At 41.2% G+C, this 278,288-nt stretch overlaps 25 protein-coding genes across 40 annotated transcripts; 13 read left to right on the forward strand and 12 right to left on the reverse strand.

Moving 5' to 3' along the window:
* Nucleotides 1-3,909: 3,909 nt before the first annotated feature.
* ntn5 (netrin 5) lies at nucleotides 3,910-22,476 on the reverse strand. Its single transcript, XM_085350906.1, has 7 exons — nucleotides 22,426-22,476; nucleotides 15,322-16,796; nucleotides 14,452-14,640; nucleotides 12,892-13,041; nucleotides 5,749-5,799; nucleotides 4,914-4,994; nucleotides 3,910-4,643 (listed from the first exon to the last, which is right to left on the reverse strand). The coding sequence occupies exons 2-7, from the start codon at nucleotides 16,784-16,786 to the stop codon at nucleotides 4,081-4,083; spliced, it is 2,499 nt and encodes an 832-aa protein (XP_085207032.1). The 5' UTR covers nucleotides 16,787-16,796; nucleotides 22,426-22,476; the 3' UTR covers nucleotides 3,910-4,080.
* A 9,238-nt stretch (nucleotides 22,477-31,714) lies between these two features.
* LOC146636573 (general transcription factor II-I repeat domain-containing protein 2-like) lies at nucleotides 31,715-32,691 on the forward strand. The gene is made up of 2 exons (XM_085350353.1): nucleotides 31,715-32,549; nucleotides 32,660-32,691. The coding sequence occupies exons 1-2, from the start codon at nucleotides 31,715-31,717 to the stop codon at nucleotides 32,689-32,691; spliced, it is 867 nt and encodes a 288-aa protein (XP_085206479.1).
* Nucleotides 32,692-38,054: 5,363 nt separating this feature from the next.
* On the reverse strand, nucleotides 38,055-40,065 carry cnpy4 (canopy FGF signaling regulator 4). Its single transcript, XM_085349580.1, has 6 exons — nucleotides 39,912-40,065; nucleotides 39,694-39,820; nucleotides 39,463-39,559; nucleotides 39,231-39,353; nucleotides 38,891-39,008; nucleotides 38,055-38,180 (listed from the first exon to the last, which is right to left on the reverse strand). The coding sequence occupies exons 1-6, from the start codon at nucleotides 39,994-39,996 to the stop codon at nucleotides 38,065-38,067; spliced, it is 666 nt and encodes a 221-aa protein (XP_085205706.1). The 5' UTR covers nucleotides 39,997-40,065; the 3' UTR covers nucleotides 38,055-38,064.
* A 1,003-nt stretch (nucleotides 40,066-41,068) lies between these two features.
* LOC146636575 (calpain-5) lies at nucleotides 41,069-52,819 on the forward strand. The gene is made up of 14 exons (XM_085349578.1): nucleotides 41,069-41,270; nucleotides 41,597-41,876; nucleotides 44,207-44,391; nucleotides 46,139-46,270; nucleotides 46,426-46,637; nucleotides 46,860-47,052; nucleotides 47,134-47,327; nucleotides 47,663-47,740; nucleotides 47,831-48,254; nucleotides 48,326-48,448; nucleotides 48,526-48,722; nucleotides 52,197-52,315; nucleotides 52,428-52,564; nucleotides 52,639-52,819. The coding sequence occupies exons 3-14, from the start codon at nucleotides 44,227-44,229 to the stop codon at nucleotides 52,813-52,815; spliced, it is 2,151 nt and encodes a 716-aa protein (XP_085205704.1). The 5' UTR covers nucleotides 41,069-41,270; nucleotides 41,597-41,876; nucleotides 44,207-44,226; the 3' UTR covers nucleotides 52,816-52,819.
* A 1,081-nt stretch (nucleotides 52,820-53,900) lies between these two features.
* LOC146636576 (transmembrane protein 272-like) lies at nucleotides 53,901-59,744 on the forward strand. The gene is made up of 5 exons (XM_085349581.1): nucleotides 53,901-53,951; nucleotides 57,024-57,096; nucleotides 57,199-57,249; nucleotides 57,352-57,558; nucleotides 59,004-59,744. The coding sequence occupies exons 2-5, from the start codon at nucleotides 57,033-57,035 to the stop codon at nucleotides 59,210-59,212; spliced, it is 531 nt and encodes a 176-aa protein (XP_085205707.1). The 5' UTR covers nucleotides 53,901-53,951; nucleotides 57,024-57,032; the 3' UTR covers nucleotides 59,213-59,744.
* Nucleotides 59,745-61,042: 1,298 nt separating this feature from the next.
* On the forward strand, nucleotides 61,043-67,559 carry LOC146636577 (calpain-5-like). The gene is made up of 7 exons (XM_085350354.1): nucleotides 61,043-61,077; nucleotides 65,732-65,924; nucleotides 65,999-66,192; nucleotides 66,528-66,605; nucleotides 66,689-67,112; nucleotides 67,184-67,306; nucleotides 67,383-67,559. Exons 1-7 carry the CDS (start codon nucleotides 61,043-61,045, stop codon nucleotides 67,557-67,559), a joined length of 1,224 nt encoding a protein of 407 aa, XP_085206480.1.
* Nucleotides 67,560-70,171: 2,612 nt separating this feature from the next.
* Nucleotides 70,172-75,764, forward strand: LOC146636578 (transmembrane protein 272-like). Of its 2 annotated transcripts, none has more exons than XM_085350908.1 (5): nucleotides 70,172-70,268; nucleotides 72,343-72,454; nucleotides 72,544-72,594; nucleotides 72,699-72,905; nucleotides 75,001-75,764. In XM_085350908.1, exons 2-5 carry the CDS (start codon nucleotides 72,391-72,393, stop codon nucleotides 75,207-75,209), a joined length of 531 nt encoding a protein of 176 aa, XP_085207034.1. In that variant the 5' UTR covers nucleotides 70,172-70,268; nucleotides 72,343-72,390; the 3' UTR covers nucleotides 75,210-75,764. The 2 variants fall into 2 exon arrangements, with proteins under 2 accessions (XP_085207034.1, XP_085207033.1); XM_085350907.1 differs by having other exon boundaries at nucleotides 72,368-72,454.
* Nucleotides 75,765-77,638: 1,874 nt separating this feature from the next.
* On the forward strand, nucleotides 77,639-93,256 carry LOC146636579 (macrophage-capping protein-like). Of its 3 annotated transcripts, XM_085350912.1 has the most exons (11): nucleotides 77,639-77,666; nucleotides 77,740-77,795; nucleotides 80,617-80,699; nucleotides 87,591-87,784; nucleotides 90,214-90,368; nucleotides 90,789-90,947; nucleotides 91,156-91,305; nucleotides 91,495-91,581; nucleotides 91,670-91,802; nucleotides 92,671-92,762; nucleotides 92,961-93,256. In XM_085350912.1, exons 4-11 carry the CDS (start codon nucleotides 87,592-87,594, stop codon nucleotides 93,024-93,026), a joined length of 1,035 nt encoding a protein of 344 aa, XP_085207038.1. In that variant the 5' UTR covers nucleotides 77,639-77,666; nucleotides 77,740-77,795; nucleotides 80,617-80,699; nucleotide 87,591; the 3' UTR covers nucleotides 93,027-93,256. The 3 variants fall into 3 exon arrangements, with proteins under 3 accessions (XP_085207038.1, XP_085207036.1, XP_085207037.1); XM_085350910.1 differs by having other exon boundaries at nucleotides 77,639-77,795; XM_085350911.1 differs by having other exon boundaries at nucleotides 77,639-77,761.
* Nucleotides 93,257-96,198: 2,942 nt separating this feature from the next.
* LOC146636580 (butyrophilin subfamily 1 member A1-like) lies at nucleotides 96,199-100,483 on the forward strand. Of its 2 annotated transcripts, none has more exons than XM_085350913.1 (10): nucleotides 96,199-96,258; nucleotides 96,968-97,014; nucleotides 97,296-97,450; nucleotides 97,536-97,634; nucleotides 97,924-98,055; nucleotides 98,215-98,337; nucleotides 98,468-98,596; nucleotides 99,272-99,350; nucleotides 99,515-99,541; nucleotides 99,642-100,483. In XM_085350913.1, exons 2-10 carry the CDS (start codon nucleotides 96,978-96,980, stop codon nucleotides 100,172-100,174), a joined length of 1,314 nt encoding a protein of 437 aa, XP_085207039.1. In that variant the 5' UTR covers nucleotides 96,199-96,258; nucleotides 96,968-96,977; the 3' UTR covers nucleotides 100,175-100,483. The 2 variants fall into 2 exon arrangements, with proteins under 2 accessions (XP_085207039.1, XP_085207040.1); XM_085350914.1 differs by having other exon boundaries at nucleotides 97,927-98,055.
* A 565-nt stretch (nucleotides 100,484-101,048) lies between these two features.
* LOC146636581 (natural killer cells antigen CD94-like) lies at nucleotides 101,049-107,101 on the reverse strand. Its single transcript, XM_085350915.1, has 6 exons — nucleotides 107,047-107,101; nucleotides 105,668-105,769; nucleotides 103,953-104,072; nucleotides 103,616-103,776; nucleotides 102,025-102,149; nucleotides 101,049-101,185 (listed from the first exon to the last, which is right to left on the reverse strand). The coding sequence occupies exons 1-6, from the start codon at nucleotides 107,099-107,101 to the stop codon at nucleotides 101,068-101,070; spliced, it is 681 nt and encodes a 226-aa protein (XP_085207041.1). The 3' UTR covers nucleotides 101,049-101,067.
* A 1,007-nt stretch (nucleotides 107,102-108,108) lies between these two features.
* On the reverse strand, nucleotides 108,109-119,011 carry LOC146636582 (receptor-type tyrosine-protein phosphatase eta). The gene is made up of 11 exons (XM_085350355.1): nucleotides 118,969-119,011; nucleotides 117,809-117,897; nucleotides 115,999-116,773; nucleotides 114,696-114,953; nucleotides 114,167-114,415; nucleotides 113,740-113,863; nucleotides 112,873-113,018; nucleotides 112,502-112,756; nucleotides 111,904-112,167; nucleotides 108,311-108,408; nucleotides 108,109-108,168 (listed from the first exon to the last, which is right to left on the reverse strand). Exons 1-11 carry the CDS (start codon nucleotides 119,009-119,011, stop codon nucleotides 108,109-108,111), a joined length of 2,361 nt encoding a protein of 786 aa, XP_085206481.1.
* Nucleotides 119,012-119,429: 418 nt separating this feature from the next.
* tp53 (tumor protein p53) lies at nucleotides 119,430-127,945 on the reverse strand. Of its 3 annotated transcripts, none has more exons than XM_085349585.1 (11): nucleotides 127,856-127,945; nucleotides 126,897-127,024; nucleotides 126,712-126,796; nucleotides 126,406-126,594; nucleotides 123,082-123,256; nucleotides 122,627-122,748; nucleotides 122,009-122,118; nucleotides 121,690-121,814; nucleotides 121,519-121,610; nucleotides 121,367-121,437; nucleotides 119,430-120,543 (listed from the first exon to the last, which is right to left on the reverse strand). In XM_085349585.1, the coding sequence occupies exons 2-11, from the start codon at nucleotides 126,983-126,985 to the stop codon at nucleotides 120,447-120,449; spliced, it is 1,155 nt and encodes a 384-aa protein (XP_085205711.1). In that variant the 5' UTR covers nucleotides 126,986-127,024; nucleotides 127,856-127,945; the 3' UTR covers nucleotides 119,430-120,446. The 3 variants fall into 3 exon arrangements, with proteins under 3 accessions (XP_085205711.1, XP_085205710.1, XP_085205712.1); XM_085349584.1 differs by having other exon boundaries at nucleotides 119,432-120,543; nucleotides 126,712-126,820; XM_085349586.1 differs by lacking the exon at nucleotides 119,430-120,543 and having other exon boundaries at nucleotides 120,754-121,437; nucleotides 126,712-126,820.
* Nucleotides 127,946-133,590: 5,645 nt separating this feature from the next.
* LOC146636584 (solute carrier family 2, facilitated glucose transporter member 4-like) lies at nucleotides 133,591-145,435 on the forward strand. Of its 2 annotated transcripts, XM_085349582.1 has the most exons (11): nucleotides 133,591-133,827; nucleotides 135,644-135,739; nucleotides 138,442-138,602; nucleotides 140,107-140,231; nucleotides 140,335-140,450; nucleotides 140,714-140,876; nucleotides 141,796-141,983; nucleotides 142,097-142,201; nucleotides 142,690-142,791; nucleotides 142,922-143,125; nucleotides 143,421-145,435. In XM_085349582.1, exons 1-11 carry the CDS (start codon nucleotides 133,795-133,797, stop codon nucleotides 143,655-143,657), a joined length of 1,530 nt encoding a protein of 509 aa, XP_085205708.1. In that variant the 5' UTR covers nucleotides 133,591-133,794; the 3' UTR covers nucleotides 143,658-145,435. The 2 variants fall into 2 exon arrangements, with proteins under 2 accessions (XP_085205708.1, XP_085205709.1); XM_085349583.1 differs by lacking the exon at nucleotides 133,591-133,827 and having other exon boundaries at nucleotides 135,678-135,739; nucleotides 138,407-138,602.
* A 31-nt stretch (nucleotides 145,436-145,466) lies between these two features.
* Nucleotides 145,467-150,059, reverse strand: LOC146636585 (Y-box-binding protein 2-A-like). Of its 3 annotated transcripts, XM_085349587.1 has the most exons (10): nucleotides 149,914-150,059; nucleotides 148,881-148,944; nucleotides 148,757-148,790; nucleotides 148,596-148,685; nucleotides 148,259-148,495; nucleotides 148,010-148,128; nucleotides 147,688-147,925; nucleotides 146,688-146,819; nucleotides 146,518-146,592; nucleotides 145,472-146,094 (listed from the first exon to the last, which is right to left on the reverse strand). In XM_085349587.1, the coding sequence occupies exons 1-9, from the start codon at nucleotides 149,990-149,992 to the stop codon at nucleotides 146,554-146,556; spliced, it is 1,032 nt and encodes a 343-aa protein (XP_085205713.1). In that variant the 5' UTR covers nucleotides 149,993-150,059; the 3' UTR covers nucleotides 145,472-146,094; nucleotides 146,518-146,553. The 3 variants fall into 3 exon arrangements, with proteins under 3 accessions (XP_085205715.1, XP_085205714.1, XP_085205713.1); XM_085349589.1 differs by having other exon boundaries at nucleotides 145,467-146,592; nucleotides 149,914-150,007; XM_085349588.1 differs by having other exon boundaries at nucleotides 145,468-146,589.
* A 2,886-nt stretch (nucleotides 150,060-152,945) lies between these two features.
* LOC146636586 (eukaryotic translation initiation factor 5A-1) lies at nucleotides 152,946-163,183 on the forward strand. 4 transcript variants are annotated; one of them, XM_085349594.1, is made up of 7 exons: nucleotides 152,946-153,238; nucleotides 154,953-155,124; nucleotides 156,450-156,622; nucleotides 157,064-157,168; nucleotides 159,453-159,584; nucleotides 159,694-159,766; nucleotides 162,432-163,183. In XM_085349594.1, the coding sequence occupies exons 3-6, from the start codon at nucleotides 156,455-156,457 to the stop codon at nucleotides 159,754-159,756; spliced, it is 468 nt and encodes a 155-aa protein (XP_085205720.1). In that variant the 5' UTR covers nucleotides 152,946-153,238; nucleotides 154,953-155,124; nucleotides 156,450-156,454; the 3' UTR covers nucleotides 159,757-159,766; nucleotides 162,432-163,183. The 4 variants fall into 4 exon arrangements, with proteins under 4 accessions (XP_085205720.1, XP_085205717.1, XP_085205719.1 ...); XM_085349591.1 differs by lacking the exon at nucleotides 154,953-155,124; XM_085349593.1 differs by lacking the exon at nucleotides 152,946-153,238 and having other exon boundaries at nucleotides 154,381-155,124.
* A 633-nt stretch (nucleotides 163,184-163,816) lies between these two features.
* Nucleotides 163,817-168,833, reverse strand: gps2 (G protein pathway suppressor 2). Its single transcript, XM_085349590.1, has 11 exons — nucleotides 168,707-168,833; nucleotides 168,188-168,305; nucleotides 166,783-166,892; nucleotides 166,573-166,685; nucleotides 166,402-166,481; nucleotides 166,240-166,319; nucleotides 165,966-166,137; nucleotides 164,590-164,667; nucleotides 164,419-164,495; nucleotides 164,170-164,265; nucleotides 163,817-163,978 (listed from the first exon to the last, which is right to left on the reverse strand). The coding sequence occupies exons 2-11, from the start codon at nucleotides 168,279-168,281 to the stop codon at nucleotides 163,886-163,888; spliced, it is 993 nt and encodes a 330-aa protein (XP_085205716.1). The 5' UTR covers nucleotides 168,282-168,305; nucleotides 168,707-168,833; the 3' UTR covers nucleotides 163,817-163,885.
* A 1,066-nt stretch (nucleotides 168,834-169,899) lies between these two features.
* On the reverse strand, nucleotides 169,900-172,749 carry LOC146636588 (gamma-aminobutyric acid receptor-associated protein). The gene is made up of 4 exons (XM_085349598.1): nucleotides 172,523-172,749; nucleotides 171,142-171,220; nucleotides 170,923-171,041; nucleotides 169,900-170,773 (listed from the first exon to the last, which is right to left on the reverse strand). The coding sequence occupies exons 1-4, from the start codon at nucleotides 172,610-172,612 to the stop codon at nucleotides 170,693-170,695; spliced, it is 369 nt and encodes a 122-aa protein (XP_085205724.1). The 5' UTR covers nucleotides 172,613-172,749; the 3' UTR covers nucleotides 169,900-170,692.
* A 3,495-nt stretch (nucleotides 172,750-176,244) lies between these two features.
* ctdnep1a (CTD nuclear envelope phosphatase 1a) lies at nucleotides 176,245-186,815 on the reverse strand. Of its 2 annotated transcripts, none has more exons than XM_085349597.1 (8): nucleotides 186,122-186,815; nucleotides 183,010-183,076; nucleotides 179,832-179,950; nucleotides 179,661-179,732; nucleotides 179,302-179,418; nucleotides 179,160-179,178; nucleotides 178,228-178,312; nucleotides 176,245-176,845 (listed from the first exon to the last, which is right to left on the reverse strand). In XM_085349597.1, the coding sequence occupies exons 1-8, from the start codon at nucleotides 186,224-186,226 to the stop codon at nucleotides 176,785-176,787; spliced, it is 645 nt and encodes a 214-aa protein (XP_085205723.1). In that variant the 5' UTR covers nucleotides 186,227-186,815; the 3' UTR covers nucleotides 176,245-176,784. The 2 variants fall into 2 exon arrangements, with proteins under 2 accessions (XP_085205723.1, XP_085205722.1); XM_085349596.1 differs by having other exon boundaries at nucleotides 179,067-179,178.
* A 1,524-nt stretch (nucleotides 186,816-188,339) lies between these two features.
* Nucleotides 188,340-191,018, reverse strand: elp5 (elongator acetyltransferase complex subunit 5). The gene is made up of 8 exons (XM_085350916.1): nucleotides 190,773-191,018; nucleotides 190,628-190,688; nucleotides 190,453-190,530; nucleotides 189,512-189,723; nucleotides 188,945-189,120; nucleotides 188,766-188,861; nucleotides 188,573-188,673; nucleotides 188,340-188,461 (listed from the first exon to the last, which is right to left on the reverse strand). Exons 1-8 carry the CDS (start codon nucleotides 190,825-190,827, stop codon nucleotides 188,353-188,355), a joined length of 888 nt encoding a protein of 295 aa, XP_085207042.1. The 5' UTR covers nucleotides 190,828-191,018; the 3' UTR covers nucleotides 188,340-188,352.
* Nucleotides 191,019-191,204: 186 nt separating this feature from the next.
* Nucleotides 191,205-194,977, forward strand: phf23b (PHD finger protein 23b). The gene is made up of 5 exons (XM_085350917.1): nucleotides 191,205-191,755; nucleotides 193,000-193,031; nucleotides 193,139-193,231; nucleotides 193,346-193,961; nucleotides 194,073-194,977. The coding sequence occupies exons 1-5, from the start codon at nucleotides 191,728-191,730 to the stop codon at nucleotides 194,264-194,266; spliced, it is 963 nt and encodes a 320-aa protein (XP_085207043.1). The 5' UTR covers nucleotides 191,205-191,727; the 3' UTR covers nucleotides 194,267-194,977.
* Nucleotides 194,978-195,920: 943 nt separating this feature from the next.
* LOC146636592 (uncharacterized) lies at nucleotides 195,921-197,413 on the reverse strand. The gene is made up of 4 exons (XM_085350918.1): nucleotides 197,315-197,413; nucleotides 196,977-197,188; nucleotides 196,497-196,560; nucleotides 195,921-195,979 (listed from the first exon to the last, which is right to left on the reverse strand). The coding sequence occupies exons 1-4, from the start codon at nucleotides 197,411-197,413 to the stop codon at nucleotides 195,941-195,943; spliced, it is 414 nt and encodes a 137-aa protein (XP_085207044.1). The 3' UTR covers nucleotides 195,921-195,940.
* Nucleotides 197,414-202,244: 4,831 nt separating this feature from the next.
* On the forward strand, nucleotides 202,245-213,011 carry LOC146636593 (phospholipid scramblase 1-like). Of its 2 annotated transcripts, XM_085349600.1 has the most exons (8): nucleotides 202,246-202,380; nucleotides 202,987-203,067; nucleotides 207,125-207,399; nucleotides 208,178-208,220; nucleotides 208,410-208,630; nucleotides 210,758-210,919; nucleotides 211,814-211,975; nucleotides 212,069-213,011. In XM_085349600.1, exons 2-8 carry the CDS (start codon nucleotides 203,055-203,057, stop codon nucleotides 212,126-212,128), a joined length of 936 nt encoding a protein of 311 aa, XP_085205726.1. In that variant the 5' UTR covers nucleotides 202,246-202,380; nucleotides 202,987-203,054; the 3' UTR covers nucleotides 212,129-213,011. The 2 variants fall into 2 exon arrangements, with proteins under 2 accessions (XP_085205728.1, XP_085205726.1); XM_085349602.1 differs by lacking the exon at nucleotides 202,987-203,067 and having other exon boundaries at nucleotides 202,245-202,380.
* An 8,599-nt stretch (nucleotides 213,012-221,610) lies between these two features.
* On the forward strand, nucleotides 221,611-237,038 carry LOC146636594 (phospholipid scramblase 2-like). The gene is made up of 7 exons (XM_085350356.1): nucleotides 221,611-221,865; nucleotides 231,000-231,033; nucleotides 231,223-231,443; nucleotides 232,734-232,895; nucleotides 233,557-233,727; nucleotides 233,808-233,866; nucleotides 237,017-237,038. Exons 1-7 carry the CDS (start codon nucleotides 221,626-221,628, stop codon nucleotides 237,036-237,038), a joined length of 909 nt encoding a protein of 302 aa, XP_085206482.1. The 5' UTR covers nucleotides 221,611-221,625.
* Nucleotides 236,292-249,659, reverse strand: tnk1 (tyrosine kinase, non-receptor, 1). The gene is made up of 14 exons (XM_085350919.1): nucleotides 249,413-249,659; nucleotides 245,392-245,570; nucleotides 244,707-244,777; nucleotides 244,422-244,595; nucleotides 243,221-243,373; nucleotides 242,850-243,127; nucleotides 242,589-242,715; nucleotides 242,270-242,416; nucleotides 242,038-242,132; nucleotides 240,802-241,044; nucleotides 240,386-240,453; nucleotides 239,223-239,665; nucleotides 238,441-238,536; nucleotides 236,292-237,556 (listed from the first exon to the last, which is right to left on the reverse strand). The coding sequence occupies exons 2-14, from the start codon at nucleotides 245,552-245,554 to the stop codon at nucleotides 237,419-237,421; spliced, it is 2,196 nt and encodes a 731-aa protein (XP_085207045.1). The 5' UTR covers nucleotides 245,555-245,570; nucleotides 249,413-249,659; the 3' UTR covers nucleotides 236,292-237,418.
* A 5,939-nt stretch (nucleotides 249,660-255,598) lies between these two features.
* Nucleotides 255,599-270,548, forward strand: trmt44 (tRNA methyltransferase 44 homolog). 2 transcript variants are annotated; one of them, XM_085350921.1, is made up of 13 exons: nucleotides 255,599-255,948; nucleotides 256,025-256,142; nucleotides 257,082-257,301; nucleotides 257,400-257,468; nucleotides 257,773-257,880; nucleotides 259,108-259,179; nucleotides 260,639-260,745; nucleotides 261,095-261,278; nucleotides 262,759-263,107; nucleotides 266,938-267,094; nucleotides 267,383-267,399; nucleotides 268,781-268,897; nucleotides 270,316-270,548. In XM_085350921.1, exons 1-13 carry the CDS (start codon nucleotides 255,618-255,620, stop codon nucleotides 270,546-270,548), a joined length of 2,082 nt encoding a protein of 693 aa, XP_085207047.1. In that variant the 5' UTR covers nucleotides 255,599-255,617. The 2 variants fall into 2 exon arrangements, with proteins under 2 accessions (XP_085207047.1, XP_085207046.1); XM_085350920.1 differs by lacking the exons at nucleotides 266,938-267,094; nucleotides 267,383-267,399.
* Nucleotides 270,549-278,288: the final 7,740 nt, after the last annotated feature.

Genomic DNA, 278,288 nt, shown 5'->3' on the forward strand with positions numbered 1-278,288 from the left:
AAACCGAAACAAGGAGCAAAATCCACATTATAAAATGTTGCATGCACTGTTAATAATGATACTTGATGCAAGAAATAATTTTTCTCTCTGTGGTCATATTTTTGGCAAATACTTGATCAGAAATTTTAAAGAGGAAGGGTTGGCACATGTTTGTAGTACAGTATATCCATGTGTTTGTCTACATGTGTGTGTCATGCCGTTGCTGCCCTGAGCTGTGCCATGCTTGATTAGTCCTAATCTGGCCGGGAGTCGGGTTGCGGTGTCGGCGGCATGTCTGTATGGAAGGCATGTAGGCTGCAGGATCACAGGGATTGACCCTCTGCCTCTCAGGTTAACAGAAGCCTCCGTGTCTTTGTGTGTGTGCATCCTGAAAACAGTGTGACTTTCTGAACTTGGACTTAAGCTCTTGGGTGCGAGGCAACAATTTGGAGTGTGTGTGTAGACGGGATGAGAATAGTGTTAAATGTGTGTGTATGTGTTTGAGGACAAAGCAAATTGGTGTGTTTGCAAGAAGTCTAGTTGAACTTTGGCTCTGGCTGCAACACAGGAGGAATCACCTCTCGTAAAACGTGCCCTCGGCAGGCTGTAAACATAATACCACACGCTCACAAACACACACACTGCTGCTTCCCGTTCTGCAGAAGAAGAATCTGATCTCCTTTTTTCCCACATGCCACCAAAACAGGGAGCCTACCCCCATCCACAGCGCTTCAGAAAAGAACATGTTGTCAGTTTAACTGGAGCAAAGCCGCAGACTATGCGAAGCCCCTGCTGCAGAGCGAGCCACTGGCTTAAGTTGTCTGTTAGTGTCGGTGTAAGTGTGTGTGTTTGGGGAGTTTTGGGATCAAACCCTCATGTCGACAGGGGCTGCACCGCGGAGACGACTGCTGACAGGTGCTTCCTGCAGCAACGCAGCAGGTGCTTCACACACACACGCGCACACACCGAGACATGATTGTGCATGTGTTGACTTGCACTTTTTTCCTCTGACACACACACATAATTTGTGTGTTACGCACTGTTAACTTTTACAGCCGTGCCCTTCTCGTTTTGGGTTGTTTGGTGTTTCAGGGTGCAGAAACTCCTTTTCTTGTTTTTAGCTGCCAAAATGAAAACGTGACATTGGATGGTTTTTGCTACAATTTGTTGTTGTTTGCAAGCTGGAAACACAAACCTGACATGAGTTATTTATCACTTTCACTGGATTTTGAAAAACACAGAATACCAAGAAATTACTTGCAGTATGTTTGCATCCACCTGATAATCACTCTACTTGTAGCTATATTTTGGTCTCCACCAACTCCTGAGGACAATATCTGTTTTTAGCTACTAAATGATCCACTGTGTTTGCCAGTTAATTGCCAAAGTTTTTCTGTCTGCTGTTTTCCTGGTAGTGTACAGCTGTGTTTTGAATTTTTTTAAACTGAAAACAGCTGCCTGCTGTTGAAAGCGTGCTAATTAGAGCAGTGAAAGTGAACCAAAACAGTATATTGAACGCCTTAAAAACAAAACAGTGAGCTGAAAGATGCTAAAAAGATGGTCCATACATTACATCTCTTTACGGTTTATATCTGAAACACTTTACATAGTACACACAGTACACATATCCACACATATTGTGTAATTAACATTTATATGTATTGTTTGAGAGCTTTTTTATCACCAGCTAGCATCAAAGTATTAGTCAAAGACACTTAGATGAATGGTCTGAATCAACACACATTATGAAATGACTACAGTTGTTTTTTTGAAAAAACTATAGGCCAGTAAAAATGCCAAAGATGATTACATTAAACTTTATTAAAATTTTCTCTTTTTGTATTTCTGACATTTTTGGCTGTTTTCATGTAATATTTATAGTATTGTTGTCATTCCATTTACTGAGTTTAAGGTGTTGAAGAATATGTGTGATGAATATAGATCCGTCAAAATGAGATATTTAAGGTCTTCACAAGTACAGAATTGTGAATGTGCACTTAAATCTGACTGATTTCTTACAAAGGTCACCCTAAGTGGTTAAAAAAGAGTTTGTATTTGAATAAGTATAAAACTAAGTCTATGTTTTTTTTCTGGTAAATGATTAAAGACAGTGTACAGAAAACATGCTGCATGTTGGGTTACTGTATAAAGACATCTGAGCAGCTTGTTTGGAAGCATAATTAGCATGGTAAGCTGCCAGCTGGTTGCACGGATGTTTGGACCTCATAAGAAAAGGAAAAGAGGCCCCAAAACAGTCTCACACACTCTTCGGTGTACTGTATGTTCAGTCCCGCTGCGAGGTCATCAGTCAGCGAGTCTATTTTTCTCTCTTTATTTTCAATCATAGCCTTCACCACAGCTGCACAGCCAATCGCTGACACAGGTCCCACCAAAACAAGGTGGCTGCTCAACAAATAGGAACTCTTCCATCTGTCTTCATAACCTCCAACCACCCCCCATTTCCCCTGGGCTATGACGCGATATCTCCCAAATGGAAACAGAAGTCATGACGACAGGTTGGACCGATGTTTTTTAGATCCGTATCTGGGCTCCTTATGGTGTATCTGAGGATTCCTAGAAAATGAGGTTAAGTTAGTTTGGTCTTTGTGTCAGCTGTCCAGTGAGGGAACAGATTGTAGATAAAGTCTCTTTTCATCAAACATTGTACAGTTTGAATTAAAGGTGTGAGTGCAGTGAGGTTTTTCGTCTCCCACTACTGAAATGCATGCGAAAAGAAAGAAAGAAACTCAAAAAGAAAATTAAAGCAATTTTTTTTTTACATTTTTAGAATTGAAATGTACTATATGTACATACATAATAAAGTGTTCTTATTTAAATGTTTTAATTTAAAAATCAATGAGTTTTCTTTGTCTAAATTGAATTAGCCTAAATGAAAAATTTCAGTTTTCAGTTTTTTAATTTCATTATTTTAGACAAGCAAGAGTAAAGATATTTGTCAAATTTAAAAATGGAATTTAATAATATAATAATATCTTGTCTGTGCTAACCCGGCTGCCCAATGCACTCGTGGTGTCACAGCTTCGTTTTTCTTACATGAAGGTAAAAAAAACACAATCTGAGCAACACGTTATGAAGGCTATTTTAACTGATGTCCATATCAGACAGAAATAACAAAAATAAATACACTGAAATTATACTTTTACGTGGGATATACATATTCTGCAAATATTTCAAGTTGATTAAAGGGGAACAAATGTAAGTAGTTCAGCAAAATAAATAAATAATGTATTAATTAATCTGTTTAGTTTTGAAAGTTTTGGATTTAAACTGTAAAACTACAGCATCGATGTAATAGTAAATATTAGTTATTTATAATAAATGCAAATTTGCAGTCTCCAGCATGGTTTTACATAACAGACACATTCTGTTGTAATTATCCATGTGAGCTACATGACTTTCAACTTTGTTCGGTTATTTTAATTTAGTGAAATTGCTTCAGAGATTACTTTTCAGTATTTGCTTTTCCCAAATTTACATGTGAATTAAAAATAAAGTCTAAAATGGTATAATGGGCAATTTACAATAAAATATTTACTAGTAAAAAAAAAAATCAATCACATTTTTGCACATTAACTAAACCATTTGTCATTATGTTAATTACTATTGTAAATACTTTTATGATGTCATTTATTGTAATATTTTCACTTTAGCTAAACAATTCAATAAATAAATATGATCTAAATATAGATTTTCAAGACAAAATGCTAATTGACATTTTTCAAAGTTCAGTCAGACTTTAATTTTCAGAATTTTCCTTAGTAGAAATATTAAAATAATGATACTTTCATTTTACATTTCACCATTTTAGTCTCACAGATTCATCATCACTGAGTGATACCACTTTATGTTGCTGCAAAACTCATTATGCAATAATTAACCTCTTAAGAATGTACATAAACCTAAAGGTGGGTATGTGTTTCGGTGTTGAAGGGTTTCTTTGAGCTTTCTTCTCACCTGATTGTCAAGTCCACTGACAAAAAAATGGAATAATGTACATTTTACTCCTTGTAGTTCTTCTGTTTTTTGAGAATTTCAATATAATAGAATTTGAGTCTTTAAATCTTCTCACTGTTAAAGTTTTCATGAAGGGTTTTGAGTAGAACACACTGGATTGGGTGAAGAAGAAGAGGGTAGTGTCGCCTCAGTGGATTTAACTTTGAACATGTGCGGCACTTCTGTGCTTTCAGTCTTGTGTGTGTTTGCAGCGTGAGGCTCGACATCTTTCTCAGTCAGCAAGTGAGGGGGGACATAACCAGACTGAGGTTTTGGGTTTTCCCTGTAGCGCTGGTGGTTGTTTGCCTGTTTTGGTGGACAGCGGCCCCTCTTGTCCTGCCCCCGGAAAGCCCTGAGTTTGGGGCTCCAGTGTTCCTGCCACTGGAGGGCTAGAGTAGAGCGATCTGCCACCAGGCGCTTCTCCTCTGGCACCCAGGGCTGCTCTCCTTCATCTGCTCCGATCAGGAGGACTGTCCGACCCACCTGGAGGGCGGGGCAGCCGCAGCCAAGGTCGCGGTCAGGGACCCAAAGGGACTGAGAGCCCCTGCGAATGCGGGCGTGGGACCCAGTGCGGAAGACGACTTGCACCAAGATGGAAAACTGCCACCAGGGACCTGAGCGCTCCATACCTTTCACCTGCACCTTCAGCACTAACAAACACAGGCACAACATAGTAAAAAAAAATAAATAGTATTTTTGATAGATTCTTTTGGTCCACAATTTAAATATTTGTTACAATTTAGATTTGATTCATTTGAATAAATAATTTAAAGACTGGTTATACTTTTCTATTTTCTGTCATACATACACTGTGGATGCTCATATCAAATATGGATAGCAGGAAACACTATAATTGTTAAATTATATTTAATAATATAATAAAAATATATAGTGGTTAAAACAGAAAAATGGCCACTAACCATAGTTCTTTCGACAATAGGTCTCCAAGTTCATCTTGACTTTAACCTGAGAAGGCTGGCAGTATGAAACGCACTCCTCCGCTACATGAGAGACAAGCAGAGGGGGGGAGAGGGAGAGAGAATCGTCAAATGAGGGTGGATATCATTTCATAGCAAGCATATCAGCACATGTCTTTTCCCCTAATTACAATATGGCTGCTTCTATTTGTCATCACAGTATCCTTTGACTAACAGATGATCCCAACTGCAGCAGGTGGGACATTCTTCGAGCCGCCGCTAGGAGGGAGTGGTTAGCCACTCCGTGGAGAGAGTGAGCAGCAGCTCCCAGAGCAGTTTCAATTCAAGGACTGATCTGTTAAAAAATATGTGGCACGCCTTCAGAGGAGATCTGATATATGATCGCACAAAAAAGCCATAAATCTAAATGCTGCGGTGACATCAGCGGGGGAGAGGATAGAAAAGGGAAAAACTTTATTGTTATTACTCAATCAAATCTTGTTGTCAGTTACACAATTTCCTGCATGAGGCATTCGGATATCATAAGTTATTATGGCAGGTTACAGCAGGCAGAAAATTTTACAGTAGAAAAATTAGATATTGGTTTAATATATTTAAGTACCAGAAGTTTAGTTAATAGATTAGTTTAAAGGTTTAAAGTTATAAAAAGTTATAAAGTTACTTTCTGTATAAAACTGTCTTTCAGGATACAATTTTCCAGACTTGCCTTCTTCTCCATTTTTGTCTATGAATGATTGTCTGCTTAAAAAAATAATTCAAGGAGCTTCATCACATTGATGCAAAGCATTTCTCCAGGACTGCCATACATCAGACCTACCTATGCTGTACTGAGGTTGGTACACTGGAGTTGGAGCAACTTCTGGAATTCCTGCAAGCATAAACACAGTTTCAGACAAAACAGACACACAAAGAGAAACTTCAGGACACTTTCCAGAGCTGTCAGTCTGTTTCACTTCTGTGCATTATATGTGTGCGTTGTGTTTGAATGACCCTCGCTGCGTGAGGCATGCCCATGCAGAAGATAAGCAAATGTCAAAATGAACGTGTGTGTGGTCCTTTTATGGTCCACAAACCCATCCTGTGGTGCTCTCTCTAACACACAGACAGATGCAAACTTTACTTTTTGGAATTTAATAGGGTCAGACCTTCACTTCTTGTATGGTTTTGTCTCAAACATTAAACAGAGTAGTGCGTGTCGGTGGTGTGGATTAACATCCTGGTTGGTGACGCGTGCATAACCCAGGCTCTTGTAAAAGTTTGTGTGTGACAGTGCCGCCATATAAGCTCACGCATCGTCCTCTGTCCAGGTCTGGTCTTCTATGACACAACTGGGCCACTGACACCCAACACCCCCTTCCAGCTGACGGTCCCTCGTGTTTAAAAGTCAAGAAGGTGCTGTGGGTTTCTGTAAGTGTACTTATAGTACATGTCAAGGGTTCCAATGAGGCAAATGGGGCTACCTGCATGAGCAGGGCTAGTGACAATATGATATCCATATATGCGACTGACAGACAGGGATATCTTTTGTATGTAAAAACTAGAGATGGCACGATACCACTTTTTTATGTCCGATACTGATATCATAAATTTGGATATCTGCCGATACCGATATGAATCCGATATAGTGTTTTTTAATCAACAAAACTGTTTTTTTAAATATCTTGCTGCATTTTGTATAAGTTCATACTCAAGTTTAAAACAACAACTACACTAAAGCTATTCTGTTATACCTGTATGCAAAAAAAAAATATTTCATAGTTCAGCAATACTGATCAATCTAATAAACTTAGACCTACACCATCCTCCCTATTCTGGTATTTTAAAGAGTACTTAGCGTAAATATTAAGCAACCTAACTAATAGGGTTCCAACTCCCAGCAACAACAAAAATAAATAAATAAAAAATAGGGAACCACCCCTCACGCTCCACCTCATGATGCTTAATCGACGTAATCAACCTTAATTTGATGCAGTGTGAAAAAAAATGCACAGAAATCAATTATTTTTCAAGAAATATTAAATAGGTTCAACATCTTTCTTCAACAAAATTGCAGACTGCACAGATGGTACCTTCCCAAAGGAAAAAGTACTATAGCTTACTAGGGTATATATATTAGACTTAATAGTTACTATATACAGTAATGGACTTCTATTCATTTTACATCAAATTAAAACTTTGGGTGTCAGATAATTATTTATTAAAAGCTAGACATTTTAAATGAGAATAAGAAAGAAAAGTATGTCTTTGTGCCCCCTTTTCCCTGTTAATGCCCTATCGGCCCCCCTGGCTAAACTTTGCTAGATCCGCCCCTGCACAGTTACCAGCGTCAGCTACGTAGAAAAAGATCCTGGAGTAGAAAGTAATATTAAATAAATTCTAACAACAGCTGATCAAGCTTAAACGTGCTGCTGTTGTTCAACCGCTGGTTTCCTCTTTCTGGTGCAAAGTGGGCCAAAAACAAAGAAGAGACTCACGACGGTCTCGCACACAAGAATTTCACTCGCATGTGCTGTGCCAGTGTGCCTGCACATGTGATGTGACAATAAAAGTGATTTGATTTGATTTTGATTTGAAAAGCCGATCAGCTGATCGTTAAGCAGTTTCATGATTGAAGTAGCAGCAAGAAGAGGCAGTCGCTCCATATATCGTTTGTTAAGCTTAACGCAGGAATGCTTTACATTCAGAGATGGACTTACACACTTGCTTTACTTCTCTCGGGATAACTTTGTCGGAGATGAAATGCCGGGTTGCTAGCGAAGCTCCAAATGCTATCCAGACCACCGACAGGTCCCGCATGCCACAGCCGCTCTATCACGTGATGAATACTGCTCCGACGTGCTAATGTTCTGAGGCAAGTTACGGCGTGTTGCAAGTTTTGTGAGGTGCTTTCGTGATATTTAATGGATCGGATTACATTTTTTATTTTTCTCCGATATCCGATCCAGTAATTTAGGTCAGTATCGGACCGATACCGATACGTAATATCGGATCGGTCCATCTCTAGTAAAAACTACCAAGCCTGATCTCCTAAAATTTCATGAAAATTTCAGAAAATTTTCTGAACTGAGCAATTTCTGTCATGTCAGGCCTGCTTCCAGAACAAAATGACTGGGTCTCTATCAGAATTTAGTGACTAGCTGACTAGTGACATGCTATTCTATGTACACTACCAGTTAAAAGGTTAGACACGCCTTTTTATTTAATGTTTTTTCTTTATTTTCATGACTATTTACGGTGTAGATGCTCACTCCCGGCATCAAAACTATGAATGAACACATATGGATTTATTACAAAACAAAAAAAAGTGTGAAGTAACTCAAAGCATCTTTTATATTTTTGATTCTTCAAAATAGCCACCCTTTGCTTTGATTGCTGCTTTGTACGCTCTTGGCATTCTTTTAATGAGCTTCATGAGGTAGTCGCCTGAAATGGTTTTCCAACAGTCTTTAAGGAGTCCCCAACACTTGTTGGCCCTTTTGCCTTCACTCTGAGGTCCATCTCATCCCAAACCATCTCGACTGGGTTTAGGTCAGATGACTGTGGAGGCCAGGCCATCTGTTGCAGCACTCCATCACTCTCCTTTTTGGTCAAATAGCCCTTGGGGTCGTGGTCCTGTTGAAAAATAAGTGGTGGTCCAACTAAACGTAAACCGGATAGGATGGCATGTCACTGCAGGATGCTATGGTAGACATGTCAAATTCAATTTTGAATAAATCCCCAATAGTGTCACCAGCAAAGCACCCCCAAACCATCATACCTGCTCCTTCAAGCTTCAGGGTGGGAACCATGCATGTAGAGACCATCCGTTCACCTTTTCTGCATCACACAAAGACAAGGCACGTGGAACCATAGATCTCAAATTTGGACTCATCGGACCAAAGCACAGATTTCCACTTGTCTAATGTCCATTCCTTGAGTTTCTTGTCCCAAACAAATCTTTACTACTTCTTGCTTTTCCTTAGTAGTTTCTTAGCAGCTGTTTGACCATAAGGGCTTGATTCGCGCCGTCTCCTCTGAACAGTTGATGTAGAGATTGTGTCTCCTACTGGAACTGGTCCTCTTTTCCTGGGGCAGTCCTCATGTGAGCCAGTTTCATCGTAGCACTTGATGATTTTGGTGACTGCACATTTAAAGTTTTAGCAATTTTCCAGACTGACTGACCTTCAGTTCTTTACTTAGTTGATTGGTTCTTGCCATAATATGCTATAATCTGACGGTTGTCAAATAAGGCTGTAAACTGTGTAATAAGGCAAGAAATTCCACCAATGAACCCTGACAAGGCACACCTGTGAAGTGAAAACCATTTCAGGTGACTACATCATGAAGCTCATTTAGAGAAGGGTTTGCAGCGCTGTCAACAAAGCAAAGGGTGGCAACTCTGGCAGATCTAAAATATAAAACATATTTGCAGTTATTTACTTTTCTTTGCTACATAATCCCATATATCTTGATCTATATATTTGATGTCTTCAGTATGTATCTACAATGCAGAAAGTAGTAAAAATAAAGAAAAACAATTAAATGAGAAGGTGACCCATATACATACATACATACATACATACATACATATATACATATATATATATATACACATACACATATATATATATACACATACACATATATATATATATATATATATATATATATATATATATATATATATATATATATATATATATATATACATATATATACACATATATATATATATATATATATATATATATATATATACATATATATATATATATATATATATATATATATATATATATATATATTATTCTAATCATCATCAAAATCACATCTTTATTGATTAACACCGAGTCATTAAGGGTACAGGGATTTCCAAGATTCAAGATCTTCAAGATTTCTTTTAATTCTAAATAATAAAAAAACATAAAACAATTCTTAATGCTAATCGTTCTCTTGCTAAAAAGTCTAGCACAATTGTCTAGGCGACATTCAAGAAGTACCTCAAACCAGCAGTTAGGCAACATCTGTGATTGATTAAAACTGAAATGCAAGGTTATTGGTCTCGGTGGAGAATGTGTCGCTGAGTGGGCTTCTAGTTTTTAATATGTTTCTAAATTTACAAGGCAAGTCAAATGTCTGAATCGTCACATATCGCAAAATTCCAAATAGTGCAGAAACAAAAGATGCTGTTCATGCATTCCTAAATCAATATAGGAACTATACAGAATAAAATTAGCAATAAATAAATTAATAAAAATATGATCTAACCCAAGAAATATCAGGTCAAAGTAAAAACACAACAAAACATGACACTAGGAGAAAAGTCAGCACTAACTAACTAAATCAGATAACTCATCTTAGTGTGAGAAGACTTTTCATTGACCAATATTTCATGTTAATGGGATTTCAACTATTTTCTTTTCTTTGGCATTCATCGAAACTCTATTAACAAAAACAGAAGCCACCATCAGAGCGACATGCTGCTAAGAGGATTCTGAAGTGAAATCAGCAAAGATGTTGGTAGAAATATAACTTTCAGAGGAAAAAAGTTCAGTTATTTTAGATAATGCTTCAAAATAACAGTTCCAGTAATCGTTCACGATGGCCCTCGCAGGATTAAACCCGAGGTCATAGATGACTTTGGCTGAGGTGACAGCACATCAACTTGCTTTAAATATGTGAAATAACTGTTTTCTATTTTGTAACAAATCATAAAACTTGATCATTTTTCATTTCATAAATTTGCAGTTAAAGCTTTAGCAAAGGTTAGCTGGGGCTATCTCATCAGCTAGCTTGGATTCCGTTTTGCTTTAGCTTTAGTTTGACCAAAATATGCAGCCCTGTCAGACAATTCTGCTGACATCCTGGTCTATTCAGAGCATAGATAAAATGGTTTAAAGGTAGCTAACATTGAATTTAGCCTGACTGCTGCACACATTTAGGGCTGTCTGATGAGGTGTAGGCGAGATGTACGAGGTGGTGGGAGCAGAGAGGTGCTATACATAGACTGAGATGGTCTGGGAGTAAAAACAAACAAGGTTCTCTTTCACTCACTCCTTTCACTAGGAGAGTTATGAGTCTGGGCCCTTCGATGGGGGCAGTTTGAGGCGTGCAACAGGTGCGAAGCTCCCTGCTGCTGGCTCCCTATGTCACCTGATTGGGACTAACACAGCGTCAGAGCCTGTGTAGTTGTCGGCACTCGTGCGATTAGCCCGGGATGTGCGCGTGGATTAGCGCTCATGGCTGATGTTTGTTGCTGGCCAGGCGCAGAGATGTGAGTGGCAACAATCCTCTTGATCTGACGCTGATACCAGATCAGATGAGGTTTCCCTGTAGCGCTCAGCTCATGTTATCGCTGCTGTGGAAACCATCCAGGGATGATGAAAAGGAGACACGCCGAGGAGATCGGGCCAAATTAAACTGAAGCGCAGCGGCCCTATTTATACTGAGCTACAATTTGATAAAGGCTTACACAGCTTGATAGAGTCGCTTAATCCATTTAGGCCACGAACAAATGAGGCTGAAGGAGAAATTAAAGAAGTCACTTTGTCATGACTGACAACAAACTATTAAAAGCCAAAGGGTGTCGAGTGCAGAGAGAACATTTTTAATTACGGTAAGACTAAGTGCTGTTATGAAATCAATCCTTATAAAAACAAACAAAAGAGGTTGTCATAACTTTCAGATTTGAGGCCTCTATTCATAGTTTTCATAGAGTCCTGGAAGACTCCCACATGTGTGCAAAACTCAATAGGCAAAATAAGTGCAGTATTGAACCATTTGACCAGGTTCAATAAATGTAACATTTTACATTCTACTTATGTAACAAAATTACATGGGAACTTGGACTTGACTTGGACACATGCAGGCTGAAATGAGACACTGCAAAATGTGATCTGTGTCTGATGGGTGTTATGGCAGTTGCACCAATTTCCACAAACACACGAAAATCCTTGAAACAGAGCGAGGAGGAGAGAAATCCCTCAGACAGACCCAGAACCCCTGGGACAAAAGACAGAGCCCACTGGCAGAGTCCTCCCAGAGAGGAAAAGAATATCCAGACATGATGGAAGCGATGTTTCAGTCATTAGTTAATGGTAAAAGTGTTATTGGTCATCACAGTTGTGTCTTTAACAGGCTGATTACCTATTGACTACATTCAGACATTCAAATAATAAATTCAGCCCTGTATTAAATGTTAAATGAATGTTAAATGTTTGCTTTATTAAATCTGTGTCCTTCAAGTATGAACTATGAAAACGTCTAATTATAATAATCCTTTTGTGTAAACTCTCAAGTCCAGATGAGAACAATCAATAACTATTTAAGAGGAATTAGTAAACTAAGTCACCAAAACAAAACAAAAACAGAAAAACATTGTTGCTGTACAAACACATTTTGTGGTCTTGAAAATGTATTCAGACTACTGATGATGCATTCGCCTCATAAATTATGCCTCAGAGTCTACATAAGCTGCCTTTATAAATTAAAGGTTTTGGCATATGCAGTGCTGTGTTGGATAAATATCAAATTTTGCATACAACCACACTGAGCTACTGGCTAACATCAACTTAACTTAATATCAATCTACATGTTGCTAGTTTTAAGGGAGAGCTATTCTGGTTAGGTTAGCATAAATCCATGCCAAAAACCCATTTCCAATTTCATTTTTAATATTGCAATATTAACAATCTGAGTTGCTGTAGATGAGGACAAACTGGTGTGATCTGCACTTGTGTTAGCATTTCCTTGGGTGAGGAAAATGTTAGCATGCACTGACAGCCTTTATGCTTTGCTAGCAGTTGTAAACACACTGTGTGGCTCATTTGTGCACTCTTTAGTAGCACTAAACCTTGTGGAATCAATAACTGACAGAAAGAGGAAGAAGTTCTTGTTTTGCCTTCAAAGTGAAAACTCTTTCTGACAACACTGCTAAAGTTAGCAGGTTTAAAATGGACATCTGCGTGGCCGGTAAACTTACGTATGCAGGGCTGTAAAGGAGACTTCCCCTGTTCATATCCTGGGGCACAGCGGTTACACCTGAGGCCGGTCACACCTCGTCGACACAGGCACTGACCAGACGTCTGGTTACACCAGCCACCCACTGCCCCCACAGGATGGCACTGACACGCTGGGAAAGAAATGAACAGATTAGAAGCTGAATAAGCACGTTTTTTGGTAGGTACTCACATGAGCTTTAAATCCAACACTGACATATTCTCACCTTACAGTACAGGCTTATTAGCCTGTATTTTAAAGCTCTGTACTGTTTTTGCCTCAGTTTTCTTGTCCACCAACAAGCAGGTTGTAAACCAAAATAACAAGCTAAAAGATGCTAAAATGGTGAGCAGAGCCAGTTGAAATAATCTATATTCTGGATAGGTTTAAGATATGTTAAAAATAACATAACAAAGGAAAGACATGACAACAGGACTTATAAATGCATCCATCAGTGACAGGACCTGGTTTAATCCTGAATGACAAGCATGTGTCCTCAAGCGTGTCACTGAGCATTACAGAAGGCCTATACTAACGCCAGGTGGGCGTCTGTTTCCTGATGGGTAAACAAAGACAAATTCCTCAGTGGAGATATTAACAAAATTGCACACCATTGCAGGGAATCATTATCACTCTGGTGTTTCTTTTAGGTAAGTTTTTTTAGTGAAGATGAACCTTCTTAAGTAGATATTAGCAGTGTTGCCTGTTACACGGTATAATGATTACTGCCTGGATTTGCCATAGTTTACATTGCAAAGCTTTTTATTTACCAGTGCTTTCAAAGGATAAGGGCCAATGAGAGAAGACAGATGGGGAGAGGAAGCCTCTCCTCAGCAGCTCTGTTCACACTCGAACAATGTTTATACAAATCCTTACAATAAGTCCAAACAACCTGCCTGGAGAAAATGAGTAATTGTCTCACCGCTGGCCTCTGAATGGTTACTAAGTGAAATGTAGCAGCAATAAATCAGGACTAAAAGCGTATAAATTTGCAGGATACTCTTGTTTCATGCCTTAAAAGTGATAAAATATTGAGCGTGTTTAATATTTTTTATTATCCCTGAATGTGTGTGAAACTCACAAGGCCTGTTAATTCTGGATATACAGCAAAGTATTAGAGCAGAGGACAAGCTTGCACACAGCTAAGCTAGGGTGTCACAGTCACTTAGGACATGACACCGGTCAAAGGTCACCAGGGGTCATTGCAGATGCCACAGGTGGTAATAATGTGGATGCATGAGGCAGCTCGGTGTGGTTTGTGTGTGCTTTTGTATATTGCTAACAGGAATAGCTGTCCTCTGTCACAATGTAACCACCCCATTAACACTTTTGTACACTTGTACAGAGGCAGAGCGGACCACGTAAGCTCAAATAGCAACACACATTCTGACAGTCGGGCATAAACACGATCACACTCTGATTTACTTTTCATCTTTCAGCGAATGTACAGTCAATCAAAGGTATGGGTCACGCACTCGCTCTACCCTCCATCTTGTGTCCCCCACCACATATACACTAAACACACACACATCCAGTCACTGACGTTGGCAGGCTTTGCGGTGGCTGAGCGGCTTTTTGTGGTTGCGGGTGTATCCATTCTGGCAGTACTGGCAGTGGCGTCCGGCCGTGTGGTGGCGACACTTCTGACACACGCCTCCACTGCGCCGGCCCGACTGCTGAAACACCTCCATGCTGAAGCGGCATTTGTTGGAGTGGCCGTTACACTCACAGGCTGGACATAGGCAAAGCAAAATAAATACTGGTGAACACCAACGAAGAAAAGAGTTTCAGGGCTGGAGAAAGTATTAACAATGGGTTATTCAAATCCAGCAGTTTGGCTTTAATATGGTATCCAGAAAGTACCAAATAAGGGAAATTTTGGCTTAAGCCAGATTTATGACTTTCAGTTTGATTGCAAATATGTTGACACAAAGCCCTCTTACACTTAGCTCTCTTCCAGAGTGTGTCTTTTGTTCTTTTTTTATAGCGAGAATAACTTTCACATCAACTGTATGGGGGGGGATCTTTTAAAGCGCCCTCATTTATATTGTATTAATGTTTGAAGTCATGTATAATTAATGGTGTGTTGCCTTGAGTAACAGTCACTGAACTGGACCTCTGCAACATGTTTGTAGGCTGCTGAGTATCGGTCAGGATCTGATGTGCAAAGGTTTTTATGTTAATGCTGAAAACAGATGTCTGGCTTGTGCTGTTTGAGCAACATTAAGTTGCTGGATGAGTTATAGCCTCTATAAACCTGTACTTGAAATTGAGATTCAATCATGCTGTCTTTACTATATGCACAGTTTTTGACAGTTGCAATATGTTTTCTAGTGATTTCATTGATTTCTTTCATAAGACCAAAGGTGTGCTTATGTTAGCATTTTCAAAGGCAGTGTGATGCAGGACTCACCAACACAGGGGTTTGGGTTAGTGGGCGTAGCTCGATGCCATGGTCTGTCAAAGTAGAAGTCCTCACACACATCACAGTCTGGCCCCGCTGTGTGATGCTTGCATACACACACTGCACGACCCGTGTCGTCGCGGCGACACCTGGAAGCGTGTCCATTACATTTACACCTGCCCCCGACCTGCAGGTCCGAGAGGGCAAAAGGAGCTCGGCCGGGGGGCTTAAAAGCAGAAGGTTGGGCCGCCTGCAGATTCCTCGGCCTTGTATTGTGATTGTTGTTCCTCCGTTTCCTCAGCTCCTGCCCTTTGTTGTTTCTGCTCCGCCCCTCAACTGTCCAATTGCAATCTCCATTGGGGCAAGGCAGCCAATGATTGTTTTCCTTCTTGCGGCCACGCCCTCTGCCTTTCCCGCCCTTTTTAGGAGAAGTGAGAGTGTCCATGCTGAAACTGTCCCCCCCTTCCTTGCTGGTGACGTTGTGCCCGTCTTCATCTTGACCTGAGCTTTTATAATGGCCCTTCCTGACTTGCTTATCTATTCTAACCCCTTTGTTCCTCACCCTTGTCTCTGAGTTTTTTGTCTCCCTGTCAAAAAATGCCAGTGTATTTTCTGTGTTTAACTTGTCCACCTGATCTCCAGTCTGATCCTTGAAGTCCGTTCTCCATCTCACAACACCAGCCTCTCTGATGTCGTGTCCACGGTCAAGCCATCTTTCTTCTTCCGTCTTATCCATGTGGCCTATCTTCACCTCACTGGACACCTTATGGAAGACCACGCGAATGTCGGTGGCTGTCACCCAGTCCTGGAGAGTGGGGCTATAGTCAAAATCAGGAGAGGATGGCCGTCCATCCAGAGTGGAGAAGGCCAACACCATGCCTCCTTGCTGCTTCTGTAGAGGGCGTGGGTCTGAGCAGAGGGGCTCTGTTTCTTGATGTCTCGTTTGGGCCACTGTTTGTGAAGGTAGCTTGAAGTTCCTGAGGCAGTCGCTGGAGTAGTGCTGCATTGGCCTCCAGGTGCGCCCAAAGTCCATCGACTTGAGGATGGAAATGGAGATGGGGTCCAATGGCTCCCTTTGGTGACAGAACTGAAAACTTATGTATGTGATCTCAAAGCGGCGGCCCAGCGGTAGGGTAAGGACCCAGTCTCCTGTGTCAGTACCTGCATCGGCCATCCAACATGTGAGGTTGTGGGGATTGTTGAGGTCGGTTAAGGTGGTGATGTGGCTGTCATAGTCATTTCCTTGTAGCGAGTGGTTCACGTTGACTGGAACCCCGTAGGCAGCATTGATAAACTCTGACAGGCAGTGTCGCGGACGGCCAACTGTGTGGTAGCAGGGGTCATTAGGTGAATTCCAGCTCAACGGCGGTTGGGGAAGGGAAGAGGAAATGAGGGAAAGACAGAGGAAGAGGAGTAGAAGGAAAACAGGACAAAAAGAGGTGGAGGGAGGAGGGGAAAAGGGTTGGAACATCATGTCATCCAGCCTGTGAGAGGAAAAAATCATTTTTTAAAGAGGAAAACCACAGGAGCGTGATCAGAAAAGAACAAAAGACTAACTGATTGATTTATATGATACGCATTTGAAGCCGAAGAAGGAAATCTAAGAAGGACCACCTGTCCCCTTATTGAAAACACACCATACCAACTGATTGCATCACTGCAAGTTCACCTTATTGGCTTTCAGTAGTTGCCAGTAAAGACTTCATCCTGTAAAAATGTAATCTCCCATCTTCCCAGTAGTGTCAGCCACCGGTTTGAACCCTTGAACTTGAGAACTTATAAGAACTTATCCATCTTAAAACACTCCTTAACCCCAAAACGAGTGGATGAATGCGGGTGAAGAAGGGCGCGCACCCAGCAGGTCTGTCTGAAATAACAAAAAACATGCCCGACAGCTGGGGCTAAAACCTGAGCTGGACCACATCCATCATATTTATTGCTCCCTTTCCAAATATCTTTACCGTTGGTCATTGCTGCAGCCACCGCAGCGAGGGCCCCGACCATGAGCAGTGTAGTAGTGTCGTGGTGTAGGAAAGAGGGCACGGAGAAACAGAGAGGGAGGAAGAGGACTTGGAGATTAGCATTTGGGATGGTAGAAATGATTTATGGAATGAAATGTGTGTTCGACTTGAGCCCCTACTCGGATACTTCCGTTGAAGAGACAAACCCTGACTTGTGTAGGTCTGCAGTGCAAACAAATCCGCTTCCCGTTTCGTGTAATTGGTGATGAGTGTAATTTATTTTTCTGTCATGATTTGATACTAGAATTCGTCCGCTTTGGCATCCGGACAAAATGGACAATGCACCTACTTTCTCTGGGCCCAGTGATTTATCGTTTTTTCGCTGCTCACACAAAGCCCAGAAGCACATTTCCCAATGAGCACTACGTAAGTTTCTCCATTGCAGGGTGAGTTCAGCACCTTTCTCCTTTCGCTTTTGGGAAATGATTTCTTTTCTTCATTAAATGGGCTGTCATCTTCTCATTTATATCCGCCATCCTTCGGCGGTTTCAAACAACTTTTCCTCCACTCTCCCGTCTCCCTGCCCATCTATCACCTGCCCCTTTCATTCTGTTCTGGGAATATTCTTAACTGCTGTGAGATTGATGATGCCCTAACAAGCGTTTGACACTGACAGCAAAGTCAGCAGGGCTGCATAAACCAAACCCGTAGGAGAGGAACGGGGCTGAGAGCCTCTCCGGCCTCGTCATGCCGCTCAATTAGCCATCGACCGAAATATGAGGCCTCCCTTTTGGGACCACACAACTCTGAGGGGTCCTGTGTGCAGGTCACGGCGGTCTCTCGGCTGCCTGGGGACAAACTGCAAATGTCCAAAAGCAACCAAATGCTAGAAAATAAATCAGCTAAACTTGATTGAGCACAAAAGGGGAATAACAGGCTCAGCAGGCGCCTGTGTTTTGTGGCGTTGCTAAAGGAAACAAGTAACAAGTGCAGTGATTAGTGGTCTGACTGTGACCCTGGTCCCAGAGAGCCACATTCCTGTGATCCAGAATGCCTCGGCTAGCCATTCCTGACGTGTCGAGACATGCCCCACGGGAACCTGAACACACTGATAAAAAGCAAGACGTATAAGTTGATCGGCTGATTAATTGGCTCTCTGGTTTCATGTGGTATCGATATACCGGTTGTATAAGAAGGGGAGACAAGTCAAAGGGATGATGAGCAGGATAAAAAGCTACCAGAGGATTCAAGGAAGTAGTGGTGAGATTTCAGTCAGGAATTCAGCGAATGGGCAGTTATAAGCGTGTAGGCGGGTGGTGGGGGTGAAGCGTACACATGGCTAAAAGAGAAAGGGGTAGGTCGTTTAACATTCCCGTGACATGCACTTGCTCTTGTCTTTGTCACATTACATGACTAATTAAACATTTGCCCATTACACCCACTCTGATAAATGGATGCTCATCTAAGTGAGGCCCTTGAGGTTTTTAATGCGCCCCTCTAGGCCAAATGCAGAGACTAGATCAACTGTCTCGTATGGCCAATGCAACCCAGCAGATATGGTTTCAACTACGGTTTTTCTCTACCGCTTTCAATAAATTCACACAGCCAGCATGCCGGGGGCGGAAATGCTGAAGACGAGCGGGATTTCCTCTGAATGAATTTCCCGTTAACTCCAAGAAGAGGCCTCGATCTCCGTTTCAGTTTTGTCTACTTTTTCTTAGTTGCAAACTTAATGCACACAATAGCTGTTGATATAACAACTATGCATTCAGTTTGAGGACCCTGTGAGCAGAAGTTTTGAAATAACTTGGCAGCAATCTGCCTCTCAAAAAGCTTATACAGCCAAATAGTGGTATGATGAGATCAACAACATCTCCGGCGGGTGATCTTTAGAAGCAGCTATGCTTGGCTGGCAAGGGGCTGGAAAAATACTTGCTGACAACCTGGGGGCATGTTTACAGCATAGTCGAACAGGAGAGAGTAAGGAGAGCGGCGCTGGTGTTCGTGCTCTGCAGTCCTCGTTTATTTCCCGATGTAAATCTCCCGTTCTTCATAACGCTGAAATGTGTCTGAACTTGAAAGCAGCAGAGATGTCGGGAGCAGAAACAAAAAAGTGGTTTAATGATTTGGTAGAGGCTGAAGCTGCAGGAGTTCATGCACATGCATATAAGTTTTTCACATCTGAATAAATGGATAGGAATATGTAAGTGAATAGGAAACTCAATAAGGTGTTTCGGTGCAGCTGAAAATGCTGTTTGCAAAAGCATTTGCTTGCTAGACAGTTTTGCACTGAGTCTTTCTGTAGATTTAGGAGTCTGGTGGAGCTTTCAGAGAGAGAGAGATGTGATCTTATGGGGTAATAACAGCAATACATCCATAGTTTTCCATATCCATGCATGTTCATTTTTCATGCTTGGCCTGTAGTAATATACCATGCCTTTTGCTGTATTATGATTCTAACTGAAGAACGAAGATCATATCCTTCTGAAAACTTATCACTCATAAATTAACTTTTTTTTTCTTTTTTTTTTTTTGCTTGTTTAATTGTTCCGCAGCAAACGTGTCTTTTTTGTGTTCCTGTCTCTTGCTGTGGTTCCTCTCTCTTGCTACCTGCTAACTCGCTTTGTCCCTTGCAGAGCTTTGGGCCTGTCTGTGTCTGGAGCTATTCTGCTGAGCAGATGAGCTGGATTTGGCCTGTCTCGCACATTTTAACATTCCTCGTCATGCGCAGCAGTCCCGGTCAACCGCAGCGAGGGAAAATATGCTAAATTCAAATAGTTCTGCAACCTCTGTAAGGGGTTTCAATAGATTAAAATGAGGATTGCGCAAATAAACACACGGCTGTGTTGTTTAATAAGGTGGATTTGTATCGAGCTGATAGCATCTGGGAAGATTTCCCAGGGTTTTACGTTGCAGCTCTGCTCCAAGACACGGAGCCTTTAAATAAATATGATCAATTATATAAGCTCTGTCTTATAGCCAGCGCGTTTGAAGCTGAACCAAGCGGGCACCTGTTGGCGCATGTTACCAAACTGACACCTTTGTTAATTTGCAATTGTCCTCAGCCGTCAGAAATACAACCCTGGGCTCTGGGTGAGAAGAGAAAGGCTATGCATGCGCTCTGTATTCCCATACTGCATTCCTGCCCGCACAGTTGAAGCCCATGTGTGTGTTATTCCACGCGGAGCGGATTCCAGGAGTTCTGTTTTAGGTGTAATAATCTAATTTTAGTGGGGTGGCCAGGGAGGTGGAAGCAACAGACAGCGCAAAATGGATTATCGCTGCTCGTATCTTTAGCTAAAGGCCTCTGTCCTTCATGTTTGCACCTCCAACAAACAGCCAGTCCGGTGCACGTGTGCCGCATCCTCCTGGGCCATCTGTGCCCCCTCAGATCTGAAAGGTGTCTCTGCACCGACCTGCAAGATTTACTTGCTTCACTTTTGAATAAAAAAAACACATGTTGCCCGCTTGATAATACAAGGGGAGTTTCCTGTCAATTTCCCCTTTACTGCCTCATACAAGTTGGCAAGAAGCTTTCAGCGCAGCTCCAACTTCACATGATCTTATTGAAAACCAGATGGAAATTAAATCACTGGGAATCCACGCTGCAGTCAGGCCAAAGACAACTTCGGGCATTGTGGGGGGAAAAAAATTCCTGTGCGTAATTGTGTGCAAATTAAATCCGCATAGTGTCATACAGCAAGTTAATAATGAGAAGCAGGCGCAAAATGAATCAAAAAACACCGCCAGGTTTGCGCCTTTTATGAGCACTGGACAAGATTAAAAAATATATGTTTTTAAAAAGAAAGAAAAAAGAAGAAAAGAAAAACAGCCAATTAATCATTAGTGTTACAGTTTCATAAAAAACAAACAAACAAGCAACTTTTTGTTTACTAAACTTTAGCTTGTTTTAATTAACACTTCACAGCAATCCAGTAAACCCCAGTCCCCAAATTCCTTAAGAAAAGAAAGACAGAAAAAAGCAGGCTGTCTTTATTAAGACAAATGCGGTGATATTTTTATTAAACTGGACTTTTAGGGAAACCAACAAACTGTAAACGGACCTTAAAAGGCAAACAGCCCGCAGATACACGCTGGATGCCGGAGTTGACTTTAACCTGAGTCCTTAGACTTTAATGATCCCTTTGCCACGGTTCATGAAACGTAAATGTTTATCATATTTAGTCTGATTGCTTTGGCCAGAGCTGAGAGCGAAGCCCGGAGACTAATTGGCTCAATTCAGCAGAGCTAATTGCGCTTTTGTTGAGCGCAAATTAGCTGCAGCCAATTATGAGCTTTATTTACACAGCGAGGCTATCGCAACGTGATCAGAAAACTTTCACTCTGATGTTTAATGTTGATCATTATTCTCGCTTGTGTTTAACGTTTAGGATAAATAACAGCGCCGAATTCCCGGCCTGCTAATTGGAAATCGTGTTATGAGCGTATATTGTGTTTTGATTTATTTATTAAATTTTTCTTTTACCTCAACATAATGGGACATAGTGGCAAAACCACGTGCGTACGATTACATTCAAAAGAAATATACAAATGAAAATATGTTTTTTAAAATTGTAGTTCTGTGCAATGTTGCAGTAAAAAACAAACAAAAAATAAATACAGATTGTTTTTTAGAATGTTTTCTTATTTAAAAATAAAATAAAATAAAAATACAAAATACAAATACAAACACAATAAGCAATTTACATTTCAGTAACACTCGAGGTAAAACAATTTATACTACATGAGGTCATTTTATAGGATTAAACGTATTTTTTTCTAGTTCAGTCCTACAGCTTATTTGTCAGCGCGTAAAACAATCAGTAATCACATTTAAAAGAATGAATTTTTAATGAGATTTATTCTCAACTATGAAAATATAAGTGCGTAAACGATAACTGAAAAGAGAAACGTAGCTATAACTCTACCCCTGATGTAATTTATACGAGTTTTTATTCCCCACAAATGCGTTTCTGCCTTTATTTAACCCTCTTTTAGCCCTCAGTTCCACCGACAGAAAATACAGTCTGCACTTGAAGTTCCGTCGCTGCTTCTCTCCAGCGCCACAAAAGCGCAGATAAAACTTCACACCCCTTCAGCTACCGCAGACCTCGAGCCGATAAACGATCAAAAATCAGTCACAGGAGCTCACCATGTGCGTCGTCGCTGTGCTTCTCCTTCCTGCTCCCGCGGTGCCTCCTGATCATTAAGAGCAGCGCAGCAAGTGTCCGGACATCCAGCTCGGTGTGCAGAGGAGAGCTGAGCAGAAGGCAAACCTGCCGGGAGGGGGCAACGCACCGGGTAGGGGTGGGGGGACTGTGGGTGCAAATTAATGGGATAATCTGGGAGGTGTCTCTCCTAATAGCAACAAAACTGAGCCAAGAGCTCCCACCGAGGAGAGGAGTCACATCATTCTGTGCCAAACTGGCTCCAAGTGCCGAATGCGTAAAACCCCGATCCAAAGCTTTATTCTTTAAACACTTGTTTTACTGCTAAGTGTTCTGCTGGTATCAGCTTCAAATGTTTGGATAACATTTACTTTTCTTTTTTGTGGGAAAGTCCAGTGTTGACGCCCACCATTCTATGCTAACAACCTGTATATTTCCAGTTAATCACTGATTATATAAATAGTTATGTAAAAGGTTTTCTGCACCAGTGCATGCTTTCAGTAAATATCTTAAAATAATCAAAAGTTGTTTTGAAACAGGACGAAAGAGCATTTGATGTAAGAATAGAAATGGAAAGTAGCCACACAAACCCCCTCTGTGTGCACAAGTGCATTAAGCAGGGCATTTGTCGTGTTGTTGTGTGATTTGTTTACTGCAGATGAACTCCATAGGTTTTCTTTTTTCTCACTGTGGGAATATTTTTAGTCAAACGTAGCTTTTGATTTCTGGTTGCCTTCGCTGGCTCAAAGAAACACCTTTTCTTCTTTGTTCTTCTTTCAGGAGCAGAACCTTTTTTGGAGTCTGGTTTTATTTATAGGGCCTGCAGATAGAAGACACACTTCTTTGTTCTGTTGTCAGGTGAGGAGTTTAGTTCTTTTCTGACAACAGCTCCATCAGTTGCAGGCGTGTTAGTTACATTTGCACTGCTGTTTTAGTTGTGAGTTATGTGTTCGCATTTGTACTCTTTTATTTTGTTGGCCAGTTACTGAGTGCATTGGAGACTAAGATTTGACATCCAAAACATGAGATGAGTTTGCAAACGACACTTTAAATTAAACCAGAGATCAAAATATCTCAAATTAGCCCATTAGTAGCCAACTCCCATTTATCATACTTATGATACTCGTGCATTTTTTCATAATATGTTTGTGCTTTCTGTAGTTTATAGTTTTGTAGTGTTACGTCATGCAGCAGGAGACATGACACAGCTCCCTATAAATACAAACAGGTTGACCTTTGCCATTATTCCAGATTTTTTTTGTTTAGTAGAAAACTACAATTTTTAAGACTCAGCTCAGCATTTCATGGTTTGTTAAGGATTCCTTTTCTTTTCTCTTTTTTTGCACTGCATGGATTCTCCTCCTTCAGGTTTATTAGCATTGGCAGGTAAATTGAGGGGTGCAGACAAAGTTCAGTTGCAGTAGTCTTATCTCGTCATCCAGGCAAAGATCTCGCTATCCCCTTGGTGAAATAGGAAAAATAGCTGAAGTTAATTTGGTGGAGTGGATCGTTCTCAGATGTGAGGCAAAACTGATACAGATGGAAATATAGGAACGAGAAAGTGGAGGGAGGGAGGAGGGAAGACGCTTGATTGGAGAGGAGGAAACTTTCCCAGAGAAAGACATAAAACTGATTGATGACTTCCCTCGAGGAATGTTTCCCCAGGTGTGTTTTGTGTGTGTGTGTGTGTGTGTGCGTGCGTGTGTGTCTAGTTACAATGCACTTAAGAAATGCTATCCTTGGACACAGGACAAGTGCAATAAAGTAAACTGAGGAGTGAAATAGCACGTTAATGCATCAATATTGCATTTTGGCAACATCAATACAAAGGCACATGAGATATCAGCGTGCTGAGGAGGAGGTACCCTTATAAAGAATAATTTGAAAAACGCAAATACTAATTGAGAGCAGAAATCACCCCTAACAGTGATATAAGAAAAAGCGTTTAACTGTGTAATAAAGTCCTAAGGAGGTCCTTGACAGGTGCTTTGCACTGCCAGATTGTTCACCCTGCAGCTAGTAGTGTTCTTAGAGACTCAAAGCATAATAAACAAAACACCACGGAGGTGCAATTTTAAAAGTCAACATTAACTCGCTGTAACAGAAAAGGGGCACATTTCACAATACATGGCTGTCCGTGTTTGATGGATTAGCAGTGTTTAAATATTTAAAGTACTACAATATGGCTCTGTAGCTTGGTTTAATGATCAACTAAGGGAAGGGGGGGGGGATTTCCAATATAGCGAAATTACATGAATTTTTGCCCCCCCGCCCCAGCTCTCGGCCACCTTTTGGTGCAACAGATGGGATGTTATATTATCCTGGAGAAAGATGCCCGTGTAGTAGAAACATCCAGGCCTAATGTGAGCCACCATCGGCTCCAGTTATGCCACAGGGAAGTGTTGTGTGGTCTAGACACGACCCTAATATCACAATCCACCTGACAGCTGGCGCAAATAAAGTGAACTTGCGCCTGAGCAGAGGCACACCCGGAGTCCATGTCATCAGTCAGAGCCCACAGAAAACTGCAGATGTGGGGCCGAACATTCACTGTTATCTGGGTTTCAACACAGAATTAATAAAAAGATTTACCGCAGAGGTCCAAGAAAAAATAAATAAATAAAAGCAAAAATCAGTGTAAATACCACATGTGGGAAATAATGACTCAAAGACTGAAAGCAATTAAAGCTTAACCCATAAGAGCTCGGACCCATTTTTACTGTGAGGAAAACTATGGGAGAGTCAGTTTTGAAACTTTAACAGAAACTTCTCAGTGTGTAAAGAGGCAGTGACACCTGTGTCACCGTGGGTTCTTATGTATTTAACTGAGATCAGCTGAATCTTTTTTTTCTCCTCTACATATGATTAATGAGGTGACAACAAATAAAACTAGAGAACTATTAATGATCTTGGACAAAAAGAAAAACATGCATTTGAGGAGATTTTTGACTCAGTCCAAAGAAAACATTAAAAAAAAAAGTCAGCGGTGTACCTCAAGGTTCAATTTCGGGTCCCTTAAAGTTGCTTTGTACTGTGTGTATTATTGATCCCACTAAATGCAGGTGTAAAAACACCTTTAGAGCCTCTCTTTTAAAAACAAACAAACAAAATTTTCTCCACCGGGATGTACATAATAATTTAAATGTTATGGTATAATTCTGCATTTAAATGAAGACGTTTCTTTTTTAAGTGGCTAAAGCCTAGCAAATTATAGACAGATTAGCCATTAGCTCTGTAGAATTTAACCATGATGTTATTATAAATGACTTAAAAGAGGGGGGGGAAGCATATAAAAAACTAAGAGTCAATTTTAGATCCATATTTCCTTTTAGATCTTTCTTCTGTTGACAAAAATATTAGGGGTCAACGTACTAAATATGCAGTAACTTCAGCTCATTGCTGCTAATTCATCACCATAGCAGCATCTTCTGCAAGAAAAACTTTGCATACTACTTGGGAAAACCAAGGTTCAGAGGCTGTAAGAAGATCCTCTGTAAACATTGAGATGTGTCTCATCTGTTCCAGAGATCGACCCCCTCCGTCATCTGAACAGATCCTCGGGGAGATCGTTTTTCTTTCCCTCTGACCTCCGCTCTAGTCCATAGAGGGAATAAACAATGGGCACGCTTTTTGGTATAAGCCTCATCGGGATTCTCATTTGTATATTCACCCAGAAGATGGCAGTCATTTTGGATTTTAAAAAATTTCTATGTTCTACAAATATGTACACAAATCATTATTTCCTAAGTAATGCAATATGATTCTTTTTGTTATCTTTAAGGAGGAAAAAACAAAATAAACTTTATTGAATGCTTTGGCTCTGAAACATGCTTGGTATAAAGAACAGAGTGTAAAATTATCCTGGTTGCCATGAATCCAAATGCAGTGTTTTGTTTTTCCAGAGTTTTCCTCACTTTGTCTCTGGCACGAGTGCTAACGGGTGCTGTTTGCTGACGGGGAGCAGGCTGTTGTTCTGGAAAACAAACAAAAAACAAATCAATTACCCTGTTTAGTTCAAGTACCGGCGGTGTGGAATTTAGAAGAAAGGATTTTTGCTCAGCACCTTTTCCTGACAGCAGCAACATGTTCACCCTTAAATCTCTGTCGCTCTGTCTCTCGTTTCCAGCCACATCATGGTGGCCTTCTGTTGTATTTAAACTGCTTGTTAAAATACTTTTATCATTGTGGTTGATTAAGATTTCCAAAATTAAGAGTGACCTACATCTCGCTTTAGCTCACATATCAAATATTTATCCACTACGCACCTTGCCAAAGCAAACAAAGAAGGTTTCTAGATCCTTTCAGAGAGGAAAACAATCAGAGGAAATGAAACACGAGGAAAAGGAAACAAACCGAAGGCTTTGTTCACAAAAAAATTATTAAAAATGGACGTTTCAACACAATATCAAACACTGACAAGCAGCTTGTGTAATATGATAAAAACATTGTGTATATTTTTGTCATAGGGGTTTTCATCATCAGAGGAAGTTGCCTGTAATACAATTTCAAGCGTGATGTTGACAAATGTGGATATTTCTAAAATATCGTTACAAGGCTGGCAAACACATTTAAAGTTTTAATTTGAATGATCTCACCAGCCTCATTGTGCAAGGCGCACCTTATAAGGTATCTTCTTTAAACATCTGTGACACCTTTGGGCACAGGGCCCACAGACTGTAGCAGTTTCCAAATAGTGGCATGATAATCACTATTAATCACTCTTTAAAGTTTTGCACATTTTTGTAACTTTCCTTTTTGCCTGGAAACTCATTTTTGTACACATCACTTTATCTGCTATCATGATATTACAAAGTCATAAAGCTCTGACTGTGGAAGCTTCCAGACAGGTTACCAGGCTCTATGGATTAAATAAAAGTGAACACACACTTGATATTTCAAATGCACCTGCAGGTGTAGTCTGCAAATAAATAAATATAAATAAAATAAAAGGTCAGCAATGCAGCCTCTATACAGATGGCTACATGAATGCTTTAAAAAAAAAACAGTTCAATGACACTAGCCTGTAATTAAAAAAAAAAAATGTTAGCATTTTTAAAATTATCTTCTTCGGTACAGGTATTTGAGATTGATGTAGGCCTTCTCTGGAAGAAATACGATTGGTCCCAAAGTGGTTATCTCTGCAAGAACAAAACATCCGAGTGAATCTTCTGCTGATCCTGTGACTTACAAGCTGTCTGCTTTTAAAATTCTGTCCAAATCACAGCAGAAGCAGCGGTTTGTCTGGGCTGTGTTGCTCCTCAGCGCCATCTCGTGGCTGGACTTGGCAGTAGCTGTCTAAATCGTGTTGTCAGTGCTGGGACAACTCATAGAGTTGATCGTCGCCATCCTCTGATCTCCATTTGAAAAAAAAAAGTTTGCATCAGGCATTTTTCAGTGGTTTAATTTGAACTTGGAAACACTGACCTTTAACTTTTTTCTTTCTTTCCTTCTTCTTTTTTTTAGTTTTTTAAGAAAAGGACTTTTTTCATTGGGATCTTCCTTGAACTGCGCCCAGCTTCCAGGTAACACGTGATACCTACAGGGAGTGCAGAATTATTAGGCAAATGAGTATTTTGTCCACATCATCCTCTTCATGCATGTTGTCTTACTCCAAGCTGTATAGGCTCGAAAGCCTACTACCAATTAAGCATATTAGGTGATGTGCATCTCTGTAATGAGAAGGGGTGTGGTCTAATGACATCAACACCCTATATCAGGTGTGCATAATTATTAGGCAACGTCCTTTCCTTTGGCAAAATGGGTCAAAAGAAGAACTTGACAGGCTCAGAAAAGTCAAAAATAGTGAGATATCTTGCAGAGGGATGCAGCAGTCTCAAAATTGCAAAGCTTCTGAAGCGTGATCATCGAACAATCAAGCGTTTCATTTAAAATAGTCAACAGGGTCGCAAGAAGCGTGTGGAAAAACCAAGGCGCCAAATAACTGCCCATGAACTGAGAAAAGTCAAGCGTGCAGCTGCCAAGATGCCACTTGCCACCAGTTTGGCCATATTTCAGAGCTGCAACATCACTGGAGTGCCCAAAAGCACAAGGTGTGCAATACTCAGAGACATGGCAAAGGTAAGAAAGGCTGAAAGACGACCACCACTGAACAAGACACACAAGCTGAAACGTCAAGACTGGGCCAAGAAATATCTCAAGACTGGTTTTTCTAAGGTTTTATGGACTGATGAAATGAGAGTGAGTCTTGATGGGCCAGATGGATGGGCCCGTGGCTGGATTGGTAAAGGGCAGAGAGCTCCAGTCCGACTCAGACGCCAGCAAGGTGGAGGTGGAGTACTGGTTTGGGCTGGTATCATCAAAGATGAGCTTGTGGGGCCTTTTTGGGTTGAGGATGGAGTCAAGCTCAACTCCCAGTCCTACTGCCAGTTTCTGGAAGACACCTTCTTCAAGCAGTGGTACAGGAAGAAGTCTGCATCCTTCAAGAAAAACATGATTTTCATGCAGGACAATGCTCCATCACACGCGTCCAAGTACTCCACAGCGTGGCTGGCAAGAAAGGGTATAAAAGAAGAAAAACTAATGACATGGCCTCCTTGTTCACCTGATCTGAACCCCATTGAGAACCTGTGGTCCATCATCAAATGTGAGATTTACAAGGAGGGAAAACAGTACACCTCTCTGAACAGTGTCTGGGAGGCTGTGGTTGCTGCTGCACGCAATGTTGATGGTGAACAGATCAAAACACGGACAGAATCCATGGATGGCAGGCTTTTGAGTGTCCTTGCAAAGAAAGGTGGCTATATTGGTCGCTGATTTGTTTTTGTTTTGTTTTTGAATGTCAGAAATGTATATTTGTGAATGTGGAGATGTTATATTGGTTTCACTGGTAAAAATAAATAATTGAAATGGGTATATATTTGTTTTTTGTTAAGTTGCCTAATAATTATGCACAGTAATAGTCACCTGCACACACAGATATCCCCCTAAAATAGCTAAAACTAAAAACAAACTAAAAACTACTTCCAAAAACATTCAGCTTTGATATTAATGAGTTTTTTGGGTTCATTGAGAACATGGTTGTTGTTCAATAATAAAATTATTCCTCAAAAATACAACTTTCCTAATAATTCTGCACTCCCTGTATAGAACCCATGCTGGGGGATATGCTCCCTCCTTGTAGGCATTCAAAAGTTGGGTATTTCAGTGCTAACAGTGCTCCTGGGGTTCTGATGGAAAAGGAAAGGTACAAGCTGAATCTGGAAGAGTTTGTTCTGAACTTGGGGCAGGAAACAAGATCTGGAGCTGCTCAGCTGGGAGTCTGTGAAACATCTGCAAAGAACAGACAAAACCTTTATCAGATTTACCTTCTGCCCTCAGCTTTTATTAGCATTTTGGAATAATGGGATGCAGGAACTGGAAAGCAATATGTTCAAAGGAAGTTGCTTTCATTTGGAGAATTAAGTGGAGGAACTACTGTGGACATTAAAGACTCACCCCTGGTGGTCTATGGTGGGATAGCTGGGGTAAGAATTCACATTGGGGTCAGAGTGGCCACACAGCTGCTCGCGTACAGCTCTGAGAGGAAGAGGATGATGAGGCCTCAATGTTGACTGCTTCAGCCAAGAAGTAAACAGATGTCTGTCGCTCACTGTTCCAATCATCTGATGAGGGATGAGCTGCAGATTTAATCAGCTTTCAACTTTTGGAACAAAAAAATGTTTCCTTGAATGTCTACATGAAGAGAAAATCTGTTTCTATTGCATTGTTTTATTTATAGCTCGGATTTCAAATCAGAATTTAAGGAACAGTTATATCAAGTAATAAAGGTCAAAAGTCGTTCTTTATGGAGGACCCAGCATGCCAAAATTACAAACAAATAAATAAGAAGGAATAAAGGGAATATTCATAAAATGTTATAAACAGGTATTTCAATGCGCTCCTACATTTGTTTATTTTTGTGCTAATACTCCAATGTACATTCACCAGCCACTTTATTAGGTACACCTTGCCATTATTCATCTGGACCTCTTTTACTTTCAGATCTGTTCAGCTTTTTGTTTCATTCAGAGAATGTAACAAAATAGCTGGACACAAAAGCATTTTGTGTTTAAGACTTCTGTTCCAGTCTAACTGTTTACATTGAAAAATGATTTTGTTTTAGCTCAGAGAAGTCATATTTTTCTTGTCTTGATGCTCCAAATGTTTTCAGTTGGTGAAAGGTCTGGACTGGAGGCAGGCCAGTTCAACACCTGCACTCTGCTACTATGAAGCCATGCTGTTGTGATAGACACGGTATGCAATTTATCAATGTCTTGCTGAAATATGCAAAGCCTTCCCTGACAAATGACATCTGGGTGGGAGCACATGTTGCATGGAAAGGTGTATATATTTTTCAGCATTGATGATGATTTTCCAGATGTGCTAGCTGCCATCTCTATAAGCACAAATGAACCGCACCTTTATACCATCAGAGATTAAGGTTTTTGAGTGCTGATGACAAGCTCCTTTTTATTCCAGGCCGTGGTGTTTGTGTTTTCCAAAAATAATTTAAAATCTTGATTCTTCTGACCACAGAACAGTTTTCCATTTTGACTCAGTGCGTTTTAAATGAGCTTTGACCCAGAAAACACAGCACTGTTTCTGGATTGTCTAAGGCAGGGGTCACCAACACGGTGCCCGCGGGCACCAGGTCGCCCGCAAGGACCACATGAGTCGCCCGCGGGCCTGTTCTAAAAATAGCTCACCATAACAACTTACCAGTAAGCTGCATCTATTTTTATTTTTTCTTCACAATTGCATTGGTGTTAATTTGTTAGAGATATATATTAAAAAAAGTTTATTATTAAATATTAGATCATGATCTAATATTTAGTGCTAGCTGGTCTCCACGGAAACAGTTGCCGTGAAGACCAGCAAAGGCAAAGGTGAGGAGATGAGGAAAACATGGCAGAAAAAAGGAAGAAAACATATAATTTTCACAGTGAATGGGAGGAAGAGTTCTTTTTTACCTCTGTGAAAGATTCATGCGTGTGTCTCATTTGCGGGGCAACTGTGGCAACGGCAAAGCGGCACAAGGTGGAGAGACATTTCCGAACGTGTCACACAAGCTACCATGCTAACTACCCAAAGGGCAGCACACTGCGAGCGGAAAAGGCCCGCGAATTAAAGGCAGGTTTGAGCAAACAGCAGTCTTTTTTCACGAGACCGGTGAAAAACTCTCAAAAAGCAACCGAAGCCTCATTTAGAGCTACACATTTCATGATTAAGAAAAAGAAGGCATTTTTAGACGGGGAGTATTTCAAAGAAGCAATGATGATAATTGCAAAAACTGTGCTTAAAGACGAGAAATATGGAAACGATGTAATCTCCACTCTCTCTGATGTCCAGCTGGGGGCAACTACAATTGTTAGAAGAGTGTCGGCTATGTCCGGGAACTTGGCCAATCAGTTGGATCAGGATCTGGCAAAGTGCAGTTGGTTTAGCATCCAGTGTGACGAGTCCGTCGACAGCAGCAGTACAGCACAGCTGATGGTCTTTATCCGGATGGTATTTGATGGTTTCTCCACAAAAGAAGAACTTCTGACACTACTGCCGCTAAAGACAACAACGAAGGGAGTTGACATCTATAACGCGGTGAAGGAGTTTTTCGCGAAGAAAAAGGTACCGTTGGAAAAGCTGGTATCAGTGACTACCGACGGGGCTCCTGCTATGATCGGCCGACATACGGGATTCATCGCTCACTGTAAAGGTGACACAGAGTTCCCAAACTTCATGCATTACCACTGCATCATTCACCAGCAGGCGTTATGCGCAAAGGTGATCGGCTTCGAGCACGTCATGACTCCCGTCGTGAAGATCATAAACAGCATCCGCTCCAGAGCTAAACAGCACAGAACATTCAAGGTGCTATTGGAGGAGCTGTCAGCTGAATATGGTGACCTGCTACTACATACGGAAATCCGATGGCTCAGCAGGGGACGGATTTTGCTTCGTTTTTTGTCACTTTTGGGTGAAATCCAGGAGTTCATGCAATCCAAAGGGGAAGACACATCTCTGCTGGAGGACACTGAGTGGACACTTGACCTTGCGTTTTTAACAGACATTACTGGGAAACTGAACCATTTGAACTGTGAGCTGCAAGGCAAAGGTAAGACTGTTGCTGACATGATAAGTGCTTTAAATGGATTTAAAGCCCAGATGAGCATCTTCTCTGTGCATTTACAGAGAAAAAAGGTGCTGCACTTTCTTTCTGTGCAGATGGTGCTGAAAGACAATGCTTCTGCATCTGAGACTTTTGCCAAAGTTGCAGAAAAGTACACTCAAGTCATAAACTGACTTGGTCAAGAGTTTGAGAACAGGTTTTGTGACCTTGATCAGCTTTGAGCCATGCGTCTCATTTGTTTCCAATCCTTTCATGAATGTGGACACAACATGCATTGCTGAGCAACTAAGTTCAATGTTCAGCTTGGATGCTGGACAGGTGGAAATCGAAATTGTAACATTGCAAAATGACGTCCACCTCAAAGCCCATCAGGGTGCACCAAACTTTTGGTGCCTTGTTGACACAGAAAAGTACAGTGGTGTGTGCACAGCAGCTATGAAGGTTGCCAGCCTGTTTGGTTCAACCTATCTTTGTGAATCAGCCTTTTCTGACATGAACTTCATCAAGAACAAACACAGAACACGCCTCTCCGATGCACATCTGCAAGACTCACTCAGAGTTGCAGTGTCAAGTTATACCCCAGATTACAACACACTGGTGAACAGCATGCAATGCCAGGTTTCCCACTAACAGACAAAGAAAGCCATATTAGATGTTCTCAGTGGCAATTTGCTTTAAAATGCTGCCAATTTGGTGAAAAGTTCTGTAAAATTTGAAAGTTGATTTTTTGTATGTTACATACATACAAAAATAATGTATGTAACAGTGCATGATTTGTTAAAATTTGTTAGTGGTAAGTGAAAATGTTGTAGAAGTGATCACTTCAAAATGTAAATACTTGCAGAGATATATAGAAATAAAGCGTTGCATATTGATATTTATGTTTCCTACCTTGTTTCCTACTTGCATTCTTTATAATTATGGTGAAAAATAATTAACATAATTAGTGTCCGTACATAGATGAATATCATTAATTATTAATGATAACACATAATTAAGTTAAACTGAGGAAATTTGTTATTTGAGAAGTGTGTGTCAAACTGGTAGCCCTTCACATTAATCGGTACCCAAGAAGTAGCTCTCACTTTCAAAAAGGTTGGTGACCCCTGGTCTAAGGAGCTTGGAAAGAAAAGCGTCTGGACTTGTTTAAGTTACTTGAAGACGTTTCACCTCTCATCCGAGAAGTTTCTTCAGTTCTAAGAGTCAAATGGTGGAGAGTCCCAGATATAAGCCTAGTGGGAGTTTCCCCCCACAGAGGGACAAAAGGACCCCCTGATGATCCTCTAATCGCCTGAGCCAAGGTGTGAAACTGGGTGTGGGTCCCAATCAGCCAGAGTTTCGGGTGTGTTCATTGTGAAACCTGGCCCCACCTTATCATGCGAATTCCTGAGGTCAGATGGCCCAGGATGTGAGTGGGCGTTAAGGCGCCTGGGAAGGGATCTCAAAACTGGATTATAGATGGCAGAGAGTTGGTGTCGTAAACCCCCGCCTCTGTTCAAAGATGGTCGCTCACAGTGGACATAGATGGCTTCTTTCACTCCTCTTTCAAACCATCTGTCCTCTCTGTCCAAAATGTGAACATTGGCATCCTCAAAAGAGTGTCCTTTATCCTTAAGATGCAGATGGACTGCTGAGTCTTGTCCTGTGGAGGTGGCTCTTCTGTGTTGTGCCATGCGCTTGTGAAGTGGCTGTTTGGTCTCTCTCTTTGCTGACAGCAAAGAGGCACAGAAAAGAAGATCAGACACCAGCGAGGGAGGATAAGAAGGACAGACACAACAACATTGTCATCCCCTATGTAGCCGGTGTATCAGGAAGACTCAGAGTTTTCTCCAAGCATGATATCCCAGTGTATTTCAGACCCAGCAACACGCTCAGACAGAAACTGGTTCACCCGAAAGACAAAACGCCAAAACACAAACTTAACAATGTGGTGTATGCTGTACAGTGCAGCGAGGAATGCCCAGACCTCTACATTGGAGAGACCAAACAGCCACTTCACAAGCGCATGGCACAACACAGAAGAGCCACCTCCACAGGACAAGACTCAGCAGTCCATCTGCATCTTAAGGATAAAGGACACTCTTTCGAGGATGCCAATGTTCACATTTTGGACAGAGAGGACAGATGGTTCGAAAGAGGAGTGAAAGAAGAAGAAAGGTATTGTTGATCTTTGTGTGGTAATCCGTTGTGTTCAGGACCACGGTGCATCTTCCCTTATCAGCTGGTAATATAGTGATGTTGTGGTCTTTGCTCAGGAAAGCAACGGCCTTCTTTTCCTGTATTGTGAGGTTAGACGGCGGAACTTTGGCACTGGAGAGGGTGGCTGAGAGTTTCATCCTGATTTGCTCTGCTTCTGTCTGTGATAATTTATTAATCTGTATGGCGGTTTCTGTAGCTGTGATGAGGTCCACTATGGGCAACTGTTGCGGAGAAATGGCAAAATTGAGTCCTTTGGCTCAGCGGTCTCCAACCTTTTTTGCGCCACGGACCGGTTTATGCCCGACAATATTTTCACGGACCGGCCTTTAAGGTGTCGCGGATAAATGCAACAAAATAAAACCAGTACCGGTACCGAAAAAAAAGAGGATTTATTCATAACACACGTGAAAAGACCCAGGAAAACCAAGTTAATGATAAAAACGATAACAAAATAACGCTGAAAACCCTGAAAACCATACATTTCACACCTGAGCCTCAACTCTCGTGGCCCGGTACCAAACGACTCACGGACCGGTACCGGTCCGAGGCCCGGGGATTGGGGACCGCTGCTTTGGCTAATACTCTCTTTTCAGGTTCAGTGAGATTCCGGTCTGAAAGGTTCTTCACCCATTTTTCCTGACTGTCCTCAGGTGTGTGTTCTTCTCTGAGTTGTGTAGGTTCAGACCAAGGAGTGTTTTTGAAAGCAAGGTGTGGAATTTCCTGTGTTGTCTTTCTTTTCCTTTAGAGTGTTGGGCCCGCTGAGCCTTGTCCACAAACTTGTAAACCTCTTCTAAAATAGGAGAGGGTAAAACAGTTTCCAGTTCCTGCAGAGACTGGCTAATCTTGTTCTGGAGGGCATCTATAGTGAAATGGACCTGTCTTATCCTTTCACTTAGAAGCTGATTTTGTGCTTTGTAGAATCAGAAGTCCCACTGGGTTTAAATCTGGGACTCTCCACCATTTGACCTTAGAACTGAAGAAGCTTCTCGGATGAGAGGTGAAACGTCTTCAAGCAACTTAAACAAGTCCAGATGCTTTTCTTTCCAAGCTCCTTAGACTACGATGACCTGGATGACTGAGAACCTTCACAGCCATATTTCTGGATTGTGTTCACTTATGGCTTATTCTTTGCATTATAGCGCTTTAACCTGCCTTTGTGGATGACGCTGTCAACTATGTTCACACACAATGATTTCTATAAGCATTTCTGAGTCCATGGCAGAATCATACCTGTTTTTAATGCCATGGTGTCAAATGGACATTTTACTCATCAGTCCAGTTTTTGGAATTTGGGTTATATCGTCAGTTTTTAATGGATCAGCGACACAATAAAAGCTCTTAAGACTTTTATGTTTGTGTAAATTATCATTTCTGTTCACACTGGACAGAAACAGTGTGAACAGTGCCACCAGGTGAGGCGGGAGCAAGTTGATAAAAAGCACAACACTCTCAGCACTATCAAGAGAACCCACTAGGTGGCAGCATTAAGCAGCTACATTCAGGCTTTGTGAGGTTTTGTTGAGCCCTGAAGAGCTGAAGTTGGACAACAGCACAGCTTTGTGTGAACCACAACTGTTCTCACACAGTCAGCAGAAATTGTGGTAGTCTCCATTCTCAGACACCTTGGCAGTGTAGTGATCCTGCAGGTGAGCCAGTGTGCAAGAAAGCAGTTTTTATTAGAATCTTAATGCTGTCCTCATAACATTTCACCACAGAGACCTGGATCTTGTTTCATTTATCTGCAGTTATAACTTCAACCGGATCTCCAAAGTGGGAGTTTGGCCTGTTTGCCTGCCAGCTGTGTGGGGAAGAGAGGGCAGCTTTGATAAGTGTAACACTTAACAGCTATATCTCCTGGGTCTAGGTGCGGTTTCCCCCTCTGGGGACGAGGGAACCTGAACCTGGGGTGTAAAGTATGTTTGGGGAGTATGATTGTGTGTTCAGTGTCCATTTGTGTCTGTCTTCAAGTTGGGTGAGTGCTGACTATTTTTATATGCGTGCATGAGGGTGGAAATGCACATCTGTGTCTATATGTCAGGTCGGGTCTTAGACTCCACCTCTTTGGGAACATCTCAGGCCCTCCAAAATATGGAGGCCTATCTCCCCTCACCACACTCCCTGCTGGTGGCTGATGCCCTCAGGCGTTGTTGGTTCTTGGTGTCCGGGGCTGGGCGCGCAGGTATGTTCTGGCTCACTCCCGGTGGCTGTTTGGGGGGGACTGGCGGCCGTAGCTCAGTCTGGCCTCTTCTATGGGGTGGGGGGGCCCTCGGCTGGGTTCACTCTTCCAGCCCCCTCTGGCTTCTGCTCTGAGGCTGCTGGGTGACCCCTGCTCTGGGGCTCTCCTCAGCTCTTCCCAGGAGGGTGGCACGGATGCCCCTCGCACTCTGGGGCCTTTGGATGTCTGGGTCCTGGATCTTCTCCATGCAGGCTTCATGCCCTGGAGGACAGGGCTATGGCTCCCTACACCCTCTAGCAGATTGTTACATGGAGAAACATTTTAATTAAAGTGCGCTCATCCACACAGGTGTACACACGGGTGTTCCCTGTTCATAGACAAACCACACCTTTCTTGGTTGCTACCTCAAAGAACATTGTGCGCTGTCGGTCCTGAGTGCTGCACAACAACATTCAATGTTATTGCATTAATGTCAACTTTAATGCGATGGTGTTGTGTTTATTATGCTGCTCTTTTTTGCTTGTTCCCCCCCCCCAAACAGGTGAATTTTCAACAGGAGATTTTTCTTCTTTTTAAATAGCCTTTCTCACGGTTTTTAAAAAAAAAAAAAAAAAAAAAAAAAAAAAACCACACTTGGCAGTTATTAATCTAGTCAGATCATACAGAAACGAGATGAAATAAACAAAGATGTGTATTTCATGAGTGATTTTGTACAGAGGCACTGTAAAAGTAGTATTTTATTAAACATGAAAAAAAACTGTACATACTGCACTTCAAGTCTGCAATTAGGGATACAACAATACTGATATGTACCATGACTGTGGCAAAGGGAGAAGTCACATGATGATCTAACATTCAAATATTAAAGATAAAGGTTTAAAACCTCACAGGGAGCGCTGTAACAGTTCAGAAAGGCCACACATACAAAATAATGGAAGACGTTTAGGGTTAAATCCTATAAAGTGTCATGTTGCACGTGTTCATCGTAAAGCTATATATCTAAGTGTAACTTTTACTGAATATTTGAAACCCTCTCAAACGATTTCAGCTTCTGTCCACCAGTTTGCAGTTAGAAAAACTTGTAACTGAGGTGTAGTGTTGTCTTCTTTGTTCCCCTTGTCTTCTTCAAAGCTCCCCGGCATCATGGATCTTTCCCTCTTCTACCACCTCCTCCACACTTGTCTCCTCCTCAGCTCCTTCTTTGTCCCCCATGTCTCCTTTCCACACCTCCTTTAGACATTCTGAGGGAAGGAGAGAAAGAAAACACAAAGGGCTGTGTGGTTTCAGTTCACATTTCAGTCACTTTACATGCAAACAAACATTCTCCGATAGCTGTGGTTAAAAATAAATAAAAATAATAAATGCACAGCATCATCCATGCTTACAGTTGGAGGACTTTGTGCAAGCATGTCTGAGTAAATCTCTCCCTCTTTGTAGCCAAATATCTACAAATGGACACAAACACTAACAAATGTCCAAACCGCAGGGCGAGCAGCAGGACTCCCTTACAGAAAAGGGCAGACATGAGTGATAACAGGATTAGCAATAATTCAGTGAGACACAGCATCAAAGATGAGTTTGGGTGCAGGTGGTTTGCAAAGTGGCTTGCAGGTAACCAAATGAAAACAGAATTGGCTCTTTGCATGTACTCACACCACAGTTCCAGTTTATCCTAGAATCTGACGTCCTCTCTTTTGCTCACATACACACTTTAAAAATGTTGTATTGTATAAATTTTGTGATTTGACTTCAGGGCCTGTTTGAATTAACCCTGGGCTCGATTCAATTTACAAAACAGAGGAAATGAGAAGTTCTTATTTTCTCTGTTGCTTTTCCTGGTATATGAATGTAATCATTTTGGCAGGGTGTTTACATTCTCAACAAAGTGCGACTTAAAATATAAATATCATCTGCCAACCAGTAACTTGTTTTGGCACCATGCATCTCCCACCTTGCTCTGATGTCTCGAGGACGTGGTTCTCACAGAGGAAATTCTCCAGCCTCTGGTCCTGATGATGGAAGTACCAGTTCTCGACCACATCCTCATACTGCTCCAGCATAGTCTCACACTAACACACACCAAGTAATTAATATCAATTAATTTAAGTGTACACTACATTAAACACATTTCCTCTTGGTTTCCATAGCAGCACCTGCATAATGCCCACCACAATATAGTGTAATATGACGAAATGATTACATATACAGTGTCATCAAATAACTTATGCACTTTACAAAATGTGGAGCAAAACGTGCATTTAAAACACACACACACACACACACACTCCTACCTGTTTTTTCATGTCTGTCACCTCCACAGAGGGCTCGTCCCACAGCTCGTACGGCATCCCCAAGTCCACTTGAACCCCTTTGTGTACCAGATTCTTCAGGGTCGTCATGGTCTGACTGGAGCCCTGCAGACACACAAACGAGCTAAATGTCAGTATGACACACAAGCTGAAGCAATAAGGACCACGTGACCAACTTTTTAATGCACAACTATTAAAAAAACTGTTAGATTACCTTAGCATATCTCAGGCTGCCAGGCCTCTCTGCATGAACATTATACTCCAGGATGCGCTCGCATATGTTGTCTACAGCCTCAGTCAGCCGAGTTTCCCTGCATTCAAACACACGGGGTTAACTACTGGTCTCACAGTCAGACACAGGTCACAGCCTGCAGTACAGCTCAAACATGCCACAAAGAAATCCCAGCTTCAAATAAGTTGCATGTCCTCATTCAGAGATACCTACGAGGTGTTGTATTTGATCTTTTTCCTTCTTTTGCCGGTGCCCAACACTTCTCCGACCTCCAAGACTTCACGGGAGCGAGCGGTTTTCTCCAGAGCGTCCTGCAGCTCGACTGTCAGAAACTTACACACTGACCGAGATCAGAAGTCACACGTTAACAAGAAGTTTGGTAACTGTGGGCAGGTCCAAGAATAGCTGCTGGTGCTAGTTTCTGCTCCTACCTTCGCATTTATTCGGCAGCCTCTCGTTTTCTTCCGCCGAAATAAAGCCGCAGAGCCAAAACAAAGACACAACGGCAAATTTCATTGCAACGGTTCGCTTTAAAACCTGCGGGAAAAGTCAAACTACCACGAGTTTAAAGGCACAGGAGCCACATCGGCGTATTTGACGGCGAATTTAAACTGCGCGTGCGTAGTACGTCATAACAGACGTAACTAGTCGATGCATGATGCTGCGATGTCAGGGAAGATAGTCTATCCACAAACGTTAAAGAGCTCAGTTTTGAGTTCAGTTCTTTACTAATAAATGTATAAGCTCTTAGAATCAACGTCACTTATTATTCTTTTAATAACTTTAGTTTAATGTATTTATTTTTTAACATTAGTGTATTTATTAGTATTTTTTTAAAAGGGTCCCACTCCTAAAAACAGAAAAGTGGTGGCTCTGAAGGAAAAACGGGTTCCAAACCACTTCCAGCAACATGTGGCTAATAAAGTGGACAGTAACTGTATATAGAAATGACAGAAATATTTACAATATAATGCACATAGATATATTAACATGAAATAAAAGGATTATGCATATTGTCTCTAAACATATTATTTAAATAAAATGATCATAACCATGTAGACACATGATTAACAATCATATCCAAAAAGTGAAATATGTGAAAATGAATTTACCGTATGTTTTTATGTGACATAAAGAATTTTTTAAGTCAAAACAATTGAATGAAACTACTGAAGTTTCAGTATGTTGCCAGGTCGCATGGATGTTATACATCATCAGCAAGTGTATTTCTAAAAATATAGAGTTTAACAAGTGGATACAGTATTTCATATTGTGTACAGTAGTGTACACAATATAAAATCTAGATAGACAATTACACAGATGGTCAGACTAAACAGAAGAATAATTTAAGCACAATCTGTTCTTTGTTTTTTAATATATCAGTAGCTTGTCAGTTTTCACTCTGCTCCTCAATGTGTTCCTTAAAAAGCTGCTGCTGCTGCTGCTGCTGCTGCTGCTGCTGCAGGGTGTTATTATTGTATATGAATGCGGGATTATTGGCCTGGTGTTCAGCAGTGAAGTAGTTAACATAGGAGCGCTAGTCTCTTGGTTTCTCAGGTGTCAGGAGCAGCACACTCGACAGCAACAGATCAACAGATACTCCAGCAGACTGTGCGGGAGAAGATAGAGAGGAGAAGAAAGAGGAGAAGAGACTACACAGATAAGACAGAAAAAGAGAAGCGAGGGAGTCACAGGCCATGTTCAAGTGAGGAGAGAAAAGAGAAGATATGAGACTCGAGGAGAAGAGGACAGAATGTGCACAGTCACCAAACAGAAAAGCTGAGGCAGCAGTAAGTGATATGAGCGCAGATATACAAACACACAACCTTAGGAAACACATTTGTTGATGTTCTTCAGATGATGTCAGAGGATAAACTGTTCGTCTTGAATGTCTGAACCTTGAGTCACTGCAGTAACTGTGTGAGGATTTCCAAGTCTCTAATTGTGTTATTACACCTGGTGTGGCGGCTGTCTGTCTATTGTCTGAGTGAAGGGAGATAAAGTTACACACACACACACACACACACACACACGCGCTCATGCATTAGCTCTAAAAACTGCACACACAGTCATGGTGTGAGGAGTTGTGTTTCACGTTCAATTTTTTTTCATCCAGGTCCAATGGCACAAATATGACACCGAGTTAATTACCTGGTGGAGATGTAGCAAACACTCCTGACACATTCAGAGGAAGGGACAACATTAACTGCTGCTGACTCTGGGATAAGGAAGAGGAAAAAGTGGACACATGTTGGCTGTTTTTGTTGTTGTTTTTGGGTTTTTTTTAATTATCCTCAAAAAAATGAGGATGACTAAATGACTAAGGGAATCCACTGACGGGGCTCAGCACAAAGGTCCATCTTAGGAAGCAAGTGGATAAACTTCCAGACTTGAAGGTAAAATATATGTTTATAGAGCCATGGCAACAATGTAGGTCTACTTTTCAAATTTACTAAATGACAATATTAAGAATTGTAATTTAATAAAAACTTAAAGTCGATGCACTACGAACACTAAAAAGTGAGTACTGGAAAGGTGATCTGCCAAACTAATGCACTAACCAAGCAAACTATTGTAGGAAAAATCATTTACTAAGCAATTAAAGTCTCATGAAGTCCAAAAAGCAGACCCTAAAGTTGGAGTTTTTATTGGGAACTTTTAAGGAAAGAGAAAATTATATACATTTGTAAATTTATCTTAAATACTTTGTGTTGAATGACTAGTGATATCTCGTTATTATCTTAGTTGATTACCTAAAGTGAGCTTATACATAAAACACTATAAACAGAGGATCTGATCAGCAACTATGATTTTTATTAACCTAAGATTGTTTTAAACTATATGAAAAATTTGAAATTAAAAATGGATTTCAAAAGTTACTACAAATCTGACTTTGAACCCTTTTCAGTTTATTAATCATTCCTGAATGATTAATTATTCAAATACAAGAACTTTGATTTGATGCTCACTGGGAGCAAATGATGATTTGTTTTGTGTGTGTTAGGATACTTTTTATAAAGTGTTGCATAAATGAAAAAGGGTCATTTTAGTCGATTACTAGGTGGTTGCTAGGCAACGTAATGACACGTTGATATCGGAAAAATATAAAAACATTCATTGACCTAAGATGTATTTTTGTGCCAGATAGGGTTGGAGTTCACAATCAGTGAAACAAATAAACACACAGCAAGACAAAGATTTCATTCACTATAATAAAATTAATTATTCCTCGTAGTGAATTTGGTTTTCAGTATAACAAAAATAGACTCAGATCAGGCTCATCCAAAGTAACAACCATCTGTTTAAAGAGTCAAAGTACTGCACAACAACAAAACAAACATGTAGCACCTGCAGATAAATTCATAGAAATGTTACTAAAAGTACTCAATCTATTGGTGAGAGAAGGCAACATCACCAAAATCGGCATCTAATCCAAAAGCATCAAGGAAAAGACATTCATCAATTCCTGCAGCTTGATGTCGTAAAAATGTGTGTTTATAGATTTTCCTTCTCATTTGGTACGTCTGTGAAAAGATTGTATGAGAAAAAAAGCCATAAAATAGATTTCACCAAAAAGTGATAACGCTGACCTCCTGGCACACTCTCTCTGGCACTGAATCATTCTGCTACACAAACAGTTAAAGTTCAACTATGCTCATACTGCTGACTCCTGCCTGAGTTCATATCACTGATGACGAAAACAGTGCTCTTACTTTACTGCTGTCCTCACCCTGTGGCCCCAAAATACACACTGACCCCACAGAACACCCCCAGCTACCTCTGCCATGAGCTACATACCCCTTTAGATTCAGTTCAATTAGTTCAATGTTATGTAGCCTGCATATTAATACTTACACAGTAGTTACTGTGTGCTTACTCAGTACTTGGATGTTATACTTGCATCATCAGGACTTTCAACAAAAACTTAAAACATGCTCCATTAGGTGGTTTTATGTACATTTTAAATTAATACACTTTGTGAATTTCAATGAACTTTTATCAATAAGTTAAACGATGACAGTGTTTGAAATTTTACTTTGACATTTTGGTTAAGTGGGAATTATATGAACTGTGGGGTTCACCTTAATGGGACTGCACAGAAAAGTCTCTAGGCAGGTTGCAGCCGGTCAGTGTGATGTGATACTGTTTGTAATGTTTAGTTGGGCAAAACAAATAATAATATTAAGTGAAGTAGTGTGAAAGATCTCAACTGTCATTGAAACAGCAAAGTCATTGGCATCTATCAGTCTGGAAGGTATTACAAAGCCATTTCTAAGGCTTTGAGTCTCCGGTGAACCACGGTGAGAGCCATCATCCAAAAAGGAAGAAAACTTGGAACAGTGTGAACCTTCCCAGGAGGGGCCGGCCTGCCAAAATTAACAGAAGAGGGCATTAACAACTCATCCAGCTCACAAAAGAACCCAGAACAGCATCTAAAGAACTGCTTGTCTCACATTTACCAAAAAACATTTTGATCATCAATTCAATAAAATTTTGTTTATAAAACACCAGATCACAGCATCAGTTGCCTCAAAGTACTTTATATTGTAAAAATCCTACAATAATACAAAGGAAACAGAGTAAACCCCAACAACCATATGATTCTCCAGTGAGCATGCTGCGAGCGTATCACCACACTACTTTAGCAGTGCATAGCTCCAGTTTCTTACAGTATGTTCTCTGACCCTCTCTCCCCTTTCTCATCTGCTTTCCACCTTCCTTTAAGGCCTCTGAGGCCCAACCAGGATGCCAGAACGAGTGTATGACTTCCAGGGCCAGAGTTTTCACAAGCTGCGGCGGGCCTGCCTCCGTCGAGGAGCGCTCTTCAAGGATCCTCTATTCCCCGCCACAGACCAGTCCCTCTTTTACAAGAGACAGCCTCCACCGGGTCTGACCTGGAAGAGGCCGAGGGTGAGTTAGACGTGGAGTGTAAAATTGAAATTCTTTTGTTTTTTAACTTGAAATACATCTCCACTCCTCCCACATCTAAACCGAGTTGCTGCCTCCACATGTTGCATTTCAGCAGATTGGGTTAATTAAAGCACTTTCTCTTAAAGGACAGGCGTCATGTCAGCTGGTGAAACCTTAGCCCTCAGGGAGCAAGTTGATGACGGACCGCTGTGTTAGTGGGATTGTGGGTGTGTACAGTTGAGTATAGAAAAAGCACAAGCCAATGTAAATAGCATGGGTGTTTTTAGCACACTGTTGTGATGGGTACAGCTGTCTAAGTATAGGTTTTTAATGTGGCCACAGAGAGCTAAGGGTGTGGTAATACACTTGAATTAAACCAGTGAAATGTTAAGGTGAATCGAGGTTGAAGGGATTGTTGTTTAGTGTGGATATTTATCAGACATTTGATGGTCCAGTAACTTTATGATTACAGAGTTTTATACCCGTCTGATGTGTCTTAATTTTCAGGACACTGATCCTCACTGTGCTCTGCTGAGGAAAATCGGTTTAATCCAAACAGTGAAACATGTGAAAGGATCAGAAAGCCCCGGGTATTTCCCATCGGGGTCATTAGTTCAAGGAGTTCATTCAAAGCCAGGCCTTTAGTGCTCTTAATGTGAAACCCTGCTGACGATTAATTTGTTGACTCAGAGCTGGAGAGAAAGGGTTAAAGGTATTGCGGTCCTAATGCACTACTCGGGTATTTTAAGCGTGTATCAACACAGATGATAAGGTGTCACCTGTCGCTTCACCCTGCTGGCACACAAACACAAACACACCCTAACTTCCCATTTGCTATCAAAACTATCCAGTTCATAATTTCAGTGGTCTTATCTGAAGCTTGTTACGAACATGATAGCATCGTAAAGAAGGTTTATTTCTTGTCTAGTGTTACAACTGAAGAAGTTATGGCCACCCAGAGTGTATCTTTCTGCGTGTGTGTGAGTGCAGCGACACTTCTACAGTTACCTGACCCTGTCCAAAGTGAGAGCAGAAGGTCTACACACACATTATCTGTCTCCTCAGCAGTGCTTGGACACCCTGACTGAATCAGCCCGCAGGCCCCATAAAACTCTGTGACGATACGAGCTGCTGAAGTCATTAATGGCAGTGCTTGCTCCACTTAACTGTGTCGTTTAAAGCTGCTTCATGAAACAACCTGCTTTTAGAGATGAACTCACCAATAATAATGAACGCCGACCTTCCTTTAAGCTCTAGATTTAGGTTCAAGCCTCCTGCTATCATCACAGGATCTCAGATCCCAGGTGGACACAGATGCCATTCACCCCATTAGCTGTCACGTAGTGATGAACAATCCCTGTATTTCCCTAGAAATGTGCAGGTAGGAGTTCATTGACTCCTTGATGCACAAATAAGAAATGAACCTGCTGTTGCTGATAAGGTGGAAAAACTGTGGTCCAAACTTAGGATGTGAAAGTGACGACCAGAAACTGTGGTCACTTGAAGTTAGCTTCAAGCGGGAAGAAAAACTCCCTTTTAACAGGAAGAAATCTCAAGCAGAACCGGGCTCAGGGAGGGTTGGCTGTCTGCTGTGACTGGTTGGAGTGAGAGGAGGAAGACAGGGCAAAGACACACTGTGGATATACAGTCTATTGCTAAAGTGTTACTGTTATCCTGCAGTCTGCCAGGTGATGACTAACTACGTCCCATATTTCTTGTCATAAGCCTGATCTCTCTTCCTCTCCAGGAGATTTGTAAGGACCCCCGTCTGTTTGTCGATGGCATCAGCACTCGTGATTTGCACCAAGGAAGTCTGGGTAACTGCTGGATGGTGGCAGCCATTTCCTGCCTGGCGTCTGAGCCATCACTGTGGAAAAAGGTTTGGTGTGTTTTTCCCCTCACCTTCTTCACAATCATCTTTCCTCTTTCTCCTTATTCTTTACTATCGTCCCTACTCTGCATTCTCTGCATTTCCTCCTGGTTCCTTCCTTGTCTTTCTTCACCCTTCCTCATCCACCTCTATCCTCTTCCTAGGTCATCCCCGATCATTTGAATCAGGAGTGGAATCCAAAGCGTCCCGACTTGTATGCAGGAATTTTCCATTTCAGGTTCTGGCGTCTCGGTCGCTGGATGGATGTTGTTGTAGATGATCGCCTGCCTGTCAGTGAGGATGGAGTGCTGCTCTTCTGTCGTTCGGCAACACCACGAGAGTTCTGGAGCGCCCTGCTGGAAAAGGCCTACGCCAAGTGAGCATCAGCAGAAAATGCTGGTTTTGATATTAGATTAGATTAGATAAAACTTTATTAATCCCTCGGGTGGGTTCCTCTGGGAAATTCAGTAGCATTGATGGGACTGCTGTTAATTTTACACTGCTGAACCTACGTCTTGACTGCCACAACCACTACTTATGGCAGTCCTAATATGTAATGTTCGTGAATCAATCACTCAATCCCTCTCTCAACTTTTAGACTTAACGGCTGCTACGAGGCCTTGGAGGGAGGGAACACTGCAGAGGCCCTGATCGACTTCACTGGTGGAGTTTCAGAGCCGCTCAGTCTGGATCGTGAGGCTCTAAGACTTCACAGTGACCAGAGGAGGGCGCTCTTCCAGACTTTAACCAAGGTCCATGAATGTAAATCACTCATCACTTGCTCCATACGGGTAGGGCTTCTGAGTCTTGAACATTTAGAAAAACTGGAGAAGAAATGGGTTAAAATGATTTCACTGTTTCATGTTTCTCAGCCTGCAGAGGGGGAGACCGTGGAGTCAGTGCTGGAGTGTGGGCTCGTGCGAGGACACGCCTACGGGATCACGGCAGTGAGGAAGGTGAGGTTGGGGGAGAAGGTACTGAAGAGAGGCGGGACATCCAGACTCTTTATGGTCCGCATGAGGAACCCGTGGGGGACCACAGATTGGACCGGTGCCTGGAGTCAGAGGTGAGAGGTGACTTTGAAGTCTTTGCACTGGCTTCTGCCACATGTCAGACTGCTGAGAGCATCTTGTAGGAGCTCTGGGGGGAAAAGTCTTTGCTGACTTTAACAGTGTCGCTGTGGTTTGCAGCATTTTATAATGCCACTGCTGATATTCTGGAGAGATTCTGACATTTTACAATAGTTTGGGATTTGTTTTACTGGGGTGGAGGGACATCTGCTGTTCACATCATGGAAGTCTGAGAACTGGATCACTAAAGGTTTCTAGAAGCTGAAACACTGCTTTTATTTTTATATCCTTTCCAAGTGTTCTGCTTTCTGTCCTTGTGTGCCCCCTGCAGGTCAGAGCAGTGGCAGCAACTGAGTCGTGCAGAGAGGGACAAGATGGGGCTCGTTGTTCGTGATGTCGGGGAGTTTTGGTACTTCTGATTTTTATTATTTGAAGAACAAAAAGTCATGTGGGTTAGCTGGTTTCTGCCTCACATTTTATTCTTTTCCTTTTCCCTCAGGATGGATTTCGAGGACTTCTGTCAACACTTTACAGACGTGGTGGTGTGCAGACTGGTGGAGAGGACTCTGCTGTGGCCGAGATCTCGCTGGAGAGAAGTGAGCTGCTACGGGGAGTGGGTTCTACCTCCCCCCACCCATGGAGCACCTCCACCCACTGTGCTCCAGAGTAACTCTACACTGACTCTGAGTAAGAGCAGCAATGGGCCTGGAGGGACCAAGCAGCGTGGGAACAGAAAGGAGGATCGACTAGGTGAGAGTCAACAGGAAGGAAGGAAAAGAGGAAGAAGCAAGCCTGATGTGAGCAAAGTGACAGCAGAAAAGGGTGGTGGGAAGGTGAATGGAGTATGGAAGGTGGAGTTGGATAAGAGGAGCCGGTGTGGTGGATGTATCAATCACAGGGACACCTTCCTGCACAATCCACAGGTAAATATAAGATTGAAACCAGGGTTTGCATCAGCACATGAATGCTAAAAATGACTTTTCATTCTTATCAGTTCATGTTTGAGGTGCGAGCCAAAGAGGAGGAGGTGCTGATCTGTCTGCAGCAGGAGGACAGGAGGATGTGGAGGAAAAATGGAAAAGGAGAAAACCTGCCTATTGGCTTTGAGGTGTTGAAGGTGAGCCGGGCCACTGAGCAACCTCACGTTTTTTGAGTCATAAAAAAAATATTTCAGTCCTTCCTCATCATCTGCAGGTGGAGGTGAACCGCTGCAGTCGGGTGCAGTGCGTGGTGGAGCAGGCGGCCAGCTCCATCTACATGGATTCCCGGAGTGTGACACTGAGGGGAACTCTGACTCTGGGACGTTATGTTGTGCTGCCCACCACCTTCCTGCCGGGCGTCACTGGATGCTTCCTGCTTCGCCTCTTCTCCCACTCTCGTATCAGACTCAGGTGAAATGCTGGTCAGGAAAGAAGGGTTAGAAATAGCTTTGAACGTTCTGATATTTGTAGATACTGAAAAGGTACGGAGGACCGAAGCTGCCCAAAGGTTTCAAAACCAAAAAAGTTTTTTTTATTACAGTTTTATTTTTATATTTGCCACAATTTATGTTTCCAGTGTTTTGAATTCTGCGTTTAAATTTCAATTTATTCTGCAAGTGGCACTTTTACAAGTTCAGCATTTCACATACTGGATGATCCATCCATCCATCTTCATCCGCTTTATCCGAGGCCGGGTCACGGGGGCAGCAGCCTAAGCAGAGAGGCCCAGACCTCCCTCTCCCCAGCCACCTCCTCCAGCTTATCCAGGGGAACACCAAGGCGTTCCCAGGCCAGACGAGAGATATAATCTCTCCAGCGTGTCCTGGGTCTGCCCCGGGGCCTCCTCCTGGTGGGACATGCCCGGAACACTTCACCCAGGAGGCGCCCAGGAGGCATCCTTGTCAGATGCCCGAACCACCTCAGCTGGCTCCTTTCGATGTGGAGCAGCAGCGGCTCTACTCACCCTATCTCTAAGGGAGAGGCCAGCCACCCTTCGGAGGAAGCTCATTTCTGCCGCTTGTATCCGCGATCTCGTTCTTTCGGTCACTACCCACAGCTCTTGGCCATAGGTGAGGGTAGGGACGTAGATCAACCGGTAAATTGAGAGCTTCGCTTTTACACTCAGCTCCCTCTTCACCACGACGGACCGGTGCAGCGTCCGCATCACTGCAGCCACAGCCCCAATCCGTCTGTCGATCTCCGGCTCCCTTCTCCCATCACTCGCGAACAAGACCCCGAGATACTTGAACTCCTCCACTTGGGGCAGGAACTTATCCCCGACCCGGAGTGGGCACTCCACCCTTTTCCGGCTGAGAACCATGGCCTCAGATTTGGATGTGCTGATCCTCATTCCTGCTGCTTCACACTCAGCTGCGAACCGTTCCAGTGCGAGCTGGAGGCCCTCACCCGATGAAGCCAACAGAACCACATCATCCGCTAAAAGCAGAGATGAGATTCTGAGGCCACCAAAGTGAAAGCCCAGTGTCCAGTATTCTGCGACCAGGACGAAAACCGCATTGTTCCTCCTGTATCCGAGGTTCGACTAGCGGACAAACTCTCCTTTCCAGCACCCTGGCATAGACTTTCCCAGGGAGGCTGAGGAGTGTGATCCCCCTGTAGTTGGAACACACCCTCCGGTCCCCCTTCTTAAAGATGGGGACCACCACCCCGGTCTGCCAGTCCAGGGGTACTGCCCCTGATCTCCACGCAACATTGTAGAGGCGTGTCAACCAGGACAGCCCAACAACGTCCAAAGCCTTCAGGAACTCGGGGCGGACCTCATCAACACCAGGGGCTCTGCCACCAAGGAGTTGTTTAACTGCCTCAGTGACCTCGCCCCCGGAAATTGGCGGGTCATTCCCCTCATCCCCAGACTCTGCTTCCTCCTCAGAAGACATGTCAGTGGGATTAAGGAGGTCCTCGAAGTATTCCTTCCATCGCCTGACAATTTCCTCAGTCGACGTCCGCAGCGCTCCGCCAGCACTATACACAGTGCAGGTAGTGCACCGCTTTCCCTCCTGAGACGCCTGACGGTTTGCCAGAATCTCTTCGAGGCAGTCCGAAATTTTTTTTCCATGGCCTCTCCGAACTCCTCCCACACCCGAGTTTTTCCTTCAGCCACTGCCCGAGCTGCATTCCGCTTGGCCTGTCCATACCTGTCGGCTGCCTCCGGAGTCCCACAGGCTAACCAAGCCCGATAGGACTCCTTCTTCAGCCTGGTGGCTCCCTTCACCTCTGGTGTCCACCATTTGGTTCGGGGATTACCACCACGGCAGGCACCAACCACCTTGCGGCCGCAGCTCAATGCAGCAGCTTCGGCAATGGAGACGCTGAACATGGTCCATTCGGACTCAATGCACACCCTCACTACGCGTTTAGGTGCACCAGGTCTGTCCAGCGTCCTCCCCCGCCACCTGATCCAACTCACCACCAGGTGGTGATCAGTTGACAGCTCAGCCCCTCTCTTTACCCGAGTGTCCAGAACATATGGTCGCAGGTCTGGTGATACGATTACAAAATTGATCATTGACCTACGGCCTAGAGCGTCCTGGTGCCACGTGCACTTATGGACACTCTTATGTTCGAACAGGGTGTTCGTTATGGCCAAACTGTGATTAGCACAGAAGTCCAATAACAAAGCACCGCTCGGGTTCAGATCAGGGAGGCCGTTCCTCCCAATCACGCCCCTCCAGGTCTCGCTGTCATTACCCACGTGAGCATTGAAGTCTCCCAGCAGGACAACAGAGTCACCTTCCAGCACCCCCCCCCCCCCCCGGTTCCAGAGCTCAAGCCATGCGTAGAGGTGAGCCCAACTATATCTAGCCGGTACCTCTCAACCTCACGCACTAACTCAGGCTCCTTCCCCACCAGAGAGGTGACATTCCATGTCCCTATTGCCAGTCTTGGCAGCCGGGGGTCAGTCCGCCAGGGCCTCCTCTCCTGGCCGCCACCCGGCACACAATGCACCCAACCCCTATGGCGCCTCCTGTGGGTGGTGGGCCTGCGGGAGGATGGGCCCATGTCTCCTCTTCGGGCTGTGCCCGGCTGGGCCCCATGGACTAAGGCCCAGCCACCAGCCACTCGCCCTCGGGCACCCTCCCCGGGCCTGGCTCCAGGGCGGGGCCCCGGTAACCCTATCCCGGGCAGGGTAAACTGTTCCCTTAATGTTCTCTTCATAAGGGTCTTCTGAATCGCTCTTTGTCTGGTCCCTCACCCAGGACCAATTTGCCATGGGAGACCCTACCAGGGGGCAAAAGCCCCCAGACAACATAGCCCCTGGGATCCCTGGGACACACAAACCCCTCCACCACGATAAGGTAGCGATTCACGGAGAGGGTGGGATGATTGATCCCAGTAAAAACAGATATTGTTGCTTTTACTCAGGAGATCTTTACAGATGTTCAACTAATTTACATGAAAATTTTAAAATTACTAAAAATAAAATAAAAAATCAAATAGTTAATAATCAGGTGAATAAATACAAAATTAAATAATACAGGAAAGATTTAGGAAGTAACAGAAAAATAAATGTAAATGACATTTTTTAAATTAAGTAATGGAACAGTTTTAATATTTATTTACTCATAAAGTATATTTATTTATTTATTAATTATTTTTGTATTTATAATTCAAAAAATTTTCATTTTGGTGGTTTTGTCCTTCCGCGGAACAGAGAAAAAAAAACAAAACCAAACAAACAGTAAATATGACATAGACATTTTTTTTGATAAATTATAAAAATCAATATGAAACCACTATTAGCATCATAAATTTTATATTATTTCTTACATTTAATTTTTTCCACTTTAACAGAAAAAATCTCTTTTTCCCTTCACTATTCCCAGTCCTCTGCATTTAATTTAGTTATTTCTTTTTTCCATGAAGGGAACTGAGGGAGGACTTACCGTCTCCCTCTGTGCTCCACTGTTTTCTACCTCAGCCCACAGTGGTAACCACAGTTTATCTACACAGGGCGTCAGGACTCAACCCTCCCAAACAAACAGGTAACTGCAAAATGAAAGACTCATATTTGGGCAGACTCTTAATTATTGCACATATCTCCCTTGGTGTTTTCTTTCTTTCTTTCTTTACACCGTGCTGGATTTTGTTCCGCAGCCCCCGATGTTTACGCTGTAGTGAGATGTGAGAATGACAACGTCAGGACGCGGGTGTTCAAGGAGAGCGGAAACCCTGAATTCAACCTGAGAACCATCTTCTACAGGAGATACCCCAACACAGACATCTCTGTTGAGGTTTGGCACATTCCTGTTCCCTCTCACGCAGCACACAAACACACAGGGCTAATGGGTTTCCTGTGTATTGACAGATATACAGCAGAGGTCTGCTGTGGGACTCGCTTCTCGGTGAGACTCGACTCCAGACGGCCGAGTCTGAGAGGAGTCGAAGCCTCGTGATGAATCTGCGAGGCGGACGGTCACGTTCAGGGCTCAGAGGTTGCGTCTATCTTGAGACGTCTTCCAGCGTGTGCCTCACAGACTTGTGACAGTCTGGCTGCCCTGGCAAACACTGCCCTCTCAGGTAGAAGCTGATGAGCAAATAAAGGTGCTGTAGTTTTTTGGGGTTTTTGACCTGTTGTATTTTAAACCACAGTGAGCTGCTTGGTCTCTTGCACTTTGCTGTGGGACTTTAATAATTAGGTTATTAATGTACTGACAGATGCTCTGTGGTGATCTACTGCTCAGTTATGCAGGCACAAACACAGCAGTTCAACAAGAACAGTGGGACTGCTGCCAAAACCAGTTTGTGTTATTTTAAAATATGCATTGTTATGTGTTGTATTTTTATTGATTTGTTATTTATTTTTTGTTTTATTCATTAAAATGGTGATGTTTGGCTCACATTTGCATTTCTCATAATTAAACTATAAACACTGTGTAAGCCTGTTTTATTTTATCATCACTCAGCAGACCTACTTGCCTTAAGTCATTGAAATGTCAGTCAGCTAAGAGCCATAATCTCTCCAGCATGTCCTGTCTCTTTGCCGGCATCTCCTTGTAGTTCTTTGCATCTTCTTTTTAAAGAATAAACCTATAAAATTTAAATCAAAGTTTTAACAGCACTGCGCTCCTTTCTTTGTCAGTACATAGTACAGGATGAGTGCGTGTAATTAAATAAATGGTGACATCACTGGGAGCCATAAGGGTGAGTCATTTTTAACAGCATTTTTTTCTCATTGGACTCAAGTCTGTCTTGTAGTATTTGTCACAGTTCTGGGTCATTTGGACCCAGCATTTTGAGTTTCTTGTATTTTGGTATTGTTTTCCTGTGCTTTCCTCCTGTCTCCACTTCCCAAATCACTCCGCTGTGTATTTTAGTCCTTTGTCATTCATTGCTTGCTATCGCGTCATACACAATGTCTCCATGCTGTGTTCTCCCTTTGTGTCCTGAGCATTGCCTGGCTCGAGTTTCTTAGTTTCTAGGGTCCAGTGCCCAGTTTAGTTTTTAGTTCTGCATTTGAGGTTTTGGTTTGTTCTTGTAATGTTAATTCCTACAAAGAGTTTTTGCAGCAATAAAAGCTGAGCTTTGAGTTTTACTTTCTGTTTCTGAGTTCTGCATTTGGGTCCTTCATCCTGCCCGCCACAGCCCACACCAGGGACTTCTTCAGAACAGACGGCTGTGGTGAGTAGAACAGAATTTTTCCTTACCCCTCCAAAATGTATAACAATTAAGACCGTGACTGAGGACCTCACCTCACAAGACCTAAAAGCTGTTTCTCTCTGCCCAAGGAACAAGAAATCTGATTTTGTTTCTGATTTTGAAAAACCTGAGATTTCTGTTTATGCCAGTCAGTTGGAGAACGTTTGCTACACTGCACAAGGGGCAAAATCACAAACTAACAAGCTAACATTGAGTCTGAACCAATACTCTTTCACTAAATCTGTAAATTTTAAGTCAGTATATTCTGAGGTAGAGTTATCTGTTTCTGAGCCTGTTAACCTTGAGTCTGTAAATCCTCAGTGAACTAAAGGTAATTGTTTTACTGCTAAGCTAACTGCAGAAGCGTTAACAACTGGTTCTTCTGTCTGAGACAGACAGAAGTCCCCATTCACAGGACTTTACTGACTGTTTCAATGTTGCTCCTGCCAAGCCCAGAGTTCTAATGACCAGGAATGTTAACTCTAAGACTGTGAATGTAAAGGGCTGTTTTTCAATTGCTCATTCTCAGCAGAGAAACAAATTACAAAGAGCATTTCTGTGTCCCAAGAAGGAGGAGACTGTCACTCTCTCCAGGGCTTCCCCAGAGGCTGAGTTTCAGACCTCAGCAGCCTCTGGGAGCCTGGAGGATATGGAGCTAGTACAGTTGGTTCAGCTACCACCATCATCGACTGAGAGCTCAGCTGAACTCTCTCAGCCTCCTTCAGCTGTGTCACCTGAAAGCTCTACCAGGCCATTTCAGCTGTCTGCAGCAGCTTCCACAGAGAGCTCAGGCGAGCTCACCCAGCCTGCAATAAACTTTGTCTCGCTGCAGTGCTATGGCTAAGTGTCCAGAGCTGGCTGGGTGTTCCACGTAGCCTCAGCTAGCTTTGTCTCAGCCAGGGGCCTCCATACCTGCTGGCCCTGTGTCTGTTTCCCACTGGGGGCTCTGGTGACCCGCTCCAGCACTCAGTGGCTTGCATGCCACCGTCTGTTTCCGCTGGAGGATCTGAGGGGTCACACCAGCTGTCTGTCTCAGCTAGTCGCCTCCACTGTTTTGCGGTCGGCCTCCTGAGATCCTCTGTCACTGTTGGCTCAATGGGCTTACTCCTGAACTGTTTTCCAGGCTCCTGGGCTGTCAACCTTCTGGGTCAGCCACCCAAATTGGGTTGTTTGGGACACTGTTTTTGGACTTTTTTGTTTTGACTTTTGGTGCTCCTGTTTTGTTTTGCCCGTGTACGGTGCGACAGTGAATGACAATGTCTCTGTGCTGTGTATTCTCCCTCCGTGTCCTGAGCATTGGTTGGCTTGAGTCTTTTAGTTTCTAGGTTCCAGTTCCCAGTTTAGGTTTTAGTTCTGCATTTGAGGTTTTTGTAATGTTTATTCCTACGAAGAGTTTTTATAGCAATAAAGGCTGAGCTTTGAGTTTTACTTTACTTTGAGTCCTGGATTTGGGTCCTTCACCCTGCCTGCCTCACAGCACTCACCAAAACCAATTACAGTGCTCACAAAAACCAATGAACAGATACACATTTTGCTGGTATTTGAAGAGCCCCAATCTGTTTAAATGCAAACAAGAAACTTTTTAAAAGGAACAGACAGCCCATTTAGCTTTTATCTGCTCTCATTTGACAGCATTTGATTATCAGGTGTGTGGACAGCTGCTATGTGTGAGCTCCTGCTGTCAGAAGTGAAGGACCACAAACTACCATGACCATTGTTTCAGCCTTATTTGCATTTTATTTCACTTTGACCGATTTGTTTTAGGTAGTTTTTGGTCAGTCGTTCTTTCTTTCTCAAACATTTTACATCTTTTTAACATATACATGGAAATTACAAAATAACTGAATATTAGAAATGTATCTCTGAAAACAGCCAACAGGAATAAAATATTCAATATATATATATATATATATATATATATATATATATTTTTTTTTAGGTGGGTGTTATAAAAAAAACACATACTAGTCTAAAATTGCATTAAGTAACTGTTTTTCAGACTGGTGTATTTAAGTATTTATATCTTTCAAATTCATAAATTCAATACTTTTTTCACTCAAACTAAGTTTCAACAAAAAGTTTGTAGTAAAAGTAAAAGTTCTTGAATATTTAGGACTCATTATTGGGTTATATTTGTAAATTAGTTCATGAGTAGGCCTACGTTACTTTTAATTTACACATTAATCATACACATTTATTTGTACAGTAGTGTATTTTGAGCAGTGCAACATCAACAGCAATCAACTCACAGCATACTTTCCTTCACAGTGAAAACTGCCCCCTTGTGGTGACACCCTGAATACTGCATCTCCTTTAAACAACAATAACAAATAATGCGGTCCAACATATTTACAACTCAGTACACACGATAAATATCTCAACACCCCGTCTTGTACTCAGGTTGCTGGAATCTAAAGAATATTGTCCTGTAACCTACCATACAGATGTGGACTCACCAAAACATGATGTCTGCAAACTTTCCAAGTTTTAGCTCAGACACAGGTTTGGTCATAACATCTGCAACCATTTCTTCAGTAGTGCAATATAACAGGCACATTTTCGTCCATTTACAATGGGCCTTACAAAATGATATTTAATGTCCACATCTTTGCACCTCTGATGATTCACAGGTTTTTAGCTATCTATACCTTTCAAAAGCTGCCCTAAATATATAAACTCTTGTATTGTAGAAGCCAGAGCCATATATTCTGCTTCACAGGTAGAGAGCGCCACAGTGGGCTGTTTCTTTAGAGAACTGTTCTTACATAGGTTCACACAGCATTACTGTAGGCTACTAGACCTAAATTTTCATTGTTTCTCCTAAAACACAACTTCTTATCCTTGGACCGTCTGAGATATCTTAATACATGCTTCACAGTTACCCATTGTTCCTTTGTTGGTTCATGGAAATGTTGTGATAACTTGCTTGCCACAAAACTTAGGTCTGGACTGCCTACAGCAGGGGTGGGCAATTCCAGCCTCTACTGGCTGCTCAAGATTGCTTTGCACACCTTCAGTTGGACTTCCAACTCAATTCTTTATCTTCTTCTGCAGGTGAGAAAAATGGAGAGCAGTAACCTTCTGGGACACATCCGGAACCGTCCAAAACCCCCAGCAACCGCTCTAGGTAAAATCTAGCGATTTTAACATCATGAACACTGGTGTCATAGTTTCATTTCTGTAAATATCATGTGAAGAAAATTAGTTCAGTGTTTTATTTTTCTTGCAGCGATTTCAAAGGTGATTTTGTGCGGCATGCCCATTGCTCAGATTGCAATTGGTGAGCTCCATACTTACTTACTTGACTGAGTGTTCACAAGTATTAAAGTTTTCCAGGCAGCTCTGATTGTACTTTTTGAGTCATCCTCCTTGTGTCCACCAGGGGCAATATACCTTCATGAGTGTCCGCGCCAGCACTACATCCCCATCTATCTGATAGTGGTGGGACTCTCAAGCCTGTTGTTCGTGTTGCTCTCCTACTTTCCCTGTGCCAAAGAGCCCGAAGAAGGCACCTCCAACCCTCTGAGCACAATCTACAAAGCCTGGAACTTACTGGCAGTGTTCTTTGTCCCCTGCTGGATTATCGCTGGTGAGTTAAAAAGTCAAGAAAGTGACCTGTTTCTGGTTGGCTGCCTGTTAAAATTGTGTAAATACAGTCGTGGACATCAGACAAACGACCGGCATAAATTCACACCAAAGAGATTAAACATTAGCTCTCAGCACCACAAACAGAACAGGACTCCTCCTAGGCAATGTTTACAGTGCGCAGTGTGTTTCTATTATAGACCACATTCGTTTCAGCTGCATGAAGCTCTAAAAGGCCACAAAAAATATGATACTGTGTAAAGTGCTGTCCCTCCTTCATGTGAATCAGATTCATCATAGCAGACATTGAGTCTTATGTACCCAGGGTGCAGGATTCCCTGTCTAATCATTAAAACTTGTGGCTCATTAATACATATTAATAGCACAGCGTGAAAGAAGCTAGCCACAACAAAAACAAGGATGTAAATTAGGACTGTAGTCTTTAGGGTTGAGTGTCTGATTGATCAATATGCTCTCTATTCTCATTAGTCAGAAGATCAATAGTCATTAATCTTGGCAGAGGGAAGAGCAGATCACAATCTGTATATGAATGATGGATGTAGCTTCCAGTTCTTAAAAGTTTAGTCAAAGCAGAAGTGCCTTAAATCTGCATGTGACTACTGTGACGTGACTACTCTGGTTCTAAAAATAAATAAGATTGTGCAAAAGTCTCTGAGAAAATGCTCCTCAGCTTCCTCATTGTCTCACACTTCCCAATGGCATTGTCGCCCTCTAGTACTAGTATTGCCTGGGTAGGGCCATCCAAACGCCTCACAAGAAGGGATAAAGGAAGGAAGGACAAAAAGAAAAATTTAGTAAAGTTACATTAGAAAGCGATGGTGGTGTAGGACATAGATAAATTAATGGTTAAAGTAATCTAGAAGGTCTAATAAGATCAAGACAAGACATTATTTTAAAAAAGGTTATGAGTTAAGAATGTTAAAGGTGATCACAGTAGATAAACCTTAACTCATTAAAGACTTAAATCTACCCATAGGCTCTCAGTGTTTGCTGCTTTCTGTCAGAGCCAAAAAGTGCAGAAAATATCTCAGCTCAAGTTTTGAATCATCTTGTTTTGGTCACGACTCTTTTGCTAGCTAACATCACCAGCAGTAGCTGACTGTATCTGTCTTAATTGTGGCTTTTGTGGTAGTGCAGTTATTTAGGTCATGCAGTACAGTGCATTTGAGTCATGATAGAGTAGGTGAGGTAAACTTGGTTGTGGATAAAATAGCAAATTTCTTGCTAAGTAAATATTCCCCAAAATAGCTGTTTATCATCAAACTTCAATCCATCAATTAAATACACTTATCATTATCAGGCTCCAGACCCTTTTTATCCAGATTACACCTTGTCAACAACTGTGCCCATGAGCATAAAGGTATACCGGGGTGAGAATTAATACATGGTGTAACATTAAATTAAATTTAAAAAAATTTTTTTTCATAGGTGATGTATGGATCTACTCTATTTATCAGCCCAACTATGACAAAAACACAACAAACGTGGACCCCTACTGCAACAAGACCCTTTACCTGTTTGCCTTCTGGATAAACACTTTGTATAATATCTCAGTTGGGTTTATTTTCCTGGGCGTCTTCTTGTTCCTCCTCTGCTTCTGCCTGTATAGGGGTGCCAATCCTGCCGCCGACGTGTAATGACTTTTGGAAATGATGAGGGGACTGGACGCACTCAACGAATATGCTGCCAAGGCAAATATGTTGGAAATGGGTTCCAAAAAATGGCAGGATAAGTGTGTGATGTGTCCGTGCATCTTGTGTTGAAAGATGAGCATTTTCTATACCTCTGCAGCAGCTACTGTTTACAGGAATTTAATTATGCAATCAAGAAGATCACTGATGTTTAAGAATTTGTACGAGAGCTGATTCCAATAGCAAAAATATGTTTTACTTTCTTATTTGTTTCCATATTTGTCCCAGGAAAACACACAGGTCTACATTATAAATGTGAGCAAGGTTTTTCTCACAAGTATTTCAGCTTATCATTAAACTCTTTTAGTGACATTACGGATAAATCTCAGCCACTGACATCGTTTACTGGCATCTTATTTGCCAATAAAAACCCAGCATCGGTCAGTGTCAGTAATTAGCTGATATATCTGTGAATCTGTAGATGTGCTGTTACATGCTGAGCCACAAATTGGCATTATTGAGTGTACATGATGAAATTAAAAAGTCACTTTGGTTATGGTATCATTTAGGAAATAAATAAATAAGAAATAAATCATGTGTAATGCGGTTTTTCATAATTATAATTCTGTAAAGTGTAGGTTTGTTTTCTGTGGAAACCAACACTTTTTTGTATTTCACTGTTCAAAATGTAATCACATCATTAAACTCTGTCAGAGGTTTATCGCTGCAAGGATGGATCATGAATCGTGAGATTTGTAATAAAAGTCATGCTGTATTTTGTCATGTTAGGAATAAAAATGAAAGAGAAGAAAGAGTGGGAAGCTTTTATGCACCGGCTGTGTAGCAACAGGAAATAGTTTCATCTGAAAAGAAGAAATTCTGCACCTACATGCTAAATGATAGTCTGTGCAAGAAAGCATTAGACCGAAGCGCACAATGGATAATACGGTTATTTTCAGTGTATCTGATCTTTAAAATTTGTAATTGGATACTGTCCCAGTACTGAAGCTTACTTTTTTTTAAATATCTGTTTCTGTGAAAGACGACAATGGTTAAGGATTAAAGTGTACACCTCTATAACCAACTCTGTTTAATTATTAGTTGTTAATAATCTCTGGCTTGGCTTGCTTCCACAGCGTGTCTCTTTCCTGTCTTTCTTCCCTAACCCCAACCGAAAGATGGGAAACCACTGAATAAGAATCGGTGTTACAAAAAAGACACAGTGGAGACTCATGATTTCATCCAGGAAACACCAAGAACCTTAGAGGCTTGCAAAGCGTATGGCTGGGAAGGCCAGTTTTAGTCATGTATTTATGAGTGGGGGCTCAGTGCAGATAAGAAAACTAATATTTAGGTTTTCAGAAAATAAAAACAGTTGAACAACAGAGAAATCTGTGATAGACTTGAAATCCTCTACAAGGATCCTCCATTCCCCAGTACAGACCAGTCCCTCTTTTACAAGAGACAGCCTCCACCAGGTCTGTCCTGGCAGAGGCCGAGGGTGAGTTAGACGTGGAGTGTAAAATATAAATTTTTTTGTTTTTTAACTTGAAATACATCTCCTCCGTGAATCGCTACCTTATCGTGGTGGAGGGGTTTGTGTGTCCCAGGGATCCCAGGGGCTATGTTGTCCCGGGACTTCTGGTAGGGTCTCACATGGCAAATTGGTCCTGGGTGAGGGACCAGACAAAGAGCGATTCAGAAGACCCCTATGAGAAGACCATCGAGGGAACAGTTCACTCTGCCCAGGATAGGGTTACCGGGGCCCTGCCTCGAACGGTTTGCAGCCGAGTGTGGGAATGAGAATCAGCAATTCCAAATCTGAGGCCATGGGTCATGGACAAGTTCCTGCCTCAAGTGGAGGAGCTCACGTATCTCGGGGTCTTATTCACGAGTGACGGGAGAGAAAGCGGGAGATCGACAGATGGGTTGGTGCTGCTGCTGCAATGATGCGGATGCTGCACTGGTCTGTTGTGTTGAAGAGATTGCTGAGTGTAAAAGCAAAGCTATCAATTTAGATGGATGGATAGATACATCTTCTCACCTCCCACATATAAACTGAGTTGCTGCCTCCACATGCTGCATTTCAGCAGATTGGGTTAATTAAAGCACTTTTTATTAAAGGACAGGCGTCATGTCAGCTGGTGAAACCTTAGCCCTCAGGGAGGAAGTTGATCATGGACTGCTATATTGGTGGGATTGTGGGTGTGTGTGTACAATTGAACATAGAAAAAGCACAAGCCAACGTAAACAGACAGCTGTACCCATCACAACAGTGGGCTAAGGATAGGTTTTTATAGCGTCCACAGAGAGCTAAGGGTGTAGTAATACACTTGAATTAAACCAGTGAAATGTTAAGTTGAATCAAGGTTGAAAGGATTGTTGTTTAGTGTGGATATTGGTAAATGGCCTGTATTTATATAGCGCTTTTACTAGTCCCTAAGGACCCCAAAGCGCTTTACACAACCTGTCATCCACCCATTCACGCACACATTCACACACTGGTGATGGCAAGCTACATTATAGCCACAGCCACCCTGGGGCGCACTGACAGAGGCGAGGCTGCCGGACACTGGCGCCACCGGGCCCTCTGACCACCACCAGTAGGCAACGGGTGAAGTGTCTTGCCCAAGGACACAACGACCGAGACTGTCCAAGTCGGGGCTCGAACCGGCAACCTTCCGATTACAAGGCGAACACCCAACTCTTGAGCCACGATCGCCCCATATTAATGGTATTGCGTTCCTAATGCACTACTCAGGTATTTTAAGCGCGTATCAACACAGATGATAGGGTGTCACCTGTCGCTTCACCCTGCTGGCACACACACACACACACACACACACCCTAACTTCCCATTTGCTATCAAAACTATCCAGTTTATAATCTCTATGATCTCACCAGAAGCTTGTTACAAACACGATAGCATCATAAAAAAGGTTTATTTCTTGTCTAGAAAAACAGAAATAGGAAAAAACTGATTTCCAAAAGCACAAGGAAAGTATTTCTGGGGAGACAATAACCCGATGGACCAGTTGCAGGAACCCAAAACATGGTAGGTGTGTTTTATCGTGATTCATATAATACTGATGACGGATTTTTAGGCTAATAGTTAGGCTAACACACTTACCTCTCATGTTTTCTTTCCTCACAAAAGCGATCGATCCTCCACTTCTCTCAAGTGTCTCCCAGCACAATTTTGGCATATTTTGGTTCCTGCAACTGGTACATTGGTTATTGTCTCCCCAGAAACACTTCCCTTGTGCTTTTGGAAATCTGTTTTTTCCTATTTCTGTTTTGTTGTTTCCTATTTCAGTTGTCGTTTTTCCTATTTCCATTGTGTTTTGTGTGCTTTTGCAGCATTTTTTTTTTGCTGGTGTTTTCTTTTCTGTTTGGCCACTCAGGGCCACGGTAAATGGTAAATGGCCTGCATTTGTATAGCACTTTTCTAGTCCCTAAGGACCCCAAAGCGCTTCACACTACATTCAGTCATTCACCCATTCACACACACATTCACACCAGAGATGGGCAGTAACACGTTACTTGTAACGCGTTACTGTAATCCGATTACTTTTTTCAAGTAACGAGTACAGTAAGGGATTACTATTGCAAAAACGGTAATTAGATTACCATTACTTTCCCGTAGGAACGCTGCATTACTGCGTTACTAAAACCGTGATTTTTTTGCGAGAATGTCTCATGACAGTGACGTAAGCGAGTGTGACGACAACAGCTGTGTGCAGATCAACAATGGATAATGGAGAGAGTATGAGCGTGCAGCGTTTAAAGCGTGGAAGTACTGACCTTACTTTGAGTTTGATTCCATAAAAAGTGACAAAAACATTAGTGTCCATCATGCGTGGGAAGAAAACTTCTTTTTACAGCGAAAAAAACCCCTAAACTTCTGAGCAAGCACCGAGTGCGCTATGACGTAATGGGAAACTCAGAGAAACTCGCGGATTCTTCCACTGACCGCTGCGGCACACCTGCACCAGGGTAAACCTCCGCCTGCCCCACTCCTGCTTTACAGGTGAAAATAGAGCAACAGGACCTCTAGTCTTTGACTTTATTTATTTTCTGCTGTGTTTTACTTGCATCTATTTGAAAGAATGAGTGTAAACACAAAAAATATTTTATTTTATGTGATGGAATGTGCAGAAAATAGGTTTAAATGTTAAACTAATTTATTCCAGTCAGAGAATGTTGCATATAATTAAATTTTTGCTTGATGCATAAAGTTAAAAGATTAAAACTAATAAAAAGAGACTTTTCCATTTGATTACATTTTGTATGATGGATTATGCAGAAAAAGTAGAATTGGGCTGAAAGATCTATCGCTTTATCACCTATTCAGGTTGTAAATCGTGTTTTTAAAAAGTAACTAAGTAACTAAGTAATTAATTACTTTTGAAAATAAGTAACCAGTAAAGTAACGGGATTACTTTTTTGGGGAAGTAATCAGTAATTAGTTACTGATTACTTTTTTCAAGTAACTTGACCAACACTGATTCACACACTGTCGATGGCAAGCTACATTGTAGCCACAGGTGCCCTGGGACGCACTGACAGAGGCGAGGCTGCCGGACACAGGCGCCACCGGGCTACGCAGGGGCACGGTAGGGGCAATCACTTTGTGGCAGACCAATGTCATTGTTGCAGACGATCACTTTTTGGCGCAACACCTGGCGCTAGGGGGCAAAACAATCACATGAGGCTGCTGTTTGACTGAGGAAGAATAAAGCAGTCGTGGTAAGCCAATCACACGACCACTTCAAGATCACAAAGCATCAATGTGATATATACTAGTTTTTAAATTGTGTTGATAGGCCACGTAAAACCAGAGTTGATAAACAATATATACACGGTATTTTTTCCTGAATACTTTCATCATGTTTAATGTCTAAGGACAGCATTAGCAAGCACTCTCTGCTTATGACCTTGTGTCAGGCCTGCAGGTATCAGGCTGTGATGTTCTCCTTTATAGTGGACAGAAAATATTTTTTGGAGTGGCACAAATAATTTGTGTGGCATCTTATTTAATAGAGAACACCTGACTGTTATGTAAATAGCTTGAAATGGCTATTAAAAAAAGGTGAAAAGTAAATGGCTGCAAATAACTTTGTTGTTTGCAAAACTTGTGCATAGGATTTTAAAATTTACAATTTATATTTACATTCAAAGTTATGAAATTGTCAGGGCTCTGTGTGCGGGCAGGTGGAGATGTGGATCCAAATGCAGGACTCGGAAACAGAATGCACCTCAAAAAACCTCAGCTTTATTGCTGGACACACTGACATAAGACATAATCTTTCAAAATAAAACAGGAAACAATAAACAAAGATGCAGACTAAGAAACATGGACTTTACACGGGCAGAATTAGACTTAAACCAGAATAAGCTGGAACATACTAAACATCATCATCATCATCATCATAGCCTGACAATAGATCAAGAAAATAACCAAAAATACAAAATCAAACCAAAACATGAGAACTCAAAATGCTGGGTCAGAACTGACCCAGAACCGTGACAGAAATATGATTCATTAAACACGTTCGTGGTTGTTACAGTAAAAGAATATAACTTTTTCTACTCAAAGTTTGGGTTTTTTTGTCTGATTTCAGATCAGTTGTGCTAATACAGTATGTCAAAATGAAAACATAACTGTAAATTCAGACATGTGAGGCTGTGCTGAAAAGAATGATACCAAACATGGCAAAGTAAATAGTTTTTAAAGGTGAAATGTAGAGGTAAAACTGAAAGTAGTCAAAAACAGCCAATTATACCCTAATTTTTTTTTTTAAAGTAACGCAATTGTTACTTTTCTTAGTAATTAATTACTTTTAGAATTTTGTAACTCAGGTACTAACTCAGTTACTGTTTTGAAGAAGTAATTAGTAACTATAATTAATTACTTTTTCAAAGTAACTTGCCCAACACTGATTATTAATTAGCTGGGTACCCAGACAGGTTGCCAGGCTTCTGTTTTGTTTCAACTGTGCACCCCTTTGACTGTGTTTGTGGTGATTGTGCCTTTTTTAATGTGATTGTGTGGCATAAACTTTGATTGCTGTGAGGTGTAAAGTCCATCCAGTTTTTGGTGAGTGAAACCTTTGTATTTTGTTTTAGCAAGTATCTCAGTCTGTGTGAGGCACGCATATTATCACTAAATCCTATGTTTAAACATGTAGTTTCAATGCGATTGTGACCTGTGTACAAATAAAAAAAAAACAGACAAAGATTTACATAATAAAAGGACGTATCGTATCATACATTATACATGCAAATTAAGAAAAATGTGCAAGAGTAATCAGAATCAGAGAAATCAGGGGATGCAGGTTTTTTGCTAGTGTGTTCCATTTATAAGCAGCAAAGTCCAAATGCTGGTTTTGGTATTCGATGGGACTGTTGTTAATTTTATGCAGGCTGCTGAACCTACATCTTGACTGCCACAACCACTACTTATGGCAGTCCTAATATGTAATGTTCGTGAATCGATCACTCAATCCCTCTCTCAACTTTTAGACTTAACGGCTGCTACGAGGCCTTGGAGGGAGGGAACACTGCAGAGGCCCTGATCGACTTCACTGGTGGAGTTTCAGAGCCGCTCAGTCTGGATCGTGAGGCTCTAAGACTTCACAGTGACCAGAGGAGGGCGCTCTGCCAGACTTTAACCAAGGTCCATGAATACAAATCCCTCATCACTTGCTCCATACGGGTAGGGCTTCTGAGTCTTGAACATTTTAAAAACTGTTAAACAGGTTGGTTAAAAAGATTTTACACGTTTCTCAGCCTGCAGAGGGGGAGACCGTGGAGTCAGTGCTGGAGTGTGGGCTCGTGCGAGGACACGCCTACGGGATCACGGCAGTGAGGAAGGTGAGGTTGGGGGAGAAGGTACTGAAGAGAGGCGGGACATCCAGACTCTTTATGGTCCGCATGAGGAACCCGTGGGGGACCACAGATTGGACCGGTGCCTGGAGTCAGAGGTGAGAGGTGACTTTGAAGTCTTTGCACTGGCTTCTGCCACATGTCAGACTGCTGAGAGCATCTTGTAGGAGCTCTGGGGGGAAAAGTCTTTGCTGACTTTAACAGTGTCGCTGTGGTTTGCAGCATTTTATAATGCCACTGCTGATATTCTGGAGAGATTCTGACATTTTACAATAGTTTGGGATTTGTTTTACTGGGGTGGAGGGACATCTGCTGTTCACATCATGGAAGTCTGAGAACTGGATCACTAAAGGTTTCTAGAAGCTGAAACACTGCTTTTATTTTTATGTCCTTTCCAAGTGTTCTGCTTTCTGTCCTTGTGTGCCCCCTGCAGGTCAGAGCAGTGGCAGCAACTGAGTCGTGCAGAGAGGGACAAGATGGGGCTCGTTGTTCGTGATGTCGGGGAGTTTTGGTACTTCTGATTTTTATTATTTGAAGAACAAAACGTCATGTGTGGTTTCTGCCTCACATTTTATTCTTTTCCTTTTCCCTCAGGATGGATTTCGAGGACTTCTGTCAACACTTTACAGACGTGGTGGTGTGCAGACTGGTGGAGAGGACTCTGCTGTGGCCGAGATCTCGCTGGAGAGAAGTGAGCTGCTACGGGGAGTGGGTTCTACCTCCCCCCACCCATGGAGCACCTCCACCCACTGTGCTCCAGAGTAACTCTACACTGACCCTGAGTAAGAGCAGCAACGGGCCTGGAGGGACCAAGCAGCGTGGGAACAGAAAGGAGGATCGACTCGGTGAGAGTCAACAGGAAGGAAGGAAAAGAGGAAGAAGCAAGCCTGATGTGAGCAAAGTGACAGCAGAAAAGGGTGGTGGGAAGGTGAATGGAGTATGGAAGGTGGAGTTGGATAAGAGGAGCCGGTGTGGTGGATGTATCAATCACAGGGACACCTTTCTGCACAATCCACAGGTAAATATACGATTGAAACCAGGGTTTGCATCAGCACATGAATGCTAAAAATGACTTTTCATTCTTATCAGTTCATGTTTGAGGTGCGAGCCAAAGAGGAGGAGGTGCTGATCTGTCTGCAGCAGGAGGACAGGAGGATGTGGAGGAAAAATGGAAAAGGAGAAAACCTGCCTATTGGCTTTGAGGTGTTGAAGGTGAGCCGGGCCACTGAGCAACCTCACACTTTTTGAGTCATAAAAAAATATTTCAGTCCTTCCTCATCATCTGCAGGTGGAGGTGAACCGCTGCAGTCGGGTGCAGTGCGTGGTGGAGCAGGCGGCCAGCTCCATCTACATGGATTCCCGGAGTGTGACACTGAGGGGAACTCTGACTCTGGGACGTTATGTTGTGCTGCCCACCACCTTCCTGCTTCGCCTCTTCTCCCACTCTCGTATCAGACTCAGGTGAAATGCTGGTCAGGAAAGAAGGGTTAGAAATAGCTTTGAACGTTCTGATATTTGTAGATACTGAAAAGGTACGGAGGACCGAAGCTGCCCAAAGGTTTCAAAACAAAGACATTTTTTTACAATTTTATTTTTATATTTTCCACAATTTATGTTTCCAGTGTTTTGAATTCTGCATTTAATTTTTCATTTATCAACGTACTTACTTATTTTTCTGTATTTCATTTTACTTTGCAAAGCTATGTAAAGCGCGTGTTCTCGTCAATATTAACAGGTCTGCAGTTTGTTGCAATCCACTTGGCAATTGTGTCAGTCAATATACATCAATATATATGTCAGTCTACGTCGGACTTAGACTTGCTGAGTCCCCGATGCTCCGTGGGTGGTTTGTCGCAAGCTGGGTGACGCGTTAGCCAAAGTCCTAGCAGCATCCCCAACTAACGTATGCCTCACGTCAATGTGATATTTTAAGCTGGAAGTGCTTTGGTGAAAAGAAAATAAATTCTTCCACAATGTGCATAATACTTTATGTTGGTCGACTGTTCCGTCTTGTTATTTTTTTAATACTCAGATTTCCCATTGAGAGGGCCAGTGTGGTTAATTGGTTCAGGTGCCCGTCACTACCAGATCTATCTCTGCCTATTGCGTATGTGCAAAGGTAACTCTACTTGGACAAACTGCCCGAAATGCGTTGACAGAAACATTTCAGGGATTTTGAGTCATTCTGCACTCCAGATGCGTTAACTGCTTTAAAAATTTTAATCGCATTAGCCGTGATGTCGGATTAATTTGCGTTAATGCATTCATTTTGACGGCACTAATTAAAATTACTGAAAATTATAAAATGTCTAATCAGAATTAATCAGGTGAATAAATACAAAGTTAAATAATACAGGAAAGGTTTAGGAGGTAACAGAAAACTAAATGTGAGTGACATTTTTTTTAATTAAATAATGAAATACTCATTTTAATATTATTTAGTCTTAAAGTAGATTTATTAATTAGTTTGCATTTTTGTATAGTTTTAATTCTGGTGGTTTGGCCCTTCAATAGGACAGAAAAAAAAACAGTAAAAAAAAAGCTGGAAATTTGACTATAATATTTTTTTCTCAGTTAGGATCGTAAATGTTATATAATTTCTTACATATCATTTCTCACACGTCAATAGAAAAAATCTCTTTTTTTATTTTATTATCACTCAGCAGACCTGCCTTAAATCACTGAAATGGTCAGTCAGCTAAGAGCCATAATCTCTTCAGCATGTTCTGTCCTGCCCTGCCATCTCCCTGCAGTTGGGCATGCCTAGGCTGATGCCTGAACATCCTTCACTGGCTTCTTTCATGTATGTGGAGGAGCATCGGTTCTATTCTCTGCCCCCCCAAATGACCGAGCAACTTGCCCTATTCCTAAGGGAAGACCCAAACACCCTTACTATAGTACGCTATAGTACAGGAGGGAGGAGGGAACGCCACAAAACGAAGGTGAGCAGACTTAGACTGACTCTTGTCTCAGGGGGAAGGCCTCAAATGATTTTTATGTAACAATATAACATTTTAAAAATATACATATATCATATATATACATATACAATACATAATTTTCACAAATAAATGAAACTAAAAGCACTTGTAGTAAAAAGCTAGAATCAGCAGTATGAAATACACACCATAATTCAATAACAAATCTGACTTAACGACTATTTTTATCTCCAGTGGTCAGACTGAGCGGTTCGGATTACAGACCGCTGCAGACAGAGAACCAGAAGTTCACAGTTCGCATTCCTTTCTTTTAAAATCATTTTATCTTTTTTTTAAAAGCATAAACATGTCTCATTTCTTTATCAGTACATATATGAGTGCATGTAATGAAATATCCGGCGACCTCACTGGGACCCGTAAGGGTGAATCATTTTTAATAGCATTTCTTCTCATTAGACTCAAATCTGTCTTGTAGTATTACTACACATTACAATGCTTACAAAAACAATGCACATATACATGTATTGCTGATATTCGCAGAGCTCCACTCCTCTGTTTAAATGCAAACAATAAACTTTTGAGAAGAACAAACGGCCCATTCACCTTTTATCTGCTCTCATGTGACAGCATTTGATTATCAGGACAGCTGCTATGTGTGAGCAGCTGCTGTAAGAAGTGAAGGACCTCAAACTGCCACGACCATTGCTTTGAGCAGAAAGATGATTTCACCCTAATGACACCCTTAGTAATTCAGCCTTATTTGCATTTTATGTTACAATCGTTCCTTCTTTCTCAAATATTTAACATCAGTTTAACATATTAGCCTGGAAATTTAAAAAATAAATAAATATTGAAATATATCTCTGAAAACAGTCCAAAGGAATGAAACATTCAGAAACCTTTTTGGAGCCATTTTTTAGGCCGGTGGTATGAAAAGAACAACAGTTTAAAATTGCATTAAGTAATTGTTTTTCAAACTGTTTTATTTAAGTATTGAAGTGTTTACACAGTGTGTTTCACAGTCATTTTGAAGCTTATCATTAACAACTCTCATTATTAAACCGGATGTGTGTCAGAGCCTGTCACCTCTCGCCTCTTTCATAATCAGCTGACCGCGTGAGCGAGCGCTTTAGTTTGTACGCGCGCTCCCTAGAGGCGGAGGCTTTGCATCTGACTAGGTGAGGCTGTCAGAGACGCGAGCAGCTGGCAGGAGCTGAACTCGGAGTGAGCACAAGGTAAGAGATTTAAAGGGGAATCTGTCATTCGTTTATTTAAACACAGAAACTCATTTTCCCCTCCCTCTGTCTTTGTGTTGACTTTTTGCTGTTGTTTGAGGGCTCGAGAGACGACACGCGCTTCGTGTCTGTGTCCCACGCAGGCAGAGACGCTTACCGTCTTGCGAGCTTAAAAAATTAAGGCGAGGCTGCAGTTTAACGTTAAACGTGCTGGATAGGGAACATTATAAAGCGTACTGGGGGGGGTTGAAAGCAATTGCGTCACTTTTATAGGAACTCCGTAAAGCAACTCGGATGCTGTTAAAAGTTTGTTCAACAGGATCACACATGCTCTACATTTTTCCCTCGTGATTGTGTCTGCGTTCTCTCTTTTGTAATGTGGAACACGAGCTGTTTCCTTTCCTCTGCTCTTCCAGTAATATTGGTCAAACTGGCTTTGTAGTGAATGCAGACACACTTCTCCTTCTTCCCCTTTATCTTCTTCACTGCAGTTCAGTCGATCCAGTTTCCACACAGACTGAATCCACTCCGTGTTCACCGCGTTTAATCACATTTTCTGTCTGTGCTCATAATTAAGAGCTGCAACATAAACTGCAAGAAAGTAAATTGAATTTAGGCTAATGTGGCCTGCTTTGCTATTAAAGGACCCTACCACAGATGGGAATTTGTTCGATGAGAGATGGGGTCCAGCTGCAGTATGGGAAATGTAGTATTCATTGTTTTGGACTCTCTCTTCTGAGTCTCTCCTACTTTATAGAAGAGACACACTTGATAGCTGGAAGCATGCCCATGAATTATAAATTGTGTTATCATAGCTACTAATGCACGATGCCATCACCTTTCATTTACAATGAAATGAAAATATGTTTGTGTCTAATTCGATGATTGGAGTTTTGGTCAGTAATTTCATTTTTTGTTTAAAGCTTCTCAATTAAAGTTGCTCTTTTATTTTTTTTATTTTTTTTTAGCAATGACACTGAAATATTTGGGAGGTTTCAGTTGACGGTCTATAAATATTACAAGAATGTAAAATTTTGCAAGACTCAGAGGTGTCCATTTAACCCTCTCAAGGCAGGCGTTGCCAATTTGCAACAGTTAAAAACTAACAACCTGATTACCCCACATACATATTTTATGAGTTTTTTTTACTCAGAAGTACCACTGCAGGACTTGGTTGTGCATTAGCAACAAAAAGTTTAATGAGAGGGTTAAGTTTTTTTTGTTGTTTTTTTGTTTTTTAATCAGTTACATCTTATTGAGCGCTCAGAGCTTCGGTGTGGAAAATGGCTCCTCCGTGAAATAGAAATATTTCAGACGTGCCATCTCACATAAAGTTAGGGTGATTTACTGTTAACAACAACGTCTCACTAAAAGTTTCATCATTATCTCCCAATGCTAATGCTAGCTGCCGCTCTGCTAGTGAATTTGGTTTTCAGATTTGATATAATTTAATGTCTTAGATATACAGTATGTTGTGACTGACCTGGTGTTTCATCAGATTAGATGTGCTGTGTTGCCATGACAATTTTTTTCTGAGAGTCCTTTCAATTGAGATTGTTTGTGGCTCACCACCGCTGCCACCATCCTGTGTTTTTGTTCTTCCTCAACACATCACAGGAACGCTCTTTCTTCCTCTAATCCTGGTACCAGTCCTCATGTTATGGTACCAAACATCTGTTGCAGACTGATTTCGTAGTAGCCTGAAAAATACAGAGTTTGGTATCCAATCCTAGTGTGTGTGCTGCCAGCAAGCTGTTGTACGTAATCACATTGGGGAAAATTAAAAAAGAATAGAAGTGGTGGATGGTCATATGCTAAAATTGGGTCGTTTTCAAACATTTCTCGATGTTTGATAGCCCGCTTGATGACCTGACAAACCTGTAGGTTGGAGCCCACAGGAGCCTCAGACGAAGGAGGAGCTCACAGACAAAGATACAAATTTCTTGTATTGTAATCAGAAGATTTGTTTTGTTTGCTTCATTGTCACCGCCTTTTCTGGCTGCTCAAAATCGCTTTGCACAACTTCACTTTGACCTTTAAAAGAATCTGAACAATTTTTTTTTTCTCTCACCAGCTCAGCTCTTTATCTTCCTTTGCAGGTGAAAAAAACTCATTAGGAAAAATGGCGAACAGTAACCTTCTGGGACGCATCCGGAACCATCCTCAACCCCCAGCACCCGCTCTAGGTAAAATCTGGTGGAACACTGGTGTCATAGTTTCATTTCTGTAAATATCATGTGAAGAAAATGAGTTCAGTGTTTTATTTTTCTTGCAGCGATTTCAAAGGTGATTTTGTGCGGCATGCCCATTGCTCAGATTGCAATTGGTGAGCTCCATACTTACTTACTTGACTGAGTGTTCACAAGTATTAAAGTTTTCCAGGCAGCTCAGATTGTTCTTTTTTTGAATCATCCTCCTTGTGTCCACCAGGGACAATATACCTTGATGAGTGTCCGCGTGAGCACTTCATCCCCATCTATCTGATAGTGGTGGGAGTCTTTGGCCTGATTCTGTCATTGCTCTCCTGCTTGCCCTGCGCCAGGGAGTCCGAAGAAGGCACCTCCAACCCTCTGAGCACAATCTGCACAACCTGGAACTCCTTGACATCTGTCTTTCTCTTCTGCTGGTTTATTGCTGGTGAGTTAAAAAGTCAAGGAAGTGACCTGTTTCTGGTTGGCTGCCTGTTAAAATTGTGTAAATACAATCATGGTCATCAGACAAACAACCAGCATAAATTCACACCGAAGAGATTAAACATTAACGGCTCTCAGCACCGCAAACAGAACAGGCAATGTTTACAGTGTGCTTCATGCAGCTTTTATAGCAGAATGTTTCTATTATAGACCACATTAGTTTCAGCTCCATGACTCTCCAAACACCAAACTGAATGTATTAAAAAGCCAGCAAAAAATATATGGTGCTGTGTTAAGTGCTCTGCCTTCATTGTGTCTCTTAGATTTATCATAGCAGACACTGAGTCTTATGTACTCGGGGTGCAGGATTCCCTGTCTAATCATTAAAACTGATATCCCACGCTAGCACTGCGTGAAAGAAGCTAGCCGCTACGAAAACAAGGAGTACAAGCTCGAAAACATGGATGTAAATTAGGACTGTAGTCTTTAGGGTTGAGTGTTGATTGATCAATATGCTCTCTTTTCTCATTGGTCAGAAGATCAATAGCCATTATTCTTGGCAGAGGGAAGAGCAGATCACAATCTGTATATGAATGATGGATGTAGCTTCCAGTTCTTAAAAGTTTAGCGAATGGAGAATTTTCTTAAACCTGCGACGTGACTGCTGCGACGTGACTGCTGCGACGTGACTGCTGCGACGTGACTGCTGCGACGTGACTGCTGCGACGTGACTGCTGCGACGTGACTGCTGCGACGTGACTGCTGCGACGTGACTGCTGCGACGTGACTACTCTGGTTCTAAAAATACTTAAGGTTGTGCAAAGTCTCTGAGAAAATGCTCCTCAGCTTCCTCATTGTCTCACACTTCCCGATGGCCTTATCGCCCTCAAGTACTGGTATTGCCTGGGTAGGGGCATCCAAACGCCTCACAAGAAGGGATAAAGGAAGTAAATTTAGTAAAGTTATGTTAGAAAATGATGGTGGTGTAAGACTTGGATTAATCCATGTCTGGGAAACTGGGCCTAGTTTTCAGAAGTAATCTGGAAGGTCTAATAAGATCAAGACAAGACATTATTTTAAAAAAGGTTATGAATTAAGAATGTTAAAGGTGATCACAGTAGATAAACCTTAACTCATTAAAGACTTAAATCTATCCATAGGCTCTCAGTGTTTGCTGCTTTCTGTCAGAGCCAAAAAGTGCAGAAAATGTGTCAGCTGATGTTTTCAATCATCTTTTCAATTGTCTCTTTTGCTAGCTAACATCACCAGCAGTAGCTGACTGTATCTGTCTTAATTGTGGCTTTTGTGGTAGTGCAGTTATTTAGGTCATGCAGTACAGTGCTTCTGAGTCATGATAAAGTAGGTGAGGTAAACTTGGTTGTGGATAAAATAGCGAATTTCTTGCTAATTAAATATTCCACAAAATAGCTGTTTATCATCAAACTTCAATCAAATTTTATCAGGCTCGCAGGGGCGCTGGAACCTATCCAAGCTACCATTGGTCGAGAGGCAGGGTGCGTTCTGAACAGATATTCCATTTGTCATAGGGCGTTAACAAACTGCAGGCAGTTAATTGGGAATCTTTCTAATTTTGTTTTAATTTTTTTATTTTTTTATTTTAGCACCCCCAGCATCCTAATGAAAATGCTGGTAATCTGAATTTGATCATGTTTGAAAGTCTGTACTTAGATCAGAGTGAGCCTATAAGTTCTGTTTTGAACAACCAGGATAAAAGTAAGATGGATTAGATGCACATAATCCAGAGAAGGAAAAAACTGGATTACTAAAACCAGATATTTTTGAAGGGTGAGAATGAGAATGTTGTAACATGCAAGGGCCACTAGGTGGCAATATATGGCTGTTTTAATGGATTACTACACACAAACCCCTGAGAGGTACATGTAACATGAATTAAGATAATTAGAATAGTTGTCTAAGCTCAGTGAGGCTTCAAGTGCTGCTTTGCACATCCTGTCAGCTGTCAGGCCTCCAAACACTAAAGTCCAGCTTATGTGCAGAGAGATCAAACAATTATTATTCATTCTTCACTTCATTTGTTTTCTTTTTCTTTTTTTTTTCTTTTTTTTCTTTTTTTTTAGGTAATGTATGGATCTACTCTATTTATCAGCCCAACTACACCAAAAACACAACAGATGTGAGCACCTACTGCAACAAGACACTTTACCTGTTTGCCTTCTGGACCACCACTCTGGTTTACATCCTGATCGGTTTGTTTTTCGTGTGCGGCTTCTTGGTCCTCCTCTGCTTCTGCCTGTGTGGCCGTGCCGATCCCGACGACGACGTGTAACGACGTTCAGAAACTATGACGGTACTGGACGCACACAATGAATATGCTGCTGATGCAGATATGTTTACGAATATGTTGTAAGTGTGTGATTTGACCGCGCATCTTGTGTTGAAAGATGAGCATTTTCTATACCTCTGCAGCAGCTACTGTTTACAGGAATTTTATTCTGAAATCAAGAAGATCATTGGTGTTTAAGAATTTATGCGAGAGCTGATTCCAATAGCAAAAATATGTTTTACTTTCCTATTTGTTTCCATGTTTGTCCCAGGAAAACACGTCTATATTATAAATGTGAGGAAGGTTTTTCTCACAAGGATCTCAGCTCGTCATTAAACTCTTTTAGTGATGCTACAGATAAATCTCAGCCACTGACATTGTTTACTGCCATCCTATTTGCTGATAAACGCCCAGCATCAGTGTCAGGATTCAGCTGATACATCTGTGAATCTGTAGATGTGCTGTTACATGATGAGCCACAAATTTGGGTTATTGAGTGTAAATGATGAAATGGAAAAAGTCACTTTGGTAATGGTATCAATCAGGGAATAAACGAATACCAAAAAAAATCCTGTGTAATGCAGTTTTTCATACTTTATAATTCTGTAAAGTGTAGGTTTGTTTTCTGTGGAAACCAACACTTCTCTGTATTTCACTGTTCAAAATGTAATCGCATCATTAAAGTCTGTCAGAGGTTTATCGCTGTAAGTTATGGATCATGAATCTTGAGATTTGAAATAAAAGACCTGCTGTATTTTGTCATGTCAGAAATAAAAATGAAAGACAAGAGTGGGAAGCTTTGTGTGGCTAATCGATTTTATCTGAAAAGCAGAAATTCTTGACCTACACGCTAAACGGTAGTTATCTGTGCAAAAAAGCATTAGACCCAATCGCACAATGGACAGTAAAGATATTTTTAGTGTATCTGATGTTTAAAATTTGCAATCTGGCACTGTCTCAATATCAAAGCTTATTTATTCAAATATCTGTTTCTGTGCAAGACGACTATGGTTAAGAATTGAAGTATACACCTCTATACACCATTCTGTTTTAAATTATTAGTTATTACTTCTCCTGCTTGGCTCGCTTCCACACCCTGTGTTTGTCCAGTCTTTCTCCCCTTAACCCAGCCGGTCACCGCAGATGGCCCCGCCCCTCCCTGAGCCTGGTTTTGTTGGAGGTTTCTTCCTGTTAAGGTATTCTTAAGATGTTTGAGTGATTTAGGGTAGTATGATGATGTCTTTTGTATGTATTTCATATATAGTCCACATTCACAAATTACTCACAAATCATTATTTCACAAAGAACTGCATCATATTCGTGATCATGTTTGAATTTGTATTGTAGTCGATTTGTGAATAAATTGAACTGACAGTGTTACATTTCCTGTTTGTTCTTTATGTGAAATCGTTTCTTCATCGCTCATGTTTGAATCTTAGTTTCACTTCTTCCAAGTGGAGCAAAAACAGACTACAGTTATATTCGAACTCCACTAGATGCTCCCCTAATGCCTTTACATCCCATGACATTAATGCCTTTGCAAGAATCTGTAATTCAGCAATATTTTCTTACCTGAATTTGTTCATAATCTACAAACAGCTTTACAACTGTCTCTGACCACATGCGCACAATATGATGAAATCCAGTCTGTCTTAAATGTAAACACCTGAGAAGGTTTTTATGTTGTCTGTCAGTGTAACAACAATCATAACATAATAAATATTTTTATTCTGTTTTTTTTTCCCAGTTACTCAGATGTAAAACAAAGTCAGGAAACCCAGAGGGGGTCATCTGATTGTTGGGCTTCTCTCTGTATTATTGTAGCTCTTTGAGGTGACTTTTGTGATTTAGCACTACAGGACAGATGAATAGAAAAATATGCTCTAATACAAAAAATATATATAAACAACAGATATGTGCATTATTTCACAAATGTATACACTTGGACACGCGCTCACACAACAAAAGAAGTCTAGCATTGTCAGGATGTACATAACAAATTTAGACACCTCATCGTTAAATAAACTTAATTTTACTGCATTTAAAACATCAAAACACACATATCCTTGTTTTTGTTCAATCTTATTAAAACTTAAAAACTTTACGTTGAAGTTACATTGTAACTGACTTTCAATCAAGAGAGTGAGTTAGAAAACACTCATAAGAAGTGCAACAAAATTCCCATTATGTCAAAAAGTACAAATGGCACAAACAGCTTGGAAGAAGCATAATTATTAATAATAATTGTCACAGCTGTGTTTACCCTGCACTCCCATAGTGGCTGCTGTCGTAAAAAATCAGCCTGCTAATCAATCAAATCAATCTACTCGCCCCTCGTCCTCTTGGGGGCGCTCTCAGCTCGTGGGCTCACCTGCTCACTGAGTTCACCAGTCAGTTTGTAGGAAGTGTAAAGTCCTTCAGTGGACATTAGAGCCGTCTGTTAGTGTGCAAACTGCACAGGTAATATGTATAAAATGAAAAGGTGAACATGGTGTTGGTTTGCAGCTGTGACTGACTGAAGCTTTCATCTCAGGAACCACAGCGAGGCGTAGCAGGTAAAACAGCTATAAGGATGAAGGTGTTTAACAGGTATGCAAAAAAATCAAAACAAAAAAGAAAATAGTTTAGTTCAGCTAAACACTGATAATCCCACTTTGACTCAGCTAAAATCAAGTCCTTTAAGTCATAAACCACTTCAAGAACCAGTTTGAAGCTCAGATCATCTCTAATTGGTTTGTTGAACATTACACGTACTTCACTCCGGCAGCTCTGAAGGCTGGTAATAGCAGGATACAACTGCTGAAGCAGCCAGAGGGTCTTTGTGCTGTTCTGGTAGATGTGCTTCTCCTACATGATTTGGTCCGTTGGCTTATATGTTATTGTAAATTTCCACATGTAGCTTTTGCAATGAACCAAAGATAACAGACCTGCAAAATGTCAGATGCTGAAGTTTTAATCTTAAGGACAGGTTTTGTTTTTTTCCACAGACATGTAGTGACAAACGCAAGAATCACAATAGAGTATAACAGAATAAAGTCTGCACACATATACTCTTGAGTGATATTTCATTTAATATGATGTCAGCCGACCCTTTTCCTTTTATAACAAACCCCCGGCACCCTGGAGCTGTGACGTCACCTCTGAATGGGTTTTAGATAGTTAAGCTAGTGCGTCACGCTCATAGCGTCTTTATATTTCTGTTACTGTACAGACAGTTGGAAACCTCTCAGCATGATGCCAGCTAAGCCAACGCGATTTTAGTTTTGTTAGCTAATAAGTGAAATGCGACCAATAAACAGGAGCAGCTACACTGTATACGAGTTTGTTTGTTTTTTCTCACATTAATATTAGCGTTTATTCTGAAGAGTAAACCTCTTCCACCCAACTTAAGGCCGTTAATCTGTGGGTCGGACAAACAGTTTATTGGGAAATGAAAGTTACACCACCTGATAAACTATGATACGCAACCAAATTTGCGCTTAGTAACTAATTCTGTTTTACCAGTATTAAGGCACATAGATGAGTTTGTCCTGTAAAGAGGCTCGTGCACCTCTCAAATGGTTGAAATCGTGACAGAGAGCATCTTCAGCATAGTTATCAGCAGCTCTAAGATAAGAGCAGGCCTTACTCCAGAGCATGGACACTGCAATCGTCAATTCATGAACTAAACTATATGGAAACTTTGCTAACTTGTCATTTTGACCAGCAAATAAAATATTTTTCATTTAATTTGAAGCTATAATTGAACTCATGGAAATTTTTGGATTCCTATTTGCACATTAATTTCTATTTCCTAATATTCTGATTTACTTCATTTTCATGCAACAAAGTGTGACACAGGTGGGAAAACTTGAGTAGGTGAGGTGCTGGAGAAGCTTCCTGCCCACAGGAAGTGCAGATTAAATAATCGTTGACTAATTGAAGAGAAAAAAAATTAGGCAGATTAGTTGACTATAAAAATAATCGTTAGTTACAGCGCTAGTGTTCTGTTGGGTTGGGGTCAGGACTTTGTGCAGGCCAGTCAGATTCCTCCACACCAAATGTGTCTTTATGGACCTTTCTTTGGTGAACTGGTTTGCAGTCTTGTTGGAACAGGAAAGGGCCATCCCCAAACTGTTTCCAGAAACTCTTGAAAAACAACCCCACACCATAATCCCCCCTCCAAATAAGTTTGCATTCAGTGCAATGCAGTCAAACAAGTACCGTTCCCTTGGCAACTGCCAAACCCAGACTTGCCTATTGGCTTGCCAGACAGAGAAGTGTGATTCATCACTGCAGAGAACACGTCTCCACTGAGTCCAGTGACAGCGTGCTTTACACCACTGCATTGACGCCTTGCATTGCGCCTGGTGGTGTAAGGCTTGGATGCAGCTGCTCAGCCTGTGATTTTATGTGGCCTACCACTTCCTGGCTGAGTTGCTGTTGTTCCCAGTCGCTTCCCCTTTGTTGTAATACCAGCTGACTGTGGAATATTTAGTAGCCAGGAAATTTCACGACTGACTTATTGCACAGGTGGTATCCTGTCACGGTACCATGCTGAAATTCACGAGCTCCTGAAAACAACCAATTCTTTCACCATTCTTTGTAGAAGCAGTGTTCACGACTAGGTGCTCGATTTTATACACCTGTGGTCATGGAAGCGATTGGAACAACTGAATTAATTCATTTGGATGGGTGAGCGAACACCGTGGACAGCACGGCGTAGCTTGATTGCATGAGGTTTAAAGTTCTCCTGAATATTTTATGCATTTCGTTTGATTTAATCGATCCTATGAATTGAAATTCCAGCCATCAATCCTTATCTGAATCAATTTTTTCTAAACTTAAAACATTTGCACTTTATCAATAAGTAGACAGCAAATTAAAAAGTCATGCTGTTCACGCCTCTGTCCAGATAAGAGCTCATTTTATCTGTTGGGAGATCCTTTACCTGTGGAAAGGATGAATCACAGGTTTCCCACTATGTGCATGTAACGCTGTGCAAGCGGGTGGGTGGCATTCCTTGTGATGAACTGATTAGCTACACAGATGGGCGCGTCCGACTGGGAGAATCCGAGTTTGACTAATTACAGGAAAACTGTTAACTTCTGTGAGTCACAGAGAGGCCGACTGAACTCATATTGTTAAAATGAAGAAGGTTTCATTAAACAACAAGAAAAAAACTACTATTTTTTTATTTTTTCATTTATTTTTTACACCACATTTTCACATTTCTGACACAAGACACAAACTATTATGGATTGAAACCACTTTCAACAGCTGGCTGGTGGATTTGTGAAGCAGCAGTTCTGCCTTCCCTCTGAGTCTTGACTAAATGTAGATTTTGTGGGTTTTTTGAGTCAGAGGGCTGGGCTTAGCTTGCCACAGACTGAGGCAGGAAATATCTTGCCTAACTGTGTGTGTGTTTAAGGTCGTGCTGCTTCTTGCATTGCTGCTCTTCTCTCCACTCCCTGCTCAGACGTGTTTTGTGCCACCGCCAGCTCTCTTCCCAAGGTAAGCCTTATCACGGATTTGTTTTTTTGCTTCCCTCTACAGTTCTTCACTCTGATTTCTTCTTTCTGTTCCCACTTTTCCTTTTCCCTGTACTTTTCCCCTGTCTGCTCAGCACATTCCTGCTCCTGGACAATGAGTCTTCAGTTTCACGTCAGTGGGACTCGCCTCTGTCCATCATTTCATTCAAAGTTTGCCCTTTTTCACTGTAACGCTCTTACAGTTAGCAGCGAGGGAAGCCCCGTGTTTTTCATTTCCTTTCCTTTTACAGCTTTCTAACAATTTCCTTGAGGTTAGGGTGTGGCACTGAAGTAACTTCCAATCTGTGTCATTACTTTAGACAAGGAAGTAAACTACCCTTGGCTTTAAACCATAGGCAGCGTGCTGTCACATTGAATTAAAATGACACTGTTTCCTTTCTAACCCCTATTTGTTTTTCAGTCCACTCAGTATCTCCATCACTCTGTCTTGATTTCACTCTCATAAACGTAGAGCCCACTGAACCGTACACACACACATACACACACATCCTGTTCACCAGTCGCCAACTAACAGATTGCTCTCAGGTCTCTCCACGCCTGATGCTCTGTGCACCTGCATGTCGTACGCTCTCATATTTCATTGTGTGCCCAACAGCGCATGAATGGCTGATTGGCTCAGTGACCCCAGCAGCCTATCTTTGACCTTGTGTATCCATCTAAGCCCTCCCTGTCGGCTCTCCTCTCCATCTAACCAGGCGCCACTTGATGCTTCAGTGGACAAGGCCAAGAGGGCATCTTTGCGTTTTTACCATTTTAACCCTTCGAGCGACCTCGTTTTCTGCTCCGCAACTCGTCTTTAGTTCGTTTTGCGTTGTTTCTCCGCAGAAGATTGGACTGGATTTTAGAGATTACAGTGCTCAGTTATTATGCTCCGTATTAAATAGACTAGAGGAGAAACTACTGATTTTAAAATACCCCTCATTGTTTTAAAGGCACGTGAAAGATGATTTTGAATGAAACCAATACCCAAATTTGAAAAATAATAGAAACCTAAAATGAAGTAAGAAAGAAATAAAAAGAGAAATAAAAACAGGCCTGTCAGTATTTATACGTTTCATGGAAACTGCAGTAAACAAAAAAGAAGCAGATTTCGGTTTTTGGAAGTTTGATGCCAGGCTTGTAATTTAAAAATGAGCTTAGCTTCAGAGCTAGTTTTGAAAAGTAAAATTGTAGTTCTGAGGTTACTCTCTCTATATTACTATTTACATTGTCATTAAAAAAAAATTAAGCCTAATGCTGTAACTAAAAAATGCCCCTTTCAAGACCTCCTCCTGGGACGATGTTCTTTAAGTTTCATCAGGCTGCGAATGCATGACCCACCTCGTGCAGACTGTTTCATGAAGTCGACTTACTTTTGTGCAAATACTTATTTATATTTTTTAACTTCATTACATTTGGCTTCATTGTTACGAAGTATTTTGGGTGGTTGCAGCTGGGCCACTGCAGCATCTTTATCATTTTCCTTTTCAGCTGTTCTGTTGTAGATGTACTGCTGTGCTTGGATCATTCCCCTCGTGCATGAACCAGATTAGCTTTAGCTGTCAGACAGATGGCCTCACGTCTGACTTTTGCATACTTTGGTATACGGAGGACTTGATGGTCCACGTTCCCCTGGCAGCCCGTCCACACAAGCCATACTTGTTCAGTGTTTTTCTACTGGCATGAACTCTAGCATTTACCATCCTAACTGAGACCTGTAGAGTCTGACATGTAGCTTTTGGGCCTTATCTTGGGGTAGAATTTGCTGCGACGTACGCTCCTGAGCAGATTATGGCATTGTGTTAAGACACCTGAATGCTTCAGATCTCCAAACTGCTCACACTTATCAGCAACTGGCTGCTACTTATCCTCTGAACCTCAGAGGCTGGATACAGAAATGCTTTGCTTAGACCAGCCCTTCACTCCTGTTTTAAAGAGGACAAATGGGGACAAGGGGAAGAGATGCGATAGAGGAGGGGGAAACAGTGGAAAGACGAAGAAGCCAGCAGCTCGCTCTCACTGTAATTATCAGCTTGGTGTTTAGCTTTAGCCAGGAAACCAGGAACCCGACTCTCCCCATCTCCACACACACACAGCGTCCTATCTTCGGGCCTCAGGTAGGCTTTCATCACTCCGGCTTCAGTTACCTCCCACATATAAGCTAACAAGGCCAGGTGAGCTCAAGCACTCCTCCTCGTCAGACCCCTCGATATCTTACAACCTCAAACACACAACACACACTCCAGTGGACACGCAGAATGGACCTGGAGTCAGACAGCATGCCGGAGGTACCAGAGGAGATCATACAGTTAAGTGGACCGGTGCTTTTATTTGTGCCTCCTTACTTACTCTTCGAGCGGCTGTCCAAGCACTGTAACCTTAACCCAGTGGCCTCTGCATGTGCCGCCTTTCTCTGTTTCCCTGCACCCCCTCTACACTACTCAGTATATATGTTCAAATGCTCACTTCACTGCGCTGTTTGCTCGATTGACAGTTTACAAAAATAATGCTGAGTTTTAAAAGCATGTTGACATCCTGTTAGTCTGACCACAGTGCCGATAGTCAGCACTGATAGATGCGCTGTTTTCTGCTGCCAAATGAGTTGTTTTAAGACACATAACGCAGTAGCGCTGGGAGCAGCTTCTTACATGTTGGATCATCACTTGACTCTAATCCCTATAATTAAGCTAATTGCTTGTTTCCAGCCTCCCTTTATCTTCCCGTTGCCTCTGTAGCAGCACAGTTAAAACAAAAACTTCTCACTTATATGATGATAGAGCTAAAAGAAAGTGTTAAAGTGTAAGTGCTCCACCCGTGCTTCATTTTATAAACAGATGTTTATCTAAATGCCCGTTGGGGCTCACCCTGAATGTGTTATGACACCCATAAGTTTGCCACCTTTTTTTAATTAGTTTTATCGCAAGAAAAAAACAACCCCAGAGCTTCTTGACGTTGTGAAACATTTTTATGATAAGGTTGATGATGAATATGAGAAACTGCAGATATACATCAGCATGCATCAATATGATAAAGATTATATAAAAAGCTGGGAAGTCTTTCTTCTCGCTCGTCATCGACACTGAAGTTAATATTTATCAGTATTTATCTTTGACATCTTGAAAGTTAATTTTTGGCCATTTAAATGGTAAATGGTAAATGGCCTGTATTTATATAGCGCCTTACTAGTCCCTAAGGACCCCAAAGCGCTTTACATATCCAGTCATCCACCCATTCACAAACACATTCACACACTGTGTGAATGTGTCTCATCATCAGCTACTGTTTAGCCACTTCCTGTTTATTTTGAGGTCTCTGTTCTGTTTCCCACCCTTTGGTACCACACCTGTGGTCAGTTAGGAATTCAGTCTGCTTAGTATACACCAGTCAGGCATAACCTTATGAACACCTACCTAATATTGTGTTGGTCTCCTTTTGGTGCCAAAACAGCCTTGATCATGGACTCCACTCGACCTCTGAAGTGTGCTGTGGTATCTGGCACCAAGATGTTAGCAACAGATGCTTTAAATTCTGTAAGATGCAAGGTGGGGCCGTCATTGATCAGGTTTGTTTGTCCAGCACGTCCAGCAGATGCTCGACTGGATTGAGATCTGAGGAATTTGGAGGACAAGTCGACACCTCAAGCTCGTTGTGCTCCTCAAACCATTCCTGAACCATTTCTGCTTTGTGGCATTATCCTGCTATTTAGAAAGGAGGAAAGGGAGGGGCAGAAGGTCTAGTCATTTGCACATACTTCAGTGACGTATGGGAAAATCCCCTATATGTCCAGGGCGCTTTCTTTCATTGCTCTCTGGTCCCATTCTGATGCTCACATGCTCTTTGTTGTCGCTTTCGGTGGTGGACAGGGGTCAGCATGGGTATCCTAACTAGTCTGCAGCTATGCAGCGCCCTACACAACAAACAGTTATCCTCTGTGCACTCTCACATCTTTCTATTTAAGCCAGAATTATATTTTTAAACTACAGCAGCTCATCTGTTTGAAATCACCCTGTTACTAGTTCACCATTGTTCCTTTCTTGGATCACTTTTAATAGATACTGACTGCAGAATGAGAACATGCTACAAGATCTGCAGTTTGGAGATGCTCTGACCCAGTCGTCAAGCATCACAGTTTGGCCTTAATCAAACTTGTTGAAATCTTTACACTTGCCCGTTTTTCCTGCTTCTAACACATCTTTGTGGATAAAATGTTCACTTGCTTGATACATCACGCCCACTAACAGGTGCTATGCTGAAGAGGTAATCAATGTTGTCCGTTCACCTGTCAGTGGTCATGATGTTAAGCCTGATCAGCTTTGCACTCGTCAGTTGTCAGGCTGATTCTGTTTATCACCGTTATCAAATATTCCTGACACGATCTCGCGTTTTCTAGTTTTAGCTCATGAGCTCGTGCCATGGCATTGTCATCCATTCATTCCCAATTCACAAGAATCTCTGCTTTTCCTGCGCTGTTGGTCTCATTTTAGTGAAACTTACAGTGATCACATAAGTTTATCCAAATTATACTCAAAGTCACTGTCATTTTACAGCACCTTTTATATAGGTTTTCACAGTATTACCTTCATGCATACTATTTACAGTTTCAGCATTTCAGCCATTCAGCAAAGTCAGTGACACAAGAATCTCAAGGTTCACAGAGTTTGTACAAAATTGTAAAGAAAGAATTTTGAAATGTTGATCATGGAGTCGAGTGGTCCTATTGGTTAACTTCCTCGTTATATGGGTGTGGCCTTCATATCACAAGCTAACTGCAGTAATACAATCAATGCAACAGTGCTGCTGCATGCTCATAATTGTATGCTTTTTATATCAATGGTTACTACTACTACTACTTTCACAATACTCTGACCCAAAGTCCTTTCATTTGGTGGTGAATGAGATTAATTTGTCCAGATTATCACTGTTTCCAAGCCACCCTAACTTCTCAATAGATTCTAACTCTCACTAGTTTGTGTTGCACAGCCAATGACAAAACTTTGTGTATTTCACAAATTAACTGTGGTCGATCGTCGACCTGACAAGCTATGACGTCGCCGACCTTCAAGTTCCCGTTATTGTTTTCTCTGTTCCTCATCCATTGTTGGCTTTTTAAGGACATTCCTGTGCGTTCTTGGCATATTTTATCAACCTTACCTTCTGCTTTTGACTCCTGCTTCGATTAAAACCTGGGTTTTGGCTTCTTTGTCCTTTTCCTGTGAGTCATTGCAAAATTAATTCCAAATAATTTTATTTACAGTTCCTTTATATAGTTTTGTGCTGCTTTTAGCAGCTGGCAAGGGTATTCCTCAAGTCATCACTCCAACAAAGTCAACTTCAGCATGGTCTGTCTTCATCCAGAAGATCTTGCTGAAAACTGTAGAGCAAGGAAGCTGGCCATCACTTAAGTTACAGTTTCTGTTTTTCTGTTTAAACAACATAATTCTTGTTGCGTGAAAGTTCACTAACCTAAAGAAATGGCCACCGTCCCAGAGCTTTCAAAATATCTCTTGGTCTTTTTCAGTAGATAAAGATTGCTGACTTAATCACCCTTACCTTACAAAAGAGCAAACCTTCACTCGCATGATCCAATGAGTCGCCGCCCCGGCCAAGGACAACTCAGATGTGCTTGAAAGCTCCCAAAAAAAAAGACACTTCAAGCCTTTCCAGTGTGATCTATTGCCTTTTTATTTCTTTGTAACAAAATAAAACTTAAATACTTGTCCTATTAACCAATATATACATAATAGTTTGGTTAATAGGGCAAGTATGTAGTAGTATGTTGGCAATAAACTAGGGACCTGTCCAGGGTGTTCCCCGCTCGCCACTCTATGGCAGTTCAAATAGGCTCCAGCACCCTCACCACTGTGACCTGGACAACACTGAACAAGCATATAAAAACCGACTTATGGTCAGAAATGAACAGTACACATATCATGAAGGGGACAAACATCATCCTTATCTCCATTTTCCACTTGTCCAATTCTGGGTCGTGTGTTGCTGAAGCCCTAATAAGTACAAGCAATAAAAAATATGATTGCAAGTTTCCACAATTTAGATGCAATGTAAAAATACAGTCAGGCACAGTGAGAGATAATGACATGAAAGGTGGTGACGTTGGTGATCTGATCCCCCTACAAAGCTAACCGTCTGCTCTCGTGCAAAGAGACAAACCAGAAAAACCAACCAAAGACAGGAAGACGTGGGCGTATGGTTGGATGACGCACTTGTTTGTGTACTACAAAAAAAACACAAATTTTTCGTTGCTAATTAAAAACAAGAGGGGCACGATTACGCGAGTCCACCCTGGCCTCATTCCTACCTGCGACACCAACTGTTTTTGTGCAGTGGCGCTACGGCTGCATTGGTGTCGTGTTGCATAAAAGTCATGTAATGTAGCTTGTGGTCCTTAGGCAGCAACACAACCCACACTTTGTGTCTACTTGAGGTATAATTACATTCATCACAGTGTCTCCAGCCTCTGTTCTGTTGCCTTAGAACGATTGCGGTAAGAGCGAATCAAACAACCTCCAGCTACATTCAGAAGTGTACCTTCTCCTTGAGTGTGGAGAGGAGTGTCAGTTTAGTGAGAATTTAGGCACCTTTCAGGAGTATACAAGAAAGGTCACGTAAATCCGCTCCGTTTAGACACACTGTGGCTTCAACTTCCTCTTTTACTTCTACTTACTCCAGCCAAATCCGTGCACGCGCTCCCATGTAGAACAAGTTACACAACACTGTTTTGCCACTTCCTGTTTCTTCTTCCTTCTTTAAGGGATGTGACTCAGATGTCCTCCATGGATAAGCTTCTCATGTGCTCCCTACTCTTTATTTGTTTTTTCTTCTAACACCTTTTTACTTTGTTCTTTTCTCCATGTAGTATGCTCCCCTTGAAGCCAGTGCCAGGTCAGTTCAGCCCAGAGGTCCGGCAGCAGGGCCTGTGGGTATGGAGAGTAGAAAAGATGAAGGCGGTGCCACTAGATTCCTCTGAGGTGGGAGCTTTCTTCAATGGAGACTCCTATTTGGTGCTGGATAACCGCGGGGAGGAGGGAGCTGACCTCCACATGTGGATAGGTAAGAGACTGAAGACGCATCTGGCTTATGCAACATGCTACCCGATGCAAATCAAACACAAACTAGTCTTGACTTTACTTGGAGAAAAACAATGGAAGAGTATCTGATTTCATTTTACTCCACCCAGTAAAAGAGCTAAGCATTGTCTGGCGCTCGCTACACACATAACCCTGGCTGAAAGGCTAGTAGCCACCCCGCTGATGGTGATGACACACGAGACACTCTGCTGCCCTGATGCATCATTGTGTGTCGAGAGAAGCTGGATGAAGAGGGATGATGAGGGAATGAGTCCAGAGGGAAGCATTAAAAATACAGGAGCACTGTTATAGTACTCAAATGTGGCTGTTGTTTCCAGCATGTATCCGGTGCTTTGGTAACACTAAGCTGATTGTCACAACTTGGAGAGCCCTCTCTTCACTCTAACATGCACCTCTGTTAATCCTCCCTCCTCCTCTTCTTGATGGACCGGCGGTGTCTTTGTATGTCCACTGTTTGTTTAGTTCAGCTTTTTTTAATCAGTCGTACCAGCGCCTGATTAGAGAGTATAATCTTTTTGGGGTTTTTTATAATAGGTACAATTTACAGATTTCCACTAAATATGTTGGATACAGGTAAATAATAAAGCTGCTATTTGAAAAGAGGATATCGATGCGAAGCAGTATGTGAAACGCTAAGCAAACCTTTAGTGCTTCCACATAAACAAAGAGGGTAAGTAGCAGCCAGGTGCTGATATTCAAATGCACTTGATTAACTGATCAGACCTGGCACTCAGGTCTGTGTTAACATGATGCCAAAGAGAAAAGATGTCAGAAGTGGTCTTGGAGAAGCAACTGTTGTTGCCCATCAAGGAAGAGTTATAAAGGCATTCCAGTCTACAGTGAGAAAGATTATTTAGATTCAACTGGAAACAAGTTCAGAGAAATTACAAGCAAGATCATCACAAACACCTCATACCAACTGTGAAGCTCAGTGGTTGAGGGGTGATGATTTGGGTTTGTTTTGCAGCCACAGGAACTGGGCAACGTGCAGTCATTGAGTCACACATGAACTCCTCTGTGTACTAAAGTATTCTAGAGTCAAACTTAAGGCCGTCTGTCTGACAGCTAAAGCACGACTGAAACTGGGTCATGCAACAGGACAATGATGCCAAGCACAGCAGCAAACCTACAGCAAAATGGTTGGAAAACAAAAGAATTAAGGTGCTGCAAGGCAAACCTCAACCTTATTTTAATGCTTTTGAGCGCCCTCAATGAAATGAAGCAATGCTGCAAATAAGAATGGAAACAATGTGAGGCACTGATAGTCATACAGAAACCATTACTTCAAGTTACTGTTGCTAAAGGTGGGTCGACAAACTACCCAATCTTTGGGTGGATTAAGTTTTTCACACACTGCTTCTACACTTTGGCTCAGTTTTTGTTAAATAAATAATGACACAGTCTAATGAGTAATGTGTTGTTGCACATCTGAAGTTGTATTGACATTAGTTGAAGACCTGCTAAGAAACTCGTGGGGTTTTTTTTCTTCTTCTTTTTTATTATGTCCTGTATGTTAAAGTGTAATTCTGCAGAAGAAGAGGCAGACTGTGGCTTTCTTGAAAACTCCTCGTGCTTATTTGTCACAGGAAACCAGAGACAACAAAATAAATTCACACTGTTCCAGCTATTTTTGGAAGAACCGTTTTAGATTATAGATTTATTTCCTTTAATTAAAGCTGTTTGGCCAGCCCACAGTTGTTCCTGACCCCTGTTTAAGTATTAATACTTAGTTTTACTGGTGAAGTTAAAATTAGCTTCAGTCTAGAGTAGGAGTAAAGGTTTAGGAGCAATCAGTCTTATGTAAGCAGTACAAGAAATAAGACAATGTGCAGAGAAGCAAGAAAGCAAATATGCAGTGTGTAATATTTAGATATGTTAAGAAGCCTGATTGGCCTGGTGGTACAAACTGTCTGTAAGTCTGGTAGCACATGTAGCAGTACTCATATGTTATTTGCAGAGCTAACAGTGCTTTGTGGCCGTAGGGCTAGATGATGCACTAGAGGTCCACAGATAACCTGAATGTCCAGGAAAATGTGTGGCACCACTCTCTGTAGGCTAATTTCTGCACCGTCTCCTAGCTTTAGTATAATGAGAGGTCAGCTTCAACTCTGACATCACAAAATACAGAAGTAAATACGTTTTGAATTTGTAGGAGTTCAAATTATAATCAGAAAGTGACTCAAGTAGTCGAAGCAGCTCCTACTGGATGCACTGAGGCGGCTTTATCATCACAAACTTCACCTCAGCTGGTCGAACGTATTAATATCTTACTGAATGCTTTGGGAAATCTGCCATAAAGTTCTCACATCCCCAATCCTTTATAAATAAACTGAGTTTTTGTACAGGAAGAACATGCTTTTCAGTGACCTGTGCTCCACCCCCTTGTTCCAGGTGAAAAATCGTCTCGAGATGAGCAGGTAGCTTGTGCCATGCTGGCCACCCAGCTGGATAATTTTCTGGGTGGAGACCCCATTCAGCACAGGCACGTTCAGGGCTTCGAGACTCCGGAGTTCATGGAGCTCTTCCCCCGAGGGGTCAGCTACAAGGTGAGCAGGTGGTGCTGGAAACAGCGACGTGTTTGGATGCCTAAAACTGAAAATACCTGTAACTTTATTACCACAGCATACCTGTGCTGCACTGAACTGTGCACTGCCATTTAAAACCAGCAACAGCAAGCTTTAAAATACAATATTCTGTACCGTATGACTTTTTAATTTTATTATTTTATTTTTAGGAGATTGAGGTGGTCAGGTCTGTGTAGATTTGGCCACCTCAGGTACATCCTTGGTTACATAAATAACAGATTTTATCATTTTAGAGCTTCTTGTGGCTTCTTTACAGGTAGCAATCTGAGCTTGTTAAAATGAATCAAATCGCTCGTCCAAAAAGTCAACTGTCGTAAAACGTTAAAAAAATAAACTACCATGAAAGTTCAGTCCAAGTGATGATTCTGCTTCTCCTCACAGGAGGGTGGTGTGGAGTCAGGTTTCAGGAGAGCTCAGGGCTCTGGCACCGTGCAGAGGTTGTACCAGATCAAAGGAAAGCGCAACATCCGTGCCAAAGAGGTGGAGCTGTCCTGGAAGAGCTTCAACAAGGGAGACTGCTTCATCCTCGATCTCGGAACGGTGAGATAATCTATCAAAAGGAGGACATGCCGGGGAGAGGTGCAGCCAAACGCCACCGAATCATTTGCTCTTCTAAAATGTGTCAGAGCTATACACTAACGCGCTACACAATAACCAGTTTGTTTCGCTTTTTTACTGCAACCTGCAAATAAAATAAAGTGCCACTTTTACCACGTTGTGCTGATCTAATGTTGATAATTGTACCCAGACGATTGTGTCCTGGACCGGCTCGCAAGCCAACATCTTCGAGAGGCAAAAGGTGCGCGAGATCGCCACGCTGATCCGCGACATAGACCGACACGGTAAAGCCCGCATTGTGGATGCAAACGAGGGGGAAGAGCCGGAGGAAATGATCAGAGTAAATAAGTTTTCCTGATTTGTCATCCGATTGTTTTATTCAGGATGGATGTTTTTTTTTGTTTTTTTTCCATTTCCAAGTCAATAATTACATAAAAATCTATTTGTTTTGGTTTGGTTTTTGGGTTGTTGTTTTTTTAAAAAGCTTCTCTTTGTAGTCCTTATAAGATGTTTTTGTGCTGCTGTGCAGGTCCTAGGACAGACTCCGACTTTGCCAGAGAGCACGCCAGAAGAGGACAGCAAAGCAGACGCCTCAAACATAGCCTCCCTCTACAAGGTAAGCTCTATATGCAGAACTATATGCACAAGGTTGACGTTTTAAAACCACCTTTTCCATCACTGTTCACTGTATGCTCACTCATCAGGTGTCTGATGCCACCGGTTCCATGACAACAACTAAAGTGTCCGATAAGAGCCCGTTTCTCCAGGAGCTGCTGATTCGTGACGACTGCTTCATCCTGGACAACGGCTCCAACGGAAAGATCTTCGTCTGGAAAGGTGAGGAGCTGCTACTCAAACTCCAAGCGGCAAACTCGCCACCTCCTCAAATTTGATATCTGATGAAATGAAATTGTAATGAACGCAGTCAGAAATAATGATTGGCAGTTTCACGAGGACGTGAGTCTGAGGACCTGCTTACATGTGATCGGAGTAAGGGTTTCTTAAAGAGCTACAGCGGGGTTTCTACAGCTTCACACTGTCAGCTCTGAACTGATCAGACAACACACCAAACGCAAATAAACATCATAGAAACATGCACTCACCCAACATCTCATCAGGTGCACCTAATCGGTGAATCGCATGACAGCAACTCAGTGCATTTAGGGGTGTAAAGATGATCAAAGCTACTTGCTAAAGTTCAAAGTGAGCAGAAGAGCATCTCTGAACACACAGCAAATGGCAAAAAAACTCGTTAAAAAACTGAAGCCCCAAATTTCTGCCACAACTATAGTGAGAGCAGCTCACTATAGTGATAAAGTAGCTATTAAGGTCACCAAGTTGGCTGATGCATGTGAAAATCAGACTGTATTAACTGACCTCTTTCACATTAACTATTATAGCTCATAAAATAATAAATGCAATCAAAACCTTATTAAAGTCATTAAACACCCGTGTTTCTGTACGATTTTACTTTAGAAAAGGGCTGCTGTGGTGTAAAAGCACCACGAGCTGTTTGCTGCTTCGTATCTGGGTCAGTATTTTTTGTAAATGTGCTCAGGGACCTTTTGTTCAACAATTTGTTCATCGTGGTAGCTTGTAGCAGGGACACCACGCCTGATATCGAAAGTTACCCTGAAAGTTACTCTGTGTGCGAAAAAGCTCTCAAACAGAGCTGCTAATTAACATTAGCTCGTTTAATCATCAGGTAACGGAGCCAACGATGAGGAGAAGGACATGGCCCTGCAGATGGCGGACAAATTCATCGAACAAATGAATTACCCTCACATGAAAACACAGGTACGGCTGCTAAAAGCTGCTCATGTTAAACACCGCAAACCAGTCAAGCGTCTTTCTTTACTGTAGACAGGAAAGCTCGTACAACCTCTTTGTTTCTATTTTTACAGCCACAGATCTGACGTGTGAGTTTATGATGTCAACTGCAAGGTCTTTTATATAAGCAGTAAGCAGTAAAGTTTTATGTGCGTTGCACTACAGGTGGAAATCCTGCCACAGGGAAAGGAGACCATCATCTTCAAGCAGTTCTTCAAAAACTGGAACTGAGCCTTTCGCTGGGAATCCTGCACATGGAGACGAGGCTGCGCATCTTGAGAGAGCACCTGTTACAAAATGCATCGTTTTGTTTTTTTAAAGATACATATATACTGACTTGTATGTACATACTTGTAAGGCTGACAGTAAGCTGCCTCTTGCCTTGTACTTCGGTAGAATCAGAGATGGGATGCCACTTTTCTAAAAAAAAAAAAAAGTTCCTTGTAGCAACAGAGAAAGGATATAAGGAGAAATATTAGATATAACTCAAGTAAATGAGATGTGCTTTTTTTTCTTTCTTTTTTTTACATTGGTTCAATGGTGTCCCAGCTTTGCCTGCATTTCAAAAATAAATGTAAAACTGTGGTTTATACAGGAGGAAGTTGTGCTGATTTTTTTTTTTTTTTTTTTACCCCCCCCAGTCATCATGTGGAGAAATTATCTGATGCTTATCAGTCACGTCTCCACCCACAACTGTGGACTTTATATAACCTTTATTCTAAACTATGCCCTTACTGCTGCCACGGCTGCACAAATATTACACCCGACTGTATAATAACACACCATTAATAATTAACTATAGACCACAATAATTGGCGATTAAACAATCTGGCATTATTAAGTCGGTCACAGGGGGCATTGCATTTACTGCTGAGTAATATGTGGCATACTTTTACATAAAGGACTTTTTGAAAGGACAGTTATATATACTGTTTTACCTTTTGCCTGTTCGGCTTCAGCTGCAGGGAAATCAAATTTGTATTTTTGCACAAACACGACGTCGAGATTATTTTCACGCAACTATTAAAAAGGGGGTGAAGAGGAAACCCTAAATAATCTGAGAGGACAATATTATCAGGCCTTCATTATTCCATGTCCGTGACTTGGAGTATTCACAATAAACCAGCTGTGGGACTAAAAAATGCCAGTAATTGTTTCCTTCACTCACTTCCAAAAATGCTGTCATCATTCCTCTTTGACCAGTCCCTGTGTGGTTCCATGACCTATTTCCTACTTAGATTAACATGCCCTGGCATTTTCTCTTAATGGCTACCTGGCATAGCACAAAGGTCATTGCTTCTTTAATAATCAGCAGGCGCGTTGAAACAGACCCAAAGAATCTCCCACCTCCAGATGTCTCTCAGAGGGGATCAGCCTCTGATGCTGATGTTTATTCTGCTATAACCAAAAACCTTTGGTTTAGTTATTTAACTACAGCTACTAAATGTTACTCAGACAGCTTTCTCATTTGTCTGCTTAGAAGCTACTCTGAGCTCTGTGTGGCCTCCCAGGCTATCACACGTCTTGTTCTCAGAGTGATTTGTGCTGGTCAGCCACTCTCAGGGAAGGACCAGGTATTTTGAATTCCCCTGATTTGTACCCAGTCTTTCTTACTGCAGACTGCTGATGTTCAAACTCATTATAGGAGATTATGAAAGGTTGCTGTTTTTTGCTGTTGTTGTTTTAATGCAGAGATTCATTTTCAGTCAAGTATGCTTTTAAAGTCGGACTGAATCGCTGAATTTGGTTCTCTTACACCAACTGTGGAAACATTTGATCATATTTTTGGTTACACTGCTGCTGAAGGTTAGAAAATTCACGAATGTTCTCTTGCAGGATGATTTATTCAGGTTTAATCTCCGCCTGACTCGATTTTAAAAGGCAAACTGAAGTTTGTTCAAAAGGGGAAAAAACTCAGCGGCTAATAGTTTACACTAGATTGGTTTTATTGTATACAAACAGAAACAGCGTAAGGTTCGGCAGCTTGCATAATGACACTCTGACCTTGAAGTCACAGATAACCAGGCGGTGGAAGAAACCCACAACGATTTAGGCAAAAACTCCAGGAATAAGCTGATGATACATACAGGGAAGCATGTGTTTCTCTGACGTTTCTGCATGTAATGCTGAAGACATCCAGATGTGCATGCCTTGAGTCATTTCCAATGGAAGCTCCTATTTTTCGGCCTTTTTTGACACCATGCAATACCCTTCCAAATTGCACCCGCTCGGGACGTTATGAGTCCAGTCAATGGATGTTATTGACATAATCAGTAACTTCTTCGACTCATAATCTGCTGTTAAGCAAAAGGAAATAAAGACATAAAAACAAATCCCACATTATGTAAAATGTAGATGTAGAACTGTAGTGTGTGGTTTTTTGTCTTTTCAGTTCTAATAAGTATTTATTTAGCACCTTTCATCACAGAGTTACAAAGTGCTTCACATGAAGATTTACTTAAAAACAACAAAAATAATGAAATAAAAGTAATATAGTCATTCCTGAAAGATGGCTTTATACTAAGTCACTGAAGTCTTTTTAATAAGCGGGGCTGACGGTTATGTGGTGTCTTTTGCATGTTGACGTCTCTCAGAGCGCTGATGCCTACCTTACTGAACTTTTGGGAACTAATCTTAAAAGCAGTGTTCATGCCAGAAAACCAACTAATTTAAACAAACTCTACCAATTCAGTTAAATATGCAGCTAGAATAAAGTCAGAGGCTTGTTGATGACTACAAGAAGCATCTGGTTGAGGTGCAACTTGCTAAGGAACATGTGACCAAATATTAGAGCCTGTGTGGATGAGAGAAAATCCTAAATAGATTGAAATATGTGCATTTGAAAGTCGTTAAAGATCTATGCTGGATGATCAGTCCAGCCCAGAAAAAGAACAGTGATGACCATGAAATTCATCCACATGATGAGTGTTATAGACAAGATGGGACCAGTTACTGTAAACAAAGTGGCGCGTCATATATCACATTTGTGTAATATGTGTCAAGGCAAAGATAAGAGTTGCTAGGATTCAGTTTCACTACAGTCAGACTGAGTCCAGTGATGCAGTAAGAAGTGAAATCACTTTTCTTTTTTTTTACTGTTTGGAGAATCTTTATCTTTTATGATTTTTTTGCAACAACTGAAGTTTATAAAGCACAGATACTGTAAATGACTCTTAACACTCCTGCTGCATATACAGTTTACCAACAGCCACACAGAGTATCTGTTTCCCTCCCAGTCATAACCTGAAATTTACTGCAGTCATAAAAAGAAAAAATCATGCCATTATACCCTCACGGCGCCCTCGGTTACGGAGCTGCCAGGAAACGTTTCGTGTCAGGGGATTCTGCATGCAGATTTCCTTGTCATAAAGTTCAAAGATCAAACCGAGAGAGACACAAAAGGATTAGACCAACAGCAGTGGCTGTCCAGTCTTCGCCACCAGCAGAGCTGCACCAGCGACAGGTACGACATAATAAGCTCATAGTTTGTGTATTAGTTTAGTGTGTCTCTTTATACCTGAGGTCTGTGGGAGATGGTTTAATTTCAAATATGAACCATTATTTTATTTTATGAATTCACTGGCAAACATAAGGCAGGTTTGTGTTGTAATTTTGTGGTGTGTTGCTTTTTTTGTTTGTTTGCTTGTTTTTGTTCTTTTCTTTTTTTAATGCTGATTTTCTTTTTACAGCTGTGTTTTATATCTAGCTTTAACTTTTTTCTATATTTATTATTATTATTATTATTATTATTATTATTATTATCAATTTAAAGTAATTGTATTATTTTGTATTTGATTACTTGTAATCCTGTATATGCATATACAGGATCACATATTTAACCTCCTAAGACCCGAACTCTTTCATGGCATTTTTAATTTCTCTTTGCTGTTTGGGCTGATTGGGACCTTATGAATGTAAAAACAAAGATTTTTTTTTACCTGATTTTTCTTTCTGAGAAAAATTTGATCCACATATGAGAACATTCGCTTTAAATTTCGATAGAACAGAGGCAGTATAATATCCTGATGTCAGGTCCTAGGAGGATATAGTTTTAAAACTTGCAAATATATCTGTGTGTGTGTGTGTGTGTGTGTGTGTGTGTGTGTGTGTGTGTGTTTAGTTCTATAATTTCATATTTTATCTTTTTCATGTGGCGTGTTTTTTCTCCACAGTGAGGAAGCCATGATGGAAATGAAAAGTATCCTAAAGCCCAAAAGAAGTACGTCTTTTTCTTCCTTTGTGTTTCATAGTGATACTTAGCACACTTTTCTTGCCCATCTGATAACTATCAACCTTTGCGTGATGCAATACTGTGCGGACTGATACAGTATCTAAAATGTTTCCATTTATCAGAGCCATAAATCTGTTACTATAATTTACACAGCCTCTGCTGGAAAGCTTTTATCTAAAGCTTGTATTTCCTGCTGCTTTTCTTAGTTTGGCAAAGCAGCATGACATTAACTGAGACTTAAAAGAGCTTCTTTTTTTTTACCCCTGCAGAGGTGAGCATGCTGCTGTCTGGGGAGGACGGCAGCGCCACCCAGAGCAGTTCCATCGGGGCCGTACGCTGGAACCTGCCCACCCATGATGAAAGCAGCCAGCCTCACAGCTCGGTCCCCAGCAGGCCCACCAACAGCCTCAATAAACAGTCACAGGTAAACCACATGCTTCAAACAGCTTTTTCTCTTCAGTTGGTCAGTGTCTGTTTGGCCTATTTGTGACCACCTCTGTCTCCTGCAGCAACAAACTCGCCAAAACGGCCTGAAAGATCTCCGCAGCCTGCAGGAGTGCGTGCAGTTTATCCAGCAGTGGAAGGAACAGGTGGATCAAGTGTGCAAGGTAGAAACTGGCAGACTCTTAGTATAGCCAGATTTAAGAGTGCACAGACCAGATAAAGATCACAATAACAAAATATTTATTGTATGCAGGAACTCCATCACACAACAGCACTGACTGTATGGATGCTGATAGCGCAGCTATTCATTAACTCTTTATAGCTCACACCCTTCACCTTATAGCATATGTAGGATGGGCGTTACCTAAGATATACAATCCGATATAATCTTCCTGTATCTTTCTGTAGTTTCATGGTGTGACATACCACCTGACACAGTGTGATGTCTTTTAGCAGGAAGCTCTGGATCCAGGAGAAGGCACCACGAAGGACGCCCAGCGTTCACAGGGGCGCGCCGAACGCAGTCTCGAGGAGAGCAGGAAGCTAATCCTGCAGTGGGCCGATGAGCTCCGCGATGTTGACAGGGTCAGTATTTACAGACGCTGATGTGAGATCAGACCAGATCAGATTGACCCTTCAAATAAAACTGAATTGAATTAAATTGAAAATCCTATTTTGATATGCAAGGTGAAACGAAAACTGTTAAAATCTAACAATGTCGTGATTAATTCAATGTCCTTAAAGCTCCTGAAGGAGACTCCCTGGCTATCTGACAGTCACGAACACGAAACTAAAGACAAGGATGCCAGTGAGGTGGCACACATGAGGATCATGGAGTGGGCAAAGGAGCTGCAGGAGGCGAGCGAGGTGAGCAGGGGGTCACTAACCAGACAACTAACTTCAAATGTGTTTTACTTTTATGTCGTTTAAGTTTTGGTTGGTGTCACGCTTTTCAAAGTAAATGGAGGCAAATCTCAAGCGTTTGTTTGTGTTGCAGCGTTGTGGCGTTCAGAGCGATGAGCTGGGGAAGGTGCTGCGTGTGCTGACTCTGAAGAAGAACCGGCTGATCAGGCTGATGCCTCTGTTGGAGTTCATCACCTGGTCGCTGCTCAAGGAAGGAAGCACGGTGAGAAACCTCTGCATTTCTACTGAATCAGCCCTTGAAAACATCCTTAAAACAATTCATGCTAATGCAGAAACTCTGGCATAAATTTGAAAATGAGATGAGGATGATGGCAAGATGTAAGTTTGAAGTGAAAGATAAATATCTTAGAGGTTTGATAGCACACAAATAAACCAGTGTGCAATAAACCAGTTGTTCATTTCGAATGTCACGAAGGGCAGTCGTGGCCAGGTTGTGTAACAGCTTTATGCCATGTGTGATCCAAGTGAACTCTGCACCTTCATTGCCCGCATCTATCAATGAAAGATCTCAGTGATTCAGTTTAACGACCCTAATCGGGCTCTGCTCTGATAGCACGCGTGTCAATGTCCCCCGTGAACGACGGGGCAGTCTGCAGATAAACTGCAGCACGCCATCACATTTATAGATGATGGCGTGCTGTTTTATCACAGCTCTGATTGACTCTGATTTCACCTGTCACTACTACTTGCAGTTTTTTGTGCAGAGCCGTGACCTTTGAGGCTGTAATTGAGTTTTATCTGGACCTAAATTTATGAGTACCTACTGAATTATGTATGCAGTGACTAAGCATGGCATAGGTTAGTCAGTCTTAAGGAAATAGAAAGCAAAGGAATATAAAGTTAGTATGAGTTTCATTTTTATGTTTTTCCTTATCAGAAAATCGTCCCACAGTTGTGGCTCCTGGCAAAGCAAAAGTCCTGGGAAGCAGGAATTCCTCGATACATCCCCAACTCAGGTGTGTATTTTAAAATTTGCACCAAAAAAAACCTTGGGATTTTTCTTTAGCTTTTATTATGAATAATGATTCCGATGCTCAGAACAATTTGTGGAGGGGACTATTTTAAGAGCCAAACTCATCTCTTCTGCAACTATAATAAAACTCTTCATCTGTGTTTTCAGTTTGGGGGTGGATCTGCAGCGCAGCAGGTAACAACGGCCTCAGCTTTATCTCCATCCCATAAATCAACCAACAAACACCAAAGAACATGTGGTTTAATTAGCAATTTGATTTCCTTTCTCCCAACAGCTGATGTGATTCTTGACCCCATGACCAACCACCCATGGCTGCTTCTCTCAGATGACCAGCGTAAAGTCCAGGAGTCCTCTGTAGTGTCAAAGCAGCCTCAAAGCTCCCAGCGCTTCGACGAATGGCCCTGTGTGCTCGGCAGGGAGGGCTTCAGCAGCGGCCGCCATTACTGGGAGGTGAACATAGCCAATAACGGTTACTGGCGCGTGGGCGTGACCACCGCTGACTCTGAGCGGCACGGGAAGTTCACCATGATGCCAAAGAAGGGCTACTGGGTGCTGTGGCGCAGCACGCACAAATTCTACGCCTGCAGCAAGCCAGAAAAGGAGCTCCCCCTCAGCCTCGTGCCCAGGCGCATGGGGGTCTACTTGGACTACGAAGAAGGGCAGATCTCCTTCTACAACGCTGAAACCAAGTCCCACATCTACACCTTCACTGGAACCTTTAGAGAGAAACTGTACCCTCTGTTCGCCCCACTGGATGGACGCACACTCATGACGATCATCCCGCCAAACAACATCTCAGGGAAATGAGAGACAGAAAATCTCACTGGACTTTAATTTGACTCCACCTGTGAGGTCTAAGTCCATAATCGGTGATAATTCTGACCCTCTGTGCCTTTTTTTGGCTTTAAAAAAAAGTGTCTTTTCTTGGCAACCAGGGGGACAAAAATCACTCTAACTGAGATGTGTCAAAACAATTGCTTCTTGTATTTTTCCTAAGCGTACATAAGGTTAGGGTTGACTGTTGTCATAGCTACTCAGACCTCACACGGTTGTAAAGAAAAGAAAAACCCAGATTATGCATTAAAAGTATAAAAGTAGGTCATTATTGAAATTAAAAGTGCGTGTTCTCACTTTCAAAACAAAATAGTTAAAACTTAATTTTGCTAAGTTTATCTTAAATATTAACCTAAAAAAAAGAAAAAAAAAGAATTTAAAATATTTAAAACTTTAGCTCAACAACTGAGCTTTAAAAAAAGCTATAAGCTACAATGCTAATGATGTAAACAGCAGGAAGACTTTATTGATATTTTCAGTCATAGCGTGCTAAATATAGCAAATACATTTCAGGACAATTCCGATGTTGCAGCTACAAACAGCAACTGCAGAAATGGGTAAATAGATTTATTTTTAAAACCTGCAATTTAAAGAATAAGCTAACTGTCCAAAACTGAAGGCAACAACATGTTGCTTATTTTTTCGACATTTTGCCTCTTCGTACATGAATGCACTTTATAATGCACTTTCAGATGGCAATAAATGTTTTATATGGCTGACTTAACGTCTTGCATTCCTATCCCTTTTGGCTTCTTTTCCTAAGATTCATAGATTTTAGAGTTGTAAACAGCTTTTTGTTTACCTTTTGTATCGTGCCAAATTGACATTGGAAGTAAACTGTGTGTAAAATAAATTGTAATTGTGTGTCAGTACTCCTTCTTGCAAGCCCACGGTCCGTACTCTTCACAGTCAGCGGCGAACAGACTCGCGCCTCCCCTCAGGTCTGCGCAGTCCCTGTGATCAGAATCCCACTCCACCATCACCCTTTGAAACACACAGTGGGAGTGAAAACTCAGTGTTTAAAGCAGTACATGACAATAAACCTCATTAAAAAATATAAACTGTAAATATGTTACATAAATAAACATATGTACAGTCACATATGGTCACGTTACATACAGTCAAGTTGATGTCATTTTGTGTGTGTTTGCCTTTGGATATGTGTGTCATGTATACGTGTATATTGTTTGTTATAATATTGTAATAAAGATCAACTTAACCTTAAATGTTTCTGTTTGTTTTCATTTTTTGATTGTGTTCTGTTTGTATTTGCCTATACATTAGATAAAGAGATCACTTTTCATTTAATAAAAACGTTTTAGTGGCTAAAACAAGCAGCATCCTACTAATATTTATTATACTCTGAGAGACATTTCTGGAGTTATTGACACTGTACTGTACAGTTTTTTGTTTGTTTCTTTTTACAAAGATAAATGTGCACAGTGTACCTCAGGAACAGCCTTCTCATCAGTGCATTTACATTACCACGGTCATCGGGGGGCCGACAGCGCACAGCCCACTGACATTTTCTACTCCCGCCTCTAGAGGACTCTGCAGTCAGACAAAAAGCCTCCAGCAGCTTCTAACCCTGCTGCCTGTTACTCCCTCAGTGCAAATAACTACTGTTTTGCATTTGCAGTCGCTGCAGCAGGCAAAAGTGTTCTGCAACTCCAGTTTTTAATAGGAAGACTTATTATTTTATATAATATTCTTTTTTATATATTTTACTCCTTGCACTTTTATTTCTAATTCTTCCAAAATGAGTTCCTTAATTATACCGTATTATTTTATTATTTTTATTTTGTTGTTGTGATATGACTTACTGCATGTAGTGCTGGACTGCCCTCCCATCGCCCCACAGCCACTGACCCTCCTGCTTGGCATCTGTCAGTCCCACCCACAGGAAAGGAACCTGGGAGAAGTTCCTCATCACTCCTTGGATGAAATCCTGTGGTGGAAGCAACATTTAGAGCAGGGATATCATCACCGACCACACACAGCCCACTGAAGTGAGCCAGAGCAGTGACACGCCCCTTTCTGTAAGGTAGAGAAGATTAATCCCTCAGTCAACTTCTTATGAAAAAGTCTTTTTTTCAACAGCATGTCTGAGTTTTTCTACACAATAAAGAAATGTTTCTATGTTAAATGCAAGAAATGTGTCAGCACGACTGTTTAAGACTAAATTGTAAGTAATAAATGTGTAAATTGAAAGAAAAAATAAACTGTCCCAGACTGTCCTGTAATAATAAAAAGTGTATTTGCTTTTTTCTTTTCTTTCTTTCTTTTTTTTTAACTGCGCGGACTTGCTGTAAAACATAGAAATTTCTGTTGTAGATAGCACAACATTTTCAACTTTTTGTCATTTAAATGTTCACTTGTTACTTAATTAACTTTAGTGTAGTATGAATGACTTCTGGGGATTTTATTAGTAGAAAATGCTGTAAAAACTGTAAAAGAAATGTATAAAATGTATAATATCTATGCCTTTCTTGACATTTTCCAAAGCCATCCAATGGGCTTGAGTCTTTGGCGGGCTGATTCTGGCCACCAGGCAGTATGTTTGACGACCCTGATTAATTTTCTGCCAGAAATTTTACCATTTTATTTATGTTTGTTACTATGAATAAAACAAGTGCTGGTACAGAAAGCTGACATCCACCCAGGGTGGGCCATTATGCATTGGTTACTTAAGAAAGCCCACATTTCATCAGTGGTCCATAGCACAAGCTGGGGTGACTGAAAGTCGAGGTGGGCAGAAGCTGCGGGATACATCTGGGAATGTCTTGTGGGAGTCCTTAGCAAAGTTCCAACTTTTAGTTTAGCAATTTGTTTGTTTTGGGGGGGGGGGGGGGTTTGGGGGGGGGGGGGGTTAAACTTCTTTTTATGCTAACTGAGACTCTAAAGGCCTCAGTTAGCGTGTTAAATGTAAATATTTATGACATACAATTAGAAAAAGATGGAACAAGCGTGGCTTGTTTGGAAAGGATTGCATCTGAACAAAGTGCACGTGGAGGAGGGGTAATGATTTGGGCTTGTTTCGCAGCCACGTGACCTGGGGTCCCTGCAGTCACTGGGTCAACCATGAACTCCCACCAAAGTATTCAAAAGTCAAATTTGAGGCCACTTGTGTGACAATAAAACTAAATTGAGTCATGCAACAGGACACAGGCACAGCAGCAAATCTACAACAGAACACTGAAAAAGGAAAGAATCAAGGTGTTGCAATGACCCGGTCATAGCCCAACCTGATTTTTAAGCTGTGTATAAAAAAGGCTTGCAAATCTCAACGAACTGAAGCGACGCTGTGAAGTAGAGTGGGCCGAACGTCCTCAGCAGCTTAAAGTGGTTCTGATACGTACAACTTCAGAACTGTAAGTGTGTGTGATTCACATGACTTGTGCATGATGCGTTTACCATCTCTGCAGAGTCTTCGATTACAACCAGGCTGCTGTTGTGCTGCCGGCAGAACTCGGCGCTCTCATTCCATTGCCGATTTTCCTGCAGTCCGACTGAGAAGAAGTAGCAACGTCCCATCCACCACAGCCACTTTTCAGGGCACAAACTGCACCTTGAGTCTCCACATAGGAGGAAGAAACACTGATTTAAGTGTCAGATAAAACCCTGTAAGAAATGGAGCCCCACAGCTTTCACTACTCTGTGTGTGAAGCATATCACAAATGTAACCAGAAACACGCAGCGAGTGCTGTGGCGGATCACCTGTGTTCACTGTGTTTGAGATCATGTAAATCACCTTGAGTGACAGTGTGAAGCATCAGGTTCACGTCACGCTGCTGTTTCTGGCACTGCTGCAGCTGCTCCAGCAGTTCCTGCCTTGATGTCTGACTTGCTTCTGGTGCTGCTGCCAATATGACTGACAAATATAAAGATAAGAGCTGAGCACTGAAGGTCCACTACAGGCAGCAACAAAAAAAAAAAAAAAAACATCATGTCTTCCAGATGCTTCCAGAAACTAAAGCTAAAAAGCAGATTAGGATTACTTTTGCTTTTTTAAGCTACTTTAAATGCTGAGAAAGACAAATGCAACCATACTATAACCAATTTTCTTATAATAAATTAATATAACTGCATTTTTAATATTTCTTTTTCACATTTGGAGGAAATTTGAAGGGATGAACATGGAGGTGGAAACCACAGGTTTAGAGAGACAAACACAAACAGCAGAAAATAGTAGATTAAGTATGTTATATATTATGTTCTGCCAGGTTATACCCTCTGGGGGGGGGTCTCAAGTACCCCAAAGTTCCATCGTAGGACCCCTAAAAATAACCATAGTAATCACAGTAATAATAATGTGTTTTAGTCTTATTTTCTGACGTTGTCTTCAAATTTTGTATTTTGCCGTCTTGTGTACTGGAGACTCTTTACCTGAGCTATAGGAAAAACTGCAAATGCTTCTTACAATGAGGGGGGGGGGGGGGGGGGGGGGGGGGCACTGCTGTGCCTTATAAAGTGTCTACTTATGTATGTTTGATTATTTAGGCTAAATGTCTGGACATTATCAGCTAATTTTATATTTTAAAGCCATCAGCCTGCTGCCATAGCTGCCAGCCAAGGAGGTGGTTTACTTTATTATCTTAAGTGTTTTTATATATATTTTTTAAATAATGACAATATTAATTATTATTATTATATAATTATATTATTCTATTCATTTCTAGTTATATGCAATGTGTTTGCTTGTGGTTGTCAGAACGAAGAAGGAATACTTGCTGAAAAAATAAAAAAGTTAAATTAAATGCTTTTAGATATTTTTTATGGAAGCGATGTGTGCTTTATAGTAACACACTCAAAAAATGTTAGTACACACAGCGGCGTGTACTGATTTCCTCTTTTTTTCTATGTTTGTCACACTTAAAGGTTTCAGATCATCAAACACATTTAAATATTAGGCGAAGTTAACACACGTCAACAGTTTTTCACGCATGGACATGTAGGCCCGGACACTCCCCCTCCCTTAATCATAAACACCTTCATTTCGAAACTTTGTTGCATTTTGAGTTTACTTGTGTTATCTTTTTCTAATATTTGGTGATCTGAAGCATTATAGTGTGGCAAACATTTAAAAAAAAAGAGGAAATCAGGGAGGGGGCGAACAGCTTTTCACACCACTTTGTTCGAAACAGAACGTGTTGATATGAATTGATATGAATTTTATACAGTTCTCCGGATCTATTTCTCCACTGGGGTACATGATGATGATTTGTGCTGAGTCTGCACAATAAAGGGAGGATTTGTATGAACTCTGTATGTATGAACTACTTTCAGTTTGCTTGTTGTCCAGGTACACGGAGCAGCAGGGTGATTCTCCAGCATCTTTAATGATCATTTCAAGGCGCTGTATGCACGACCTTATGAGCAAAGGTTTGATCCTGGAATCTCCCCAAGTGTTTACAGATGAAATACTTCATGCATGTATCATTTCTATGCACGCATATTTAGACTCACCAAATAAAATGAAGGACAATAGGAGTCCTGCGATCAGGGTTAATGCTGCTATAACAATAGCCACTCCAACTGTTAGATGACAAAACTGACAGGATCCTGCACCTGTAATGATAAAAGCTCAATGAACTGGTTCTTCTTTAGCCTACCTGAGCACTCAAAGCGCTTTATACAACTCACCTCATTCACCCATTCACACAGACACTTTTATCTATGCTCTTTCTATGTAAGTGCTTTCGATCCAACAGTGGATGAATTACAGACCAAATCGGGGTTAGTATATAAGGCCATTAGGCTGAAAATAAACATGTATTAAAAATACGCCTAAGAGATAATAAAAACCAAATCAGCAATCTGATAAGGAACACACTGACCAGCACAACAACACCAAAAGACCTCAAAAACCACAGAAGATAGCTAAACAGCTTGTGATCTAAAGCATACCATATTATCTCTCAGACATGGTGGAGGTAGTAGTATGGTAGTATGGCTGTAGGACTGGCTCACTGGTGTTTATTGATGATGTGACTGCTGATAGAAGCAGCAGGGCTCTACTCTCTGCTCAGATTCAGCCAAACCTGATCAGACGGTGCCCCACACGGCAAATGGATCAAAGCATGTAGTGCAAAAGCAACCCAAGAACTTCTCAAGGCAAAAAATGTGACATTCTTCAATGAGCTATCTGTCACGATCAACAGAGCGTGCTTTACAGTGCCTTGTTACTAAAGACAAAACTAAATGCAGCTGCAGTAAAGGCCCGGTGGGCACCTCAAGGGAGGAAACACAGTGTTGCGTGGTGTTGATGGGCTTTAAACTTCAGGCAGTCAGTGACTGTAATAGATTTTTTCACCCAAATACTAAAAACAATCCATAATTGTAAAACTATGTTAGTCTGTCCAGTGAATTTGGAGCCACTCTAAATGAGGGACCGCGTATAAAAATGTCGGATCTTCTTAAAAATGAAAACAGTTTTTAAACCCCTTCAATTAAAGGTGAAAGTCTACACTTCAGGTACGTGTTGTTTGATTTAAAATCCCCAGAGGAAAAAACTAAAAAACCAGCTCTTTGTCCAAAATATTGTGGGCCCTTCAGCCGATGAACGCATTGGGAGCGTGGAGGCAAAAATACAGCAAGGAAAAAACTGAAATCCTGTTTCAATCACAAACAGGAGGTCATTTCACTTTCTAGACCACAGTAAGTGGTCCTGTTAGTTTTAAAGAACTTCAATCATGAAAGGATGCAACATAAATGTGCCTCTGATCACACCGAGGCCCATCTCCTTTGCAGAAACAAAGAAACAGATCATTTTTATTTTCAATATTAACTCATCAGACGTGTCCTGTTTTAAAGCCTTTCCTTTAATTGCTTTTTTAAAAACTAACCTGCAAGTGTTTCCCTCTTAGCTTCACCGTCTCCGTGTCCTTGTGAAGACTCCATTGCTGCTGCTCGACTGTGGTTTTGCTTAAGCAGTTTCGAAAGCTTTTTTGGCTCACGTTTTCTTCTCTCTGATGCTTCTTTTTTTCACATTTACATGCTTATTTTTAAAAAAAAATGTGATCACTCCACCCCTTCCTCATATTGCAGTTTGCTTTCTTACTCTGGAGTGTTAAAGTTATTACCGACACACTGCAGAGGAAGCTGTGCAGAGAATAACAGCTTATACGAGAGCGTAACTTAAGTGTTTTTTAACAGGGACCAGCTCACACCCTGGAAGTGTTATAGATGTTACATATGCAGGCGCAGAAGCACCGCAGACATTAAGCTTTGTGTTTGGTTTTATGCCATTACCTGACCTCATAAAACTGCAGTATGTTCGAGGGCATCAGGTCCTCACCGTTGGCATATTTATTGTTCAAAAACTGAACAACGAGAGTTGTTTTTTGGAAAAAGGGGAAGTGTCTGCATGCATGTAGAATTAAGAGAACAAGTATACACAGACTGAGTTTTTTTTTTCTTTTTTTACTGTTGATGTTGATAAAATCTTAACAGCTGGACAATCATCAGCAATTATGTGTAATATGATTTATGTTAGTCGACTTGGTATCGTGGAAGATGCTTTAAGGTGTGACGTCAACCTTACACAAATATCTGTGTTACAGTGACATGCAGTGACAGAATCCAGACCACATTTAGATTATAGTGTGTTTATTTAAAACATCCTCGGCGTACAAAGTTCAGGTCGAGAAGAAAAAAAATAGAAGGTGATGTGAAAACAAGAACAAATAAAATGCTGATTTTAATAATGATTGGTCATCTACTTTATTCCTATAGCCTATTAAAAATGAAAAAATAAAAATTAATCAATAAATGAATATATCTGCAGGTATAGTAATCACATATCACAATTCTGATCAGAAAAGTCGCTGTACATTTTACTGAAGCACAACCTTGAAGTTTTTATGACTAAATAGCAGGAAATACCAAGTGGCTTATCCTTGTTTCCTTTATGGCTCAAGATCCCAGTTGATGTGCCCGTCCAACAGCGTTTTGAATTTCTCCTTCAGCTGTAGCAAAACACAAACAGAAACAACACAATTAAAACAACGCATAATTGAAAACACAAAGCTGAGACCTTTCACCGAAGCCACAGCTCAGCACACTTGGCTAATCAAAATGCTGCTTATGTCCAAGTGGTGACAGATTCACCTCATTAAATACTTCCTTCCTTGTTGAGTTCTCATCACACAGGAGAGCCTCGGACGAGGAGCACAGCATCGACAGGCTGATTTCCTTTAGGTCTGGAACTGGGAAACGAACAGAGACTGTGAGATGTGCAAACAAGAAAGAAAAAGGCATGCTTCCATTCATGGGTAAAAAATTGCATATGGGGGAATAAATACAGCTATGGACAGAAAAATAAAAATCCTGGACTAGCTGGTCCGATATGTTTTCGCAGCCGTCACCTTTTGCTCGTATAGCATCTTGTTTTTTCTTTCTCTCAGTCTGCCAAGCGAGTTTTCTATCAGTCATATAAAAGCTCACACTCACTGTAAACGGTAAACGGACTGGTTGCTATTTAGTGCTTTTCTACACTTTCTAAGCGCTCAAAGTAGTTTACACAACTTGCCTCATTCACCCAGCAGGTGAGCAGAGGCTGTAAGCATTTCTCTGCTCTTTGTGAAATTTTGGGTCGCTGAAGGTGATTAAAATTGTTTTCATGATACGCTATTGGGTTAGATCTAAGACATAAATATCTTAACTGAAACCAGAAACGACTAAAGTGCATGTGGCAGCAGTGGCTCAGGAGGTAGAGCGGGTCATCTCTTGGTCTCTGGTTTGATTCCTGGGGTGTCAAAGCGTAGTTTTTCCAACTTACTAGAGTCCAATCCATCTATCATCAATCATGTTAGGTTAAAAAATTGGGACTGCCTGGTGTTCAAATTGAGTAAAAAAAAAAAGAGATCTAAATAAGTACCTTTACATTTATTACCTCCTTTTTTAATCACTTATTTACTATTTACTTTATTTTGCAAAACTTGACCAGAGGGCTTAATTTGCTGATTTTCAAACTGCCAGTCTCCGTGAACTGTTTATCCAGTTTTGATAAGTGGCCTGGTATGAAATGCAATCATCAAATTTCAAATCAGATAATATTAACTCTACACAGCAAATTCAAAAGTGTTAAATGTTTTGGTGTTAGTAGTCTTCTTGCAAAAGTAGAGTTAATTTTACTCTAAGCAGAGTCACATTCTTTTAATGTAACTCTGAGGTGTAAAATGATAGTAGTTAAAATAGAGTGTTAAAAATGAGTGTTTCTCTGTCAAATCTGGAGGTGTTACAATGGAAACATTAACTCTTGACCTCTTAACTCTGAACTCCTACAGGGGCTATGACACCAACAGAGTAAATTCACAGACTCCGCCCCCAGCACGGCTCCAATCGAAGCTGAAGTGAAGCCGTTTCAGAACATTTTGCTCTACATATTTGAGTTGTTTGCCATGCTTGGTAAGTCGTTTTTTCAAAGATTGTTTCAATTATTTCTATTAGTTTTTACTTCTGTGGCTCTTTGGAGTTGAGACAAAGCTGTGTGAAAGGCATTAGCCATGTTGCTCGCTGATAGCATAATATTCTGTTTTAGCTAGCTGAAAGGTATTGTTTGCGGGCAAATACCACAGCCTTGAAAAAAAGCTTGCATGTGAATTTTCAGTCAAACTTTTGGTCAAATACGCCTAAAACAATGTCTAGAATGTGAAATGTTGGTATAATGGTGCTACTTGAAGCCTGAAAACGATCGCCCATAAAAAAATTAAACGAGCAAACAGCAGTAGCAGACGTCCTGACTGGATTCTACGTTAGCATTTAGATCCCTCCAGAGTTTTGTGCACACGGTTTAGGTAAAAATGAAAAAGGTTGAGGTTTTACATTTAGTTCAGTATTACCTGTTGCCTGCGTCTTTGTCTTTTGGGAAAATACTTTACACAAGTAATGGCTCAAAGAGGATTCCTTTTTTTTTTTTACTGTGCTGCAATTGTTTACTGGATTATTTGTGCCATTAATTAGTGTCAACTAATTTTTATTCAATCTCCACACAGGATATGCTTGTGAAGATGGAATATGGGGGAGAGCAGAAGTGCGTTGAAGTTCCACAAAGGGATGAATGAAGGACATGCATATTGTATTGAAGAAATAAGTGATGAGAATGCTGTTATTTGCATTTACCATGTCAGACCTTTTGATAAACAAAATTCTAATGAAAGTGAGAACATGTACACTGTTACATCTTTCAGAAAATGTTTTGAAATTGTGGTGCACAGTTCAGAATAAATGTTTTTCAAAAACCATTGCATCTTTTTAGTAAATGTTTATTTCCAAAATAAATTTCTAGAAGTTCAGAACAGTAAAATTCCTGCTTTTTTAGAATGAATTAGAAGATAACTCTTACGTAGTTAAACTAAAATACTCTTTGAGAGTTAATATATAAACTCTTAACACCAAGTGTTAAATTATCAACTCCAGACAGATTTGGTGTTTAACACTAAATCAGAGTTAACGTACCAACTCTCCAAACAGAGTTAAATTAACACTCTCTGGTGTGGACCCATATAGACACTTTAATAGTGTTGAAATCAAATCCGACAGTGTTAATTTGGACATGCTGGATTTGCTGTGTATCTGTCCTCTACTTCGAGTCTGGATTTCACCTTTTGAAAAAAAAAGTCAAGTAAAAAGCAAAGTTACATAAAACACAATCATGTTTTTTCCTTTCGGTTCCTTTCTGTGGCTCAGAACTTCTTTTTGAGGTTGAAAAATCCAGCCAGGCTAGACAGCTACTCGCTTACAATTCATGGGGAAAGCACAGCTGTCTAAATCTAATGGAGAAAGTGGCCAAGTAACTTTTTCAAAAGCCATAACTGAGTTCAGCTCCTTAAAATTTTAACATCAAATAAGAAATAGCCTATTTTATCTTGGAAGCAGAAAACTTCTGAACCACAAGTCCCTAATACTCAGCGACAGATCTGTGACTGAGACTTAGGGACTATCCACCAGACACTGATTTTTGGCATTTTCTTATTTAAACTTAATGAACGATGTAAATACGTTGTCCTATTCCTTGCTTTTGAATATCTTTTGCTGTCTTCTTACACTTGTTGGCTTTTAAATGGGACCTAAGTGCAGTTTTCACCTCATGTGAATACTGGTGTTGGAACAATAATAAAAGAAGTTCAAACCTGACCCAGCCCATAATCATGTGTGAAGTACAGAAAGAAAGTCAGCAGTTTTCTTCTCACTATTTTCTGTACTGCGCAAGCTAATGAGAATCAAAATCCATGATGAAGTCAAGGAGTATGACTCCTCTTATTTCACTAAAATCTGAGCAAGCACTCGGCGATGGTGGCAAGGAAAAACTCCTTTTTAACAGAACCAGGCTCATCCAGGGGCGGACAATTTCCGTGACCGATTTTAGGCAGAGCTTTTTTTAATCTTGATGTTTTTTTGGAAAAGTTTGCAAATCATTGATTAAAGTCTCTTCTCTTCAGTTTCCCATAATAAGGATTATTTCTACAGTGGCCCTGAAGGGTCAAACACACTGCAACTTGTGAAAACACCAGCATACATGAAAAAAAAACTGCAAAAGCACACAAAACAAAATGAAACTTTCAATGAAAGTTGAATAAAACACACGGGAAACAGAATAAAACACCACAAAAGCTCAAAAAAAGTGCAAGTGACGAGCTAACTCCTGCCAAGTGTCACCTATCATGTTGTTAACAGTTTTTCTTCCAAGCTAAAAATCTTACCTGTGAAATTTGCACAGTATACTGAGGCACTTTCCTGTCTGTCAGCGATTGCGTACACACTGAAAGCATAGTTGGTCCCTGATGTCAGGTTAAGAAATGTAAACGTGGTTTTATCAGTTGTATAATTCCAACTCTGACCCCAGAAGCTGGAGCTGAGTGTGACACCATACGTGGGTGTTGATGTGTCGATAGGTGCATTCCAGGCAAAGGTGATGCTTTTATTACTGACACTAGTGGCTCTGGGATCAATAGGAGAATTTGGCACTAAAATCAAAGAAGATGGAGAAAATTAGAAAGCCATTTCTCATTACTATTTTGCAGTCAAGTCAGCCTGACATAAGAGTAATGAAGTAATGTTTTTGTGCTTTTATAAATCAGACTTGTATGAAATAGATCGTTTCTGCCACTGAAGTTTTTTTTTTTTTTACATTGACATCAAAATTTTAACTTAGCTCTGCGTGGAAATCTTTTTTCTCAGTGGCGTAACAATCATTCACAGATTTGCTTTTTAGAATAAGAATTGAGATATTTCTGCTTGTAAACATTGGTGGTGGCAACCAAACAACTCTGACCACAGAAGATGACAAAAGTGACTCACGGGTGAACTTGTAGTCGGACACTGGCGTGCTGTTAAATTGTCCACTCACTGCATAGACGGTCACAAAGTAATTGGCAGCATTCTTCAGATTATAGAATATGATGTTTTTGTCTGATACACTTGTTTTGTTTACAAGTGTCCGGTTGAGCCAGAGCTCGACTGTGAAATTTAAAGCGCTACCAACAGGAGGACTCCAGGTAGCGGTGAGGGAATTACTAGTTGTAGTCAAAGTCAAATTTGAAATCGGTCCAGGAGCTACAAAACAGACAAGCAGTCAGATTAGAGGCGATCAGTGTAGCGTGGGACAGTTCCCGTTTATTTGTTTCTGTGCATCAACAATGAAATCAATCTGAACAATGAGAAAGAGTTACTTGTGAAGCTGTCGATCATTTTGGTTTCTCCCACCAGGTCGTTGTTGACCCGCACGGTCACATAGATGAATATACGTGTGGCCGGTGGCAGATCTGTTACTGTCACGTTCTGCTGATTGGACTTTACAGTTGTATTAAACAGGCTCCTGTCACAAAGAGAAACTGTTACTAAAGCTCATACCCAAAACTCCACTCTTCATTTCATCCAGCTGAACATGAAGATCTATTTAGCTGTAATAAGAAGACCTGATGGGACAGTTAACCTCAAAATCAGAAGCTACCTATCACCGCATCATTGTCCAGAAGGAGACATACACCGAACAGTGACCAGTTGGTCTAGTGACCAAATCGTGATTTTTGGAAATTGCCGTTGAAACTCTTTCACGGGTTTTTTATTTCATCGTGAATTTTGGAGGGAGGGCTTTGAGCCCTCAAAGACAGGCGCCGTAAAAACGATTCTCTCAGTTTGCCAAGCGAGTTATATTTTAAAACTTTAAAGGTTTATTTATTTCAATGATTAATTACTGAGGAAAATATAAAAAGTCAATGTATATCAATCAAAAACATGTAATAGAAATACATGGAACATTGACAGGAATTAAAATTTACATTTAAAGTCAACATTTAGGTCATTTTTGCAGCTGATCTCTCAAAAAAACAAAAGCTGGGCAACTCAAACAGCAAAGGAATCTAAATGACCAAACAACACAACAGGCTACATATGTGTATATTATTATTTTATTTTTGGCAAACTTCCTATATGTTAATCAATAAATCAAAGGGGTGCAAAACGTTGTCCTCACATGAACTCTGCTTAGAGAAAAATGTGTGTGCATACAGTGTGGCTGGATTTCTACAAATACATACGCTCCATTCGTGTAGTTAGCTACCACAAAGATATCTGTGAAGTTTCCCACAGGTCGATCCCATTTGACCAATATCGACTCTTTTGTGTTACCAGACACTGTCAGGTTGTAAACTTTATCAGGCTCTGAAATCAGGAAAAAACAGATGAGCACAAAACAGACACATCCACCAGGAAAACTTTACAGGCGCCTCTCTTCACGTCAGCAGTGGCTCTCATTTGCCTTTGCTTATTTGAATTTCATGTTGTGTTAGCAAGAAAGGACAAACTGTAAACCGCTTCCTCGTTTAGGCGTAAACAAGCTTTTCGGCACCTTTCACTGGTTTCAATCACATATTACACTTCCTGCTACTAAAAGAAGAAAAACAGATATGAATGTTACATGTGTAGCACAGACGTATACGCGACAAAGAATGAGCAAAAACTCACTGGTATACGCTGAGACGTGAGCTTCATAGCTCCACTTAGATGCGTCATTGACTCCCGAGACGACAGTGAAATTGTAGGGGGTTCCAGGTATCAAACCCTCAACCTTTATTGTCTCTGTTGTCACTTTAACAGGGGTGGTCTCGTAAGTCAGACGATAGAAATCCACGTTTCCCTCTGGTTTTTCCCATCTCAGAAAGACAGAGTTTTTCTCCACAGAACTGACTGTCAGGTTTGTGACTGCCTTAGGTACTGAAAAAAACACAGATATCATCAGTGTCTCTCTCTTTTATGTTTTTTAAACGTCAGGCTGAACCAGGCTCAGATGGAGAAAGCATAAAGAAAAGAAAAACATAAACTTTGGGTAAACTTAAAATATACCATGTAGTGCAATAACGGCAAATTCGTGGTCTTAAGCGTGAGTGTTGTTCCGGGTGTTTACATGATGCTGTTCGGGGTATATTATCAGAACTATAAGCAGGCGAACAGGTGAGTAAATAAATCTATATTTCTCACGTCCATTGAAACTCACTGGTGTAGAAGGTGGCGTTCTCTGGGTTGAGGTCTCTTTTACACTTGACGGGGAACACCTGGACCGAGTAGGAGGTGCCTGCTGTCAGGTCGGAGAGGCCACAGGTCAAATCAGTGACGTTAAACACCCATGTTTTGTTATCCTTTTGACCTTCGACCTCTACCCGATAATGGCTGATATCGCCCGGTGCAACCAACCATGTCAGGTTGGCGCTCTCAAAAGTTATATTGGTGACGCTGACTTGTCCCATGAAGCGATCTGTTTGAAAACATGATGAAGAATATTACTTAGACAGCAACGTGAAGGCAAGGACAAATGCCCCGAAGAGTTGAGGAGGGAGATACTAAAATAAAATGTGTGGTGTATAAAGCTTACCTCCTCTAAATGATTGTTTACGCTACGTGTAATAAAGTCACCTACAGTTAAATCAAATAAGGAATATTCAAGGGCTTTTTTTGGCAGGAAATATAAAGTGGACATTAGGATACAATGTTCTGAGCCTATAATGAATAAAAACATCATATATCTGAATATGACAGAATAAAACTACTCCTATTCTTTAACCTCCTAGGACTCCCAGTCAGCCCAAATAGCAAAGAGAAATTAAAAATGCATGCCATGAAGGAGTTCAGGTCTTAGGAGGTTAGATATAAGAAATACATGAATTTATGGTCTTAACCTGTGTTTGACTGGCTTAGTAGGCCTACTCCTGTCTTGACCCACCACACTAAACAGGCAACTATGATTGTTATATGTAATTTTGCAAAAAGGTCAATCATATAAACCTAAATCTGATGAAGTGGCTAGATCATCACCAAAGTGAGGTGATTAGTGTTTTATATGCTCTCAATCAGATTCAGTTAAGTTTTAGCTGCCAAACAAATGGTTTCATATTTGACTGTAGCAAACTTTCATATACAGAGGAGCTCAGAGGAGCTTGACGCAGTGACTGCATGACAAGCTGAATCATCACCCCACCACCACCGTGCTTGATTGTTGGTATGAGTTATTTGCACTGATATGGTGTTTGGTTTAATCCAAAAGAAGAAAGTGGAGATGATTGGCCGTGGTGATGTACATTATAGCCAGAGATCGCCACCTAGGTCTCACCTGTCCTCACGTCCACTACTTGCAGCACTGAGTTTAGACACACCTAAAGTGCTCACAGCATCTGGCTGCAACTGAACCTCTAAATTCCTAAATGGAAGCATTAAGCGTGGCCTTAGTTTTAACTGTAGTATTTTATTTGTGTGATAAATTAGCAGGTATCTGCATCTGTGCACCCATACAGTTTGTGACCTACCTTCATAACAAATAAATGGCAGATGCTCCAGGCAGCTCTTTTCAATCCACGGCCCAAAGCTGAGCATGGCCACACACGAGTCTTCAATGTAATTCTCATCATCACTGTCGTCTTCATCTTCAGGTTCTTCTGGCTCCTGCACAGGCGACTTCTCACACTGCGCTGCTAATGGCATCTCAGCGGTCGTCCAGGGTGCACTTGTGGTGAAATATGGAGTTGTTCTTCGGGTCGTCATGTTTTCCGTTCTTGTTGCGTGTGTTGTACTTTCGTCGGTAACAACAGATTGGTCAGTGAAGTCTGGTGTGAATTCAGTTGTTTCAGCCGGGTCATCACTCCAACTTGTCACATTATGTCCTGATTGTGTTGTTGTCGTGTTGGGCGTTGTGAATTCTGCGTTTGTAGTCATGGGTGTTGTTGGCCTTGCTGGGCATGTGCAGGAGCAGCTGCAGCACACGGTTTTGTTGGGAGGTTTTGGGGAAGGTTTAGGCAGCGGCCAGCCAGGGTACCAGTTTTGGAAGGCTAGGGGATCCCCGTTGGCCCACTGAGTCCAGTTCATAATGGGGCTGCTGGAGTCACTGTTGTTGATATAGTGTGTGGTGAAGTAGCTTTCTGTGTAGCTTGCAACAGTGCTGGTTAAGTTGCCGGTGGAGTTGTCGATAGAGTTGTTTTTGAAGTTAAAGTTCTTGCGAAGACCAATCCAGTGGTCAGAGGTGATGTCCCGGGCAAGGGCCTGAATGTTGTCTGGAGTCAGTGTCACCAGCTCTTTGAAGCAGGCCTGGCCACACACAAAAAGCTACTGTCAGTCTTTTACAGACGGGCCAAAGACCGGAGAGCATTTCATGTTATGAGATGGTTTTCTTTAACAATTTAGATTAAACTAAATCTATAAAGTTGAGAAAAATGACAGGAAAAGCGCTACAAATTTATATACTAGTAGATTTTGTCTTAAGTCTTAGACCAGTGTTTAAAATTGCTCACATATACCAACAGATGTGGCTCATGGCTCTAAACTGCAAGATGATGTTTGATACAGACATACAACCTGTGCTAAAGATATATCCGCCGCATTTAGACACACAGGTAAGCACATAGTTGACACAAGCACAACTAAAATAACTTTTTTGCTTCAAATATAACCTGGTACGTCAGTTTTGCATACTGAAACCTGTTGCTAGCATTTAGGCTATTCTAAGTTAACAAACAGCTGCTAGTGTAATCCATAACCAAGGTTTCCAAATGTTAGGCAAGTCATGTTCCTATTATTCCTGTGATACAAGTGTACAAAAAGTAAAATTTCCTTTGCCACTACTTTGTAGGTATTGATATCCTTTCATCAAAGGGAACCCAAATCCATTCAGGCCGTAATTGGAAAATATAAAAAAGGGTCTGTTTGATCCAGAGGATGATCTCAAACCCAGTAACGACCACCAGGAAAAGACGTTGGAAAACACTGGTGGTCACCTGTCTCTTAGTAGATACACCTATGGTTTTAAAATCCTATGTTGCCTTGTTCTTTAGTTATCACATTCACAAGATTTTCAGAAAACTTGACCTCTGACCTTGAGTTCACGGTCACTGAGATTCAAACTGAGATTCTTAGTAGATACACCCAGGATATCAATTTCAAACTCCTATGTCAGTTGCTTCTCGAGTTATCGCATCCACAAACTTGCATTTCCACACCAACCTTTTTTTAAATTCCATATTGAATCCCCTCTCACATATCTGCCTTAGTGAATAAAACTGACGTGGTATAGCTCAGTTTCATGCTTCAGCCCGTTAGTGCATAAATTTCAGGTTTAGCCTGTACCTGACAGTAGTTTCGGGCGTCAACCCAGGTGAGATTTTTGCGCTGGATGAAATACTCTCGCTGTGCATCGCTGTACATCGACGTCAGAGCTGAGGAAGGAAACGGCAGGCAAAGGTTTGCTTGTTTGTTTGTTTTTACAGGCTTTCCAAGTTATCAGTCAACCAATCAGGAAGCATCACTAGCTCTTTTTTTTTCCAGAGTTTTCGCAACGCTGGCGTCATCTTGTATTTGCGCTACGCTTACAGAGACTATAATATCATGTAGTGTAGTGAGTGGAATAACAGAGATCTAAGAAACATGAACATTTTCAGATTAAAATACCTTTAAATGGTGACCATAAGAACACTTTCACACAAACATGCTCCCAGTCCTATTACACACACTTCAGTATCATCTTTGAACAAAAAGTAAGTGTTTTAAAGTACAGATGAGGACAGAATTATTATCCACACTATTTAAAACATTTTTAAAGTATATCTCCAAGTGTGGTTAGACAGTGCATAGAATCTTTAACACTAGTATTCCAAACATCGTAATTTTTATATTAACATTATTTTATTGTTTTACTGTCATTTCCCCAAAATTATCAGGGTCAGTATTATTAGCCTCCATCTTGCTAATAGTCAATCGTGTACCTTTTTTTTCTCTTTGATTTTCTTGATTATGTTTCTCATTCCAGTCCTTGACACTTGGAAAAAGGTGTCATAACTTTTTATATATCCATCTCCTGCTTTGTGACAATCAACAATTATTTTTCTCATTTCTAATTTTTTTTGTTGTTGTTGTTGGTGGTGGTGTTTGTAAATCGGAAGACAACCCTCAGGTTTAACTTGATTTTACAAAAACTAAGCGTTATAAAGTTAAAGCACAGCACTGAACAGCAGTGGTCTGCATTATGGCTCAATTAAAACATCTGTTTCCACGCAGAATTGAGTACAGGGTGCAGAAAAGCCTAAACGTAATGTTCCCACATAAGGACACAGAATCTCAGGAGGTTAAACTGACAAATAGATTAATTATTGGTCAGTTATCACATATGATGAAAATAAAGAACTATCATATTCCTAAAATTCTGGACTTGATGTCTCCTTGTACACTGGATCACAAAATATTTTCTGACATACAGATCAGATTTTTAAAAATAAACTACAAATACTCACCCCAGCACAGAAAAATACAAAATTTCACCTGCAACTTCCCCATATTGGTGCTCTGTACACTTCCAGACTGATACTGTATTAGAAGAAGGAAAAAAAAAAAAAAAAAAAACATAAAAAACAAAGTGACTAAAAACTCCAGCTAATCAAAAACAACAGCCTAAAAGGTGAATATTTGATGGCTCACCACTCACCCAGTCTACAGACGCATCTCTTGTGACCTCTCGGTTTGTGATGCGGGCAAATAAAACAGGTTATAAACCCCACATTTGACTGGTGTCACAAGGCTCCATTCAACTGTAGGAGCCTTTAGATAGCAACAGTTTTGCATTTATAATTCAGACTTGCAAAGCACAGAAAAATATTTGTTTATGCTGTCCAACAGAACACAAAACCACAGTGATCCTTATCGCATTTATTTTACGTTAAAGCTTAAAGTTACAAGTAATTAGTACAATACAAAAGTGAAAAATAACAGAAAAATATAGAGAAACCCTCTTATACAAAACTATTTTCCCCAAATAATCAAAAACAATAAGAGGAATGCCTTTTAACACATTGTTGGCAGTGTAAAAACTGTTTGGTCAGCGGGGACATCAACATGACGTTTACATGCAAACGTGAGAACTCACATTCACTTCCTTTTATGAAAAAGGTCCAAAAGGGGAAGAAAAGAAAAAAAATTTGTTCTCATTACATCTATTTACTGTGTGACTACTCAAGTAACACTAACTTATAACATCAGACACTTGTCTTTTTTTTTCCTGTAATAAAATCTATACTAAAAGACTGTTAGTTCAGGGGATGATCCAGCCAGCCCCTCATCTACCAAATCTAACTGATAACTAAAAGTAAATGTTCCCAACAACAGGCGAAACAAAAAGAGTGACGGTGAAAACTGATACATCTGCATTTATTTAAAAAAATAAAATAAAAAAATAAAAAAAGCCCCACTAAAGAATGATCAGTTAATACCATGGGTTAGTTCTGTTTTACACAAACACGATTACATATTGCATATGAATCAAGGTTGCGCAGAGGTGGTTGCATTTCCCAGACAATCATGCAAAAAATATATATATATATATATTTTTTTTTAAAATGACATTGTGCGACAGGACTGTGGCACAGTAATACAGCAACAGAGGCAAATTCCATTCAAGTTTTCCAAGCCTAGCTTTGAACTTTATTTAAATAAACGGCAGTGACTCGTTATGACAAGGATCATTCTTAATCTCATGCTGAACGGCTCTAACCCAATTACCAACATAGGGTTGTTTTTTTCAAAAACTTTTTTTTTTTAAAAAAGAAAAGAAAAACATAACTGAACACAAGAGTATGTCAGTCTACAGTGACTGATCAGGCAGTACAGTTTCAGGAACCGTTTAACTGAGGCAGGATGGCAACCTGAAACCTGAAAGAAACCTGAAGGCTGAGACAAAAACGTGACGTTTGCTTTCGAAATTGAAGTGATGGGCATCTTAGTCGCTGTCACTCCTCTCTCCTCTCTGCAGCAGCCTCTTTCCACTGGAGGGCACAGGAACCTCATGCTTCACTGAGACCTTTGACTTGCTTTTGCTGCAGAGAGAAAGCAGGGTTATAAAATGATGCAACATATTTAGGACCAATGTACATCCCAGTGCACTCATCCAAGCTGCTAAACCGAAAGCATAACTTCCACTTTGAATACCCAAAAGGTTACAGGTAGCACAAACACAAAACCATGGCATGGCCAATTAAATAGCCCATGTTAATTTACTCTATGCTACCTTTGGGTATTCAACACTGGATGCTTCATTTTTGTTTTCATCTCAAAGCACTGAGCTGCATCTGTATAACCCTGAAGTTGCTGCCTGTAAGGAGTTTGTTTTAAATTAGAGCCCTCATGCAGCCATTTCTGATCTCTACATTAACCGTGGACACGGGTTGTCACCCTATACTTACACACCTGATATAATACTGGGATTCACCCTACGTTGTAGCAATGCCACGTTTACAGTAGTTTAAAAGTGCTCACATCAAACAATGTGAAACCAGAGGGTCAACTTTGTTTTCATACAACATGAAAAACAGACACCCGGACCATCAAGACGACACGGCTAATTTATTACAAAAGCTATGTTTCGCTATAGTGTGATCATCATAAACAATACGTAATGTGGAGCTATGCTGGTATGTGCTTCAGTTTACAGGCTGTGCAGCATGGTTAACAACCACACACAGCGACCTCTAGTGTCAGGATTAGGAGACTCCAGGTTTTGATGAAAACAGGATAAATTCTACTACAGTAAAGGCCAAAGGCACACCTGACAACTGGAACCAGCTGAGACCGACTCCCTGTTGTTGTCAGTCTACAGTAGCTGCTGTCATATCCAATAAAAGTTTCCAGGGTGCCTCCTACCTGTCCTTGTCAAGCAGCTCCAAACCGTCATTGATCTTCTTCAACATCTCATAACGCTCACGCCCACGAACCTGCGGCAGAAATTAGAGGAAAGTCATGAAATTGAAAGGCTGAGAGAGAATTTCAGTGTACTTGTATGCATATTTACTTACAGGGAGGAGAAAAACCTCCTTGTCGTCCTCCTCAGCACTGGAGGTACATTTGGATTTCTTTGTGGATGTGGTGTCAGGAGGTGGTGCGCTCTCTGGTTAGGAGATATAAATAAATAAATCAGTGAGGTCAGGAAGAAAACTAAACAAAAACTGAAACCAGCATAAACGTACTTCGTTTTTTCGTCTCTTTGGTGCCGCTCTCCTTCTTCTGTTTATTGTCCTCCTCAGTTTTACGGTCCCTGCCTGGACAAGCGCAGACGCGCACCTCGAAGCACCTCCGGCCCAAAACCAGCCCCCTAGAGAAGCACATGCAGTGCAGTAAGGGTCAAACGGCTTTTCTGTGCTGCACAAACAAACTGCAAGATGAGACTTTTCTTGAGCAGTTCTAAAGATAAAATAGGCCAAAAACCAAGATGACCTGTTAAACAACATCACCATAGAAATGGTTTGTGCTGCGCTTCTGGCCACACGAGAGAGAAAACTGACTTACTCTGGAGTCTCCAGGGTCAGGATGGTGAGGATAGGTCTGCGGTTCATCCCGCCCATGCAGGAGCTGTTGCACATGAAGCTCAGCAGGATAGTGGTCATCTCTGAGCCCAACTGAAACAGGAAAAGCATAAATATTAAAATGTACTGCTGGCTCACGCAACTACAGTTAAAAGGTAATATGATACACATCCAAGAAAAAAAAAAAAAAAAAACATCTTTTCTGCGCCGTTCTTTCCAAAGTAAAAAAAGAAAGACTACATTTTTTATATTATAAAAGTACAACTTATTATATATCAAGTTATCGCAAGATCATAAAAATGAAGTCTCTTTTTTGGATGATTGATTATTATATGTTATCTGTATGAAACTCCACTGAAGAAATGCACACCTGTATAAAAGTGAACGCATTCAACCTATGTGTAAATCGTACCCCTTCCCTGAACTGTGTGGGGGTGTGTTCATGTGGAGAAGAAAAATGTCTGGAGCTCTTGCAGCACTTCATCCATCCACTGACAAATTTAATGAGACCGATGGAGGAAACATGAATGGGTACAAATCAAAGTTGTGTAGAAAAAGCGGAGATGTGCACTTCAGAGTGAACACAGTTGGGCAGTCATACCTGTGGAGGCTCATATGGTACAGTCACACTCTGTCTCTTTGTGTGTAGATCTTCAAAATACTGAGCCCTCTGATTGCCCTCCACTCTGATCAGATGGCTGCGATGCTCCACAGCTGAATAGACTACAGATTAAAACAAATTGAAATAGTCAGGGATGCACCAACAGTTAGGCAAGACTACATTTACTGTGTAGTCTGTGTTAGTTTTGCATTAGTTAATTATTTAAATATTGTGTGATGACAATTGCAAAGGCTCGTTTGTAATAAATGAAGGGGTTTTTTTTGGACTCCTAAATAATTTGAAAGTTGCCACATTGTTGTCTTGGCATCATCCTTAATGTTCAGATTCAATGCATCCCTTCAATCCACCTCCAACTCTTCTGCTCACAGTCATATTATTTCAACCAATTTGCTTTTTTTCCTCCCCCCCAAAAAATGCTGTAAAGTGTCCCTTACGGTCCTCGTTCTGGTGATGGGGACATCTGCGAACAACATCAGCCACGTGCTCCGTCTTCTTGTACACGGCAGTAGCCCTGAGTACAGCACCCTGAGGAGGCTCCTTGCTCACCAGCACCTCAATGGGACTGGTCTTTGCCAGCTGACAGTACAGTTTGTTGAGCACCTCTGAGTACTTCAGAAAAAAATAAAAATAAAAAGTTTTGTTAATAACATTTTTTGATTCAAATGCTCACCAAAGACCCCAAAAAATTGTTTAAATCTTTAATCTCAAACAGAGCCAAATTGTTCAACTAGTCCAGGGGTCGGCAACCTGCGGCTCTTTAGTCCTTATGGTGCGGCTCCGCGTGGTTTGGGAAAATAAATTAGAAGTATTTAGCTGAAGTGTATTTTATTTATGTTAGTTCTTTTTTGTAGTTCTAAATTGGAAGATTGTGATATTGAAATAAAAAAAATAAAATTATATTCTATTATTTTTTCATTGCTCAAAATAAGAGTCGCACTCGCAGAGGCCGGTGTACCCGCCGAAACGCCGTGCATTTATCGAGACTTTCAACCCCAGGTAGGCCAGTTATGAATCTTCGGATCCACATTGTCAGCAGCTATTCTAAAACAAACACCGCTCACGCCTCACAGATGACAGCTTACAGTCCTGCGTAAAGATGAAAGTGACTTCGCACAGCCCCGATTTGCAGACGCTGTGCGCAGAGGTTCAGGAGCAGAAGTCCCATTGTAAACGTATCACAGCAGACCCGACGATGTTTGCATGAAAACGCTTTTCAGCATCTCTTTATCGACCACTTTTCACACACAGTTGCTGACGTATACAGGCGGCTGTAGCTTTTCAGCTCACAGCCCGACACACACCAACACAACAGCATAGATAGCACAGATGTAAAAGCGGCGAGGCGTGATTGCGGGTGCCGCTCAGGTGCATCCGCCTCCCTGCAGCGGCACTGCAGACCACGCCCCGCCACACACATTAACCAGGTAAAATACATATTTAGGCAGAATTTTGCAAATATCTATTTTTCATTTTTTAGCAGCATAGTGCTTCCCCCCCCCCCAATTATTTTTTTTAAAAGTCAGGTCAAGGCTCCAAAAGCGATATAAGGGTGGCGGCTCACAACAGTTTTTCTTTGCTACATGGATCATTTTAGTTCAGCTTTCCTTTTGTTATATTTCTTTAAAAGTTCAAAATGTGTTAATTACATAAATAAAATGTAACTTTGGTCGTGTCCAAATTCATGGGCTGCATCCTCCTGAGGCCGCATTTGTAGACCGATTACGTCACAGCGACGCGCCGAAGGCTGTCCAGATTCGTAGACTCCTCCGACAAATGAGTCCTCCTTTTCCCCGAATTTGAAGGATGGATCGGGTGTGTCCTTCGTGGCCTACCATATCCCAGAATTCATAGCGCGGCCCAGCCAAACTCCAGTTTCCAATAATGGCAGCCGCTACTAAGTTTTAAAATTACTCATACTAATCTTTCTGGGTCACAAAATAAACTTTTAACATATTTTCAGGCGAGAAAGTAGCTGTGTAAACATCAAATATCTGCTCGGTTTATCAAGATATCGCATATTTGCAAAAGTGCTTCGACGTTTTCGGAGACGTCTGCTACCCACCAGCTCGATAGCTAGCCGGGAGCTCGAGGGCCACTGAAGCCACCGAGAACGGCACAACTCCCGGCACATCATTTTCAGATCGCCGCGGACTTTCGCTACTCGGGTTAAACGTAATACATAAGTCACTTAGACAACCTAAAAATGTGTTTTGTTTGTTTGTGAGTAAATCGGTTTGGCTGAGATTAAAGTTATTAGATTAGATAAAATAAAACTTTATTAATCCCCCGGGTGGGTTCCTCCTTGGTTTTCACACAGCTGACTAAACGTCAAAACAGAAAACTGATTAAACAGAAGTATGAGACGGTCGAGAATTTATGCCAGCATCCTGTTATATTTTAGATAGCAAGGAGCAGACGGCTGAGTTTATTAAACTCCACCGAGACAGCGGTGACGCTAATCAGGAGGCTAGACCGTCCAATTTCCCCAACTGTTTACTTCCGGCCTACCCGACCTTCTGAGGACCCGGCCCACGTAGACCACGAAGGCTGGGTCCTCAGGAGGATCCAGCCCATGAATTTGGACATGACCTTTCTCTGTAGCACTTCATGGATTTCATAAGCAACACACCTTAGTTGTTCACACAAAGCATAAAGGTAAAAAACATTATATACAGTTTTATCTTCATTTTAGATGTCAAAAAGTATTTGCGGCTCGCAGTGTTTTCTTTTGCGTGGAAACAGACTCCAAATGGCTCTTTCGGTGTTAAAGGTTGCTGACCCCTGAACTAGTCTTTCGACTCTAAAACAAAATAATCCAAAATTAAATACATTAACTTTTCTAAGCAGCAAAGCAAAATGAACCAGAATAAAATTTTAACCCTTTCTGTTCTGAGGGTGCAGGAACATGTCCCGTCATGTCAGAGCAGTGCTTTGCAAGCAGAAGGCCCTTCTCCTGCAGACCAGAGCAAGTGGTGGGGGTGGCAGGGGATTACACTGCAGAGCACCCTAACTTTAACTGAGCTAGCCAACCACATTGCACTACATGGTGAGTCACTGAAAACTTCAACACTATTGGCTCTTCAAATGCAGCAACTGACTGTGGAAGTTAAATTTCAGCGAATCGTCACAATGAAAAAGATTCCACATGAATGGCACAATGACCGATACCAAAGCATGGATTTTTAATAAAAAAAGGTAAGATGTTTTTTTCTTCATCTTAAAATCAAGGGATAACTTAAAAGCAGTGACTTTACCAATTTAAGACCTTTTCATTAACAAGCCTCCACATTTTAAACTCTATATGAGAGTTTAACTTGTTTTATTAAATTAAAACAGTTATAAAACAAATAAAATATGCCCTTCTGCATTCAAAAAAAAAAAAAAAAAAAAAACCCACACAAAACTAAGTTCAGCAACTGCTGCCTAAACTAAAAGCAGATCTCAAAGTCTTCTTTATCTGTGAGGAAAGCCTCAGAAAGCAGCTTTCTGCTCCATGTCATGTTTGGTTGCAGAATAATCGATTGAGAGCACCTTCAAACTTTACATATATAATGCGTCTTGGTTTAATTACTTGGATTCAGTTAAAATGCCCATCATATTAAAATTCCTGGTGAAATTTCTGGTCGTTTGTTTTATACCAATTAAAACAGATGTAAGACAAATAACATTTATCATCCTGTTTAAGAAAAAAAAAAAAACAAAAAAAAAACACAAGTACAGTTATAAGATTTTCCGAGGTCAGATGAACCATAACTTACAGTTGAGGTCACCGATTTTGCCGTTCCAGACTTTTGGAATCTGAGCTGAAACCCACATTCACCAGGGTAATCTGTTGTGACTGGAACAGTGGAGGCTGGAGGTGTAACACCATCTTTTTGCAAAGCATCATTTGGCAGCTCAAAGAGCTTTTCATCGAAGTGTTCAGCTAATTGCTGATCATTGATCAGCTGAAAACAGACAAAGGGAAGTCAGTTTGCTTCCAAGAATAAACATGCATGTTGAAGTCACAGGAATCTCGACAAATCTTTAAAGATGCTATTCTGCATAAGGTCGGGTAATCACACCTGAAACATATCCATGGTGCCATCTGGCCTCCAGGTTTCATCGTGACCTGTTGTACTGCTGTTCACAGCTGAAATAGTGTCCAAACTGACAGACAGAGATTCAGCCACACTGTAGGAGTAATAATTGCATTAAAAAAAATAATAATAATAAAATTAATGGAATCTGGAATGAAGACTTTACTCACGGTAGCTGGTCCCACAGCTCTTTAAATGAATCCTGGCTGAAGGGTAGATTCTGGCTCAGCTGTAAATCCTCAAAGCCCTGCTCTGCCATAGTTTCTCCCCCTCCTTTCCCAGTCGTGAAGCAGGCAGGCTGTGGATATCAACAGGAAATGAGCACGGGAGATTAAGTTAATGGAGGTATGCAACAACTCACATCTCCTACAAAGTCTTAATTTAATAGTTTTCCCACAATTTTAATGAAAACAAACTAAATATAGCATTCGTTCGACTTTTTTAGAAAAAAAACCCACAACACTTTCGCTTTATTATTGTTATTATGCATTTATTTATTTGTTGTGGTCGAAAAAAAGAAAAACAAAAGCCGTAGAAAGAGCAGAGAAAAGCAGTCGTAAACAAAGATCGCCGTAAAAACAGTTTCTGCGCACAGGAAATGAGTTCAAAACAAGCAGACCTTTGACTCGAAGAGCTGCTGACTAGCCAAGTCAACTACGGTTAGCTTAAAAATAAATAGATTTTATAAAAGCAAGAATAATAAGAGAATTGTTCCTTAATAGCGCTTTTAAAGATCATTTAAAGACTAGGCCAACTTCTGCCTTTGCGGCCCAAACAGCCACTATGATTAGCTACCTTCCAGTAGTAGGCCGACTTTTTAATTGAATGAAGCTAGCTCGTCGTTTCACGTATGGCCACCGTGTCGACGTCTCAACAGTAATAACACCGCGTACACACTAATTTCGAGTCAAAACGTACCCCGAAGTAAATAAACACTGTGCATCCACAGCCCGACTCACATTTATAGGTTGAGGTTGCCGAACTGCGTTAGCATGACTAGCTAGTTACGCTAGCGTGACGTTCGGTTAAACGTTAGCTAGCGAAACTGTCGTAAAAACTTCCCCGTCGTATAAATGTCACTCTCGGGGATTTGCTTTAGTGTATGAGGCATGTACGACCACTCGGGTACCTTAAGCGTCCCACTGGTGAGTCACAGGTGACTGCAGAGAGTCAAAACCGCCGACAAGTCAAAATATTTTTCTGCGAACCAAACACGTTGTTGAGGGGATTCCCACAGAAAGAGGAGGAGGGGCTCTTCTTAAGAGTTAGCTTGTCCAATCGCAGAGCTGCTTTTCTGACAAAACGCAAACGAAGCGATGACGATGTGTTCAAAACTATCGTGAACACGGCACCGTTCGTAGGAAAAGCGATAAACTTGGTCAAAACCTTGACCTTATAATGGAAAAGTGTCAACGCTTTCATTGATGTGATTTGGTTTTCAAGAGAGATCTCAATAAATGTATCTTTAATATATATTTATTTGAATAAATCCCACCAAACACATATTGTACACTAAAATTGCGATTGCAGTGTTTAAATACTTTCCAAAGTTATCCAAATGTAAAGGCTGAGGCTACGCTATGGGCCAATACATTTTCAATTGTCTTGGTTTTAAGGATCATTCCCTTCTCAGTCAGATTTCTCATGTTTTAAGGTTTTCTGATGAGTATTTGAATGTGACATCATGACATCATAATAACAAGGAGAGAGAAACGAGTGGATGTCAAAGTACAGTTTAATGCTATCCGTATGTTCAACTTACAAATAAGAAATACTTTCTTTCTAGTCTAACAAATAAGGAGAGCGTGTTTAGAAGATGGAAGGAACACTCTGAGGAACTGATTAATTAAGAAAGCGAGAGGGAGAGAAAGAGCAGGACAGAAAGAAAGCTACTGAATGAGGAGGTGCAGAGGATTGGTAAGGAGGCAGTGGGGACAGAGGATGAAGAGTGGAAAGGTGGTTGGTCTAGATGACATACACTGTATTGCCCAAAGTATTTACTAACAAGTGGTAAATACACAGCAGGGTATTTACATAGAGCAGGGTCAGCAGATACCGAGGCATTAAGTGGGGTCGCCAACTTCCTGTAAAGTCAATCACTACAGAGCTCCAAACTTCATGTGGCCTTCAGATCAGCTCAAAAGATCTTCATGGAATGGGTTTCCACAGCCAAGCAGCTGCATCCCAGCATTACATTACCAAGAGCAAAGTGTTGGATGTAGTGGTGTAAAGTGTGCCACCACTGGACCCTACAGCAGTGGAGATCTGTTCTCTACAGTGACGAATCAAGCTTCTCCATCGTGTAATTTGATGGACAAGTCTGGGTCTGGCGGTTGCCAGGAGAACTGTACTGAGGCACCTCATACAAATACCTAGGTATTGTGATTGATGACATTTTTTCCTTTAAGCCACACATCAACCATGTATTAAAGAAACTAAGGCTGAAGTTAGGGTTCTTTTTCAGAAACGGATCATGTCTCTTTTTCACCATAAGTTGCTGCCACCTCTCTACCCCTCCTCCTATTGCGGTGACGTAATTTACATGAATGCCTCTGCTCACTCTCTTCATCTGTTGGATTCTGTCTATCATGGAGCATTAAGATTTACAACAGGCTGTAAACCTTTAACACACCACTGTACTCTATATTTTCTGGTTGACTTGGCCTTACACAGGATGGTTCATTGGTATCACTTTATCTATAAATCTATTACTGGTTTACTGCCTTATTATTTAACAGAGTACATGTTACGCAAACAGTTTAGTCAATCACTAAACACTGTGCTTTTCAAAAGACGTACAAATGTTTTGGTGAAATCATCACTGTCTCATTGAGTTTCAATGGGACTACCTGTTGCACAAACATGGCATTACATACAGTGTGTTTGCATGTTTCTCATATCCCAGTACATTATTTGTGCTTAAAACACACTGACTACCTGTGTAATTAAAGGTTAAATTTAAAAGAAAACTTATATGACTGTACTGTGCCAAATGTAAAGTTAGTGGAGGAGGGATTATGGTGTGGGGTTGTTTTTCAGGAGTCTTTGGGAACAGTTTGGGGATTGCCCTTTCTTATTCCAACATCACTGCACACCAGTGCATCAAAGAAAGGTCCATAAAGACATGAATGAGATCTTTTGAGGTAACTTGACTGGCCATCACAGAGTTCTGACCTCAGCCTAATTGAACACCTTTGGGGTGAATTGGAGCGGAAACTGTGGGCCAGTGTGTGACCTCACAAATGTACCTCAGGCAGAATGGTCAGAAATTCTCATAAAACAGCCGTAAACCTTGTGGAAAGCCTTTCCAGAAGAACTGAAGCTGTTATAGCTGCAAAAGCTGCAAAAGCTGGGCTGGTCAATTGACTTTTTTACCAGCTTGAAAAACACAGTCTTTTCAAGCAGAGATGTAGTAACTACAGAGGGATAAAGCTGATGAAGGTTAAGAAGTGAGGTGACGATAAGCAGCATGGTTTTATGCTAAGAAGGCTATGATGTTTGCTTTGGTAGTGTTAGTGGTGTTACAGTCACTCCCTCTAGCAGCTCTCCTAATGTTTGAGGGCTTTTTCTCATCCTTTCTGCCTTATTGCCATAGCTGAGATGTGTTGCAGCTCGTTAGCCACTGCATATAGACTGCCATCTCAAACTGCCTTTTTTTTGTTCCCTGGGATCTGATCTGCAGTGATCTTGTCTGTAAGTGTGTAACCCTGTGTGGCTTGGTGTGACTTATTTGTGGGTAAATCTGTACATTTACAAAGGCAAGTTTATTGGTTCACAGTGGAAGCTCACCTCTGGCCTCACTTCCACGGCTTGAGCCTTTCTCTTGAGTCCACCAATCCGAGTGTTGGTACAAGCTTAAAGATAGTCTTACCTTCACAGGGTTGACTGTGAAGGTAGATTCCCCTCCCTGAGCCTGATTCTTCCAGAGGTTTCTTTCTGTTAAAGGGGAGTTATTACGTCCCACTGTTGCCAAGTGTTTGCTCAAAGCATGTCGTTTGACTGTTGGGGATTTCTCCATATGATTGTAGGGTCTCTAGCTGACAATATAAAGCACCTGAGATGACTGTTGTTGTAATTTGGCACTAAATATATGAACTTGATTTGGGATACTTAGGGTTTTTTTTAACTGACTGGCTCTATATACTGCAAAGTGGTTAACGCATGCTTCAATTATAACCTAAAATGTTAGGGAACTAAATAATTACATATTGGAGAAGTGTGTTTTAAGCATGCGAACACACTGTATGAGATTCCAAATTCATCAGTAACTGCACAGTACTGGATCAAAACAGCTGGCAGTTGTAGTGTTAATAAAGCTACTGTATGCTCCTGCGTGCGTCTGATCGTTACATTCATTGAGGTTTAAACTAGAAACACTATGAAATAATCTCCCTCATAATCTCTCCTAACAGACCCGACGATGTTGCCTCTCATCACCCATCATGGACGCACCTTTGCCAGCGAGACGAACAGCTGCACCGACGGGCCCCTGGGGCTGCTCTCAACCTCTATAGCTGTGCCGGAGGATTTGTGTTACGCCGCGGGACTCTTGCATGATCTGTCAGAGAACGCGCTGAATGTTGGTCGCCGTCAATCTCTCCGAGCGCTCAGTGATTGCTGGTGCCGCTTTGGGGATAGGTGGCCGTTTGACCTTTGAATGAATGCGCTGATGGGGGCCACTGAGTCCACTCTGGATCAGTTCCAGAGAGCATATAGATACAACAGTGAGGTCTAATGCAACAGCGCAATGCAGATAGGGAGAAGACTTGTGGAGGATTCATTCACAATGCTGCAGCATATTAACTGTTCTGACTGCGGGCTCTTTCATTAAAGAAAGGTATACACATGGATGAGAGTTACTGTTTCGTTTATAAAACCTCACACTTTTTTTTGCTAATATTTTAATTATAATAATATTATAATAATATTTTTTAATTTTGCTTAGTTGGATGTAATAAATCTTTATCCTTAATCCTTTATGTAATACAACATCGGGGTTGTTAAAGTGTACTTAAATCTATTTTTGCTGATTTGGATCACATTCTTTCTACCCCAGGACGGTGACACGTAAAAAGAGACTACTCAACCAAAACTACATGCGTGGTATGTGAACGATAAACTCTATCGCTGACGTTTGTTTCCAGTCTTTTTAAAATCATGACTTCCAGATTTTTTTATCCCAAGAAATAAAACGAATGTTGTAAAACGAATGCAAATGTTGTTGCCTGTCACACACCTGTCATTCAATCAGCAGCTCTATTTGCAGTAGCATGATTTTGAACCAGGTGACCTCACCAACCACTCTCTCTCTCTCTTTCTCTCTCTCACACACACACACACACCCATACATGCCTGTGCATGCATAAATAGGTCACGACAAGGAGGAACAGTATTTACACACTGGGTTAGTTGGCTGTGTCACGTGGTGTTTGAGTGCGTGTTTGTGGTTGTGCGACTTTTTTTCGGTTGGATAACAGTAAAACACACACGCAGGTGACACTGTGACATTAAAAACGTTAACTCCTCGGCGCTTCGCTGAGTCTGTGAGGTGTGTTTGTACCGATTTGCCAGTCTTCAGCCTTCCTCGCTCACTCCAAATGAATTCATGTGATACTTTTTGGCTCTGTAATATCATCATCTTAATCCCCCCCGGTTGCGTACATAAACCCCTTAACTGTGCTGGAAGAGGCTCTACGCCACTATTCCGATGGTGTAAAGTTTCTCTGCATTTAGTCAGAGTCGCACATGACTGTGCTTGGGGCCCTGGCTTTGGATGAGGGGTGTCGGGTTCTCCCACTGTTTGAGGGCAGCAAAAGGCAAAGGAGAGGGCAGCATGCTCTGACCAGAGAGTGGTGTGAGGTGGGGGTGTGTCTGCGAGGGGTGGTCATGACTCATTTCATTGGGAGATCTAGAGTAGGTTTTTTTTTTCCCACTGAGCTTGCTTGCAGGATCTCCATTCCTCCCGCCCAATGCAAAACCCTCCCACAACACACTCCCTAATCTACGCCTCTGGTCCCTCCCCAAACTTTCCCCCTGACCACACCTACTGTACACTCCTAACTCAGGTGGCAGGGCCCAATTTTAGGGCCCACCTGTTGCCTGCTGGAAGAGGATTTAGCTTTGTTGTGTGCAACAGAGAAGGGAGGAAGGGGGGTTAAATGAGGCTGATGACCTCTTTGGCATGTGATCTGAAATAGAAAGGGATTTGTATCTGTTGGGAAGGCAGACAATGGCGACCACAGCGGCAAAGACGAGCCCCCTTTTCACTTCCCATTAGGGAAGTTGAGTCATAATGGCGGACTCCGACTTTTAGGTCACCTGACATTTAACATCTCCACAACTGTGTGTCCTCCATTTGCAGGTCCAGAAATGAGGTGATTAACCTTGAGCTGTCAGTGATAAGGGAGAAGCATCTTTGCACATGCTTTGCAGATTGAGTTTATCGTTCTTTGTGGGGGGTGGGGATCTATGGCCATTACGTAACAAAGCTCATGAAAACGGTCCAAAATGAGACCAAATTTGGGCCTCTGCGTCGCTCTGGCTTACGGCTCCAGAGAATGATAAATTATTGTTGATTTAAACAGGAATCTGAAAATGTAATCACACCTTTTGTTATTTAATTCTTCATCTCTTAGCACCATAATAAAAACCAGACACCTCTTCTAAATAACCCCACCCCCACCCTCCTTCCACCACCACCTCTGCGGCCCAAGATAGATTAGGTCAGGAGAGCTTCCCGCTTGCGTCTTGACCTCTGTTGCAGGGCCTCTCTGCGTCTGCCTCCCCCCCACCCACCCCCCACCCCGCCCCTCTCCTGAGAGGCGTGCACGTGGGTATGCCGGTGTCAACTCTTTAACAGCTGGACAGACAACACAAACTTCAAAGGAGAGAGGACAACCTGCGGGGCACAACGCACCAGAGCTCTTTGTTCTTCTCTTTTGGATTTAGTAGCTCGGTTCGATTTCAGTGCTAAAGTGCTCCAGTTTTAAGACGCCCGGGTTTGTCTCCGTTTGGCACCAGACGCATCTATCACCAGACTCCTACTGGGAGCCAGGAGTTGCCAAAATCATGCCGGCCGGGTTTCAGCAGCTTGGAGCGGAGGTAATTTCTTCTGGAGTTTGTTATAAACAGTTTGTTAATCTAGCTGTGCCTGTTTAGAAAGTTTCTGCAGGGATAGCCGTTATTTGTGAACTTTGCAATGTGTACTTTCAGCTATGGAAAGATTTTACGCACAGCACTTTTTCCTGACCTGAAACCTTTAAATATCTCCTGATTGTAGTGCGCTTCTTTAAAATAATCCCATGAGCCGTTATACACTTTTAACAGAATTTTAAAGGCAAAATCCGAATGTTGAGAAAGTCATGAATCTAGAAGAAGCTTTGAGTAACTCTGTTTCAAAGAGAGGGGGAAGCCTTTCTGTCCTTAGTGGTGACCTTGAGCGGCCAAAACTGAGTTTACAAGTCAGGCCTCGTAACTGCAAGCTTATGACAGGCCACCGCCTTCATAAACAAACTCTGTGTTTACTGCCCAGCTCAAACTCCATTGGAGAAATCGTTTCTAAGTGCTGGTTTTAAGCCTGACTTTCCCCTGATGTAGATTTCCATCATCTTATTAATAGGAAGAATAGGCTGCTATCCACGCTGGAATTAAGGCAACAATTCCCAAAGTTTCCCCTTTGGGAATAAACTGGAAACAGACTAAACTATGCTGGGATGTGGTGTGTGTGTGCGTACGTACGTGTGTGTGTGTGTTTGTGTTTAATGCAAAAATATTTCCCCTAAGCATAAAATCTGAAAAGGGGAAGAAGCAGTCATGTGCTTGTCTCTATTGAAATCACTTAAAGACGGAGATAACCTGCACAACCTGAGATAGTTTTGTGTTTAATCTGGGCTTGTGTTGTATCTCACAGTAAATACAAGCAGGTGCAGATTCATGCATAATGCCTGGAAATTTACTGCAAAGTGTGCATGCAGTGAAGTGCGGGATGTGTAATGAAACATTAGTGGCCACTTCTGGCACTTTACCTTTTCCACAAGGACGCACACGCTCACCACTACACACCTCTTTGTTGTGATTTGTGAATGTTAAGCAGCACTTATCAAAAGCTCAACTCAGCAAGGTCAAGAGTTACAGATTTACACGGACAACATATTTGCAGAAGGTGGCTGAGCAGAACTGCGGGGTCAAATTAGGTCCAGCAAATTTTACCAGCATCACCAGCATCATGTTGCTGTTGTATCAGTCCATAAGCCCACGTCACCAAAATGGGAAAAAAAACTTTTCAGGAAGCTCGTTGTTTCGACAGTACCCGTCTGTGTTTGTGTGTTCATCCAACAGTTCATCACAGACTTAAATCTTACAGGCGGCGTAACTCCAAAAGCACAAAAGACCTATAAATAAATGAAATTTAAAATTTTATAACCATGCTGGAGTGGAAGAAGTTCATTTTCCCCAAGGTCATCCTGTCTGTCACCCTGCAGACAGGTGGCAGAGGGCTGATGGGAAACTGGAGGGAAGCTAAAGTTCAGGCGTCGACATGAAAGTAGTCAGAGAAGTCATGAACAGCACTGCAGAGATTGTCTCTAGTCAGGATCACGGTTATATATATAGTTGATGTTAGCTGAGCAGCAGTGTTGTGTGTGTGTGTGTGTGTGTGTGTGTGTGTGTGTGTGTGTGTGTGTGTGTGTGTGTGTGTGTGTGTGTGTGTGAGAGAGAGAGAGAGAGAGAGAGAGAGAGTGAGTGAGAGTTAAAAAGATAATCGTGGTTGTCCAACAGTTATCTTATTGTTACAGTTATGAAAACACCTTTCAGGATTATTCACTGTTCTGAAAAACAAATTATTTGTAATTCACTTCTTTGTGTGTGTGTGTGTGTGTGTGTGTCTATGTGTGTGTGTGTGTGCGTGTTTCTGCTGCAGACAGTGACTGGAACCCTCGCTCTGTCAGTCTTCACGGCTGTCCTTGGATCTTTGGAGTTTGGATATAACATCGGTGTCATCAATGCGCCACAGAAGGTAAAAAAAAAGAAAGAAAGACGAATGGACATAATATAAAATGAAAGAATAAAACATGTAACACTGGTGTCATGCACGAGTCTAACACTGTCATTTAACCAGACGTCAACAAAGTCGCTTCGCCTGATTTCACAAGGTGGTGTGCTTTGACACCACAACACGCTGCCTGGTGATGTTTAGACAATAAACCAAAAAGAATAAAACTATGTCATGTGAAGCCTTCCGAAGCAAAGTCAGGTGACACAGACACAGCAGGGCGAGGCTCCTTTCCATCTTTACGTGTCATCACAAAAATGACAACACATCCCTGCTCCAGGTGTCATGGAAACAAGGAAATGTTTCTGTTTGCATGATGAGAAAAAGGCGTGAGAAATATGATTCATTTCCCACATCTGAAAGCAAATTTTGTGCGTTTATCCGCATTTATCTCTTTAAACAGAGCGGCCCTTCATTTGTGTGCCACGGTACTTGGACGCTGTGTAGAAAAGCCTTTTGCATTTATGGGCATCTCAGCTCTGACATCCATCATTAAAATCCTGGCACGGGTGAGGGCAGCTATCAACTAAACTTGTCTGATACTTGGGAAAATGTGAGCATAATTATCTACAGATCACTTGTTTGATTTAACAAAATACATCTTTCTTACAAATAGTGTGACACAAAGAGCAACACTCCCTTTAAGGTCACTCTATTTTTAAGCCTTTTTAATCCTGCTTTCTTCTGATTGGCTGCCCCACGTAAAGCGATCACTTAAACAGCAGCTGGGTGGGGCTGATTTGTGACCATGTTTGGGTTTTCCACTCTCTATGACATCATGTAGATCCAAGAACAGAGAAAAACCCTCTGAAACCGAGTATTTAGAGCACTCTGAACTCGAAACCTCTGGCTCTCGGTGGTTACTTGTACATACAAAGATCTCATTAACTGAAACCTCCCAATTTTTAATATGAGAATGTGCACAAGTGTGTATATGTGAGATAATATAAGTCTATATTTAAAAAAAAATGAGGAAAGCATTCTGAAAATATGAACTCATGGGAGTAAGCTGTTACTTACACGGTGTGCTTGTCTATTTAAATAGCCCATGGCCTGATTTACATAGTACTCTTGTGGTCCATGCAGCCATTCAAAGCGCTTCACGCTGCAAGCCTTTAGCTAATCCAAGTTCATATTTAAAGTGACATATAGCTTTTTTTTCCTGTCGTAGTTCACTGTATTTAGTATCTCGCCCAAAGCCATGCAGACAAGTGACTTAACCACCAGCCTTCAAGCAGCCCATTTTATATACTCCATGTTTACAAAAGCTGATTTTAAGCTCTACTCGGGCCCTGTCTGCAAGACCTCGCTCCAAACTTACCTTCCCTTTTACCCACACTGAAAAAAAGGGATTGGCCAACTCTTGGATTTACGTAAGCATCTTGCGTGTATTTAACATAAGTGCCTCATGCTTTAAAGTTAAGTGTAACTACATAGTGTAGAAACTACATGATCTACAGAGAGGCTAGATTAAATTGTTCATGTCATGTTCGAGTGAAGTAAGTCAATAACTTTCAGTCTCGTATACTTTGGATCGTGGTTTCAGGAATCCATCTCAGTCAAATCGAGTAGCCTCCACTACTTTTTTTGATATACTGAAAAAAGTAAATTCGGTGTTTTTTACATTAAAAAACTCTAACTTGTAATTTAAACACAATAATTTCATGCTTCTATGAACGTAATTAAATCATGAAGGATCTGTACGAAATTCAACAACTTAATTTGTCCTTGTTAAGATGACATGATACAATCTAGTAAGAGTGGTTAGTTGCTGAACTCGTGAAATTCACAAGATCGCACGAGATGTCAAACTGTAGGAAAATCACTGGCGTTATAAGAGGCAGACAACTACGACACACCACGTGTATGCTATTGCTATTTATTGTGGATTAACCTGTCAAGGACAAAAACGTACAAAAAAATTCTGCATCAAGCCTTGAAATCATAGCTTTCCTACTTTTGTTAAGTCTGGATTGGTGGCATGGTGGTTAGTGCTGTTGCTTCACAGTAAGAAGATCCTGGGTTCAAATCCACAATCTGGCTAGTTTGCAGGTTTCTCCCTGGGTATTCCGGTTTCTTCCCACAGTTAAAAGTTGTGCAGTTGTTAGAGTTAGGTTAATTGATGATTCTAAATTACCTGTCAATGTAAGTGCAAATGGTTGTCTAGGGTGTACCCTGCCTAACAATTCAGGGTTATTTCCCAGCCCCCCTGCAACCAGGATAAAGATAGGATGTTAGTTGTTGTAGATCCATTAAATTTTTATGTTAACCAGACTCTAGACTTTGTTGAACATTATGTAATATGAAGACAACATGTAGTATTTAAATGAGCAAGTAGTATTGGGGTAAATGTTATTTAATAGTGTTGAAATAAAATGACAAAATTGTGAAGGATTAAAATATTCCAAAGGCTCAACTTACTTCATCTAAACATGTTTCAATCGCGTTTTATGAACACAAAATGCACATGTTTATTGAATATGAAAAAGTTGTGTTGATTGAACACAATTGTTTAAGTTTCTGCCAAAGCAAAACATTTGTGTGCAACCAATGTCCACTATTGAATCAAGTAAATCCAACATGGCCTTTTTTTTCAGTGCAGTTTGTGCTGCTCTTCTCTCACTCCTCTAGTCACTTGCTCCAACTTATCTTGGCACTCCTTGCAGATCATTGAGGGGGACTACAATGCAACATGGATGTACCGGTACGGGGAGCCCATCCCCACAGGGACCCTCACCTCGCTCTGGTCGCTGTCCGTTGCCATCTTCTCCATCGGCGGCATGGTCTCCTCCTTCTGTGTGGGTTTTGTTTCTGAATGGCTGGGCAGGTGAGACAACGCAGGTCAAGCTTAGCCTTTTCTAGTGGTCTCGAGGGGATACGTTGCTTTTATCCTGATGGGTTCATGAAGCTAAGCCTATGAAATACTGTTTTATGAGATGGAGCAGATAGAACAGGCTGCAGCTCATTAATCTTACACTCTGCTTTAACTGTAACATTTAGAGGATGGTTTCCGTCTGTGCCCATGGTTGCACAGATTACTCAAAGCAAACCACAAGATTTTCTGGAAATCTGAAACAAACTGCACAAAGTCTGAATACATGAGCAAAGATTTAAGAAGTACACATTTCTTCTTCCTGAATGACACACATACTTCGCAGACTCCTTACATACAAATGAAAGGTCTGATTTTTCATGTGTAAATGGATAGAAGCTGTAGGTTAATAAAGAGTGAAGTGGGTAGGGAGTTTGTCTGAAGTATCTTCAGTTAAAAAAAGAAAGAAAGCAGCACCCAGTCCACTCAAACACACACAAAAAGACACACTTATGTAAGGAAAGTAGGATTTTGCATGCAGCGGGAGTGGATCCATATAAACGTGGTTTTAAGGGTGAATGAAAAACAAGAAAGCAATTTTAAAAAGCACCACAAACAGAGACTTCAAGTTTTAATGCACTACAACGATAACCAAGACTGTTTTAGGAAACAGCCAGGCAGACACGACAAAACACCACACAGTGTTCAACAGCAAATGATAAATCGTCATTATAAACAGAGCAATTAAAACCTTAATCTAAGCAAACGACAACACTAGTCCAAAGCCTTCTCTAGCTAGCCTTCATTGTGATACATAAATATCTCCTTCTCAGTTCTGTATAAGCCCAAAAATAAAACCAGTCATTCAGTGAAAGCTCTGTCCGGGATGTTATGACCCAGTTTCCCGCTGTAACCTGAGTCTGTGCAAACTGGGCTGCAGTCCACAGCTTCCACTGGCTGAAAGGACATTTTAACAGAGTCCTGAATGTGCAGCTTACATAAGCTTACAACCTCATCAGAAGCAACTTTTCAGTGACTTTTAAAATATATATTAAAAAAACATTTTCAACCCAAGGTATTAACAGAATGTTACAAAATATATACGTGAGGTACCTTGTTGCTTGTGTCAAGTAAATTCCTGACAGTGTAAGCTGAGCTGTAGGAACCGTGCTACTTCTAAATTAGGTGGGAAAGACTCTTTTTTGGTTCCGATCACAGTCTAGTAAAGTAAAATAACACCAGACTGCAAAATCTAGTCACAAATGTTACTTTTCTTTAATACTCCTCTGTGCCTTCTACAGGATTTTGTGGATCAAATGTTAAAGTGCTGAATAAACCAGTGTCTCTGTGCGATACTGAATAATTTTGTGTGATACTGCCCTCTAGTGGCTTCTTAGTGTTTTTCACTACTAAACAGTGTGCATATCCAAACTAGATGTGCACAACTCTGCTGGACAAAAAACCTGCTGTTTTATCATTTCAAAATGGTTTCAAAAATGCAGGTCTGTGCTTCTTTCAGGAGGAAAGCCATGCTTATAAACAACTTGTTTGCCTTTATTGGAGGAAGTCTGATGGGAATGTCCAAGCTCTGCCGCTCCTTTGAAATGATGATCCTTGGACGTTTTATCATTGGTGCCTACTGTGGTGAGCTGGCCACTGTCTCTTCCCTCTTTTACTCTCCATTAATGTGTCCATTTAATAAGTGGTTTAACAATCTCTTGCTTCCTTAACTCTTCCTTTGATGCAGGATTGGCATCTGGCTTGACACCAATGTACGTGGGTGAGATAGCACCTACGAGTCTCAGAGGAGCTTTGGGGACGCTGCACCAACTGGCTATTGTCACTGGCATTCTCTTCGCACAGGTATGGCAGGAACGACCGTCTATAAATAGCATCGGCATCTTCTCTCTGTCTCCATGTCCTCGACATTCAGTGGGCCTTTCCAGGCCACGTTTAAAAAGTCTGCTCACAAAAAACACATCTTGAATCCTCAAATCCATTCTCTTTGTCTGTGCACCTCCCCGTCTTTTCCTTTACTTCCACCTATAAAGGATTGTCTTTAGGTGCTTTATCATATTATCTTTTGAAATGTCACACACTCAAACTTGCTTCCTCTCCCTGTGCAGGTCCTCGGCTTGGAGTCGCTACTCGGCAGTGAGCACTTATGGCCTGTTCTGCTGGGATTAACTGTTGTGCCGACTGTACTTCAGATGGCTCTGCTGCCCTTCTGCCCCGAGAGCCCCCGATTCCTCTACATCGTCCGGTGTCAGGAGCACCACGCCAAGAGTGGTAAGTAGGGCTGCGTTATTTTAAGGTCTTGGTTTACTATTATTATTCTTATTATGTAACTAAGTTTTACATTTTAAATTCTACACTATAAACTGGATTTTTAGCATTAGGAGGCAGATAGGGCCTTATAAAATAAGCTGCTGAGTTGCATTTTGGGAAATGTAGGATCTTTTTTTTTTTTTGCAATTTCATTTCAATTCAATTCAATTTAATTTATATATCGCAAAATCACAACAGCAGTCATCTGAAGGCACTTGATGTTGTAAGATAAAGACCCTACAATAATAAAGAGAAAACTGCACTTAGTGACAGTGGGAAGGAAAAACTCCCTTTTAACAGGAAGAAACCTTCAGTTCAACCAAGCTCAGCGAGGGGCAGTCAGCTACTGTGTTTGGGTTTGTCCCACTTTGACCCATATCACTTTATACGTTCTTATATATAACTGATGGATACTAATGTTCGTACCTGAGAAGCGAAACTAACTCGAAGTGTCTGAAATCTGCATTCTTTCTTTTGGCCAGCAGGGGGAGACTCCTCTGGTTGCAAAAAGAAGTCTGATTCTACCAAAGTCTTATCTCTGACCACAGTAAACTGTTTTTTCTGCTGAGTTTATGGCCTCAGTAATTACTTTAAAATATTTTTTAACTAATTCTGTAAATCATAGTCTCACGGTGAGTTAAATAGTAGATAAATCAGGTTATAGTTTAAACCACGGCTATTTGGCCTTGCCTTTACATACTGTGTGGTGTCTCCAGTTCCTCGGTCAGATCAACTCCGCACTCATGATGTCTGGGTTTATCAGACATTTACAGGACTCAATGTACAGAGTATCAGTTGGACTTACGGAATTAGCTGCTAAAATGTCAGATGAGTTTTTGTACATGAAAAAAAAAACTTCCTACATTTCTACTTTCTGCAGGCCTGAGGAGGCTAACAGGCAGACAGGAGGTGGGCGACATGCTGGCAGAGATGAAGGAGGAGAAGCGGAGGATGGACATGGAGAGGAAGGTGTCCATACCTGAACTCTTTCGCTCTTCGCTTTACCGCCAGCCCATCATCATCGCCATCCTCCTGCAGCTCTCCCAGCAACTGTCGGGGGTTAATGCAGTGAGTTCTTCAAATTACACTGACTCACCTAAAGTTCCAGAAACAAGCAGTCCTTTAAAATCAGGAGCCAGTGCTGTTCAACATTGACCTAAATTTGTTTACTCCTCTGGCAGATCTTCTACTATTCCACCAGTATCTTCATGAAAGCAGGAGTCCAGAGTCCAGTTTATGCCACCATAGGAGCCGGGGTGGTGAACTGTGCCTTCACGGTAGTCTCGGTGAGAAATCGCACCGACATGCCTTTATCGCACTTTTGAAATTCAATTTGGGAGCGTTTAAATAACTTTTTGAATTTGGAACAATAAACATTCACGCCCTGTCACAGAGTCACTCTATTACTGTTTAACACTGTTATCAAAGGGTAAACAAGATAAGAGGAGTCAAAATGTTTCAGTGTCATCAAGCGGATAAAGATGTACGACTTTAGCCGTAAGAGTGCCACGGCTTCAGGGTTAGAGACTGACTATTGTAATTTGATACAATAGATTGTTTTATGAGCGCACGCTTGTAAAATCACTGCTAAACTATGGTTAACACTGTTTTAGAAGTCCTGAACTGCAGTTAGGTATATGGTAAATGTGGTTTTAGCATTATAGTGACCTGACGTTATACATATTTGAGAAAGAATCTGACCAAATCAAATGCTTTAGCTCCAAATGTCAGCTGAGGTTAACCCCCCATCCCCCCTTTACCTTCATATTAACAGCTTTTCCTGGTAGAGAGGACGGGTCGACGGACGCTCCACATGCTAGGACTTGGTGGAATGTGCATCTGTGCCGTCATCATGACCGTGGCTCTTGCTTTACTTGTAAGTAAGCCCCGATCCAAAAAAAAGGAAAATAAATAAAATCCAGACTATGGTATTCCAGACTTCGGTATTTTATATATGATTTCTAGTCTCCACAAACATCTGAACCCACTTTTCTTCTGCTCTATAGGACAGTGTTCCATGGATGAGCTACATCAGCATGCTTTCTATCTTTGGTTTTGTGGCCTTCTTTGAGGTTGGCCCAGGTCCCATCCCCTGGTTCTTTGTAGCTGAGCTGTTCTCTCAAGGTCCAAGGCCAGCTGCCATGGCTGTTGCAGGCTTTTCCAACTGGACTGCCAACTTTATTATTGGCATGTGCTTCCAGTATGTCGCTGTGAGTATCCACAATGGATGTTGTGCATGTCCACAAATGCTTTTCCATTTTTCACCCACTTCAGTTTTGTTATTCTTTTTTGGCTCGACAATCTTTTATCCTCTTAGATAAACTGATTAGATTTTGGTCTTTAAAGGTTACCAACCTTACAAAATCAAATTTTTTATTCACATTTGAAAAGTTAAGTCTGGACAGACAGATGAAAACATGAAAACCGCTACTTGACCGGTTAATAGAGGCACGTGGCATCAAGTTCAACTCTTTATAATCCGACCTTCTTCCCGTCCTTCTGCAGGACCTCTGTGGGCCATATGTCTTCCTGATCTTCGCAGCTCTTCTTCTGTTCTTCCTCATCTTCACATTTTTCCGGGTACCAGAGACACGGGGCAAGACCTTTGACCAGATTGCAGCCAATTTTCACCAGCATTCAGCTGGAGGGATGATGGATATGGATATGAGCATAGGCATGGGTATGGACATAGACAAACCCATCACTGAGATGGACTACTTGGGGGAGGATACCATGAACTGAAGATGCCCCATGGAACTGAGAAAAATGGAACTGAGCTCAGCTTGAGAAAAGTTGGGTAAAGGGGCATGACACCAAACTTTTATTTGCTAATATGTATATTGAGATCTTTATTTTTTTTCCACATAGATTGTGGTGAAAAAGCAGTGTTAAAAGTGTGTGACAATTTGGGTGTTATGGAATTGTCCTTTGGTGGTAGCACTGCAGTACAGGGTTAATAGTTATGAATTCTGGCTTCACTTGAAAGGCTACGAACCAGTGGAGTAAAGGTCGACTGCTGTAGTTTCAAGGGAAGAAGATGCTAATAAGAACAGCCTGTCTGGCATTGACTGCCAGTGCAATAAGACTTTATTCCATGGTGATGGCAATCAGTTGCAGTATTGACAGATGGGTGTGGAGAGACTTGGGGATTCCTGCACTTTATAAACAGATATCTACAGTTTTCAAAGTTTTTAGGCATAGAAACAATAGGATCAGCAGCCAGGAGTGTGATGGAGCATGCCTGTTTTTACCAAAGATGGGAACACACATTTAAGAGATTAACATATGAATTGATTTTTTGATCTCCAATGACAGGAATCACGTCGACATACTGTGGGTTTTGAATCTTTTTTGGCGCCAAATGAAGTGTGTCTGTAACACCCGGTATTTATAGCCGTTATTTACTCAAAGCAGATGTAGAAAAGGTAGTATGATGGGTAGGTAGTGTTTTTGTTCTTTAAGAACAGGTAACAGATGCATTTAATCATGTTATACTTTTAGAAACTGATTTTATGTGCTATGTTCATGTATCCAAAGTGTAACCTGGCATCAATGTAAAAATACCAGTCTGAAACTTCTCAAGGGGCATTATCAAGCGGACCAAAATGCCTCTGGAGTTGATTTCACAGACATTGCTCTGAACTCCTCCAGATATTAGCCGATGGAGGGGTCATCCCAGGACACGAGTGTCACATTCATATAGTCTGGACAGTTAATGGTCTGCCCCTGCCAGCTTCTGTCCACATGATTTCATTTGCACAAATTACAGCAAAGGTAATTCTAAGTTCATGTTGACAGGACTGGACTGCAACCAATCTGATTATAGTGTGACGCAGTACGGTGTGACCTGAAAGTGTAAACTGTCGTAACAAACTATCGTTGTTGGATGCATGGTTGTGATTGGCTCAGTATAGGTAGTGCTCTGGGGAAATGAGTTTCAGTAAAGAAACAAAATTTTGCCTCAAATTTGAACATGAGCCTTCATACTCCTCTGGTTGTTAGGTTACCAAAAGCGTTTTCTGCATCAGTACCAAAACGCTGATATTTTGGAGTTTTCACATGTGTTCTCAACTTAAGTGTGAAAGTACTCCTCTAATAGGAAACTCACTGCACCACAGAAATGCTACTTCTGATCAAGCCTTTTGTATTTCATGTGTACAGTGTGTTTGAGGGTCTAGGTTTTAAATTCTTTACGCACTCCAGCTGGTGTTCGGCTTTGTAGGCAGACTCGAGAAATTTCCAAGTACAAGCACCGACTTTCAAGGTTTGTGCCACACAATCGCCAAGTTTTTGTTGTGTTTTCTTTGCATCCGTCACGTGTGCCGTTTGCAGTCTATTCTTTAATGTGTCAGACTTGTCAGAGATCTGTAATCTGTATAGTGTGAATGTTGATGCAGTGGTTATGTAACCAGAGTGAAAGTACTGCAAATATTGTTAATGAAACCACCTGAAGAACCCTCATTTCTACACCTTCAATTTCTTCACTACAAAAGTAATCCAATTTCTTTGGCAAAAAAAAAAAAAAAAAAAAAAAAGGTACAAAGGCATCAGTGAATCTGCACTCCAGTCAGAAGGGAATGAATCTTGATTTGCAAACATGATTTATTAATTAGCATTTTAAGTATTAACATTGCACATAATCCCCTCCAAAGAAAAGCACACACAAGTAAAATAAAAAGGAAATTAAGCTTCTTTCTAATCCAACCTCAACCAAGAAGATTAAGGGAGTAGTACGTTTCAAGAATTGATTTGAGGTGTTAACAGAACTAAACAGACTCCCATTATGCATCACCAATCGCAGACCTGCTTAGCTTTCCCCTCTTTAACCAAATTAATCAGAAGCCAAATTAAACTACATGATGGGCCCCATCTGCTCTATTAAAGGAAATATTTCTAAGGGGGTGGAATAACATTCCCATTTTTTCCTCTCTCCCCCTTTTTAAAAGCTGTACTTTCAATTTCTAAATGTGCACCCACCAACTACCTGTATCCCCTTAACCTGCGCTCCCTTCCCACCCTCTCCAGATGTCAGTGTGGACAGGACAAGACAAGATGAGGGGGTGGGGAAGGGGCCTGAAGGATGACTGTGAGAAGTGGTAGGATGGAGGATTGGGGGAGTGCAGGGAGGGGAGAGCAGTGCATGTGGTCTGAAATAGGTCCAGTCCTCCAACCCTAGGACCTATGAGAAACAAAAGAAAGCGCAGGAGAGATGGATTGAAAGAAAGACCCCAAAAAAAAAAAAAAAAAAAAAAAAAAAAAGAAGACCTTTAATTTAAAAATAAAAAAATAAAAAGGGCACTTTTAATCCCGAGCCAAGGATTATATTGAAAGAAAATCCAATTTCCCAGAATTTGAGCCAAAAATCTTCCCTGTGTTAAACAAAAGTCTGACTCCAAACACAGGCAGCGTTCTCAAAGACTCCTTTCAATGCCATCATTCCGCCTTAAATCCATTTACTTGACTAAAGAGTTAATGTCCATCATCAGGCCCTCTGTGACAGACTGCTAATGTTGCACATGCAGCACAAGAAGTGCAACCCTACACCCTCACGTCTCCCACCCTGTCTAATCCAAGGTTGCGCCACTTTAGTGTGGGGTCCCACCTCTTGCCAAGGGTCGTGTGACCATCCTCGTGGTCATCACTCTGCTGGTGCTGGGACAGTTGTTGGAGCTGCCTGCTGAAGTGAAGAACACAGCTGAGATTTGTCAACAAAACACCTACCAATGAAAAATGAACCAGCTGGGAAAGCAAAGAGCAACTTTAATGTCTTACCTCAGGCGATTTTACCGTTTTGGGGGAGATTTTAGGAGAGGTCTTTGGCGACTTTGATGTGGGTTTTGTATCAGATGGCTTTGAGGTCTGTGGTGGGGTACTAGGCTCTGATGCAGACTTCTCTGTATCATTCTTCAATACACGGAAAAGATGTGAAAATATTAGTAAAATACCAAAGCTTTAGAACTTCAGAAGATCCAGCTAAACCATCATACAGGCACAAAACCATAGAAATTCATCTAATAGTTAGACTCCTGTCTACCATCTAGACAGTATAAATATTACAGGGACTTAAGGGTTTTCATTGTCAATCAGGCATATTTTCAGATGAGGCGAACTGTAGTTTTTCCACTCAAATCCTGATTAAAGCCAATGAGAACACCACATTGACTGTAAAATATACAAAAACATTTACAGTACAAGTATATTTAAAAATGATGGCAGCTCTCAGTGCTCCCCCCAGCACCCTATCAGATGCAACCAAGTTATAAATTTGAAAATCCTAGGTGATTTAGAGAAAGTGTGACCTCTGACCTTGAGGTCAAGGTCCCTGAGATTTGAACTTGTACAAGACTTTTGTAGACACACCCATGGTATCCTCTGTCAGTCTACCCCAGGGCAGCTATGGCTACAACTGTAGTTTGCCTCCACCAGTGTTTTGTAAAGCGCTTCGAGGGCCCCAAAAAGCACTATATAAATGAAATCCATTATTATTATTACTATTATTACATCACCTCGTTCTTGTATTCAAACTTAGGTGCGTTTCGCCCGCCAGCCCATCCGCCGGGCATGGTGACGATAAGTGTTCAGCATTTTACTGCTTGCATTAGAGCCTTAATATCTTCTGATAATCGTTTTCTGTGACCAGGACAGCTTGGCAGTGAAAAATAAGCTCATGTGGGTAGTGATCTTTTCCTCCCCAAACATCACTAACAGCTCATCTGTGCATAGTTTCCTCACTGAGTGATCTTGATATAGCTGAAGATCAAAAATATCTTACTTTGGAGACAGAGGACTCTGAATTCCTTTGCCTGCGTCGTCTGAACTGGCGGCGTTGTTTCTGGCCTTGGCCCTCCCCTGCTTCTCCATTGGTCTGAGGGCTGTCAGGTGCCGCCGCCGTCGCCACCTCGTGCTGTGGCTGCTGCTGCTTTAGCTCACTCTTCTCCAGGCTCTCTGCTGGTGCAGCCGCCTGCTGGTCTTCTACAGCCTGATTGGGAGGTGGGCGAGGACGGAATGGCCTGAATCCGAGGAAAGCACATTAAATTGCCTCAAGAATCAAGAAGTCCTTCAAACAGGATGTCTAAGCAGGACCGTTAAGTTACCTGCGGTATGGGCGCCAGAATCTGCGTCGTGGCGGCCGCTGGGTCTGATCACTCTGGGTCTGATCACTCTGTGTCTGACCACCCTCTTCGTCTCCATCCTTCTGCTCACCAACTTCACCCTAAATTGGAAAAAAACAGACAAAAGACCATTAACAACATAAGCGTTCAACTACTTCAATCCATCTCAATGTCCAGCATCATCCTAAAGGTTGTAGTCTCCCTCACACCCGTCTTTCCGCTTTAGCTTACATCTTGTGTCTCCGGCCGTGGCCTGCGCGGCCTACGGCGGCGTTGCTGAGGCCTCGCTCCCTCACTCTCTCCCGATCGGTCAGTATCAGGACCTTGCCCATCGGCTGGCTTGTTCTGGTCGCCGGGCCGAGGGCTTCGGGGAAAGAACCGTCGACGGAATCGCCGTTTGTTGGGCGCATAGCGGCTTCCTTTTACCGGAACACCACCTGGACCGGTAACATTAGCTGCTTCGGAGCCCTTTGGAACAGAGACATGCCTGAAATGCTTTCTCCAAGAGCAGTTTTTTTTTTATACCTTTTTAAACAGCCGAGAATGTCACATTTTGTCCTTGCCATACCTTAGCTGCTTCAATCACGTCAAACTCTACAATTTCCCCATCTCCAACACTGCGGAGAAATTTCCTGGGATTGTTCTTCGTGATTGCTGTCTGAGGAGACATGGCTAGCATTAAAAATGTGGGTACAATTAACTCCCATGAAGAAAAAAGAAAGACCTTACCTGATGAACGAATACATCTTCTTTGGTGTCATTCCTGCAAGAAATAAAACTTCATTAGCAAACAATAGACTGAAAAAAGTGAGGAATACTAAAAAGAAATAAGGGAGAATTCGAAACACCTTACCTGTTAATGAATCCATACCCATTACGCACATTGAACCATTTCACTGTGCCTTGGACCAAAGTGGCTACAACAAGAGCACATCAAAAGAATAAGGAAGTGTAATAGAGCAAGTAGTCATTCAGAGCTCACACCGTTATCTTGATTACATCAGCGGTGACCTGCTCGCAAGTGAGAGCTCTATGGATCAATCATTAACCGCAAGACTTTGAAACCAGGCCTGCACTAGGTCACGAGGCGACATGGGAACACTTCCGACAATTAAGGAGTTCAAGACGAGTCACACGGACACCTGAACGATGTATTCTTCCTCACAGAGACAAGCTCAAAGCCGGCTCGTTTGTGTGCTTTACGGCAGTCTAAACTAGTTCAATTTGGCCAAATTTCCTTCTGCAATGATTTGCAGCTGGGAGGGCGCGTGCGCGTGTTTCGCTTACCAAGCGCGTGAACGACAGCTGATAAAGAAGAAAAATTGGGTCATGCGTTCAAAGTGTTCGGTTAACATGGACTTCTATACAGTCTGAATCAGCTCCATACCTACACAAACACCTGCGATTAAACCAGAGGCAGCCACTGGACTGACATGTGGGGAAAACTTTTTTTTTTGAAAAAGCACCTGTGTCCTCGAGGCCTTTTATTAATAGGCGTGAGCTTTACAAGCCAATATGTGTGACAGTCAAATAACTTCGTTTTCAACAGCGCGAGTTTAAGCATTTTTTTTTTTTTTTTTTTTTTTTTTGGGAATATAGTCCCCAGAAAAACCTGAAAAACTCAGCCTCAAACACGTGTTGCCTAAAAAGTACCACACCGGAGACAGCAGTGGCACCCCAGGCTGCTGTAATTAACACAAATTCAACCAGCTTGGATCACACACTTCAAGAAATATCACAGAAGGAAGGGTAAAATATATATATATATATATATAAACACACACATTCTGTTTTTCACACCCAGGCTCGGTCAGAAGGCGCTAACTTTAAACGTTTTCTGGATATTTACCAAGAAATCTTGGCGGATAGAGTACTTCTACACCCACCTATAACTTTCCTCTCCGGCTGTGGTTTGTCTTCCACCGGTGCCGATGGTGGAGCGCTCTGCGCCTCGGCGTCGGTCATGCTCGCTGTCGGGTTACTACACTTCCACTCCCGAGTCCCCTCCCTCCTACTCTTCCCGAAACTTTCCCAAGCGCCACTGCTAAGTTTTTATCCCGGCATCCCCTCGGACTGCCGGACGGAAGCCGCGCCCTCATTGGTTTCCACGAAAGCGCGAGCTCGAATCTGATTGGTCAAGCGAGGGCGGCAATTGGGACGGAAAATCGTCAGGTGGAGGACAGACATGAGTGAAATGAAGCTGATTTGTTTTCATTTCATTTCATTTCATTCATATATATATATATATATATATATATATATGAATGAAATGATGATATATATGATATATATATATATATATATTACTAGAAAAATAGAATCGACAATCGCCAGGTTCTATTTATATAAAAATAGAATGACTGGAGTCTGTTTTTGAGAGGCCATTCATCTCTATCGATCTATATGTTATAGCTTAAAAACACAGCCTTGTAGTGTCTTTTTCACAGAACATAAATAACTGCAGAACTTAGCTGCTAGTGGGTAAACGTCTCTTTGTGATACAATGCTGTTTATATCGGTGAGTGAAAATCCCAATATGCATATACAACATGTAGACAGCCAATAGCTGCCAGCAATATAACAGCAACAGTGAAACTGTAGAAGTTAGACACATACAGTCTGATACACATTAGCATTTTTACCTGCTGTTAAACTGTTTCAGGTCTTCAAAAGAACTCTGAGTGATCTGGGAGCATTTTTCCCCATATGTAAATACAGCAATGAGAAGTTTCTGATATTTTTTTCTGCTCCTGAACAACAAATTTCTCAAAATATATATTTTTTAAATGTCATTAATTAATTGATTAAAAATAAAAAAAAATAAAAGCTCAGACTGGGGGGGGGGCACGACACTAAGTTTTCTGCCACATGGCACGGATGCTATGTAGACCAGTCAAATGTGGCATGCTTGGATCAGACACCAAATGACCACGGTAGCAGAGTCACAGTATCTGGGGTACAAGAAGCTTAAGGCAAAAGTCAGTAGCAGAATCAGCTTGTTGGTACGTTATAGATGGATGCTATTTGGATGGATGAAGAGTGCAATTTTAATTGATCAAAATGTCCTTTATTTCACTATACCCCTGATTATTTATATCCATCAGCACTTCTAGATACTTTTTTATTTGCATGTGTTATGTTCGCCACAGAAATAAGTTCTTATTTTTTTGCCCACTCAATGGTCAAAAATAGTTACACGTAAAAGGTCATCCAGAGAACTCAAATTTATTCTTGAATCCCAAACTCTTGGAAATATTATTTAGCCGTCTGAAAAGATAGAGAAACTTGTTAGCACACTGGACCAATGGGCAGCACAAAATTTATGTTTTACAATACGTTAAAAATCAAAGGTTAGAAAATAAGTAATATGCTTATAAGTGTAAAGACTGGTATACAGGATTAACCAGAGCAGTGGTGAAGTAGCAGGTACCTTGAGTTTACCTAGAGTGGTAGTTGTTGCAGGAATTTAACGCTCTGCAGAAAAACTGGGCAGTCAGTTTAACATTTTCTCTGGGGGTTGTCCATGGGTCTCTATTATGTATCTCAGCGGTTTGAAATTTCTTTCTGTCATAAAGTCGAAAAGACTTTTTTTCAAGATATTCAAATCAAGACATAGACATCCACTGTCTGTAGAAGCCTGGTACCATTCAACTATGTTGTGTTTGTTGGAGTTACAGGCGTTAAGTTTTCTAGTAGTGAGCTAGAAAAATAGGTTACAGATGGTTTTTACATTAGTTTAACAGAAATAAACATTTTACATGAAGGTGAGCCAACCTAAACAGTTTAAATGTTTAATCCTGACCTGCGATGAATCCTTATCTTCGGCAAGCCAGGGACTGTTGTAAATTATCACAGCATTTTTTTAAAAAGTACATCATAACTCCAGTCATCTGTTTAAAAACAAATTGCATGACTATAGGTAATGTTCCACTCAGCGCTGTCTCTCTGTGTTTTAACGAAGCCTTGTCTTCATTTTTGTCAATGAAGGCGACAGTAAACCAGGCTGAAAGTATTCATTCAGGTTTCACTTTTTATTATGAAAAAGGAGCAGATCTTGATAAATGCATATATATGTATGCACTCCTTATATATACACTTCTTTTGTACCATTTTTGGTTAGTATATTTATCTGTTATTTAAATTTGTGCGCTATGTGAGGCAATATACGTGTAATATTGTTATGCTTGCACAATGACAATAAAGAGTCTTAAGTGTTTTTCATTCATTTAAATGCCTGTGTATTACATGACCTGGTATAAATGTTTGTCCAGTTATGTATCCATGTTTAAAAAAAATAAGCCAACATAGATAGTCTGTGCACCAGACAATATAATATTCCTGGACCTGGAGACCTGGAATGTAAATGTGCGCCTTGGGTCAGCTTCTGTTGTTTAAGTGTGCTATAAATAAAATAGATGTGACAGTGAACATAAAAAGGTTCAGGGATTTTTCACAGAGCAATGTTCTGTGGGCTACATACTGAACTTAGATTAGAGAAACAAACTATTGATCATATCGTGCCAGTATTGCTCAAGCACCAACATCAGCATTGGTATCGATGCTCTCAATATTTGGATCAATCCACCCACCTCTACCAAATAAAACCTGGCCAAGGATCAACTTTAAAATTGTAATTGATTGGTGGATGAGCTCTCTTCAGGGGTTCAATAGTCATTTTTTTACCCATACATGTATTTTCCCCGTTTGAGGACTGTTGCCTTGATGTGTAGGTTGCTGTGACTTTCCATGAAGTTAAAAAGGGGCAACAATAAGAGCCTTTTAATTTGGGGGTTAAGCTGCAGTATACCTTTAACTGCAGCCCTCATAGGTCATAGGACTCTAATTTCACAGCACTAAATTTAACCCAGCAGCTCCAAGAACTGCCAAGTTCAACGAGATAGTTCGCTGGATACGCAGATGCCATGGGTCTCTGGACAGAGAAAAGACGCTAATGAGAAGAGTAATAATTAGTAACAGAGGGAATTGCAGGATGCAGAGAGGCACACTGGCAGGATGGCCAGCACTTTCTGGACAGTGTATCTGGTGGGCTCTACTGAACGCACTGTAGCTCTGGAACAGGAATTTAACAGATGGTAGTTTTAAGGAATAATTTCTGCTATTGGAAAAAAAAATTGCACTCTGAAAACTGCTGTAAAATTCTTGGTACACACATTGGTCGTAGCGTTTACGAACTACACCCCACCGGGCAAGGTAAATAAGAGCAGGACTGAATGCACGCTGCGCTAGAAAAGCTACGCATGCGCAGAATACATCCAATTGTCGAGGTTTCGTGGACATTGGTATAAAAGTAGCATCAAGCCGCTATAAATTAGCCAGAGAAAGACCGGAAAAGTCAAAACTTCCCCTTTAGTATAAAAGCATGTTATTGTAATAATGAAAGGAGACGTGGTTTTGCGTTTTAACGAGCAGTTATGTTATTTGTAGTATTGAATTGTAGTATTGTAGTACTGGGGCACAGACAGCTTTCGTGTTTTATTGAGAAGCAGAAAATAAAATAAAAAAAAGGTTCAAAATCTGGTCAATTCACACTCTATAAAAATCAGTGTCATGTTATTCTGTGTGATTGTGTATCTGTAGCAGTATACACAGTGCTGCTTAGACGTCTTGTGCAACCCCTCATTTCTTTGTATTTTGGCTAGACAAATGGGGAATAGTTGGAGTGATTTATTGAAACGCATACAAATATACAGGGTAATACAGCACATATAAGTACTGTCACTTGTGGGAGACGGTTTTTTTCCAGCCCATTTCTTCTTTTGTCCTCCACTTGTTCATTTTCCTCCATTTTTTAAGAACACATCGATTTTGTGGAGCTAAAAATAAATTCTGTTTTTGCTACAGGCTGCTTGTAACAAAGTCCCTAAAGATACAATCTTTGCTAAGTTGTCTGTTGGGTGACTTTTTATGCCTGAATGATTAGGTCAGTGTGAAGTGGGTTAACAACAAGAACAAAAGCACTCCTCTGAAAATGAATGAAAAAGCATCCAATGTCCAAAGAGAAAAGACCTTCAGAGAGTCGGGAGAACTTTTGCTCAAGACCACTTTTAAGGTGTGTTCAAAGAGTGTGGCTCACTGGAAGCAAAATATAAAGAAATGAGGGGTGGCTTTAGACTTCTGCACATCAGACAGTACATTTACAGTGAGCCCACAGTAGATCTCTAACAGATCTAGTTTTAAAGTGTACCCTGTCTTATTTATTATTATTATTATTATTATTATTATTGTTATTATTATTATTATTATTATTATTATTATTATTATTATTATTATTATTATTATTATTATAATATATTTTTCCTATCAAGAAGGCTTGCTCATGCAGTGATGTGAAATGTCATTGTATTGCCATAAATACTGTAGACATTGCATTGAATGTGCTACACTGTAGCTACACTGCAGTATACACTCTATTCTAACTGCATGTAACTAATTAACCAGTGCTAGCTAACGTTACTGGATAACGAGCCCTCCCTTTGCCCTCTCTCCATCTGCAAACATTAGAATCACATAAAAAAAAAAACTTCAGGCTGTATTTTATTTTTAAAACCCTGGAAAAGCGGTTACAACTGCGCAATAAAGACGCAATAACATGGATGGGGATTTTATTTTGATAGTTCCAAAGGGAAGCGGGCAGTTTAGACTTCTTTTTTCCCCATGCCCTGACAGTGGTGGGGAGCTGGATGAGGGAAGAGACGGAGAAGGTGGAGTGCAGGGTACAGCCAGCACATACATAGCGGGGTTTAGGGCTCTGATTCTTTTGGGCCAGGCGGCTGAGTTTAGCGGCGGTGTACCTCTTTACGAGGTAAACTGCTCTCTGGGACAGGACAGGTGTGCTAAAAGACCCGGAATGAAAGCGGAATAAAGGAGGTAGCGAATAGCTTTTTGTTTGTTTGTTTGTTTGGAGGAAAAAAAGAGAGACATTTGGGGACATCGCAAACGAGCCACCAAGGAGGAAACAGGCTCCGGGCCAGACGACCGGTTAGCACGGACACTGAGAGGCAAAAGAGGAGGAGGAGGAGGAATAAGGGGAGAAAGGCTGACAAGTGACACAGGAGAGGAGACCCATTATCACTAGGGTGAGTTCCTAATCAAAACATCCTATAGACGGGGCGTGTTTGCGCCTGAGCAGTTCAGTTATCCTGTGCACATGTCCGTCCGAAGCCCTGTTATAGTCCCTTTAACCCCAACCTCAGGCTGCCAGCAGCAGCCTAATTACCCAGAGCTCCAGCACACCCTCCGCTAACCCATCACATCCTGCTACAGTCTGGTTACACTGACGCTTTCCTCCCTGTTTCTTGTTTGGAGGGGGGGGAGAGCGAAACATAGCCGTTTCGCCATTATCATTATAATTTATTTTGCTCTTCAAATCCTAAAAAAAGGCACTGCTGAAATTGTCAATGAGAGCAGACTCTGCCACCGCCTCTGTGAACTCTCACAGTCAGCGCACAAACTTTGCGAAAAACTCGCAGGCATCATCTCCTCGGACTGCTGCTGTAGCCATGGTATTAGCTTAGTCATTACTGTGAGGTACAGGCACAACATTCAGTCAAATTTCCACGTCTGTGGGCGTGTGGGCTCCCGGCGCCACTGTGATGCAGAAGCTTTCCTTAATGGTGCGGAGGGTTTAAGGGTCATAAAATGCGGGCTGTCCGCCTTCATCTGGAGGGCCTCGGCCAGAGTGCAGCCGCCAGTGCGCATGAATACGGGGGGTACAGCGACGTTGCAGCCGACGGGCCGTGGCACGTCCTGTGAGCTCTAGGCCGCAGTACACTGCGGAGTGAGCACACAGACTTTTACCACCCGGGGTGTGACTTACCGAAACATTTTTTATTTTGCTTCACAACAAGCGGGTTTAATAAGTCACCCTACGGAGACGCCTCTTTGATTTACTTATGGATTTCAAATGCGAGAGGAGTAGTTTTAGACATTTGTACGCACAAAAAGATTTCCCAAAGTTAAAATGTTCGGATTCGTGAGTTAAACGTAAGAAATTGTGCGTAAATGATCAGTATTTCTTTATTCGGGTACGCATTTTGCACTTTGGGTCAACTTCCGTTGTTTAAATGCGCTATAGGCTCAAATAAAATAGACATGACAGTCAGCACAAAAAGATTCAGGCATTATGAAGTATACCCCACCACACACACTCCAAAAAACAAACACACAAACAAAAAAAACCACAATTCACACAAACACTACAGACAGAAACAAACTATTGATCCTGTCATCCTTGTATCGATCTGACACCGATACCAGCACCGATACTTGGACCAGTCCGCCCGCTTCTAGCTGTTAGTGTTGGTAGGACCGGTTAAGCTGGTAAAGATTAAAACTGGATTCAGTTTTAGCTGAAATGCTAAGTACAAACACCTCCTTACTCTCCTTTCTTTGGCCTCTGCAGCAGGCATGGCAGATGCAGAGCTGGATTTCCAGACTGGTGATGCTGGGGCATCCTCCACCTACCCCATGCAGTGTTCTGCCCTGCGCAAAAACGGCTTTGTTGTCCTGAAAGGCCGACCCTGCAAGATTGTTGAGATGTCCACCTCCAAGACTGGCAAGCACGGCCACGCCAAGGTCGGTAAATTCCTGATGTACAGAATTACACAGGGGATCTTCATGCCGGGACACATCTATCCGCAAAATAAGAATAATGACTGTAATAAAAAAAGGTCTTCTCCAATCTGGACACAGTATAAACGCAGTTCTGAAAGAAGTTTCATTGGAGCTTCAGCTGAGGGAGAATTAGCGACGAGAGTCGGTGAATTAGCACTGCGAGGTCACGGTCACTAATATTAATGCATATGAACTGACGCTTTCAGCCTGTTCAAAAACATTGTGCCTCATCAGGGTTGTAGCTTTCAACTCTTCAAGTACTTGGAAAATTACATGTACTAAACTTGGAAATATTATTTCTAGCAAATCATGCCTTTTAGAGGATAGCAGGTAGCTGAAGTGCTCTCTTTGCACGCCCATTAGAAAGGAGATTGTTCATCCTGTGTGTGTTTTTGTGCGCAGGTGCACTTGGTTGGCATCGACATATTCTCTGGTAAGAAGTATGAAGATATTTGTCCCTCCACTCACAACATGGACGTCCCCAACATCAAGAGAATGGATTACCAGGTGAGACACAGATGCTGCGGCTCCCATGCTGGTAGGAGTAATTCTGCAGCTCCCACAATGAAGTCGCTCAAAGCGACGTCTTTGATAAGACGTCTCTGTCACGCTGAGTTAACGTTCGTGTGACATTAGAAATCGAGCCTTTCCTTCTCCTCGCCTCTGTGAAAGCTTTGATTTGATCATTAGGAATGCGTTATTTGTCATCACCAGAAAATCAACGTCCCCGCCTTTGACAGCACAGCAATAACCACAAATATGCGTGTCGCTGTTTAATAAGCACAAGATTTTCTGCTCGAGGACAGTCGGCAGTTAGGTAGCAATTGCTTCCCGAGAAAAGGAGGAGGGAAGATTTGCAAGACGTGGACGCGGAGAAGGAAAGAGGAGATGCTGCCGTTAATGACGTCTTTTAATATCCTGTTAATCTTTCATGAGCGCACGGAAGGAAAACAGAACCCTGCGGCTTTGTTACGCAGCCGCGCATTTGAAAGCAAGAAGGCGCCGCATGGATGTATCGAAGAGAGAAGAGGCAGAATTTGCTGTAGTTGTTTCAGTTTCAGGGTTTCACTGATACAGTCGTGACCTCCCGGTGTCTAAAAATAGAACCAGGCCATTAATAATGTTAACAGTAACACTTTTGCTTTACCTGCTGTGACAAGCCAAAGTGTGGACTGGGGGAAAGACCCAGTTTAGAATAGGTGACTTTGAAATCCTCCAAAAATTAAAACCCGTTAAGCTCATTTCCACAAAAACATTTTAATTCTTGGATTCTGCTGTAGTAGCTTTGCATTCCTGAGAGTTTACATTAATCCCTTTTCATCTTATACCCTCCTACGGTGTCGTTTTAGTGCCTCTCTCATTTAAAAAATCTTCTTTTCTGATTGGCTGTGACTCGCAAACAGAAGGTTTGAAAAGCATGTGATCCAGTGGCTCACATGGATTACTTGTCCTTATATTGACCTCCTTACTTAAACTTTGGCCGTGTTTAATCTGGGTATCCACCTGCAACACAGGAAGTTTTCCCAGTACTCCCTGAAGTGCACCCTGTGATTCAATAGCTTGTAGAAACAGCTCGTCTGTACGATTTTATTAGTCTTTCACATCACTGCAGAGGAATTTTCTCTTCTATAAAACATTCCTTCAGTTCTTTCAGATTTGTGAGCCTCCAGTATTTCAGTCAAGTTTTGATGTGAACTTTGACCTAAGTTATTTTCTTTTTCACTCATTCTGTTGTAGATTTAAATGCTGAGGATCGTTGTTGTGCTGTATGACCCAGGTTAGCTGTAGCTGTCAGACGGATGTCCTCACGTTTGACTTTAGTGCTGACTATTGGCTAAATTTCCCAGGATGTGCACTCCTGAGACGGCTGTGGTTTTGTGTTACCACACACCTAAATGCTCTAAATCTGCAAATTGTGAAAACGTCTGCTTTTATAGAAGCTCTCAAACTTGCTGACGATCAGTTAATCAAGTGCATTTCATTATCAGCATCTGATGCTTGTTACCCTCTTAATTCCTTATGGAAGTAGTAAGAGTGCAGTGACGATTGCGCCGCTGGGCTACATAGTCCTGTGAAAACTTTCTTGCACAATGCACTGACTAATGTCTTGTATGCACTATGGAGCTATTTAGCATCTTTCAGGATGTTGTTGTGGTTCTGCAGCAGCAGCTTTACAGTTTCGGCTCAGTCTCTCCCAGTGCTCAGGATGGGCAGTCAATCAGCTTTTACTCGCACCCTGACTAGCTGTGGTTTGTTTAGTTCATTTATTTGTTCTGTGTTATTTTATCGGTGGTCAAAAAGACATTTGAGTTGTAATTTTAGATATTCAGTATCCAGCAGCCATGCTCAGCACCAGGTGAAGATGAATACAGGAGAGCATATATCAGAGTCAGGTGTTTCTCTATAGAGTCAAGGAAGAGGAAAATTATAGATAATGTAAAAGAAAAATAAACATTTGTCATGTTCTAATGATTCCTCAAATGTAGACTTAAACCTTCTTTTTTTTTTACCTCAAACCCATCGCGTACCGATGGAAACTAGGTTACATCATATTTGTGCAGAGAGCAGAGAGAGTATCGAGTGCTGCCGCTGTTGATCAGATATGCTGGATTAAACCATGTTGTGTGCAGCAGTACACTCAAGCTTACAAACTAACAACAAAACTACAGTTAATTAATTAAGGAACAGAAAGATGAAGATGATAAAGTCTCGCTGTGATTAAAGATCCTAATTCATTTAGAGTCTTCTGTCTCTTTTTTTCACTGTTTTTTTTGTTGTTGTCCTCTATCAGCTGATCGGGATCCAGGATGGCTACCTGTCCCTGCTCCAGGACAGTGGAGAGGTGAGAGAGGACCTGAAGATCCCAGAGGGAGACCTGGGAAAGGAGATAGAGAGCAAGCATGAAGCCGGAGAGGAGATCCTGGTGAGCACTGTTGCCTTTTTCTCCCGCGCCTGATACCGGACAGCTTCCACGGCTGCCTCGTTGCGAATTTAAATGATCGCACTTTACATAAGAACTTCTGCTCTTTCAGATCACCGTTCTAAATGCAATGGATGAAGAAGCTGCGATTGGCATCAAAGCCTTGGGGAAATAAGCCCATGCAGGTAAATGCAGAGCTGCGGCTGTGGCAGCACGCAGCTGTTCTCTTAACTCCTCCCGCAACCGCCGCCCTGACCCCAGCCTGCCTGAAGACAAGTGTGTGTGTGTGTCTGCGCTTGTGAGTGTGTCTCATGTAAAATTATGTATGTGCGTGAGTTCGGTCATTACACCACGCACCACCAGCATGTGCCATGCTAGTGCAATGTGTGTGTGAAGTCACGCACAGATGTTGTACATGAGTGGAGCAAGGGGAAGGCAACTCTGGACATCAAGACCCGAGGCTGAGGTTTGCTGTACAGATTTGGCCTTTGCTATTATTGAAAATAAATAAATATGACCTTATTTACAATTATTTACAATTACGAATATGCACTATACTGGAAATATCCATGTTTTTAAATATGAATGCGTGTTTTTGTGTATATACTTGTTTGGACTGGATATATTAGTGATGTCAGATGACAAAATGTTACAAATTCTGCAAATTTTTTTCAAATTTAATACTGTATAAGGTGGTGGTTGCACAGCAGGGTGACCTGGTGGATTTGCCTAACCCTTTAAAGAAACAGTTCACCCCCAAATCAAATATGTGTTTCCATCGGTAGTGCTGTTTATGAATCTAGACTGTTTAAGCATGAGTTGGCCGGTTTTGGAAATATCGTACAGTGGAACTAAATGCCCCATCCATGACACTGTGTTACGTCCCCTAACACACACCATTGATGGAAAGAAAAAAAAAAAGAACAGAAAAATCGTATTACCTTGCTGTGAGCAGTTTCGTGTAGGAACTATTTTGTTTCTCTCGAACTACAACCGTGCTGTGCAGAAGGACATGTGGCTGTACCTGAGGCGAGAGGCTCGAACTAATGGCCCCTTGTAAACACAGATCCTCCTGGCTTAGCTGTCAGAAGTTGCCCACTGCTAGCTTGTCATAGCAAGCTGTTGAGCTACAGGATACTGTTGGTTGACATATATCCTGGTAATAAATACCTTATGTTACCTAGGCAACTACAGCTTGTAAAATCTATAAAGCAATGCATGACTGGCAGGTTTCTTCTTGTGTTGATGCAGTTATTAATAATTGGCTAATAAGCTATCTCCATTCTTTCTTTCCTTGTCAACATTTTGACACACTGAGGACAAATTGAACTCCTGATTTCTCACTCAGTGGTTGATTTATTTTCCTGCTGAGCTAACAGATAAAACAATGAGGCAATTACATCACAGGGTTTTTAATGCTAACACTGGGACAGCACAAAAGCGGTGCTCGCAACTACAGGCTGACTGATTTATTGATATTATGGTGATATGCTGGTATTTTATCAGCCATTATTAGTTATATTGCTATCAGTAAAAGTAAAACAGAGATGGGAGAAACACTCTACAACCATGTTGCGAATGTTGATGCTGCAAAGTTTGTCCAGCAGAGGGCACTGTGGAACTCGCAAACACTCAATGTTTGGGATGCAGCATAGTACAAGCAGCTGATTCGAGCAGAGTTGGGCAAAGCGTAAACAAGTCAATAAACTTTAAAAAAAAAAACATTGATAAACTAAAAGCTACAAACACCACAACATGTTTCGTGTGTGTGAAATAAAAAAAAAAAAAAATTGGTCGATATATTGAAATATCGGATTTTTAAAACACCAAGTATCGGTATCAGTTTTAACAGTCCAGCCAAGCGAAGTTCACCAATAAACAAGACAGAATGTACTTGTAGAGAAATGTAACTGATATAAAAGTGTTGATATTAAAATAAAATGAATAATAATTATCTGTGTGCGTGGGTAGACTTTGTGTAGCGGTGTCTACACGGCCACCTTGTAGCAAAAAACAAAGCAGACACTAAGCTTCACCGCAGTAATATGATCTGCATTCTTGCTTTGAAATAAGGGAACTCCATTCTTCGTGGAAACATCAGCATGTTGTCGTCACACCGTGATCAGGTTTGACTGCAAACACAGCATGCTTCGTGGGTCGCAGGATTCAAATGGAAACCTCAGAAAGAAAATAGTCCCTACATTAAACTGCTCACGTCGAGGCTTGTGGACTTTTTTTTTTACTCACAGCCAGGTCATAATTTCTGTTCAGATACTTTACTTCTTGGTTATATAAATACATTATTTTGGCACTATGATCATCACATTCAGGTTATCTCTACAGCCAGGACTGGGCAACTCATGCCAGAACCATCTAGATGGCTAGAAAACACCACAAACCCGAGGAAAACATATACAAGTTTGTCAAACTTGTGTTTCACAGTAACACTATTAAGAGCATGTGTATCATTCTTATGTATAAATATAAATGAAAAGCTGAAAGTTAATATTGTAATATTTGATCAGTGTTTATCTTTTTTCCTGTGGGTTACACTTTATTTTACAGCCTGTTACTTCCTGTGTTTCTTTAAGAAGCAGCTCGCAGCCCTGTTGTAATTGTAACCTGTTTATGCACTTTCTTTCCTGTAATTCGCCTCCACACTGTGGGCTGTAGAATAAAGTCACTGTTATCTGTGCAATGTTTCCTCTGCAGAGGCCAGTTAAACCATCTCATTAAAGTACATCTCTAAGGACAGATATATATATATTTATTTTTCTTAAGCATCTTCCTTCCTGACTTCTCCTTTCCTTTCTTCTCATTCCTCCCTCCCTTCTTCCAATTCTGTTTCAGGGGTAATCGAGATGCACTGGACCTGGGGAAAGGAGGGGATATTGCCTCGTCAGTTATTCTCCCTCTTTGTTTTTCATACTCTCTCCCTCTCAGTTGTCTGTCCCTGCTTCAGGTTCAATTAGTTAATAAATCATTGGAAATGTCAAACAGTTAAAAAAAACAAAACATACTCCATGTACATACACGTGTCCAGGCGTAGTGGTAGGTCTCACAAAAGATGGAGGTGGTGTATGATTGAGTAGCTACTTACAAGCTGTTAAAGTCACGACTATTATTATTTGTCCCCAATTTATAAAGGGCTTCAACTCCACACCTGCATTGTTCTGTTGAGGCTTGCTGAGCGTGTACCATACAGGAGTAAATACATGCCTCGATTTTGTATTTCTGTATGTCACCATTTCAGCACTGGGCCCCTACAAGCCCCGCCCCCTCCTGCCGTCATATCATCATTAGTTTGGGTTTTTACCGACATGGCACACCAAGGTTCAGCGTGTTTTTGTCTAAAAGTTTAAAGAGACGTGTCAAAGAGAGACAAGAAACCAATCCTCTTCAAGGAGAAATTCTTTTTTCTTTTTTAAAGTCCGCTGGCCAAAACGTTTCGCTTCACTGTTTGGAGTATTATTTGTCGTACTCTCAAACTGTGAGCAGTGATTCGGAGGCGGACGAGTCGTGGCGGTTTGGTGTCCTTACTTTGTGTTCATGCAGCCAGTCCAAACTGTGCAGAATGTCTTCTTGGCCAAAACAAATAAAGATGACACAAACTGCTGGCTGTTGCTTATTGTTTATTTAACAACATTTAAGCAAAAGCTTAAAAAATTTAAACCAGACCTAAACCTGATTGAAGCTGTGAGGGATGATGGGAAAAACTTGAGGCAGAAAATGGCTCTCTTACTTTCTGGTAACACATTGAAACAATCTTTCAGTTAATCTGTAGTAGTGTTCATCAATGTGTGTGTTTGTGTGTGTGAGAGAGAGACAAATCAGAAACATCAATTAAATCCAAATACTGTACACGTTCTCTTCCACTTCCTGCTACTCGATAGTGAGCAAAGGAACTCCAGACACACTGGACACGCCCCTGGTGTCACTGTGGATATGAAGGACCGGCTCTGGACCGCGTAGTCTGGCTTTTATCAGTGTTACTAACAGTTAAACGCACATAAGCACCTCGATGATGGCTTCACAGTGCAAGTAAAATAACAACATTAATTGAAGTAAAATATGAGTCTGAAGCTCAGAGCACATATGTTGAAGAGCTGCTTAGTAGCTTATTAACAACATTAAAACAAAGCTAAAAAAAAAAGAAAACAACTATACAAGGAATAAAACAGATCATAAGGCATAATCCAACCTACTTACAAAAAAAGGAAAAAAAGAAAGCTATTTAAGCGCCAACAGGATCGGCAGAATCTTGAGTGGACTTCTGAAATCTGAGCACCGGTGAGTTTGATCATCTACTTGCCGTGGTGGTAAAACCTCTGCCCGCTTTGGCTGTGGGGCAGGAAGCTATGACGGGGAGCGCTCTGGGGAGAGCTCTGAAACGGAGCCTGGGGAAGGAAAGAGGAACCATGATCACAAGACAGACAAGAAGCAGAACATTAATGAACATAAACACACTGTAGCAGCTCAGACTTTACTTATACTGAATATATTTACAAGAATTACAAGCAATATACAAGTTACTTGACCACATAACACAGAATTAAAAACAAATGGTGTGTGTGTTTTGAGGGTTCACCTTTGCAGTAGGGATCTGGACCGCCATCGATGATGTGGGCAGCAGACCTGGGGTGGAAGGATGCATGGCTGGGGGGTGCATGGGCCTCAAACCACTCTGACATGACGGAAGGAAAACTGTGGTCAGCTAATGGATAACGTCTATTATTTAGATGATCACATATCACAGAGTTTATTTTTGTGTTTGTCTAATATTCCAGCAACATCTGCTGTTTCTGCTTCGCAGCATCTAAAGCTGAAACGGTCTTACTGCGTCAGTAAAGCCCGACTGTTGGTTAGCATGTTCCAGCTGCTTCTGCAGGGGTATTCCTGCTCCAGGGATGTATCCTGCAGAAGATGGTCAGGTTACTTTACAACTCCTCTGAATTTTATGTAGATCGTGGAATTAGACATAGGTATAATTTACAGCAGTGAAACCCACCTTGCTGGGAGGTGAAGTGAACAGGGTAACCAGCCTGCTGGTGAGGGAGGTACTGCATTGCTTGAAATGCAGATGCGCCTGTGGGGAAAAAGGCAAAGTCATTACAATCAATACATCTCACTGTGATCTGATTGTTTTAATGATCAATCAGCGGGTTTCTGACATTACTGACGCCACGGCAGCATCTAAATAGCATGCCGCCAACTCCACGGTGCATCCACACTTGAAAAATACAAGCTTAAAGAAAAATGACTTCGCACTCAGTGGGGGATTTTATTTTTCGGCTGAAATCAGGGCGCTTTGATCAAACGAAAGCTGTCGGCTGGACTGTCAGTTTTGCGCTTAGACTGTTTGAGAGGAGATTTTCAAACTGTGCGAGAAATGATTTCATAGTTGATTTGTATAAACACGATGTACACGTCTATGTCAATGAAAATCAGCAAAGACTGGCGGCACCTGTGGGCTGAGATGGGCTCAGCCTACTAAAACATGCATCTTGCTCATCAAAAGCATTTCTCTTTACGCCAATGAACACATATTAAAATACCAGCACTGTTTCTAACTTCTGATTGGTTGGACAGTCGTCCCTTTCTTTTCAAATTCAAACATCCACAGGGCTCTGACGCAGGCCCAGAATGAAGCTTGATCACTCAGACCACACACAGACACACACATACATGATCCACTGCTTACCTGAGGTCACACACTCACACACATAATGTTCTCTGAACCATATATGGACTCAAACAATTACATATATTAGTTTAACTTTAGCTATATTTATGTGTATCACGCTTATTACTGTCAAGACTCTGATAAGGATATCGCCTTAAAACTACTAGAATGCCTTCCTTAGCCTTTGAATAGAGGCTATGCCCTCCGTCTCGACTGCCCAACTATATTTCAAGAAGCCCAGCCTGACACAGCAGCCTACAACCGGCTCAGATTGATTTCTATGTCAACTCCTGAAATCCAAGTAAAGACGGAGGAATCGCACACATGATGCTGATAGTTCATTTCTTTGTGTGTTCACTGTGCCACTAGAGAACATTGTTTGAACATTAAAGGACAAAATGACCTCTTACACAATTACAACTAGTGTATAACGCATGTTTGTGTTTGTGTACTGTGATGCACATCACCATCCATCAATCCATCTGTGTTTATTATTATTTTTTTGTAATCATTTTTGACCTGGTGCCCTATGGCACTGCATGTTATTTAACTCCCTCGTTTCCTGTTTCTTCCTGTCTTATACAGTTTTTTTTTATCGTGTATATGATAAAATATGTAAGTCATGTCACTGTGACACATTACCCAAATGTTTACTGTACCACTGTACACACTGACAGCAAAGAAATCTTATCTCATCTTACCTCTGATCTGAGAGCTGCTTGCGAAACTGACTGGCACTGAGGGTCCAGGGGCGTAGCTGGAAGGATGCTGAGCCTGAGCCACTCCGTAGGGCTCATGGACCCCCTGACCTCCGCTGAACTGGCCGTGCTCTGCGGAGCCTGAGCTGAAGCCAGGCGTCTGATAATGACGTGCCTAAAAGAGGACGACGTGCACATGTAAACACTGTAAGAAGCATATTATATAGATTGTATTATATTTTATAAATTCTTTAACTGGAACACTCCTTTTACTCACAGGGAGGACAGCAGCTGGGAACAGCTGTTTGCTCCTTTCTCCGAGCAGTGGGCCAGGTCTGCTGTGGCTGACTGGATTGCCTGAAGGAGAGAAAAGGAGAATGTCACTATATGAAAAACAATGACGACTCTGGCAACGCGCAGAACCTGGAACTTTTCTCACCTTGAATGCCGAGGAGGTGCTGTCCTGGGTGCATGGGCAGACTCTGCTGGTAGCTCGCTGATGTCAAAGTTGTAATATCACTAAAGAGGGAGACCAAAAAGCTTAACCGACAATTAACAATCCTTTGACAAAACAACAAACTAAGTGAAGTATATATATATATATATATACCTCTGCTCTTTTCTTCGTCTTTTCTCCTCTTCGTGGAGAACTTTCTTGAGCTGTAAAAAGAGCTGATGTTTCTCTTCTTGTAGTCCCTGAAGTTTTTCCCCCATCTTCATCACCTGATGTTTATTTGAGGAAATCATGGTGTAAGAACACACAGACTTTGTTTTGTATAAAGCTGGGAGCACAGACTAGCTGAAATGTCACATTTCAAACCTGTTCTTTCGTTTCCTCCAAGGACATCCTCTCCTCTATCTCTTTTGTCCTCTTCCTCTCTTCCTCTTCCTTCATCTTCTGCTCCATCATTTTGTCCACCTCTTCCTCCTCTGAAAAAAGTTTATTTATTAAGGTGAGTATAGTGTAGCTACTTTTTTTTGATTGCCTTTTAGATCTATGACCAAAGAATAGGTTGCAGGCAGACAGCTATAACATATACACTCAGCAGGCAATTTTTTGGGTACATTTTGCTATTATAGGGTTGAACCCCTTTATTCTTTTAAAACTGTCTTAATTCTTCACTGGACATATTCAACGATGTGCTGTAAACGTTCCTCAGAAATGGTCCATGTTAACATGGCACATCACACACCTGCTGCACATTCATGATGTGAATCTCTTGTTCCACCGCATCCCAAGGTGCTCTATTAAATTAAGATCTGGTGACTGTGGATGTAGTTTAACTACAGTGAACTCACTGTCATGTTCAAGAAATCAGTTTCAATTTGATTTGAGGTTTGAGACATGCAAACACACATGTTCATGAACAATACTCAGGCTGACGACTCTGAATTTGTACTAAGAGGTCCACCGTGTGCAAAGAGAAAAATCACCATATTATTGCACCATTGATACAAAGCAGGATGGAATCATACTCTTATGCCGTTTACACCTAAAGGTGAGCCTACCATCTGAATATTGCAGTAGAAACTGACACTCGTCAGATCAGCAAATGTCTGGGGGGGTTTTGTCAGTCTTCTGTTGCAAAATGTTGGTGAGCCTGTGCAAACTGTAGCTTCAGTTTCCTGTTCTTAGCTGATAGGAGCAGTGCCCTGTGCTGCTTTAACCCATCTGCTTCATGGTTTGACGTGTTGTCCATTCAGTGGCACCTTGGTTGTAAAATTGTTTTAGCAAAGTCATTTAAATCACATTTTTTCCTCATTCTGATGCTCAATTTGAACTTCAGTGGGTCGTCTTGACCATGTCGATATGGTAAATGCACTGGATGATTATAAATTTGTGCCTAACAAACCAGCAGGTGAGTGTATTATTACACAAAAAAATCACAATCATGGATGGATAGATTATTCGAAGAATATATGCATAAACATAGGACTTGAATCTAAATGAGGCAGGCAGATCTTAGTCAAATTTTACAGAATTACAAAGCATGAACATGAAAAGTTAATTTGTTTTATTGACTAAATGCTAAAAACAATTCATACTCTGGTTGGCTGATATTTAATTGTGACCAGGAGTATTACCTATCCAAACACAGCTCAGCGTCTTAACAGTGCTTGCTTATTTCTACAAGGATCCTTAAAGGTGTCAGATGTGACACACTAGGGCTAAAATACTTTTTAAAGCGCATACACACATACACACACACAAAATGAGAAAGCACCTTGTCTCTTGCGCTCTCTTTCCCTCATTATGTGTTTGTGGAGAGCTCTGGCCATCGCGTTGGACAGCTTGGGTCTCTCAAGCAGGGCGGGCATTGTGACAGGCAGTGGAGGGGCCAGCTGGTGTGGGTCAAAATGTCAGTAATGAATCGACAAGGTCAGAGGAAATATTTAGAGTTCATTAAACTACATCAAAGTGTGCATCTACGCTCACTCAAACAAGTGTAACAACCACAGGCCTCGCTAGCTAGCCGATATCGGCCTAAGTTAGCACAGATAGCTGTACCTCCCAATACATGACGATATTTAGAGTAAAATGCACCAACAGAAAACATAGTAATTTAATATAACAAGTGATGTAGCTTACATGTGTAAACCCCTAACAAAAATAACATATTTAAACTTAACCGGGGGAAAACGCTAGCTAGCGAGGCTAGCTGCAGAGCACTTTACTGAGTTACGTATTTTATCCTACATGGTCTACTTTGAATTCAGTGCTGATAAAACTGTAAAAAGCTTACTTTTATTTCGTTGTGAGTCTTTTAATAAGAATCTAACCGTCTGGCGGTTTTTTAGCTTGATAGCACTCGAGCGGTTAAAACAGATAAAAATCAAAACGTCTCCCACAAAACATAAACAGACGGAGCGATTTCCAGACCGGTGATGCTGTTGCATTTCCGGTTCAAAGAAGGCGGTCACGCTTCGAAGTGCACTTTGGGAGTTGTAGTTTGGAAGTGCAATGCGGCGACTCTCACGTCGACGTCAGCAAAATGAAACTTCCAAGCAGTTTTGTGTATGTCGTGTTTTTATTTCTTGATGCTTATACAGTTTTATAGTTCAAATATTTGATTTCCTATCAAGGGAAAGATTTAGGAAACACCAAAGCCTCCTTGTGCCGAATGTGGGCTAACCAATTTGATTTCATTGGCAAAACATGAGTAATTTCCTCATTACTTACAACAGTAAATTACATGTTCCGCTTTATTTTTCCCCAGTCTGAAATATGTTTTAATACTTTCATTACATACTACCTATTTTGTTATTTGCTACTTACACAGAACTATTTAACTATTAGATCAGTCAAAGTACTTTCTAACTGCAAGTCTCATTCATCCAAACACTTTTCTTTTCATAAATGCACTGAGGTCAAGTTGGGATTTAGTATCTTGGCTAAACATACTTTGACTTGTAGGCTAGAGAAGCCAGGGATCAAACTACCAACTCTCTGATTAGTAGAAAACCTATCCTACCAACTAAGCCACATCAGAGCTTCCTTCCCAACGTTTATTTTTTGTATGCCAGTCTACTTTTGTAACACTTAAAGAAAGCAGGTGGAGGAAAAAAATAGATGTTGGAGTCAAATGTCTTTCTTGCATATATCAAAAATTATAAACATACACGTGGACATGCATGACTTTGCAAGTCAGATTATCAGTGCAGCAACAGAAGCTGATATGATAAAGCAACCCACGCAACCAGAAGAAAAATGAACTAAATCACAGGTTCATGTTTTTGTATGTTGTGCAAACTGTAACTCCCTTGAAGCGCACAGCATCAAATTAACCAGTGTAATGTTTCATTACATTGAAAGCCACAACTCACATGGCTAAAAAAATTAAAAAAATAAAAGTGTAATTACTTGTTACCCTGTAGCAAAGGGACAAAAAAGACAAACAGCAGGTAGTTTTTCCATCACATTTTATTATGTATGGTCATGAATAGAGAGAAAAAGCCAGTTACGCAGCTGTATACAGAGTTCAATTGTAATTTTTCTTCTTACAAAAAAAAAAAAACAACTTAAAAAATAGAAGAAAAAAATTGCACTCAGCTTTACACAATCCTTAGAAAGTAAGCCATCTAAAAATTAACAACAATAACAACAATAATCATTAGCAGTCAACATAATAGTCTTACCACTGAAAGCAGAGGATGATTATTTAGTCTGAATTCTATTATACTCCTTGCAAAGGTCCAATGCAGAGTAGCAAGCTAAATTCTCCTTGACATGCTTTTAAATAAATTTTGTCACTTTAGTTTGTTTTTTCCTAGTGAAAGAGTTCTTTCCCTTTCATTTCTCAGCCTAAGCTCAAGCTAACAAAACTGAACAAAAAAAAACCCCAAAAAACATTTGCGTTCATTCTAAATAACACCCAATTTAAATCCTTTCTCCCTTAAACCCGGAGTAGCTATAGTAAAGGCCTATTTCTAGTATTATTTCATTAATCTCTCTCATTGTTTTTAAGTAAAGTACGATCGGTTTTGACACTAGAAATTGAACTGGCCATGAGACCACTTAGTTACTGTTGAAAAGAAAAGCGGGAGACAAATACAATTCAGACTGCAGAGTAATAAAGACAGAACTGGATGCGAGAGGGGTAATGCATGGGTGGTGAAAGTGCATTTGACATATTCACTCTGGGAACTGTAGGCTGCTGAGCTGGATTTAATATTTAAATGAATGAATGGATGTGGAGGTCTCAGAAAGGTGGGTAGTGGTTGAAGTGGGATCAGATTTCCCTTTGGCTGTCCCCATACACACTCTCATCACTGTAGGCAATGTAGAGGAAAAAGTCCTCTTCATGATGCTCCTGATGGGAGGGGAAAAAAGAAAAAAAACATGTTAGCGCAATATCAATAATGTAGGGAGAGGCTAAGGAGGAACAACCAAAGGCAACATGCTGGTTAAGCCATAATGTGAGAGCATGTGAGTGAGCAGGAAGCTTAACAGGACTCTTGCCTGGTACAACAATCCCATGGTAGCTGAGGTGGGTGGAATGACGTTGTTTACAAAGAAGAAGAGCGCATCCTCAGCTCGCAAGTGGATTCTTTTCCGGATGAGGAAGTAAAACTGACCCACTGATGAAAGAGAGAATATGTAATAGTAGAAATTTAACATGTGACATTACAACTCTAAAATAGAAGTCAACAACTTTTTATACTCCAAGGCAATGTTTACCCGTCAGGTCAGAGGGGACAAGGTACTTCTTCTTGTCCAGATCTCCTATTCTGGCTTTGGGTGCTTTCTCCACAATTACCTAAAGGTTAGAAAAAAAAAAGAAAGAAAAAAAAACAAAAAAAAAAAAAACAGGTGTACAACATGTTTTTATTACAAAGGCTGCAATATGGTGTTCGCTTCATTGTCTCAGAAAAGGGATCTGAGAGTGTACCAAACTGTCAGTCAAGCGAGGCCAGGCACATCAAACCCAGACGAAGTGTTTAATATAACACAGATTATATTTCACAAAAGTATTTCAGTGTTAGAAAGAACCTGGTATATTTACACCCCGGCTATCAGACGTGCGGTTTAATTTTTGAACGCCTTCCCTACTAAACCTCTTTAAGTCTCTCTCCAGTCTAAAAATAGGACCGGTAAAATATCACTTGCCCACACGGTAAACACTGACTGCACAATTAATCAGCGTCCCCCCCCCCCCCTTTTTTTTTTTTTTTTTAATGAATTAGCACCTGATGTGCATTTTTTGTCAGTACCATTTTATGATGGTGAATGATAGTTTTAATTCAAATGATCATACAAAACACGACATCTGTGAATGTTCTCTGGGTCTTTGGGAAGTTATAATGGACTGTTTTCACCATTTAGTGACCAAATAAGTATTCAATTAATAGAGAAAATAAGCAGTGGTTAATTGACTACGATAGTTAATTGTTTGTTGTAGCAACAGAACAAGTTTACGGTAAACTACGATTGAAGGACTGTAAAACGAAAGCTTAAAAGTGATCATGATTGAAAGGAAAGTGTATTTCGTCATACTTTACAGGAAAAACCCGAAATCCCCACATTAAATCAGCTGATAGTTGTGACACAGACGGCCTCGATAGGCCAGACTAACTGGGGAAAGCCTTTATGATTTATCTGCAAGGAGCTGGGCGACGTAAACAACCCCGTTTTGTTGACAGCATCTATTTTAAGGCGCTCTACTGCGTTTCAACATCCAGCTACAGACCACTAAAAGAGTCTGTGCACACCTGCATGTCTTCACCGTAACCACCGTCACAGTCATAACCACCATTATTTGGCCACCAATGATGATTCACGGAAGAATAACACGGAGATCACCTGCTGGCCTGCTCACAGCGGCCGAAATTCCTACTTAACCTCTGCCGTTGTTAGCTACCATGTGTGGCGGTTACAACGTGGCAGTAAACAAACTAAGCAATATATTGTGTGGGTAAAATCTCTCTACAATATCACATTTAGATTTTAAGATTAAATTAGTAATAAAAATAAAACAGTGAGCATAACGAAATTAGCCTGACAGCAGTATAACAGCAAGGCAACCTAGCTAGCTGTCAAGGTGCTAACGTTAGCTACTTACTGGCACCCTGTCCGGATACTTCTTTCTTATTTTCTCGCCTTCGGACCGCCTCTTCTCAAAGGGATGCTCTTCTTTGTACTGAAACTTCATCTTTAAAAGAGATGACAGACAACAAGTCGGTCACTCCGCGGTGGTACGGGTTGCTTAAGAACTGACTCGAATCGCGGACACACAAACACAAACGATGCTAGCTAGCCTTAGCCTCGCCACAGCTGTTTTCCTAGTGCGACTGCAGCGGAGGGATACAATAACAACATGACGTAGAGGAAATGGGTAGTTCGCAGGGGCGTACCTCACCTTGTTTTAAACCCCATTAACGTCGACTGTGTGATGATAATCGACGCGTATTCAAGAAGAAAATAATAATAATCTTGAAATAAACAGTATACGAAGAGCTTACGAATCAATGTTGCCTTTCTGTCTTTTTCTTTTCTTTTACGTGGAACTATTTTATTTTTTATCAGCCGCTGCGCATAAAGACGCGGGGCAGGGCACTGAGGAGGGATCTGTCCTTGTCATATGACCGAGGCCCAGCAGTTTGTGGTTAGGGAGGAGAAACCGAAAAACATGCGACATTTCATTGTGCTGGAGCTTTCGCTCCCGGTGATAAACCCTGAACCAAACACGTTTATTCACATTTCTGCAGCATGTTGGATTATTGTATGTAAGCACAAGTTACTGCGTATTTAATGGTGAACACAGTGCCTACTAAGTTTCCTCTAATTACTCGGGGTTTACGACTCATTACACCATAACAGACGAAAGAAGCAAATAACCAGGAGTTTTATCATTTACGCAAATTGTTGCTAAATGCTGATTTTAGGATAACTTTGTGTAACTCTGGGAATTTACTGGGTTATTTTATTCACAATTTATATTAAAAAAAAGTTTAATATTTTGTCATGAACACATTTGGTAAACAAACTGTGCCTCCAAAGCTGCCACTCATACATCCTGAAACACTCACCTGCCTACTGCGCATATGACCCACAGGTCTGTGAGTCACATCCATGTGACATCACTGTGGTTGAAAACCTCATGATCTCCTCTTGTGCACAGTGATGACACAGATTGCATAGATCTAAAAAGTACTGCACATATTTTTGTTAGAGAAACAACCCTCTCCTGCTTCAGACCAGAAAGTTGCCTGATCATTTTAGATAATATTGTCTCTTGTTTTCTTTGTTATACATTTTTTGGGGTTGTATTTTTACCCCTTAGTGTTCTAGATTTCAGTCTCATGGCTCTTTCACAGCAGGAACTTTAAAAATTAAAGTGTATACTCAGCTGATGTCAAATGCTGACTGATCTACATTATATATTATTATTATTTTACATGATATTCTCTTTTTTTTTTGCTGTACACACACTCACACCCTCCAGGTCCAGGTACTATCACCCCCAGAGGGGCAATCTGCCCCAAGACCCAGGAGATGTTGCCCTTTGCTCTGGGGTGGAGACAAGCACAACACCCCCGGTCTTGCAGCAGCAGGGAGGCCCTGCATCCCAGATACGTGCACTACTCAAAAGAGATGGACATGCTCAGCAACAATCATCAGGTAGGCTGTGGTGTTTAAATGATGCTCACATGATACTAAGGGGCCCAAAGTGAACCAAGATAATATTTTCCACAGCATCACACCACCACTAGCAGTCTCAACTGTGAATATAAGGAAGAATGGAACCATGTTTTCATGCGGATGGCAGGGTCAAATTCTGGGTCTACCATCTGAATGCTGCAGCAGAAATTTATCAGACCAGGCAACATTTATTTTTGTGAGCCTGTGCAAACTGTAGTCTGTTTCCTGACCTTAGCTGACAGGAATGGAATCCACTGCTGTAACCCATCTGTTTAAAGGGTCAAAATAACTTCTATTGCCTTTCTCCCACCTGCCTGTTTGCCCCCGTTTAGCAGGGGCAGCTAATCAGAAGACTTTTGGCTTAGAGGGAAGGTGGAAGGAAGCTTAAACTACTTGTTTGAGGGGATAAACTGAGGAGTCTAAGAGCGTAATAGGTTCCCTTTAATAAGGTGGCTGGAAGGAAGCTGTGGTCAAAAAGGCAAAATCATATTTACCTCTTTCTGCGTTTCAACCTTTAAATCATCAGTGAGAGGCAGGTGTTAGCAAACCAAAGCATATACTGTATCAGCTTTATACCGTGATTAGAAATCACATTCTGAAGTCTTCAGCTTGGGACAAAAAAAACATTCACACATCATCACACGCACAGCTATGGCTGGCTAGCAGATGTGCAACCAAATCAGGGCTTATAGTAGAGGACTATTGCACTGCATGCTTGATACACTAACAGTAAGAAAAACGTCGATACTTTTCACTGACAGTCATTCATTTGCAAAACAGTCACAAAACAGTACAAAACACTACCTGCTGATTAAGATTATGCAACATGATTGAGATGGTCAGCAGTTCTCCCAAACGGACTTCATGTGAGGATGTTTTATCATCAAGTAGAGATGCGTATAAAAATAGAAACGAGAAAACTAATTTGCATACTTTGTCTTAAAATTACACTTTTCTTCACAATTAAAACAAATAAACGTACACATAAAAACTTAGAAGCGATTATGGCCTGCAGCAGTGCTTAAACGCACAGCTTACATGAACAAGAACAGCTTCTGTTTTTTGTCTCAAGTTCAAGCTGTAGATAAAATAAACAACAAAGATGGGACAGAAAGCCATTGTCTAGAGCTTTGGGGACAAAGGTTATTCCAGTTTGAAAAAGCCTTTATCAAAACAAAGTTAGTCTGAGATCAGTGCAGTTCCCCGTTACACCACATGGTGGCAGCAGATGATTAACCAAAGTGTTCCTCTCACAGAAACTGAACTCCAGTGAAGTTAGAGCTGCAAAATGTTAGGGCTCAAACATGAAGGGTGTTACTCGCAGTAAAAGAAAACAAGCTGAATTGTAACTGGTCGATACTGACAAGTGTTTTATTAGTAACACAGACCTGGAGACAGAGCCAATAAGAAGCCGCTGTGAGCCTTGACAAGACTGACATTGTTCAAAGGCATTTAAAGATGGAGCGTCTAATAGTTGAACCGATACAATAAAAAGGGGAATGGGTAAAAAAATAAAATAATAATAATAAAATAAAAAAAATGCAAAGGGGTGGGAAGGCTGCAAGTTTGAATCAACTAACAAACAAACTGCAAAAAAAAAACAAAAAAACAAAAAAAAACAGGAGATTAAGTGCAATTCTTATTAAATGAAACCAGGATGGCATCAAATAGTTTTTTAAAAATGAGGCGAAGAAATTGTTGTGGTATTCAGAAGTCATATTAGCAGATATCATGGTAACAGAGAAACAATCAGATATGGAAAGGCGGAACGGCAGTCCGTGTATCATTACAAGCCATTCTTTTCTTTTTTTTCCTCACAACTTTAAAGTGTTTATCAGAGTCCCATGAAGAAGTTTGGGAGAAACAGTTGTTGGTTATGGCTGAGGGAAAAAGAAAAAGAGAAAAAAAAAAAAAACAAAGAAAAGAAACTTCGACTTCTTGGCTATTTGTCCAGAAAAAAAAATGCCTGTGGGTGGTATGTTGCAAGCAAGGGTCCATCAGTTACATCATTTAAATTGATCCAATCTTGCTGCGGGAGAAAAAAATAGAAAGTACCCTGGGAATTGATGACTCGCCGCTTGGGGTATGATGGTGATCTTAAAAAAAATAAATAAATTAAAAAAAAAAAAAAAAAAAGGGGGGGGGGGGGTAGTTTTCTATTTTCCCCTACTCAGTTGCTCCAAGAGGTTAAGACAGTAAACTGATGAGTTTGCTGAAGTGCAGTATGTTGTGATGACGAAGAAGAGAGAGAGAAAAAAAAAAAAGTCTTTGTTGCATCGCCGATCCTCCTCGATCTCCCAACTTTATCTTCAAATTTTTTTAAAAAGGACTAATGAAGTCAGCAAGCGTACTCCGACTCCATACACACACAGTCAGTATCAGGAGCGATAAGGCAGAGAGGCTCCTCTTTGTTTTGGAGAAGAAAAAAAAAAGTACAAATAAAGAACCAAGAGAAAAAAAACAACGAAAAAAAAAAAAAGAAAAAAAAAAGCTGGCTCCCCCTCCCTCCCCAGTAGTTCGTGGGTTCTGTTGATCCCATACTGTTCATCCTGTGTGAGGCGGTCACCTCAGGAGGGGCTCGGAGAGGGCTGGTGGGTCGTCTACGTGGGAATGGAGGGCAGGGTGGAAGCCAGCAGAGAGAAGAGGCTGGTCAACAAGCCCGATCCCTCTCAATTCAGCCAATCACCAGAGCCGGTGCTGGTGGAGGTTTCGACTGAGGACGGAGCGGACATCAGCAGTGAACCTATGACAAACAGGAGGACATTTCAGTGTACTTGCTGCCATCGTAGCAGGGAAACCAATGCATGTTTAACACTTAGGACAAAAAAGCTCATTTATTTGTTTGAGTAAGATCAAAAGATCAGCCATGTTCACGCTGGCAAGTATTCAGAGTATTCCCATTGCTTCAATGCAACACATTAGCTCTCCTTTTCAAGAATTCAGTTATTTATTTACATTTCAGTTACCGTATTTACTGTGTAAATCTTAAATTCTGCTGTTCCTTTGATGTGACCAGAGAGAAGGATGCCACACAAATTCTCAATTTTTCTGTCTCCTTTTAACTTTTTGGCATGAAGCTGCCAAAAAGTTAAAAGTACATCCAGTCCTATACTTCTGTCAGCGTGTATGCTAAGTCAGGGAACGTGACGGCAAAGGTGATTGCTTTTATTCTGTGGAAGTATTCTTTGTGCAGCGGTAAAACAGGAGCAAAACCTCTGAAACTACAGCCAGTGACTTTTTGGTTCAGTCAATGATGCCAGCCAAAAGGAAACTGATGAGCCTGCTGCTGGTGTGTTTTGAGGAAAAGATGCTACCAATATCACACGCTGTGCAGAGGTAATGCCAGTGCACTAGAGAGGTAAACATGCAGAAGCTTACACACCCCATGGTCATATACCCAACATATACAAGCTAACTGCAAACCTGTGTTTCCTTTTCTCAGTAGATTACTTTTTCATATCAGTAATTATGTAATGTAACAAGTTACTTTTAACAGTAGCTTAATCCAACAATGGATAAATCAACCTGGTGTTAAAAATAACGCCTGACATACACATCCGAAAATCAATGATAAACACTCAGCATCTCCTTTGTTTACCTCATACATTACACACTGTGCAGGTTTGCCGTTAATTCAATTCTATTTTATTTATATAGCGCCAAATCACAACAACAGTCGCCTCAAGGCGCTTTATATGTTAGCCTTAGCTTTTCGTAGGAAACTTCATCCAGATGCTTGTCACTCTTCTGAATGAATTCACATGAGATTTCTTGTCTCACACTGAATAAAAACAGCCTTTTAAAGCAACTGAACTACTTCTAAGAGGAACTGCAGACAAAATGCATGAAACATTTTTTTTGTTGCTGAAACATGACGGGCGACTTATAAAGAGAAAGCAAGTAAAGCCACCAAAATAAAGAGATGATACTTTGAGTCCTTGTGGTCATATGAGGATTTAGTCTGGTGTTAACACACTGACAGCTTGTGAACTTTTTGCTTTACATGTCTTAAACAACTCATTTAGAATGAGGAAGTATGCAAATAACCTTACAACAAAGTAAGCCATGCAAGCCAGTGTCTGCGTTATCCCTTTGCTTTCATGCAAGCTTTATTATGCATTTTACCTTAGTGCATCCAGCATAGGCAGCAAGTTAAGAAGTGCTGTGTCACTAGGGTCGCTGAACCAGGACTTGATGGGTATTGCATTGTCTGGAGGGCAGAAAACAGCCAGTCAGTTGTGTCAGAAAAATGGACATGGTAGTGATTTTGTGCTGCTTTTCTGAAGAAGCCACAGAGTGTTCAAGGAGCTTCGCACTTAATGTACTGCAACAGCATTTTACAACACAGGCCCTGAAGTGAAAACACCTTCGCTTATGTCCTTGTCACAAAGTTCAATTCTACCAAGACAAAGATTTGATTTAATTGATCTGTTAAACATGACCGAAAACAAGCAGCCCAATATATAACTCAACTCGTTAGCAGGTATCGTACCATTTCTCATTTATGTGTGTGTACTTACAGTGAGGGGAAAATTCAAATAATCCAGTGACCTTATGTATAATTAATACGTGTGAACCAAAAGCTTCAAACTACTCAAATGCTCCACTTCTGACAGTCAGTGAGAGGAACTATAACTAATATGGTCGTGTCATGCCCACAGCTCTAGCTGTGAGCACAACAGCCACAATCTTCTGCTGCTCACATGCAAAGGTGCTCTATGTGACCAAAATAACGTAGCTTCAAAGCATCCAAATAGAAAAACTTGCATCTATACTCTAAACCATTTCTTTCTTTGAGCTTGACAGGTCTAAGACATACAAAACAAAGGCAGAAATTGTATTTATTGCACTGTAAATACATTAAACAACTTCTAATTAAACTTCATATAGACGTAACTAATGTGATGTCACTCGTGGTTTCTGAGATCTTGTTTTTGAAGCCCATTTACACTTTGAAATCTTACCTGGATGGCTTCGATAAGCACCAGGCGAGTTGTCCAGGATAACAATACTAGACAGGTCATCGTGTACTACAGACAAGTCTTTAATATAACTACCTAGATCCAATGTACAGTGCTGGGAAAAGAAAGAAAAAGAATTAAATATAATCATCTACACCAACAAAAGTCAGAGTGAAAGCAGAAACTCGATCAATATTAGGTTTAACACAGGCTGTCAGAAGACAGCGTAGAGCAGTACCTGTCTGTAGTATCTTCGTTTCAGAATGTTCCTGTTGTTATCCAGTTTGTCTGCCACTGCCGAGCCGTAGATCTCCATACTGGCTGTGAAAACCACTAGCTCATACCACTGGCTCACCTATATACACAAGAACATAACAGTCTATGTTCACAAATTACCATCAGTGTTCAGCAAGTCACAAAGGGTCAATACAAAAAATAAATATACTTTTATGAGTGTGAGAGTGCAGTACAATGGAGATTAATGACAAGGATGACAGGCAGGATTTAAAGGAGTGACGATGTTTGTGATTTACTGCTTGTTACCGTAGCCACACACACACATACACACTCACACACAGTTGTTTGAATAACACTCACCACTTCTAAAAAGAAGTCAACATGTGGCCTTTTATGTACGAAGAACCTGACTGGGTGCTTATCAATGACGACCTGTAAGGAAAGGGGAAACGGGTGGAACCAGCTCATTTAGGCAGAAATGGTATTTAAACTGGGAGTAACTCATGCTCATATATGGTTGGCCGCCCGTACTTTGAGGATGAAGTCCGGCGGTGTGCCAGGTCTCACTGTGGGCCTCAGGACGCCGTCATGATGAGAGTGGATCAGGGTCTCATCTAGGTCCAGAACCAGAATCTTCCTCTTTACTGCATCTGCATTCATTTAATAACATCAAGCTTCATTTAGCACATCTACACAAACAAAATTATTAAGAGAAATTAGGCTATGTGAAAAATCATGCACTTCAGTACAACATGTCGGTGTCAACAAGCAGGTTTCTCTTTTACTTCTAACATGTCAAATAGGGCTGCCACGATTAGTCGACTAGTCACGATTACGTCGACTACCAAAATCGTCGACGACTGATTTAATAGTCGACGCGTCGTTTGAAGCTTTGTAAGATCACAAAAGACGCAGGAATAAGTAGCAGGATTTAAGAGTGTAATAACGGACTGAAACAGAAGATGGCAGCACTGCATGTACAAGGATGCCAGCTGCCGTTAAACCCCGAAGAAGAAGAAGCTGTGTCCCAGAATTCATAGCTCAGTTTCCAACAATGGCGGCAGCTAGTTAGTTTTAATATTACACTTATTATACTTTCTGGGTCACAAAATAAACGTTTAACATATTTGCAAGCGAGAATGCAGCTGTGTAAACCTCAAATATCTGCTCAGTTTATCAGGACACCACATATTTTCAAAAGCGCTCCGACGTTTTCGGAGACGTCTGTTACCCACTAGCTCGATAGCTAGCCAGGGGCAAGGCTCACTGGAGCCCGTGAGAACACCGGACTCCCAGCTAATTGTTTTCAAACCCACCGCAGTCTTTCGCTACTCAGGTTAAACATATATAAGTCACTTAGATAACTTAAAAATGTTATTGTTTGGTTTTTTTCAGTATTTTATTTGTTCCTGAGTAAATCGGTTTGGCTGAGATTAAAGTTATAGTTTTTACACAGCTGAATAAACGTCAAGCAGACAACTGATTATCAGAAGTGTGAGACGCTGGAGAATATACTCCGGTGTCCTGTTATATTTTAGATAGCAAGGAGTTTATTAAACTTCACCGAAACAATCTGCAAATTTCATTTAAATTTAATAAACTATCATCTTGTCTTTATTTTTAGTTAGCACAGACCTTAAACACTTAAAGCTGTAAGCTAATGATAGTTATATAAGAGCAGATGCTGCTGGTACAATAAGCTGTGTTTTACGTCCAATGGATGATGATCTGATTAGTTGACTAATCGCAAAAATAATCGGTGACTAGTCGACTATCAAAATAATCATTTGTGGCAGCCCTATTGTAAACAAGGAACTGCTTATTTTAAGTCTTGACCCAAAAAAGGCAAGCCATTTTATTTTTTCCAGAGTATTTAGACAGCACAGCGAAAGGACAAACCTTTACAAAGTCATCATCAGTTTTGGTGTTGTTAACTTCCTCAGTCTTTTTTCAGTTTTAATTTTTAGAACAGAGTGTACCACCATGTGTAAAGATCTTTTTATTATTATTTACTGACTCTGATTGATGCACTTAAATGGTATACAAATAAACAAAAGGAAACCCATTATGTGAGTTTCCTCTATGCCTGGTGAGGATATAATGTACTCCACTTTAATTCAAAGTCAACAAGAAATGATGGGCTGAGTAAGACTTGTTTATGAAAAGTATCTTATAACAATATTATAACACATCCTCTTTTATAATTAATAGTGGAAATTAAAGCCCTGACACCCAGGTGCCTTCATTTTTTCCCCTCATCTCTTTGCAATCCCTGACTTGATGAGTTTCCTAATGTGTTTCCAGCCAATTCCAGTTACTTTTTCAGTAGACTCATTTATTCCCCCAAAGACACTCCAGCTGATTCCAGTTAAGCGCTTCGAGGACTGGGTAACCGTTTTAACCTTTGAAGCTGACCTTATTCGAATGCACAGATTTGGCAACCACACTGCCGCTTTACTTCTAGCAGAAATACCCACCATCTGCAGCTAAGTTAATGTACACTTATTCACTAGAGACTGGACCTGGATGTGCTGGTGACGTCAGCGGAATGAGTGAGAGGCAAGTAAAGTAGACTGAAATACAATCCTTCCTCTAAGTCAAGAGTGTGCTGTTGAATGAGCTCTCAGCTGACAGAAGGGAAGTTCATTCAGAGCACACAAACCAAACCAGTCAGTGCCTGAGCAAGTGGTGTGGCCCAGCCTGTACATTTACATATCCTATCCTTTAATTCAAAGCAGAAAGTCTGTCTTTTTGTTTTGTTTTGTTTTAATCAAAGATAACATAGCATTATGTGGATGCTCACACGTTGATACTGTTATAATTGTTAAGTTTGTCGGTTGGTGTTGGTATATACAGCTAGTGTGCATCTACACATTAGGCATTCACAACTTTAGCACTGCTGTCACACATCTTGAGGATATCTATGGTCTATATACTAATCCTTAATCACTAAAGACTCTGCGTGCAATGCAGTTTATAATGTCAAAGACTATTTACATTATGCAGTGTTGACATTGCTGTTAACACCAGTTATCTCACTCATGACTGTATCAGTTCGCTTCACTGGAAAATATTCAGTCGACATTTACAGCTCTGCAAAAAAAACAACATTTGTTTTATGTTTACAATTGTTCTTTTTTTTACTTTAAAAACCAAATAAAGTCATCTAATTGAAATGCTGCAGTGCAAATATACAGCCAAATACCTTTTGTGCAAAACCACACTCTGTTGTTAAGCTGTTAGTTGGTTAAACAGCGCAAAACAACAGACCTATGCAGCAAAACAGGTTTATGAAAACAATTGACAAAAAGAATACAGCTGTGCATGAACCCATTTAATGCAACTTAATATTTGTATCTATAAAAGAAGGTCATGGGGAAAAAAAAGTATCTAAAAGCTAGTGTGATTTTCCTTATGGGGAGAAGCCAGTCAGTTTGACATAGTGGCCATTTAGTCTTTACTTAAAGGTGAACATGAGGGGGATAGTTTCCAAACTGTGCATCTGTTCCAGAAAAAGTCCCAGTCAGCACAATCACTTCTTACTTGACAAACTTGTTTATCACCTTCTTCTGTCCACATTACAAAGATGCTTTTATGGTTCCTTCATTTTGTGGCCAACACACCGATGTGCCTTAGCGAAAGCATCTTTAAGACTTAGCAAGATAAGCTTTTATACAGAGAAATACCATGAAAACAACAGTGTACTCACTGAGCCTGTTTCTGGAGATGGGGGACAGGGGCAAAGTGTCGTATCGCACCGTCTGATACTGGATTATCTGCAAATGAACACAGGGAATCAAAAAGCGAATTCTCAATAGAAAGAGCACATACTGTAGCATGCACTAAACACTTAAACGATGACTTAAATATACCACGACCAGAGCTTAAACTGTGATATATTTGACAATACCATACATACCAAGTACACAGAAGCCTCAAACCCCTATTTACAATCGCTCTGACCTCAAAGAACTTTTCATGTGATTTTACAGAAGAGGAAATGTTTCATCTTTTAGGAATCTTTCAGGGTATAACAGTAAAAACGGAAAACTAATTGTGCTTTGGGGTGATAAGAGATTTTACCAGGATCTGAAATTTTTATTTTTCAGCTGCTTAAGATAAAGCATTCTTAGGAAACCAGATAAAGTAAGGGGACAGAGGAGGGCACCACACTGAAATAATGAAGTGGCTTGCGTCCAACCCATAGCGCTTCCTCTGCTGTGATCCAAATGACTACAGCGAGGATCCTTCCCAGTGCCGCTCTTGCCCAGGGGCTCTGCACTTTTCTTCACAGGGCTATTTTTATCCCCCCCAGCTGTCGGTGGGTGTCAGCGTTGCATGGGGCACACACAGAAAGGGAGACTCACAGGGTGACTTTGACTGAGCTGCTTGGTACCTGCCTTAGACAGGACCTCCCTCTATGCCCCCCCCCGCGCTTGCCTGGCAGGGCAAGCCTGGGAGAAGCCAACTGTTGGAAGCAGCTGCTGGGTACCACGGGGGAAATCTCACCCCCGACTCAGCTCTCTGTATCTTTAAAAACATCCATCTGAAAACCTGGCACGCACACGTCCTGTGCCTCCAAACTAAGGCAACAATAAACAATAAAATGTGGACTATTTTTATTTGTTTTTCCTGCCCATCATCTAAAAAAAAAAAAAAAAGATTAAATTTTACATCAACATGTGCAGGGCTTTTTCCTGGTTTAAAACTGGTCTATGGGGGGGTGTGACTGTACACCCAGACAAAAGTGCCCTGCATAGATATATCTTAAATGACAGATGCCTGCCTATTGTCTCATTATTTCTAACCATTAGACAAACAAAATTCTTTTAGTTACTAAATTAAACTCTTATTCAACAAAGATTACTTCACAGTCCTGATGTTTCCCCTTAGGGATGAATCAAAACCTCGTGGTGGGTGCCCAAATCTTTCAAATGCAGGAAAAACCCTCATGTAGCAGCGGGCCTCTGTTCCTTTAACCAGAACACTCAGGACATAATTAATGACTAGAAATGGACGATGGCAGCAACTAACATTTTTTCCCCTTAATTAATTTGTAAAACAATTTAATTAATTGGTTCGTGTTCGTTTCAGAGCTGAAGACAACATATTCAGGCTGCTTGTTTTGGATTAATAAAGACATTAATTTAACCATTAGATCTGCAGAAAGAAGATACAGCGGATGATTTGGAGCAACGCTGCTTTAAAAAAAGTATATTATTCATTAATTAGTTATGAAAACCATTGCAGATTTATTCTTAATCAGCTAATCAGTGAAGTACAAATATCAGCTATGTAAGCTGGTAGTTATTTTTTGCTTAGCCAATTGTTGCATGCAGAATGATAAACACAACGATTATGTAACACTGATGTGGGTAAGATTAATAACCAACCACCTCGTCATTTGTTGACATGGGATAGCGTGCCTGGGATTATGACCGGTTCCTAAAATACATAATCCAATTAATCTTATCTTCATTTAGATCTACGTATTGTGGATAAACAAGAGGTTATTATTAAGTGTAGAAAACTGGTTATCCCAGTTGTGAGAACATATATACACACACACTTCCCTCTAAACAGCCCCAACCCTAACCCCGCCATATCAGCATAATAGATGCCCTGCACTTGGATCATCATGACAAATTTCCAGTGCATCACAGACCATGCACAAGAGAGCTAAACTGCGAGAGAGAACGAGAGAAACAGAGGCAGAGAGAGGGAGAACAGTGCACTCTCTGTGCTGACTTAATCCCTCTCACTTCAGCCACAACATGGACTGAACTATTCACACTCAGGGCCTGAGGTGTTACTGCCACACAATCAACTACAGACAAACCTCTAAACAGCAAGATGATTACAACACACGAGGCAGTCCTCCAAGCTTTGTTGGTTTGATATGGCGCTTGAGCCGAAGTCCACTCATGTTACACCACATATGCACATCTATTAACGACACCACGACACCTGCGCATATGTCTAAGTTACAAACCGGTGGCTTATGTCACCTTAAATGCCATGTTTATTGTGGAGGCATTTCTGAGCGATTGAAGGTGACCTGCACGCTTAATGCACTTTAAATTTAGGGTTTGGCTGTAGCAGTTTTCACTGAGCACTGCAGCCGGATAAAGCAGTCCTGCAATTAAAAAAGACAAACAAAAAAACGACACAGTTTTGAGGTTTGACCAATCATTCATAAATGAATCTGCAACAGTTTTGATAACTTATCATGCAATACATGTGGGGGGGAGGGGGGGGGGGGCTAATTATCGAAAGGTTTTAGATTTAGAAACATTTTGACATTTCTTTTTAAAAATTTAACTAGCCTTTTAGGTTTTAGACCATTTAAAGACTTGTGACCATAACCTAAAGAGATTTGACAAGTACCAATTTAAAATGAGATAATTAGTGGAACTTCTAAATAATTAATTAAAGCAGTCATGAGGATATTTTGGCGCACTTGACTCACTGACTCATTATATACTTCATTTGCGGGAATCTGTCTGATGCTTTACAATAAAGGTTCAATTTACTGTTTTAACTAAAAGAAAACTTAATTGTGGAAAAAATAGTTGTTATAAATAATTAAGCAATACTTTTTGATAACTAACTGGGAGGCTGAGGCTTCTGACATGTAAAAAACTGTCATAATATTATGACATCTCAGGTGGAGAGCGCCAGTAATTTGGCTCTCTGAAAACCAACCAAGCTTTTCATCAGGTGGGTTTCATTTAAAACTAAAACATTCAGGCACACTGGGGTCATGGCAGAGTAAAGACTTGCACGGAAAAGTGTCACACATTATTCAAAGCCCCTCTCACCGTTCGTAGGTGCTTCCTGAGGATGTACATGATGAAGCCCCATATTCTGGACGTAACGCCGAGAAAAGTGCGGATGCCAAGTAAACACTGCCGGGTCTTCAGCATGTTAATAACTAGGCAACGCGGTTTTCACCCAAGTTGCTGGGAAGGGGTAATTACTGAAAGGACTTGCTTACCACAGAGTCAAAATTCTGGTGTTTAGCCACAGCCGCCAAACTAGCAACTCTTAATTATTGGAGAGGCCAAGCAAACGTGTGAGTACCTCGCTCTGCACAATTGCGGCACAATTAGCATCAAACAGGGTAACTTCGCATTGTAACGGTGACAAGCAAACGATGAGGTGGTCGAAGAAAAAGCCGGAGAATGACGACTGCTGCTGTGTGGACCTTAGCACGCAGCTCGTTGACAAGCTAGCTCAGGAGCTAGCTGTATGTATACCAACTACCGTTAGCTCGTAGCCACCGAGCTACCGCTAGCTCGACAGGGTGACCACCTTGAACCTTGGAGAAAAATAGACCACAAAAAAGCTGTGGGGTCCTTTCTTGACAGGCACCACTTCAACGCGACTTGAGTCTGTGCGGCTTCCGAATGGAGACAGTGTTGCAAAAGTTCCCCAAAGACTAACCGGGCCGGTTAAAATCAGTTTGTAGTCCAGTGGAAATCCGGAATGAAACTGCGAGCCGCCATCGCCGCCTTGCCGTCACTTCCGCGACCAGCTTGGTTGCGCGCAGCACGTCCACGTGGAAAGAAAACAAACCTACGAGGACGAGCATGTCAGCTAAAACCTTCAAATTAACACCTTTTAGTTTGCTCTTTAGCTCCTCAGCTGTACTCTTACATAAATACTTATGGGGAGTTTTACGTAAACATAACTCTTGCTGAGAAAGCCGTGTGACTTGGTGGTAATGGACGGGCCTGTATATTTTTAAGAGGAAATGTAATGATTTATTGGAGCATTGTGTATCTTGTATAACGACAATATCAAACCAAACTGAAATGAATGTGTGACTGTATTTGACAGCTGTCAGTAAATCACGGACTTGGTAATTGTAATTCAATGCTAAAAAGTTGCTTGAATCAAATTTCTGTAAACTATCAGACTATTAAATCTGACACTGCAATTGGCATCGGTGTTCATGTCGAACTGTCGCTCAAAACTAATTATTTAGTGCCATCAGACCTACCTGCTGACATCATCTATAAATCAGTATACATTTTCAACTTCTTTGGACTGCTCCACCACAGTGGATCAACTCACCCCCTCCCTAGCTTCTCCTCTGTTGCAGCAGCCCTCTGCACATCCTCCTTTGTGACATCCATGAACTTCCTCTGTGGCCTTCCTCTTTCCCTCCTGCCAGGCAGCTCCAACTTCAAAATCCTTTATCCAATGTATCAACTATCCTTCCTCTGTACATGTCCAAACCATATCAGCCTTCGTTTCCAAACTGCTCAGCCTGAGCTGTTCCTCTGATGTACTAATTTCTAGTCCTGTCCATTGTGGCCACTCCTAATAAGAATCTTAATATCTTCAGCTCTGCCACCACCTGTCTTTTTGTCAGTGCCACTGTCTCCAAACCATACACTGTGGCAGGTCTGAGTACCACCTTGTAAACCTTCCCTTTCACAAATCATATTTTAAACATATATTGATTATAACTCAACCTCAAAAGCTCATAAATTTAAAAAAGTATTTAAGTATTGTACCCAAAAGAGCAACTGGTTTGAGATCATTTTTGCCAATGAGACAATATATATCCGGGACATTTTCTGGTTGTGAGCAGCATTTGATTTAATTCCTACTATAGGATGTGGCAGATGAACAGATATCCAGGATTTTTAAGATGCACACAAGTAATAAATACTGTTTTGTGTAAGAGAAACCTGTTTGTTTGTTTTTTTGGTCTTTAAGCACTTGTGAACTGTCATTTATTTTTGTCCCAGTCACTGCAATAAATCATAGTGCAGAAAAAAAAACAGTCATTTCAGTGCAAAAGTCACAAAATCAAAAATCAATTATTTTGTAAATAACCAACCAGAAAAAAATAAATAATTTATCCACAAACAACAACATTAAGTTTATATTTTTAGAAAAAGTGAAATGATAACGTCTCGTACATATCCAACAGATAACACACATGAAATAAGTTTAAAGCATTGAAAGCTTTTCAGTCCTTCAATGGCAAAAAAAGCAGATGAAACGTGGATCTTCAGCAGATTTTCCTGCCTTAAATCTAAACATCAAGATCATCATCAGGGTCCTCCTGGTCGTAGTCATCGTTGGCATCGGGTTCATACAGAATTCGACCGGAACCTGGGCCCGATTGCAGCAGAGCGGTTTTCCTGCAAGATTAAAAGAGAACTGTATCTTTAGGTTGTTTGTTAAAAAAAGTTTTAAAAAGAAAGAAAGAAAATCAACATATATTAGATGTGGTCACTGAAAAAAAGTCTGACTTCTCTTTGCTGAAGACAAAGGGAAGAGCAAGTTTCTCCTTGGCCTCGCGCTCTGTGTCAGACAGGCGAATGTTGAAGGTCAAGTTAGCTGTTGGGTCCATCTACAAGACACAAAAAGGACACTTACGTCATAACAGGTTTGCTTATTTATCCATATAATGTGTGAAGCTGTTGTACACATGTTACGCTGTACCTGCTGTTCCTCTGGTTCAGTCTGTCTGCGTCCAGCATGGCTGGTTTTACTCACTACAGTAACTGAGAAATCCCCTTTGATGCTGAATATCTCCTCCTAATGACAAAAATCAGAACAATAAATATTTCATAAAAGTTGTAGGAATTTAAAATAGTAATTAAAGTTCAAGCTCTTCTTACATCTTGCGTAACTTTCCCCAACTTTGATCGCTTTGTTATTTTTGCCACCGCTTCATCTCCCTTCGTTCCAGGTGCCACTGTGATAACTGAAGTAGCTAAGTGGCAGACGCTTCCCACAGTACCCCTCTGGTGCATATCTGCGTGGAGCAGACCAATAACAGCTCTCACGGCTCCCCCTAATGAAAACAGAATGTAATCGTTAAACAGGGGAAGTGCTGCACAGCCTACTAAAAATAAGCCACCCGTGAAGGACTGTGAACACAGAGAGCCTTTTATCCATAATATGCTTTTTAAAGAAAGATAACCACTTAATAGATTTTTGGGGGTGAAGCCAAGACGAGCATCTTTTCTGCGTTACGTTTTGTTTTGTATCGCTGCAGATCGCACAACAGAAATGCTGATGCGATCCGATTTGTGGTCAATTAGGCTCAGGGAAAGATGGGTAAAAGGTCAAAGCATTAAAAGCATGCTCAGATGCTGGGAGTCAGACCTCCTCCCATTCTGTAAAATTACTGAATACATGGGCCTTAAATCACACACACAGAGACACAGAAGATACATTATCACCTTTCTTAAGCTGCTGAAGAGTCTTGCAGACAGCAGGTGGACTCATGTGTCTCAATATCCATGACAGCGAGTCGATTACTAAAGTCACTGGTTTGGGGTGTGATGTTTGTTTGAGCAGATGAGTGAGTTCCTCCACACAAAACTGGTGAACTGTAAAAGCCGACCGATTAGTCCACCCAAGGGGGTCCGTATAAGCACTGTGAAAGTGCAACCTGAAGTAAAAGAAGCACAAGATGAACGTTTGATTCCATGTTAAAGATCCAGAAATGGTGTCAGCGGAAGGAAGGCTGTCAAGAAGCTATTGTTAAGGAAACAGTGAGAAAGGGCTGAGGTATGCCAGATTACACAAGAACTTGGCTGAAAATCAGTGAAAACAGGTCTGATAGAGTTATGAATCCACATTTGGACTTCCACATTACTGAAGCAGTGCGGGACCATCTCAACAGCAAACACAACAAAATCTAAAGAAGACCTTTGAATGTCCTTCCTAAATACTTAAAGAAATTGCAAGAAAGCTGCATGAGAAAGTTCAGGCTGTGTTGAAAAATTAAAATTGACTGAAATTTTAAAACATCAACTTTAAAGAATTTTGAAAACTCAGTTTTTGCCCTGAGAAGGCAGGGACCGAGGCCTTCTGAGGAAGAAAATAGTCTGCTGTAATAGAATCTGCCATGTGCACCAAATACATCAAGTATTTCCTTGTGTATCATGTTTCCATTTAGCTGTCCAATGTGTGGGTCTTTGGTTAGTCTATATATGGTATATGGCCATTAGAAAAAACACATTACACACTCCTTTAATGGAGTAACAATGGTTCACACTGGAAAAAATTGAAAGCAGGTACTGTTATGCATTTCGCTTGGTAGATGAAGTAAACTTTTAAGCAAAATCACATCATTTGTTGTTGATCAAATAACTGTTTCAGCATTAAAGTTCAATACCTCTGAGTAGATGCTGTTAATCCATCTTTCAGTTCTTCCTCACTGACATCAAAACCAAGCACGTGGACAGGTTCTTCTCTAAAATCATAGCACAGGCCAGTTACTGTTTAAGCCAATACACAACTTAGACATATTTTAGGCAACAATAGGTATACAAGGAAACACGGTTACATACTTGTTCAATGCGGCACTGATGAAGCTCTTAAGTAGGTGCTGCCCAGAATAACTACAAGAATCTATGAAAGTATAAATTACATCAATTAATGTCATCATTATTGATAACAATGTATACTTATGGTCGACAACGTTCACATATTTACCTTGTATTATAAGAACCGCCCCAGTATCAGTGCCTTGCAATAGTTCAGACAACATGGTAGCATCAGCTAGTAAGCTTGCCTCTGCTTCACCGCCATTTAAAACATGAATACTTAAGAAAACATGAGTAATTTGCCTTCACGAGAACGACATAGCTTAAAGCTAACAATTATAAGTACCTAAAGTCGCTACAAGTAATGTTTCGCAGGAAAATAAAGCTTTCCCTGTCCAGTGAAAGTACAGCAGATTTCGCTAGCTACTATGTTTGGGGTGGTTAGAGTAAATAAAAAAAACTTCGTATCCCATAGTTCCCTGTGACTTCAATCGTCTTCATGAAGGAAAATGTAGTTTATTAAACGTTTACGCCCGTAAACGCGTTTGGTGAAAGGCTGAAAACTAAACTACGTTACCCAGCATACACTGCAGCACACCCTTCGCTGGCAGCCTCAAGAGGCTTCTGCCGCGCACGAAGAGGACCGTGCGGAATAAAAAGCCCCAACTTCGGTCGTTTTGTATGTCTACGACGAAGAAACGAAAAACTTCATCGAGGGAAGTTTCCGTCATGGATCTGCAGTGATTCGCAGCGTTAATTAAATGAAAGTTTACACTTCTGTTGTGGTTAGATTAGTGCACTGACGAAGAGTGGGAGATTTGTGAGCAAGCGACGGTGGTATTAGTATTTTGTCGGGCTAATAGTGTGGCGACAGGTCGGTGGTGGTTTGCCCCCCGTTTGGGATTCCCCCTAGAGGGAATACAAGGACGACTTCGACAAAGTGTGGAGTTTCTTTGAACGACAGCATCTTCGATCCTCCACACACTTGGCTTTCTGCTGCCAAAGTTTCCCGGTGCTAAGGTGCAGCCACGCCGGGAGAAGGCGCAGAGCGACGGCCGCCACTCTCCGGCTAGCTCGCCTGCTGTTTCTGCTTCTCGGATCGAGGCCGTGTCGGCGAGGCGACAATGCTTGACATAATGTCTGAACACCAAGGTATGCTTATGGACTATCAACAAAACCCAACGAAAAATAGTCCTCACTTGATGTTAATCTGTTCATCGCGTAAAGCTGTCGTTTTGAGGACAGTAAGCTAAAGTGAGTTACGGCTAACGTCGTTGTTGCGTGTGTTGTAATAATGTCACAGCTCGATATTGACCGACAGTCGGACGTGTTGTCGTTAAACTACCATGAAAGTTCTTTAAAAGTGAAGACTGTGTGATTCCAACTTTTTGTACAGTGATTGTAGTTCATAGATTTGATGTTAACATTTATTACACAGTTCCCGTTAGCTTGCTAGTTAATTAACGCGCCGAACCACATAGCTTAATAGCTGCATAGCCACGGTTGCAAACCAACTCACCGAAGCCTCTCTAACGTGTCAGTTGAGATAACATGGCTTAAAAATATAATTCAGAAAAATGCCCCCCTTTTTTGGACATTAGCTCAAACTTCAAAGGTAGCCAGCACGACACGCCCGATTAACATTAGCCGATAGCACAAAGCTATCTCTGCTATGGAGCCTCCCACTACTGTATCAAGAAAGCTACCTTGGTTTGCTAGCTGATCAAGAGGCTGTTAGCCACAAGACAACCCTTAAAAATATCAAATTAAGCCTTCGACCACGCAAAACTATCGTTGTAAAAGCTCAGTAAAATGAAGTTACTCTCTCTTACCCGTTTACCGTTAACGCTACAAACTGCATAACATTCAGTTAGCTTCCCCTCTAAACGTCACCTAGCATTAGCATACACACAAAATGTACCAAAAGCATGGTGTCCAGCAAACAGACGCGTTTTTAGCAATCCAGTCAACTTTTCCTTATAAACTTGGCGTGAAAACAACGAACTCTTCTTCTAGAGTGATTTTTACACACCCACTAATTTTGTGAAGTTCAAGCAGTCACAAAGTGACACCGGTTGCGTTGTTTAAGGACGCAGAAGTTGTCTTGAAGATGTTAGTTGGTCTTTTTTTTTCTTTTTTCTTTTTTTTCGCTCAATTGACCTTCAGTCAAATATGGACGTTAATTTAACGTAGCTTTTACAAACACACTGTTTTCAAATAAGACCAGCATGCGCTTCATCGTTTATAATCCCGATTAAGGTATTGAGCCGTGTTAGCAAGCTAATGCTAGCATTAGTCCACTCTCTCGGCAACGGAATGCTTTGTAATGTAGTGGCTGTTAAGCAGTTGAAAAGTGGTCACTTGTGACTTACAGACTTTTTTTTTTTCTTCAACAGATTCACTGTTAACGTGTAAAACGGAACCTCTGGTGAGTATTTTTATCATTTGAGCACTTTATTTGACTCAGCTGCCCTCTGTTGTGGAGGGCTGTGTAGGTTAGCTTCACTCTCTTAAACAAAGACATGTTTCCTGTAGCCCCCAGAGAAGAAGAAGAGGACTGTTGAAGACTTCAACAAGTTCTGCAGCTTTGTCCTGGCTTATGCCGGTTACATCCCCAGTCCAAAAGAGGTGAGCTGTTGCTTTTTTTTCTCTCCCCCCCCCCATTTTCTTTTTAACATATCATATTAGATGTAGTGACTACTTTGCAGTTTTGACAGAAGATGTTTTTGTCTGCTTTTATAGGAAAGCTCGTGGTCCCCAACATCATCCAGCTCTGCACACAGTTCGGGCTTGTCAGCAGATGGTGGAGGTGGAGGGAGCAGCTCCAATGGCAATGCCTGGGCAGATGGGGGCTCCGACATCCACACCATCCATACATTTGTCCGCAAAGCTCGAGCAAATAAGGGCAAAAGTATTCGGCGCATGCACTCTGACAGCACCCTGCTGGATAAGATGCAGCTTAAAGACTCTCTTTATGAGACCCAGGCCAGCACTAAGGGAGAGCGCAAGAAGGACAAAAAACTGAAAAAGCTATCACTGGATTCTGCCATGGGAGCAGCAGATAGTGGCAGCAGCGAGGGTGAGAAAAGAGCCCGCATCAAACGCAGCAAGAACTCAAAACAGCCCAAAGCTAAGAAGCTCAAGAGTTCAGCTCCTCAAAGCGAGACTGACTCCGAGGCACGGAATACGCACTCCGAGGTACGAGCTGGCAGGGAGGAGCTGCCGGGGCACGGGGGCTCCTCTTCGAGCATGCAGAGCATGGGGAAGGTGCAGCCAGACGAATCCATCAGGGAAGCAGAAATGAGCTCCAGTGAGGGTGAGACATGGATCGCTGATGAAGACATTATGGTGGAATCGGGTAAGACACTGTAATTTTGACCTTTTGTCTGTTATTTACTTGGTGGTTGCTTACTTTGAACCAACTCACAACCATAATCCCCCTGTAACTCTGGTCTGTTTATCCACACAGGGGATGATTCATGGGACTTGATCACCTGTTACTGCGGGAAGCCATTCGCGGGACGGCCGATGATCGAGTGCAACCAGTGCGGCATATGGGTGCACTTGTCATGCGCAAAGATCAAGAAGTCAAACGTTCCCGACATCTTTTACTGCCACAAGTGCAGGGACTTGAGGCGGTCGGGACACAAAAAAGACACTTAAAGCTGAGCAGGACTGGAGAGGAAAAGGAGCGTTTGATCTGTTTTTGCTGTCGTCTGACACTTAACTTTCTTTGATGCCTACAGCCAAAACAGCCTAAACTATCACCTGGAGGGCAACTGTAAAGTCGGTTTGTTGGATTTCTTTCGACAATCACAACCATTCTTATTTATCCCTCACGTCTAGTTTTCGTTCCCCCTTTTGCTACTGTGAAGAACTGGGGAAAAAAAGGCAATATTGACAGTTCTTAATTGACGTCAGCATTGATTGGCTTTAGTATTACAGTTCTGGTGATGTGCATATACTTTTTTTTTTTTTTTTTTTTTTTTCTCAATAGTTCTCATATTGACTGAAGGTCCACTTTTGACTTGTAAATTATTTCTTGCGCATATTGACAAATTAGTGAAAACCTTCTCCTTTGGTCTCCGGAGTACCACCCTGAGCTTGGTCCAATCATTCCCAACCTTAAATCAATACAACACATGCAGAGTTGGGGAGAGGGAAGCCCAGCTTACATTGTCAGTTAAGAGGTGGATAATGTCACTCCTGTTATTACTTTATACGCACGTCATAATGCTAGACGGGCAGTTCGTTTTGGTTTTGATCGTACTCTGGTAGTTTGTGTTCAGCTTTTTCTTGGGTTGTCTTTAAGCCTCCTGAAATAAGAAGTTTCAATTCATTGACTCGGATAAGATTTATCACTTTGCATCTTCATATGCATCTAGTTGTACTCAAACTATCCTTTCAGCAGTGCACTTTTAAAACCTAAATACACCCCCGCTTTTTTTTTTTTTTTTTTTTGAAAACCGGACTTGGTCATGTGCATTCATGACAGCGTGCTTAGTATTTCTCACAGTCCGGCTTATTAATCAGTTAGCCATTAACCGTGAGTCAGTTTTTACTTATGTGTTTGTTTGTTTTTTGTATTTAAATCATCTGATATCGGGGCGGGGGGAACGTTGCTGTAAGACGACTGGTTTGTTGCCGTGCTTTACGATGTCAAAGTAGCTCTGAGGCGCGTTTATGAATGGTTGTTTAAAAAAATATATATATATATATATGTATTTTTTATTTCTAGGCTTTCTGAGGAAGGGGGTGATTAGAGATGCACCCCGCATCAGAAAAAGGACATATGATTGTCTCACATCGAGAACAAAGTTGTAGTGTACAGAAAACAAGTTGAGGCTGTCTAGGTTGTCATTTTGTTTATGTTGTTTGGTTTTACCATGTGCGTTTTTTCTTTTGTTCGTGGGAGAGTCATCGTAAGTCTCCAGTAGCAGTTGCATTCTCCGTACAACTTAAAATTCTGTGTACATATCCTGTTCTTTGACAACTGTACATATGTGAAAGTGAAGAGAGAATACTCAAGCAAATTCTATATTTTCTGCAGTCTGATATTGTTTTGGTTTTTTTTCCTTTAATTGTAGCTTGAAAAATAAAAGTCTTTGGGAACATGCTGGTTGAGTTTTTTTAATTTTCTTTAATAAAATGACACACAAAAAACAAACAGTTACATATCACATTTTGTTAGGTGTTGGCACACAACAGTGTTTGTCAGGTTTTGTCTTCTACCAGCAGAGGGCGACAGCTGGCAGGAATCTCACTCGTTAGTATGGCACAGATACTGAATAAATGCCAAGTTATACAAAAATTCATGCGTGATATTTAGTAGGCTTTCTAGTTCTGATAATCTTCCCTGGGGAGGTCTGGTTCACCCTGCAAAACAAATATATAAATGCTCAGTTCTTCATATTAGACAAGTGCAAGGTTTTTAAATTATTAATGCTGAAGCATTGTTGTAGGGGCTAGAAATGGCTACCAGTGTCACAGAAAACTTACACAAGCCATGAAAGATGATAACTGCATATGCAAATAGGCCATTCAAGCAATAATGACTTCAATGACTCAAGCACATGCACACATACATATATGTATTTATGTATATTTTAAACTATTAGATATTTGTTCATAGAGTACAAGTTTAGGAATAGATTGCTTTCTTTGCACTGAATGGGACAGCATATAGTTCTGTTTGCATATTTTTTACTTTGCATTCTGCTAAAAATAATCTGAATAATAACTTCTGTTTAAAGCTAAAGCCATCGATGTTTCAGGCCCACATGTATACTTTATGTATCAACAGTGCGAGTGTGTTGAGCTTGTGGCATTTAAATGTCGCTGCGATGCAGGTTATTTGGTGGGAAAATGGGGATAAGTGTCATTTGCCGCTCACCATTCGGGTTCTGAAGCTGGATATTTGAAAGCCGCCGATGGGGTCCAGAGGAGCGACCTTCCTCCTGTAGAGAGGAAGGCAGTCAGAATTCAACACAACATCAGGGAATCAAATATGTGCAAGCATCAAATCAAAAGACATCATTTGGTTCTGGACTGATCATTTGATCTTCTCATTTTTACATCAGAATTACATGTATTTTGGCCAAGAGCTAAAAATCTTCAAAAGCGTTAAGATATTCATCTTCATCTACTTGACTCCAAATTTACAAGTGTCCTTTGTTGTAAATTACATCATAGGATTAATACATCTAATATAAGTAACAATCATCCCCATAAATCATAACTTGTCAGTTTATATAAGCTGCATAAGCACATAGTTGCTGTATTTACAGCTAATTTGCACTATTTACACCTTTTCTCTATCACGTGTGGCTGTATAACCAACTGTTCGACAATATCTAGAGCCATTTGTCCTAACCTCTTCTCATTGGCTTTCCGGTTATGCTGGTGCTGGTTCGGGTGCTGCCGCTGGGCGGGAAGGTGTTCTGTCGGGGCGATGAAAGTCTCTGACTGAAAGGAGCCATTGTCTACATCTCCCACCATCCCCCCTGCGTCACCCACAGAGAGGTCGCTCATGTCCAAGTGATCGAACAGGTGGGAAAAGACTTCTTGGTCCATTAAGGTGTCCTCCTGAGGATGTAATCAGATCATTCAATAAGATGGAAAAGGATTAAATGCCAGTAGCTGTTTAAATTGCTTGTCCGAAAGTGGTAATAAATTTAATGTCTGTTAATAAAAAAAACAAAAAGGGCTTACCCTCTTGTTTCTGGATCTGCTTGGTATGACAGCAGCAGATATCTCCTCCAGCAGCAGGTAAAGAGCCAGGAAGGGCAGCATCCATCTAGAGCCAAGCATCTGCACAGCGCAAAAGAGAGATTGTGAGTCTTGATTCCCTGTAAGGGTGCAGTCACACAACAAAATGAATCTGAAAACAAACCCTTTGCTCACCTTAAAATCTCTGGTTTTCTCTTTGGATTTCGACTCTAAGCTGTCTCGGGTCCCTCTCTGCTGACCAGTGTGGAGAGGAGGGTATTTGTAGCCATGCTTCCAGGGTGGGTTTATATTTTGGGACTATTATGGGGCTGTTTAGGCTAAGTGTGTGTATGTGTGTGTGTGAGAGAGACTATGTGACTTCAGACATGCCAATTAAACCTGCCGCCTCGCTTCCTTAACATCATTATTGTCAATCATTATTGTCAAAACCTTAAGAGATTTTAGGTTCAGACAACATGCCCTGACACACTTACATACAGCTACACACACACATGGCTTCGGCCCCACCACGCCCTCCTCCGCTTTCATTATTGCTGCTGCGGACAGATGAGAGTATGATAAGACCACTTAGTTTACAAGCTCGCCCGGAGTAATGCATACCCTCAGGCTTTACATCCTCCCATGTCATTTATGCAGGCATGAAGCTGAGAAGCATGAGTGAAAACAACATCTTTATACTCTTTACACTGTATCACATCGAATGCTCGTCAGCCCGGTTTTTACAAAAGCAGAGATTTAGGTGGAGTTATGAACCGTGAAGTGATCTGCAAATGCAAGCATGTCGATTTCTTTAGGATAAGATAGCTTAACATAAGATAACACATACTTTATTTACTACTATGTCACGGCTGTCACAGAAGAAAATAGCTCAAAAAACAAAATTACACTAAACAAGGAGCTCAGTTAAGACAAAAAAGCGAAAAGCTCAGAATCTCAGTGTGATACAATGAAGAGCTTAAATGTAAAATCAATGCAGGTATCGTGGTATGAGGTAGTAATCTGTCCTTGTGGCAGTGGAGCTCAAACAGGTGTTAGACAAAGTCTTCAGCTGCATGTGCGTTAAGTGGAGCAGAGGCTGGTCATGATCCAAAACCACTGACCACAGCTGGAGTCATTTGAATGTCCTCCATGTCATCTCTCACTGAATTAAGCAAGGGCTTCCTTGAAAAGGAAAAAGTCATTTGGGTGGCATCATATGTTCCTCCTAAACCTGCACATATTGTTCAGCATTAGTGGTGCCTTCACAGATGTGCCATGTGCACTGATGTACCGCCATACCATTGCAGATGTTGTATTTTGAGCATACAGCATCTGTGAATGTTTGAAAAACAACAACACAATTTTTTACTCACCATTTTAAAAGACAACTTTTCCACCTCGCCTTAAAGGAACTCAGGCGCAGAGAAGACACTGCTGTTTGTGGAGACTGTTTTAACATTTGTGTGTAAAGCAACTATATTCTTTGAACATGGTATTCAGAGGTGCTCCTAAGCTCGTGCAGTGAATTCAGCTACAGACATCGAAAACTCAGCTTATGTTATTTCAGCTGCATTATTCTGTCAGGTTTCTATAGACTTCATTTTCTTCAAACAAGTTCCTTTATGCAGCCTATAGTAATCAGACTTCAGCATACAGGGAACTTATTTTGAAAGAGTTGAAAGATTAAAAGACTTTTGCTGCACCGTGCAAACATCAGATGACAAATAGCATCTCAAATGAAGGTTCATTCTCTCTCTGATAAGAACAAAATATGCTGTGCTCCTTTTGCTCTCTGCTGGAAACCGCTATCTGTTTAGCATCCACCCAGTGAACACATAACTTGCTCAGTTATTACAGAAACCCATTTAAATGCATTTTGCAGTAAATAAGTGTATCTAGATTACCTAATCGATCATTAATAATTACTGACAAATGAAAACTGTAGTAAGTTTACTAATTAATTAAAGTATTTGTGTAAGTCAGCTTGTTTTTGTGTCGTAAATCCCCAAAGAAAAGGACCCATCCACAGCAATCAGAGATAGCATCAGTGTGTGTGGTTATCTAAAGCACTCTGCTTCGCCCGACTTCAAATCACCACCCCACTGAGACCACACAGACAGCCCTCTCCACCCATCTTCCTCCCGCCGGCCTGCTGCAGAAAACAAAACACAGGAGAGACAGTGTAGCTGGGATGGATAGAGATTGGCAGAGGATCGGGTGGGGCCGGTGGGGGTCTACTCGAAGGGTATGCGCTTTGAGACACGTTTTCACTTTTCCTCTTTTTCCGCCCTGTCCTAATTATTTCTATTTTGGGACACTGAGGCTCACCAAACATAGAGCCAGTGTTGATAGATCAGTCATGTATAAATAAGCCACGACAAGGCTGGCAGCATGTCAGCACGGGCAGAGGCCAGATAGGCTGCACTGATTACCCCCATTATCGGGGACAGGCCACATTAGGAGCCTCGAGCTGGGTGTGCGACTGTACGTGTCCTTTTGTTACAAAACAGGACCAAATGTCCTCCCGAAGATGTAAGCGTGAGGATCATCTTTCAGATGTTAGGACATTTTGTTGGCTCTCGTGTTTAAGAGGTTACAGGTTTCAGTAGAGAGGATTGGTTAGAGGCTAAAGGCTAGGATTAAGCCAAACAAATGCTCCTGCGTCTTCGGTTTTTAAAGATGTGCTACGATACGACTACTTGCACTTGATCTGAGCCTGTTTTTTCATTTTGAGACTGAGAGGAGAGTAGTGATGCCTAGGCAAATTTAATCATGTTTAATAGCTTAATGTTTATTGAGTGTTACTGATTTTCTATTCTCAAAAAATAAAAAAAATCAATCAATCAATAAAGCAAATAAACCAGATCACATAAACCACAATGCACACAGTAAAATTTGCACACACAAAATTGTCATTGTGTGTTTTTCTATCCAGTGCATTGGCAGTGTGTTTGGGATCATTATCATGCTGAATAATGAACTTGTCGCCAATCAAACTCCTTGGAAATGGTACTGCATGGTCAACCAAAATCTGATGGCACTCTTCTACCTCCATAATTCTATTAATTTATACAAGATCTCCAACACCACTGGCTGAAACGCAGCCCTAAAGCATGACAGGTACAAGAACTGGGTTGGAAATGAGTGAAAAAGCAACCAATGAGCAAAGAAAAATCTCCAGAAAGCCTGGAAACTATTGCTCATGACCACTTTTAAAAAGAAAAATTAGTGGTCTTCTATGTCTGGCTCATTGGTAGCAAAATACTAGAAATAAGTGGAGGCCTCACAATTTTGCACAGTACAGTGATTGGTAGTATGTGTCCTGTGTATGGCCCTCTCTCTCTCTCTAACTGTGTGTATGAGCTGACACACTCCGCCCCGTCTTTTTGCCCTATAAGTATCAGGCATTGCAGCAGGTCCCAAATATAGACTCGCAGAGACGATCCTCACTCACAAAAAATATTAATGAGAAAAAAAAAAAAAAAAAATATATATATATATATATATATATATATATTTTTTTTTTCTCCGATTGAATCTGCATTGAAATGCAATGTAAGTTCAGCTATTTGTGTTTGTGAGAGATGAGCAGAAATATCAAAATGAGCAACGTATGTCAAAGACATATGAGTTTACCGTGAGCTAGCACAAAGTGAGGCAGCCAAAACAAACCACACTGAGCTGCTGATGGGAGCCATTTCTCTTTCTACTTTTATACAAACTACTCATATGTTTATTTTTGGCCTGTTCATTTTTTTTAGGACACTTTAGTTGCCCCATAAAGTCCAACGTTTTGCATCAGCTTATATATAGCAGCAGCAGTACAAGATCTTACCAATGTAAAATTGGTGTTTACCCATTACTGAATCTTAGAATTAATCTTAATTTAATAATTTAACTGAAAGTTTCCATTCTGCTTATATAAGTATGACTATTTTGATTTTTGGTTCAAGTAGCCTACATTTTACTACTAATCCTTCCTTGCTTCTATGAATACTCGAATTTCCCCTTACGTAATGTTTTAAATTAAGTTATTGCTATTTTTTAACTTCTTGCTATGTTTGAAAAGCAAAAATATAGCATTGGAAAATGCTCAATAAGAAGAACAAGTTAGTTTTAAACATTATATTTTGAGTTTAAGTTTATTTTTACATTGTTCTTAAAGCTGGATTAATTGTACAGGGTGGGCCATTTATATGGATACACCGTAATAAAATAGGAATGGTTGGTGATATTTAAGTCCTGTTTGTGGCACATTAGTATACGTGAGGAGGTAAACTCTTGAAGATGGGTGGTGACCATGGTGGCCATTCAGAAGTCGGCCATCTTGGATACAACTTTTGTTTTTTCAATAGGAAGAGGGCCATGTGACACATCAAACTTATTGGTAATGTCACAGCATGGGAGATGGGTGGTCTCGTAGGGTGTCTTGCATTGAAATCTGCTGCAATGACCTGGTTATCTGCAATGACCCGGTTACTGCGTTTACCAGATATCAACACAATTTCGATCCGCTCCTCACGTGTTAACCTCTTCGACATGTCAATGGCTGTGAACAAAGAGAAACTTGTAAATAACTCATGAAAGAATAAAGTTACGTTGAAACCAAGCACACCATTGTTTTTCTTGTGACATTATGTACATATATGTACTGTGTATTTACTGTAGTGTCTGGGTTTCCTGAGGAGGAGGAGCCGGAGAAGGTGGCTGTGATTTCTGGCATTTTGGCGCCCCCTGGTGGTCGGAGCTGCCCCAGTGTTTCACAGATCGCTCCGCTCCTTCTCGTCTTCCTCCCGCATCTGCAGCGAGCGATAACAAGTTTAGACGTCCCTGGTGACGCCGGTCTCCTCTTCCCGCCCAGTGCACAAAAGCCCTCATCTCAGTGACCCACCAAAGCCTTAGCCCATGTAAAATCCCGGAAAGGGGGAGGAGACTAGGAAGAAGTGGAGGGAGGCGTACAGCACAGCTGCAGCTAACAGGTTAAAAGGAAGAGCACAGCAAGCTTCTGCTTTCCCACCACTTTCTTTCCATTTCTTGTCGCTGGATCTTCAGGGAAAACAGCCACTGAGGTGAGATATTTTTGTGTGAGTGTGTGCTGTTCCTCACCATATTTTAGCTCGAGTGTTTTTTTTCTTCTTCTTTCTTTTACTACGACATAAAGACTGCTCACGAGGAAGGAGATGCTCGCGACCTTTACTTTAAGAAGCTGTAGGTGTTTTTCTCTTTAATAAGCTCTCATGGGAACATGAGAGGGAACTTTAATGACGTCTAAAGGGGCAAAAAAAAAAAAAAAAGCTTAATGCTGACATTTAGTGGCAGTTAGCTGCCAGTCTTGGGCTGACACGGGGCACACCCACTCCTTTTATTTTTATGATTTAGGTCTGAAATACTGTGCATCAGGGACAAAAGGGCCACGACTTTGAACCCAACATTGTCAGGATTGTTTTGGACCTCTGGTCTGTGTCTGGATATTATCCGTGAAGCTTTGTGTCGGGATGCCACATAGGGCACATTTACACACAACCTCGAGTCGCTCGCCTTGAACGCATGGCCGATTGAAGTTAAAAATTCACGTTTGTGTTATTGTCGCTCTCTGCGCACCCTCCTCCAGTCCTGCTGGTTTCTATTACACCCACCCCTCCCATTTTTTTCTCTTCTTCCCTTTATCCTTTCAGTTTCCCATAGAAACCGTGCGGGAAGTGTGACCTTATTTTTCTTCCTCCGCCCAGAAAAGCTCTGCACCATGTCTGCTCCTGGTAAGTGCCTAGATTTCACATTTATGCTGACTTTTGTTTTCAGTTTTTTCTTTGGACGAAAATATGAAGACGTAAGAGTGTTTTAAAAACGTGAGCAGTGTGGCGTACTTTAATAGTTTTAACACTTTGCTTCCATTACGTCACGCTTTGTAAAATGCTAGAAGTTTTCTCACACTTGCCCCGTTAGCTTTCCACTAAACCCAACAGCCTGAATAATGAGCACACTGTCCAGCCCAAACAGTAGACTTCTGAAGGTGGGGGATGTTTTTTATTTTTTCTTCCCCAAGAAATTCCAGGAATACTTTCTTGAAAACACGTCAGAGTCTTTGGCCCAGCAGACTTCTCTCACTGAGTGGAAAAGGTGAAAGGTGCTATTGTTTGTGTATGCCAGCGCAGTGGATGCACCCACACTTTTTTCTTTTTTTTTTTTCTTTTTTTTTTTCTTTTCTATTAAATGTGAAGTAAAGAGAGGGATGTTGAGCAAAGGCAGACCACTAGCTTCACACTGTCTAACTTCCTTTTTAAACTTTCATTACACACAAATGGCACAAGAGGTTGTTTTTTAATTGTAGTCCACAAGGCTTTATTACATTCATCAGCCTTTGCCAGCAGACTCGTGACTAAATGGGCTTTTCCAGTCACCCGGTCTTGTTCGTTGTGGTTGTAACGACTCAAAAGAAAGTAGTGCTCCACTCATGAAAGTAAATCTTTTTGGAATTTTTTGGCATTCAGACAACAATTCTAATGCCGAGACAGGAGGGGGGGAAAAAACAACACAAAACGTTGTCAGCTTTGTATTTATCCTTACTGCTGAGTGGGAATATCAAGTGCAAACTGATTGAAAACATCATTTTATAGTTTACATGTATTCCTCACTGGTGACTGAGCCTGACCTGCACATAGGTGGTAAAGCAGTGAGGGGAGCATAAATAGAGCAGGGACAGAATCTGCATCGGTGATGGCGTCACTTCACTAGAAGGATCCTCCCGGATCCAACCAGAGATCTTTTGCTTGTTAGGTGAATATGTAAACCAATACTAGTCATAATATTAAGTAAACATGGGGGGGAGAATCCTTCCTCTTTCCCAGGCAAAGTACTAGCTGTCATGTCCACCTCGTTTTTGAGTGTCTTTCTCTGGACAGGGTTTAATTAATAATTTGATGGAGGAATAATTTCAGGAATGCTTTTCTGAGTAGTTTCTCGCTTCTGGTTGTCCATCCCTGCCCCCGCCCAGTGCTTGTAGTGCTGTGGAGACACTCCGAGGGAGGATCTGCTTAGCTGAGCTCATGGTGCATTTTCACCCTTCCATAGGAGTCCATGCTCACTCACAAGAGGAAGTAAAATTTTTCTAGATGAGACTGTGGAAAGATCATCAGGCACTCCTGCAGCTGCCTTCCTCTCACAATCTTTTACTTGGTCGTGTGTGTGTGTGTGTGTGTGTGTGTGGGGGGGGGAACCACAGGCCAGTGACCTTTAGAAAAGTTAGACTCATGTGCTTCAGGTAATTGCACGATGTGAATAAAAACCAGTTTGGCCAGTCTTGAGACCAAAATCCCTTATTGACATGCCATTCCATTTAAATGTGTATAGACCTTTTTGTTTAGTTTTTTTTTCCATTACCAGTATACTCGCTGCGATTCACATCAAAAAGCACATCTGTAAAGAACATACAGTGCAGAAAAGCAGCTCAGATATAACATTCAGAGAGAAACCCAACGAGCATGTGGACGCTCTCGTCAGCAAAAACAAGCTGATCTAAATTTGATCTTTCTAAATTCTTTCTTAATTATGTCCTGACTGCTGTTAGAAAACGGCACAGCACACATACTTTCACATGACGGTCTGTCAGCAGGTGTGACTCAGGAGGCTCGTCACGTCATTTGTGTTAAGGCAGTGACTTTATGGTTTATGCTTCCTGTGTAGTAAAGTGAGCCATTAAGTAACCAATAATTTCTCTACGAGCAAAAATGTCTTCAGCTTCCGTTGTCTTTTCTTCCTTGGGCAGTTCACAACTTTCCCCAAATGAATATCTGGTAAAGGTACATTTTGTTTTTTGGGGGTCCCGTCATAAACTAGAGCTGTTAACCAAAGTCAGTTTGTCATTTATATTTCTATATAGATTTATATATTTAAAATAAGCAGAAAACACTCATATTGGAAAAGACTACAAACACGGGAAAGCGAGATTACGAAGCTGTGTTGACCTTAAAATGAGTTTTCTGTGTGTCTCATTAATGCATGAGGAGCCCCACTTTGATCCCAGGTGGAGACACACATCTCCTGGTGTAGTAAAAAAAATAAATCTGTCACACTGAAATATGTGGAGCTACCCTTTGTCAATAAGGGTAGCTCAATAATCTTTGCTGTGCACGTAACCTGGTCAGAAGCAGGTTATATATTCAGTTTTGGTTTAAAATGGGCTGGAAGTGGCACATTTTTACTGATTCTTTTATTTACAGCACGTTGTAAGCGCGATACAGATTCTCTGCTGGCTACTATGTTTTGCAAGAGCAGCTTGTAAAGCCGTATCTTGGAAAGATCGGGAATGAAGCGCAACAGTAAAGTTACAGCAGCTCACACTGAGCTTTGCAGTGTCAGAAAATCTATAAAAATGATTTGAGATCAGATTCTAATGTGTTGCTAAGTCTGTTATACATGCCTCCACATGTCTTTTATTAATATATGGGATGTTAATGTTTATTATTAGTTAAACGTGTAGCTGTCGTGTTAGGGGGGAAAAAACTAGAGCACCATGCAGTGTTTCAATAATTTTCTCAAATTAAAATGTTAATTTTTACTGCTCTGTTTACTAAATCGCAAAATCAACAAGTTTCTGCAGCTTTAATCTCTTTTGTTTGTAACAGTGGTGAGTTTCACCATTAGGTTTTTATTATCATCGCCATTTATCATCATCATTTGATAATGTCTCTGATTGGTGTAGGAGACACTCACAGGGAGGCAGAAAGCCCGGCTTAATAGAGGAAGTTGATAACCATCATCGTGATATTGGGGTTTCAGGTCAGGCCGGCTTACACGCAGTTCTCAGGGCTAAAGGAAACCGTCCTCAGTACAAGTACAAACGACCACCACGATGCATTAGACTTGCACTATTAAAATTTTCTACATTTTCTGCCTCTCCACCACACCAGATTTCTTTTTTTTTTTTTTATCTTGTCTGTTAAAATCATAGCAGCAGTCCTATGATAGTGAAACTATTAACAGAGTAGGCTGGCTGCTAGCCTCTTGAGACTAGTGTGCACTTATGGTTCTGTTGATTTAACGCAACAGCTGCTTTAAATAAGATGCAAACACTGTGAGAGACAAAGTTACATATCCCTGTGCTGACGGCGTCCGCTCTTCCTATCTGAAATCCTCACTTAATGTAAGAATCTTCAGTTCCTGTCCAAAAGATCCCCAAATCTTAGTTTTCACATCACATATTCAGTTTTTCCACCATGGAAACACTAACAATTGGTTTCCAACATATCATGGATCCAGTTTTTCCAGTATAGGTAGGTCATTACTGTTGTGTTACAATCACCGGCCAATTAGCTCTGCCCTGTCTACTAAAAAAAAAAAAAAAGGGGGGGGGGGGGGAAAGGGCGGATGATTCACAGCGTGCGCACACACGCACTCACACTCAGCAGAGTAGCTGCTTCTAGCGAGACACTCGGCGATCACTGCTCTCAGCTTCTCTCTCTGCTCTGACTGGAAGGTAAGAACCTGGAGACGACCAGCCGTGGTCAACGCAGCTGGTCTATAATCCTAAACAGCAGCTTCAGGCTTTTGACTCTTATATCATTTTTATGTGTGTATATTTATATTATCATTCATACTCAGGGTTGATGGTGTCTTTTAGTTTTTTGTGCCCTATCTTACATATTACAGCTTTATTTATTTTCCTTGTTTTATGGTAAAATTGAGCTCTACTTTCTAAAGTTTGACTGTCATAGTTTGTACAGCAACAACTGAGCTCATGAATTCAAATTCAATCAAATCAGACTGTCGGTATATCTGAACAGGTTTTGATTGTGTCTATTTTTTTCCCCCTTCCAGTTTACCCAGGCGCTCCAAACCAGCCACCCTATCCCATGTCTCAACCCGGCGGAGCACCGTATCCAGTTCCTCCTGGATATGGAGATCCCAGTCAAGCCCCTGCACCGGGCTTCAACATGGGCTATTCAGGACAACCTGCGGTCATGTACCAGCCAGCACCCATAGGGCCAGCTCCAGGCCCTGAATACGGTGGCCCACCAGGGGGGATTTCACCAGCTCCTGGAGGTCCAGCAGTCCCCGTTGGTGTCCCACCTGGACTTGAGTACCTCACACAGGTAGGGCAGAGAAAGGTTAAACCAGTGCAGTTTTTTGTTGTTTTGTTTTATATGCTGTCCTGTTCAGCAGCTTTTGGAGTCACAATTATGATCTGAATGCACTCTTGTGCCAAACATATTTTGCTTTTCCAAGATGAGCTCTGAAAATTCACTGTAGGCTCCACTTGTTCACGTCTTTCTTTCATCTATCTAGTCATTCGTTCCTATTAGTGTTATATCAGGCATTACATTGTATGTTTAGTATTACAATATCCAAGCTGACAGGCAGATTAAAAAAAAAAAGAAAAGTCAGTGCAGTCAGGTGATTTTGAGAGCTACGATTGGTTCCACTGTCTTCTTAAATGTCACAAATTTTTTTTTGTCACGAACTCTTAAGTAAACTTTCTAACAATGACCGATGACTCAGTTAATCCTTCCATTTTACTTGGAATTTGTATGAACTTGAAAAATTGCTGGCCATGTGCGTAACCCGACACAGTTCCTGGATCTGTTGCATGCCAAGCAGTAAGAGAAAAGGTCACATGTTTAAGACTGTAGTGGGTAAAAGTAGTGTTTTATAGTTCTGTTGGCTCACCATTGAAATACTTGCAGTTTGCTGCACTTTTTGGTGATCATTAATCTCAACTAGGATTTGTGACACTAAAGTCAGTTTCCTTTTTAAAACAATATGTGAGGTCATACGTGCTTTTAATTGTTTTTAGAAGGAAGAGACTTTCAGATTGCAGGATGTGCCACAGAGTTGCCTTTTTTCAGTTTGCTTTCTCTCCTTCGGTTTTAGATTGACCAGATCCTGATCCATCAGAAAGTCGAACTCCTGGAAGGTGAGGCGTGCATCTTGTTGAACACAGAATATTTAATCCTTCAGCAGCTCATAAGCAGCAGTGTGTGAGGCTTAAAGCCTCTCAAGATGAAAACGAATGGAAGAAAAATTATATCTGCCCTTGAAATTCCTTACTTATTGTTACTTCATTGCTCACCGTTTTCCCTTCTCTTCTCCCAACCACGCCCAGCATTCATCGGTTTTGAGACAAACAACCAGTATGAAATCAAAAACAGTCTGGGTCAAAAGATCTACAAGGCCAAAGAGAAGAATGACTGCTGCACCAGGAACTGTTGCGGCTCTCTGCGCAGCTTCGACATGAAAATAAAGGACAACATGGACAGGGAGGTTATCCGTCTCATCAGGCCTTTCCGCTGCGTCTCCTGCTGGTGTCCCTGCTGCTTGCAAGAGGTCAGTCCACTCTAATGTTTCTGTGTTTGAGTAGAAGTGACTTGGCTAGTGTTGAAAGAGGTTAATGGAGTCATATTGCATTCATTTACCACACCTAGACCAATATTGTTCCCGGTCAAAAGCATTTTTGGTGTGAAATCTGAGTACTCATCCATCATATCTGGATTATTGTATTTGATCTAGATGTGCTGGTTAATCTTTAGCTATATTAAATATCTGAAGAGACTCAAATAGGGAAGAATAAACTCTTTACTTTCTGTAGCACTCTGTTCACTTTCTGTAGCACTCTGTTCGTAGTTTATGTTAAGACATACCTAATCACTTTTTTTGATTAAATAAAGATAGATACAAAAGTTAGATCAGATAAAGGCAAATAAATCAAGACATTACAGTTTTATAAGGGGCAATGAATTGTTTTTTAATGTAATGTAGAAATTAAAGGAAAAATCTGAAGATTTTAAGAGAAACGCGAGCTCTGTAGTTTATTTTGTGACACTTACACTTACAACAGCTCATCTCCTGTTCAGGATTTACTTCTATTCTTCAGGAATGTTTTTAGTGGAGCTGCTATACAAGTCTGATTTATTCGCCTGCCTCTGTTAACCCTGCTGGATTTAAAGTAGTTTTTAGGGTGGGAAGTGGGCTAATTTACTGCTGATTGGTCCAGGTGACCAAAGAAACTGCTCTGAGTTATCAGTGTGCTCTGTCCTGGAACCAACTGCATGCAGATTAATGTTCTCTGCATTGACAGTCGATTGGAGCTGCAGACCCTGCCTGTATCATTAGTGATCATTGATGTGAAATTGGAGTCATTTTGACAAGGACACTGGTATTTGCTTTTTATGCAAGTTTGAGTTTTATGGTGAAATGTACAGAGTGCACAGTGTAAGCAGTTAAAAGGAGGCTTCCAGTGAGCAGTCAATGCACTGTGGAACAGATGCAGACAGTTTAATTTCTTGAATTTCCCTCAGAACATCTGGTATCAGATGGTTATTTACCGGTTATTTAACACAACCTCTACAGATGTTATGAATGGGGATGCAATACATAAAGGCTGATACTGTTTGGTACCATGCTGTAAATATGCTTATTAAAGGTCTTGAATTCAACACAGGGAGACTGTGTGGACAGACTCGCTATGGCTTCTCTTGGAGATGATGTTAAAATAACTTTGTTTTTAAGCACGAGCTCCCTGCTCTTGTGGCTCAGATCCAAATAACATGTAAAAAAGCTACTTATCAACACGTCTCTAACACATTTACAGCTTAAATTTAAATCACAAGGTTCTGGCATGGCCGGGCCAGAGTCAGTATCAGCAGGAAAAGCCACGTCCATTATGTCGTCCTTCACATTTCAAAAGCTGTCCAGAGGGTCAGATCTGAGTCTTTGCCAGGACAATTCTGGCCCCCAAGACATTTGAATTCACCATAGTCTAGTGCATGTTATAGTGCATGTAACAGACATTTGATACTGCTACTTACAGCCAGACTGGAAGAAAACCTTAGTCCTGTGTTTAAAGTAATAAATAATTGTTAGTCTTTTCTCATGTAAAATACAGAGGCCTATCAGTTCTTCGTTCTTCATAACAACCTGCAGCCTCACAGTGCCAGTGGTTCATACCTTTGCCTTTCCTCTCTTTGTCTTGAGTTACTGTTGCCGAGTGGTTGCTGCTGACCGGTGTTTCGGTGCCTTTGTGTGCCACTCTGCTCAGGCAGGGTTTTGTTACGACCATGAATGGCCCTTTTGTCTGTCCAAACTATTTCCTAGACTCCCTGATCCTTTGCCATACGTCCACTGAGACCTTTTTCTCTTTGCCCTTGTGTAATCACATCGTTAGTGGTCTGTCTACAGAAAGTTCCCAATGGTACAAATCTAAGAAGATATCCAATCATACTGCAGCTCTCGGTTTAGTGCCCAGACAGGAACCATGTGAGATGCATTCCCTTTGTTTACATGGTTTAACAATCAAGCAGTCAGCCTCACTTATCATTCCTGCTGTCCAGCATGACACCGCGTGACGTTTTATTTATAGCTGTCAGTGTCCAGGAAAGAGAGCAAACGAAGCTCTGTGAAATAGCTTTCTAATTTTGTGCAGAGCTACTATGTGTCTAACTATGTGACCAACAGATGGAGGTCCAGGCTCCACCTGGGACCACCATAGGGTACGTCAAACAGGACTGGCACCCTTTCCTGCCAAAGTTTTCCATCCAGGGAGCAAACAAGGAGACACTCATGAGACTGGAGGGGCCCTGCTTTGCCTGCAACTGCTGTGGAGATGTCAACTTTGAGGTGAGCTCAGAGGGTCGTTGTTTGTGGGGGGAAACCGAACTCTGAGTAAATTTCATCCATCAGCCAACAGTGATTTGTTACAGATCCACTCAGATAATCTAAACAGGACTGGTAACAGTCACAGAAATGTTGATGATGATTTTAATTAAGTCAAAGGAATAGTTGATAGTTTTGGAAAACACTTTCTATTCACTTTATTGTAGAGTTTAGTGAAAAGGTTGATACGACTCTTATCTGTCCATAAAATATGAGGGTACACCTCGAAGTCAGGCTACTATCCAGCCTGTGCAATGAAAAAATTAAATCTTCCTATTAGTCTCACTTCCTGGTTTCCCACATGACATCCTGCACACATTACTTGAGAATTGACATGATACAACTACTGGCTGCAAGTAGTTGTGATTAGACGCAGGGGAAATGCAATTGTAGGGAGGCTAAAGCAGCTTAAATAGCAGATCAGGTCAGCTGATCTGCCAGGATTGCAGCAGAGCCTGCTTTTTGTCATCTGTTTGCACAAAGGTTGTGCTTGAGATTTTCTTTATTACGTAATCTTCTTGTGTCTTGGTGAGCTTGCTTGTCAGTATTTTCTCCCACTCGTCCAGTTACTTTTCCAACACTAAAGAGCATTCATGGAAACACATTTTTCCCATTAGTTTGACACCAAGTGAATGATCCTTAGTGCTGCTGGTGGTCAGATTGTGTTACCTTTCATAAGGACCAAAAAAGCTGTTTTATCTCCTGATAAGTGCATGTTAAGCTTTTATTTCTCAGCAAGAAGGCAAGAAATTTTTAAACAGCAGCAAGGCTGATGTTGTTTCCATTGTTTAAAGAAAGTGTGTGCGACAGGATTAACAACTTGTGATGAACGCTGGTATTTTTTTTTTTTTTTTGCAGCTGAAGGGGAAAGATGGTGGCACACCCATTGGTCGCATCAGCAAGCAGTGGAGCGGCCTTTTGAAGGAAGTCTTCACTGACACAGATAATTTTGGCATCCAGTTCCCGCTGGACTTGGACGTGAAGATGAAAGCTGTGCTAATGGGCGCCTGCTTCCTCATCGTAAGTCCCCAATCTAGAAGAACATAGTTGATTTTGAAATATGTGGTGTGTTGTTGAATAAAATAATTCATTACTTTTAACGTTGCTTTGCAGGATTTCATGTTCTTTGAGAAAGTCGGAGAGGCCAACCAGCGCAGCAGTGTGTTTTCATAACAGAGGAAAGAGGAACCGTGGGGGGGCGGCCTATGATGAAGGTGTTTTCCTGTTATGTAACATTTGTAATTGTTTTGTTCATTTGTTACCAGTCCCATAATCCATTTATATACACATACAACTCATTGTGAGTGAATAAACTCTTGATTAGATTTAAAACTTTGAATCTCTCCAAAGTCAAAGACTGAAATTTTCAGTGTTTCTGTACATTCTGTAGATGTTTCACCTCTTTTTAAGCACATCACTGTATTCATAGCAAGCAATTTACGCTACCAAATTTAAACTTGGAAACGGGTGTGGACACGCATCCTTTTGAATGTGTTTTGCTGCACTTGTGTTCACATTTCATTTCTTTCTTCTTTTTTGTCACCATCAGTTTGTCTTTTATTGTTAGTAATTTTATGTGCTTGCTCGAGCTTTATAAAGATATAACAGTATATCTAGTAGAAGTACAATACTGTTTTGTAGAAGATGTATTCATTGCTTTGCCTTCATTTATCCAGTTAAATGGTGGCAGAGTCGATCTGTCAGTCCATTGCTTTGGTATGATGATCATCATAATCTGTGTACAGATATTTTTTTTTAATTTAAAAGTTGGCTTTTGTTTATTACTTTGGTGTATGCTCTACCAAACCTATTACATTCCTTTGAGCCTCCACTGTAGGCTGTATTTAGTGTTAATCAGCAAGTGTTGGCATGCAAAACACACTAAGATATGATGCTTGACATGGTAAGCCTTAAACCTGCCTTGGCTTCATTATATCAATGTCACTGTGAATATCTTAGCACAGGGGTGTCAAACTCAAATACACAGTGGGCCAAAATTCAAAACTGGAACAAAGTCGCGGGCTAACATTAATATTTATTGAAAAAAAAAAAAAAACTTCCTCCAGATATAAGAATGAATCTTTTCTTATGGACTCAAATAAGATGTAATTAGGCTGCGGGCCAAATTTGGCCCGTGGGCCAGAGTTTGACACCTATGTCTTAGCATAAGCATTTGGCGCTAACCACTTGTGGACCACAGTTCCACTACACAGAGCCACTAGCACAGCTTTTAATCTTTTTGTCACTTATCAGAAGCCATATAGAAAACCTCCACGTTAGCCACGGGAATCCCGCTCTGGTTGTTTAGCTCAGGGTGGCATCATGTGCAAATGTTAGTGTGTAAATACACTGAAGTATAATTGCAGATATGCTCATCATTAAACCTGCCTGACATTATTTTATCATCCATGTAAATAGTTTATCTTTAAGCTCAGTTTGGGCTAAATGCTAACTACAGCCAGGAGGTGCATCACCCTAAGTCTTTTTGTCATTAACTAAAGCTTATGGGAAACATTTAGCCACAGTAAACTGGCTGTTTAGCATTTAGCCCACATAAGGAAGTGACATCGTACTAGCATGTAGACATGCTAACTTAGATGGTTGAAATGGCAAGCATCTTAACTACTAAACAACCTGTTGTTAACATGTGCCACTGTTGAGGTTTTAGCATTTAGCCCAAAGCTCTACTGTGCCTACGTACAGACAGTACCTGCCTTGTCCTAATTGTGCAGTTAGTTGACTACCTTACAAAAAAGTCTGAACTAGTTAGCCGCTGTCACTTGTTTAGGGATGTGTTGCCTTTATTGGTGTGAAGTTGTGAATCACACATTTTTACCAAAGTGCACTCTTTTTATTCAGCAACATGTCTACAGCCATGGTGCATGATGCAAAGCGCACAGGCTTTACTCTAAATGATCCTGTGCTCCCTTTATGGAGTTTGGTGGTTGCCGGTGACACCTCACCATCCAGTTTCCTTCACATACCACTGAGTTTGAACATGTGCCTGCGTAATGACATAGGGGAGAGAGAAAATGCAGGCGGAGGGAAAAATTTAAAAGCAGATGTTGAGGTTAGTGAGCATTGATCTGGCCTCAGAATGGTTGGAAAACCCCACAGGCAAAGCTTGCACGAAACACTGTAGTTCCTAAGTCCCTGGAAAGAGTTGGTGCAGTTATGACTGCTGGTACAGAGAACTAGAGAGGAGACCAGAATCTTAACTGAATCAATTGACTTGTTTTTTCGTTTTGTTTTTTTTTTTTTTAAATTTGGTTGCGTTGCTCTACAGTGTTTGATAGATGAGAGGTTAATGTTGCACTTCTGTGTTTAATAATCACTCTTGTTCTGGGCACGCCTCCAGCGTGAGACCTGGTTGCCACAAGTGCTTTCAAATCCAGCTAGCTGTTTGCCATCACCAACCAAATGTATTGTATGTGCATGCATAGATATATGTATATGCTGAGTGGCCAGTACTAACCAAAGCATGTACAGTTTATTTAAGTTGCGCACTCGCAGTTTACTGTTCCTCTGGAGGCTTTTTTTTTTCTATCATATATGTACAGCTGGGAGGGGCTGCAACATGTTTCCTGTGTTTTTTTTTTTTTTTTTTTATCAAAAATGTTTTGTAACACTTTTCTTGTGATTGGACATTTTTACATATACAAGCAACGATGTATTTCTCAAATAAACAAATGCAACGATAAGCCTTTATTAAAAGCACAATCGTCTCTTGTTTTTCTGCCCACGTGATGCTGCAGGAAAATCTGGGGAAGGTGCTCTGTCGGCCTAAATGTGGACCATCTGGTTGCACTTGGAGAAAATGAGCTTTGGTTTAGTAGGGGAAATCTAGTCCCTCCTGCTCCGCCTCAAAACGAGCTCCATTCAAATCGTGCTTTTAGCCAATTTTTTTTTTTTTTTTTTTTAACTGTTGAATGGCATCCTCACTTCAGTCTGAACTTTCTGTACTATTTGCCTATTAACAGAAAGTTATTTATATCCATGCCGTTGTTCAGAAGCATGAGTGAAAGACAACAGCAGTGCTACTGGGTTAGATACAAAATCTTAGTGCTCCATCTCCTGGGAGCATGTGAGATGTTCATGTATAGTATTTCAGAACATGTCTGCACATGTCCACCCATCCCTCAAGAACACTGAGGCATGGCTTTGGAGTTTGTTTTCATACATGATCACCTAATATTTTACCTGCTATTGCTGTGCAAATATTTAAACCAGTTGTAGCGTGTCGGTGTACACAGGGTCAATCTTAGCAGGCAGTAGGACAAAGGTAAGAGCCTCTCTTAGAGAACTAAAGAGCCACAGAGCTGAGATCCTGTGTTCAGGCCACCAGAGATCAGTTTCTACTACAATATTTACAAATGTATTAAAACAGAAAACCTATGTGCAAAAGACGTGCTATTTAAAACCACATCATGTCATCTTTCTTCTAAGCTGTTTCAAGAATATTAGTCAGTTTTGTCTTCGCCCACCTTCAGTATATGTAAACATTATTACTTTTTTTTTTAATGCCTTTTTATATAGAGCATATATTGTTTTGATTTTCCTTGATGGCCATTTATATTTTACATGTATAAAATAGATTCCGATGGCTTATATTTTATCATTAGCTTCAAAAAAACAGGCAAGTGGGATTTTTTTTTTCTTTATTTGATGGTCTGACCTTTAGTTGCTGTTCAGCTCGCACTGGGTTCCAGTCATTTCATTGAAGTGCTTTATGAACCTCGTCCGTGGTCACGCCATGTACCGCCTCCATAACCTGAACAGAGAAATGAGAACAGCAGACAGTGAGCAGGAATACTGGAATTACTACCAACCAGACAAGCTGTCGTTTACATCAGTGTAAATATGGCCGCAATTTGTTCTTCTGTCTTTTATAGTGTTCAGTACATGTACAGGACAGAAGATGGATTTAGGCAGGGTGACATCATCTGTTGGTTTATGCTGTCACCATCTTGGTTGCTAAAAAGCTGATGTTGTGAGAAAGGCAGGTTGCAAAACCATTGCTCAATGGCAATGTGGGTAACCTGTGATTGAAAAAATTAGCCAATGAACGTGTGGCTTTATACCACAGATAATTCTCCGTTTTGAAATAGAATTTGACCAAGGCACCATTTTTATTCAATATGACTCTCAAATTACTTACTATGACTTACTGAGCCCATAAACTCAGGAGCAAAGTGTTTGCTCACAGGAAGCTGTGTCCCCATACCCTTCTATATGACTGGAACTCGTTTTGCAACCACAGCTACCATCTGTTGGCCTTCAGATAGAATGTAGATTTGAGACACTTCCACATTGCCTTCATTTTTTTTCCAAAGCGGAAGCTATGCCCATGTTTTATACTGTGTATGGTTCAGTAATAGCCAGAAAAGGGTTTCTGCACAACACATGATGTTACAGTGATGTTGACCTTTAATTTTTTTGGTCATAAAATGTTTTCTTTTTATAACGTAAGACATTTTTCAAGTGAGCACTTGTTTCCCTACAGGTGTTTCACAAAAACTGCATGAACAGGAGGTCTGACCTTCACTTTGGATCTAAATAATTTCAGTTTTATCACCATAAACACCTCCACCCCCCAATTTTTGCACATGTCGAGGAGCGTGTCAGACTACATTTCACTGTGTGTTATACTTGTATAACTATGCATGTGACAAATAAAGAACCTTGAACCTTGAACCTTGATAAAGGCATAAAATCATGTTGATCAGTAGGAATCTCATCACTTGCCTGTGCAATGAGACCCTCTCCTGTGTTCCCGTTCTCTTATTCGCTCCTGATCTCTCTCCTGCTGTCAGAGTACTCATCCAGCTGGATGGCACCTGCTCCACTCCACAGTATTGAGGCACCACGCTCTACCCCCGACAACCTGCTGAGGCTGGGGTTGTGTCTGGTTTAGATTAGAGATGGACCGATCCTAAATTACTGGATCGGATATCGGAGAAAAATAAAAAAAATGTAATCCGATCCATTAAATATCAAAAAAGCACCTCACAAAACTTGCGACACGGCGTAACTCTGCTCATAACCGTAGCACGTAGGAGCAGTGTGCTCACGTGATAGAGCAGCTGTGTGTATTTGTAGCCTCGCTACCAAACCTGCATTTCATCTCTGAGGAAGTTATCCCAGAGAGAAGTAAAGCAAGTGTGTAAGTTGATCTCTGAATGTTTGTAAAGCATTCCCATGTTAAGCTTAACAACCGATATATGGAGCGACTGCCTCTTCTCTCTCCCTCCCTCTCCTGCTGCTACTTCAGTCATGAAAGTAATTAATGATCAGTTTCATTTCTGTCTGTCTCTCTTCTTTGTTTTTGGCCCACTTTGCACCAGAAAGAGGAAACCAGCGGCTGAACAACAGCAGCACGTTTAAGCTTGATAAGCTGTTGTTAGAATTTATTTAATATTACTTTCTACTCCAGGATCTTTTTCTACGCAGCTGACGGCTGTAACTGTGCAGGGGCGGATCTAGCAAAATGTCTGCCATCTATAATCCAGTTTTGAGATCCCTTCCCAGACGCCTTAACGCCCACTCACATCCTGGGCCATCTGATCTCAGGAATTCGCATGATAAGGTGGGGCCAGGTTTCACAATGAACTCACCCGAAACTCTGGCTGACTGGGATCCACACCCAGTTTTACACCTTGGCTCAGACGATTAGAGGATCATCAGGGGGTCCTTTTGTCCCTCTGTGGGGGGTTTCTCCCACTAGGTTTATATCTGGGACTCTCCACCATTTGACCTTAGAACTGAAGAAGCTTCTCGGATGAGAGGTGAAACGTCTTCAAGTAACTTAAAGAAGTCCAGACGCTTTTCTTTGCAAGCTCCTTTGACTACGATGACCTGGATGACTGAGAACCTTCATAGACATATCTGAAGAGTACATAAATATCTGGTTTCAACTGTATATTTGATGATGTTGGTGTTTGGCTTGATTGTCAGCACAAAGAGGGAGAGAGAGGAACAGAGAGGGAGAGAGAGAATGAGGACAGAACAGAGATGGAACAAGAGCAGGTGAGACACACATGTTAGTCAAATGGTTGTTTGCCAAAACTCATCAGAACATGTACCTAGTGTTTCTTTTTAGATACCATTTGTTACTTTTCAAATATTTATTAAGTTTTGCAGGCTTGTTTGCACAACGAGGCTAAATAATTATATAAACTTTTCTCAATCTAAATATTGTACTTTGGTAGAATTAAAAAAATAAGTGTAGTGCAGGTCTATGATGATTTTTAGTGCTACTATCATCTAGTTCTGATTCTTGTTCTGTCTTGGTTAAGTCCTCAGTAGTCCTGATTTTGAACTGTTGTAGTCCTGTTTTAATTCTGGATCAGTTCTGGGTCTGGTTGAATTGGGGTTTAGTCCCTGTGTCTTGATACAGGCCCGACTTTGTTCTGCCTTGCTGCTTAATTAAAAAAGTAGTTTAAGGTGTCCTGCATATGTATATAGAATAGCATCTGGCTGCAGTTTAAAGACTTTTTTTGTCTCGGTCTCGTCTCAACTTGGTCTTGTCTTGGTCTCGATACCCTCTGGTCTTGGTCTTGTCTTGGTCTCGGATTAGGCGGTCTTGACTACAAGTCTACTCTGGTGACGCCAGTCTCCTCTTCCCGCCCAGTGCACTAAAACACTCGTGTTCACAGCTCAATGATCCACCAAAACCTTAGCTTTAAAATCCTGGAAAGGGGGAGGAGACTAGAGAGAAGTGAGAGGATGAGAGGCTTACAGCACAGGTTAGAGAAAGTGGGCAGGAACCCTCTGCTTTCCCCCCACTTAAGTTTCGTTTCTTGTCGTTGGCACTTCAAGGCACTTCAAGGGAAACAGCCAGAGAGGTGAGATATTTTTGTGTGAGTGTGTGTGCTGTTCATGACCTTATTTTTCTTATTCTAAGGAGCTTGGAAAGAAAGCATCTGGACTTCTTTAAGTTTCTTGAAGACATTTCTTCTATCACCTGAGAAGCTTCTTGGGTTCTAAGAGCAAATGGTGGAGAGTCCCAGATTTGCTCTTAGAACTGAAGAAGCTTCTCAGATGGTTGGAGAAACGTCTTCAAGAAACTTAAAGATGTCCAGACGCGTTTCTGTCCAAGCTCCTTAGAGTACGATGACCTGGATGACTGAGAACCTTCACAGACATATTTTTTTCTTATTCTTTCTTTTACTACGACATAAAGAGTGTTCACGAGGCAGGAGATGCTCGTGGGCTTTAAGAAGCTGTAGGTGTTTTTCTTTTTAATGAGCTCTAATGGGAACCTGAGTGTACTTTAATGACATATAAATGGGGAAAAAGGGCTCCATTAGCTGCAAGTCCTGCGCTGACACGGGGCACGCCCAATCCTTTGATTTTCATAATGTAGGTCTCCATCAGGGACAAAAGGGCCACAAGTTGGAACCCAACTTTGTCAGGATTGTTTTGCACCTCTGGGTTGTCTCTGAATATTATCCGTGAAGCTTTGTGTCAGGATCCCAGACAGGGCACATTTACACACAACTTCGAGTCGCTCGCCTTGAGGGCATAACCGATTAAGGTTAAGCATTCATGTTTGTGCAACTGTCGCTCTCTGTGCACCCTCCTCCTGCTGGTTTCTATCTCACCCACCCCTCCCCCTTTTTTCTCTTCTTCTTCCCTTTATCCTTTCAGTTTTCCATAGAATTTCCATAGGATTGCGTCGGGAAGTGTGACCTTATTTTTCTTCCTCCACCCAGAAAAGCTCTGCACCATGTCTGCTCCTGGTAAGTGACTGTATTTCACATTTGTGCTGACTGTTTTCCTTTCTTCATTGGGAGAAAATATGAAGATGTAAGAGTGTTTTAAAAATGTGAGAAAAAAATCCGGTCCACCCCCCAAAAGAAAAACTACTCACTTGTTATCACTGTCACGGTCAGCAATGGCAGACCGTGGAGTTGAGGAAAGTGGGACCCAAACGCTGGACTCTTATAGTGAAGGACAGTGGATTTATTTATAGTGAGTGGAAGAACAACAACTATGTACAGATCCAGCCTCCAGTGGCGATTCCTCTGTGAATCCCACACAGTGCACGTGTCCATAAACAGTGAAAAAGGTGACAACTACAAAACCCGATTCTGCTCCGTGATTTCCCCTCGAGACGACGCTCTTCACTCCCGACTCCTGGTGACACAAAACCACACACAGCTCAGCAGGAAACCCACAGTAGCGATGTCGTTCACACAAACACCCATCAACAGAGGTACTTTACAGGGTTAACATAGTATAATCCCGCACTGACTGGAGCCCCGCCACCTTCCTAAGCAGGACATCAGCTGCAGCTGGTGAAGGCTAACGAGCAGAAGGTGCAACAGCCTCCAGTGCGGGAACACCTCCGGGTCACAGTCCCCTCAGCGACCCAAAAAATCCGGGAGCGCGTATGATCACACACACAGGAAGGAGGAAAAAAGGAAAGAAAACCACCAAAACACAACATACGGAATAATAAACATATCCAAAAAATACATGAGCCCTGGGTCCTTAGACTGCTGTTCACCCCAAGTCCAGCACCCTGAGGCTGTACGCTAAGCGGAAGAAAGGAGGCCAGGGACTAGTGAGTGTCAGCACCACAGTCCAGGATGAGGCAGTGAACATCCGTGAATACATCAGGAAGATGGCCCCAACCGACCACGTGCTCAGTGAATACCTCAGGCAGCAGAAATCCGAGGAAGAGGAGGCACCATCCTGGAGGGACAGGACCCTGCACAGTATGTACCGCCGGCAGATAGAAGAGGTGGCTGATATCCAGAAATCCTACCAGTGGCTGGACAAAGCTGGACTGAAAGACAGCACAGAGGCACTAATCATGGCAGCACAAGAACAAACTCTGAGTACAAGATCCATAGAGGCTGGGGTCTATCACACCAGGCAAGACCCCAGGTGCAGGCTGTGTAAAGATGCCCCTGAGACAATCCAGCACATAACAGCAGGGTGCACGATGCTAGCTGGCAGGGCATACATGGTATGCCATAACCAAGTGGCCGGCATAGTGTACAGAAACATCTGTGCTGACTATGGCCTGGAAGTCGCAAGGTCAAAATGGGAAATGCCAACTATGGTGGTGGAGAAGGACCGAGCTAATCTGTGGGACTTCCAGATACAGACGGACAAAATGGTGGTGGCTAACCAACCGGACATAGTGGTGGTAGATAAACAGAAGAAGACGGCCGTAGTGATCGATGTAGCAGGTCCGAATGACAGCAACATCAGGAAGAAGGAACACAAGAAACTTGAGAAATACCAAGGGCTCAGAGAAGAGCTGGAGAAGATGTGGAGGATGAAGGTAACAGTGATCCCAGTGGTAACTAGCTAAGCAAGTGGCTCCAGCAAATCCAGGAAAAACATCAGAGATCTCTGTCCAGAAGAGTGCTAGGAACAGCTAAGATACTTATGTGTGTATATTTATATTGTCATTCATACTCAGAGTTGATGGATTGTTTTAGTTTTTTGTGATCTCTTACATTTCCCCCTTGTATTTCTTATTTGTGCTAAATATTGGTAAATATTGAGCTCTACTTTCTCAAGTTTGACTGTCATAGTTTGTATGGCGACAACCGAGCTCATATATTCAAATTCAGTCAAATCAGACTGTCAGTATATCTGAACAGATTTCCCCTCCAGTTTACCCAGGTGCTCCAAACCAGTCATCCTACCCCATGTCTCAGCCCGGTGGAGGTACATGTCCAGTTTCTCCTGGATATGGACACCCCAGTCATGGCCATCCACCGGGCTTCAACATGGGCTATAAAAAACAGCCTACGGTCATGTACCAGCCAGTACCCATAGGACCAGCTCCAGGCCCTGAATACGGTGGCCCATCAGGGGGGATTTCACCAGCTCCTGGAGGTCCAGCAGTCCCCGTTGGTGTCCCACCTGGACTTGAGTACCTCACACAGGTAGGGCAGAGAAAGGTTAAACCAGTGCAGTTTTTTGTTGTTTTGTTTTATATGCTGTCCTGTTCAGCAGCTTTTGGAGTCACAATTATGATCTGAATGCACTCTTGTGCCAAACATATTTTGCTTTTCCAAGATGAGCTCTGAAAATTCACTGTAGGCTCCACTTGTTCACGTCTTTCTTTCATCTACCTAGTTATTTCTTTCTATTAGTGTTATATCAGTCATTGGATAGTAGAGACCTTCCCAAACTGTGGGGCCCATCCCCGGGGGGGGGGGCGCAGAGCCATGGCAGGGGGGGCACGGGATGAAAAGGGGGGGGGGGGGTAAAAAACAAAACGCTTGGACACTGCTAGCACGGGCGCCTACAGAAACGCAAAGCAGGAGATGAAGCATAGCTGAATATGTTTCCAAACCAACTTCATTCTAAGCCTAGGACTAGAAAATATGGTGAAGCATATCTGCCCTTTGGTTTCACCTGCACAAGTGCCGAGGTAGGTCTCCCCTGCAGAATTGGTCTTCCCTTTGTTGGGAGCAGCGCTGGGCTGTTTAAATCACGGACAAACAGTATCCCACATTTGTGATTTTTAGTTCACAAACACTTGCTGTAATAACTAACTACTCCTGACATTTTGGAGATGTTAGCTCTGTATACAGTAAAGTTACAGCGGGATACAAATAATATCAGGCTGATCCTGCCACGATTTGTTCCACCTGTTCAAATCACGGACAAACAGTATCCCACAGCTGTTTATGTTTTTGAACCCATTTTGCACAGAGAGGCATTTTTTGAAAAATGTATTGATAGCAATGTTGAATATTATTACACAGGGAAAAAAAACAACTACACGTAAAATAATCACATCTGCCTTTGTAAATGGAGGGACTGTAACTGCGTGCGTGTATGTAAGCGTGTAAAACCTGCAGATAGTCAGATTAACAGTATTTTGTCTCTATCTGCCATTCTGCAATTCTCATGTAAACAATAACGTGGCGCACAGCGTGACGTGAAAAAAGGCACATACCTTTGACATTGCGTGACGAACTCTGTATTCCTCGTCCACACATAAACACAAAAAAGGAGTTTTGAAAAATCTCAGTTTTCGGTGATTCGAAACGCTGTTTACGTGTGGACGAAACAGCTGCGTTTTCAAAAATACCCGTGTAGGTGTGGACGTAGCGTAAAAGAGTTAGTAGTTTATTTTCTTACTACCTGTAATTTATTGCAGATTACTTGTATTTGCTTAATTGTTTACTAAATGTTTGAGGTGTGAAATAAACCGCAATGGAGCAAAATATGGGTGTGTGTGGTTGGAGGATGTGTGGGTGCGTGTGCGTGTTCGCGGGGGCGTGAACAACACGAAAAATGTTCGGGGAGGCGCGAAAATCTTTCTTGTAAAACAAAGGGGGGCCCGGCAAAAAAAGTTTGGGAACCACTGGCAGAATAAAAAATCATTGCAATCAGGTGATTGTGAGTGCTGTGGCATTGGTTCAGTGTCTTGTTAAATGTCATGAATTTTGATCAGAATCGCGTATATATATATATATATATATATATATATATATATATATATATATATATATATATATTTATTTATATATATATATATATATATATATATATGTATATATATATATATATGTGTATATAAACGCGATTCTGATCAAAATTCATGACATTTAACAAGACACTGAACCAATGCCACAGCACTCACAATCACCTGATTGCATATACACATATACATACACATATACACATATACATATACATACATATACATACATACACACATACATATACATATATATATATATACATACACATATACATACACATATACACATATACATACACATATACATACATATACATATACATACATATACACACACATATACACACATACATATACATATATATATATATATATATATACACATACATATATATATATACACACACATATATATATACACATATATATATATATATATATATATATATATATATATATATATATATATTAGGGGTGCAACGATATTCGTATCGATATTGAACCGTTCGATACAGTGCTTTCGGTTCGGTACGCATATGTATCGAACAATACAACATTTGTAATTTATTTTATCAATTTTCCTTCTGACGATGCTGTCTGTGTTGAGCGCTCAGTGAATCTGCATTCGACTACTCCGCCTAGGCTCGACAGTGCAGCCTAGGCGGAGTAGTCGAATGCAGATTCACTGAGCGCTCAACACAGACAGCATAGTCAGAAGGAAGAGCGCAGGGCAAGCTAGCGAGACAGAAGTTAAGCTCTCCTTGTAACAGGCAAATTGAACCTCATTCAGATCTGGCGTTTGGAATTATTTTGGTTTTCATGTGACGTATGACCCTGAAGGTAAGCGAGTCATGGACTAAAGTAAAACAGTATGTTGGATGTGCCATGCAATGCTCAATTACATTGGTGTGAACTAGTGTGTTAGCGCAGTTAGCTCGTTAACGTGGTGGCCTCTAGCCCCATGCACGGAGCGATCGGCGGTAGCTCGTTAACGGAGATTTGCCTGTTGTGGCGTTAAGGTCATTTCAACGAGATTAACCTGAAAGTACTAGTGGGAACACAACGAATATGACTGCACATTTACGCCGACATCATCCTAGTGCAAAGACAAATACAACAAGCATGCTACTAACTTTAGCCGAGTCATTTAGACAGCTGTTAGCACATGATTCTCCTTATGCTGCTGAGAATATAGCCCAGAAGAAGCGGATAGTATAGCTTTTATTTTGGAAAGAGCCATTTCTCTGTAATAAACTCTTTTCCAAAGATGAGTGATTGCTCAATCAGATACAGGGCTTGCAAAATCGCTAGCCCGACGTCCCGGAGCTAGCGATTTTTTCAGTCGGGCTACCAAAATCTATCTCTTCCCTGCCCGTCGGGCTATTGTAGGAAAAATATATGTCAATGCTTTTGCATTCTTTCAGAAATGTAGCTGGGTAATTATGTCATTGGCATCGGTGAGCCACTGTCAATATGTGACATATTGAAGTCGCGTTTGAATTTGCGCTTGTTTTTTTGCTTTCACTTTGCAATCGTGCGAACTGTGTATAGAGAGCGACAGCACTGATCTGTGAGTGATGATAATTTGTGCACCAATTCCTCTGACATCGTCTTATTAATCGTTAGCTTACTATGCAAACATGACAAGTGAAATCTCCCGCAGCAAGCTTAAACATGTGAGAGGTTGATCGCGCAGAGAATCGCTGAGCTTATGTGAGTGCGTGTGTAAAAGCATTTCAGTTCTGCTGAGCCAAATAAGACAGGTCAGGGTGAAGAAGTGACAGCCAAAGAAAAGCTTACCACAAAACGGAGAAGTTATGACAAATCAGACTATAAGGCAAAAAGAAAGTGCAGCTTTATGGTTTCATGGACAAAAGAATTTCTGTGGCTGCAATATGATGAGCTAAATAACCAGGGCTGCACATAAGTGGTCCGCAGGTGCGCATTCGCTGTCAAAATAAAAAACACGCACAAGGGTTAGGGTTAAATTCAAAAACTGTACTTTTGAGTTAAAATATATATTTATAATTTTAATAAATGACAAATAAAAAATGCATGAACATTTTTTTTGTATCGAAAAAATATCGAACCGTGACACCAAAGTATCGAACCGAACCGAACCGTGAATTTTGTGTATCGTTGCACCCCTAATACATATATATACATACATATATATACATACATATATATATATATATATCCGCTAAGACTGGTGGACCTAAATCTTCACCACCACCACGTCTGGTATACATACAAGCGAAAAAGGGGAGTGGGTGGGTCAGCGCTCAGGGCACAGAAACTAAGCTGGCTTCAAACACCATTTATTTCCATAATAAAAAAACACAGCCAGAGTCACAAATACAAGATAAAATTCCCCGTATACAATAAAAGTAGTGTTGCAACCCGCTAAAAACCCTGCCGGCAGAAATAACTATACAATATTAAAACAAGGCTAAAACATGTGTTCTATATACTAAAATTACTCTCCCATAGTCCCATAATCCCACAGTCCAGCCACACCACACATGGGCGAATGGTCCTTATATGAAAGAGACAGGAGAGGAACTTCTCTTCCAGTATGGTAAAACTCGTCAGCAACAGACCAGGGAGGGGGCTCCTATCGCAGACCTGTCTCCTCCTGACAGCGCGTCGCCGCACAGTCCCGCCCCACTCCACACCTGAACACGGCCTCCCTCGTCTCACCGTCAGATGCAGGCAGAAGGACATCCCTGCCCTGTTGTGCATTGCAGCCATCGCCACCGACTGTTGCCGTTCCTGCGTTGGGAGTGGATCGCCGAACGACTCGCGGCACCCCACAGTCAGGCAGCAGTTCCTTCCACACACGTGCGGGCTTGCACGCGCTCCTTTTTCTCCTGCCCACCTTTCGTGCGTCACTCTCTTTGTCTCTGCGCTCGCTATCCCCTTTAACAGGTCAACCTGGCGGCTGATAGGCCACCTTGGGGAACGCCCCCACCTCACAGGTGCCTACAATTGACTGTTTAGTCCACAGTGGGTTAAAGGAACATGGTACAACATTAACACAAATATAAATATGAGGATAAAACCATGCAGTATAAATATCAATAAACAAACATGCAATATAAATATCACTATAAAATCATGCAAATAAAATCAACACTATGTACCAATACACAGATTGATAAAACATAAAAACACAAATTTCCGCTGTGTGATGTTAAGGTTCAAAATTGAGGAAGGAGAATACAAACCACCCATGGTCCAGGAGCTCTTGGTCAAACAATGATTTTAATGAATACACACGTGTGGGAAGACAACTCTGTATGCAGACAGCAAGTAGTCTTCAACTTAATCAAAGCATGAACAGATATTTTATACCGTCAGGGCTTGATTTAATGACGCCCCTTCAACGTCACAGATACATTTTATACATAGATCAAATCAAAACCACAATGACTTTTGACACCGTTTAAAAGAACAATTGTCTTCTATCTTCATAACAGGTGCTTCCTGTCACTGCCGGATGCTCGCTTGTCATCCTGACACCTCAGCAGCAGTTCTGCGACAAACTGCTCTTTTTGCAACCCCAAGCAAAACATGATTAAACTTTCACCTATAAATGATTCTCTAACTGAGTGTGTGTGTGTGTGTGTCTGTGTGCTAACCACAATTGCACCCTGTTTCACCTCGCGACTAGCTCCTAACCTCTAACCAGACAGAGAGACAGAAGCCACTCTGATATGTAACAACTGAAACTATGTATGTGTCCTCTACTAAATAAATGTTTTAATCAAGAACCCCTACTAAAAGCTTAATACAAGAATATGAACATATAAAAGATATTAAAATGAACTGTTGTGTAAGCATGTACTGCAATTCCTTCTATGTTCTAGTTTTCCCTCAGCATGGATCATCTAGACACTCTCACTAGATGAAGCTTAAGACCATTAATGAACCTGAACATCAACTCAAATAAGCACAGATATGCATTGTGTACACAATAGTTATAACTGCATCTGAAATACAAAATTAACATCATCATAAACATCTTAAGGCCATCTTAAAGCTATCTGTTACATTGTCAAAGCAATGATCATACTGCAGATTATATTATTAATGCAATGGTAATAATGATGATTATTTAACAATAGCAGTAAAATAATTTCCCTGCTCCACAGTTACATATATATATATATAAAACAGGGCGTTGTTGGAATGCTACTACGCAAGTAACCCCGGCGGAAGGGGCTACATGAATAGGATGAGGGACCTATGGATTCTTCGATACCCAACATCCACAATGACGGCAAAACAACTAGTAGCTCAGTGTTCCAACATTCGAAAGAAGGGACTGCTCTCACAGCTAGAGATTGACGAGGTACAACATAAATGCTACGGCAAGGGGGAGCCAGGACGCCAGGTCAGGGGAGAGATATCATCACCCCCACCCAAGATTGGGTATAGGGCTGGGTATCGTCACTGATTTCTAGAATCGATTCAATTCCGATTCACAAGGTCCCGAATCGATTCGATCCACGATTCGATTTAATTCGATTCAATTCGATTCGATTTAAATCTGGGAAATTTTGACAGTCAGAAATATAATTCAGATCAGAACATTTACATATTTTTGTATCTATAAAAAGGAAGCTGACACTCGCAAGACTTTATCCAAGGTGTGAGCATCACAGCAGATGCCTTTGTGTCAAAGTAGCTGAAGATAAAACACAGAAAAACATGTAGGTGATTTTCCTGGCCTGGGATTTTATAAAAATATTCTGCAGTACATCAAAAACGAAAGAAAACCATTAATTAATGAACATTACCTCTGACGTTACAGCAGTTTTATTAGAGACACGGTTAAGCGTTTTGCATTTTGAATAATTTTAAAAAGTTTCAATTTGTTCAGTATTGAACAGCAGAAATGAGGTTTTCTTTTCGGAAGAATGTAAAAGGGAAAAAAACAGCGGCCGACAGCGCTGTAAGCAACAGTAGACTTGTGCATAACAAGCAAGCGAATAATGAAGAAAGCGAAACTGTTCGAGAGAGAGAGAGAGGGGGAGGGAGAGAGGGAGAGAGCTGCGCATCGCAATGGAAGCAAAACAGTAAAAGAATTCATGACGATGTTTATGTGAAGCGTTTGGATCTTCTTTTGCTGCTGGTTCGGTCAATATTGTTTGGAGAGAGATCAAACTAACAGCTTTAGAATCAGCGCATAAAGGGCGTGAACACAAAGCGCGGACCCGGATCAGCGAGCTGTCGGCTTTCAGCCCCGACTGTGAGAAAGGCTACATCTAACTGATTCTGATCCGCTGTGTGTTTAAGTCTATGTGCAGAATCCCTGTACCTGCTCTCATTTACTGTTTGGTGGTTCTTGAAATTTTGTGAGATGTCACTAGAGATTCTGGCATTTCGGACAAAATAAATTTATATTAAAAAATCGATTTAGGATTTTAATGAATCGATTTTACGTTATCCAAGCCAGAATCGATTTTAATCGATGAATCGATTATAAAAACCCACCCCTAATTGGGTACCAAGCCCCAAGTGCGATAGGAGAAGGATTGTTGAGTGCGAGAGGAACTGACCTGAAAGAAAGGATTATGGCCAAGCTTGAAACCTGGACCCCCGTAGCCGGTTACCAATATTACCTGAAGTACCCTCAGAAGGTCTGCTAGATGATGTTAATGCAGCACTACGGGCAATACCTACAACCACGATTACCGACACTAACAAGCTGATCTACAATTCGGCAGCAGTGATCAGTGAGATGCTTGGCTACAAGTTGAACAGCCACAAGGGGCAGTACCCTCCATGGAGAAGGAGGCTAGAGGCTAAGATCAAGGTAGCACGGAGGGAGGTTAGCCAACTATCGGAGTTGCAGAAAGCCGCGATGAGGAAAGTGCCTAAGAAGTACAGGAAGCTGTCCATACCTGAGGTCTTGGAAACTGCCAAGCAAAGACTCACAGCCTTGGCCAGCCGCTTGAGGAGGTACACCAGAGAGATAGAAGGCAGGAGAATAAACCAGCTGTTCTCCACGGAACCAGCAAAGGTGTACTCTCAGTGGCAGGGGAACAATATGAGAACAGCACCACCAAGGCTGGAGGCAGAACAATACTGGAAGAGCATATGGGAGAAGGACGCAACCCATAACGGCAATGCTCAGTGGCCAGAAGGGACCGGTCCCCTCCAACTACCGACCAATAACCTGCCTCAGCACCACGTGGAAGCTCCTGTCAGGCATCATAGCGGCTAAGATGAACAGGCACATGGGTCAATACATGAGCGGGGCACAGAAAGGGATGGGCAAGAATACCAGAGGGACAAAACACCAGCTACTGGCAGACCAAGCAGTCAGCCGAGACTGCAAGACCAGACTGACCAACCTGTGCAGTGGATTGATTACAAGAAGGCCTATGACTCAATGCCCCACACCTGGATCCTGGAATGCCTAGAATTGTACAAGATCAACAGGACCCTGAGAGCCTTCATCGGGAACTCAATGGGGATGTAGCCGACAACACTGGAGGCCAACTTCAAGCCCATAGCACAAGTCACCATCAAGTGCGGGATCTACCAAGGAGGTGCTCTGTCCCCACTGCTGTTCTGCATAGGCCTGAACCCCCTCAGTGAGATCATTAACAAGACTGGCTACGGATACCGACTACGGAACGGAGCAGTTGTCAGCCACCTCCTGTACATGGATGACATCAAGCTGTATGCCAAGAGTGAACGAGACATCGATTCACTGATCCACACCAACAGGATATGCAGCAATGACATCGGAATGTTGTTCGGGCTGGAGAAGTGTAGTCGGATGGTAACAAAGAGAGGGAAGCCACTGACATCAAGACAAGAAAGCTCCTTACCATGCATGGAGGGTTTCACCCCACGTCCAGCACCCTGAGGCTATACGCTAACCGGAAGGAAGGGGGCCGGATGACTCATTTAATCCTCCCATTTTATTTGGATTTGGTATGAACCTGAAAAGCTGCTGGCCATGGGGGTGAACAGATACAGTTCCTGGATCTCTCATAGACCTCTTAGTAAGAGAAAAGGTCACATGTTTAAGACTGTTGTGGGTAAAAGTAGCATTTTGTAGTTCTGTTATTGGCTCACCATTGAAATACTTGTACAGTAGTTTGCTGCACTATTTGGTGATCATTAATCTCATCTCGGATTTGGAAATGTGTGACACCAAAGTCAGTTTCCTTTTTAAAATAATACGCGAGGTCAGTCCCGTTGGCCATTTGAACCCAGTTAAAGATCACATTCAAAAAATTTTCTTTTAAAAATCCCTCTATAGGATTTATTTGTGCAAATATTAAAGGAAACACCTCCCAAGCTTGCATTATATACACATTAGTGCTTGATTAGCTTTGCAGACAAAGAGAAAGAAGGTATGTTTGTTTAACCAGCAGAGTCTGATGGAGCTGAAATACTCTATGGCTTAAAGAATGAATTTTTATATGGGAAGGTCATTTGCATTGAAAATGCCTGATATGTGCTTTTAATTGTTTTTAGAAGGAAGAGACTTTCAGATTGCAGGATGTGCCACAGAGTTGCTTTATTTTCAGTTTGCTTTCTCTCCTTCGGTTTTAGATTGACCAGATCCTGATCCATCAGAAAGTCGAAGGTGAGGCGTGCATCTTGTACAACACAGAATATTTAATCCTTCAGCAGCTCATAAGCAGCAGTGTGTGAGGCTTAAAGCCTTTCAAGATGAAAACGAATGGAAGAAAAATTATATCTGCCCTTGAAATTCCTTACTTATTGTTACTTCATTGCTCACCGTTTTCCCTTCTCTTTTCCCAACCACGCCCAGCATTCATCGGTTTTGAGAAAAACAGACAGTATGAAATCAAAAACAGTCTGGGTCAAAAGATCTACGAGGCCAAAGAGAAGAGTGACTGCTGCGAAAGGAACTGTTACGGCTCTCTGCGCAGCTTCGACATGAAAATAAAGGACAACATGGACAGGGAGGTTATCCGTCTCATCAGGCCTTTCCGCTGCTCCTCCTGCTGTTGCCCCTGCTACCTGCAAGAGGTCAGTCCACTCTAATGTTTCTGTGTTTGAGTAGAAGTGACTTGGCTAGTGTTGAAAGAGGTTAATGGAGTCATATTGCATTCATTTACCACACCTAGACCAATATTGTTCCCGGTCAAAAGCATTTTTGGTGTGAAATCTGAGTACTCATCCATCATATCTGGATTATTGTATTTGATCTAGATGTGCTGGTTAATCTTTAGCTATATTAAATATCTGAAGAGACTCAAATAGGGAAGAATAAACTCTTTACTTTCTGTAGCACTCTGTTCACTTTCTGTAGCACTCTGTTCGTAGTTTATGTTAAGACATACCTAATCACTTTTTTTGATTAAATAAAGATAGATACAAAAGTTAGATCAGATAAAGGCAAATAAATCAAGACATTACAGTTTTATAAGGGGCAATGAATTGTTTTTAATGTAATGTAGAAATTAAAGGAAAAATCTGAAGATTTTAAGAGAAACGCGAGCTCTGTAGTTTATTTTGTGACACTTACACTTACAACAGCTCATCTCCTGTTCAGGATTTACTTCTATTCTTCAGGAATGTTTTTAGTGGAGCTGCTATACAAGTCTGATTTATTCGCCTGCCTCTGTTAACCCTGCTGGATTTAAAGTAGTTTTTAGGGTGGGAAGTGGGCTAATTTACTGCTGATTGGTCCAGGTGACCAAAGAAACTGCTCTGAGTTATCAGTGTGCTCTGTCCTGGAACCAACTGCATGCAGATTAATGTTCTCTGCATTGACAGTCGATTGGAGCTGCAGACCCTGCCTGTATCATTAGTGATCATTGATGTGAAATTGGAGTCAGTTTGACAAGGACACTGGTATTTGCTTTTTATGCACGTTTGAGTTTTATGGTGAAATGTACAGAGTGCACAGTGTAAGCAGTTAAAAGGAGGCTTCCAGTGAGCAGTCAAAAAATTAACAGCTACTAACCGTAGTCCATCCACGCATGCTCAAGAAGATGGTCTTGAGGCCAAATTTAGGGAAAGCATTTGATTCAAGATCTTTGTGATCACCCATTAAACACTGTTCTACAGCCTGTTTAGAACATCAAATTCAAATGTTATTATCAGCAGACTTTGATTATTAAATTGTCAGTGTGTTTACCACTTTGATCTGCTTTTCCCCCTCAACAGTAAATGCACTGTGGAACAGATGCAGACAGCGTGACATTTTATTTATAGCTGTCAGTGTCCAGGAAAGAGAGCAAACGAAGCTCTGTGAAATAGCTTTCTAATTTTGTGCAGAGCTACTATGTGTCTAACTAACTATGTGACCAACAGATGGAGGTCCAGGCTCCACCTGGGACCACCATAGGGTACGTCAAACAGGACTGGCACCCTTTCCTGCCAAAGTTTTCCATCCAGGGAGCAAACAAGGAGACACTCATGAGACTGGAGGGGCCCTGCTTTGCCTGCAACTGCTGTGGAGATGTCAACTTTGAGGTGAGCTCAGAGGGTCGTTGTTTGTGGGGGGAAACCGAACTCTGAGTAAATTTCATCCATCAGCCAACAGTGATTTGTTACAGATCCACTCAGATAATCTAAACAGGACTGGTAACAGTCACAGAAATGTTGATGATGATTTTAATTAAGTCAACTAATAATTGGGCAGTTAATAATTATAAAAAGAGGAGCTTTGGTGGAGGTTTGTTGCAAAGCAGCTTGCAGGTGAATTGCAATTGTAGGCAGGCTAAAGCAGCTTAAACAGCAGATCAGGTCAGCTAATCTCCCAGGATTGCAGCAGAGCCTGATTTTTGTTTATTACGTAATCTTCTTGTGTCTTGGTGAGCTTGCTTGTCAGTATTTTCTCCCACTCGTCCAGTTACTTTTCCAACACTAAAGAGCATTCATGGAAACACATTTTTCCCATTAGTTTGACACCAAGTGAATGATCCTTAGTGCTGCTGGTGGTCAGATTGTGTTACCTTTCATACAGAACCAAAAAAGCTGTTTTATCTCCTGGTAAGCTAACTGCACATTAAGCTCATATTTCTCAGTAAGAAGGCAAAACAAATTTAAACAAATCAGCAACAATGTGAACAGTTTTGAGTGTTTAAGAAAGCAATTGTGGCTGACGAACGCTGGTATTCTTATTGTTGTTCAGCTCAAGGGGAAAGATGGCGACACCCCCATTGGTCGCATCAGCAGGCAGTGGGGCGGCCTTCTGAAGGAAACCTTCACTGACACCAGTAACTTTGGCATCCAGTTCCCGCTGGACTTGGACGTGAAGATGAAAGCTGTGCTGATGGGCGCCTGCTTCCTCGTTCCTCACGATGTAGATGGACATTGTTGATTTTGAAATATGTGGTGTGTTGCTGAATAAAACAATCGAATACTTTTGGCGTTGCTCTGCAGGATTTCATGTTCTTTGAGAAAATCGGAGAGGCCAACTGTTACAGGAAAAATGATTCTATGTTTCTTTACCTTCTTTTAAATGTGCAAGCATGCCCTTTTGTCTATGGTTAGATTAGTTTAGAATTATCTTTTTAGACTTTCTCAGCAAAGACATACTGTTTTGGGACATATTGTTTTAGATTGTTTTATCTCTCACAGCTTTCTCCCAGCTCTCTGCTGACGAGACTAGCGCCACATATGGAGTTGTTTATTTTATTTGTTTTGTATTTTCTTATCCTGTTCTCACTGTCTTTCCTATAAAAAGTGCCCAGCCTCTGTACACGTTGTGAGTTGTTCTGAACAGCTTACCCGTGTGCACGTTAAAGCATAAAAAGTGATCTTGTCTCATTGTGTCTTTATTTCTCCTGGGTCTTTTACAGAGTTTTCCCCCAACACCAACAATTGCAGCAGTGTGTTTTCATAACAGAAGAAAACGAAAACATGGGGGGATGCCCTGCGATGAAGGTGTTTTCCTGTTATGTACTGGGCTCCAGACTAACTTTTGCCATGATTGCACTGGTGCGCCTAACTTTTTTTCTTAGGTGCACCCAAATTTTTCACCCGAATCGCTGAACCCCACTGTTTTACATATTCACTTTTTTTTAAATTGCTGTGCATACAAACAATATTGATTTGTAAATGATTAACTAACAATCTTGTGAACACAAAGTTCTTTATTTGGAGCACCATTCTGCAAAAAAGATAAGTTACTGAAAAAGTGCTTGTGCTTAAAGTTTTTTGGCACCCCTTGGCAATATTGTAGGCAATGTTAAACTTAATCATCAGCCTGGCCTGGCTTTTAATAGCAGATAGCCTTAAAAATATTCTGCAGTAGAACAAAAACTGAAGAAAACGTGAATGGACATAATGAACATAATGAACATGAATCAACATATTCAGCAAAAGGACTAGATGTTACAATCCCTGATAATGCATTGCTATAAATGGAGAAAATCTTGAGGGATGGCTCTTATGAGGAAAGGCAACCAGTGGCACTTCCATTCCCATGTTATTACGGCCGATAGGGCATGAACAGGGAAAAGGGGGCAAAAAGACATACTTTTGAAATGTAACCCTTTCAGTACCAGTTAGATCACATAATTGTAATGATTTAGAAAGAGATAATTATTTTTTTAAAATTAAAACTAGAGATGGCACGATACCACTTTTTTATGTCCGATACTGATATCATAAATTTGGATATCTGCCGATACCGATATGAATCAGATATAGTGTGTTTTTTAATCAATAAAACTGTTTTTTTTAAATATATTGCTGCATTTTGTATAAGTTAATACTCAAGTTTAAATAAACAACAACACTAAAGCTATTCTGTTATACCTGTATGTAAAAAATACACTGCACCCAAAATATTTCATAGTTCAGCAAAACTGATCAACTAATAAACTTAAACCTACTCCATCCTCCCTATTCTGGTAATTTAAAGAGTACTTAGCAGAAATATTAAGCAACCTAACTAATAGGGTTGCAAACTCCCAGCAAAGAAAATGGGGAACCACCCCCCACCCTCCACCTCATGATGCTTAATTGATGTAATCAACTTTAATTTGATGCAGTGTGAAAAAAATGCACAGAAATAAATTATTTTTCAAGAATAATTAAATAGATTCAACATCTTTCTTTTACAGAACTGCAGACTGCACAGATGGTATCTTCCCAAAGGAAAAAGTACTACAGCTTACTAGGGTATATATATTAGACTTAACAGTTACTATATACAGTAAAGGACTTCTATACATTTTACATCAGATTAAAACTTTGGGTGTAAGATTCAGATAATTATTTATTAAAAGCTAGACATTTTAAATGAGAATAAAGAAAAGTATGTCTTTGTGCCCCCTTTTCCCTGTTCATGCCCTATCGGCCCCCCTGGCTAAACTTTGCTAGATCCGCCCCTGCACAGTTACCAGCTGTCAGCTGCGTAGAAAAAGATCCTGGTGTAGAAAGTAATATTAAATAAATTCTAACAACAGCTTATCAAGCTTAAACGTGCTGCTGTTGTTCAGCCGCTGGTTTCCTCTTTCTTGCGCAAAGTGGGCCAAAAACAAAGAAGAGAGACAGACAGAAATGAAACTGATCATTAATCAGTTTCATGACTGAAGTAGCAGCAGGAGAGGGAGGGAGAGAGAAGAGGCAGTCGCTCCATATATCGGTTGTTAAGCTTAACATGGGAATGCTTTACAAACATTCAGAGATGAACTTACACACTTGCTTTACTTCTCTCTGGGATAACTTTCACAGAGATGAAATGCAGGTTTGGTAGCGAGGCTACAAATACACACAGCCGCTCTATCACGTGAGCACACTGCTCCAAAGTGCTACGGTTATGAGCAGAGTTACGCCGTGTCGCAAGTTTTGTGAGGTGCTTTTTTGATATTTAATGGATCGGATTACATTTTTATATTTCTCTCCGATATCCGATCCAATAATTTAGGTCAGTATCGGACCGATACAGATACGCAATATCGAATCGGTCCATCTCTAGTTTGAACATGTGCCTGCGTAATGACAGAGAGAAAATGCAGGTTGAGGGAAAAATTTAAAAGCAGATGTTGAGGTTAGTGAGCATTGATCTGGCCTCAGAATGGTTGGAAAACCCCACAGGCAAAGCTTGCACGAAACACTGTAGTTCCTAAGTCCCTGGAAAGAGTTGGTGCAGTTATGACTGCTGGTACAGAGAACTAGAGAGGAGACCAGAATCTTAACTGAATCAATTGACTTGTTTTTTTGTTCTTTTTAAATTTGGTTGCTAGCTGTTTGCCATCACCAACCAAATGTGTTATATGTGCATGCATAATTATATATGTACATATTCATCCACACTTTGATGGCATCCACACTTCAGTCTGAAGTTCTATACTATATACCTATTAACAGGAAGTTATCTTTTTAGATCCATTCCCTGGTTCAGAAGCATGAGTGGAAGACGACCAAAGTGCCCCCAGATTAGATATCAAATCTTAGTGCTCCATCTCCTGGGATCATGTGAGATGTTCATATATATTATTTCAGAAAATGTCTGCACATGTCCATCCATCCCTCAGGAACACTGAGGCATGGCTTTGTAGTTTTTTTTTTTTTGTTTTTTTTTTTAAATGCATGATCACCTAACATTGTTTAAACCAGTTGTAACGTGTCGGTGTACACAGGGTCAATCTTAGCAGGCAGTAGGACAAAGGTAAGAGCCTCTCTTAGAGAACTAAAGAGCCACAGAGCTGAGATCCTGTGTTCAGGCCACCAGAGATCAGTTTCTACTACAATATTTACAAATGTATTAAAACAGAAAACCTATGTGCAAAAGAAGTGCTATATAACACCACATCATGTCATTTTATCACATGTCATGTTTCTTCTAAGCTTCTCAAAAATATTAGTCAGTTTTGTCTTTGTCTGCCTTCATTTTTCTATTTTCATGTGCTCCTGTAGTTGAGGGGCTCCAAGTGTTGGAGTGTGTCACTGTTACACCACGATGGTGTGGAAAAAGTCAGCCACAGTGGCTGCCTCAAATCTCTTCAGACTCTTCTGTCTGGGCTGGTAAGAGGCCAACCCCTCTAGGGCGGGCCGGGCCTGTCGCTGGTCGTCACTCGGATTAGATAGCGGCTGGCAAACTGCAGGTTCCACTGGTGTTTGGCGAGGATCTTGACGCAGTCCTCTCTGGAGCAGAGGCTCAGCGAGTACAGCTGCTCCATCTGCAGAGAGAAACAAGAGGAGCAAGTTCAGAAGGACAAAAAACCCACTGTGGGTATGGAAGCAGCACAAACACAAGCAGCAGTTTATCGTAAGCTGCATATAACATGTACACAGACTGCAGATTTCCTCTCTTTAAATACTTGATGGTAAGTTTATAGTTAATAAGTATTTCTTTAACATGCATGAACAAGCCTGTAAAGCACAGCTGGATTTCCTGGTAGGGCTACTCTGGACACAGATTTACTGTTGGTTACATATTAAACTCACCACTGTGCTGCCCTGTGATGTCCTAGCATTAAGTGCACAAACCGGACGATAAATAGCTGCCATAATACAAAATCTATGGGACGAGTGACCTACTTCTGTGACCCGCGTATTGTACCAATCTGTTTCTGAATTCCTCTTTTGTAGTCTTGAGATAAGCATTTACGCTGTCACCATGTTGGTTCCAAAAAAAGCTGATGTGATGAGGAAGGGTGGTTGCAAAACCTTTTTTTTTTTTTTTTTTATTGCCATAACTAAAACAATAATGGTCCCGAGCTTTCAACTCGAGGACCTTCTGCAAAATTCATATCATGAGTTAGAAATATACCACCTGCCTTTATCTCCAACTAACAAAGTGCACAAAACAAGACTTGTGCTGTATTAATGTGCATATTTTGACTATTGTTACTGTTTATGTGTATGCTGGATAAGCAGTATATGTTAACATTATTACTTTGTCTCTTATATCGTACATATACTGTTTTGACTTCCCTTGATGGCCATTTATATTTTACATGTATAAACTGGATTCCTTTGGCTCATATTTTATCATTAGCGTCACAGAACAGGTACAGGCAAGTGCGATTAAAAATTTTTTATTTTAATTTGATGGTCTGACCTTTAGTTGCTGTTCAGCTCGTACTGGGTTCCAGTCATTTCGTTGAAGTGCGTTATGAACCTCGTCCGTGGTCACGCCATGTACCGCCTCCATAATCTGAACAGAGCAATGAAAACAGCAGACAGTGAGCAGGAAAACTGGAATTACTACCAACCAGACAAGCTGTAGTTTACATCAGTGTAAACTCTGAAGGAATTTAATTGGTGAAATATGGCCGCAATTTGTCCTTCTGTCCTTTTATGTGGCATGCGGGCCGCTTTGAGGGTTCACACAGGAGCGCGTTTGCTGTCACATTTTATTTGTAGTGTGAACGAGCAGACAAAAAATAAAAAATAATAAAAAAAATCATATTTGATCAAAAAAATGGGAATTGAGCATTAAGACCTGCAGTGTGAACGTAGCCTTGGTTGCTAAAAAGCTGATGTGGACTTGAACTCGTTTTGCAACCACAGCTACCGCCATCTGTTGGCCTTCAGATATAATGCAGGTTTGAGACACTTGCACATTTTTTTAAAAGCAGAAGCTATGCCCATGTTTTATACTGTCTGTGATTCAACAATAGCCAGAAAATGAGTTTTGCACAATATATGATGTCACAGTGAAGTTGACCTTTGCTTTGTTTGAATATAAAATGTTTTCTTTTTTATACCATGCGACATTTTTCAGGTAAGCATTTGTTTCCACGAACAGGTTTTACTGACCTTCACTTTTTATCTAAATTCAGTTTTATCACTATAAAAGGCATAAAAATCATGTTGATCTGTAGGAATTGCATCACTTGCCTGTGCAATGAGACCCTCTTTTGTGTTCTGAGGCCCTTTCTCCCGTTCTCTTATTCGCTCCCGATCTCTCTCCCTGCTGTCTGAGTACTCATCCAGCTGTGGGGTAGAGCGTGCCAGCTGGGCCATTTTGGCGAGGTTGGAACCCCCAACAACCTGCTGAGGCTGGGGTTGTGTAGGGGGAACCATTTGCTGGGGCAACGCGCTGCCCTGGCCTTGGTTAATCCTTTGGATTTTTCGAAGCGCTTTCAGGTTGGGAGGTGGCGGTCGAGGAGGGGCAGCGATACTAGCCTCGCTCAGCCGACGAGGATCCTGTTGCATCACCGCACTGTGAGTCGGCATCACAGGAGGAAGGAGTCTTCCGTGCTGATCCACTCTGAACACCCCTACTGTATGAGCTCGGGGCCGATGTCCACCCAAGACTGACTCCAGGCTCCTAGTCATAGCTGAAGACAAAGAAAAATATTTTTAATGTGTAAAAACTATCAAGTAGATTAAATTTATACACTAGTCAGACAGTTAAGACAAAAAGCAGAGCAAGTGCTGCTTATTGCTCTTCAGAAAACCAACATATTAGTTCACACATTAATCATTTTCCCTTCATACATGCATTTCCTTTACTGCTAATTGAATTCAGGGTTGTGGTGGTGCTCAATCATCTACCAGCTATCACAGATCACCAGTCTGTAGAATCCCCAGTTAATCTAACATGCATGCATTCAACACAGTCCTCTTTGGACTGTGGGAGAAAGCAGTGGGAGTATCCAGAGTGAGCCCACAGAGGCACAATGGCAGTATCCAAACTCCACACAGCACCGTTATTCCGCATTCCAGCTCCTACCAAGCTTCCTGATTGAGCCACCAGGGGGCAGAGTTGCTAAACAAAAGTGAGCAATTTCTGGCTGACATGAATTTGAAGCTTTATAAAAGTCTAAACTTTTAAGAGTTAAGATTGCATTTGCAAATAAATGAAAGCATAATTGTACAAATATAATAACATATATATGAAATGATCAAGTCTTGCCTTCAGCCTTGGAAAAAAACCCTGCAATATTAATATAATGACAGTCTATTCTATTTTTTTATGCTGACTTTGTATTTCTCAGAGCTGTACCTGGTGGTTTTGATCACTACATTTTAAACCCACATGTATTCTTAGTTCCTACCTGCCATTTTCTGCAGATTGGATCCCTCCTTCTCCCTGCTGGGTCCTGACCTCCAGCCGCCACCAGCTCTGCACAGGTCACCACAGTAAACGCATTAGACTGACATCTTTAGTTTACAAAGTATATTAACTAAAAACAGGAAACAGCTGAGTGCTGTGCTTATCATTGTACAATAAAACTCAGTGACTCAGGGACCTGAGATGAAAATGTACATTTTTTTCTTTCCAGGACACAAAACTTGTCAGTTAGAATAACTCTGAGAGTTATCACTGAAACCTCTTTTTCACCTGATGTGTTGACCTGATTTTGTATCTGGTCAACACATTATGAAGAAGCAACCACCCCAAAATTATTAAAGACTCAAAGATATTTTAAAAAACAACGTTAGGGAGGAGTGAATGAGGGTTATCACTGACTCGTCCGGGTTCTCAGGCGTTCCCCAGGAGCGCTCAGGGTTGACGTCTCCGTGCCCGGTGTGTTGCAAACTGCCCTTTACTGGGGTTGAGATGTAGCCACCAGGGTTAGGCCCGGAGCTGCCGGAGGACACTGCGGCAGCTGCAGCAGCAGCTGAGGGGAGTGATGGGACAGTGAGGCTTGCAGGAAACCAGCCGATGGCCAACGTCCTCTGGTTCTGCCCCCTCCACTCACTCAGCTCCAGACTGCAAGGAGAAAGGGAAAACAACTGGTTAATAAGGAAACGAATTTCCTACATGCCAAACAGAAGTCAGTAAAATAAATGACTTCCACTGAGAGTCATTTATTACCAAAACAAGCCCACGAGGTAATTAACACATAATGCTGGCAAGACCTTGGCCACCTATGTAGGTTACATCGCAGGCTCCCTGCAGAAATCTAAATGAGGCCTTCCACTGACATAAAGCTTCCCTCTAAAGTAGCTGAGAGTTATGTGTAATCAGCTTACTTGGTGGTCATTTACAGTGAAAAAACAGTATAATGATTAGCACAATGATTATGCTTCCATTAAACAAAATATAATAAATTCTGATAATGATGTAATATGAAACGCTCCATGGGATTACATTAACTACTCGCTTTGCTAAACAAAGTGAGGTTAAGTGAAACTGGACCATTACTCATTCTGTTTGCAGACGTCACAATAAACCCGTGGTAAACAAATAAATAAATAAAACTTAACTATACTACAAAAGCACTATTGTTGCCTGGATACCATGTCACGGCAGTCTGTATCACGCTTAACTTCCAGCATTGTCAGTCACTTCTGAAGAGAATACTTGCTGTGTGATAATCTTATTTAACTTTGGCCTTTCCCTGCATGACTACAATACCTTTATTTGTAGATTTTTGTGTCGGAAACAACAAACTTCATGAAGTTTTTCAGATTTATATTCAACCAGATTGGTGGAAGAAAAGACTAATCATGACGCAGGTAATACCAATAGACCCATCAGACGTGTTACGTAAAATAAAAACAACACAGGGAGGCGAGTTTCAAAGCTGCTCGACCTGTTCAGCAAAGTGAAATGCATTCGAGGACTCGCCAAGAGTGGAATGTCTCTTTAAGAGCGGGCTGGTTCAAATCCCCGTCTCATCTCAACAAAGGTCCATTGTGCGAGCTAAAGTTTTTCCTTTACTCCTCTTTCGTCCCACCCACCCACCTTTCGCTCACCCACCTGTGGTCGATGACAGTCACAAGGTCGTTGGGCAAAAGTGTGAGCTTTCTGGGTTCTGCAAATTCTCTTATTGCTTGCACCTCTCTGGGTTTAGCCTGTGGAGGAAGACAGGAAAGAATTGATGTGACGTGCAGAAAAGTGCGCAGACTTTCAGGCATATTCATGAGGCAAGAACAGCAATCTCTTCTTTGATTTTTTTTTTTAAATGAAAAGGACAAGAAAAGCTTCAGACCTCCGCCACCATCGCGCTGAGCTGGGCAAAGCTGGGTCTGTCTGCAGCATTGCATGCCCAGCACTTTCGCATTACAGTGTATAGCTCCAGAGGGCAATCAGGTGGCTTCTCCAGGCGTTCGCCCTCCCGCTCTACCCGCCATAATATCTAGTTGAAGAGTGAATGTCAGTGATGCTAACACACTGAGTCATAGAGCATGCCAGAAAAACAAACAACATAAGGGCAGTGATACACATTCCAAACATGAATGACAAATACCTTGCCGGCATGCACACAAATACAGAAAAAGCATGGCGTCAGTGTTCTGACAAGTGCTTACCTGCCGGCCCGACAGACCAAACCAAGGCTCTTCACAATAGGTGAACATTTCCCAGAGAGTGACACCAAACATCCACACGTCTGAGGAAAGGGAGAAAGAGCCGATGCGAAGACTCTCTGGAGCACACCTGGAGAGAAGGGAGGCAGACAAACCAGAAGCAAAAGAAAGAGTTATTGGTGTTATTAGTGAGAATCTGTTGTGACTCTAACAAGATTTCTAATTATTTCCCACTCAAGCTTCAAATTTCACCCAACTGCCCACCATGCAAACGGTATCCGTCTGTGTGCCGACATGATGTAGTGATCTTTCTCCTGGTTCAGGCCTCGCATCAGACCAAAGTCCCCGATCTTCACCATATCCTTGGATGCCAGCAGTACATTTCTTGCAGCCAGGTCCCTGTGGATGAATCTCCTGCTCTCCAGGTACTCCATGCCTGACACAATCTGCATAGCAAAGAGCCAAAGGCGGACCAGAGAGAACTCATACTGACGTGCACGCAGGGTGTCGTAAAGTGAGCCCAAGGCGGCCAGCTCTGTTACCTAGATAAAAAGAATAAAAAGGATTTTTAAAAGAAATCTGGCTCCTACAAAACACAGTAGTTTGAATAGATCAACAAACTGTTTCTAGTTTACCATCTTGAGGGGCTGTGTGAGCACCACACCATAGAGTCGTATGATGTTGGGGTGGTCTAAAGATTGCATGACGGTTACTTCTTGAAGAAAGTCTTTCAGTGTGTCCGCCTGCCTCGACATACTGCTCCTCAGCGATTTAACTGCCACAGCCAACTGAGGAGAGGAAGGGGATAAAGACAGATGCTCAGTTTTAATCAGGCATACAGACCGACACCTCACTTTAACAAGCCAAAGGGAGGCAGCAAGGGTGTGTACACGCCTACTGTTCCAGGGTATAATCATAAAAAAAAGAACATGAAAGGTAAACGGTGCTACCCTGAAGTCACCTGCTGGTATTTTCTTTCTTTCTTTTCTTGTTTTTTTAAGCAATGGCTAACAATATCTAGGGTGTAAGGATGGAAGGATAAGTTATCAACTAACCTTAGCAAGTTTGGTTTGCAAGGTGCAATCAAGTGGCAAAAAAGTTAAGCTTATACACAAGGGCCATAAACTGCAGTTCTTCTAAGGATCCCCCCCCACACACACACACACACACACACACACACACACACACACACACACACACACACACACAAAAACAGTCAATTATTTCCCTTTATAACGGTGGCACAGAGGGTGATTTTTTTTAACTCACAGATTTATACATTATTAAGGTTTAAACTGAGGAGTATGGCCTCTCTGACTGACAAGCACATGTTTACTCTGGCAGCTATAGCTATCCGCTATGAGCAAACTTTGACCTTCACTGAGTCATTTTTGGAGCGCTTTTAATTTAGCTTCCTGACTAACACGGAATGCTATGTGATTAATTATACTAACAGTCTGCTAAAGAAGTATGTGCTCCAGTTTTTTGTGAGTGTACTATGCGAGTTATACTTTAGCCAGTGGATGTACCTTGCTAACCAAGCTTGCTAGCTTGATTAGCAAGGTAGCAAGACCTTGCACAACACAATTACATTCCAATGGATGAATTGGAGTGATGTTATGGTGATTATGTCCACCTTTTTGTAAACAGTCCTGTCCAAAACCATTTGCCAATAACAGTTTTTAAAACTTGTGGAATCTTTGTAAAAGCCAAAACAATTATTAATTGTTAAAGACAAACTTTGTGCCACTGCCAAAAGTTTTGGTCACGACTTCAGTTTCCGGTCTAACAACATCTATAGAGAAAGTCCAGCAGATCTGTAAAACGGCTTCTCACCACTCTTCCAGTGGGTGTATGCCACTCTCCCCTCTTCACCACCCCAAATGACCCAGAGCCCAGCCTCTCCGCCAGAATCAGCTCACTGTCTTGGATAAGACAAGGAAGAGCCCGGACACCGACTTCCTGGCCCTGTGCTTGACCACCTCCGGTTAACGGCTCCCCACTGAACACCTGTGTGCATCATTAAATCAATAAAAATGACAAATTGAATATCAGGCTTAAGAAAGACAGTTAACACATAACACTCCGTAACAAAGCTAATGCAAATGAAGTGTTTCGGACCTTCGGCACCCGTGACCGCACGCGCACGCTTGACTTGTAGCGTTTTAGAGCGTCCCATAGTCTTCTTTGTCCTGCAAGAAAGAAAATACAGACATGTTTGCATTTTCTGTGACTGTATATGAAATATATTTAAATCAGCAGTTTCTCAGTAAGTAATTGTCGCTTTCCTTATTCTACACCCTTCTGAAATGGTACACGCTAAATAAATAACTGTAAAATTTTCAAATAATAATTGATAATAAACCTATGCAATAGTTGCTGCTCTGTGTGACAGTATGTTGAAAACTAAGTAGCGCTTGTATGTTAATAATCTTAGCTGTTATTAACCATATTAACTTAAGCATGCAAACAAAGTGAATTCATTTGCATTAGATAACATTTCTTATTATTTTAAATTAGGGGGAAGTCTGAGAGGCCAGAAGATGTGGCTAAGAGAAAGATTTCTTTTGTGTTAGACTCTTTATGCAAACAGGTTTTAAATTCATCGATAAATAAGGCCTACACTGATTACTGCAGGTAAACAGGGGACAATGTTTTTGTTTGAGGGCCACTTAAAGCCCGTCTTTCTTTTGTGACTAACCATACCTCCATTACTGAGCCTAAGGGGAAATGTTTTCAGTCAGGGGGAGCGGTTCCTATTTATTTACACCCAGGATGAATGATCAGAGAAGATGATCAGGCTCACCAGGTTTGCTGATTCCTATCTGCTCCAGATCGGCCTCTTTGACGTAGCCGAAGTGCTCAATGCGAGTGATATTGAGGCCATCTCTGAGGCGCAGGTAAAACTTCTCCAGCTGGACTTCAGCTAGGAGTTGGTATAGCCATTGAGTGTCCTGGTCCATCACCATGACCTGGCTGACCTTCCTGTTGGGGTTATAGGTCAGAGGTTATAAGACAGTGGAGAGAATTTCTGGCCTGTTTTTCCTTTCTCCTGGAAAATCTAATTTTGTTTTAGTAGATGATATCACACCAATTAAAAAAAAGAAATTTTTTATTTTTTTATTTATATATATTTATATATATATATATATATATATATATAATTATTATTTTTGCATATGGCTCACACTTCGTCAGATACACAAATCATGTCACAATGAGACATAGTAGGGTAAAACATAATGGAAGACGCAGATAAGTGAAAATGAAACAAAGGTACCGCAAACACATACCAGCATGACGTTGCATAAAAAAAGAAAAAGAAATAAATACTTGCGACCAAGGTCTGTATCTAAATAATGGACATGGCTTTTGAGTCTGAAGAGTGAAGCTGACGTGGAATGGTCTTCAACATTTGCATGTAGTAAGCTGTTATGTTGTAAGTTGTTTAGATGTGCTCGGGAAAAGAAAGACTACATTACTGCATAAAACACTGCTGGTCACATCTTCCTGATTGGACCGCTCAGTACACCTGACACAACGACGAAAAAGTATCTGTATCGGACTCTAGCTCGACAGTCTGCTGAACCACCAGTGCACCTGCCTCAAACAGGCTCTCCTCCACACTCGTCATTTACAAAGTGGTTTACAAACCCAAACATTACAGCTAACAGGTGGATTTCCTGTTTGAGTGCAGCTAGCAAACACTGAAGAACCATTTACTGCTTTAGAGACAGAGAGTGAATGTGAACAGCCTATCCTTGCTTTTTTAACAAAAAAAACTCTTTGCTTCAGCCAGGAGCAGCACAGAAATGACCCTTTTAACTGCTTTTTATTAGTTACTGTTCACTAGTTAGCTCATGTAAAATATTAGCAGCAGCCAACCAACCCAGTGATGTCACGTTCTCTACTTAAACTAGATGGCGTTACACATGCTCTAAAAACTTCCATTTTCAACATTTATTTCTTAAATCCAGCTTCACAGTAGAGCTGGGCGATATATCGAGTTTTTAAAAAATATCGATATATTTTTATACGAGATATAAGATGTGACAATATCCTTTATATCGATATAGTCTATGTTACGTTATAATTATACTTGTGGAGCCACAAGTTTACCTCTCTTTCGTCCACTTTCGTCTTTACGCAACGTTACTCGGCCTCGCCTCTCCTTCACTGAACACAACTCCCCCTCCTCCCCCATCGCTTCACCTGCAGGAAGCGACAAGATGGACACGGCAAATCTCCGTTAACGAGTTACTGCGCATCGCCCCGTGCGTGGGGCTGGACGGCGTCAACGTGTTAGCTAGCTAACCATGCTAACGAGCTAACCACGCTAACGCCATGCAGCCCAGAGGGGCTGCACGGACTAAAATCCTTTCATTTTCTCAAAAGTTGACAGCGCGCCTTATGTATGAATTCTGGTTGTGCTTGATGGCCGCGAACCGATTTTATGTGGAACACGGCGCTCAGCAATCTGTCAAAAAATGTTTTAGTACGACTTTGGTAAGCTACGGAGCTGCACCGCTTGATGGATTGTCGGAGCATTACGGCTGAGCCTCGCGGAGTGATACGTACTGTGCTTCAACGTAATATTACCCTACTGTGTATAAGGACCATAAATGGCACCTGTTAAGAGACGTGGTTGCGAAGCGATTTCAAACTCAATGCTGTCAGTCACGCAGTACAAGTTGGGAACAGAGCAGCTGTGAAATCTGTCTTTGTTATTGTGCTCAGCATCTTTTAGTTTACATTTTGACTGCACAATTGTGAGCTTTTTGTTATGCACAAAAACAACATTGTTTTCTTTTATTTATGGAGCATTATTATTTAATAAATGCTCATAATTTATTTTTGAGTAAATTTTATGTACATCTGCTCTATGTTAATAAAAGTGCCTGTGTGACATCTGGGACACAGCTTTGACTAAGAACTCTCTTTTTGTTCTTTCTTTATGGCTTTAAAAAAATATATCGAGATATATATCTTATATCGCCATCCAGCTAAAAAATATCGAGATATGAATTTTGGGTCATATCGCCCAGCCCTACTTCACAGACAGAGTCGGATCTGTAACATTCTCGAAAGCAGGGCTCCATGGTGTAAATGAGCCTTTATACATGTAGTCTTTCATGTCTACTTTAATCTGGGGCTGACTTTTGATGCACATGTTGCCACCTTGCCGCTTTGTCCCTCAGTTTCTTAGTCACATCCAGTCTAGCCTTCAAAATTGGACCTCATAAAAAGACGAGTCGATGCTTGTGCGTGACTAATTTTGAACCTCATAGGCAACGATCCTGGTGCTCTGTGAAAAACACAGTTGGAAACTTTAGCTTGTCTGAGGTTTAGGGGCACCAGTCTAACCGGATCCTGTTCGCACAGCATTTATGTAACTGCAGAAGTTATAATGTGCGTTGTAATACCTCTGAAACAGTTGCATGACTGCGACTGATTTAAGGACTCTGGTCATATTTAGTTCAAATTTACCGTCGTTAGTGCTGATAGTTTTGAAGATCTTTGTGAGTGAAACAGAAGGAGTGTGTGAATTTGAATAACTTCCTCACTACAAGAAACGAAATGTTAAATGTCAGCAAATTCTTCTTTTATGAGCCATGCTGTTTAGTTCACTGGAAGACTGTACCGCCATAAAACACTTGCTTATCACCAAACTAAGCCGAGCAGGAATGAGACAGGGAAGGCCTTCAACATTCCCCGTCAGCTCTTCTGAGGAAAAAACAAAACAAAAAACACCTAGACTTAGCAACTACTTAGTTTTCCTCATTCTAACAGCCATGCAAAGGGTGCAAGAGGGTACTAGCCTGGGCTTGCACTAAATTTTCTAGGGACAACTCCCAATTAAATGAGCACTTACTGCAAGTTCAAATCAACTCAATTCCCTGCAGATTAGTTAATTAATGAAAGCACACACACACAAAAATGCACACCGGTAAACATTGTCTTTGTGTACACAGTGATGAATATTTAACCTGTCGCCCAGCTGCTGAAATCTCCTCTCAGTCTAATGGCACGTGAACCCAAGGAGTTCAACTATGTTAGCCTAATGTGGCTCAACAGTCACGTGTAGCACTCCCCCACCTTTAATCACACAGGCAGCTTTTTTTTTTCCCTTCCCAACTTCAAATATCCAGTACAGGTGCATATGTTTACACTGCAGCAACTTAAGAATGAAGCAAGATGAAACTGACAAGGAAGTGCAGAGGAGGATTACTTTCCAAAGAAAGTGCATATTTTTAGTCGTGACTGAAATATTATAGTCCACAGACACTGATCTGTGATTGAAAGGGTGCAGGGTGTGCCTCTGAAAAAAGGACAGTATGTCCATTAAGAGATTTAATTACTTACCTGGGCAAAAAAGCAGTAATTAGTTAGCATACTAATATGTACAGTGTGTAAGTAGACAAATAACTGAGTACTCCGAGAAAAAAAGATAATGTAGTTTATGTGGCATTATATTAGTTGCCTTTCTGGATCTGCCATATAAATAGCTTGGCGGTTTAATTATTAGTAAGCTGCGTGCATCTATTTTAATACAATGATTATATATTTTGTAGCTGTATTGAAAACACAGCTGCCAATTAAATGTAAAAAATTACTAAAAAGTGGCGTATTTTATGTAGTGAAACACGCTAGCATAAAAGCAACATGTAAGTAAACTACACAGTACTCTAACAAAGACATTAACTCTCAGAATTTGTTCTTAATTATTCTACAAAGGAAATGACAGTCGATTACAAAAGGTGCATTTAACACAGTTTCACATTTCTTAATAATAATGATGATAATTAAAAAAAATTCTGCAAACTTACTTATATTATTGAGTTCTTGTTAAAACGATTTAGTCGCCGGTTGGTGGCTCTCTCTTAGCCACAGACGCTTCGAGACAAGTGCTCCATGTTTGCGGTGAAACCTGTAACGACGTCGACGACGGTGCTTCGCTTCAAATCAAAGCTTCTGTCTGAGCCCGAAACCCGCTCTTCTTAAATCACCATGTGACAGATCCGGGGTGTTTTTACTCACAGGTTTGCCCGATATTATTGTGTTTCCCGGAGACAAGTGGATAAGTCATCTACCTGTAAGTCTTCGGGTTCCTCCCCCACCTCTTTCCTTTACCTCACTAGACCACACCCCTCCGTCACTCCTCTCACCTGAGCTTTGAACACAAGAGTAAACCTGAAAGGGTTAGCATAACCAAGTCAGGCTTCACCCCATGTGGTCTGAGTGATGTAAATGTATTAATGTGTCAATCGTTGGGAAGTTCTTTATTTTAGTTAATTTTATTGTAAAAAAATAAATAGAGAAATAAATCAATAGCACATTTAAACGTGCTATATGAATACTTACTAAACAATATGATTTCATGTTTAAGTATAAATATTAAATCACTTGTAAGTATTTTTTAGACAGAAAATGTAATTATATAGCTACTATATTAAAATGACTTAAGTTGTAATATTTTGTCTGCTACAGTGGTTTGAGCTCAACTAAAACTGTTTTCATTAAGTTTATTTGTATAAAACGATCTCTAAATAAAAACTAATATATAAGGGTCGACAGTTTAGTGAAGCTGATAAAGCAAAATAAAGTCTGTCTTATTTTAGTTAAAATATTAGCTCATTTTATTTTAACGTTAGCTTTGAAGCTAATAGCTTTTCTTATGTGCACTTAGCTTATGTGCACTTAAGAGTAGGTCAATTTATTGGCAGATAAACATTAGGCAGCTAAAACTGCTTAAAGTTTCAGAAAAGTGTAAGTTGCTGATGTTGATTGTAATAATTATAATAATAATCATCATTCCACATTGAACATATGTTGTATGTAACTTAATTCTCTCAAAACTTGCATATGTGACAGAATTTGGTTCATTCGATGTGTGTTGTCTTACTAATACATGTACTGCTTGTAATGTGATTACTTTTGATCAGACATTGACTATAGCTTGAAAAGAAGATAAATATACTTTTTTGTTAAAGAGTTTGTAAACAACCAAGTTTTTGTCACTGTATACTGAGGATATTAAGAATCACAAGATGAATTATCCATACATGATAAAGCGCCATAGGCCTGGCAAAAACTGCTAGGCTAGATGTTTGCTATGAATAATAATAATTATTATAATGATAATGGAAACAATATAAAAATATAAAAAAGACAACTTTCAAAAAGATTAGAAGGTTTAATTAATATGTCGTTAAATTACTTTTAGTTTGAATCTCTGACTGTGTTACTGAATGTATTACTTGCCTTGATCAGGAAATGACCATACTGAATCATAACACTACTCCACGTGAATAGTGTTGTGATTAATTTAAGTTAATGAATACTAGAGTACAAACTGTTACCACAGTGTAATTAGCACCATTGTGTTACTCTCAAGACTGAGCATGGATTAAACCTGCTATTAGGTTTGAGTCATATGAAGTGTCACAGATGGTTTTCCGTTTCAGTCTTCCTTTCCTCCATGCCTGTTGTTGCTGAACCAGTTGGACGAGATTTTTAGCCTCTCAAGTTGCATTTGAATGCAAAGCAGGCAGCACAGATAGAACTTTGCACTTCCTGGTACAGTCTCTCCTACTTTACTCCTCTCTGCCAGCCTGCCTCGGTTATACAACCCTGACAGTGGACCAGCCTATAGGACCGTGCACACATGATCGCCCTAAAAGTAATCTGTTACCACTTCTTTCAAGCGCTTCCAGCTCGGCTACGGCTTAACAGTCACAACAGGCTTGTGATGACTTAGACCTCTTTCAGGAATATGTTTGGTTTTTTTTTTTCTGTCATTAGCTTCAGACAAACAATAGAAACATTACGACATAATGAGATGACAAATTATGGTGTCATCAAATTTCTTAAGTCATGCAGGACAATAATAACCCATTACACATGTATTTAGACAGAAATGTGTTGTTTCCAGCAAGTGATGAGAGGCTAGAGGCTGACAGGAAGTGTGTGTAGATATATCCCTTATATATTTATAAATGCACCGGTGGGGAACAGCATTTCGGTACACTGTATACTGTGTATACTACTGTATTGACAATAAAGCTCTTGAATCTTGAATCTTGAGAGATGTTTCCTGTTCTCCTAAATCTGATGGTTTTCTGTTACACTGGGCATAACTCTCATTTATACGACACAAGCTTAGCTGGAAGCTCATATCACAGCAAGACAGGCAGTATCCATCCAAAACACTGAACAACAAACAAAAGGGGATGAAAAAGAGACAGATAATAAAAATAAAGGGGAAACATGACTTATTGAAGATAAATATGTTGAACAGTGTGAGAGCTCGTATATGTGAACTTGTATTTTTGAAATGAGTTACAGAAAAAATATTTTGTAATATGTAGACTGCTATTTACACACAGAAATATTTGACTCATATATTTATGTTTTTTAGTTAATTTTTACAAGTTCTCACATTCACAAGCTCTTGTGTTTTGCAACTCTACACGGACAAATCATTGCCGTGAAAATGAAAAATGACACGTCTGAACTGAAAAGACCAGAAGCAGAAAGAAATATAATAGTCTTCACTGTCACTGTAACTCACACACAGTCAGACTCATATTTATAGAGTAAATAAAAGAAATAAGAGACTTGGAGCCAGTGCTTCCTCTGGGCTGGGCTGGGTTCACCCTGTCAGAAAATGTTAATTATCTTAAAGAGCCTCATAAAGAGAAATAAGATATATGGAAGACGGCTAAAGAATGGAGACTTTGACAAGTTCATTCAACATCTTGTTATTTCAAACCGTTTGTGTCAGTGGTGTGTACACACTGTACCACTTGCCAAATCTCACTTTAACCCCTGACTGTTCTTATTTTCTGTTTCGGTGTAGAGGTAAAGGCGACCATGTAGACAACAGAAAATTTATTTTTTAAAATCTCTTTTAGTGCTTATAGCTGTAACATAGATTTAAACCATAGCCCAGGAGTGATCACGCTTATGAATGAATCAAAACTTTTATATATTTGATTAGCGATTCCTGAAGTCTGGGCCATTATTTCTTTCTTTCTTTTTAAGATTCTTCTTCTTTTCTTTAATCAACCTTTCTTCACACAGTGAGCTGTTTATCCTGTGCATTATGGCCAAGGAACAGAGAACTCAAGGTCATGTTTTAATCCATCTTTAATGGGACCACAGAGGAAATATTTGCTGGAGGACACATGGTGTCGCCCAAATTTCTTCCTTTTTAAAAAAAGTTTAAAGGGTCAAACCTTCGAAAATGTCCACAACTTGTATTTTTAACAGAGACATAATACGTCTCCCATGGGACAAAGATGGTGCACCGTTTTTGGTGTTGTAGGTTAGATTTCAGTTCAGTTCATTGTTACAGTCAAAATGGGCACTGGGTTTTGGACCCAAAGGCAGACGGTGAGAGAGGAACCAGGTTTGATTACACAAGAGAACAGGTTTGAGCCAAAGGCAGGCAGGTGAACAAAGTTTTTCCCAGACAGTTAGTTTTCTTTTAGACGGGCACAGCAGAGGGGATCTAAGAGCGATGGAGAAAAACAGCCAATGAAGATGATTTCCTAGAGCTGCACTAGTTACTGAGTGCAGCACTGAGCTGGACATGAGTGGATGAAGAGCTGATTCGTACACGTGCAGGTAACTAATGATGGACAGTTTGTGTGCCAGTTTGAGTCAGCAGCGCCAGGTGAGGAGAAGCTCCTACAGCTCATCCCAGCAAGAAGGTGTCCTGACACACTCATTCAGGAAAAAGGGAGATCGAGAGGACACTGTGGAATCGGGATAATAACGTCCAGCAGGAAAAACCCTTTGAAATGCTAGCAAAATCACAAAGTCACATTTGACCTGTTCTTATTAGATTTGACTTTTGATTCTATATGTGCAGTTTTCTATATGTGATGACCACTGAAAATAAATATGTTAATGAGTCGGTGAATAATAATATGAATGTCACAATAATTGCAGAGATTGTAACTTTATTTATAATTCTTCCAATAAAATAAAATAAAATAGAAAAAAAACCTCCTATTCAAAAGTGTCATGGGACCAGCTAATTTGCACATGTAGTGTTGACCTCAGCAGCAGCCTTGGGAGATTTTTAGGATATAAAATTCACCTTTCTTTGGTCTGAACTTATAAGTAGGCAGAGTAAAGTTCCATTTTCAGCCCAAGCGTCTGTTTGTTTGCAGCTTTGATGTTCACAGCCATCAATCATTCAGTATCAACTAAGAAGAATTCGAAAACATTCAGATTCTTAGAAGAATTGTAGCATTGAGATACTAAAAAAAAAAAACATGAAAAAAGGCTCACCCCATCGCTCCTGAGTGGAGTGGATTTGTAGCACTCAGAAAAGCATTTGATAAATGTAGTGAGGGAAAAACTCCACCTGGAGAACAGGATTAAAGAAAGGCATGTGGAAAAAACTCAGGTGGACAAGAAGTATCGTGAAGTGTAGTCAGAGCTCCAAGACATGGAGAACAAAAATAAAGGCCTGCAAAAAATGTGTGATGAAAGAGAAAGAGGAGCAGCAGGAAATACACCAACAGCAATGTAAGCTTCAAGATATGGAAGCTGAACTGAAAACAAGAGAAGCACGAAGCACTGAGATGGAGATCAAGATCCAAGACATGATTGATGAAGCACATCAAAGAAATAAACAAATGTTGTATGAGAATGAACAGCAGGAGGAAATACAATAACATTTGCAGTGCAAACGTCAAAATATGGAAGCTATACACCAAGTGATGAAGTGCAAGCTTCAAGTGGAAGAGAAGAAAAATGAAGGGCTGCAAGTAACGTTGGAAGAATCAGTGACACGAAATGCTCAATTGTTGAAAGACAAAGAACAGCAGGAGGCAGCACACCAACTTATGAAGTGCAAAATTCAAGAATTGCAAGCTATAAATCAAGAGATACAATGCAAGCTTCAAGACATGGAAAGAAAAAAATCAAGGCTCGTACACAATGTTTGATAAAGCCTGCCAAAGAAATGCACAAATGCTGAAAGAGAAGAAAGGGAAGAGTCCAAGCTTGAAGACAGCGAGAAGAAACATGAAGAGCTGAGATTATTTTAATGATTTGCCTTAATTTTATGAAGAAATCTATATATTAGTGTCGACTAATCCTAAAATCAGTTGAAATGGTTCAGGAAGGGCAAGAACTCACAACTCAGAATAGGTTCTATAGAGAGTGCCAGCATTTTCTTAATGCACAAGCTGTGATCAGTTGATCTGTGCTACTGCATCCATCCTCTACACTGACACTACAATGTTCATACTAACGTATAATAGATATTATAAAGTTGGTACGAAGGAGGAATTCGGTGAATGAATCTAAGCATCATCCGCTAAAAATCACATTAATCTGCTATACTGTGCAACACTCCAACACTGTGTTCGTTACTTTTACTTTATACCACAGACATCCAAGCTGGTAGAAGTTAAATCGTTGCTTAAAAAGCCATCAGTTGACCTAGCTTTCTTAGGCCAATCTCCAACCTTGTAAAACAGCATACTGATCATCTGCCGATGTTTATTATTCGGTTTATTTGAAGAGTTTCAGTCAGGTTTCAGAGCTCATCACAGTACAAAAACAGCTTTAGTGAAGGCTACAAATAATCTTCTTATAGTTTTAGTGATTTCTTTTTGACTTGTTCGCTATTTAGTAAAACAAAAAACAAAACAAAAACATCCCCCTAAACCCCTGAATGACTACAGAGTCATTACAGACAAAGATAAACAGCACCCTCTATTGGGCATGCCGCGTAGATGATAGAGTTTTGTCGCTGGTGTAAACGTCATCACTCAGCGACATAGTAGTGCGTTTTTCTAGCTGCCTCTCGCTTTTTCTTTTAAATAAAGCTCTTAAAAGGTTTTTGGACCAAAGTAGGATTTATCGTAAATGATCCGTTTTTCATTTCATTGTTCTTGGAAACATATATCGGTGCACCCCCCCCCCCCCCCCCCAAAAAAAAAAAAAAAACCCCTCCTGTCCGGAAGTTGATTCAGTGATTGTAGACACACATGCTTCGCTTGCTCAGTTATGCCAAAGCTCCTCGATATAAAGTTCCCGGGAGGATGTAAGAGTCTCCCCGATGGCTTCTGGTCAGCCGTAGACGTGTGGATAAAGAAACCTCATGTTATAAACAAGCGTCTTTGTGGAGTTAAAGAGACAGACAGCAAAGATGTGGACCAAGACGACCTACGGCTCCTGCTGCATGATCCTGAACTCTTCACAGATGCGCTGCTCTTCATGATCACTGGGGCCTCAGCTGCCCACGAAGCCGACAAACCATGGTCCTCCAGCGTCAGGACATTTATTCCCAAAGTAAACTGTTATGGGACAAACCTGCATAAAGAAATTATCCTGAAAGGTAAGAGCTTCTCACTTCTGCAAACTGTTGTATCAGTTATATTTCTTTCTAATGCCTTCTCTCTTGTTCTCTGCAGACTTTGGTAGACAGCGAGTGACCTTTATTCCATTTGAAGAGGATGCAGAGGGAAAAGCGTCTCTGAGGAAAGGCAACATTTATCAGATTCAGCTCTGCAATCAGGACTGTGAGGAATGGTGAGTCTGCAGTCATCATCTTTACAGCACATTAGAACATACAGGACGAAATGCCTTGTTTTGGACGATAGTTTACTGGTTGATTATACAATCCTGATGTTCAAACTGAGCATCAGAATGAGGAAGAAAGGTGATTTAAGTGACTTTGAGCATGGCATTGTTGTTGGTGCCATACGTATAGGTTGGAATATTTCAGAAACTGCTGATCTGCTGGCATTTCTAGAGTTTACTGGGAATGGAGTGGAAAAAGAAAAAATATCCAATGAGCTGCAGCTCTGCTTCTTTTTGTCAGAGGTCAGAGTATGTCCAGACCTCTTCGAGCTGATAGGAAGCCAAAAGTAACTCAAATAGACACTTGTTATAACAAAAAATATGCCGAAGAGCATCTCTGAGTGCACAACATATTAAACATTTAAGTGGATCGTCTACTACAGCAGAAGACCAATCCAGGTGCCACTCCTGTTAAAACTGAGGCTGCATTTCACTGGACAAGAAAAGACTGGAAAATCTCATCTGGTCTGAGTCTTGATTTCTTCTAACAGTGGGTGTATGAATGAAAGACAAGTTATTAGGGTTTTTTTGAGGGTCTTCACCATCTAGTATTATTATTTTTGTAGTCCACCACTGATGTTTAAAAATGGGTCTGACATTCAGTGTCAACAGCAATAAGAAAATTTAAACCACAGAATATAATTTAGAGTTGTTATTCTTATTGTTCAAACTTTGTTACATTGTCTCTGTTTTTTTTTAATTTGTTTTGGGTTTATCTCCTTTTTCTTATTAATATTTAAAATTATTTTTTCATATTTAAAAATCCTCCTGATATTGATATAAGTGAACTCGGAGCAGCGACGTCACAAACTCTCAGTTAATATACATGTTAGTATAGTTAGCATAAAATGAGCACAACACTGTAGATGACTTGTGCTTTATCTGCAGGTCCCTGGAGTTGTGTGCGCTGTCGGTCGATTCCTGGTTCTCTGATGGCGTCGCCTACCCCAAGCTGCCCTGGCTGTCCTCTGACCTGCTGCCTAAACTGGTGCGCTGGGCCACCGAGTGCAGGAGTAGCGAGTTCAGGAGCACGTTGTCTCTGCTGCCAGTGGAGAAGTACAGCCTCATGTACCAACAGCTGAAGGACAAGTACAAGGCCATGGTGAAGGTGAGGAGACTGGATGATGTGAGGCTTGTTTATTCTTTTGTTTACGTCCTATTCTCTTGTGTTGATATATTCATATATATTTCTCACACTGTTTCCAGGTTTGGCCTGAGGTTACAGATCCTGAAAAGTTTGTGTATGAGGATGTTGCTATTGCTACGTATCTCCTGGTTAGTTCAAACCTTCCAATAATCTTCTTTTCACCAAATGAGTGGATCCTATCACGATTATACTTGAATTAGCCTTTGAAATAATTAACAAATACGTCCATACAGGTACTGTGTGTGCAGGTAAAAACAGCTAATAACTCACATGACCTTATGTCAGGTGTCAGAGGGTCATGCAACTTAAGCTAAATCAATCAACCTGAATGTGAAAAATGACCTTTGACCTTAGGAATCCATTTGTAGGTTACGAGTATCAGCAGCATTTGTCACTCCCTAACCATGAGTCTGTGTCACCGTGCTGCTGCAGGTGCTGTGGGCCGAGGAGAGAGCAGAGAAAGGTCTGACTGCCAGGCAGTCCTTTGTGGACCTCGGCTGTGGAAATGGCCTCTTGGTTCACATTCTGACCAATGAAGGGGTGAGTTCAGTGCTTGATGAATTCATGTAAAAGCAGCAGTTTATTAGGCCAGATCGTCACGCTGGACCGAGTGTTTGATCTTTGTTATGAGTGACTGAATCCTCAGCTTTTGTTCTGCACACTGGTGACTGAACACTGTTTGAATTTAGAAGAAAATCAAACAGCAGCTACTTCCTGGTTACATTCTCACCCAAAGCCCACAAAGTCCTCAAAATCATCCACAGTATGAGAACACTCTTCATATTTGATAACCCTGTATATGGTGGTCACATATAAAACATTTCACACTAACTTTAGGAAAGCCAGAAGCGCTGTCTTAAAGGTACAGTCAGTAATTTCCTTTTAGTTTATTTGATTTAAAAAAAAGAGTGTTGTACTCATAAATATACATAGATTAGTGTCTCTTTCAACAAACTGATATGTTCATATAAACTTAGAATGGATCCATTAAAAATGTATAGGAGTTAGTTAGTGCAGAGCTTCCCAAAGTGTGGGGCCCGCCCCCTAGGGGGGGCGCAGAGCCATTGCAGGGGAGGTGCGGTATGAAAAAAAAAAAAGAAAGCTTGGACACTGCTAGCATAATGGATAATGGACAGGTTCTTGACGGGGCTCCCACACAAACGCAAAGCAGGAGATGAAGCATCGCTGAATATTTTTCCAAACCAACATCTCATACCTTGTTTCCTGAACTGAAGACAAAACTTTTCATAACTATGCTGATTTATTCCAGATATTGTCCCAATTACATATTTTCTACAGATTAGAAATGCGACCCTCGTATCTCCAGGCAACTGACAATGAGCTGGCAACAACAGCAGTTAGTATAACGTAGAGTTTAAAGGTCACACGTTCCCTCTGATAAACAGTTTGATTGCATCTCACATTGGATGCGAGTTTATTCAGTAAGTGTTTGATTCCAACTTTGTTGGCTAACAGGAGCTAACAGCGGTAAAAACAGCAGCTCAACCCGTATCGATCTCCTTTGACAAAGTAAAGCGTAAATAAAGATGGACATCTCTCACTCAGCAGCTGAGGTAAACAGTGGACTTTTATAGACAGGGGAAAACGCCGGGGCAGGTCCAGATCTGGTAGTAGAAACATATCGGCCGGCCATTGTCGTTAAGGGGTACATTCTAAATTTTAATGTTTTTGATCTGACTTGGCTGAGTGTGTGAATGTGTTTGAGGTTGATTAGCCTCTCTGACCATCAGGCATCTTGTGTTACAGCACCCTGGAAGGGGCATCGATGTTCGCAGGAGGAAGATCTGGGACATGTACGGCCCCCAGACTCTGCTGGAGGTGAGCGAGCCGAGCATGAAACGTTCGACTCCGTGTCCTCACTTTGTGCTTCAATTTATTGTAATTAAAAAGTACAATGAAGCATTCATAAAGATGTAAAAGTAATGATCAGGGAGAATTTTACACCTGCAGTGCTGTGAAAAAGTCTTTTTCCTCTTTCTTATGTGTTTAGAAATTAGAAAAAGACAACCTGAATAAATAAAAAGTGCAGTTTTTAAATGAGGATTTAATTTATTCAGGGCAACGAAAATCTATCCAAGCATACACGGCCCTGTGTGGAAAAGTAATTGCCCTCCTAAACCTATGAATGCGGTTTTGCCACCCTTGGCAGCAAAAACTGCAATCAAGTGATTGTGATAACTGGCAGTGAGTCTCACAGCAGCGTGGAGGAATTTTTGCCCCACTCATCTTTGCAGAATAGTTTTAATTTAGCCACATTTAAGGTGTTTCCAGCATGAACTGCTTGTTTAAAGTCACGCCAAAGCATCTCAATTGGATTCAGGTCCACACTTTGACTAGGTCACACAGAGAGAGCATGCAGACTCCACACAGAAAGGCCTGACAACATGGTGGGTTACAAACCTGGACGTGTGCGACGGTGAGGCAACAGTGCCGTTATCTGAGCTACTTAGAGGCGGACCTGCTGGTGTGTTTCAGATCTTGAGATTTAGGGCATAACTTGACGGTCGTCCCATGTGTGACGTTCTTTTTATGAATTGCTTTGTTCGATTTATGCCAGATGTAACGGGACTCAAACGTTCCAAAAAGTTCAAATTTTGTCTCATCAGTCCACAGAATATTTTCCAATATTCTGTGGACTAATAGTTTTTCACAGCACTGTACATTTCTTGTAGTTTACTTAAGAGATTCTTGCTTTTATGATTGTAATAAGCTGCACAAAGAAAATACTACCACAGAAGCTTGCATACACATGTGGACACACACATTTCCAGAGAAACCTGCCCTGAAAACGCCGCTTTCTCCCGTCTGCCTCCTGTCCTCAGTCGCTCATTTAACAACAAGCTGCTGACTGCTTCCATTTCAGGTCATCTATTATTGACCGATTTTAGCGGAGCGGATGTGGTAGAACAATCTCTCTGCGCCCCCGGGGCAGCTGTACTCAGTCTTCAACCTTTATTCGGAAGCTCTCTGGACTTCACAGGCTCTTAACTCTCATCATTTGTGATGTTGGTGTCAGGGCCATCTGTTAAATATGAAAGGGTTTATATAAACTCTCTAAAAAAAGTTGTTGGGATCTTGTAGTTGTTTTCTAATTGCAATTATAAAAAATATTTGAGCCCACTAAGAAAAAAACCCAAACCAAAACTTTAAATGCATCTCAAATAAAAGTCTAAGCAGATAAAAATACTTATTTCTATTAAATGATATTAAATTAGACCGGTGTGCATCCCTCCTGCTCTAAGGACCTCTTGTACTCTTTGGGTCTGTGCTATTTCAGGAAAAGGCAATTACTCCCAGCGAGAGCTTCTTATTCCCGGGTACAGACTGGCTGATTGGGAACCATTCGGACGAGCTCACACCGTGGATCCCCGTTATAGCAGCCAGGCGAGTCATCAGGAGACACAATCACACTCAGCAGCTCAAGTGCCAGCTGATCTCTCCAGTTTTGGAATAACATTATGGGCAGGGGGTGATGTGTGAAGAGTGTGTGTGTGTGTGTGTTTACTGAAACGGCCACCTGATGGCGATGTTGAGCCTCAGCGTGAGGAGTCAGATTTCTCCTTGTTTGAGACTGCAGATGATGATTTCTTGTGTGTGTCGCTTCCTGTCTGAACAGTTTGAGTAAAGGTGGAAAAATGCTTAAGTAAAACAAGTCCTCTGTAGTCTGACTGCATTAAAGAGTAATGATCGGCACTGTGTAGATTTATTTTGTCCCTTCTTTTTCAAATTATAGGTCGTCTTATTCCTGCCGCTACTTTGTCCTCCCCTGCTGTTTCTTCGACTTCTGTGGAAAATACCAGAGACGCCAGTGTAAGAAGTCTCAGTACAAGGAATACATCGACTTCATCGCTGAGGTCAGCCAAGTCTGTGGCTTCAACACTGACGAAGACTGTTTGAGAATACCTTCTACTAAACGGGTAGGCTGACAGAAACAGAGTGGAGGCGGCTTCACAGCAAATCCATCTGACTTGTTGTAAACATTTGTTTGACCCCGGCCTCTGTTTTTTTTTTCCTTCTTCTTTCAGTCTGTGCTCCAGAACAAATCACATTGTATTAGTTCAGCAATTCGTGAATTCTTCTTCTCTCTCCACCCGTCTACCGCGCAGCTCTGCTGTCAGCTATCAAATAATTAATACAAGAGCGAAGGAAAGAAATAAAGAGAGAAATCCGTTTGGTGGGGTTCTGTAATAGGTGCAGGTTTGAAATGGTTGTAAAAAAGTTTGTGAAAATTAAAACACACCTTAGTTATGACGTTTCCCATAATGCACCTCAACTGCATCTCTCCCCTGCACAGATCTGAAAGTTATAACTCTTCTTTCAGAATAGCACAAAAGGGCTACGTTGCCAAGACAGCATCACAGTTGCTGCACATCCGTGATGAGAATCTGCCGTTTCACCGCATCACAAAGCTGCTCTGTTGGGTTGAGATCTGGTGACTGTGGAGGACTTTAGAGTACAGGGAACTCGCTGTCACGTTGAGCTTTGTGACATGGAGTGTTACACTGTGGTCATGAATGTATGGACATGGTCAACAACAAAACACATGCAGATTGGGGTGTTTAACATTTGGTTAGTACTGAGTGTGCCAAGACTTCCTGTTGATCCGAGGCAGGATCCATGCTTTCATGTTTACACCATATACTGACTCCGTCTGAATGTCACAACAGAAACTGAGACGGGATCAGGCGATGGTTTTCCAGTCTGCTGTGTGTTTGGAAAGTCTGTGTGAACTGTAGCCTCAGCTTCCTGTCAGCTAGTAGGGTCTTCTGCTGCTGTAGCCCAACTGCTTCAAGGCTGGATCTGTTGTGCACTGAGATGCCTTTCTGCACCTCGGTTGAAATGAGTGGCTATTTAAGTTACTGTTACCTTCCTGTCAGCTCGAAACAGCTTGGACCTTCACCAGGTTGTCTTGACCAGCTGCTGTCATGCGATTAGCTTGAAGTCAGTAACTTCATTACATGTTTTTGCAATCCTGGGATTATGTGGAAACACTTCTCAGCGCTATGATCAGTGGATGGCTGAAGTAAATCATACAGCTGTGCGTCCCAGCCTTTTCTCCACCTGGGCTTCGTTTAGTGTAGACGTACAATAAATCAAGGATGTCTTTATAATCCCAGAGGGAACAATAAATCTGTTAGCGGGTAGCCATTAATAGCTACAATATACTCGTGGCCATAAAAAGAACAAGCTATTATTTTCTGGGCTTTGCTGTTTGCTCATCAGTAACACTCAGTTTGCTCATATCAGCAAAAGCTCTCCCACAAAATTATTTCATGGGAACATTTTCAAATGGAAAGAAAAAGTATGATTTCTTTGAACTTAATAACAAGAAAAGACAACCAAACAGGGAGTCGCCCTCACACTCTGCTCTCTTTTTTTTTCTTTTTTTTCCCACAGGTGTGTCTTTTAGGAAAGTCAAGAAACTATCAGTTATCTGATGAACCTGAGGTAGAGCAACAAAGGGCTCATTACATCCACAGCCGCTGCACTGCTCCCGGGGTCACAGTTCAGAGGTCAGACGTCAGTAATGACGAGGACTGTTGCAATGGGGACGGAAGCTGTAACGGCACCCCCGGGAGCTCCTGGGGAGCCGGGTTCCAGCCGCGAGATCGCGTCGAAGCGGTGCGAAATTGTGCTGCTCTCCCGCGGGACTTTGTTGACGGTGTTGTTCTGCGGGTTGCTAATGCTCTTCTGGGAATGACCGCGGGCGATGGAGAAGGATCCTGCCGTGACTGGAACCAAGGAGGTAAAACGATTGACATGAGTCGCTGCTGAACTGAGTCACAGGTTGAGATCAAATCCAGAATAGGATCAGTATCTGTGAGGTGTTCCTATTTGCCTGTAGGACAGAAAGACTCTCTGTGTGATGCATCTGAGTGCCCGGTCTGAGCATCAAGACCTGGCGCTCAGATGCATCTTAGGCCCCTGAAGGTTCTTGTCTAGATGAGATATTATGATGTCATCATGTTGCCTAACTACCACCTAGCAGTCGGCTAAATTGACCAATTATTCGCACCAAAAACAGCTTTTAAAGACATTGTCACGTTTTTATATTATAACACAGTTATTATTAATTATTGTCTTTACCAAAAAAAAGCATCTCAAGGCAACCGCTGTTGTGATTTGGCGCTATGTAAATGACCCAGTCTTAGCATATCAAAAACATCTATCACCCTATTTTTTTATTAACTTCTCTCACTGTGATTAAGTGTATCAACCTGTAATTAAAGGCAAAATGACTTTATAATGTGTTTTCTGCTGGAGAGGTGAGAAGAACGTTAGATGAGCTTGAAAGTGTATATGATGTAAGAAAGCTGTATAAGGGCTGGTAGGTGGATGTTAATGTCTGTGGATAAGCAGCTGTTGTGAACCACACTATTTAAGCCTTGTCCACATATACAGGATACAGATTCACTACTCTCCCTTTGCTTCGAAGCTAATGGTTGGCTATTAGTGGACATCTCGTTGCCTCTAATGTATTCACCACATTGGTGTACAGCACTCTGCTAAAGTCTTCAGCCACACCTCGTTTCTTTATATTTTGCTGGGAAAATGAGAAACGGGTCCAGTGATTTATTGAAGCGTGCAAGCATTTGAATGTGGGAGACAGACACGCTCTCAACTTTCCTTTTTTGATAACGATTATAGTTAAGGCTAGATCAGGTAACCCTGAGTGCTCCCTTAGTTACGCTGCTGGGTTGCCAGGGGCTTGTTGAGTGTTTCTTGTTCGTTCACCCTTTGTTTTTATGCACCACTCTGGATTTCCACAGTGTGCCTTTTCCCCCGTCTCCCTCCCCTCACCCCCAACAGATGGCCGCCCCTCCCTGAGCCTGGTTCTGCTGGGGGTTTCTTCCTGTTAAAAGGGAGTTTTTCCTTCCCACTGTCACCAAGTGCTTGCTCACAGGGGGTCATCTGATTAAGGTTTTGTCTTTATTATTGTAGAGTCTTTACCTTATAATATAAAGCACATTGAGGCAACTGTTGTTGTGCTTTGGTGCCTCTGCTGTCCATTACAAAGAATGCAGGTTTGGGGCATTTCCCTACTGTGGTCACTTTTCAACCCCCGAGGCTACTTCCATCTTTTGTACACAGTCTATGCCTTTGATCAGTTACATAGTGAGTGCTTTTTACCTCGTATGGTGCGGTGCAGATGTAACCCGATGCCTCTGAAACGACACCGTCACAATCAATCGTTACATATGGCGTCAGCACTTTTTAAAACTCACCAGCTACACCATTACATCCGCAGCACCTACTGCCTGAACTTTGAATTTCATTCTTCGTCCATCATCCCGTCTGACCCCCCCACCTCGCTGATTACAATCCTGCCCCTCAGCATCAGCCGGTGAGACCTGATGACACAGAGCGACGCCTCTTTGAACTCTGCCACACCCTCCGCCAGCTGCGTACCACGCAGCCCGTATCAAACACCCACAGACACGCACACACATTTACTTTCACAGCACCCACGCAATCACCTTTGTCAACACCTCTGCAGCCCCGCTGACACACACACTCACACACAGTCACACGTTATGAACGAGATAAGGGCACGAAGCCTGCTATTATTAAAACAGAACGTTTCTTGTCGGGGTGTCGGTGGAATTAAAGGTAGAAAATTTTAGGGAGAGTGAATAAAGGGAGAGTGTAACTCTGTATGGAGATGACTGCATGAATAATGCACCACCATCTATGATTTATGCATGAGCACGCATTTGTATTGAGGGATTCCTACCAGTTATCTGCTGTGTACGAACAAAGGCCAAATTCAGAGGGAGCCAGCGCATGTTAAATAAATCCAGATGGGTCTCGGAGTCATTTAAAGTGCTTTGGAGTTTAGTTTCTGTCTGCTCTTTAATGCATCTTCAAAAAGTCTAATCATTTTCAGTATGGTGATGTTTCCCTTTTTGGCACTTAAGCGGATATTTTATGATCATTTTGTTTCTGTGGCTTTATGGCTCTGGTGCGACGTCAGACGATGTTCTTTTATCTTTTCTTTTTATCTCTTTTACTGTAAATACAAACAAATAATACTCATTAAGCTCTGAAACTGTCAGAAATAAGCAGGTTTTCACTATGCATAAGAGTCAGTATTTTTCCTGTTTGGCCAGCTATTGTTGGGTTTGTATCATAAGACTGATACTCAGTGATTTATAGTAATTCTTTGAAATGAAAATTCCTATTTAACATCAATCAGACTCTTTCCTTTTTTATTTGGGACAAGTTCTTCTATTTAAAAGGTTTGCACTGAGCAAGTTAAAACATCTTAGTGTCTCTGCTGCTTATATCAGTTGCATATATTGTGCTTCCTGTACATTAAACTTAAAAATATCTCACAGCTCTTCTGAGACACTGTAAATATGAAGCAAGTTACTAATTCATGCGGGCTGTAGTGCTGAGTCACAGAGTTATGTAATCACGCCGAGAATGAAAATCTGTGTGTAGCTGTACATCGAGCGACACTAAATGTCAACTCAGTAAAATGTCAGAGGGACAGTAAACACGCTATTGTACTGAGTAGAAGCAGCCTGCGTGGAAGGGCGCGGTGTGTTTTTGATGAGTGAACGCTTCACTTCACTCTTTCACATGCTGGAACATTTTCTGCTTTCCTTCAGTTTAAACCAAATATTTTTCAGATTGTTGGTTTGAAAAAATCCAAACGGAGTTTTTTGGGTTGTTTTTGTTTTTTGTATACTTTTGCTTTTGTCTCCAAAATGTCATTCATATAAAGGCCGGTTTTAAAGTTGCTTTCAGATGCTCCCTTATTCGCAAAGGGTCACCACAGCAGGTAGCTCCGCACGTTTGATCTGGATGTGCTGGATGCACTTCCTGACACAACCCCAAAGGGATTTGTGTCTCCTCCCAGACTGAACCGGGGGATCTTTCGCTTGGCAGGGAAATGTGTAAGCCACATGCTCGAGCCATAGATATATGAGGATGAGTGTAAATATTATTTATTGGGTGCTATAAGAGGATTCAGCAAGCATGCATATTTACGTTTATTAGCAATAATAATGTAATTATTGGTTCTAGTACATGTCAGTGTCCTGCATTACTATATAAATGCCAGTAGTCCCTTTTTTTTTTTTTTTAGGTTGCCAGGCAACACGGTGGCATCATATTATAGCAAGTTCATGTTTCAGTTCACCTGATTGTTACTAGCTTTGCACCTTTGCCAGATCATTTGCCAACTTTTCATCACCTTGTAAATAGATTTTTTTTTTAAAGGTTTAGCAAAAAGCTCGCGTACTTATTCCTTTGCATTGCAGGGACATCTTGCTCTCCTGGCACAGCAGTAGCCTGTCTCCTTTCCTCTCTCTCTGCTGTGTTTATTGCTCTGTGAGCTAGCGGTGAGGTTGCAAAGAGAGACGTGGGGCAGCCGTGTACAGAGAGACCGATTAAGAGATCTCAAATGTGATGGAAAAAAGCGAGACTTCTGTTGTTGTTTGTCTGAGTGACCATTTTATGCTCAAGTTAAATGGTTTGCAGAATCATAGCATTTCCATTGTCTCCAAACCCTATGATTCCTCCAGAAGTATATAGATTTCTTCTTCTTCTTTTGGCTTCTCCATTTAGGGGTCACCACAACAAATCACCAGCCTCCAACCTCTTCTGTCACCCCAACCCTCTGCATGTCCTCCTTCTCTACATTCATGAATCTTCTCTGTGGCCTCCCTCTATTCCTCCTGCCTGGGCAGCTCCATGTCCACTACCCCTCCTCTGCTCATCAAGACAAATAAGATAAGATAAGATAAGATAAGATAGAACTTTATTAATCCCTCGGGTGGGTTCCTCTGGGAAATTCGACTTCCAAAAAGCACAGCAACGACCGAAGTTACAGTTACAGAATTGTTATATATACACACACACACACACACATATATAAATACAGAGACAAATATAAATAAAATATACAAAGGGGATAAATAGAATAAATAGGAATAAAAAATAAAAATACAAGTGAATTGCACATTTCAAGTATTGAGTCTATTGCACTGTTGACTATTTTGACTATATTGACTAAATATTACCCTAAAAGTATGTAATCCCTCAGAAATATGTCCTGTCATCTTTACACGCCTTGTGAGAGTTGCAGTTTTTGCAAAGATGGAAATCACAGCTGAGCTCTTTTCTCTTTTTTTTTTTTTCTTTTTTTCTTCAGCACAACAAAAGCAATCCTACACAACAGGCATCGTTTCAAACAAGCAAGTCCAACTGTACTTTAAGCCAAGTCATTAATTCTCATCTGCACCTGGTCTTAGTCCAAGCTGAATCTACTCTGTCAATACTGTCCCTATCCCATTAATCCCCATTAACATTGTAGGCAGTAAAGGGCAGCTCTAAACGGTGTATTGATATTATATCAAGGCCTGGAGCTCCCTGGCGTCAGAGCTGTGGGATGAGAGTCTGCCCAGTTTCACACTCTGCAGCATACGACTGGGTTTGGCTGCGCTAGTGTCTGTGAATGTGGGAGTGTGTCGCATATTTTAGGGATTAACGCAGCAATTTGGCCAACTAAAATTAGGATGTATTTGGGTGGACAATATGTTTTTCGATGAATTTCAACGGCAGAAAGACAAGGTTCAGAGACCTGACAAGCAGAAGAGTTTGAAACTGAACAGTTTTCGGAAAACTGAGTTTTGGATCAGAGGGTCAGACGGTGCTTTTCATTCATATTCAGTATTCATATCATCTCTAAGCCAGCAGGGATTGCAGCGAGTGACCACAGAAGTACGATGAAGATATCACTGAAGATGCAGATTTAAGTCAAATATAGTTATGAAATCATGCGGTGTGTCTCTCCCTCCAATACGTCAGAGAAAGGAGGAAGTTTGTCATTTGTATAAACCAAAGGTCAGCTCAGATTGAATTCCCTTGTGGTGTAAAAAGGGCAAGGCCAGAAATGCCAAAAGATCTTTATAACCATAGTGCGAAAGTATGTGTGACTACAAAGGGGTTTGTCATCTATACTATGCTAATCCTAGAGGTTAAAACTGTACATATTCTCCTTTTCCTTTCTAAAATCTCTGCCCCAGTGGAGAGTTGACAAAAATGATTCAGGCTCTCAAATGGCTACTCTGGCAAAACGCGTTCCAGCTGCCCCGACAGCTTGTTGGAACGGCTTTAACTGAGCATACTTTACAGCTCTGACAAACACTCTGACAAGCTACTCTCTACTGTAAACCAATCTTTATATACTATGTGTATATATAGCTTTGCTCGCATTTTCTTGTCATAGAACAGCCGGTAACATCAACTCAAGCCGAGTGGTTCTTTGTCTGAAATGCTGGATAAAAACGATCTCTGTGCATGCTGAAGCACTGTGTTAATGCATTGATGATTATAAAATCAATAGACCTCTTCCTGCACATGTATAACTCCCATCTTTCATTGTTTGTCCCTCTTCCCTGCCCTTCAGGCAGCCTTTCTGTGAGCGAGGTTGCGGGGCTGTTGGGGCAGGAAACCCTGCGGCTCCTGAAGAAAGAGTGCGGAGGTCTTCAGACGCTTCTGAGGAACAATCATCAAGTATTTAGAGGTAGCTTTTCTGCACGCTTCTCTACGTTCTCGTAGATGGTTCATTTGAAAGTTGTATTGTTGAGAACTAGACTGTTCATTAAGTACAATATAGTGCTTAAATGAAACCAGTGACAGTGAGAAAGATACTGGAGGTTATATGAGTAACAGAAAGGGTGTTAAATAAAAAACCGTTAGCTTCTTTTTAAAAAAAGATTTTGTTTGAATTTTTATTTTCCAACAATTTAAATCATAGACTGTATATAAAAGATGGAGGCCTTAACCCTACTTTCTGGGGATATTTCAAAGTTACCCTACTTCTCGTTTGATTTATGACTTGAGTAAACTGGTAATTTTGGTTTCAAGTCTTCTTTAATAGATCCTTAAAAGAACGTCTTAATTAGAATACAGTTCATGCTTTATTGCTTGCACCTTGCTCGTTCGGTGTTCGTCAGTACAAAAAGCCCTCAGAGGAGTCAGCTGTCCAGTTTTTCCATTACGAACATTTTGTTTGTTTTCATACTAGCTTGCTAGCTAGCATTAGTCCCACCTCCTGGTATGGGCACTTCTTTAAAACCATAAGGTGGCGATGGCCTCGTTCCAGGTTGCAAAATTTTACCCATATGTTGACATCTTTTAACTACAGTGTATGCTTTTAAGACTTTTAAAAGCTACTATTTCTAAAGATAAACATGGCAGCAACATCTTTTTTTTCCCAAATTTTATTCACTCACGAAAACGTCTCACGCTCAGAACCACAATTTGGAAACAACAATCCAGGCCACAATTCTTTCAACATAACTGGACAAACACTTTTTAAAATGCAGTCCTGGAAGTCGTACTGTCGTTGACCGTAAAGCAGTGTGTTTTGCTGCTGTTCCTGGTTAAAAGTGTCAGACAGCAGGGTGAGAAGTATGCCTTCCTTTTCTTCCCCCCCCGTAACCACAACACTGACATCAAAGCATATTTAAGCGTACTTGTGCTTGCCAAAACTCTTGAATCGTCCAATGCAAAGAGTTAATTTGCTTGGCGTCATGGCATCACACTGGGCTTTTGTTGATTGAAAAAGAGGGGAAATGAGCGCTTTTACCATCGTCATTTGGAATTTGGTTGGTCTCGAGGGATCAGTTTGAGAAAATTGGATCCCCTCCCCTACAGAAATTGCTTAGAGTGCAAGCAAAGTCAGACTTGAGATAGAAACAAAGTTGACATTTCTTTCTGATAATAGATAAAAATGTGCACGACTCTCGAAAGGTGAGAAGCTTATAACCTGTGGGGGTCAGCGCAGACATGACTTTTTCTACCCGGTGCCCTGACAGCCAGGCATCTATGTTGTGTTCTTCTCCTAATTTCTGTCTTTTAAGAAAATATTTATTTGTATCTTTTGGGAGGAGTGTTTGAGTCTGATAGATTTTGTGTCTCCCTCTTGTCACTCTTTAGTTGAAGGAGGGCGTGTCTACATAAGAGACTGGCGGGAGAAGATGCCCTTCAGGGCGGATGTTAAAAGGAAGCCCGTCACCCCGGGTGCCCTGAAAACTCGCCTCTGCTGGTTTCACGCTCACCACCCTCAGGGCTGCCCCCTGCAGGCTGAAAGCTGCGCCTTCGCCCACGGAGCACATGACCTCCGACCCTCGACGAGACCGCTGAAGAAGATAAAGAATGAAGCCTTTTGATCGACTCGTTCTTCACGACTTTTCATTGACTTTGTTTGGATTTTTAATTTGTGCAGAGCTCTGCACATCGTTGTTTGAACTCTAGTTTCCAGCCCTGTAGCCTCAAAGATAAGATTCAGGTCCAAGCAGCGAGTTTTATTGAGGCAACGTTACATCATTTCTGGGAATTGAAGCCTTGAAATTTCACAGTCCTCTTTCGTCTTTGTAAGGCTGCCAACATGCATTTCTTCCTGGTGGGGCTTCACTGCTGGAGCTCTCTAAACCTCTGGGTTATGTTGTCTTGTGAAATTTAATTTCAAAGCATCCTGTCTCCTTTTTATTTAACTGTTGGACTTTTGTCGAGTTCAGGTATACTTACTCACTATAAAGCTGATTTCAAGCTACGTCTTTGTATTTCTATTTAAAGATTATCAGCTCTGTGGTGGATCTTCTCCTCGCCCACAGCATAAAAACTCTAAAAGCTACTGTAAACTTTCAGTCTTTAACTGCGTGCTTCACTTAGACATTTCATTCAGCTCAGACGTGTGCTTTGGGGTTCACAGACAGGGCGGGGGAGAAAGGCCGGACAGCGTTTGAACAAAGTAAATGTTAGCGGTATGAATTATTTGTTGGCAGGAGTCGAGGGCTGAGCTGCGTGTTGTCCCGTCTGGATGGGCGCTCACTGCTGCGTCTTTCTAACACAGCTTCCATCACCCTGTGGCTCAAATGTCAAAGACGGTAAGGCCCTCCGAGGGACTGCAGCCGAGCAGTGAGAAGTGCCTCCCTGGGGTTTGTTTTGTGTATGTGACAGACAACAACCAGACCGCTGATACAATAAAAACATTGTTTATACAATCAGTGTGTGGCAATGCGTTACTGTAATCTGATCACTTTTTTCAAGTAACGAGTAAAGTAAGGGATTACTATTACAAAAACGGTAATTATATTACCGTTACTTTCCCGTAGGAACGCTGCGTTACTGCGTTACTAAAACCGTGATTTTTTTTGCGAGAATGTCTCAGGACAGTGATGTAAGCGAGTGCGCTGTTAGTGACAACAGCTGTGGGCAGATCAACAATGGATCACATATCGATTGTGGGAGAGAGTCTTCTACAGCACCGTGTTGTAATTCAGCCACGTTGGAGGGTTTTCCAGCATGAACTGAATTTTTAAGGTCAAGTCACAGATCGTGTATTTGTTTGATGATCTGAAACATTTGTGAAACTTCTAGCAGAACCAGGCTCAGGGTGGGGCAGCCATCTACGGTGACCGGTTGGGGGTGAGGGGAGGAAGCCAGGACAAAAGACACACTGTGGCTCCTTAAAAAGGCGAGTGCCTCTCATAAAGTCCATACTGTGGTTGAAATGGACATCTTGAGGTTACGTACAGCTGACCGGGTGCTCGCACGTCTCCCTGCTCAGCGGCTTCGTCACTGAATATTGATGTGGATCCACAATCGTTTGCTCAGCCTGTTCAAAGGTTCAGTACAGCGAGGAAGAAAGTTCTCTGGAGTTTTTGAGTAACTGCGATCAGTAAATAGAAACTTCCTCAGAGATGAAAGAGCATTTAAACACAACCGATGCTTCAGCTGTGAGATGGACATAAACTGCTCAGTCGTAACGTGTATAGCAATGTGTGGATTTTAATGACCTGTTTAAATCACTTGTCCCCCTCCCACCATTCACCCCACTCTGTTATGTTTCTTGGAAGAAATGAAATGATGAAAATGCTCCTGCTGCTCTCCATCTGCAGAGATCATCTGATCGACCCGCTGCCCTATAACTGCTGCGACATGGCCGGGGAGTGGAGGAGGTTACGTACCCATCCCAGCTCGACACTGTTGCTGATGCTGTTGTTGTGGTCTTTTGGCCCCAGCCCTGACTGACACAATGACTGTTTATGTCTGTTTCACACCGCTACCCTGGAGATCAGTAAAGCAGACCCACCCTGTCCAGGAAGTCTGCTGGCTACTCATTTGCAGTATGCCAAAAGGCAAAAACGGATATAAACAAAATAAAATGTGCATATGCACGTGCATAGATTTAACCCTTTAAAGCCCCAAACCATGATAATTGAGTGCTTATTGAATGCTCTGACAATCTAAAAAATTATATTATTAATTATTATTATATTATTACTGCTTAAAAATGTACTGTGCAGCATCGCACTGATGATATGCGAGTCTCAAAAACTCATAGGATACACCAGACGTTTAGGGGTTAAATAAAGATGCAGTGCATACGTGGGTCGAGTCGCTGTCTGGGACTAAATGTTAAAACCAGACTTCATCTAGTTCAGCAAAGAAAAACAATTAGCAAGGTTACATAAAGCCATTTTAGGAACCTGAGCGATATTAAAACATGTGGTTATTAAAATGCTCTTTCCATTATTGCTGAAGGATTGTCAAGTTTCACAGCCGGCTTTTTAGCCAATTATTTAAACCTCTTCTGACTTTAAAAAAATCAGTTTCCTGGGAGCTCCTCAGTGGGTGCAGCATTAGTATTAATTATAGTAAAAATGTTCACATTTATTGAAATATGAAAACTCATTTGGACTCGTGATTAGAGGCACAGAGGAACAGTAACAGTGATGTAATTAAACAGCCCTCCGTCCTCTTATTCAGCCATAAACTGGAATTGTGAAATTCAGGACAAATTGTTTATCATTAGCATCTGTAGCTCTGGCCTCATAACTGCTGGGTTAGTTGTATTTAAGTAGCTTGGCTATCACAGTACAGATTGCAGATTTAGAGCTAGAATACGTTGAGCAACTTTCTGGTCTTGACTCACTAAGCAGTCAAGACCAGGTCATGAAGACGGAAAAGACGAAGAGCCCAGTCAAACACTGCAAACCACACAGAAAGTAGAGGAGGAGCAAACACGCAGGAGCGCAGAGACCAAAACAGGAGATGGATCTCTTACTGTAGTGTTGGGTGCTAAGTAGAACCCTGACCGGTGTCATTGAACCGCCACGGCCTCACGCTCATCACCAGCATCTAAAGAGGTTGTGGATGCCTCAGAGTCTGGTAAGGGGATGCAGATGATTTCAAATAAATCATCCCATTAAAAGAAAATCATCCAAAAGTGGATTTGAATTGACTGCCTGCTTTTCCTGGATTGTTACCTCAGGGCAGCCCACAGATATTTTTTTAATTTCTTAATCTGTAGATAGTTTTTTTTTGTGTGTGTGTTAAATATATTTCCAATGAGAGACAAGTATGCCATGAAAAAACTGAACACTTACGCAAAGAGCAGGCATCTTTTTGGAATTAAATTGCATGCACAGAGACAAAGGCAGCAGTCATTCAACATAGATCAAAGCTTTCATGGATGACCTGATACCAGCTGTATAGCACAGTAAGAACTATGGGTCAGTGTTTCTTTGCTGCCTGCAATGGAAAACTTTAAGATTCTGCTACATATCTTTGTCAAGTTGACTTCACTTAGTGAAAAAGCTCCATATGATCTTATTCTGTCTCCATGTGATCAACACTGCTGACGACGAGCACGGCGAGGCTGGAGGAGAGGCCCAGGAGAGACGTGCAGCGCACACACCTGATAGTTTATAACTTACGCTTTTCACACAAGCTATTTCCTACTGTGAAGACAAATTGTAAGTTTCCAGGTCCTTCAAAGGTCAGTGGCGGCTATGTTTCCTCTGTCAGGGCGTCAGGACAAGTGGTGAGAAAAAATCTTGTTTTATTACTAATCTGTAATCATGAATCAGTGGAAAATCTAACCTCAAACCTCATTTTTACTGCCTACCTGTTGCCACACAGGGACATCAAGCTGTGATCTGATGTGTTTTTTATTGTAATACCTGTACTGAGTTTAATCAATCTTGTCTAAATGGGTGACCTCCATACAGTAATAATAAAAAAACTAAACTAAATTTAAATATCAAATACTCCTGATTTATATTGATAAAAATAAAAGACCTTTAGATAATTACGATTTTACTGAAATAGAAACATCTCAGTAGAAACAGTGCTAACATAAATGTGCAGCTAGCAGCCACACAGTTAACATGTTTGATGCGTCAAATCCACTCCTCGTGTGTCGCTCTCAAAGCGTGACAGTGGCAGACGGGAGGATTCGGGTCCTTTCAAACACGTTTGGTCAAATACAGTGCAGATCTCCTTGGCTTAGTAAACATCAGCGTCCAAGGCTGCACTGTTTAAATCCTGGTATTTTGCTGCCTGTTGCTGGGGAACTGCAAAACGACTCAACCTGATCTTTCAGTACCTTTGATATTCTGCTTGGGAAGACCCCCCGAAATGGGGTGAGGTGTAGACAGACCACCTCTCCCTGACCACTGTGGAAATGACAGCCTGACACATCACAGAACTTTGTCTTCTGTGCTATCCCAAATTGACAGGCAGGTGAAGGATGCTCTTCCCACTCCAGGAAAGGAGTTGTTTTGTCTGACAATTAACAAAAACAGAGGGGAAGAAGTAAAGCGCTATCTTACAGCAAACACCAGGTTTGGAAGGAAAAGCCTCTCCTCAGCTTTGTTGCTTCAGTTGTGAGAGAGGAAAGCTTTGCTCCGAGCTCCAGCCATCCGTCCAGTTCTGGGACAACAGAACAGCAGACACGAAGGAGGATCTCAACCCAACCACCGCCACGAGCTAGATATGTGTTCATTGTGTTTGTCATATTCTCTGTTGTGTAGTGCTGTGTGTAAATCTGATGCTGCCAAGGTATATTGATCACTCCCTGTCAGATGAGTGGGTTAAGTGTGCGCCTCAGCCAGGACGTGATGAAGAATCACAAGTTTTAGTATAATAATGGACGTTTTGTCTCATTACTGCTTGTTACGCAGCAAGGAGTGGCATTAGCGTGCTTTCCCTATGACACACTGGGATGAGTGTTTTGGGGAGTGATGTTTATGTCGTAAATCTGATCATCAAAATGAGAAACGCGGTGGGAATTTTTTAGGATTGTGCTACTTCACTGTGTCATTTTTGAGCTACACCACATGTTGATGCACAAATGATCTTTTGCACACAGTGATACGAATCTATTCTGTGACTATAGCCAACAGATAATTCGATCTGTGTTTACAGTCCCTGTTCGTCAGAAAAGCATTCAGACTCCTGTCATAGTCTCCGTACTGTTGTTTGACCCCTTTGCAAAGAAAAATAAAACTCACGCAGACAACCTGGTTGTGCGCGCTTCAATTTATGTCCGATTTTTACAACACTGCCTCAGAAAGTGTAAAGCTTACTGTCACTGATCCAACAATAAATTCTCCATCATACCAGCACGTTTCAACAGGATAAAGACTGTGGAGCACACTGGCAAATCCTCAGAGAAACAAAACAGCCAACAAAAAAAAGAGCAGCTGAACCCATGAATGAGGATGTAATGCGCTAAAAAAAAAAACCAACTCTTTGAATGAACATAAAAAAAATAATTCCACGTAATTAAATTGCTTTATTTTCGCATTATGCAATTCTGTTATTCCAACTTAATGTGCTTGAGTTGGACTAACTTGATTAATTAATGATGAATCAACTGTTTTACTACAGTTGAGTCCAACTTAATTTAATTGAGTTGATCCAAACCATGCAAATTACGTTAGTGCGACAAAAAAGCTTAATCGTAATAGAAAGCCACGTGGAAATCCTTTCCATGATTATTTAAAGAGTTATTTTTTTTGGAGTGTTCAACAAAGTCTAGAGTCTGGTTAACATAAAATGTTCATGGATTTGTAATAACTTCCACAATATTCATCCTCTTATCTTTACCAGGGTTGCAGGGGCCTATCCCAAATGTGATAGGGTGAGAGCCACTGGACAGGTGGCCAGTCTATCACAGAGAGACAGACAACGGCACTCATAGATATTCTGGAAACACCAATTAACCTAACCCTAATTACTGCATGACTTTTAGAGTACCCAGAGAGAACCCACTGCAAACTTGGCCAGATTGGAGATTTGAACCCAAGACCTTCTTGCTGCGAGGCAACAGTGCTAACCACTGTGCCACCGAGCTGTCAATCTAGACTTCAAAAAAATGCAACTAACTACTCTTACTAGATTGTATCACGTCATCTCGAATAAATGAAGTTGCTGACTTTCATGCAGATCCTACATGATTAAATTACGTTCACCACAGAAACATGAAATTATTTTCTTCACACTACAAGTTTGAATTTTTTTTTAATCTTTACCCATCCATAAATAGTCTGTATATAAGTAATGATTAAAACAGAAGGCATTAAAACTTATTATTGAGCTGTACATGAAAAATCATGTTTAGTACTGTAGGAAAGCAGTTTAACGGTGAACAAGTTCCCTGAAGATAAATTGTATAATGACACAGAAATTTTCTAAACACAACAAAAATGCATTTCTTTATTTCCTTACATGTTCAAACTGCTCACTTTATACAAGGGTCCGAATAGCTTAATCCTGTTGTTGCTCCACTGGTGAACTATGTGAATTATGTGAAATGTGTAAACAAACGGCCTTTCTTTGTTACGCTGAAGCCTAAAACTGATACTCTACTACTTCACATATTTATATGTTTCTTATAGCTAAAGTAGTTTGCACGACGTCCATCAGCTCTGATTAATGAACTTAGAGATGGTGAAAGCAAACGACAGGACAGAGGGGAACACATTATAAGATAAAATGACTCGCAGTGCCCGAAATCTAGGGCAGAGAGAAGTGGCTGCATATCTTTGGCTAAGCCAACAACTTTCCCCGTGTTTCTCTCATGCTTTATTCATCGTGGCATCGTGGGACTCGATGTAATGCAACATCTCTGAGAGTGAACAGAAGCAAAAGCGAACCATATTGGACTGTGATGCTGACAGCTGTCACGGCGATGACTTCTTTTGTGTGTCTGTTTCCATTTTAGAAAGAAAACAAACCTTTCTACATGTTATTCTTCAAGTTTTCTTTTAAATAGAAGGTGTTTTTATACTATTATTTTGTCAGTATATGTGAGCTTGTTTACGGCTCAGTCACACTAGAGTAAAAATAGGAAAAAAATAAATAAATCAGTGGTTGCCTGGCGATGGCATTTTTGGCTTTGGTGATTTCAAGTAGCTGGATAAGTAACTGGTTTCCCAGCGATTGAGCATCCAGCCCTCTCAGTCTCTGTTTGGCTGTTTCCATGTCCACACAGTCATGCTCTGATTTGGACTGACTGCAGTCGCTGTCCGACAGATTGTGACAATAAAAGCATATTTCATTTTACCAGAAGCGGATCTAAACAGATAAACTGTCATTATACATGCACAAAACCACATATATATATTAGTAAAACTTTGAAACTCACCATAATTTTCACTTACTAATGAATTGCACTGAATACAACAATGCTATTCTTTGATTTGAGGCTTTACCTGACTTTGTTTCGTGTCTCAGACACATCTGGCTTCACCTGGACTTTTTCAACAGGCACTTGTTTCATATTTTCCAAACAGCAGCTCTTACTTTTAGTCTTGTTAAAGAAACAGCTTTTTAATACCCACAACCTTGAAATAATTCTTAGTCAATAATAACTGCTGTAGGTTGTACAAATGAGTCGTGTGACACACTAATGTGTGCATCCTACATTAGAGAAGACTCTATTTGTGTTACAGCTCTTTATGTATTACACCTTACAGAAGCTTTACTAGTAGCTTACAACCCCACCTGTTTTTCTTTAATGGATGGATTTAATGAATTAAACAAACATCAAATCTAAAGCTATTATTTGTTGAGTGGCTCCATTAATATTCTTTCAAACTGAATTTCTTGGATGACTA

This window comes from Diplotaxodon limnothrissa, linkage group LG3 (genome assembly GCF_057381915.1).
Source record: "Diplotaxodon limnothrissa isolate DT_005_m linkage group LG3, D_limnothrissa_male_GT1.1, whole genome shotgun sequence".
Classification (NCBI taxonomy): domain Eukaryota; kingdom Metazoa; phylum Chordata; class Actinopteri; order Cichliformes; family Cichlidae; genus Diplotaxodon; species Diplotaxodon limnothrissa.

Excerpts from the sequence above, each read along its gene's own strand:
- phf23b (XM_085350917.1), top strand. The coding sequence starts at position 191,728 with ATGCTTGACATAATGTCTGAACACCAAG. Across the intron at positions 193,032-193,138 it reads CGTGTAAAACGGAACCTCTG|CCCCCAGAGAAGAAGAAGAG; the intron begins GTGAGTATTTTT and ends TGTTTCCTGTAG. Across the intron at positions 193,962-194,072 it reads AGACATTATGGTGGAATCGG|GGGATGATTCATGGGACTTG; the intron begins GTAAGACACTGT and ends TTATCCACACAG.
- LOC146636579 (XM_085350910.1), top strand. The coding sequence starts at position 87,592 with ATGCTCCCCTTGAAGCCAGTGCCAGGTCAGTTCAGCCCAGAGGTCCGG. Across the intron at positions 90,369-90,788 it reads CCCGAGGGGTCAGCTACAAG|GAGGGTGGTGTGGAGTCAGG; the intron begins GTGAGCAGGTGG and ends TTCTCCTCACAG. Across the intron at positions 92,763-92,960 it reads ACCCTCACATGAAAACACAG|GTGGAAATCCTGCCACAGGG; the intron begins GTACGGCTGCTA and ends GTTGCACTACAG.
- tp53 (XM_085349584.1), bottom strand. The coding sequence starts at position 126,985 with ATGGCAGAGCAGGGCTTTGAGGATTTACAGCTGAGCCAGAATCTACCC. Across the intron at positions 126,595-126,711 it reads GCACCATGGATATGTTTCAG|CTGATCAATGATCAGCAATT; the intron begins GTGTGATTACCC and ends GTCTGTTTTCAG. Across the intron at positions 121,815-122,008 it reads CTGACCCTGGAGACTCCAGA|GGGGCTGGTTTTGGGCCGGA; the intron begins GTAAGTCAGTTT and ends GTGCTTCTCTAG.
- LOC146636585 (XM_085349589.1), bottom strand. The coding sequence starts at position 149,992 with ATGACCGACGCCGAGGCGCAGAGCGCTCCACCATCGGCACCGGTGGAA. Across the intron at positions 148,945-149,913 it reads GCCGGAGAGGAAAGTTATAG|CCACTTTGGTCCAAGGCACA; the intron begins GTGGGTGTAGAA and ends CTCTTGTTGTAG. Across the intron at positions 148,129-148,258 it reads CACGGCCGGAGACACAAGAT|GGTGAAGTTGGTGAGCAGAA; the intron begins GTAAGCTAAAGC and ends TTTCCAATTTAG.
- ctdnep1a (XM_085349596.1), bottom strand. The coding sequence starts at position 186,226 with ATGCTGAAGACCCGGCAGTGTTTACTTGGCATCCGCACTTTTCTCGGC. Across the intron at positions 183,077-186,121 it reads TCAGGAAGCACCTACGAACG|ATAATCCAGTATCAGACGGT; the intron begins GTGAGAGGGGCT and ends GTTCATTTGCAG. Across the intron at positions 179,733-179,831 it reads CGCCGGACTTCATCCTCAAA|GTCGTCATTGATAAGCACCC; the intron begins GTACGGGCGGCC and ends CTTTCCTTACAG.
- LOC146636581 (XM_085350915.1), bottom strand. The coding sequence starts at position 107,101 with ATGGAGTCTTCACAAGGACACGGAGACGGTGAAGCTAAGAGGGAAACA. Across the intron at positions 104,073-105,667 it reads ATTGTCCTTCATTTTATTTG|TCATATTGGCAGCAGCACCA; the intron begins GTGAGTCTAAAT and ends TATATTTGTCAG. Across the intron at positions 102,150-103,615 it reads TCGAAGACTCTGCAGAGATG|GATTTCATCCAAGGAGTGAT; the intron begins GTAAACGCATCA and ends CTTCCACCACAG.
- trmt44 (XM_085350921.1), top strand. The coding sequence starts at position 255,618 with ATGCCAAAGCTCCTCGATATAAAGTTCCCGGGAGGATGTAAGAGTCTC. Across the intron at positions 256,143-257,081 it reads AATCAGGACTGTGAGGAATG|GTCCCTGGAGTTGTGTGCGC; the intron begins GTGAGTCTGCAG and ends CTTTATCTGCAG. Across the intron at positions 257,302-257,399 it reads AGTACAAGGCCATGGTGAAG|GTTTGGCCTGAGGTTACAGA; the intron begins GTGAGGAGACTG and ends CACTGTTTCCAG.
- LOC146636580 (XM_085350913.1), top strand. The coding sequence starts at position 96,978 with ATGATGGAAATGAAAAGTATCCTAAAGCCCAAAAGAA. Across the intron at positions 98,056-98,214 it reads AGCTCCGCGATGTTGACAGG|CTCCTGAAGGAGACTCCCTG; the intron begins GTCAGTATTTAC and ends ATGTCCTTAAAG. Across the intron at positions 98,338-98,467 it reads AGCTGCAGGAGGCGAGCGAG|CGTTGTGGCGTTCAGAGCGA; the intron begins GTGAGCAGGGGG and ends TTTGTGTTGCAG.
- LOC146636577 (XM_085350354.1), top strand. The coding sequence starts at position 61,043 with ATGGACAAGTTCCTGCCTCAAGTGGAGGAGCTCAC. Across the intron at positions 65,925-65,998 it reads TCATCACTTGCTCCATACGG|CCTGCAGAGGGGGAGACCGT; the intron begins GTAGGGCTTCTG and ends CACGTTTCTCAG. Across the intron at positions 66,606-66,688 it reads CGTGATGTCGGGGAGTTTTG|GATGGATTTCGAGGACTTCT; the intron begins GTACTTCTGATT and ends CTTTTCCCTCAG.
- LOC146636578 (XM_085350908.1), top strand. The coding sequence starts at position 72,391 with ATGGCGAACAGTAACCTTCTGGGACGCATCCGGAACCATCCTCAACCC. Across the intron at positions 72,595-72,698 it reads CATTGCTCAGATTGCAATTG|GGACAATATACCTTGATGAG; the intron begins GTGAGCTCCATA and ends TGTGTCCACCAG. Across the intron at positions 72,906-75,000 it reads CTTCTGCTGGTTTATTGCTG|GTAATGTATGGATCTACTCT; the intron begins GTGAGTTAAAAA and ends CTTTTTTTTTAG.
- gps2 (XM_085349590.1), bottom strand. The coding sequence starts at position 168,281 with ATGCCCGCCCTGCTTGAGAGACCCAAGCTGTCCAACGCGATGGCCAGA. Across the intron at positions 164,668-165,965 it reads AAGCAGCTCTCAGATCAGAG|GCGCATCTGCATTTCAAGCA; the intron begins GTAAGATGAGAT and ends TTTTCCCCACAG. Across the intron at positions 164,496-164,589 it reads TCACTTCACCTCCCAGCAAG|GATACATCCCTGGAGCAGGA; the intron begins GTGGGTTTCACT and ends CATCTTCTGCAG.
- LOC146636594 (XM_085350356.1), top strand. The coding sequence starts at position 221,626 with ATGTCTCAGCCCGGTGGAGGTACATGTCCAGTTTCTCCTGGATATGGA. Across the intron at positions 221,866-230,999 it reads GACTTGAGTACCTCACACAG|ATTGACCAGATCCTGATCCA; the intron begins GTAGGGCAGAGA and ends CTTCGGTTTTAG. Across the intron at positions 233,867-237,016 it reads TACAGGAAAAATGATTCTAT|GGTCAATCTTAGCAGGCAGT; the intron begins GTTTCTTTACCT and ends CGGTGTACACAG.
- LOC146636592 (XM_085350918.1), bottom strand. The coding sequence starts at position 197,413 with ATGCTTGGCTCTAGATGGATGCTGCCCTTCCTGGCTCTTTACCTGCTG. Across the intron at positions 197,189-197,314 it reads GCAGATCCAGAAACAAGAGG|GAGGACACCTTAATGGACCA; the intron begins GTAAGCCCTTTT and ends TTACATCCTCAG. Across the intron at positions 195,980-196,496 it reads CCAGCTTCAGAACCCGAATG|GGTGAACCAGACCTCCCCAG; the intron begins GTGAGCGGCAAA and ends TTTGTTTTGCAG.
- LOC146636573 (XM_085350353.1), top strand. The coding sequence starts at position 31,715 with ATGATAATTGCAAAAACTGTGCTTAAAGACGAGAAATATGGAAACGAT. Across the intron at positions 32,550-32,659 it reads CTGTGAGCTGCAAGGCAAAG|ATGGTGCTGAAAGACAATGC; the intron begins GTAAGACTGTTG and ends CTTTCTGTGCAG.
- LOC146636586 (XM_085349591.1), top strand. The coding sequence starts at position 153,118 with ATGGTAGTTTTAAGGAATAATTTCTGCTATTGGAAAAAAAAATTGCAC. Across the intron at positions 156,623-157,063 it reads GCAAGCACGGCCACGCCAAG|GTGCACTTGGTTGGCATCGA; the intron begins GTCGGTAAATTC and ends TTTTGTGCGCAG. Across the intron at positions 159,585-159,693 it reads AAGCCGGAGAGGAGATCCTG|ATCACCGTTCTAAATGCAAT; the intron begins GTGAGCACTGTT and ends CTGCTCTTTCAG.
- LOC146636575 (XM_085349578.1), top strand. The coding sequence starts at position 44,227 with ATGCCAGAACGAGTGTATGACTTCCAGGGCCAGAGTTTTCACAAGCTG. Across the intron at positions 46,271-46,425 it reads AGCCATCACTGTGGAAAAAG|GTCATCCCCGATCATTTGAA; the intron begins GTTTGGTGTGTT and ends TCCTCTTCCTAG. Across the intron at positions 46,638-46,859 it reads CTGGAAAAGGCCTACGCCAA|ACTTAACGGCTGCTACGAGG; the intron begins GTGAGCATCAGC and ends CTCAACTTTTAG.
- LOC146636582 (XM_085350355.1), bottom strand. The coding sequence starts at position 119,011 with ATGGGGAAGTTGCAGGTGAAATTTTGTATTTTTCTGTGCTGGG. Across the intron at positions 117,898-118,968 it reads TTGTATTTTTCTGTGCTGGG|CTCTGACGTCGATGTACAGC; the intron begins GTGAGTATTTGT and ends TTCCTTCCTCAG. Across the intron at positions 114,416-114,695 it reads GAACGCCACCTTCTACACCA|TACCTAAGGCAGTCACAAAC; the intron begins GTGAGTTTCAAT and ends TGTTTTTTTCAG.
- LOC146636584 (XM_085349582.1), top strand. The coding sequence starts at position 133,795 with ATGCCGGCCGGGTTTCAGCAGCTTGGAGCGGAG. Across the intron at positions 140,451-140,713 it reads CTGGCATTCTCTTCGCACAG|GTCCTCGGCTTGGAGTCGCT; the intron begins GTATGGCAGGAA and ends CTCCCTGTGCAG. Across the intron at positions 143,126-143,420 it reads TGTGCTTCCAGTATGTCGCT|GACCTCTGTGGGCCATATGT; the intron begins GTGAGTATCCAC and ends GTCCTTCTGCAG.
- tnk1 (XM_085350919.1), bottom strand. The coding sequence starts at position 245,554 with ATGGTGATGGACCAGGACACTCAATGGCTATACCAACTCCTAGCTGAA. Across the intron at positions 244,778-245,391 it reads GATAGGAATCAGCAAACCTG|GACAAAGAAGACTATGGGAC; the intron begins GTGAGCCTGATC and ends TCTTTCTTGCAG. Across the intron at positions 243,374-244,421 it reads ATACACCCACTGGAAGAGTG|TTGGCTGTGGCAGTTAAATC; the intron begins GTGAGAAGCCGT and ends TCCTCTCCTCAG.
- elp5 (XM_085350916.1), bottom strand. The coding sequence starts at position 190,827 with ATGTTGTCTGAACTATTGCAAGGCACTGATACTGGGGCGGTTCTTATA. Across the intron at positions 189,724-190,452 it reads TTAACAGCATCTACTCAGAG|GTTGCACTTTCACAGTGCTT; the intron begins GTATTGAACTTT and ends CTTTTACTTCAG. Across the intron at positions 188,674-188,765 it reads CTGAACCAGAGGAACAGCAG|ATGGACCCAACAGCTAACTT; the intron begins GTACAGCGTAAC and ends TGTGTCTTGTAG.
- cnpy4 (XM_085349580.1), bottom strand. The coding sequence starts at position 39,996 with ATGAAATTTGCCGTTGTGTCTTTGTTTTGGCTCTGCGGCTTTATTTCG. Across the intron at positions 39,821-39,911 it reads GCTGCCGAATAAATGCGAAG|TGTGTAAGTTTCTGACAGTC; the intron begins GTAGGAGCAGAA and ends GATCTCGGTCAG. Across the intron at positions 39,354-39,462 it reads GCAGCCTGAGATATGCTAAG|GGCTCCAGTCAGACCATGAC; the intron begins GTAATCTAACAG and ends GTGTGTCTGCAG.
- LOC146636588 (XM_085349598.1), bottom strand. The coding sequence starts at position 172,612 with ATGAAGTTTCAGTACAAAGAAGAGCATCCCTTTGAGAAGAGGCGGTCC. Across the intron at positions 171,221-172,522 it reads AGTATCCGGACAGGGTGCCA|GTAATTGTGGAGAAAGCACC; the intron begins GTAAGTAGCTAA and ends TCTAACCTTTAG. Across the intron at positions 171,042-171,141 it reads TGTCCCCTCTGACCTGACGG|TGGGTCAGTTTTACTTCCTC; the intron begins GTAAACATTGCC and ends CTCTTTCATCAG.
- LOC146636576 (XM_085349581.1), top strand. The coding sequence starts at position 57,033 with ATGGAGAGCAGTAACCTTCTGGGACACATCCGGAACCGTCCAAAACCC. Across the intron at positions 57,250-57,351 it reads CATTGCTCAGATTGCAATTG|GGGCAATATACCTTCATGAG; the intron begins GTGAGCTCCATA and ends TGTGTCCACCAG. Across the intron at positions 57,559-59,003 it reads CCCCTGCTGGATTATCGCTG|GTGATGTATGGATCTACTCT; the intron begins GTGAGTTAAAAA and ends TTTTTTTCATAG.
- LOC146636593 (XM_085349600.1), top strand. Across the intron at positions 208,631-210,757 it reads GTCCCTGCTGCTTGCAAGAG|ATGGAGGTCCAGGCTCCACC; the intron begins GTCAGTCCACTC and ends TGTGACCAACAG. Across the intron at positions 211,976-212,068 it reads TGGGCGCCTGCTTCCTCATC|GATTTCATGTTCTTTGAGAA; the intron begins GTAAGTCCCCAA and ends GTTGCTTTGCAG.
- ntn5 (XM_085350906.1), bottom strand. The coding sequence starts at position 16,786 with ATGATGTTCCAACCCTTTTCCCCTCCTCCCTCCACCTCTTTTTGTCCT. Across the intron at positions 14,641-15,321 it reads TAACCCAAACCCCTGTGTTG|CCTGTGAGTGTAACGGCCAC; the intron begins GTGAGTCCTGCA and ends GCCTATGTCCAG. Across the intron at positions 4,644-4,913 it reads CTATTGTCGAAAGAACTATG|TGCTGAAGGTGCAGGTGAAA; the intron begins GTTAGTGGCCAT and ends TGTGTTTGTTAG.